Raw genomic sequence first — 288,358 nt, forward strand, 5'->3', positions numbered from 1 at the left:
GGTATTACTGTATGACACAAATGTCAAGGTACTACTGTATGATACAAATGTCGAGGTACTACTGTATGATACAAATGTCGAGGTATTACTGTATGACACAAATGTCAAGGTACTACTGTATGATACAAATGTCGAGGTACTAGTGTATGATACAAATGTCGAGGTACTACTGTATGATACAAATGTCGAGGTACTACTGTAAGACACAAATGTCGAGGTACTACTGTAAGACACAAATGTCAAGGTTCTACTGTATGATACAAATGTCGAGGTACCGTACTACTGTATGATACAAATGTCGAGGTACCGTACTACTGTATGATACAAATGTCGAGGTACTACTGTATGACACAATTGTCGAGGTACTACTGTATGATACAAATGTCGAGGTACTACTACTGTATGATACAAATGTTGGGGTACTACTGTATGATACAAATGTTGAGGTACTAGTGTATGATACAAATGTCGAGGTACTACTAGATGATACAAATGTCGAGGTACTACTGTATGATACAAATGTCGAGGTACTACTGTATGATACAATTGCGCTGCATGTGCTGTAATCCATGTGCAGCATCCTCACTTCTTTGTGTACTCTCTGCTAAAGTAGTGACACTTTTACAAGTTTATTTCAGCAAGACGCTCTGAGGGGAAAAAGTAATAATAATAATATTAATAAAATGACATGACGCCTTCCTCTGGGTGCTGCTGGCCAGAGACACAACAACAACAACATTGTTGACAAGAAAGAGTAAAAGTAAAAAGTATTTTTTCTTCAATATGTCAGCCCTCTGAGTCTGGAGGCTTCTAATAATCTTTATTTTCCTTTTAGCGTCGCTTGACTTCCTTCGGAGGTCTTTGTCCTCCTAAAACTTCATCAAGCTTTTACACGTTCACGGTGACAAGAAGATGCTTTTTTCAGCAGAGTGTAAAGCCTCAGCTCAGATATTCAGAGGAAATGGAAGTCCCACTCAGTGTTTCTATTAATAATCTCCGTCGGTCGCTCGTCCGCGTCGAACAGTAAATCCATCAGTGGCGTCTCGTTGGAAGTGTCCAAAAGAGGAAAGTATGTTCATCTAATTGTCAAAGTGGAGGAGCATCTTTCAGCACGGCACACGTCAATTACGGCCGGCCATCAATTTCATTCACACTTAAATGAAGTGGTGTTGAGGCTCGTAAAAATCATCGCTCATCTTTACGACTGCTGGCGCCCCTCGCATCGCCATGCCAACACAACTCACCTAAATAGCGGGGTGGGGCAACTTTACATTAATGTGACACATTTTGTAGTCTTAGGGCTAGCAGGGAAGGTTAGGGTTCGGATTAAGATTCAGGCTCAATTAGGATGAGGCCCAGGACTATCGTTAGGCAATTAGGGTTAAAGTTAGGGCTAGGTTTAGAGTTGGGTTTATGGGAAGGGCAAAAATTAGTTAAAATTAGGGTTAGGATGAGGATCAGTATTAAGGCTAGGATTAATGTTGGGACTCAATTTAAAGCTAGTGATAGAGTTAGATGTGACAGTTTCTGGAGAAATTGTGTGTGAATGCTATTAAAACTGAAATACGACAAAAAAAAAAAAAAAAATACAAAAATGTGTGTAGAGAATAAGCTGAAGCTGAACTGAAATGCTGATGAGCTAAAATTCTAATTAGGAAAAAAATGATGTGTTTTCTGACCAAAGGAGAAGGTAGTTTGCACCCAGGTGACTTGTGCAGGCTTGCAGAGCTTGCTTCTCCTGGTGGCGCTGCCAACACTGCTTGCTGAAAGAAAATGCAGGGAAATGTGCGCCACACACTTAGCAACACTTGGTGGCAGGTCCCGCTGCTAACATGGGAAAGTTAAAGTAAAAGTTAAAGTTAAAGTACCAATGATTGTCACACACACAGAAGGTGTGGTGAACTTTGTCCTCTGCATTTGACCCATCCCCTTTTTCATCCCCTAGGAGATGAGAGGAGCAGTGAGCAGCAGCAGTGGCCGCGCCCTGGAATCATTTTTATGTTATGTTTGCAGGAGGAGTTGTGACGGCACAGAACCACAAGGGGGTGATGTTGCTCTATGTTTTATTATATATATGTACAATATATATAATAATACACAATACTAAATATAAACTAGAGAATGGAGTGTGACTTATTCAAAAGTGTGTGTGTAACCCCTATGTCACCGTGCTGCCCGGTTAAGACTTATGTTTGGTCTAAATTAAGATTTATGTTAGGTCTAGGTTAAGATTTATATTAGGTCTAAGTTTAGATTTATGTTAGGTCTAGGTCAGGGGTCGGCAACCTGCGGCTCCGGAACCGCATGCGGTTCTTTGATCACTCTGATGTGGCTTAGCTGCATACTTGCCGCCCCCCCCCCCCCCGATTTTCCAGGGAGACTTCCGGATTTAAGTGCCTTCTCCCGGATTTAAGTGCCTCTCGCAGAAAACTACCGGGATTAATATTCTCAGATTTTCACCCTTACACTAATAATAAGGGCGTGCCATGATGATACATACATCTGCACCTACCCAGAATCCCATGCAGCCCTGACTCTTCCAGGCTACATTATACACCCCTGCTACCACCAAACCCCGCCCCCACCCCAACCCTGCTCCATCACACATCAACCCCCCTCCCCCCTCCCCCCTCCCCCCTCCCCCCTCCCCCCTCCCCCCTCCGTGCGTCAGTTGAGGTGGGCGGGGTTTGGTAGCGGGGGTGTATAATGTAGCCCGGCTGCATGGGATTCTGGGTATTTGTTCTGTTGTGTTACGGTACAGATGTTCTCCCGAAATGTGTTTGTCATTCTTGTTTGGTGTGGGTTCACAGTGTGGCGCATTATTAGTAAGAGTGTTAAAGTTTTTTATCTGGCCACCGTCAGTGTAACCTGTGTGGTTGTTGACCAACTATGCCTTGCTGTCATTTAAGTGAGCAAGCAGATGCCCCACACAACGTGTGACCGGGCCGGCACGCTGGATTTAGTGGGCGCTAAATGCTGTACCATCACGGCACGTTCGAGAGAATAGTTGCCCTGAAATCCGTAGTCTGTTGGAAAAATTGGGAAGGTTGACAACTATGGGGTGTATAGTCAAGCGCCATTCATATAAAACTTGTGGGCCGCACTAACATTCAATTTTCATATTAAGGTGTGGGCCGCGTGTCTGAGTCCCTTGGTTTATACATAGCACAAAGCAAAAAAAAACAACTTTGTATGCAGCGTTAATACATTTTAAATTTCAAAATTTTTTTGTGGCTCCCATTGTTTTCTTTAATTTGTGAAACTGGTCAAAATGGCTCTTTGACTGGTAAAGGTTGCCGACCCCAGGTCTAGGTTAAGATTTATCCATACATCCATCCATGTTCTACCGCTTATCCCTTTCGGGGACGCGGAGGGTGCTGGCGCCTATCTCAGCTACAATTGGGCGGAAGGCGGTGTACACCCTGGACAAGTCGCCACCTCATCGCAGGGCCAACACAGATAGACAGACAACATTCACACTCACATTCACACATTAGGGCCAACCTATCCCCAGGTGCATGTCTTTGGAGGTGGGAGGAAGCCGGACTACCCGGAGGGAACCCTCGCAGTCAGGAGGAGAACATGCAAACTCCACACAGAAAGATCCCGAGCGCAGGATCGAACTCAGGACCTTCATATTGTGAGGCAGACGCACTAACCCCTATTCCACCGTGCTGCCCGGTTAAGATTTATGTTAGGTCTAAATTAAGATTTATGTTAGGTCTAGGTTAAGATTTATGTTAGGTCTAAGTTAAGATTTATGTCAGGTCTAGGGTCAGATTTATGCCATAGGTGTGTTAGGATTATGGACAAGGCAAAAGTTAGTTACAGTTTGGGTTTGGTTAAGATTAGGTTTAGCATAAACGTCAAATCTGATTTAGGCTTCAGGTTAGGTTTAGGTTTTGGGTTCAGATTAGAGTATGGTAGCGTATGGGTTATGAATGGGTTAGGATTAGGTTTAGTTTTTGGATTGGAACAAGAGTTTGGGTTCAAGTTTAGATAATGGCAAAGGTAAAGGTTTGGGTTAGGGTTAAGAATGGGTTTATAGCTAAGGTTGAGATCAGGGTTAGGCTTGAATTTGATTGGAAGTAAAGCAGGCATGAAAGTGAAACCACATTAATCTGTCAAGCGAGCGTTTGACTGACAGCTAATGTATGCGACCACCTCTCCAACAGAAGAACAAAAAGAATGCTGCAGTGTTGCATCATTCATGTTCGCCTGTTCGAGTCCCGCTGAGGCAGTGTGCTCTTCTCCTGCTTGCATTTGATCTCACTTTGTGCATCTACCGCTCCGCCCGGGCTAAATTTATCAGGGAACCTCTGTGGACTCACAATGGCTTATTTTCTGTTTTCAATATGTTGCTGCTGCTTATAAATAAATCAGACAACAAGAGCAAAGCGCGGCCTGTTTCTTAGTCATCCCTCACGTTGTAGAGCGCATGTGTCAAACTCAAGACCCGGCGGGCAGATGTGGCCCGCCGCATCATTTAATGTGGTCCGTGATGTCATTAATTTGGCCTGCCATATAACTCAGTGTGGTTTGTCACATCATTTAATACGGTCCTTCCGGTCATTTAAAGTGGCCAGCCACATCATTTAATGGTGTCCGTCAACTCATAAATTTGGCCTGCCATGTCATTCAATGTGATCCGTCACCTCATTTAATTAGGTCCCTCCGATCATTTAACGTGGCCGCTATGTCATTCAATGTGGCCTGTCACATGATTTATGTGTTCCGCCGTGTCATTTAAGGTGGTCCATTGTCTCATTCATTTGGCTGCCATGTCAATCAATGTGGTCTGTCCCGTCATTTAAAGTAGCCAGTCACATCATTTAACGTGATCCGTCACAATATTTAAAGTAGCCCGCTATATCATTTAATGTGGTTCGTGAGCTCATTCATTTCGCTGCCATGTCATTCAACGTGATCCGTCACATCATTTAAAGTAGCCATCCACATCATTTATTGTGGCCCGTCACTTTATTAATGTGGCCTGCCATGTCATTCAACGTGATCCGTCACATCATTTAAAGTACCCATCCACGTCATTTAATGTGGCCCGTCACCTTATTAATGTGGCCTGCCATGTCATCCAAAGTGATCCATCACATCATTTAAAGTAGCCATCCACGTCATTTAACGTGGCCCGTCACCTTACTAAAGTGGCCTGCCATGTCATCCAACGTGATCGTCACATCATTTAAAGTAGCCATCGACATAATTTAACGTGGTCCGTCATTTTATTAAGTGGCCTGCCATGTCGTTCAACGTGATCCATCACATCATTTAAAGTAGCCATCCACGCCATTTAATGTGGTCTGTCACCTTATTAAAGTAGCCTTTCACGTCATTTATAGTGGTCCGTCACCTTATTAATGTGGCCTGCCATGTCATCCAACGTGATCCGTCACATCATTTAAAGTAGCCATCCACGTCATTTAGTGTGGCCTGTCACCTTATTAAAGTGGCCTGCCATGTCTTCCAACGTGATCGTCACATCATCTAAAGTAGTCATCGACATAATTTAATGTGGTCCGTCATTTTATTAAAGTGGCCTGCCATGTCGTTCAACGTGATCCATCACATCATTTAAAGTAGCCATCCACGCCATTTAACGTGGTCCGTCACCTTATTAAAGTAGCCATTCACGTCATTTAAAGTGGTCTGTCACCTTATCAATGTGGCCTCCCATTTCATTCAACATGATTTGTCACATAATTTAATGTGGCTATTCACATCATTTAATGTGGTCCGTCACATTTTTATAGTGGCCTGCCATGTCGTTCAACGTGATCCATCACATCATTTAAAGTAGCCATCCACGTCATTTAATGTGGTCCATTACCTTATTAAAGTGGCCTGCCATGTCATCCAACGTGATCCGTCACATCATTTAAACTGGCCATCCACGTCATTTAACGTGGTCCGTCACCTTATTAAAGTGGCCTGCCATATCATTCAACGTGATCGTCACATCATTTAAAGTAGCCATCCACATCATTTAATGTGGTTCGTCATTTTATTAAAGTGGCCTGCCATGTCATTCAACGTGATCCGTCACATCATATAAAGTAGCCATCCACGCCATTTAATGTGGTCCGTCACCTTATTAAAGTAGCCATTCACGTCATTTAAAGTGGTCCGTCACCTTATTAATGTGGCCTCCCATTTCATTCAACATGATTTGTCACATAATTTAAAGTGGCTATTTACATCATTTAATGTGGTCTGTCACCTTATTAAGTGGCCTGCCATGTCATCCAACGTGATCCGTCACATCATTTAAAGTGGCCATCCACGTCATTTAATGTGGTCCGTCACTTTATTAAAGTAGTCTGCCATTTCATTCAACGTGATCGTCACATCATTTAAAGTAGCCATCCACATCATTTAATGTGGTTCGTCATTTTATTAACGTGGCCTGCCATGTCATCCAACGTGATCGTCACATCATTTAAAGTAGCCATCCACGCCATTAAAGTGGCCTGTCACCTTATTAAAGTGGCCTGCCATGTCATCCAACTTGATCCGTCACATCATTTAAAGTAGCCATCCACGCCATTTAATGTGGCCCGTCACCTTATTAAAGTGGCCTGCCATGTCATCCAACTTGATCCGTCACATCATTTAAAGTAGCCATCCACGCCATTTAATGTGGCCCGTCACCTTATTAAAGTGGCCTGCATGTCATCCAACTTGATCCGTCACATCATTTAAAGTAGCCATCCACGCCATTTAATGTGGTCCGTCACCTTATTAAAGTAGCCATTCACGTCATTTAAAGTGGTCCGTCACCTTATCAATGTGGCCTCCCATTTCATTCAACATGATTTGTCACATAATTTAAAGTGGATATTTACATCATTTAATGTGGTCCGTCACCTTATTAAGTGGCCTGCCATGTCATCCAACGTGATCGTCACATCATTTAAAGTAGCCCGCCATGTCATTTTAGGTGGTCCGTCACATAATTTCTTGGGGTCTGGCACAGCATTTAATTATGTCTGCCACATCGATTAATGTGGCCATCTGAGGGCAGCCATAATTGTGTGCGGCCCTCGATAAAAACAAGTTTGACACTCCTGTTGTAGACAAAGAATCTGCCGCTAGCTTCCAAAATGATTGTAGATGAAAGAAGATTATGTGGCATTCTGTGATGTGTTTAAGAGGTGAGACGTGGATGGTTATCAGTCTACTTCCTATTTTCCAGTCAACATGTTGCTGATGCTGCCACAGGCCAAAAGCAATCCTTACACTCTCAGTGGGCCTCGACATTTCCACACTCGTGTCTGCCAGGCTGAGGAACATCTGCGTGGAGCGTGAGCTAGCGGCGTGTGAGCTTCAAGCGCAGCCGGCAGAACACAAACACGGCGCTGCAAGACAAGAGCTCATTACTAAAATAAACTCTCGTACGCCGCCAAACCCAGCCTTTCTTCTCCTCGTGTCGGCGTCTTGTTTGTGCGCCCTTGGAGATAAAAGTCGGGAGAGACTGCGCTTTCCCAACGCAACCTCATTTAGCGACAGGAAGACTCCGACAAGTTAAGCTTTGATCAGACGCGATTTGAAGAGCTGTAAGGGAAGTTTGTTGTTCATGTGGTCGCCGGATCAATGAAAAGTGTTGGTTTTTACAACTTGGTTCTGTCTGTCTGCTCACAGAATTGTGTAAAAAGATGCTGCTCTGAAGCCAGATCAGGAATTGATCTCCACTTTTAAACATATTAGTCCATCTGTTCTTGCTCCACCCACCATGAACCAGGAAGTAGTGTGCTAGCAAACTTCAAACCTGGCGCCCCACAACGTTGTGTTTTGATCAGCAGAATGAGCGTCACGTAGTGTGTGTAGCATTAGCAATGCCCAGAAGGACTTTCCATCAAGAGCCTCCTGTGGTTCTGTTCGCTCTGTGGACGACTGCTTCAAGATCACACAGCATGGATGAGGGAAGCTCCATCTTGACGCTGATTAATTCATAATGGCTTTCAGGACCTTGGAGAGTCCCACACCCACACACCCACACGCGCATGCATGACTGCTGGCCCACTAACACTGCAAACATATTCTAAACAAACAGCTGCTTTCTGTCAGCCTGTCTGCATTTTAATACACCATTTTTTATGTAGATATTTAACTTGCATTTTTTATGATTTAAATATGTTTTTTTGGATGCTGAATGGACGTATCTAGATGTTGTACACATGTTTTTGAATGCTATACATCATTTTCTGGATGCTTGATTGATGCTTTTAGATGCCATCTCATTATAAATGGATCGTACACAGATGTTGTTGTTTTTTTTAAGTTGTGTCTGTTCATTGTTTTTGGATGTTATCCAGTAGTTTACTGCAGTGTTTTCAACCTTTTTTGAGCCAAGGCACATTTTTTTCATAAAAAAAAATAGGAGGCACACCACCAGCAGAAAAGGTTAAAAAATGAAACTCCACCAGGTTGTTGTGCCTTATTTTGAGTTTGTTGTTGTTTCCTGTGTGTAGTGCTTTAGTTCCTGTCTTGCGCTGTTATTTTGGTGACTCTTCCTGTTTGGTTCTCCTGTAGCAGCTTCACGCCTTCCTTTGAGTGCTATTGCCCGCACCTGCTTTGTTTTGGCAATCAAGACTATTTAAGTTGTGCGTACGCTATCCTTCTTTGTGGGGACGTTGTTGATGTCATGTACGGATGTACTTTGTGGACGCCGTCTTTGCTCCACACGCTGTAAGTTTTTGCTGTCGTCCAGCATTCTGTTTTTGTTGACTTTGTAGCCATTTCAGTGTTACTTTTGTTTTACATAGCCATCCCTATGCTTCAGTGCCTTTTCCTATTTTTGGTTTAAGCCTTACATACCTTTTTACCTGCACGCTGTCTACCGCTGTGCTCTGCATATTGGGATCACGACAAACCATCCTCGACGCGTTCCGACTTCTACAAAGCAATGAACTACCTGCTGCCACCTACTGATATGGAGTATTACAAGATTACCCTGCAAAGCTCTACACAGCACAGGCACTAGACAACGGCACATTATTATGATTATTGATTTGCAAAAAAATATTTTTTGGACCAATTAGGTGAAGTTGCATAATTTCCCACAGCACACCAGGCAATATCTCATGGCACACTAGTGTGCCGCAGCACAGTGGTTGAAAATAACTGGTTTACTGGATGTTTTTTTGGGTATCATGCATATATAGTCTGCACCTTGTACAAATATATTTGGATGTGAACTGCATGCTTTGCAGATGTTTTTAGATGTCATATGGATACTTTCCGGATCCCATACATATGTTTTTGAAATGTCTAAGTGTTTTTGAACGTCTTGTATATCCTGATGTTTTTGGATGTTATCCAGAAGTATCCTTCGTGTTCTTGAGATATTATCTACGTATGTCCTGGATCTGCAAAATATGTTTTCTGACATGTTATCTAAATGAATCGATGATGGATGGTTGTTTTTAGATGTAATTTATATGTTACACCAGGGGCGTCACTAGACCTAATACTGTACTGGGGCACAAACATATTCAGCACTTATTTACCATCAAAAAACATAAATAGTACTTTAAAATATTCAATCATTTCAGATTGTGTTGTTGTCTAGATCTTTGATTAACCAAAGTTATCCCACCCTTCATTGTGACAAAAAAGTCACCTGACAAAAAGCATTCTGTAAGAAACTGACAGATTTTTTTTTTCCAAAAAATTGTTTTTTGTTTTTCCCTCGTATGGGAGGTTTTGTATTTCTGCCATCGTTATTCAAAATCAAATGACTCAGAGGCAAAAAAGAAAAAAGAAAAACATGATTGGGACATTCATTCATTGATAGTCAACTCACCTCCGCTCTTGCTCATCAACTTTCATCTCATTTTCCTGGTGACAAAACAAGATTATTTTAGTCAAAGACAAACTGATTAACAAAACAAGTCTACTGTGCTATTTTTTTGAGAAAAAAACTTGAATGATTTAAAAATTTGGCTCACGACTTCATGATAGGGAAAACAACATTTCTTCCAGATAATAGACCATTTGAGAACCACGACACTATCCATAGGCTGTGCCTATCAACTCACACACGCTTACTCAAAATCATCATTGATGCAGAGGTCCTGAGCAGAACCGGCAGACCATAACCAACATTATGTTTCATGCGCACATGGAAATTCCCCCGACAGCTCGTACAGCAAATTAATATGCTTGTCTTGATACAAGGAATAACATTAGAGGACTTAGCATTAACTTAAGACAAGACTTCTGTTGCCTAGCTAGCGAGGACTTCACTTACCGAATACCTTTCTGATATCCATCTAGGGGTTACAGTTTGAGTCAAATCAAAATCTAATTAAATTCGCTACACGTGAATAAATTACCATATTAATGAGCTATGTAGACTTAAAACTCTGAAGTGATTTTTTTTTTTATCTGTGAAATTTTTACCGGTGCACTGCAGATCAATACTGGGCTACGTGCCCCAGTGAAATTTGTCTAGCGACGCGGCTGTTTTACACATATTTTCTGGATCAAAAACTGATGTTTGGGGATGCTGAATGAATGGTTTATGGACGGTATGTACATTTTATGCAGATATTTTTTCGAATGCTACTGTTTAAGGATATTTTCTGAATACAACAGAGACTTCAGATGTCACCTAGGTTATGCAGATATTTTATGGATCGTAAACACATGTTTAAGGGATGTTATTTGTGTGCTTTTTTCAAATCTCACTGGATCGGTTCGCAGCCGAGTGTGAAGCGCCTGGGATGAGAATCAGCAATTCCAAGTCCGAGTCCATGGTTCTCGCACGGAAAAGGGTGGAGTTCCATCTCCGGGTTGGGGAAGAGATCTTGCCCCAAGTGGAGGAGTTCAAGTACCTCAGAGTCTTGTTCACGGGTAAGGGGAGAGTGGATCGTGAGATCGACAGGTGGATCGGTGCGGCGTCTTCAGTAATGTGATCCGTTGTGGTAAAGAAGGAACTGAGCCGAAAGGCAATGTTCTCAATTTACCAGTCAATCTACGTTCCCATCCTCACCTATGGTCATGAGCTTTCCAACTTTCCAGATCTTGACCAAAAGGACAAGATCACGGGTACAAGTGGCCGGAATTAGTTTCCTCCGTCGGGTGGCGGGGCTCTCCTATAGAGATAGGGTGAGAAGTTCGGAGGAGCTCATAGTAAAGCCGCTGCTCATCCACACGGAGAGGAGCCAGATGAGGTGGTTCGGGCATCTGGTCAGGATGCCACCCGAATGCCTTCCTGGGGAGAAGTTTTGGGCACGTCCGACCGGCAGGAGGCCACGGGGAAGACCCAGGACACGTTGGGAAGACTATGTCTCCTGGCTGGCCTGGGAACGCCTTGAGCTGGACAAAGTAGCTGGGGAGAGGGAAGTCTGGGCTTCTCTGCTTAGGCTGCTACCCCCGCGACCCAACCTCGGATAAGCGGAAGAAAATGGATGGATGGATAGATCGTGCTTTCAAGGTTATCCAGAAGATTTCTGGATGCTTTTATCAACATTTTGGGGATTTTATGTAGCTGTTTTCTGAGATGTCATAGAGGTTTTTGATCTTGTAAAAAATTTTCTGAGCTGTTATTAAGATATATTCTGGGTATTTTTTAAGGTTATCCATATTGTTCGTAGATGCTATTTGGATGTTACCGATATGTTTCATCTCGATTGTATCAGGATGTTTTCTTGATGCGACACAGGTGTTTTTAAATGTTATATGGATATTTTTGGATTTTATACAGATGTGTTTTGTGAACATCTTGTCTATGTTGATGTATTTGGTTGTTATCCAGAAGTTTCCTGGATGTTGTTGAAATTGTATCTGGGTATTTTCTGAGATGTCATCCAGATATTTTGAAGAACTTAGACAGATTTTTTTTCTGAGATGTCATCTGTATATTTCCCAAAAAATATCAATATATTCTTTATAGATTTTATTTGGATGTTACATGAATGTTTTTTTGAATGTTTTCTGGATGCTTTACCATATGTTTTTGGGCATGATAATGAAATGTAATACAGATATTTTCTAGATCGTAATACAGATGTTTTTGAAATGTTATGCGGATGTTTTCTGGATCCTATACAGAGGTTATCTGAATGTTTTATGTGTGGTTTTAAGGTTATCTAAAAAATGTGTGTTTGGATCTTACCTGCATGCTTTCTGGGCGCTATAATGCTCATATCTACATTTTATTCAAATGTTTTTAAATATTTCCAGATGCTGTCGTGCTTATAGTAGGGGTTGATGTGTAATGTTGATGTTATGAAGCTGTTATCTACATTTAATGTCCTGCATATTTTCTGTATACGATACACATTTTAAACATGTGTTATCCAGATGATTTGGAATGTCATTGGGATGTTTTCTGGATTTGACCTTAATTACACGGGTACTTTTCCAGATGTTAGCCTTATGTTTTCTGGGTCTAATATCCATGATATCTAGATGTTTTTCAAGGTGATCTTGATGTTATCTTGATATTAGGGCCGCAACAAACGATTATTTCTTGAATTGATTGATGTATCGATATTTTTTTCAATTGATCGATTAAACTGTAGATTTAATTTTCTATTTTTGGTGTAGTGGTGCAACCCACTTTTCGAATGAATCCACAAATAATTTTCTAGTGTGTAGAAACTTCAAAATCATTATCGCCCAGCTGGTGTTTTTCCAGTTCTATCTTGATGTTTTCTAAATGTTATCTAAAAGATGTTAATTTTTTATTCTTATCTAGATTATATACAATATTTTTACTGAAGTTTTCTGTACGTATCTGTGTGCTGTAGAGCTAGCGCACTGGGATGCCTGTCACATTTGTGACAAATGTGGATATAATGTGGAGACTGGGTCCAGCGGAGCCTCAGGACGTGGTTGTGTTGTCTTCATAAAGTCATGTGATATTCAGTTAGGACGTGTCTCGAGTGACTGTGCAGGAAAATCAATAGGGTCAGGAAGGCTGGAAGCGATCATAAATTGGTGCCAGGAGTCCATGACGTATCCGCAGGACACCACAACATCCGTGGAGACGGTGCCCGGCAGCATCGGCAGCGAGATCATTAAACGCCAATTACAACCCAATTGGTTCCTGATGACATCATCAAGAGGAGCCTGCCTGTCGGGGGCCGTTGCCTGGCGGTCCCCATGGAGACGTTGCCAGGGTGACACCACCAGGACAACCAAATAAAAAACAAAGCCATTTAAAAGTGCGCCTGTGTGCACACATGCTAATAAAAACGTCAATAATGGAAGATGGATGGAGGATTATTGACACAGCTCCTTCCACTTTGAGATGGAAACCTGTGGGACACACTGAAGCGACTTACAGGGCTTTGTCCTCTCACAAAGACAAATTGAGTGTGACATTGTAGCACTGAGACAGCTAAGCCCCCTTTTGAGCTTTCCGATGGCCTAAAATGATCTTTTTCACGAAGTGTGTTCTCTTCTTTGACCAAACTTTGAAAGCTTGCTCTATTTCTGGCACATGAGGGACAGTAGAGGTTGCAGTACCCAATCACAACCAGCCAAGGTTGATGTTTTGGGGTCTTTCAAATATCCATCCATCCATCCATTTTCTACCGCTTGTCCCTTTCAGGGTCGCGGGGGTTGCTGGAGCCTATCTCAGCTGCATTCGGGCGGAAGGCGGGGTACACCATGAACAAGTCACCACCTCATCACAGGGCCAACACAGATAGACAGACAACATTCACACTCACATTCACACACTAGGGCCAATTTAGTGTTGCCAATCAACCTATCCCCAGGTACATGTCTTTGGAAGTGGGAGGAAGCCGGAGTACCCGGAGGGAACCCACGCAGTCACGGGGAGAACATGCAAACTCCACACAGAAAGATCCCGACCCCCGGATCGAACCCAGAACCTTCGTATTGTATGTCACACACACTAACCCCTGCACCACCGTGCTGCTCGTCTTTCAAATATGTATTTTATATTTAATACAGAGCATGGACTCAATTGTTTATGCAAAGTAAACTAGTCTTTGTTCATATTCCTGTCAGTATTTATAGTGCGTTCCATTCATACTACGAAGTTGCAATTTTGGGGTTACTAGTCGTAAATTTCAACTGGAACACCCCCTGAGGTCGGATTTCCTATTCGGGAAAGTGGAACAGTCCTCACCAGATGGCTGCTCTAAATATGAAACCAATAATAGAAGCTTTTGTAATATCTGTTATTAGTACTTCTGACCAGTTTTTGTCACACTAAATCAGCCATATACAATGTATTGTTGGATGTTATATATGGTGATGTTACTGTATTATATATATATATATTTTGTCCATGAATTAATTATATTTAAAAAGCACTTTTTACAATTATGTCAAAGTGCTTTACATTTGGAAACCCATATATTCAGGCTTGGTGGTGGTAAGCGACTATAGATTCATAACAGTGTGGGTGTCACCGAGATGAAGGTGGATGAAATGACTAAAATGGCGGCTGCTGGAATCGAACCAGGAACCCTCAACCTAGCTAAATGAAAACGTTATTTTAGATGTGATTGTTTTTTTTAATCTCCGATAATTTATCACTAATAATACCACTGACTTTGACAGAGAGATTTTATTTTGTATTAATGAAATAAAAACAACACAAGAACACAAATCTTGTTTTCTCTGTTATTGTTCCTTGGCAGTCACTCATTTATATCGTCAGTGACGTCCCTCACTGGCTCTAATTGGAATGTGGGCCGGGTTATTTGCATGATAGCGCTTCGATCGGATAAAGGTCAAACAACCCCATTCTGGAGCAGGAAGCTGAGAAAGGTTGGCATTACAGTGTGTTGCGTGTGTGTGTGTGCGTGTGCGTGTACTTCACCTTAGGAGAGAGTCTGCTACAACCCCTGGTGAGAAAATATGGAGTCACCAGACTTGGAAGATGTTCATTCAGTCGTTTAATTATGTAGAAAAAAAACAGATAACAGAGATGACACAAAACTGTAGTCATTTCAAACGGCAACTTTCTGGCTTTAAGAAACATTTAAAGAAATCAAGAAAATAAATTGTGGTAGTCAATAACATAGTCATTTTTAGATCAAGGTGAGTGAAAACATTATGGAATCACTTAATTACGAGGAAAAAATTATGAAATCGTGAAAAACAAACGACAAAAAACACTTCAACTCACCACTAGTACTTTGTTGCACTACTTCTGGCTTTTATAACAGCTTGCAGTCTCTGAAGCATGGACTTAATGAGTGACAAACAGAACTCTTCATCAATCTTGCTCTAACTTTCCCTGATTGATGTTGTCAGATCAGCTTTGCAGGTTGGAGTCTTGTCACACACCATTTTCCTCAATTTCCACCACAGATTTTCAATTGGTTTGAGATCAAAACTATTTACGGCCATGGCATTGACATTATGTATCTTTATTTAAGGAAAGTTTTTACAGTTTTGCTTTATGGCAAGATTAATTATCATCTTGAAAAATTATGTCATCATTCCCAAGCATCCTTTTGATTGACGGATTAAAAAAGGGTCCAGAATGTTAATGTAAACGTGTGCTTTTAAAGAAGATGTGATGACAGCCATCTCCCCAGTGCCATTACCTGACATGCAGCTTATATCATCATGACCGTTTTTATAGTGTATAATAATGTGCATGTTTTCTTCAGGCAGTCGTCTTCATAAATCTCACTGGAACGGCACCAAACAAAAGTTCCAGCATAATCACCTAGCCCGTGGGTCTGCAACCTGCGGCTCTTTAGCGCCGCCCTAGTGGCTCCCTGGAGCTTTTTCAAAAATGTTTTTCACACGGTTTCTGTAAGAGGACAATATCAAACAAACCTCCGTAATTGTTAAAAATCCCACTGTTTATACTAAACATTATTCTCTGATGAGAGTATTTGGCGAGCACCGTTTTATCCAACTAATTATGGTGGTCCTTGAACACACCGTAGTTTGTATAAATGTATAACTTGACATATTTTATGCCACTTCTTCTTTGTCTCATTTTGTCCACCAAACGTTTTATGCTGTGCGTGAAGCACAAAGTGAACTTTGTTGATGTTATTGACTTGCTGGAGTGCTTTTCAAGCATATTTGGTCAGTGCATGACTGCAAGCTAATCGATGCTAACATGCTATTTAGGCTAGCTGTATGTACATATTGCATCATTATGCCTCATTTGTAGGTATATTTGAGCTAATTTAATTTCCTATGTCATCTGTGTATTTAATTTATATTTGCATTTCTCATGATAAATTATCTGTATGTAATATTGGCTGCATGTCTGATGGTTGTTTGTGTGCCGTTATAGACCACAGCAAACGTTACACAGCTTGCAAAGATTGTTATAAATCCATTAGAAGAAGACAGCCTGCTATTTCTTTGAACTTGGACACACACATCTATACCTTTGGCCATTCTAAGACAGTAATTTAGAGGAGTTATCTCACCCTCTAAGAAGTTTTACTAATGGTTTCTAAAGTTGTAAAAATGTGTATAAAAAATATTAAATTTCTGTCAACGAAGATTTGTGTCAGCCTGCGATAATGTCATGTTATCGATGGAAAAATGCATTTTTAGACAATATGATTTGCCTGAGCGTCTACGAGACACCAAGAGTAACGAGTGGTAGAAAATGGATTAGAAAGGACAGATTTTTTTTAAATTAAAAAAAAATTAAAATAAATAAATAAATAAATGTTTTATTTATTTTTTAACTTGGGACTTCCCGCGGGCCGGATTTCGGACGCTGGCGGGCCGGATTCGTCCCGCGGGCTGTTGTTTGGGGACCCTTGTTTTAGATAATCAATAACTAAAAATAACACAAAACTCAAAAATCTCAATGAGTCTTGATACTTTTTTGAAGTATAAACTCCTTTATCATAGAATTATGTTTCTGTTTCGATTAGAAAAATACACATATTTGACTGCAAACCATGTTATTGTCAGATTATTGTCACACAGTATTTTCTGTATACACCCGCAGAGTATTTTCATAGATAGTTTGTGGGGAGGTGCGCGGGGCACACAGCCATTCTTATGTGGAAGTGCAGCAAAACATGTTTGGAAACCAATAATGTAAACAACATTTGTTACCACCACCAACTGTGGAGTGAATGAATGACTGGTTCTCACTTCTCTGTGAAGCTGTCTGAGTGTCGAGAACAGCGCTATATAAATCTAATCCATTATTATTAATGTTATTTTTACTTTTGTTTAGTTAGTGCCCGAGTCTCTTTATTTAGTTAAATTGTATACATTGTCAAATTCAGTGCCACATCATCTGATTTAGAACAATAGAGGGCTTTGGATTTTTCTACATTTCCCACAATGCATTGCCGTTGGCCATATTAGCAGGCTTCTTTTGTAATCATTCATCCAGTGGTACTTATAATGCTGACGACGTGTACTATTATCAACTGCCACAATCGCAGTGGGAAAGATAAAATTAGCTTTTATCGCATTCCTAAGTTTATTTCTTGACAGACGGAAGCGGCTGACAAGAAGAGTGAAGGGTGAAAACGAGCATGGGTTGCTGCAACCAACCGAGATGTGATGTGCTGTGATGACTTTGTGTTTGTTCTGATCATTTCATTTCAGGTAATTAAGAAACTGTCAGTAAAAATGAATAAAAACAAAATGACAGGCCCACTCTGCATTAACTTGATGTACCTGGTTGAAGAACTTTGCCAGTAGTAGTTGTAATGATAATGATACTGTAATCACTTCTCACATCCGGAATGTAACCTTCACATAAACCAAAAGTGAAGTGACATGAGAACAACATTCTCTCTATTCTGCCTTACAGTCACACGGTGCTGAGATTGCCTTAGATTGGTTATCTGGGATAATGCAGGGTGTCATGCGAAAAATTAAGTACCATATTTTGTTTATCGATCCGTTGTGGTGAAGAAGGATCTGAGCCGGAAGGCAAAGCTCTCAATATACCGGTCATCTACGTTCCCATCCTCACCTATGGTCATGAGCTTTGGGTTATGACCAAAAGGACAAGATCACGGGTACAAGCGGCCGAAATGAGTTTCCTCCGCCGGGTGGCGGCGCTCTCCCTTAGAGATAGGGTGAGAAGCTCTGTCATCCGGGTGGAGCTCAAAGTAAAGCCGCTGCTCCTCCACATCGAGAGGAGCCAGATGAGGTGGTTCGGGTATCTGGTCAGGATGCCACCCGAAACGCCTTCCTAGGGAGGTGTTTAGGGCACGTCCGACCGGTAGGAGGCCACGGGGAAGACCCAGACTATCTCTCCCGGCTGGCCTGGGAACGCCTCGGGATCCCCCGGGAAGAGCTGGACGAAGTGGCTGGTGAGAGGGAAGTCTGGGCTTCCCTGCTTAGGCTTCTTCCCCCGCAACCCGACCTCAGATAAGCGGAAGAAGATGGATGGATGGATGGATGGATTTTCCCGGACTATAAAGGTGCACTTAAAATCAATTTTTTTCTCAAAACTCGACAGTGCGCCTAATGTAAGGAATGAGTTTGGTTGAGCTTACCCACCTCAAAGCTATTTTATTTTGTATATGGGGTAATGATAAGTGTGACCAGTAGATGGCAGTCAAACATAAGAGATGAGTGTGGGCTGCACTATGATGGCAATATGTCTCAAGTAAACAACATCAACATTTTATATGTTCCATTGAAAATAAAGAACATTACACACGGCGCTCAAAAATCTATCAACATGTTTTAGTACGACTTTGGTAAGCTATGAAGCTGCACCGCTTGAAGGATTGTCTGTGCATTAAACATACAAGTATTATTATGGTGTGTGTATAAGGTAAGACATATTATCTGGTGTTTTGTTTCGCAATATTATGCAAAAGCAACTTTTCTTACCTTGTGGTACCTGCTGATCTGTAAAAGTCCTGAAAAATTGCACACGTCGCTGACGCCGTAGTCGATAGAGAAAAAGAAGAAGCCTATCTTCTTGTTATGGGACATTCATCCTACGCTGTTGCCACTGCTAATATAAAGTAGTGTAAAGTTATTACCGTATATTTCGGACTTTAAGTCGCAGTTTTTTTCATAGTTTGGCCGTGGGTGCGACGTATACTCCCGAGCTACTTGTGTGAAATTATTAACACATTACCGTAAAATATCAAATAATATTATTTATCTCATTCGCGTGAGCGACAAAGCAAATGGCAGCCATCGTCACACACACGTCAGCAATCTTCACACACACGTCAACCAATAAGAATTCGGCGGGGGAGGTCATGGCAGAAGTGCATTGTGGGTCATAGGATGCTAACTGGTATATGCTATACGCTACTGCCGGAGCTATTAAAATGGATCACATCAACATTGGCAGGAACTTATAAAAACTGAGAAGGACTGAACTAAAATGGCACCGAAAAGGAAATCATATATTGCAGATTACAAGCTGGACGTAGTGAAATATGCAGCAGAGAACAGCAATCGACCAGCAGAAAGAAAGGACGCTAGCGGGGCATACCAGAGGCAACACCGGGGGGGAAGATTTCATCGGATTTAGCGATCGGGAGTGACAGATTGTTTGGTAAACGTATAGCATTTTCTATATGTTATAGTTATTTGAATGACTCTTACGTTATATATGTTACGTTAACATACCAGGCACGTTCTCAGTTGGTTATTTGTGCGTCATATAACGTACACTTATTCAGCCTGTTGTTCACTATTCTTTATTTATTTTAAATTGCCTTTCAAATGTCTATTCTTGGTGTTGGATTTTATCAAATAAATTTCCCCCAAAAATGCGACTTTTACTCGAGTGCGACGTATGTTTTTTTTCCTTCTTTATTGTGCATTTTCGGCCGGTGTGACGTATACTCCGGAGCGACTTATAGTCCGAAAAATATGGTACTCATATCTGTCAGTAAACTCGCTATGAAAGCGCTAAAACACACCGGTGTCGTGAGTTTATAATATTCACCCAAGGAACTTTAGTAATTAGAGTTCTGGTTGGACGGTTTTTCACGGAACACATTTCCTGTGTTGTTGTTTCCGGATGAGGAGATGCTGCTCTGTTATTGATTTAAGTAAAGTCTGAATGTCATTAAAACAGTTAGGTCCATCTTTTGACACTTTTTCCACTTCCGTCCTTGCACGCTACAACAAAGATGACGGGGAGAAGACGCTGCCGAAGGTGAGCCACGTAAATAAGACCGCCCACAAAACGGCGCATCCGGAAGCCAGTCAGAAAGTGGCTTGAAGATGATCTGTAAAACAGAATTTATGCAACATTTTGACCAAAGAACCACCATTACATGTTATGTAGACCACAAGGAAGTATTTTACATTTAGAAAAAAAAAATATATATATAATGCGCCCTATAATCCGGTGCGCCTTATATATGAAAAAACACAAAAAATAGACCATTCATTGCCAATGCACCTTATAATCCGGTGCGCCCTATGGTCCGTAAAATACGGTAGTTCACAAAGTCCGGGTATGAAACATCAGGGATGATGTCTCCACTCAGACTTGTCGATCTGGTACGGATCCTTGCATCCCATTACGGCTGTTTGTCCTTATAATGACAAAGAGACTTCTTATCTCATGACTCACAGTATTTCTCCATCGTATCACAGCTGGTAGAATGTTATTTTCCAATAAATAGTTTGTAAATATTACCTGTAGCGCTATCGTGAACGATGACTCTAGCCTTTCAATATGGCTGCCTGCAATGCATTGTGGGATACTTTAGACAAAAATCTAAAGCACTCAATAATAGCAAATTCTAAATTTAAATGTGTTACTTCAGTTACTTGCTATGAAAACATTTCAGTTCAATCATCTACTATTAAAGTATCAGACCAGGACTCGAAATTGAATTGCATCTGAGGCAAAAACCAAAAATCGGATATAGGATCTGGACACCCCTACAAATTACACAATAATACAGTATTTGATACATGCGGAAATAATGTGGTTGTTCACCTTTGGACGTTCCTAATTAATCTTTCTGATGAAGTTCTTCCCGAAAGGTTCAAAGGGTCAAGGTCTGTCCAGCCAGCTAAAGTTCTGCTACGAGAAGTCGCATCCACCCTGGCGAATGTAATTTGAGTGCAGAATGATGATTGACAGGCGTGTAGGGGCCGCCGTGCTTTATCTGCACTGATGACAGAGGGCAGAGGATGGAACTAGCAGGGTGAGTCATTAGCATTCACAAATGAAGAGCTCAGAGGTTGCAAATCAATTGAAAGCCATTTCACAACATGCTCCACATTTTATATATATATATATATATATATATATATATGTATGTGTGGGAAAAAAATCACAAGACTATTTCATCTCTACAGGCCTGTTTCATGAGGGGGGGTACCCTCAACCGTCAGGAGATTTTAATGGGAGCATTCGCATACCATGGTTTATATAGGGCACAGAGTGGGTGGGTACAGGCTGGCCTAGGGGCGTGGTGATTGGCTCATGTGTTACCTAGGAGGTGTTTCCGTCTATGGCGGCATGTTGTTACAATTTCGCTGCGCTTGTTGAGGGATGACAGGTCTGGACTCTGTGCCCTATATAAACCATGGTATGCGAATGCTCCCATTAAAATCTCCTGACGATTGAGGGTACCCCCCCTCATGAAACAGGCCTGTAGAGATGAAATAGTCTTGTGATTTTTTTCCCACACATACATATATTGCGCTCTACTACGGTATCGAGCACTATTTTTTGGATAACCTTATTAAGACATATATATATATATATATATATATATATATATATATATATATATATATATATATATATATATATATATATATATATATATATAAATAAAGAAAGAAAGAAAGAAGAAAATTGCTTATATTTTAATGGCTTTGAGGGAGAGGGATTGGAGAGCATTAATCCACAGCTTTGTTGCGGCAAATCCTGCTAATGTGGCTCTTTAGCCAGCGATTACGAGCTCGCACGCACAATGACGAATGACAGCAGTGTGTGTTGCATCTGACTTTAAAGACACTCTTTGTTTTAGAGTAATACATGTTTGACAGTAGAACCACAAAACTACACTAAGTTGCACACTTTGTGAGAAAAAAATACACCATCAATAGACTGAAAAACTGAACTTTTGTCATCAAAGTTTGAAAGTGTCTATGGCTGCCAGAGGAGGGTAGAGTATTGTTACTTTACAGTAATATGTACAGTACAGGCCAAAAGTTTGTACACACCTTCTCCTCATTCAATCCATTTTCTTTATTTTCATGACTATTTACATTGTAGATTGTCACTGAAGGCATCAAAACTATGAATGAACACATGTGGAGTTATGTACTTAACAAAAAAAGGTGAAATAACTGAAAACATGTTTTATTTTCTAGTTTCTTCAAAATAGCCACCCTTTGCTCTGATTACTTTTTCGCACACTCTTGGTAATCTCTCGATGAGCTTCAAGAGGTAGACACCTGAAATGGTTTACACTTCACAGGTGTGCTTGAAGCTCCTCAAGAGAATGCCAAGAGTGTGCAAAGCAGTATTCAGAGCCAATGGTGGCTATTTTGAAGAAACTAGAATATAAAACACAGCACGGTGGGACAGGGGTTAGTGCGTCTGCCTCACAATACGAAGGTCCTGAGTAGTCGTGAGTTCAATCCCAGCCTCGGGGTCTTTCTGTGTGGGGTTTGCATGTTCTCCCCGTGACTACGTGGGTTCCCTCCGGGTACTCCGGCTTCCTCCCACCTCCAAAGACATGCACCTGGGGATAGGTTGATTGGCAACACTAAATTGGCCCTAGTGTGTGAATGTGAGTGGGAATGTTGTCTGTCTATCTGTGTTGGCCCTGTGATGAGATGGCGACTTGTCCAGGGTGTACCCCGCCTTCCGCCCGATTGTAGCTGAGGTAGGCTCCAGCGCCCCCCGCTACACCGAAGGGAATAAGCGGTAAAAAATGGATGGAATATAAAACATGTTTTCAGTTATTTCACCTTTTTTTGTTAAGTACATAACTCCACGTTTTCAGTTATTGTGTTCATTCATAGTTTTGATACCATCAGTGACAATCAGAAATGTAAATAGTCATGAAAATAAAAAAAACGCATTGAATGAGGAGAAGGTGTGTCTAAACTTGTGTCCTGTACATTAAGTAAAAAGTAAAAGTAAAACATAAAAGTCCAAATAAATACTTTAGCAAGAGTAAGTATTCAGTGAAAAATCTACTCAAGTACTAAGTAACTGGTGAGTAACTTTTCATTCATATAGTAGCCGTTTTTTTAATGGTACAATTGTAGTTGTGTGTGCGCGCGTGTGCACGCGTATGTGAGACAGAGAGACACTACAGCATGTACTACAAAAATGCTCATTTTACAATTACTTATTAAGTTAAAACAGGGCTAATGTTAGCATATGCGCAGGTAAAAAAAATAAATCAACAACTTACCACAAGTTGTTTTTCTCTAATCCAAATTCAAAAGTGTGATTAATCAGAATTTTAAAAATAATCATTTGACAACACTAAAATAAATATAATGATAAGCCTACTCATTCCTGGGTAGATCTCACGTGAGAGGAATAATAATAATAATAAATAATTGTTCAATGCAGTCTGCTGAAAAGCGCCGCTCTACATAGGAATTGACGCTGTGGTCAAAGTTGGAATTGCAACAAAACACATTTTTTTAAGATATTCAACACTCTAACCCCAAATTTCCACTGAATACGTAACGGCCGCAGACTTTCCGTTTTTATTTAAGTCAATGTGTCCGTTTCCACCGCCTGCGGAACGTCACAGACATGCCATTGCCGGTTCACATTCCAGCGCTAAATATGTGCAGAGTTTCTATTTTTGCCGGACGGCGCAAAAAATCTGTTTAATTTAGCTACAATCTGTTTGTGTCGGACAAGAAGTTATGCAAAAACACAAAAGAAAGTATACGGTTTACTTTCAAAATAAAAATATTACATCTTTAAGGTGGCTTGAAAGGTCCTAATGGGCAGGGACGAACATGAGGTCAATTTGTCAAAGGTTTTCAGACAAGTGGATGACGACCTGCTGATTCTGGAGGTCCAACATTAAAGAATAATATGCAGGCATATCCCAGGCAGCTAAAAGGGGATCAGCTGTGTGACCTCGCTAGAGATGATGTTACTGTTGTACTGTTGCTTGCTGCAAAAAATAAAGTGGTTTATCAAGGCAGGACCGACTTTATTTGCTTCTGCTCCTCTGGAAAGACAGAATAAACTTTTTGTGGTTCGCTTTATGACTACTTCCCTCATCGCGTGATTACGCGCGGATTCCCGAAATCTCATAAAAGTCAGCGCTGAGGATTGCAGAACGGCGCCCTCCTGTGGTAAAGCCGGTCTACAGCCGTTTCGCATTCAGCAGAAATTTGGCGTAAGGCGATCTGGGGGCTGAAGTTGATAGTGTACCCCCAGCCCCAAATTTCTCACGTTTCATGTGTCAGGTAAACGATGACGAATGGGGCCATATGAATCCCTTTTTTTTTTTTTACTGTATATAATGATAATTCAATATAACAGAGTAAAAAAAGATGTTCTTCACAAAATTACTCAAGTAAAAGTAAAAAGTATGTTGCATTAAAACTAATTTATCCAAAAAGAAAATTAGTAGTGCAATACTACCCACCTGTGCTGCTCTGTCAACACGAATCTGTCAAGACGGAGACTATGGGATGGTTTGTTTTCCCAGAATGCAAAGGAAAGTTGGAGCAGGCAAGGCATGAAGGTAAAGACATATTTAGTTTTACACTAACAAAAGGAACAAACGAAAAGCGCGCACAAGGGCGGAAGTACAAACTTGGCTATGAACAAAATGAACACATAAACAGACTAAGGACATGAAACAAAACTTACTTGGTCAAGCATGGAAAGATCATAGAACTATGGCATGGACGCGTAATCATGGAGGTATCAGAGTTAATGTCGCCAGGCTGACTTCGTGGCAGCAATGGGCTTAAATAATACAGACATGATTTGTGACAGGTGCGCAAGTGCAAAACGTGAGACAGGTGAAACTAATGAGTAATCATGGGGACAAGGCAAGGGAGTGAAAGCAGGAACTAAAAAGTGTCCAAAAACCAAGCAGAACATAACTAAACAGAAACATGATCAACAGACATGACAGAATCTTAACCTCCTAAGAGATACCATAATGTGTAACACTGACATAATAACAATATTAATAATATAAAAATGGATTAGTGTTGGAATTACTATGTGTATTTGTTATGTGTATATGTATTTATGGCGGACTTACCTGGGACTTTAAGATGGGCGGGGCTACCACTGACAGGTGACCATGTCGGTAGCTTTAAAGGCCTACTGAAACCCAGTACTACCGACCACGCAGTCTGATAGTTTATATATCAATGATGAAATCTTAACATTGCAACACATGCCAATACGGCCGCGTTAACTTATAAAGTGCAATTTTAAATTTCCCGGGAAACTTCCGGTTGAAAACGTCTAGGTATGATGACGTTTGCGCGTGACGTCGTTGGTTGAAATGGAAGTATTCAGTCACCATTGTATCCAATACAAAAAGCTCTGTTTACATCGCAAAATTCCACAGTATTCTGGACATCTGTGTTGGTGAATCTTTTGCAATTGTTATGATCCGCTGCCCGGATCATATTTTTGTTTACGTTTTCGAGGCACTTGTGTTTTTTGTTAGTTTTGGACTCCTTGAGTGCCTGTTTGTACACCTGAGTTTGTTGCCATGGCTGCTTATTGTTTTCACCTGCCGCGTGTGTTCCCGACGCGCACCTGTTTGTTATCACTGACATTATTATTTAAGCCTGCCTTCCCTGTCATTCTGTCTTGCTTCCTAGTTTGTTTCCATACAACAGATGACGACTTTTGTTTCCTGCGCTAAACCTTCTAGCTCCCACGCTAAAGGCTCTGTTTACCTTCTAGCTCCCACGCTAGCTCCTTTTGTTTCTGCCTTAAGTGCTATGAGCACGTTTTTGTTTGTTCCAGTATAATTTATTTCTTAAATAAATAATTTCTTACCTGCACGCTGTGTCCGAAGCCCAATCTGCATTCCTGGGAGAACAAAACCCCGCATCACCATGCAACCAGGTCGTCACAGTAGGAAGCAAGCAAGAAAAAGTTATCTCGCTACGGGCATGACGGAGGTGGATGAAGAAGGTGCGTGGATGGTCCTCCGAGCGATGGAGGCAGAGACGCTCCGCTGTAATCCAGATGACGAGATGATTTGGGGACCTGAAGGTGTTTTGGTCCCGATCGACTCCAGGTCCGCTCTCAGCCCGCTTGCACGCGTCAGCGAAGGCGGAAGTCGCACAAGACGGCTTCGGCTCGCGACAGAGACGCGTCACTCCCGAATTTCTCCCTTCGGAACACAGCCAAGCAGCCCACTCATTTTGTCACTCATTTTGCCAAGCAGTTCACCGATTGGGTTGTCAGTCAGCTGGAGACCCGCGCGGATGACGTCATCCCGTCCACTGGTGATGACGTCATAGACAAAGACATTTTTTTACATTCAGTCAACTCTTTCTGTCAGCCGCCTCCAAATGACTTTAATTCAACAGTAAAACACTATCAGGACATTTTTGTTAGATATAAGTCTAGTCAGTCCCAGTCACCTTCTGATTTTCAAGCTCGGCCCCCAATTACTTTGGCCCCACCCCCTCTGGCTCAAGCTCCGCCCACTCCTCTGTTTTCGCCCTCCTGGTCGTCCCTACAGTCCCATATTGGGGAGCTGAATAGATAATGTGGACAATTTAAAGGGGAGGATTCTGCCCTCCTCCTGACCTCCCTCCACCAACCCCTGAAGACGGTTCCAAACAGCAACGAGCGCGTCTGGTATCCGCGTCTTGAGGGGGGGGGGGGGGCTAGTGCTGGGAGCTGTGCTAATGGGGTGGCACAACTGCGTTTAGCCAAGCCGCAACCCCCGGCCCGGCCACCGCCACCAGTTTTTTGGCGTGCTAAGCCGCAACCTCCATCCAGGCCTCCGCCACCAGTCCTTCGGCATGCTAAGCCGCAACCTCCTGCCCGGCCACCACCACCAATCCTCCGGCATGCTAAGCCGCAACCCCCTGCCCGGCCGCAACCACCGGTTTTTCGGCATGCTAAGCCGCAACCTCCTGCCCGGCCGCCACCATCGGTTTTTCGGCCTGCTAAGCCGCAACCACCGGCCCGGCCGCCACCGCCAGTCCTTCGGCGTGCTAAGCCGCAACCCCCGGCCAGGCCACTTCCGCCAAAGTCATGCCCAGCACCTGCTGCAAGTCCGGTTCTCACACCAGCACCTTCTCCAAGTCTGGTTTCCGCACCGGCACCTGCTCCAAGTCTGGTTTCCGGACCAGCACCTGCTCCAAGTCCGGTTTCCGCACCAGCACCTGCTCCAAGTCCGGTTTCCGCACCAGCACCTGCTCCAAGTCTGGTTTCCGCACCAGCACCTGCTCCAAGGCTGGTTTCCGCACCAGCACCTGCTCCAAGGCTGGTTCCCGCACCAGCACCTGCTTCCACGGCACCGACGACAGCCCGGACGCCTGCGCCTCAGACTCCGCCCACGCCGGCAGACGAGCTGCCTACTCCGCCCACGCCGGCAGACGAGCCACCTGCTCTGCCCACGCCGACAGACGAGCCGCCTGCTCCCCCCACGCCGGCAGACGAGCCGCCTGCTCCACCCACGCCGGCAGACGAGCCGTCTGCTCCTCCCACGGCGGCAGACGAGCCGTCCGGTCCTCCCACGGCGGCAGACGAGCCGTCTGCTCCTCCCACGGCGACATCTTCTCCTCCCACGGCGACGTCTGCTCCTCCCACAGCGACGTCGACTCCTCCCACGGCGACGTCGACTCCTCCTGCTCCCACGGCGACGTCTGCTTTCTCCTCGTCTCCGGTGGGCCTTCCCAGGGCGCCACCACCTTCCTCGCCCTTATCGTCGTCTCAGCGACCTCGAGTGGTCCGGCTGCGCAAGCAGCTCTCTTAGAGGTCAGTGAATGTACGCCAGTGGCGCAAACAGCAGCGACGTCCAGGACGTTGTCATATAACTCTCCGGCTGCTGAACTTCTGGCGCCACTCACGCCCACCTTCTCGGCGGCGTTCCGTGGTCGCCCGCCTTGCCTGCGGCAGCGGCGTTCCATTCGCCGCCGCCACCTGACTCGTACCTGGTGGATTCGGGGACACGTGGCCTGGCAACCCTCCGCCAAATCCTCCCTCCACCCTCCCTTGACTCTTGAACTTTCTTATAGTTGGGGGGTTTTAGTTTTTCCAGGGGACATCTGGAATCTGTCTCTTAAGGGGGGGGTGGGGGGGTACTGTTATGATCCGCTGCCCGGATCATATTTTTGTTTACGTTTTCGAGGCACTTGTGTTTTTTGTTAGTTTTGGACTCCTTGAGTGCCTGTTTGTACACCTGAGTTTGTTGCCATGGCTGCTTATTGTTTTCACCTGCCGCGTGTGTTCCCAACGCGCACCTGTTTGTCATCACTGACATTATTATTTAAGCCTGCCTTCCCTGTCATTCTGTCTTGCTTCCTAGTTTGTTTCCATACAACAGATGACGACTTTTGTTTCCTGCGCTAAACCTTCTAGCTCCCACGCTAAAGGCTCTGTTTACCTTCTAGCTCCCACGCTAGCTCCTTTTGTTTCTGCCTTAAGTGCTATGAGCACGTTTTTGTTTGTTCCAGTTTAATTTATTTCTTAAATAAATCATTTCTTACCTGCACGCTGTGTCCGAAGCCCAATCTGCATTCCTGGGAGAACGAAACCCCGCATCACCATGCGACCAGGTCGTCACAGTAGGAAGCAAGCAAGAAAAAGTTACCACCTACATCACCATGTGACCTGGTCGCATGGTGATATAGGTGGGATCGGTGTATTAGCGTCTGGCTACAGCAACACAACCAGGAGGACTTTGACTTGGCTAGCAGACGCTATCCGACGCTAGCCGCCGACCGCACCGATGATCGGGTGAAGTCCTTCGTCGCTCCGTCGATCGCTGGAACGCAGGTGAGCACCGGTGTTGATGAGCAGATGAGAGCTGGCTAGGTGGAGAGCTAATGTTTTTATCATAGCTCTGTCGAGTCCCGTAGCTAAGTTAGCTTCAATGGCGTCGTTAGCAACAGCATTGCTAGGCTTTGTCAGGCAGTACATCATTAACCGTGTGGTTACAGGTCCAGAGTTTGGTAGTATTGTTGATCTTCTGTCTATCCTTCCTGTCAGAGGCTTATTTCTTTTGTTTCTATCTGCATTTAAGCACGATGCTATCACGTTAGCTCCGAAGCTAAAGTGCTTCACAGATGTATTGTCGTGGAGATAAAAGTCACTGTGAATGTCCATTTCGCGTTCTCGACTCTCATTTTCAAGAGGATATAGTATCCGAGGTGGTTTAAAATACAAATCCGTGATCCACAATAGAAAAAGGAGAGAGTGTGGAATCCAATGAGCCTTTGTACCTAAGTTACGGTCAGAGCGAAACAAGATGCGTCCTGCACTGCACTCTAATACTTCACTCTCATGTTCCTCAACCACGAATCTTTCATCCTGGCTCAAATTAATGGGTTAATCGTCGCTTTCTCGGTCCGAATCGCTCTCGCTGCTTGTGTAAACAATGGGGAAATGTGAGGAGACTTTCAACTTGTGACGTCAAGCTACTTCCGGCACAGGTAAGGCTTTTTTTTATCAGCGACCAAAAGTTGCAAACTTTATCGTTGATGTTCTCTACTAAATCCTTTCAGCAAAAATGTGGCAATATCGCGAAATGATCAAGTACGACACATAGAATGGATCTGCTATCCCCGTTTAAATAAAAAAAATGTCATTTCAGTAGGCCTTTAAAAATGGCGTCATTGTTTCGTTTGAAAAAACAGCGTGCTTCGTCACCAGCACACCCCACTGGTAAGCTAATTTTGTTATGTCCGCTTTTCTTTGTTAGATCAGCTGAATTATTGCTTAAATTCCATGCTTGCCCGCTTCCTTACTTTTCTGTTTGTTGTATGTCCGCTGTATCTGCAGCGCTTGTTGTGCGGCTGACTTGCTGCTTCACAACCAGGGCAAACACTCACTGTTTAGTTTATGAATGACATTGGCAAAATTATTAAATTAAAGGGTACAACCACAGTAATGTGCGGATTGAAATCTGTTGGATTAGATTGTTGTTACGCTGTGTGTGTCCAGCTGCATTTGAAGAGTTCGAAGGTTTGAGTTAAAAATACCGGCACTTTACTTCCTGGTTTGGCTGATGGGATTTGTAGTTTATTTTTGTAGAGCTGCTCATATGTGTAATGTGTGCCTCAAACAGAGCGCCGGTGTTTTATGTCTTTTTAGTATGTTTGTCCATGAACTATAGAGACATTATAAATAATTCTGATCACATTTAAAACATTATATGACATAAATTAATGGTGATAATAAATTGTAATGCTAAAATTTAACAAGTTAGGATAAAATCACAGTGATTGATAATATGTCATATCATGGTTGACAACATTATGGTTCAGTTGATGAATTCATGTCTATTATTTACATTACGATGATTCAAGATAGATACATTGTTTTGTTATGTTCATGTTTACTTTTAGGTTATTAACTGCTGCTGCTCCTGCTGCTTCAACTAAATAAAACAAGCAAAGAGTGCAGTGCGAGTAATTCCTTTCATGCTGAGTGACGACCCCTATTCAGAGGGCCAATACGGAATAAACTGAACAATTAGATTCATATAGTGCTTTATCTAGACACCCAAAGCAAATACAAATGTCTACTACAGAGACTCTGGTTGGTTGGCAGGATGGCACTCCTGTGGCTAAGAGAGTTAAAATACTCAGTTTAGACATCAATAATGTTTACAATTTTACCAACATTTGCATTATTGGAATATTATTACATTTAAGAATGCATATGTTCCTATTTTGGTGTGTTATAGAGCAATACATCTGTTTTCCATGATTTTGTTTTGTCCGGAAATTTTTGCCAGGATTTTGCCTTGCTTTTTTCTATGCCGTCTGAGTTGTCATACGGCTGAACATTGCACAAACATTTGCACACGTGTCGGGTGCTAAAATAAAGAATCCCACAGTCTGTTTTTTACATAAAATGAATGAGCCACCGTGGGGCCAAAGAAAGTTGCGAGTGTCAGCACTTTGAATAAGTAAAAAAGTGGAATGCACAAAACCTGAGATCTTGTACCTAATTGACGGCGGAATGTACCACTACTTCAACCTCCCAAAATATTGTACTTCCCCAAACATCAACCGAATATTAAAGAGTTACTGCAGAGCGTATCTGAACTCAGTTGCTAACCAAAAGTTCAGCACCCACAGCAATTAACAGTCTCTCAGATTATGTTTCCGCAAATGTTCATGGATTGGAGACGGCAATCAAGCTAAGTCTTTAATCATCGAACAAACATTTCTCGTTCGTTATCTTAAAAAATAATGGCACACAAAATATTGCCTGAAAACTAAAGCAGACTTAATGGGTGATTGCAGTTTTTGGGGGGAATTTTGCTTATCGTTCACAATCCTTATGAGAGACAAGAAGACACTTTTTTTTTTTTTTTACTGTCTGACATATAAAAATCGGCTCGTTCTAGGTGGCTAGCAATTCAGCTAGTGGGAGCAATCAATTCTACCTCTAAATTACTTTACAAATGCGTTCAAAAATGTCACCAGGGTTAAAGGTTGGGGGGGAAGAAAAGTTCATCTGAGGCTGAGTTGACTTGAAACTGTTTAATGTTGCACTTTTTATATGCAGAAGAAAAGTTTTGTCATTTTATTTAATCTGAGCAATAACTTGAGGCAGTTTAATGTTGATTAACGTGGAACCCGACTTAAACAAGTTGAACAACTTATTCGGGTGTTACCATTTAGTGGTCAATTGTACGGAATATGTACTGTACTGTGCAATCCATTAATAAAAGTCTCAATCAATCAATCAAAAAAAGCACTTTATATGTAGAAAGGTTTTGTTAGGAAACCATTCTGAGCTTTATCTTATTTAGTTTTTATTTTATATATGTTGACCACATTAACCCTGGCAATGAACCCTGTGTGTAAATGTATGTTATTGTTATGCTTAGCATTCATGACTGCCTGCTGTTGCACTGATCAGCCTAGTGGTGGCTCACGTCCATCACACACAGAGCTATTTCTATTTTTGGGCAGAATTATTATAGTGTTCCCAATATTAAAAGGATAAAGCCATTGTTTACAAATTTGGTAAATAAATAACCAAAACATTTATTTATATATATTTTTTTACTGTACCGAAAATGAACCTAACCGTGACCTCTAAACCGAGGTACGTACCGAACCGGAATTTTTGTGTACCTTTACACCCCTAATGTTAGGGGTTTTTTTACATTTACAAGTTACGGTTAATAGTATTCTATCTTTAATTGTCATTATTTATATTTTCTGAATAAATGATGTGATCATGTTCATCAGTCAACTTATTGGTGTTAATTTTCAATCTATCAAGATAGAAATAATTATATCAAAATCAAATTACAGTATGTTAATTATGTAGTTTGATCATTTTCCTTGACTGATGTACTAACATCAAGTGGTTTATTTTGTACATATGTAGCATCATCTACAAAGATGCAAAGAATTGCTATTGCGACATCCAGTGGACATATTGAGAACAGCTGTTTCCTTCATTCAAAAATTTCTGGTTAATTTTTATACTTAGCAAACTCATCCCGCGGGCCGGTTAAAACCTGTTCGCGGGCCTGATCTGGCCCTCGGGCCGTACGTTTGACACCCCTGTTGTAGTCCAAACGTAGTTTAAGCTAACGTGGCAGGATAAGGCGAGGAACATCCCAGATGTGGATCATCATCATCATCATCACACAGGCACCAGGGCCGTGCATTATGTATCCTCGTTCGTGTGAATATTTGCTAGCCTCTTCCAATGTTTGACACACACGTCCTGCTTCTGTGCGTTCTTCCAGGGAAGAAAAGAGTCGGGGTGCGGGTGGGGGTTCATGATGCTAAGTGACTTTGCTTAGGTTGTAATTACCGCCTGGTGCTCTTTCTGTGCCAAATTAAGGCAACACTGCTCAATATTTCAAAGCTTTAGGAAGAAAACAGCTGTTTGGTTTTCCGTCACGGTGCCTGGAGAGCGTCTTTAGCCCGTCATGCTTGAGAAAAAACTGTTGGAGGATTCTATTTGTCAGCTCCCAGCGTGATGGAGGAAAACCCGCAAGGAGTTTTACGAGCTTCGATGGATGTTTGTTCACACTTCATTGTTGTTGTGCTGCACGGTAGACAAATACTTAATGGGCCACTCTAATGTTGACAACATTGGCACTTACTTCGTAGTTCTGGAATTAAAAAAAATTGTCGACATGTAAAATTCCCCCCAAAATAGACACAGTAGTGATTTTAGGCTTGTTTTCTAACGAGTTTCAGCATATTTCGGAACGCTCACTTCCAGCTGACATCATCTACTGAAAATTATTCATACAGATATTACGTAAAATGTGTTTTGGTACCATCTTCATCCTGAATTACGTTATTTTTGCGCAGAAATTGAAGGAAATATCAACTATGTCTGCCAGATGCATTGTTGCAGGTTATAGGAATACAAGTAAAGAAGGGATCAGCCTGCATATATTTCAAAATGATAGAAATATGAGGAAAGTGTGGACCTCCACAGTCAAAGTGACTCGTGCAAAATGGGACGGACCAAATGAGAGGAGTGTCATTTGCAGGGATCACTTGAATGATTCTGACTTTGAAGAAGAAGGGTTTTGTCAAAGTTTGGAAGGAAAAATGCCCAAGCAAAATGCAATCTCGAAAATCAGGAGCACCCTCGAGGGGAGAAAGACGGAGTCAGAACCCGTGGAAAACGGCGAAAGAAGAGCTGACCCGGGGTTAAAAAACGAGAGTAAAAGAAGATAAGCCTCTAGTATTCTATTTTGTGTCCACTTCTACTGATGTTTTTCTCAAGATAGCTTGGGGAAATGCTGAGAGCATAAGGGAAACACAGGCTATGGAAGAAGAGATGGAAGAGCTGGGAGGATTATTTGATATACTGTACAGGCCAAAAGTTTGGACACTCCTTCTTCTCATTCAATGTGTTTTCTTTATTTTCATGATTATTTACATTGTAGATTGTCACTGAAGGCATCAAAACTATGAAAGAACACATGTAGAGTTGTGTACTAAACAAAAACAGGGAAATAACTAAAAACACGTTTTAAATTCTAGTTTTTTCAAAATAGCCACCCTTTGCTCTGATTACTGCTTTGCACATTCTTGGCATTTTCTCGACTACATCTTGTAGCTCATCGAGTGATAGCCAAGAGTGCGCGAAAAAGTAATCAGAGCAAAGGGTGGCTATTTTGAAGGAACTAAAATATAAAACATGTTTTCAGTTATTTCAGCTTTTTATGCCAAGTACATAACTCCACATCAGAATTAGAATCAGAAGAGTTTTATTGCCATTGTTTGAGAACGGGTTCACAAACTAGGAATTTTACTTGGTGCAATCGTGCAACATAAAACACATATAACACAGTATAGAATAACATGAGCTGTAACTGAGCTATCAGATCTTGTTATTATTGTTCATGTGTCTGATGGCCGAGGGAAAAAAACTGTTCAGGTGGCGGGCGGTGTGGGTCTGGATGGACCGTAGTCTCCTGCCTGAGGGGAGAGGGGAGAATAGTTTGTGTCCAGGGTGAGAAGAGTCAGCTGTGATCCGACCCACACACCTCCTGGTCCTGGAGGAGAACAGGTCCTGGAGGAATGTGAGCTTGCAGCCAATCAGCTTCTCAGCAGCACGTACGATGCGCTGCAGTCGATGCTTGTCCCGGACTGTGGCGCCGGGGAACCACACGGTGATGGAGGAGGTGAGGATGGAATCGATGATTGCTGAGTAGAACTGCACCACCATCTTGGTCAGCACCTTCAGTTTTTTCAGCTGCCGCAGGAAGTACATCCTCTGCTGGGCCTTCTTGATGAGGGAGCTGATGGTCGGCTCCCACTTGAGGTCCTGGGTGATGGTGGTGCCCAAGAAACGGATGAAGTCCACAATGGAGACGGGGGTGGGAGAGTCAATCAGGGTGAGGGGGGATGGTGGGGCTTTGACTTTCCTGAAGTCCAAGATCATCTCCACTGTTTTCTGGGCGTTCAGCTCCAGGTTGTTGAGGCTGCACCAGGACGCCAGCCGGTCCACCTCTCTCCTGTAGGCGGACTCGTCGCCATCCGAGATGAGCCCGATGAAAGTAGTAAATGGTAAATGGGTTGTACTTGTATAGCGCTTTTCTACCTTTTTTTTAAGGAACTCAAAGCGCTTTGACACTATTTCCACATTCACCCATTCACACGCATTCACACACTGATGGCGGGAGCTGCCATGCAAGGCGCTAACCAGGACCCATCAGGAGCAAGGGCAAAGTGTCTGGCTCAAGGACACAACGGACGTGACTAGGATGGTAGAAGGTGGGGATTGAACCAGTAACCCTCAGATTGCTGGCACGGCCACTCTCCCAACTTCCCCTGAACCGACACAAACTGTTCAAGTGTCATCCGCAAACTTGAGCAGCTTTACCGACTGGTGACTGGAGGTGCAGCAGTTTGTGTACAGGGAGAAGAACCAGGGGGAAAGTACACAGCCCTGAGGAGTACCAGTGTTCGTGGTTCGACTGTCTGAGACAATCTTCCCCGGCCGCACGTGCTGTCTTCGGTCTGTCAGGAAGTCATTGATCCAACTGCAGAGGCACGCTGAGCTGGTAGAGCTTGTCTCATAGCAGTCCAGGGAGGATGATGTTGAAGGCAGAGCTGAAGTCCACAAATAGGATCCTGGCGTAGGTTCCTGGGGAGTCCAGATGCTACAGGATGAAGTGGAGGGCCAGGTTCACTGCATCATCCACAGACCTGTTGGCTCTGTAGGCAAACTGCAGTGGGTCCAGGAGGGGGCGGTGATGTCCTTGAAGTGGGGAAGGACCAAGCGCTCAAAGAACTTCATGGCCACAGACGTCAGCACCACCGGCCTGTAGTCATTAAGTCCTGTGATCCGTGCTTTCTTGGGGACAGGGACAATGGTGGAGGTCTTGAAACAGGACGGCACGCGGCATAGCTCCAGCAAGGTGTTAAAAATGTCTGTGAAGACAGGAGCCAGCTGATCCGCACAGTGTCTCAAGGTGGAGGGGGAGACACCATCCAGCCCGGGGGCCTTCCGCGTGTTCAGCTTCAAGAACTGCCAGCGTACATCCTCCTCTCGGATGGAGAGGGCCTTTGATGAAGTCATATGATGTTCTTGGAGTCCTTTAATGTCCTTTAAGTCCTTTAAAGTAGTGCTGGAGTTGGTTGGGAGTTATAACAAGCCCTGGTGCGCGTTGGAATGATGCGCGCCTCATTGAACTGTATGTATGAGGTCACAGTGTCCGTATACTCGTCCAGATTGTCCGTGGCCGCTCCAATTTCCTCCCAGTCTGTCGTCTCCAAACATGCGCGCAGCTCCTCCACAGCCTCGGCGGTGAAACACTTAATGGTCCTCATAACAATTTTAGCCAGTTTCAGTCTATGTCTGTATGAAGGGATTAAGTGCACCATCACGTGATCTGATAGTCCGAGAGCAGCACGCGGGACTGCATGATACGCCTTGCTTATTGTGGTGTAACAGTGATCTAAAGTGTTCTCCTCTCTGGTTGGACATTCAATAAACTGCCTATACTTAGGTAATTCCTGGCTCAGATTTCTCTTGTTAAAGTCACCAATCACGATAACAAGAGAGTCCAGAAAAGACCGTTCCACATGTAAGATCTGGTCTGCAAGCGTGCGCTGAGCGTCACGCACGTCCGCGCTTGGCGGTATGTAGACAGCCACCAGTATGACTGAAACAATCTCACGCGGTGAGTAAAAGGGCTTACAGTGAATGAAAATATATTCCCGAGCAGGAGAGCAGTGTTGTGATATCACCGTCACGTCTGTACACCAGTTGCTGTTGATGAAGAAGCAGACTCCTCCGCCACTTTTTTTGCCGGAGAACCCCGCGCGGAGAAGATGAAAGCCCTCTAGTTGAACCGCGCTGTCCGGGACACTCGCGCTCAGCCACGTCTCCGTGAAGAACAAAACACAAGATGAGGAAAAGTCCTTGTTTCTTCTCATCAGCAACGCTAGCTCGTCCATCTTGTTGGCAAGTGAGCGGACGTTGGAGAGAAAGATGCCAGGTAAGGGCGTGCGTAATGCCCATCTGCGGAGACGGACAAGGGCGCTCGTTTGCTTTCCTCTTCGGTGCGGTTTTCCTCTTTTGATCAAATAATGGACCAAATCCGCAGCTGACCGGTAATAAGTCCGTAGGGGTGATGGATTTGATGTTCAGTAGCTCTTCGCGGGTGTAAGAGCACGCGGACACACTATTTACGCACAAAAACAAACAAAACAGAGCGCACGAGAGCCGAGGCAGCCGTCATTGGCGCCATGATGATCAAAGGACATGTGTTCATTCATAGTTTTGATGCCTTCATTGACAATCTATAATGTAAATAGTCATGAAAATAAAGAAAACCCATTGAATGAGAAGGTGTTTCCAAATTTTTGGCCTGCACTGTATATTTTCTGCTTTTATTGTTAACCATGTCAGTTTTGAAGTAATAATGGACCAGGGTGACAAAAACATGCAATTAACAGATCAAAATATTAGTTTTACATGCCTTTATCCACACTGTCTGTGCAGGGAAATGGGCTCTAGTTCTGTAGATGACGTCACACCAAGAGGGAGTGGCATATCGAGTTTGGCGATGGAAAGTGGGCTTTTCAAGTACAGTTAGTCATCTACCATTTACTCAAAAACTATAGGATATTGCGGGAAACGACTGCCAGATTCATTTTCTGGAGCTAAAAAAATACAAAAAGAGAACTTGTTAGCGAAATTTCGGTTATCTGGACGATACGGGTCTTTTAAGCCAATCCACTTCACCAAGGGACGCAAACCGACTAAGGTTAGAAATCAAATCAAATCAAATAATATGAGGACAGTTTGTATCTACTGTGTCTTCAGGTGCTCGCAAATTAATCCTAAAGGTGCATTTAGCGGCAGGTTGATGTCCGCCCTAATTAAGGGTTTCAACGAGTCTTTATAACGCGCCCTCTTCGTGGTTAAATCATGCAAGATATGCCAACCAAGCTGACTTACACGCACACAGAGCAGCACAAAAACGTTAGAACAAGCATATGCTCCCACTCCCCGATTTGCAACCGCATCATCAGTTTTGAAATTATTTCACAAATATCACTGTCCTGATTGACAGCTCAGAACGGCAATCACTACATTCAGCCCGAATGGCATTTCCCTCAAACTTTAACATCTAATTGTGACAGATTTATTGAATATATGGTTCTTTTTCTAACTCTGTTCAATGTTGCACTTCGGCAACCCAAAACGTTGAAAGAGCCATATTGGATCAAAAATACAAAAAAAAAATCTGTCTGGAGCCGCAAAAAATTAAAAGCTGTATATAAGTCTTATAATGAAGGCAACACATGACGTAAGTGTCTATATTATCTATATTAGCCTACTATCAAAATGACTATGTGTCGCAGGCTGAAGCAAATCTTCGTTGACAGAAATGTAATATTTATTCTACACATTTTTACAATATTAGAATAAGCGATAGAAAATGGATGGATGGATGGATAGAAACCATTAGCATATCAGAGGCTACTCAGAAGTTGAGATAACTCCTGGAAATTACTGGCTTTTAATGGCCAAAGGTATAGATGTGTGTGTCCAAGTTAAAGGAAACGGCAGGCTGTCTTCTTCTAATAGATTTATTACAATCTTTGCAAGCTAGGTAATGTCTGCTGTGGTCTGAAACAACATGGCACACAAACAACTATAGAAATGCAGCCAATATTACATACAGATAATGTGTCATGAGACATGCAAAACTAAATTGTATACAAAGAGGATACAAGTAAAGGATATTAAATTATCTCAAATATACCTACGGTACAAATGAGGCATAATGATGTAATATGTACATACAGCTAGCCTAAATAGCATGTTAGCATTGATTAGCCTGCAGTCATGCACTGACCAAATATGCCTGATTAGCACTCCAACAAGTCAATACAATTAACAAAGCGCACCTTTGTGCATTCACGCACAGTATAAAACGTTTGGTGGACAAAATGAGACAAAGAAGGAGTGGAACATTTTACATGTAAACAAACTTTTGCGTCACAGTCCACACTATGGTGAGTTCAAAATTAGTAGGACAAAATGATGTTCATCAAATACTCTCATCAGTGAAGCATACACACAAACATATAAAACAGAGACCTTTATAACAATTGGGAAGGTTTATGTCATGTTTGTCCTCAAACAAAAAACATCCTAAAACAAGAAAATTATTTCCCCCTCATATTTTTCTATTTTCAATCCTTTTTTAAAAATGCTCCAGGCAGCCACTAGGGCGGCACTAAAGAGCCGCAGGTTGCTGACCCCCGCACTATAAGATAATGTGGTAGTGAAACACGACCACGGCGATACCCCATAATGAAACACCTCACTTAAACCAAAAGCTATTCTTATATTTATTGTGTTGAAAAGAAAACTAATTTGGAGCAAACTGCATCTTTAATTAAAATTAGGGTGTCGGATTATATCGGCTTGTATCTAAAATCTCCGATACAATTATTCCTGCAGCTTGTTTACTTGTGCAGAGCTGGACAGCCATTTAACATCTAAATGTCCTCCAATAAACACAAAAGGTTGTTCTTTTCTTGTATTTTAGTCATTTACAAAAGGTAAACCTGGTAGAATATAGGCTACTAGGATGTAGTAGCTACACAACAGCTAAGCACACACACTCGACATACATAAAAAGTGGCCTCAACTGAACAAAATTGCAGTCAAAAACAGCACATTGGTAAATATAAACAAGTATCAATTAATTATAGCTGTTTATTCATGATAATGAAATCAAAAGTGCATTTGAGATAGTTAATAATAAATAGGTTAGTGTTTTTTATACATACCATTGTTCTATATTTGAGGAATTTCACTTAATCAGAACTGTTCTAACATTTTACATCACAAAATAGTCAAATGTATCAATATTGCTATTGACCAGTACTCAGCGCTCCAATACCGGTGTAGAAAGAGTTGTATTGGGACACCTCTAATTAAAACATCCACTCTTCTGTCATTTCAATATGAGCCAATAAGCAATAATACTATTGTTATTATTATGTTAAAGTTGAACCAATTAAGTCGGCTTTAAACTGCTGTTTAAGTAAGTGGCTTCATTTGGACTGTTCCAGCCTCATTACCATTGTGGTTCTGTGCCCTCTAAGAGTTGTCATTCGAAAATCATTGTTTGATTAAATTCAAGTCTGAAGTAATTAGGTTGAAATATTTGAAATATAATTATTCTGGCATCTAGGAGCCTTCAAGTGGCAGATTGTGTCCTGGTCATGACGGTTATAGGAGAACCTGCTTTAGGGATGTCCAAATGTATATGTTTAGTTCATAAAAAATGTTAAAAACAAATCTAATATGCTAAAAAAATTACCCTGCATATCAGTGGGATTAGCATATTGTTTGCTCTTTTTTCATGTTTGTTGCTGTTTTATAGTAACTGTGTTGTAAAATGCACTGAAGGATGACAATAAATGGCCCCCCGCGGTATTTTGTGCACACCAGCTGGTAAATACCCTTTTAAAATGGAACCCTTCCGTACATAAATACATGAGTGTACTGTAAATGTGACTTCCAGGTGATGCGTTATAGGCAAATGTCTCCTCGGACACAAGTGAAGAAACTAATGAATTCCATTAGGATTTAGCAAATGTTCTCAGTCAGGGAACAGTGACCAGGACATCTGCCCAGTGTGTGTGTGTGTGTGTGTGTGTGTGTGTGTGTGTGTGTGTGTGTGTGTGTGTGTGTGTTCTTGTACTTCTACCTTTCTTGAGACATCAACAAGAAGAAGTACCTTCCATATGAGGACCGGTGAACAAGTTAGGACATAAATCATGGTCCCAAGACAGAAAACCATTGCATCTAAAAGAAAATGTCTCATTGGCAACCCTGGTGGTGAAATCTATCAAAATTAGGGTGGGAAAAAGGAGGGATTTTTCAAATTGACTGAGTGTTGGTTTTAAAAGTACTCCCCCTCTGGTCAACATATGAAATAACAAGTGTGTGTAAAAATTTGAAGTGCTCCCCCTCTGGCCAAAATAATTAAAAAAATATGGGGCTGATATTTGATCATTTGGGACGGGGACCCCCTTGATAACGAGCTTAGCAGTGAACGCTACTGTCTTTAAGATCACGCGTCGTAGGCCCCCGTTGGAGGCGTCTCATGTTTGTGTGGAGGGTTTCCCGAACGTTTGGCGCTCGCCTCAGATTCCTGGGCAATTCTGCCATAGAAACACCCGAACGAGCCCCACCCGCCCTGTCACATGGCTGCCCCGCTGTCCTGTCCAAACGTGAAAGACATACTGTAATAACTTGAAGTAAATAACGAAGATTAAACAACAATTACAAAAAAACAAACAAACAAAAAAAAAGCAATTAACTACAGGCTTACCTTTTTTATATTTGCATAGTATGTATATATTATTAATGTTGTAAATACTAATTTTTATATGTCTAGAAAGAGTGGTCCTTAAGAGGTACGCATTTTTCGGAGGTCTCAAGAATGTAACAAATACAAGAACGTATGTGTGTGTGTGTGTGTGTGTGTGTGTGTGTGTGTGTGTGTGTGTGTGTGTGTATGTTTGTGTGTGCGCGCGCGCGCCGTTTAATAATGGTCAACTTTTAATTAAAAGGCTGCCAAAGGACTTGAGGAGCAGGAGTAGGGCAGGAGTAGGATTTGTAAAGATGTGTTATTGAAGTGAAGCGTTTAAAGACTAAAGTCGACATACTGGCAGGGGTTATGTTTAAGACCACCTATGAATAGCATATATAAATGCCTGTAATTGGTGTAGAAAATGCTGAGGGGAAGTATTCCTGTTTCACTGTCGCTCTGCACATCCTGCTGTGTCAGACAAACTTTTCCTTTTCTGATAAACTCTTCTATTGGTAAGAAGAAAAAAAAATTAACGGCGACTCACGTCTGGCAACATTTCACATTCATGGATGCACACTGACCCTTGACCCTCTTACACTGCCGACGCCTGGGATCTCACGTACGAATCCTTCAAATGTGCATTTCCATTTGTCCTGCTTTACATGCGGCGCGCACGTGAAATCAAAGATTACTAAACACACACACACACACACACACACACACACACACACACACACACACACACACACACACACACACACACACACACACACACAGAGAGGCAAGTGGTTCACCTCTCACTGTGCTGCAGACACAGTAAATAATAACCAGCAAAACCGTCAATTTATGCATGAGGATGATGTCGAGCGAGGAAAGAAGTGCACGCGCACACACACACACACACACACACACACACACACTTCAATCTGCAGAGTGGGGCTCGTGTGGGCATCAGACGTTGAATTACACTGCAGTGATTGAGACACAGAACAGAAATGAAATCTAAAATGTGTCCGTGCGTGTGTAAGTGTAAGTGTGTGGCAGTCAATCACAAGGGAGGATTTTGACATCTGTAGTTTGGAGGTTTATTTTTCACACAAAAAAATTACTGTTTATGAGCATCAAATGTGAGAAAAAAAGGGGCACTGAAACCCTTGCTTTTGAAGTTAGTGGACGTCATGAGATGAGTCACCATTCGTTCTACAACCACCATTAAATAAATAAAAAAATAGAAGGCTTTGCTAAACATCTTAAATTGCATCTTAGAGCTCTGCCACAAGCCATAAGTCAGTTACAACCATGGGCGCTTTGATCTTTAATGTTGTTGTAGTGTTAGCATGTAGCTGACACAGCTATGCTAATGTTGTGTAACGTTTGTGTCCTCCTGTCCCACTCATGAATAGAGATGGCTATTGTTTACATTGTAACCAATACTAGTACCAAATCACATTTTTATAAATAACAATATTATATTATTACTATTTATTGGACATACTGGTAATTTAGATACTTCAATGATATCAATTAAATGATAACCAAGCAATATATTCAAAAGTAAGAAATACAATCTGTGTTAATTATAGCAGCTTATCTTGTGTGATGACTGTATTATGATGATAGTATATATCTGTATCATGAATCAATTTAAGTGGACCCCGACTTAAACAAGTTGAAAAACTTATTGGGGTGTTACCATTTAGTGGTCAATTATACGGAATATGTACTGCACTGTGCAATCTACTAATACAAGTTTCAATCAATCAATCAAAGTTTCAATCAGCAATTAAATAAATGATAAATGGGCTATAGTTGTATAGCGCTTTTCTACCTACAAGGTACTCAAAGCGCTTTGACAGTATTTCCACATTCACCCATTCACACACACTGATGAAGGGAGCTGCCATGCAAGGCGCTAACCAGCAGCCATCAGGAGCAAGGGGTGAAGTGTCTTGCCCAAGGACACAACGGACGTGACTAGGATGGTAGAAGGTGGGGATTGAACCCCAGTAACCAGCAACCCTCCGATTGCTGGCACGGCCATTCTACCAACTTCGCCATTAAGAACATTGAGAACATCCAAAAAAGGTGGCAGGGTGTTTGGTCTTTTAGGCTGTCTCCTGCTCCCACCCCGTCAGCCACTTTTGTAGTCTTTGAGTCGAATACGCTTCTCACGATAGACCAAAAAAAATCATACTTTAAAAAATTTTATTTTATTGAAAATGGCAACAGCGACTGATTTTAGCATACACCTGTACATGTACGAGCAAGAATCAATTTTACTGTAAATTTTATTTAGGATAGCCCCCTTAAAATGCAGCATCTCGTTTTTTTTTGTTTTTTTTGGGGGAGGGGGGGTATCTAACTAGGAGTGGGAAGAAAGCTACATCGCTAACTTACCCTTACAAATTGTCTAAATACGCTTATTAGACGATGCTTATTAGCGCTTCATTGTATCCACCATTTGTATGAATAGTAGACACTGACCCCGCCATTAAATGAAGTCATATCGCAAAAATGTTTTAATTTTACACTCTAACCACCGGTACAGTGACGTGCTGTCAGGGAAGGCAAGTGAGGCAGTGCCTCACCTTGCCACCAGGGGGGTAAAAGACTTAACCATGAGATGTTCAAAAACAAAGTAACAAAATCAAATTTGTTTTAGGGACAAGCGGGAGAAAATGGATGGATGCAATGTTCCCTCTAATTGTTCATGTGTGTGAGCAAACACAAAAACTCCCTGAGCATTCAGTGGAGCACATGTGAGCAACATCACACGTGGCAATACCAACAGCACACCTGTCTCAAACCAATCTTTTATAATAACACTCAAATGAGAGGAGTCATTTTCATGAGATTATTTTCTAATATTAGTGATTTGGCCCACTTGTAATGAAAATAAAAGAAATCTTGTTTTTCATAAGCTATGGATTAGTGTTGTACAATATGTCTGGTTGGGGGTCCTGCTTTGGAAATCATTTGTACCCCTTTCAGAGATCACATTTAGTTCCCCTTAAACATCCTCATGTTGCACAATGAAATGTAAGCATAGGATGAAGTGTGCATTCCTGTAACTTTCTCTAGTAACAGCATTCCATGATTAATATCAATAAATTAACATTAATAATAAATGACAGTAGAATAAGCACACATATGACTGAGGAGTCATAGTGTAACTTTGTGTGGTGCTTGACTTGTCAGACTTTTTGTGTGGCCATAAACGCACCAGTGGCTTAGTGCTATGCGTGTTGGTGACAGATGACAAGTTGGTTTTGGCCTAGTTTGTACGGCAGAAAATGACTAGTTTTTCGAGAGAGAAGTTTTTTACTCATGTTTTTGGTGTGGTTATGGCCGAATATAAACAGTTTTGCTCAATAAAGTGATCGATATAATTCCTGTCCTCGAAGCATCTCGATAGACGTTACAATAATTGAACGGTGTTCAATTGAACGGTGTTGACAAACACCGTTAGGGCCGCTTGTTGTCACTGTCACTCAGAGTTGCATTGCAAAATTATACAGAATAAATTATGTGTTTATTTTGTTTAGAATTCAGATGGGATTTGATTTGGTGCGCGGCATATATTTGCTGTGCGCAGAGGACGCTTGAGCAGTGCGCAATTGCGCAGACGCGCACCTTAGAGTGAACGTTGGATGGATGTATGGATTTATCTTTAGGTCTATGCTTTCTATGTGATTTTGGTGTGGTTCCCGTATATTTTGATAATTTTCATGGTCAAAATCACGGAAATTCCGTGTTTCCTGATGAAAATAACACGGCAGACGAGAAGTGAGGCAGACACAGGTTGTGCCTCCACGGCTACACACAAAGTGTATTGTGCGAGTGGGCGCGTGCTTGTTGCCACGGTGAAAAGGCAGGCCATGAGGCAGCAAGTTCCTCTGCCTCAAAGTAGGGGGTGATATATTGTCAACTTGCACTTCAAAAGTTCATGAACTGCCAACGACGGAAGTTTAAGAAGAAGACAACAGACAACAACTGCTACACTTCCCGCAAACTGTGACGCTTTTTGCCCTAAAAATGGAGGATTTAATTTCTAAAATATGGAATTTTCCAAGACTGGACTTTCAATCAAAGCAAGAAGTCATTAATACTGGGAGACCAACGCCAGAGCTGCCAGATTTGATTCAAAGGTGTGTGGTCCGAGGACAGAAAATAACTTGTTTATTTCAAAAGGATTGGTATACTGTTAAAGAATGGCTTTGTGGCTGTGCTACAAAAAACGTCTTTATTGCTTTCCCTGCCTTTTATTCTCAACGAGTGACTGTGTTTGGACCTAAATGGGATATACTGAGGTGGCGACTTGTCCAGGGTGTACACCAGAGGTGTGGACTCGAGTCACATGACTTGGACTCGAGTCAGACTCGAGTCATGAATTTGATGACTTTAGACTCGACTTGACAAAATGTAAAGAGACTTGCAACTCGACTTAGACTTTAACATCAATGACTTGTGACTTCACTTGGACTTGAGCCTTTTGACTTGACATGACTTGCTACTTTCCCCAAAACCCAAAGATTAAAAAGTTATTCAGGAGCGCTCCGTATCTTTCATTTTGTACATCTGTGTCTATCAGCGTGTGTGCTGCCTGTCAGCGTGTGTGCTCTCAGTACAACAGCCAATCAAATTAGATCTACGTTGTTTTCATCCCACAGCATTCATCCAATCAAATTGCAGGACAACCAATGAACAAGAGTTGTCAAACAACGCGCCAGTGAGAAAAAATTATGCCAAAGTTGGTTTCGTTCGGGTATAAAAACTATGACTTGGTCAACAAAAAACGAATTGCAGTATGCAAAATATGCAGTTTGAATATTACAGACGGAGACGCAACAACTTCCAAGTTCGTTCGACATTTGAAGATGCACAAAGAAGGGTAAGTTTTGAATGTAAGCTAACGTTTATTGGCTAAGTAACGTGACTTTTATTTGCTGTGTAGTTAAATCAGTGAGGCTGTAAACTCACTGCTAACGCTATAACCATAGACATCTTATAAGTAGACGCAGCATCGAGCGCTACTGCCTACTGGCGCTGACGAGACGCGGGGTCGCCATCTTGGAGTGGTGATCCGCTCCACTCAGTGCAATTCATTTGGCAGGAGCAATGAACTGTCAGCACATTTAATTCATTTTACCTCACTGAATACCACTGATTTTCACGTGCTTTTTTGTCATACTATGATAAAGGACACATGTTTTGGTGTGTTTTATTAGTCATAGTTTGCTTAACAGTAATAGAATATTCTTATATGCTATAAGTGACCAGATGTCCGAGATCAAAACTGGGAATATAATCCCAGAGAAGTGGGGAAAAAAACAGTCAGCTATTTTTAAGTTCAAGAAACAATATGATTAGGTTATATAAACATGCGTATACCCTACTTAAACAATGTATGAATACATTAGATATCTATATATCTTATAGACTGTATCTCTGTTACTGCAGCAGCAGAGAGTTTATTCTGTCTTGACCCTTTGTATTGATATTTTGTATTACATTCTTCCCTTAAATGATCATGTTTACAGTGATTGTTTTATATGTATTTTTTATGTATGTCGCTTTGGATAAAAGCGTCTGCCAAATACTTAAACATAAACATATATAAACACCTGAAAGTCTTTATATCAGCTAAAACCACCAATCTGTTTCACTGGATTCAGAATAAAACCAAATTCTGTCTTACCCAACAGTGTTAGTATTTGAATATTGTTACTTGAAGACTTATTCCAGGTTACAATTATACTGTTAAGAAAATATTGTCTTATACTTTGCCTAAAATGAGAATGCATCATAATCAGTGGCGGCTGGTGAATTTTGTTTTAGGTGGGGCTGAAAGTTTGTAAACCAAACCCCTGTAGAGGAGTCATCCTCCCCCAGGAGATTTCTTTGTGATTTTCACATACAAATATTGAAGATCTTTGCTCCTTCTCAACTCTGTGGTAATATTATTTTCACAAAATACAACCAATAGTACGTTAATGTTAAATCTTACTTGTGAAAAGTAATCTCCCAATTCCTATTTTCAACAGTCCACTCATTTGAGCAGGAAAACGCTAAACACCAGCTCGGCATCTTTGTTTTCTACCTGTCAACTGTCAGTTTAGGCTGCTCGCCGGCTCCTCATCACCACTTCATGATGGCGGCCAAATTGCTCGCGTCACAGCAGCCAATGCTGCGTCTACTTATAAGATGTCTATGGTTATAACGTCATTGCAAACACGGCAATCTGTTGCGTCCACTGCAGTTTGCTACCTTATTCATACTTTTTGTCAACTGATTTTTTTTTCAAGCAGGGTTGCATGAGGTACCTACACATAACGTTATGTTAGTCAATGTATCACACACAGTAACGTAACGTTAGACGGCGGTCAGCAGCACCGCGTATTTTAGCCACCTACAAAATGACAAACATAGTCAAATAAAGGTCAGTTAAAATGTACACTATATTAAGAATATGTGTACATATTGCATAGGGCCCTGACATCTAAAAAGTACAACTCTGTTCATTGTTATGTTCATGTATTTGTTATGTTTTTCATGTGTACGCACACATCAACACACATACAGTATGAGATGAGATCAATGAGATAAGGTAAGAACAGGACAGAAACTGCTGTGGAACTAGTTACAATGCAATATGCCATGGAAATACAATGTAAACACTTTTGTACAAATAAGTACAGTTGCACTTGTTTTTTCAAATGTTTATTCTGTAAAGGAATGAGTTAAATGTTTAAAATGACTGGTTAATAGTGCTATTATGAAGTGGAATGTCAGCACTATTTTTTTTCCTGCAATTTCAAATGCACTTGTTTTAATAAATAAATACAGCGTTTTAAAAGCATACACAATCTGTGTAAATATATTAGTCTGTGGTTAAAAGGACTTGAAAGGACTCGAAACTCAAAATGCAGGACTTGGGACTTGACTTGAGACTTTCCAATCGTGACTTTGGACTTGACTCGGGACTTGCCTGTCTTGACTCGGGACTTGACTAGAGACTTGAGGGCAAAGACTTAAGACTTACTTGTGACTTGCAAAACAATGACTTGGTCCCACCTCTGGTGTACACTGCCTTCAGCCCGAATGCAGCTAAGATAGGCTCCAGCACCCCCCGCAACCCAGAGAGGGACAAGCGGTAGAAAATGGATGGGATGGGATATACTGATCTGAAAAACCTGCCATGAAGCCTCAAAAAACTTGAAAGCTCATCTGCCCACATTCAAGGTCAGATTTCTTTAAAAACATTTGGAATATCATGTATTGATCTGGCTCTAAATGAGACTAAATATCAGCATCCACAATGTCAATGTAAAGGAACATGGTGAGATATTAAAAGACCTGATAAACGCCACTTGCTTTTTGGGGAAACAGGAGCTTGCATTTCGTGGCATTTATCTCAATTGAGAAAGACAGACTTTTAAAACTCAAAAAAAAAAGAGAAAAAGGAGGACTTCTACAACAAAGTCACAGAGATCTTCATCCAGAAGGAAAGGCGAATGGACTTCATTTACAAGTAAAGGTAAGATACACTGTCTAGTGCAGGGGTCCCCAAACTACGGCAGTCCCACGTTAATGTATTACTATTATTTTTTTTATGATTATTTTTGGGTCCTTTCTAATCCATTTTCCACCGCTTGTTACTCTCGGTGTCTCCTAGCCGTTCAGGCATATCATATTGTCTAAAAATGTATTTTCCCATCGATAACGTGACATCATTGCGCTCGCGCCCCAGTGTTGGGTGAGCACGCAGCAAGTGTGAGCTCTTTCTGTCAATTAGTGAAGACAATTGCTGTCTTATATATATATATATATATATATATATATATATATATATATATATATATATATATATATATATATATATATATATATATACATATATATATATATATATATATATATATACATATATATATATATATATATATATATACATATATATATATATATATATATATATATATATATATATATATATATATATATATATATGACAGCCCGGCCCCCGGCCAAATTGTTTTAACCCCCAAGTCAAAGAGTTTGGGGACCCCTGGTCTAGTGTCTGCTCTGCAGTGCTGTGTTAATTGTGTGCTAAGTGTGTTGAAATGTTTTATTCTAGCATCATACTGTGTGTTTTTGTGATTTTGAGCCGGTGCCATTGCATCATACTGTCATGTTTGTAAATCTGACTACTGGGTCAGTGCCTCCCCAACCTCAAACCTCACTGCACGTCACTGCCGGTGGATAAATAAAAATGGCGGACTCACACGAGCGTCATCATATAAACATTTAACATGCATGGAGATATCCGCTGATGGGAAAGTCCCAAATCATTTAGAACAAAGCAACTTTATCTTATAAATATCTCGGTAACACCCCGATGGTTTGAATTCAAAATGCCTGCACTTCTGGGATCCCAAATACACCAAAACAGGTGCCAAAAAGTAGGAAAGGTTTTTCATAATATGACCCCTTTAGTTATATATTGTTGCATGTGATTTATGGTGTCCAGTACGGGTGGTGTATATGTAAAACATTGCACTGAAAATACCCATTCAGTAGCATCCAAATAACCCCAAACATTACCAACAAGCTCTCTATATGTGTTTTATGCTCCAGAAAATGAATCTGGCAGTCATTTCCCACAATATCCATTAGTTTTTGAGTAAATGGTAAATAACTAACTGTATTTGGATCGCCCCTTTCCATTGCCAGACTCTATATGTCTTGGTGTGACGTCTTCTACAGTACTGGATATACTCCGCATAGACAGTGTGGATAAAGAAATGTAAAACTAAGACTTTGATCACTTGATTGCATGTTTTTGTCACCCTGGTCCATTATTACTTCAAAACTGATATGGCATACATCATGAGTAAAAAATAAATATTAGGGATGTCCGATAATGGCTTTTTGCCGATATCCGATATTCCGATATTGTCCAACTCTTTAATTACCGATACCGATATCAACCGATACCGATATCAACCAATATATACAGTCGTGGAATTAACACATTATTATGCCTAATTTGGACAACCAGGTATGGTGAAGATAAGGTACTTTTAAAAAAAATTCATAAAATAAAATAAGATAAATAAATAAGAAAAAAAATTTCTTGAATAAAAAAGAAAGTAAAACAATAAAAAAAAAAGTTATATTGAAACTAGTAATTAATGAAAATTAGTAAAATGAACTGTTAAAGGTTAGTACTATTAGTGGACCAGCAGCACGCACAATCATGTGTGCTTACGGACTGTATCCCTTGCAGACTGTATTGATATATATTGATATATAATGTAGGAACCAGAATATTAATAACAGAAAGAAACAACCCTTTCGTGTGAATGAGTGAATGGGGGAGGAAGGTTGTTTGGGTTGGTGCACTAATTGTAAGTGTATCTTGTGTTTTTTATGTTGATTTAATAAAAATATTGAAATAATAATACCGATCATTTCCGATATTACATTTTAACGCATTTATCGGCCGATAATATCGGCAGGCCGATGTTATCGGACATCTCTAATAAATATATAAAAATAATCACCATTTCGAGACTTCCTTGCTCCTCCACAGACACCACAGCCTGTGTTTCCTCATGCTTTTCAGCATTTTCTTAAGCATCTTGAGGAAAACATCACTAGAAGAGGACGCCAAATAGCATACTAGCGGTTTGCCTTCTAAAGCTGAAAGTGGACATTCCAGAATGTGCTGACTTGTTAGAAAACAAGCCTTAAATCACTATTGTGTCTATTTTGGGGGCAGAATGGGCTGTCATGGCAACGTCAATGCGGTCATTTCAGATGTCACCGATAGAGTAGCAGTGTGCTTGTTGACACCGCCGCTAATGAGCTGCTAGATGATGCAAATGAGCGAGCGTGCCACCCTAAAAAGTCACAAGTCAAGTGCTGCCAGTCATGTTGACAGCCTCACTTTTTGTCCGCATCATTGCCTGCGATTAGGAAGCGTAAGCGACACGGAGATGAACTTTGACGCGCTGCATTCGCAAACATCCCCCCAGCAGCAGAAGATAAAGTGCAGCGCTGCCGCCATCAGTTTGTTGATAAAAACCCAGAGCGCCCATGTGACTCATCAAAGATTATTAACATTTATATTGAAAGATGAGCTTCCATCAGTAGGCAGCTGCTAAATGACAGTGTGTGCGTGCGAGCAAAACAAAGCAGAAGAAGTCTACTTCGCTGTGACACTTGTGCCTTTTTTTAGCGAGTCAAAGTCTCCACTCAAGGGTCATTTGAATGCAACTATTGATGAGACATTGACTAAGACATCCCCCTACTCCTCCTCCTAGCTGTTGTTGTTGCACAGCTGATTACGTGTTATGCAACATCTGGAGTTGTAGCGAACACAGTGCTTAAGTCAGCAACTTGTCTAAGTTAACCAACTCTTAAAGGGCTGGTCCACCGTTTTTTTTCTGACTGTTAAAAAGTGTCTGCTTAAGTTGCCGTCAACAATCATGGTTGATAGCTTGTGTCGACATTTGATACCCACAGGAGTGTTTTCTATGACAAAATGGCTCGTTTACGTTGACATGTGTTGCATTATTGTTAAAGGCCTACTGAAATGCGATTTTTATATTTAAACGGGGATAGCAGGTCCATTCTATGTGTCATACTTGATCATTTCGCGATATTGCCATATTTTTGCTGAAAGGATTTAGTAGAGAACATCGACAATAAAGTTCGCAACTTTTGGTCGCTGATAAAAAAGCCTTGCCTGTACCGGAAGTAGCAGACGATATGCGCGTGACGTCACAGGTTGTGGAGCTCCTCACATCCGCACATTGTTTACAATCATGACCACCAGCAGCGAGAGCGATTCGGACCGAGAAAGCAACGATTTCCCCATTAATTTGAGCGAGGATGAAAGATTTGTGGATGAGGAAAGTGAGAGTGAAGGACTAGAGGGCAGTGGGAGCGATTCAGATAGGGAAGATGCTGTGAGAGGCGGGTGTGACCTGATATTCAGCTGGGAATGACTAAAACAGTAAATAAACACAAGACATATATATACTCTATTAGCCACAACACAACCAGGCTTATATTTATTTTTGCCACAAATTAATCCCGCATAACAAACACCTCCCCCCTCCCGTCCATATAACCCGCCAATACAACTCAAACACCTGCACAACACACTCAATCCCACAGCCCAAAGTACCGTTCACCTCCCCAAAGTTCATACAGCACATATATTTCCCCAAAGTCCCCAAAGTTACGTACGTGACATGCACGTACGGGCAAGCGATCAAATGTTTGGAAGCCGCAGCTGCATGCGTACTCACGGTACCGCGTCTGCGTATCCAAGTCAAAGTCCTCCTGGTAAGAGTGTCTGTTGTCCCAGTTCTCCACAGGCCAATGGTAAAGCTTGACTGTCATCTTCCGGGAATGTAAACAATGAAACACCGGCTGTGTTATCCGGCACAACAGTCAAGGGGTGCATTCTACGGCGGGGGTGCGTTATCCGGCACAACACCTGCCGCAATACACCGCTTCCCACCTACAGCTTTCTTCTTTGCTGTCTCCATTGTTCATTGAACAAATTGCAAAAGATTCACCAACACAGATGTCCAGAATAATGTGGAATTTTGCGATGAAAACAGATGACTTAATAGCTGGCCACCATGCTGTCCCAAAATGTCCTCTACAATCCGTGACGTCACGCGCTGACGTCATCATACCGAGACGTTTTCAACAGGATATTTCGCGCGAAATTTAAAATTGCACTTTAGTAAGCTAACCCGGCCGTATTGGCATGTGTTGCAATGTTAAGATTTCATCATTGATATATAAACTATCAGACTGCGTGGTCGGTAGTAGTGGGTTTCAGTAGGCCTTTAACTTCCTCATTACAAAAGACAACAACTCATCAAGTTTACATCTTCTTCTTATTACTAGCGACGCAGTTACGTACAAGAAGGGGGAAGGAGACGGCATGACACAGGAAGTCTCGCTCAACAGGGTTTATTGAGCTTTTAAAGAGTGAGTGGAGTGTGTATGCTACTACTCAGTGGCCTAGTGGTTAGAGTGTCCGCCCTGAGATCAGTAGGTCGTGAGTTCAAACCCCGGCCGAGTCATACCAAAGACTATAAAAATGGGACCCATTACCTCCCTGCTTGGCACTCAGCATCAAGGGTTGGAATTGGGGGTTAAATCAACAAAAATGATTTCCGGGCACGGCACTGCTGCTGCCCACTGCTCCCCTCACCTCCCAGGGGTGAACAAGCGGATGGGCCAAATGCAGAGGACAAATTTCACCACACGTAGTGTGTGTGTGACAATCATTGTTATTTTAACTTTAACTTTTAATGTGTGTGCATGCAAGATTATGTGCAGGAATCACCTCCCAGGGGGTGAACAAGGGGATGGGTCAAATGCAGAGGACAACTTTCACCACACCTAGTGTGTGTGTGACAATCATTGGTACTCTAACTCTAACAAGATAGTATTTACCAGGAGTTTGTTGTTAGTGTGTGTTGGTTGTAGAGGCGGACAAGTCCAAAGGGGCTGGGCAGAAAGAGGTCCGTGATCCAAGCGTGAGGTGAACAGAGAACTACATTCCGGCGCTGGATCGTCTGCTGCGTTGGTCTTTATACTGCTGAGGCTCATCAGATCCAGGTGCGCAGATTGCCCGCGGCCACGGTCTGACCAGGGCACATGGGGGCGTGTCCGGCTGCTCTCACAGCGGAGCTTCTTGCTGCTCCAGCAGCGGAGGGACTGACAGTATGCGCATGCACCATAACATACGCCGCAATACTGACTCATTGATACATTATGAAACATAAGGAGTGATACTGTGTCCTTTAGAGGCCTCGATGTGTATATCACTTTAAGAAAAAAATCACTTGATCGATACAGCTGCTGTGCCATTTGACTGTGAAGTGCCAAACTGTGGGAATATATCAGGAAACACTTCTTTCGCTCCTAAGCAGCGTTTGGAATAACGTTGTTCGTTTTTCTAGTAACAAGTAATATAATGAATTACTTCTACGTATGTAACAACGCCGTTAACGATACGTTTGATGTAACACGACACACTACTTTTGATGCGGTCAAGACAGCTTTAGAATCCCAGGAAGTTCATCTCAGTTACAGGTACTACTACTACTATTCCTACTACTCCTACTCCTACTGGAAGAAGTAATACACATTCAATAGAGTGAAAATAATCAACAATTATAACGTGCATAATGTTTTCAAATAAGCAGCAGACATGTGTTTTTATGGGCATTTTAGAAGCAGTTTAGCAGTGCATCTACATTGACACCACTTCTTTTATTTTCTTTATTTTTTTTTTACCGCTGAAGATGCATGGGAGGGAGGCTGCACTCTTACAAAAAATGCATACTTTTTTTAAATTTTTTATCTCTGACCGTCCAGATATGTTAAAACACACACATGGGAAGGAGGAATCTCTGTCCGTCGTCTGTCTTTGCAGCGCGAGCACTCTTCTCACAGTGCTCCCAAAATGGTGATGAGTAGGGATGTCCGATAATGGCTTTTTGCCAATATCCAATATTGTCCTACTCTTTAATTACCGATACTGATATCAACCGATACCGATATCAACCGATACTGATATATGCAGTCGTGGAATTAACACATTATTATGCTTATTTTGGACAACCAGGTATGGTGAAGATAAGGTCATTTTTTAAAATATTAATACAATAAAATAAGATAAATAAATAAAGAAAGTAAAACAATATAAAAACAGTTACAAAGAAACTAGTAATTAATGAAAATTAGTCAAATTAACTGTTAAAGGTTAGTACTATTAGTGGACCAGCAGCACGCACAATCATGTGTGCTTATGGACTGTATCCCTTGCAGACTGTATTGATATATATTGATATATAATGTAGGAACCAGAATATTAATAACAGAAAGAAACAACCCTTTTGTTTAGTAGATCAGCTTTGCGTGTGCTATCAAGTTTTCATGTGTTTTAAGTACACGCAAAGTGAATCTGTACAGCAGATATGGGCATCTACATCAAAATAATGATTTGCCTCAGTAGCTGGACAGGACCAAACATTAAATAAAATTAAAAAAATAAAAATAAACAGTACACGCAAACCTTTAAAATCAGACCCTAGAATTAAAGTTAAATGAAAGTTTGAAAAAGTAACGGATTAATTACCTACTCTACTAAGTAATTAACTTTTTTTTTTTAATAATTATGTTAGAAATTAAATTTTTTGGGGGGGAGAGTAACAAGAAATTGTAATTGTTTTCTTACAATAATTTTCCTTACATAGTGACACAACTCGACTGAAAGAAGTTGGAAGAGGTGCTTGCCACCTTTTCATCACCATCATCGATCTAAAATAGCGGTCGGCAACTCAAAATGTTGAAAGAGGACCAAAAATACAAAAATAAAAATTGGTCTGGAACCACAAAAAATTAAAAGCCTTATATAAGTGTTATAATGAAGGCAACAAATGATTTAAATGTCTATATTAGCTATATTAGCCTACTATCAAAATGACATGTTGCAGGCTGACGCAAATCTTCGTTGACAGAAATGTTGAAATTTTAATAATCATTCTACACATTTTTACAACATTGGAAAACATTAGTAAAACGGCGGCTTCTCAGAGGGTGAGATAACTCCTGGAAATTACTGGCTTAGAATGGCCAAAGTTATAGATGTGTGTGTCCAAGTTAAAGGAAACGGCAGGCTGTCTTCTTCTAATGAATTTATTACAGTTTTTGGCAAGTTGGGTAACGTTTGCTGTGGTCATGGCACACAAACAACTATCAGAAATGCAGCTAATATTACATACAGATAATATGTCATGAGACATGCAAATATAAATTAAATACACAGAGGACGTTCGCTCAAATATACCTACAAACGAGGCATAATGATGCAAAATATAAACACAGCTAGCCTAAATAGCATGTTAGCATCGATTAGCTTGCAGTCATGCACTGACAAAATATGCCTGAATAGCACTCCACACAAGTCAATAACATCAACAAAGCTCACCTTTGTGCATTCAAGCACAGCATAAAACGTTTGGTGGACAAAATGAGACAAAGAAGGAGTGGGATAAAACACGTCTTTCTGTGGCAGCATCAGGGAAAGTTGTACATGTAAACAAACTGTTACGTTACAGTCCACATAACTACGGTGAATTCAAAGACCGCCAAAATTAGTAGGACAAAACGGGGTATGCCAAATAATTGAAACATAAACACAAACATATTAAACAGTGGGCTTTCTAACAATTAGGAAGTTTTTTGTTTGTCCTCCAACAGAAACCATATTATAACAAAAAATATATTTTTTCTCCCATCTTTTTTCATTTTCATAGATTTCTGAAAAAGTTCCAGAGAGCCAGTAGAGTCGTGGATTGCTGACCCCAGATCTAAACGAAACTAAGAAAAATTAATCATTCTGAAATGTGGGATCATTTCTATCTTATAGCGCCAAAATAATGTAAATGTTCTTTTCCTGTTTACTATTTGGTTCATTGACCAGGGTTGGACATTTTTTATTATTTTCTGCATATCCGTTTGTTTTAAAATAACTTCCATAACATCCATACATTCGGAGAAAATCAATGATGATCGGTTGGTGTTCGTATGATGAGCCACAATTGGCTAAGGTTAGGGTGAAACATTAGGGGAGGGGTCACCAACGCGGTGCCCAGGGGCACCAGGTCGCCCGTAAGGACCAGATGAGTCGCCCGCTGGCCTGTTCTAAAAATAGCTCAAATAGCAGCACTTACCAGTGAGCTGCCTCTATTTTTTAAATTGTATTTATTTACTAGCAAGCTGGTCTCGCTTTGCTCGACATTTTTAATTCTAAGAGAGACAAAACTCAAATATAATTTGAAAATCCAATAAAATATTTTAAAGACTTGGTCTTCACTTGTTTAAATAAATGCATTTATTTTTTAATTTGCATCTTATAACTTTCAGAAAGACAATTTTAGAGAAAAAAATACAACCTTAAAAATGATTTTAGGATTTTTAAACACATATACCTTTTTACCTTTTAAATTCCTTCCTCTTCTTTCCTGACAATTTAAATCAATGTTCAAGTAAATTTATTGTTTTTATTGTAAAGAATAATAAATACATTTTAATTTAATTCTTCATTTTAGCTTCTGTTTTTTTGACGATGAATATTTGTGAAATATTTCTTTTTTTTTTCTTTCTTCTTTTTTTTTTTTTTTTTAAATATTTTGAAATATTTCTTCAAACTTATGATTAAAATTCAAAAATTATTCTGGCAAATCTAGAAAATCTGTAGAATCAAAGTCCAGAGGTGAGGACATCGTGCTGCTGGAGGACACTGAGTGGATACTTGACATTGCATTTTTAACGGACATTACTGGAAAACTGAACAGTTTGAACTGTGAGCTGCAAGGCAAAGGTAAAACTGTCGCCGATATGATAAGTGCTCTAAATGCATTTAAAGCTAAGATGAACCTTTTCTCTGTGGATTTACAGAGAAAAAAAGTGCTGTACTTTCCCTCTGTGCAGATGGTGCTGAAAGACAATGCTTCTGCATCTGAGGCTTTTGACAAAGTTGCAGAAAAGTACTCTCAGGTCATAAACAGAGTTGGGCAAGAGTTTGAGAACAGGTTTTGTGACCTGGATCAGCTTGAGCCATGTGTGTCGTTCATTTCTAATCCTTTCATGAACGTGGACATATCATGCATTGCTGAGCAGTTAAGTGCAACATTCAGCCTGGATGCTGAACAGGTGGAGATTGAAATTGTAACACTGCAAAATGACCTCCACCTCAAAGCCCACCAGGCTGCACCAAACTTTTGGTGCCTTGTTGACACAGAAAAGTATAGTGGTGTATGCGCAGCAGCTATGAAGGTTGCAAGCCTGTTTGGTTCAACTTATCTTTGTGAATCAGCCTTTTCTGACACGAACTTCATCAAGAACAAACACAGAACACGCCTCACTGATGCACATCTGCAAGACTCACTCAGAGTTGCAGTGTCAAGTTACACACCAGAGTACAACACACTAGTTAACAGCATGCAATGCCAGGCTTCCCACTAACTGACAAAGAAACAGATAACAGATTTGGTGTTAGGGTGACCATTTCCATGACACCAAAAAGGAGGACATTATGCGGCATATCAATAAATTACTATGGTGTACATAGGACTCTGGTATACTCTTATTTATAGTACAATTTTGAGTGGTTTAAAGATGATGTTTGTGTGGCTGAATAGGAAAAAATATTAAAGTCAAGTGTTTGTTAACAGTATTTGTATTTATTCAATACATTGTGGTGTTCAAAAAGTGACCACTGAGATGAATCTTTTCAAGTGCAGAGTGCCACAAAGCATAACATGTGTGGACTTAAATGTAGTTAACATATATAATTAAAATAAAAATGACACAAAAAATTGTCCACATCAACATCAAGGCTGCTTGCTGCATATCTGGTTGCGTTATGCAGAATGTGGGCCAAACAGTTTGCAGGGAGCACATCTTTTTGGCTCAGTTTCAGCTTCTGATACACACTGTTGTGTTTGCCACAATTGACACTGGCATTGTCTGCTGCATATGCAGACATGTTTTTCACCTCTAAGCCAGACATCTCAAGTTTTGCCAGCAGCTGGTTTGTTATGGCTTCTGACGTTTCGTTGCTGTCACTATAAAAATCCAACAGGACATGTTGGATGCCTTCATCAAAGTGAAAATACCTTACCACAATGGGAACACACTTGTTTGTTGCTTTATTTGAGGCGTCGGTTGCCACGGAAAAGGGTAGGTTGTTTTCTTTTATGTATAGTCGGTATGTTCCTGTACCGAATAGTGAGTGATGACGTTCTCGCACAATGCCTTGGCTTTTGTTCGGCCACAGGCCATCCCTTTAGCTGTGGGCTAGTCACTGAAAATCTCCCGGTCCACTTTCATGCCGCAGTCTAAACTTCTGTAGGGCTGGTGATGCTTTACAGCAGTGGTTCTCAACCTTTTTTCAGTGATGTACCCCCTGTGAACATTTTTTTAATTCAAGTACCCCCTAATCAGAGCAAAGCATTTTTGGTTGAAAAAAAGAGATAAAGAAGTAAAATACATCACTATGTCATCAGTTTCTGATTTATTAAATTGTATAACAGTGCAAAATATTGCTCATTTATAGTGGTCTTTCTTGAACTATTTGGAAAAAAATATATAAAATAACTAAAAACTTGTTGAAAAATAAACAAGTGATTCAATTATAAATAAAGATGTCTACACATAGAAGTAATCATCAACTTAAAGTGCCCTCTTTGGGGATTGTAATAGAGATACATCTGGATTCAGGAACTTAATTCTAAACATTTCTTCACAAAAAAAGAAATCTTTAACATCAATATTTATGGAACATGTCCACAAAAAATCTAGCTGTCAACACTGAATATTGCATTGTTGCATTTCTTTTCACAGTTCTTTTTGACAGACATTTTAGTGAGGGTCAAATGAATGGAATAGCCTACTTGATTTGATGTTCAGTTTATGAACTTACATTACATTACATACCCCCAGGGGTACGCGTACCCCCATTTGAGAACCACTGCTTTACAGCATGGTACACCTTGCACAGCTCCGCAGCGGTTATCTTGTCATCCAGGGGCGACGAAACCTCACGGAAAAATGTCCTCATTGAAGAGGTACCTGCCGCACGTTTATTACTTTTATGTTTATCCGTACCCGCATGCCGTTCAATTGCAGCTTTCCCCTGACTACTTACGTCGACATCACATCGACAAAGTGTGCAGAAGCCATGGAATGAGTCTCGACTGCTTTTTGTTATAAATTCGTGCTCTTTTCTCCATTCAGAATTAAACAAAGTCTTGCGTTTTGGCATGATGCTAACTTTCTGCCGCAGCAACACATGGACCCTTGTTTACTTTTTTAACCAATGATAAGCAGATTTGTATACGACACCGCTCTTAGCCAATCATTTGATATGTTACTGCGTTGGGGGCATTTTTTTACGGTCTATGATTGGCTATTGCGCTACAGCCCAGCAAAGATGAAAAAACTCCGCTCTTCAAGCCTAGTGCCTCAAAAAGGAGGACAAATACGTGTCCGGCTTGATGCTGCGTCGGACGCCGGACAGGGCATTAAAAATCCGGACTGTCCGGCCTAAATCCGGACACCTGGTCACCCTATTTGGTGTCCAGTTCAAAGTGTGACATGATTTATTTAAAAATTTGAGAGTTGACTTTTGTATTTTACATGAGTTATTATTTGTACAAACATGGTGCAAAGTAGTTCATGATTTGTTAAAAAATGTTAGTGGCTAGCTAGTTAAAATGGGATATTGTGATTTCACAAGACTGTCTTAGAAGTGATCATTTGAAAACGTTCAATTTGAAAAATGTGCACTTACAGAAAATATAAAAATAAAGTGTTGCATATTAATATTTATCTGTTTCTATATACAGTATATTTATTGTGAGAAATCATTAAGATGATCAGTGTTTCCACAAAGGTAAATATCATTAATTATTAAAAATAACATAGAGTTAAAGGTAAATTGAGCAAATTGGCTATTTCTGGCAATTTATTTAAGTGTGTATCAAACTGGTAGCCCTTCGCATTAATCAGTAAATGAAACTTAGATATTGGGTTTCGCTATGTAAAAGTGCTTTGAGTCACTAGAGAAAAGCGCTATATAAATATATTTCACTTCACTTCACTTCTGTGTAATCGAGTACCCAAACCAAGATTCCCTCGCATTGGTGACTCGGTCTCTGCTTTTTTTTTTTATTCAGTATGGATGGATGATTGCAAAATAATCCACAATGGGGCCAAAGAAAGTTGCTAGTGATAACACTTTGATAAAGAAGGTGAAAAATACTATCGAATTAAAAAAGAACAAAAACGCTTCGCCATCAAGAGTTTTCAATAAAGGTTAAAATGATGTATTTCTTTTGTCATTTATATTAGTATTAGTATTTTATATTGTTTTCAGCATGTAAAACTGTAGTTTTCTCTATAAAATGTGTTTCATATTTTGGGTGTCTGGAACAAATTCATTAGATTTGTATTATTTATGGAAAAAAATTGCTTCAGTTTTCCTGTGATTTGGTCAGGAACAAAAACTAAGGTACCACTGTAGAAAGAAATACTCCAGTGGGAATACTTGGCAGAATTCATGAATGATTTAGCATAATAATTTCATAATAATTAGCATGTACAGTAGAGAGGCTTTCTTACTTTCATGTACTGGTTTGGCCTTCAGGGTGCCATTAAGTCCTGGGAGATGAGGACCAGCTAGAAAGCACTGAAGGCCAAGCTGAGCTTCTTTTTTTTTTTTGTCACTGGCTGATGAGAGTGGAAGAAGAGAATTATAGGTAGGGTTGTCGGAATCAAGAGCTGCTCAATCATGACAAAAAGACGAAAGAGAGAAGATTTGAAAGAAATGGCCGACATCAGCTAATGTATTCAGTCAGAGAGCAGCAGACCTTTGGAAGGAGCCTCATTCTGCTTCAAAATAATATTATTATTAATAGGCATTAGGCTGCCTTTTGGCCGCATTCTTCTACCTAATCACACAAGGCATTACGTTGATGTGGCCTTCATGACCCCACAGTCAATTCCCAGCATTATTGTTATGAATGAACTGAGAATACAAAATCTGACACTTGTTTTTCTTAATCGCTTGCAAACCGCTCGATGAATTCTGCTTCAAGCATAAGTTCTGTGAAATAAACCTAAGTTCAACTGTGTTTGAAATGATTACTGTGGACAAACAAATCCTGTTAGTAACCAAACCAAAACGACTGCACTGATCGTTAAGAGCAGTACCGATACTGATCCGTGATGCATTTTCTACCATGCCACAAAGAAATATTGAATAATTTATAAAGGAACGCTTTTTCCCCGACTTAATTTTCCAATGTCCCACTGGATCACATCAATATTAAACTTGTTCATAGATGTATATTAAAACTCTTGATAGGAAGTCGCTATTTGTTATATCTTTGTTACGGGTGACAATGCAAGTTATGAACAAATACAATGTAAATATGCTAGATTGTAGCCAAAGGCTAATTTCCATCTGTAGTCCCAGGCAGGTCGATGGTACAGTATATACAACATCCATCCATCCATTTTCTACCGCGTGTCCCGTTCGGGGTCGCGGGGGGTGCTGGAGCCTATCTCAGCATGGTCCATAAAAAGCGAAGTTAGACAGCACCAACATCACGTATAAACCGTACAATAAAATACACAAAGACTCAAGACAAAGTAATACAAATAAAATAAAATAGGAGAGCCATATAAAAGAGTAGGTTGCTGCATGACCTGCAAGAATAAAGTCACCATAGTAGGCAGATAGAGAAGTGCTATAGTGCTTAAGTGCAAATGTGCTAAATTGCTGCATATAGTAAATGTGCTGAAGGAAGAAATTATACATTTCCGTTGGCCTAGCAGGGCTGGACAGTGCGAGCAAATCAGTCGCATTTGCGATTAAAAATATGTCGTGTTTGTATTGAAAAAAAAAAAAAAGTAGCACACGTGCGAATACAGATCTTACCTTTTGAATTAGCGTTTTGCTTCTGAAATAAATCCATCCAAATTTGATCAAATTAGAGTAAAATTATCGCCCAAACTTAAACTATAACCAAAAGGACAAGTGATTGATGCGGGCGTGTCACTGATCACTCTGTGCACGCTGACAGCCCTGTGTGTCCCTCCCTCCTGGGCTAACATAGTGGGGCTGTGTGTGAGCTCCAAGTCTTGCAACAAGCAAGAAAACACGGTCTTAGTTGGAGGAACTGGTCAGTAAAAGACGTTTTTTTCACTACCTTAAAACATGACACAAACTGCACTGCATGCTAGTGACTACAAGGGTCCAATGTTATATTGAACAACAAATCAATGGTTGAAGTGACAAACTAGTCATCTAAATAATACCCCTTTTGTTGACAAGAACATACAACCATGGAAGCACATACAATCTATGTATTAAGCAGAAGTAAATGGGAATATATGAACATCCTCGCAGTCGGCATCCTAATGACAGCCGACATTGTACAGTAAGTGTTGTTTAATTATGTTTGTTGTGTCTCATAAAGTCTGCAGTGAGCAGAAATTAGTGATGAAGAAAAAAGCAAACGTGATGCATTTTTTAAATGAATGCGCTGCGTATGCTTAAAATGATCAAAATACATAAATATGAAATGCTATTATAAATGTACCTGTTACTACATTACATACAGTATATACTTACATCATGTATATAAAACCGTAATGGCGGCGTTTGCATGGTTTTTAGGGGCTCTGTATGGGGCGGCATAGCTCGTTTTGTAGAGTGGCCATGCCAGCAACTTGTGGGTTCTAGGTTCGATACCCACTTCCGCCATCCTAGTCACTGCCGTTGTGTCCTTGGGCAAGACACTTTATCCACCTGCTCCCAGTGCCACCCACACTGGTTTAAATGTAACTTAGAAATTGGGTTTCCCTTTTTAAAGCGCTTTGAGTCACTAGAGAAAAGCGCTATATAAATAGAAATCATTTCACTATACCCAGAATTACTGGGCTCCCGTGTACTCTATTGTGAGCTGACTTTTGATCACATCATAATGATTGTGAACGATAGGCAACATTCCCAAAAACAGATTTTCAACACGGTGAAGGAAAGATATGTTAATTTTGGTATGAATTTGAGCGAGTGATTGATGATTGACGAAAGCAAGGAAGGCATCTCTGTCAAAATAAAACTAACTTTAAATACTTTGACAATTGGGGAAACATATCACCTTTACTTATAGAAGAGAAAGGGCAAGCACACTAATGCTTTTTTTGTAAAGATTTGGGATTTTTACCTTTTTTTCCTGGAAATTTTCCATATTTTCAAAAGCAAATGTCTGCGTATCTGATGTCTCGGTTCTTTCATGTATGGAAACTGTCTTTAGATCACCTCTGACGACACTGTCCAAAGGTCAATATTGGTGGTATCGGCAGTAACAACACCAGCCTGCTTGTATCTACCTGTAAGAAAGTGTGGTATCAGCCATCACCTATTTCCCTGTGTCATTCTTCTTTTACCCTTTGAAGAGGAATTAATTAAAGACCATTTTTTCTTTTGTCTTCCTGCTGCCCTGAGCGACATTTTCAAAACACAAAAGTTGTCTTCCTCAAACCTTCCTTTGATCTATCATCCTTTCTTCTTCCATTTTATTATTTCTTACGCTTTTTTGCTGACCACTGCAGATTGTAATGCCGCCCATTGCTGCCGCGCTGTCTTATCGACTTTTTATTCTTTGTCTTATCGTGGCTAATTAGCCACAGAGCCGCGAGGTCGTCCCGCTAGCAAGGACAAAGACGAGGCGAGACCACAGAGAAAGGAAATACATCTCTGGAAGGTGGGAACAAAAACGTTGCTGAAGCCCTTTGAAAACAGCTTCAGTCAAACTTAAACTTCATTTTAGTGCGAGAGGAAGTATGACATGCGAGGGTTTCCAACTGAGTCGACTGGCAAAGAGAAAAGTGAATGAAAGCAGTTCTTCTCTGCAGGAAATGCTTCTGGACCCGAATCCAAGTCCTTACGGACTAAACTCGTGTGACATGTTACTCAGAAAAAAAACGATGATTTGATCAAGATGTTCTCTGTGCATGAAGCAGTGAGTGCTCACCCTATCAGCTCATTAAATGCGAGTTATCAGCAGTGAAACAGAAAGTAGTGTCATGAGGCACAATGTGGTACGCGATCATGACGCCAGCCAACCAACTAACCACCGAACTAACTGACATACAATGAACACAACACTTCTCCAACGTCAACATGAAGCAAAGCCACATAAACACTGTAAATTTATCTTTTGTACGAATTGTTTGTTGTGTTGATAAATGTTAATTTCCTTCAAAATAAAATAGCTGATAAAGATAGCTGTTGTGTCCAATTGTTATATTTAGTTTTTTTACACTTCAGTGTCATTTGCAAGTATGCATTCATTTTAGCTCGTCCTAGTCTTGCCGTAGTAAGGAAGTAGTCTTTGTGCTTAAGTTAAATGTGACAGTCTTGTTTTCGTTGAGTCCTACGAAGTGTTAATACTGTAAGCAGTTCACTTATTACGCACTCCTTGTGTGATTGTGACACGCATTTTAGTTATAGTTTTGATTACCAAATGTGGAGATATTAAAATGGTCATGATGCTAATAAGTGGTGTGTACATGGCATATCCATAGTAAATTAGCATCCACTTAGCACATTTTGAAAAGTTATTTTTGATTGCTTTCTATTAGACATGCTTGCTTTGTTGGCATTGAAATTAGCAATCTTAGGTCCTTTTCCACCACAGGAACTTTCCCATTTAACGGGTAAGTTAAGTACCCCTAATTTGGTGTCATAATCCGTGGCCCGGATCATGTTTTGTTTAGGTTTTGTTCTGTTAGTTTTGGACTTCCTCAGTTCCTGTTTTGTGCACCCCTGGGTTTGTGTTGGTTACCATGGGTGCTGATTGGTTTCAGCTGCCTCTGATTAGTGTCCGGGATGCTCACCTGCTGCCGGGCACTAATCAGAGAGCTATTTATTCATGTTGCCCGCCACACACTGTCTGGCTTCGTTGTTTGCTACAAGCAACACGTTACGTTGGATGACTTTTTGTTTCCATGCTTTTGATTCCTGCGCTGTCTCCCCTTAGCTTCCTGTGCGATCGGCACGCATCCCTTTTGTTTTGTTTTCTGTCTGTTTGTATTTACGGTGTATGATTTATGGACAATAAATCATATCCTACCTGCACGCTTCGTCCGGAGTTGTCTGTCTGCATCCCGGAAGAACGACCACGCATAAACCTGCGACCCCGACATGACATTTGGTCCATAGTTGCTAGGTGGGACTTACAGAATTTCCCAATTAACTTTTAAAGGGGCGGGCTAGGCTGTCAAACGCTGGTTGGGAGAACAATGTGGGGGTGTTTTTAAAACTTTGTATTCAGAATTTCAGGCGCCATCTGAGTATGCAGAGACAGTTTGTTTATGTCTTATTTCTTGTGTATTTCCATTACAATATACTAGGAAGAACGATAGGAATTTTCGAGTTGCAGGAACTTTTGTGTGGCATCTGTGTGCTGAAGAATGCTGATTAGTGAAACTATCCTGCAGTGTTTTAACTAAGTTGTAGAATTTGAATGTTGTTTATTGAATATTACCAAACTTAATTTTGGTCTGCAAAGCTACAAGAAGAGAAAGCACTCTGTTAAACGTATTTACAAACAAATGTTCAGTATTCAGCCCGACTTAAAAGCTGCTCACTGGAACTTGACAATTTTGTTGTTTGAGAATACATGTGAAAAAGAGGAGGCAGTAAACGAGTCAATGACACGCTATTCGTGTAGTTATTAGTAACCAAGTGAACTAAATGCTAATGCTAACAGACTAATGCTAAATCTAAAGTGTTCATGTTGTCACCGTGAGATAGAAACTGACATTCAGCAACAGGACATGACGTCACATGCAATCCAGGTATGGAGATGTGGTACTATTTTCATTTTACATGAACCGGTACTACTTTGTAATACCAACAGAATTTGATCCTGATTACTTATACTCCTTTACCTGTGGACTAATCAGCTCCACAAGCACATTGTAGTGTCGTTCTGTGACCGTTATCAAACTAAAATAGAATATGTTGGATTTGTTTTGGACCATAGAAACGCTTTGGTGCAAAACTGATATACATTGTTAACCCAGATTTCGTATGTCCTACTTTTGTATTATTTGGTTTTCAACAAAAATGTCACCCAAAATTTTACCCTGGTTTTTGTATTCCGTCTCAGACAAAATATGAACATTGCAGATAAAAAACATATGATCCCACGGAATGACCCAACAAAGGATCTTACGGAATGCCCTAACAAAGAATCCCATGATTAGTTTTCTGCATATAAAACTGAAACTATTTTGTCAAAATGCGTTATGAGTTTATAATTTGGGGCGTCTGAATTCATAGGATTCATTCTTTTGGAACGGATTACTTATGAAAATTGAGGTAACACTGAGTTCTTACACTCCATTCCTTGTCGACCAATCAGCAACAAAAACGCATCAAAGCAAGGTTCCGAGATTGCTACCCAAACAAAAAAGTACATGTCAGATTTATTTTGAACTCTGTACCATTCAAACGCTGAAATGTGCCCACATTTAAAACCATCCAATCACTGTGATGGATACAATTCTAATCAAAATGCATCAGAAATCAGTATTTTCTCATTCAATGCCTGAACAGAATTGATTAGGAAGTCTGTGCAATGTGCCCATGATCATTTTACACTTCTTCCTTCATCTTCTCACCCTCTCATCTTTGTCTCCTGGCGTTCCCATCTTAACTGGAAGCCAGCCTTTGAGCTTGTGTGACTTCCTTGCAGCTTCCGGCAAGATAAGTTGAAGATGAGATGAGAAATCCCAATGGCTGAGGAGCATCCTTCGCTCCTGATTGCGACTTTGCAGCCACGGTGTGCCTGCTCCATGCACTGTCTCCATAATGGATGATCTTCTCCTTATTTGGCGTCCCCTTTCCTCTCCTCGCTGTCAGTGTTCCAGTGGTTTCCACACACTTCCTTTTAGACGCTTTGTCTTTCAGCAGGTGATGGACTCAAACAGATGTTTGGTGTCAGAGAGAATGAGGCGGCGTCGTGGGGGAAGCTACCCATGAGATTCTATTAAAACAACCCGTACTCTCAGTTTGAGAATTCCGCTCATTTTCACGCTGTGTCGGTGAAGCATAATACTCTTTGTAGAAGCCTCTGCAGTGACAAGAAGATTTAATGAGTGCCTGTAACGAGGCCTACTTGGGCAGCACGGGCCAAAAATCAATAGTTTGCAAGCAATCTACTTTGGTCGAAGGAGGGCGGGTGGGCTCGACTTTTGGAGGCTCTCAAGTGCACGCCGGGCATGAAGTTGGAACTCATCAGCAGAGCATCGCCAACGATGAAAATGGAATTGGCAATTAAAGTAACAAATGACTCAATGGATCATTCATCATTAGGTACACCATTCAAGTAATGCAATGTAAAAATAACAGTGGTGTGCCGTCAGGACCAGCAAGGCCTTCTCTGCTGGCCTAACATAACCAGAAATCATGATCATAATTAAAGATAAATGTATTTTTTTATTTACTTTGCCTAAATATCTAAAAGTATTCATATTCTCTTCATGTCATATTATGCTCCTTCCAGCGCTGTTGTTTTTAGTTTAGAGTTTTTATCCAATCAGAATTCTGCCAGCTTATGTTGCCATGCTGTACCAAATCTGCCTAGAGCCGTCAGAACCAACAATGCTGGCGTCTGTACACTGTAAGCCAGTGGTCCCCAACCTTTTTGTAACTGCGGACCGGTCAACGCTTGAAAATGTGTCCCACGGACCGGTTTTTTTAAAATCGTATTTTATTTATTTATTTATTTATTTATTTATTTATTTTATTTTTATTTATTTTTTGTCATAAAAAAATACAATCATGTGTGCTTACGGACTGTATCCCTGCAGACTGTATTGATCTATATTGATATATAATGTAGGAACCAGAAATATCAAAAAAAAATAATAATAATAATTATATTTTATTTTTTTATTTCTTGTGCGGCCCGATACCAATCGATCCACGGACCTGTACCGGGCCGCAGCTCGGTGGTTGGGGACCACTGCTGTAAGCGAACAGGTACATATAGTGACTGACAGTTGCAATAGCCAATCGATCACAAGTTGTTGTCAGTAAGGCCTTCTAGATGGCCTAAGGCAGATATATAGTGATGTATGAGCCAGGTAACATAAGAACTCCATTACCCAGCATGCCACAGTAGTGGAGAGCATGCTAGTAGCCCCGTTTAGACATGCCGGTGTGGAGTAAACTTTAAGAACTCAGCCGTGAACACGCCTCGTCTGCATCTTTTATGATTAGACAAAACAACACATATATTTTGCAAGGCCATTTTCAAGAAGGATATTTAAAGAGAAACTACATCTTGTGAGAACATTTCGGCCAACCCCGGAAGCTAGCTCAGCTGTCGATGAAATGTGAGTTTAGATATTTAATTTCGTAATTTTTTCACATTTAAAATGTTTTTTGCAATTTAAATTTTGACAGTACTACATAAGATATATTTTAATTGCTGATGCGGGTTTATTGATTTTTAAATCGCCAGAAAATAACCCGTTTTGTACAATGCACAGTAGTGTGCAAATGTGTATCTGTATAGTATTTCTCCAGTAATGGTCATGTGGTGACATAAATGATGGTATTTTGAGAGGTTGTCATTGAAGTCGGACATCACTGAAAGCCTAGGTGGGAAACGCGCGGCCCGCCACTGAAAAATAATAATGCTGACATTTCAGTGACACTGTCAGAGCTGTATTTATTTAACAATGTTAACTTCCTAGATTAAAAGCGCAATCTCAAATTTAACACACGTCTTCAGCCAAAAAAAAGTGTCCCTCAAGACGCATGAAAAATTGTCAGAATTTGAGCATCATTGGATTTCTTTTTTTGTTCCGTGCAAATCAACTTCTGTGCAAGTTTTACTTCTTCAAGCATCTGCCGCACTGTTCTGCATCGCAAACACAAGTGAACATTAAAGTGACAGAAACTTGTACAAGGTACTTTGGCCTCTAATTACGGAAGCTGCATTTAGTTTTATGCATTATGAATAAGAGAACTTGTGTGTGTGTGTGTGTGTGTGTGTGTGTGTGTGTGTGTGTGTGTGTGTGTGTGTGTGTGTGTGTGTGTGTGTGTGTGTGTGTGTGTGTGTCTAGTGTACAAAGAGAGCAGAGATCCAAGTAAATGAAGTGTAAAGTAATGAGCTGACTGATGTAGAGCCTTCAGGGTGGTGCAGAGAGACGCAGCCAATCAATCAATCATTGTCAATTCTTTAATTGACACGGAGTACTCGTGTGTGTGTGTGTGTGTGTGTGTGTGTGTGTGTGTGTGTGTGTGTGTGTGTGTGTGTGTGTGTGTGTGAAATCTCGCTCAAGTACCGTTCACCTAAACCCCCATCATGCTTTTCTAGTCCTGAACTGCTGCACACAAAAGGCTGACCATGTGTCAAAACATGAACTACGAGTTGGATCCCTCATAAGTCGGATAGAATTGAAATTTCTCGCATAACTCAATGTGCTCTACAAAACACACTCTGCAACACTACAGTGTTAAGCCCAATCACCAAAATATTTCGTACACACTTAAGTTAAAGTTAAAGTACCACTGATAGTCACACACACCCTAGGTGTGGTGAAATTACCCTCTGCATTTGACCCATCCCCTTGTTCCACCCCCTGGGAGGTGAGGGGAGCAGTGAGCAGCAGCGGTGGCCGTGCTCAGGAATCATTTTGGTGATTTAACCCCAATTCCAACCCTTGATGCTGAGTGCCAAGCAGGGAGGTAATGGGCCCCATTTTTATAGTTTTTGGTATGATTTGGCCTGGGTTTGAACTCACGACCTACAGATCTCAGGGCAGACACTCTAACCACAAGGTCACTGAGCAGGCTTTTACAAGACAGACAAGTACATGTGTGTAAAGTTTGCGCAAGATTTGTCAAACATGGCCACCATCAAGCAAACCACCTCACTTAGCAACTAAATTGTCATTCAACAAACCCTTTTAATGCTGACAACACTGGCACTTATTTCAGAGTTGTGGACCTAAAGATGATGTTGACAGGTGAAATTCCCCCCAAAATTGACACTAAAGTGATTTTAAGCTTGCTTTCTAATGAGTTTCAGTTCATTCTGGAACTCCCTTTTTCAGTTCCAAAACGACATCACCTGCTTACGTCACCTACAAAAGTCCGGAGGTAAGTTCATACTACGTTGTTTGTGTTTTGGTAGCATCTTCATCCCAAATCATGTTATTTTTGCACAGAATATGAAGGAATTGATCAAATATGTCTGCGAGATGTATTGTTGCAGGTTGTAGCAATACAACTAAAGAAGGTCAGCCTGCTTAAATTTCCAAATGAGGGGAAAATGAGGAAAGTATGGCCCTCTCCACTCCAATTGACTCTCGCAAAATGTGACGGACCAAGCGAGAGGAGTGTAATTTGCAGCGATGGATTTAAGGGTTCTGACCTTGAAGAAGATGAGTTTTCGTCATAGTTTGGATAGAAAAAGGGCTGAAGTCAAATGCGATCCCGAAAATCAGGAGCACCATCGAGGGTAGAAAGACTAAGGCCCAAAACCAATACACCCCCTCACTCACTACCACTAGCCCTCACCCACTACCACTACACCCTCGAGGTAGAGCTTTGTAATATTCCCTAGGAATTGGGACACCACTTGCTACGTCACTGCATAGTTTACGTTTGGGCACGTAAGCGACTACATAGTTACATTTGCACACAAGTGTTGTACCGACACCAAAATTTTGGTACCAAAATGTATATCGTTCTGTATTTCAATACTTTTTGATACTTTTCAAAATAAAGGAGAACACAAAAAATGTCATTATAAAATGTGTAACGACTCACCATACAGCAATAGATGATATCTGGCTATTACCTGACGGCTTCTATGTTAGCTACCTCTCTTTGTTAATAATGTATATTTTCTGCTGGATCTACTCTCTATTTTATGCTGCCCTTTTTTTGCTGCAGTTGTTACATATACTGTAATATTGTACATGGTAATTGGGATTTGTAATATATTGTATATATTATATAAAAATATAATATAATAATATAATATATCAGTATATATTATATACTGTATTTATAATATGTAAATATTACATATATGTTATATTTTATATTGCTACAATGGTACATTTTTAGTCTACTTTATACCTGCATTATCCTTTCCATCCTTATCTTTCCATCATTTGTAACTGAGCTACTGTGTGGAACAATTTCCCTTGTAGATCAATAAAGTTTGTCTAAGTCTAAGTCTATTATTGGCTTCATTTTAACTGAATATTTGCGATCAAACTATGATTAAACATATGTTTCTTATTGCACCCAAAGCACAATGTAGAATTAAAATTAGAATGTGCATTAAACACATGGGCTTTTCTTATTGCACTCAAATAACAGTTTAATATAATTTTAAATTAGAATCACTGATGATGTGTCCAGGTTGCACCATGAGGTGTATTATTAAAACTAATCTAGTATGGTAACGCCATTGACTTCCAGGAAGAGGCTGGATGACAACCCCGAAAGAGTGGTGACAACTGGAGAGACAGTTGACAGCCCGGAAAGACGGCAACCGGGGCAGGGAGGGGTAGCATCCCAAGCTGCAGCTCTCGCAAGGGAGAACCCATATAGCGCTACGAAAAACCCTGAAGATACATCAGACCAAGATAGGCTGCCTAAGGAAACCCGTGGTGCAACGCACAGTGCCAGTACCCTGTACGCATACTTGCCAACCCTCCCGGATTTTCCGGGAGACTCCCGAAATTCAGCTCCTCTCCCGAAAACCTCCCGGGACAAATTTTCTCCCGAAAATCTCCCGAAATTCAGACGGACCTGAGTGACGTGTCGACAGCCTGTTTTCACGTCCGCTTTCCCACAATATAAACAGCGTGCCTGCCCAATCACGTTACAACTGTAGAATGATCGAGGGCGAGTTCATGGTTTCTTATGTGGGTTTATTGTTAGGCAGTTTCATTAACGTCCTCCCAGCGCGGCAACAACAGACAACAACAGCAGTCACGTTTTCGTCTACCGTAAAGCAGTTTGTGTGCCGTAAACAACAATGTTGTGACACTCTTAAACAGGACAATACTGCCATCTACTTTCAGTGAATTCTAGCTATATATATATTTTATTTTTATTATATATATATATAAATAAATAAATAAAAGAAATACTTGAATTTCAGTGTTCATTTATTTACACATATACACACACATAACACTCCTCTACTCATTGTTATGGGTTGAATTGTCCATCCTTGTTCTATTCTCTGTCACTATTTCAGAACACACACATTATACAAATATACATTATAAAATCAATAAGAAAACGGGAGCTCTAATTTGGGAGTCTGAATTAGGATCAGAAGTTCCTATATAAACATTGCGTACTCACGTCGCCATTTTGTATTGATTACTGCAGCTGTGCATTGGATTCATTCACAAATACAAACTACAACTCACAAACACTTTAGAGTTAGGCTCCACCATCAGAATGTGTACTTAAACTTATAAAGATCACATGGATATTATTCAGTGAGTTGATTCACCAAAACTAACCTGTTATACAGGAGGAAAAAGCACACAGGACGTTTCAATTGTTCACAGACTGGTCGCTCTCATCAGAATGACAAGACACTTCCATTCTGCAGGCGATAGCATTCAATTGGGAAGAAACGCCCTACTGCCTCTTACTAACCAATGTGAATACTGATAAATGTGTAATGACAGCTCCAAAAACTAATTCAAACCACAAAATAAAATAAATAAATCAACACAAACATGTGACACATTATGGGTGGGTCACATATGCATGTACAGTAGATGGCAGTATTGTCCTGTTTAAAAGTGTCAAAACATTGCTGTTTACGGCAGACGAACTGCTTTACGGTAGACAAAAACTTGACTGCTGTTGTTGTGTGTTGTTACCGCGCTGGGAGGACGTTAATGAAACTGCCTAACAATAAACCCACATAAGAAACCAAGAACTCGCCCTCGATCATTCTACAGTTATAACGTGATTGGGCAGGCATCCCGTTTATATTGTGGGAAAGCAGACGTGAGAACAGGCTGTCAACACGACACTCAGGTCCGCATGGAGCTGGAGGGGGCGTGGCCTCCAGCTCCGCCTGAATTTCGGGAGAAAATTTGTCCCGGGAGGTTTTCGGGAGAGGCGCTGAATTTCGGGAGTCTCCCGGAAAATCCGGGTGGGTTGGCAAGTATGGCTTTAAGACAAATACAATAATTAGTAAACACTTAAAAAAAACAAGGCTAAAAATACACACATAAAACATATAGCATGTAAAACACACATTGTTAAAGATAAAACACAAATGTTAGTGGGAATTTGTTACGAAATTCAGTCAATTCACTTGCGGTTAGGACTGCTCCAATAATTTTCAACAAGCTGTGTGCGTGTCTCGTATCTACTGTATATGTGCTTGCGGGAAGCTGTTAACTATATTACCTGCCACGCTTTAAACTCCTTGTGCATGGATGTTTCTTATTTAAATGTTTACCTAAATTTGAAGCAAAGGTGATAATGCTGTATTGACACATTTGGCGAGGCATGTTTTAAAGCAGCGCGGCACTTCCGTGTTTAAAGCGTCATCTATATTGATAGTTCTGAAGCCCAAATACTTTCATATTGCCTTTCACACACCCTTTTTATTAACCATTATAATTGCAGTTATTTTGTCATTATTCCTTTGGATGATTATTATGATTGTATGCGCTCGGTCTGTGCGTTTTGACACACAAATGCGCCGCGGCTCAGCAACGTCACCGCCACACGGCAGCACATGTGGATAGAAAATAACTTTCGGGTGTTTTCCAAAGGCAGTAGTACCTTTTTTAATTAATTAGTACCACGCTACTTTCTTAGTAGCGGTGTAATGTACAACCCTTTAGTTCAGGCCTGGGCAATTATTTTGACTCGGGGGCCAAATTTAGAGAAACAAATGTGTCTGGGGGCCGGTACATCAGATTTTTAGGAACTCTAATACAAAACTTCATAATAATGTCTGATTGAATGCGTTATGACGGACCGCCTTAAAAAACGGAAGGGAATTAAAAAAATTTTTACTGAATGAGACACCCAGAATGTACATGAAATAAAGAATGTGGGATTTACAATATTAACTTTGAATGATAAAACACTGAAAATTGACAACATATGAACGTCACACCCCCTTTTGATCGACATATAATCAAGCCAAACGCAACAAAATTGCAACAAACATTGAAATATGTTAAAAAAAAAACCACCTACAATCTGATATATCACTAAACTTTAGAACTTTGTTGTAAAAATCTCCTTCTGCAACTGTACCTGAGACCCGTATTTCAGGCTGGCCGCTCTGGAAACACTCTGTGGAAACGCTCCCCACCCACACTGCTTGGTGCCTCGTCTGAGCTGCTGTGACTTAGATTACCATAGTAACTGATTAGATTACCATAGTAACTAATTAGATTACCATAGTAACTAGTATATCCTGCAAAAGTGCAGATTCCAACCATTGAAACACTTTGTATAGTTCAAGACGTACGGTCATTTGGAAACATCACTACACATCATAATGGCAGCTCCAGTTTCCATCTTAAAGATCTAAAAAAATTATTTGGGAATTTCGGAGGGCCTGATTGAAAAGCGTAACGGGCCGCATGCGGCCCCCGGGCCTTAATTTGCCCAGGTATGCTTTAGTCCCACCAAGACACAACAAACAATGGAGCAATGGAGTTAACAGCTGAGAAGATGTCGCCATCTACGACTGTTGTCTCTTGTGAATTTTTTGAAGGTATGTAACATTAATGTTTTCACATTCGAAAGCTTTAAAGTTTGGTATTATTATTTAGTATTTTAGCTTAACGTTAGCTAGCTGACTAAAATTACAAACTAACGTTCCGAACTAACATGTTATATATTATATAACGTATGCAGAAATTGTGCCTTTTTCTCTGGCCCTACCTGAGCAAGTCAGCATCTGAAATGCCTCACTCTGCAGGGCTAGATTCATACCCCGTAGACCTCGTTATGCCCACTAACCCTACATGCAAAGAGTCATTGGGACACCACTACCTTTATGGGAACGCGCAAAATGTAGGGAGAGTGCTAAAAAGTAGGGCGAGGGGGTGTATTGGGATTGGGCCTAAGTATGAATCCGCGGAAAAATAGATAAAAAAAAAAAAAAAAGAAACACGAGAGAAAAGAAGGTAAGTCACTAATATTCTAGTTTGTGTCCTCTTCTACTGATATTTTCCTCAATATTCTTGAGGAAATGCTGAAAGAGCATGAGGAAGAGCAGGGAGGGTCCTTTTATATTTATTTTTTGCTCATAATGTTAACTGTGTCAGTTTTGAAGTAATCATGGACCAGGATGATAAAAACATGCAATTAAGTGATCAAAATATTAGTTTTCTCTCTAGGTCGTCCTCAGACGAGCCTTCCATCGTTGCTTCCAGTCATCCCGATTCTCCATACATTTGGCCAATTCCTTGGTACTCTGAGCTCCTGCATCATTCTTGAGTATGTCCACGTATGTTAGTGTGGGACGTCCTCTTGACCGATGTTTTACATTGGTTTTATCCACACGGTTTATGCGGGGAAATGGGCTACAGTTCTATAGATGACGACACACCTCGAGGGGTAGACATATCGAGTCTAGTGATGGAAAGAGGGTGTTCCAAATTCAGTTAGTTATCTACCCATTGCTCAAAAATGTATATAACGGGAAAGGGCTGGCAGATTAATTTTTAAGATAAAAATAAAATACACACAGAACATTTAGTTGTAAAATGGTGGTCATTCAGACGCGATTGGTCTTTTAAGGATTTGTCCAATCATGATAAAACTTTGAGAAAACCCATTACAGCACACCTCGTCTGCCAGAGAATAAGAAGAGAACTTAACAAGTAATTAGACATTTATGAATATACTCTATCAAAAAAACAAAAACAAGCAACACATCTTGAGGAGACTTATGGAGTTCCAGACATAAAAAATTGAACTTCTCAACTCGCACTGAGTGCTACTGTGGTCTCCTCCCCCATCTACAAGTATTTAAGTTGCAACAAAAACAACAAAAATAAGAGAAGAAGTTTGATTGTAGTTTCAAACATAACCTGGACATTTGTGTTGTGCACACCACATCTTTTTTGGTCTATTACTTTAATAAAAGTAAGATTAAAATCATGTTTTTTACTGACTTCTGCCAATGTGTCATGGCTGGTTATTACCACCTTCCCCCAACCACAACAAATAGAAACTGAACCGACCCCCACTTTTAACGCCGCCTCCTTGTTGAGCAATCAACGTGAGAGCTTTGTGAGGACAACATCCGTCTACTTCTGTCTTGCTCTGGCACTCTCACTGTCTGATGTTCCTCCATAGATGACGCCGCACCTCTTCACCCGACACCACTCCACCATCTTCTGTCCTTGTCGCTCCATCGCCGTAGGCAACGCAAAAGGAACTTCCTCCCTGCTGATGATCAAGTCTAATTTTTCTGAGATGTTAATTCACTTTGGTCTTCATGGACTGTCCTTTTTAACGTCTCTCTTGGGGGGTTTGATGCGTTGACTTCGCCGTCTTCTTCAGTCAACTTCTATACAACGTTAATATTTAAGAATTCTGTGTCTTCTTATGATGACGGTTATTTAACGATCATAACTATTAGGGGGAAGCACTAGTTCCGATAGCAACCTCTCTTTTTTGCACCGTATTTCTGACCTGCTACACTTAAATGTTTAGAGTAAAAAAATGTTTTAAAAATCTGTACATTTCACGGGAAAAACGGGCAGTTCACTTGCCAAAATTTTACAGTAAAATTTGCAGTGTTTATCACTCCAAATTACTGTAAATGTTCAACCATAAAAATGGCTGGATAATTTAAGAATATTGACATTGCAGTAGTATTGGCCACTAGAGGAGACTGAACCAATCAAAGTGCGCTGTCCCGTGTCATGGCCACTAATTGGCTCAGCTTCAAGCAGCATGACTATATTGGATCCAAAGAGTGTAAAAATGACTAAAAGGGTGTTATTTCATGTCTAGAGCTCTCTCATAATGTTGAAAACCGTATTTAGAAGGCTGTCAACAAGTTTTTTATGCTACACCAATGAAAATATTGGCTTTATGTTAAATAATTCGTACTTAACCGCAAATTAATTTATCGCGGTCATGTCCACAACCAGGCAGCACGGTGGAACAGGGGTTAGTGCATGTGCCTCACAATACGAAGGTCCTGAGTTCAATCCCAGGCTCTGGATTTTTCTGTGTGGTGTTTGCATGTTCTCCCCGTGACTGCGTGGGTTCCCTCCGAGTACTCCGGCTTCCTCCCACCTCCAAATACATGCACCTGGGGATAGATTGATTGGCAACACCAAAATTGGCCCTAGTGTGTGAATGTGAGTGTGAATGTTGTCTGTCTATCTGTGTTGGCCCTGTGATGAGGTGGCGACTTGTCCAGGGTGTACCCCGCCTTCCGCCCAAATGCAGCTGAGATTGGCTCCAGCACCCCTCGCAACCCCGAAAGGGACAAGCGGTAGAAATTGGATGGATGGATGGGATGAATGGAAAAAATATACTATTATTATTATTATCATAATAATAATAATAACTATGATAATAATAATAATGGATTTGATTTATTTAGCGCTTTTCTAAACACTCAAAGCGCTTTACAGTGAGAACTGACAACCCATCTTTCATTCACTCCACATTCACACTTGGTGGATGGTGGTAAGCAACATGTGTAGCCACAACTGCCCTGGGGTAGATGGACACGTGTCTGCCAATTTTTATGGCAAAATTCTATCCACTGATCTGCCAGTTTTTACCGTAAAATCTAAGGTTGTTGTTTTTATAGTGCATTATTGTAAATGGTAAAACAATACCCCTGTTATTTTTAAGGTTAAAGGGGAACTGCACTTTTCTTTGGAATTTTGCCTATCGTTCACAATCATTATGAAAGTCATGACGGATGGATTTTTTTTTAATGCATTCTAACTTGTCAATAAAAGTAAATACAAGTCAGCTTACAGTAGAGCCAATGGGAGCTCATCCATTTCACCCATAACATCCAATAAAAAAACATCCAAAAACATCTAACAATACTCCATTTACATTTCGTGGCTTGAATATTAACCAAGTATTAGGTGATATTGTTATTATAAGTGCTAAGGCAGACAAACTATTTACAGCAGCGCCGGGATCACTTACGTGTGTCCCTATGTTTACATAATCAAGTGATCTCCTGCTTTCGCACTTCCTTGCTCCCTGTTTATTCTAGAGTTTATTCCAGATCATAAATCATGCAGCTCACCTGGACAGAAGAAGTCGGAGTAGGTATTCCGACAAGTTGGTACGCTTTGACAGTCATTTAGGACCCGGAAATGGCAAGAACGACACGAAAAAAACGCTTGGTCCGCCCTCTGCTCCATTACCCCGTTTTTTTGTGAGGATTATGAGGCAATTTTCATCTAAATGGGATTCTATGAACATCCTAAAAGTCGGCCTCCTAATGACAGCAGACATTGCACAGTAAGTGGTGTTTTATTATGTTTGTTGGCTCTCAAAGTCTGCAGTGAGTAATAATCAGTGATGAAGAAAAAAAAGCAAACGTCATGAAGCATTTTTGGAATTATGGTGCCATATATGCTTAAAATAATCAAAATATGTAAATATTAAATATTATAAATATGTCTCTTACTACATTACATACATACCTACATCATGTATATAAACCCTCAATGGAGGTGTTTGGATGTTTTTTCAGGCCTTTATATATGTGGAACTGCGCGGCTCTCATCCATTGTAAGCATTTATTTAATATTTAAAATGCAAAAAAAAAAACATCCATCGTCATGTCTCTCATAAGGATTGTGATCAATAAGCAAAATTCCCCAAAAAGTGCAGTTCCCCTTTAAATTCTATCGACTGAGCTGCCTGTTTTTACGGCAAAACCAACAGCTGCTTTTACATTGCATTACCATAAATTGAAAAACTGTAACACTGTTATTTTTAGGGTAAAATCACAACGACTGAGCTGCCAGTTTTTTTACACTAAAATCTTTGGTCGTTTTAGAGTGCGTTACTGTAAATAGAAAACAGTACCACTTTTGCTTTAAAAGTATATTTCTGGCAACTGAGCTGCCTGTTTTTTTTACTGTAAAACCTATGGTCGTTGTTGTTTTTACAGTCCATTACTGTAAATGGAAAAAAACTTACCCAATTTTATAACTCTGGTAAGATTCTGGTGACTGAGCTGAAATCTTTGGTCGTTTTCACAGTGCATTACTGTAAATAAACTACCACTTTTGTTGATATTTTAAAATTACATTGACTGAGCTGCCAGTTTTTTACTGTAGAATCTGTGGTCGTTTTTACTTTGAATTACTGTAAATAAAAAAAATACTGTACCACTTTAATGGTTACGGTGAAATTCTGGCAACTGAGCTGCCAGGTTTTTTTTACTGTAAAATCGACAGTTGTTTTTACAGTAAATGAAAAAACAGTAACACTGTTATTTTTACTGTGCATTTTTGGCGATTGAGCTGCCAGTTTTTTTTTACCATAAAATACATGGTTGTTATTTTTGCAGAACAACACTGGAAATTGAAAACTGGTACCACTGTTAGGGACTGATACATCTGCAATAACGTATTTGATTCCAGAATACAGTACGCTATCAGAATGGGCGCACGCAGAGACTATTGTAAGTACACAAATACTTACTGTAGTGAAGGAAATATAAAATTTAAGACCCAACATACAATCTAGCAATCAAGACGGAAGTCGTATGGTTTGGAATTAGGGAAAATACACCTTTCAGGTCACATAAAACGTTGGAACTAATGTCACGCATGACATTAAGCGGCAGTGACGTGCGGTGAGGTTGATGGCTGGTGAGGCACTGACTTCATCACAGTCAGATTTACAAACATATGAACCCTAAAGAGTATCTTATTCACCATTTGATTGGCAGCAGTTAACGGGTTATGTTTAAAAGCTCATACCAGCATTCTTCCCTGCTTGGCACTCAGCATCAAGGGTTGGAATTGGGGGTTAAATCACCAAAAATGATTCCCGGGCGCGGCGCCACTGCTGCCCACTGCTCCCCTCACCTCCCAGGGGGTGAACAAGGGGATGGGTCAAATGCAGAGGACAAATTTCACCACACCTAGTGTGTGTGACAATCATTGGTACTTTAACTTAACTTTAACTTTACACATACAAACTGTAGCACACAAAAAAGCACATTTAATTAAAAAAAACGTTATTACGGTCTTACCTTTATTTATAAATGAAGTCCATGCGCCGCTCCTTCTAAAAACATCGATAACTTGTTTATAGAAGTCTTCCTTATCTTTCTTCAGTTTTAAAAGTCTCTCTGTCTCGATGGAGATCTTCCTTTAAGTATTACCTCCTGCTTCGATTGAAAGTCCAGTTTAGAAAACTGTTTTATTTTAGATATGTAATCCTCCATGTTAATAGTCCAGGCAAGAGGAAAAAATAAACGATCGCTGCTAACTATTGCTGCTTGTTGTCACTTCTTCTGCAGCCGAGTAGTCGCAGAAATGCTCCCTGGGATCACTACCGCCCTCTACTACCAGGAGGCGGCATTACTGCGAGCCTCACACAGTGCGTCTTTGCAGCAGTTTTATGATTGCTCAGTACAAGAAATACGTTACACACATACAGTTGTTGACAAAATACACTGTACATTATATACCTCAGCTAACTAAACTATGGAAATGTATAATATAATTCATATAGCAATACGGTCTCACTGCACAGCAGGCCAGCAGTTAGCCGAGTCATTGCGCAATCCATGGTGAGGCTCAACTCAGTGACGTGCCTCAACTGGCTGCTAATTCACCGCAAGTCTCTTCATAGTATTTGAAAGGCAAATGTGAAAATTCAGCGATTTTGAATAAAAAATAATCTAAAACTGGTGAAGTTAAATGGAAAATAACTTTATAGTATAATCACGGGATACATATAACAATTTAACTATTTTTTTTTTCTTTCCATGATGGCACGTGAGGCCCCGCCTCACCTGCCTCCCCTGACTGCACGTCACTGTTAAGCGGGACCGAAGCGTACCTCACAAGGGCTCGCTACAGGTCTTTTGCTATTTATTTGTCCGTTTTGGGGTCGCGGGGGGTGCTGGAGCCTATCTCAGCTACAATCGGGCGGAAAGCAGGGTACACCCTGGACAAGTTGTCACCTCATCGCAGGGCCAACATGTTAATTTATTAATTTCTTTCATCATTTATATATATTATATGCAAGCTTTCTGCATGTAAAATTTTAGTCATCTGTATGTGTTTTGTATTCATATTTTTGGGTTTCTGGAACAGATTTATTGGATTTGCTGTACAATATTTCTGTTGGGGAAACATGCTTTTTTTAGACTTGTTAACACTGTCAGGTTTGTCACTGACAGTTTAGTTATGTTTTGGTTTTTCCTCTGTTTGTCTTTATTTCCTGTCAGCACTCTTATTTTGGTTGTTTCCAGCTTTTCTCCCTGAGCGCTGTTTCCCCTCAGTTGCGGCTGAATGGCACCTGGCCACACCTGGTGTCAATCAGCCGGCTGCTATTTAAACCTGCTCTGCCCTCCAGTCAGTGCTGGAGTATTGTCATTGTCGTTGTAGCTGTAAGCTACTATCTGTAAGCTGCAACCTGTATCCATTAGCTGTTTGCAGCTTGCTGTCTTTTTGTTCCTCGTTCCTGTTTGCTGGTTCCTGTTCCCTGTTTCCAGTTTGCCTGGTCCTGGTTCCTGGTTTGGGTTTTTTCTTCATTTTTTGGACATTAAATCTTGTTTTCCTGCACCAAGCCTGCTGTCTCTGCATCTTGGGGTTCGTCACTTATACTTCCTGACAAACACCTATTTTAAACAAACTACTAAAAATAAAAATAAACATAATTTCTAACAACAAACTGAGGTACCGCTGTACTATAATTATCAAATTATCAATATAACCTCCTGTGTACCAGTGTCCTCTGCAGTGGACATTTGTTGTTGGTCACATTTCTTTAAAAAAAAAAATTAAGTGTTCATATGCAAAACACAAATGTCCACTACAATCAGAGGTTGCCCATATTTATTATAAATATTAGGAAAATGTAATATAAAATAAACCAATATAAAATATGGCTTTTCATGTCGTGAAAAAAGCAGAAAAGAGTCTACAGTGGAGAGAGAATAAGGTTGAAGATGATGCTGCTCCCTCCTCCATTAGTATAGGGGGTCATCCCGGCCGCATTAATATAAAATAGAGCCGGGGGCTTTTACGCTTTAATTTGTTTTCAGGGCCGCCTGGCAATCATCATCATTATTATCTCACGGCCAGACTTAACCGCACCACTGCGGAATCATCTTCACAATCTAGCAAAAAGAATTGCTTCTGAGGTTTGTGTGCCTGCTCTTTTCCTCTCTCGAATGTTTTTTAATTATTTGAGTTACTGGCAATACAATAACATTTTAACAATTTTCTACCACTTATTAAAAAAAAAAACTTTCCACAAGGCCCTGTCTTACATACTGTAACATTACAGGTACTAAGAATCAATCAATAGTTTTAGTTGTTCGCTATAAGTGGTGCGCCTCAGGACTCTATCTTAGGACATCTGTTGTTTCTCTTACGCTTATAGTCTCTCAATGGGCCCCTTTCCACCAACAATTCACAAACTTTAAGTTCCTGGAACCTTTAGTCCCTGAAACTATAGGTTACTGTAGACCTATGTGGTTTGTGTTTTCTAGTTCTAGGTAGTTTATACAAATCAGTCTGATAACTTATGGAGAAGTGGTTTAGTATATTTCTACATTGATACAGACAATATTAGGTCAGTGTTGTTTTACTAAAGTGTAAGTAAATGAAATACAAAGCAATAATATACAAAACAATATGATTTATAAACAAAGTGTACCAAATTGTTCTTAAAAAGTCTGGCTTTTGTCCTCAGTGTCCAACAGTCAGAAAGTCATCCCCTAAGTAAATGATTAATTCATGAGGGTCAGGCAACTCCTTGTGGTCTATTTCAGCAATATATAAATGATAAATGTCAGGGTTAATCTCACACTGACAACACAAACACATTGGATTTAGCATTAGCTTGTTAGCATTAGCATTCCGTTTACTCGGGTTGAGGCTAATAACTACACAAATGGAGTGTAACTGACTATTTTCACAGCATGTCAGAGTAAAAAGTGAATATTTGATGTGATTTACCTTTGTTTCACTTGTGTACTGCCTCTTTTATCTAACATTTCTCTAACAAAGTCTGAGTAGTAAGCAGATGAGATCGCCGCTTCAAGTCTGTCTGAGTAGTTTATATTCCTCTGTAAATACGTTTAAGAGTCCATCCACTTCTTGTAGCTTCACGTATTGGAATTAAATGTGTGAAAAATAGTAAACAACATTAAACTGCATATAGTTTAAAGACTACGGCTGAGTAAAAACACGGCAAGGTAGTTTCACTGATCAGCGTTCTTCAGCACACAGATGCCGCACAAAAGTTCGTCCAAGAAAAAAGTTATTTTCGCTTTTCTTTCTGTCGGTTGTCAAGTTTGTTGTAATAGATAAACAGAGGAAATAAGAAATAAACAAGTTGTCTCGCATTCTGTAATGGTGGTTGTTTCAGGGAAGCCCCCAATCAGTGGTCAACAGCACAGCTCGCCTTCGATAAGGTTCCAGGACCCTTCCGAAAGTCCCACCGAGCTGGCAGGAACTAAAAATAAGTTCCTGAAGAACTAAATATACACGTATAGTTTTTGGTGGAAACACAGAGGGAACTTTATTTACCCAGGTAAATGGAAAAGTTCCTGAAAAAGTTCCAGCGGTGGAAAGCTGCCTATTGTATGATGACTGATTCATTGATTTGTCCCAAAGTAAAAAAGAAAACTTGAACAAATCTCCTCTCACTCTTCACAACATTCTTGTTTTTAAGAAGGATCCACATCCGGAACATCCCTACGCACCTCAACATGGTCCCCGGGAGCTCTTGTACTGTACTTACCCCACGGCAGGATATTCTCTGCTCCATTTCTTCGCTTCTCCAACCTCGTTGACCGCCTCGACTGTCCAGCCCTTCGCTTCCTGGACTCATTGTTGAGCTTCAACGAGCTGCCCAATTTAGCCAAGGGAACAGTATCGATCCTCCTGTGTAAATATAAAACACACAATTTCACTTTTCATGACAAAACGCAGTAAAACGGTTTATTCTGCTCCCACACAAACACACACACAAGCACACATACACATCATACACACGTAACAAGCTGTCAATTTTAGCTAGCAATCAATCAGTGACATTCAGATTTGACCTTCTATAGACAGTGCAAGACGTTTGACTGTGGACTATTTTCCCCCCTGACGTGCACCCACCATAGGGCAACATAAATCCCCTTCGTCATTCTCCTCTGTTGGACATGTGAAAACGTGTGTGTACGTGCGTGTGTTCTCTCCGGAGTGCTGACATTCAGAGGTGGGCCACGGCAAGCTAACACTCTGACATTGGCCTGACATTTTCCTCCTGCTGCTGCTTTCTAACCCACCTGCACACTGCACTGCAGACCATGTGACCGTTTGCACCAGCGTGAATGATCACAATCACAATCAACTTTATTGGCCAGATATGATTAACACACAAGGAATTTGACTTGGTGGACTGTCCTCTCTTTGTATGGTTGAATGGTGAGCGTGCACGTCAACACAAACCAGTGTTATATTGTTGACAAAAATGTTCTGTTTTAGTTATCGTCAATGACCTATTTTTCCATGACAAAAATAGGACGATAACTAATCACAACAAATGCATGGCTTGCACGAAAACAATGCCAAAATTAGTTGACAATTCAGTCGGCGGAAAAAAACCGAGACGGAAATGGTGACAGAGACGAAATCCAATCATATTCAATTTCGTCTTTAGGCGGGTGGGACAAGTTAGGAATCTATCCAATCACCGTAGCAAGGGGTGGGTGGATAAATCGCGGCGGGGATCCAATCAGAACTAGTGTCTTTGAAAGCCACGGTGTTAAGATTTTTTACTGAGAAAACAAGACTATTGTAGGAGTGTAATGATAAACGGTAATAATGATGACAGCAGCGGAACTCTGGATGATTAGTATTACCCTTTTAAATTAAAATGATCAAAAACCAAGATTGGCACCACAGTGGATCAGGGGTTAGTACGTGTGCCTCACAAAACGACAGTCTTGGGTTCGATCCTGGGTTTGCATGTTCTCCCCGTGACTGCGTGGGTTCCCTCCGGGTACTCCGGCTTCCTCCCACCTCCAAAAACATGCACCTGGAGATAGGCTGATTGGTCCTAGTGTGTGAATGTGAGTGTGAATGTTGTCTGTCTATCTGTGTTGGCCCTGCGATGAGGTGGAGACGTGTACCCCGCCTTCGCCCAAATGCAGCTGAGATAGGCTCCAGCCCCCCCGCGACCCCGTAAGGGACAAGCGGTAGAAAATGGATGGATGGAAAAACCGAGATTGATAACTACACTTTGATAATCTCAAGGTCTGACTGGTGCCAGTCAGGAGTCAGCACCTGGGGTGGACCACTCCTTATGCATCAGGACCGACGTGTCTACATGCAAGAATATCCCCTGCTGGCCCCACTATGGACTGGACTCTCACATTATTAACCACATCCACTCGACATCCTTTGCACCGGTCACCCAGAGCAGGTCACCAAATCTGCGGTCCCTTCCAAGATTTCTCTTTTTTCCCATTGGGTCGAGTTTTTTCTTGCCCTGATGTGGGATCTTAGCCAAGAGAATGTTGTTGTGAATGCGCGCACTGGTTGTATTACACGCTCACGAATCTGAATGCGCGCGCTCAAATCTTAGACAGCAGAATTGTCGCAAAAGTCACGTGTAAGTAGACAGCCTATCGAGAGGTTATTTCTGATTAGGGACACACAGACAACTTAAAACACACGTAGGCGGATCTAAAACACACGTACGTGGATCAGAATACACACACTCGGATTGATATATAGACACACAAATTAGTACACACGCACTCAAATTGGATTACACGCGCACAGATTGAGATACACGTTTGCAAATCATTTTGCTAAAATAATGCTTCCATACAATTTCAATATTCTGAAAAATATTTTTTGGAAACCAATAATTATAATCCGCAAATAATGTGCCGTTGTTGAGTGTCTGTGCTGTTGAGAGGTTGGCAGAGTAACCAGGAAATACTCCTCCATACCAGTAGGTGGCAACAGGTAGCTAATTGCTTTGTAGGCCTACTTTGAGACAAGAGAATTAGTGATGCTTGGATGTTTATGGTTATGGTTTGAATTGTCATCGAAATATTTTTAATTCTGAAGAGAATGACTTTATATTTTCAAAATAAGCAAATGTGTTTCATTTGTTTAACATTTTCTACTGATAGTGTACATCGGGAAAAGCACTGATCTATCTTATTATCTGAGCAGTGTACACAAATGTTAGAGTCAGCTAAACCCATTTTATGCATTCTTTGACCGGTGTAATGTATTCTGTAAAGTGTTTTGAGTTGAATTAGCTGTAGATTAGGATTCTTAATCAAACAAGAAATATTGAGGCATTTTTGTTTCCAGAATTCTGGGTCACAGCTTGTGGATACATCTGAGTGCCATTTGGAAGCCGGGATACCTATTGTGTTATCTATTTTTGATAATAAAGCATATAATTTGGATAAAGCTTTGGAGCAGATATTTTGAAGAATTTAACAGTAGTGGGATTACTTTCTCATGTTGTTTTGTTGAATCTTGCGCTGATTAGGTGCAAGATTAGGTGACCAGAATGACATTTGTTTACAACTGAATGCAATGCCTGGGGGATTCCAACTATTTTGGACTGGTAGCAGTCGATCCACAGTGATAGTTCTGTCACACAATACCAATGCTAATGAGGGGAAACTACACTTCAACGACTGTTGTTGGCTTTGACAGTTAGGATTGCTTGTTTCCATCAAAACAGTTGTTCTTGTCATGACAATAGGGCGAAACCCTCCTAACCCCGGCGCACCCTCCTGTTTTTTGGAATATAAATATTTGGGATTTTGGCACCAGTGAAGTGAAGTGAATTACATTTATATAGCGCTTTTTCTCAAGTGACTCAAAGCGCTTTACATTGTGAAACCCAATATCTAAGTTACATTTAAACCAGTGTGGGTGGCACTGGGAGCAGGTGGGTAAAGTGTCTTGCTCAAGGACACAACGGCAGTGACTAGGATGGCGGAAGCGGGGATCGAACCTGCAACCCTCAAGTTGCTGGCACGGCCGCTCTACCAACCGAGCTATACCGCCCATTGGACTACATCTGACCAATTCAAGTCTATGAACACAAACTGTTGAAACCTACTCGGATGAGCGGGGAAACATCTTCTAAGACAAACCAAGCAGTCCAGTTGCGATCGATTGAATGCCCTGAGATGACAATGACTTGGATGAATGAGAACATTCATAGACATGTAACACAGTAGATTTGGACCAGTTGATGGAGTAATCTGAAACAGAACTGAATTTGACAATGAGTGAGATTGTGTCTTGAAGAGAAGAATGTGGATTTTATAGAAAAAGTAATACATCAGCATAAAGGCTTATTTTATGATGACCGGTTGCAGCATGGATGCCTGTAATATTTGCATGCTGTCGAATTGCTGTTGCAAGAGGTTCAATAAATATAGCAAACAGTGACGGAGAAAGGGGACAACCTTGCCTAGTGCCCCTCATAAGATGAAACCTTGGAGAGATTTGGCTGTTAGTTCTAACTGAAACTGTGGGAAAACTATATAGAACAGTGGTTCTTAACCTGGGTTCGATCGAACCTTAGGGGTTTGGTGAGTCGGCCTCAGGAGTTCGGCAGAGCTTCCGCCGCAGCGGTTAAGACACACCAGACTCATGAATTGATTAACGTGCACCCCGACTTAATTAAACAAGTTGAAAAACTTAATCGGGTGTTAACATTTAGTGGTCAATTGTACGGAATATGTACTGTACTGCGCAATCTACTAATACAAGTTTCATTCAATCAATCAATCAATCAATCGTGTAAATAAAAACTTTTCCTTATCGGTGTATCTGTACTGTAAAGTTAACATTTGAATGACAATAAAAAGGAAGTCTAAGTCTAAGTATTATGGATACCCCCAAACAATGTTCCCTCTAATTTTCCATCTGATTTGCAAGTAATAATAATAATAATAATAATACCTGGGATTTATATAGCGCTTTTCTAAGTACCCAAAGTTGCTTTACATGTAGAACCCATCATTCATTCACACCTGGTGGTGGTAAGCTACTTTCATAGCCACAGCTGCCCTGGGGTAGACTGACGGAAGCGTGGCTGCTATTTGCGCCAACTCCGACCACCACCTATCATTCATCATTCAATTCAGTGTGAGTGGCACCGGGGGAAAAGGGTGAAGTGTCCCGCCCAAGGACACAACGGCAGCGATTTTTGGATGGTAAGAGGCGGGGAGCGAACCTGCAACCCTCAGGTTTCTGGCACAGTTGCTCTACCCAATACGCCATGCCGCCCCGCAAGTGTGTAATTTGTTGTAAATTCATGCACTGTGTTGGTTTTGTTCTTTGAACAAAGTGATGTTCATGCACGATTAATTTTGTGCACTAGTAAAACAAACATATAACTTTGTCTTGAATTTGAACAACAACAAAAAAAACATTTTATTTTTCACTAAAGAAGGGTTCGGTGAATGTGCATATGAAACTGGTGGGGTTCGGTACCTCCAACAAGGTTAAGAACCACTGATATAGAACCTTGATCCATGCTATAAATGAGTCTCAGAATCCAAATTTGTGTAGAGTAGCTAGAAGAAAATTCCAATTCACTCTATCAAACGCATTTTCAGCATCTAATGAAATGACAGATGTTTTTTTATTATGAATAACAGAATAGTCTATTAGATTGAGTAGACGGCGAACATTGCTGGACGATTGTTGCCCTTTGATGAAACCTGTTTGATCAGGATGTACTATATATGGATTACCTTTTTCTAATCTTTGAGCTAATTCTTTGCAGATCATTTTAAGATCAACATTAATCGGGGTGATTGGCCGGTAACCGGACGGAAGTGTTGGGTCTTTATCAGGTTTTAGCAAGAGGCTGATTATAGCATAGTTCATAATTGGAGGAAAGAATGAGTTTTCTTTCATCTCTGAAGCCATTCTTGTAAATATTGGAGCTAGCAGTGACCATAATGTTTTGTAGAACTCCACAGGGAACCTATCAGGCCCTGGTGCTTTATTGTTTGGCATCTGTTGAAGAGCATCATGAATTTCAGCTACTGAAATAGCAAGATCTAAATTTGATACCTGCTGCCTTGTATTTCATTTAGATACTGTCACAGGGTGTTGGTGGCGAACCCCAAGATGCAGAGACGGCAGGCTTGGTGCAGGTAAACATGATTTAATTTAACACTATAACCAAAATCAAACAAAAGGGTACAAACAAAAGGTGCGCACAAGGCGGAGAACAAACTTGGCTATGAACAAAAACTAGCACAAAGGCTAACTGTGGACAAGAAACAAAAACACTTACTGTGACACGAAGGAACTATGACATGAGCAGAGTGAACAGAAGTAGACACAGCTACAACGCCAAGTATAAATGACAGGTAGTAGCGACAATCAATACTATAGCACTGACTGGAGGGCAAAGCAGGACTAAATAGTAGCTGGCTGATTGACACCAGGTGTGGCCAGGTGCCAATCAGCCACAGCTGAGGGGACACAGCACTCAGGGAGACAAGCAGGAAATAGAACCAAAATAAGAGCGCTTACAGAAAATAAAGACAGACAGAGGAAAAACTCAAAACACAACTAAACTGTCAGTGACAAACCTGACAGATACATCTATATCATTAAGTAATGCTTCAATATCTGAAAGAGATGGGTCAATCTGGGTTGTTTAGAAGTTTTTGTAAAAGTCTCTAAAGTGAGAGTTAATTTCCTCAGGAACGTGCGTAATGTTCCCAGCTGAATCCTTAATGGATGGTATCGAGCTTTTGTCTTTGTTTAGTTTGAGTTGGTTAGCCAAATATGATCATAACGTGATGAAATCAGCAAGAGAACCTTAAAAGAGTTGCCCATTTCCTGTTTGACTCCAATCAAGTCAAAAGCCAGTAAGGAGAAGAACTCGATCCCAAGGAGATGTTTAAAGCATCTGTCACGTCTCGGAGAAATAGTGGTCATGTGACTCACACCACCAGCAGCGAAGTGAAGTCAGGTAATGACGCATGGCTTCCTGCTGACCTTTCCCGCAGTACAATGAAGGAACAAGAGCTGCGCTGACATATCTCCCGCTATCCCCGCCCCCGCCATCCCTTCATCCTCACTATTATCTTATCAGCAGTAGGTGCTCAAAAGTCCCATGACGTCTTCTTGCCACCAGAGTATCTGCTGGCGGGGATTAATGGGAAAAAAAAAATCCACAAAGACGATATCAATCGCAGCAGGCACCGAGATGACCCGGCGTTCCGGCGGGCAGAGTCGTCCCGGTTACAGGTCACAGGGTCTATCAATGTGAGATCGTATCGGCTAACGTGAAAGAGGATAACACCATCCAGTTGTTTTTCACCACATGTACCACAAACAGTGGATCCCTGGAGAAAAAAACATATGTGCTCCAAGGAGGATGTTCCACCATTGAGTTGTTTGGATTTTGAATTCAATTAATGATACATACTTAAATAATGCAATTATTCACACGGCCGTTCTTGTATCCATATCTTCACCTAATTAGCATACAGTAGGTAAAGTCATTGCCCATATAAGGACTTCAGGCAGCATGGCCAGCCCCTAGGAATAAACATTCTATGCTACAGATGCCAAACTCAAGGCCCAAGGGCCAGATATGACCTGTCACATTCTTTGATACAGCCCACGACTTTGTGCTGTATGGCCGGCAAAACCCTGGATATCATTTGTGTCAATGATGTCATCTTTCTTACAAAATGTATTTTTTTAAATTTTGACAGACAAATTAATTTGCATGTACTGCATAAAACTGCATATATTTTAAACTTTAAAATGATCTGATTATGCAACAATTATTGGCCCCCTGAGGGTAGCCACAATGGCGATGTGGCCCTCGGGAAAAACAAGTTTGACACCGCTGCTTTATACGGTTGTTTAGGGCCACAACGACGAGTTGGGGCCACACGATTATGGTGCCCGGTCACTTCAGCAGGTGATCATCATTGTTGTCGTCGTGGTCTACAAGTGTTTGCTACTTCTAGTTTGACAGACTGAATGACGTCATGGATACAATTATATTTTGTTTCTGCTAAACTCTAATTCAGCGATGAGTCAACTTGTCCTTTACAATACAAGGCAATGTTATTTATAGAGCACAATTCGTACCCCAGGCAATTTGAAGTGGTTTACAGAAAATCTAAAAAAGGAAAACTAATTCAAATTCAAATCAGAAAATGCAATCATTATGAAAACTAACTAAAATCAATCAAATTGTCACCACCTGCTGCCACCTTGTGGTTTGTATTAAGTTTTCCTTTGTTGGTGCAGTTGACCTTGTTGACCTTTACTTCATTTCTCCTTCCCCTTAGAGTTCCTGCGTTCCCATTGTGGGCGGAGTTGTGAGACGTACACAGCTGCTCCCAATTTACCCTAATGCTATTTAAGCAGCACCTTGGCAGCTGGATGGCACTTGGTGATTCCACTCCTCGGCTCTCCACTTCTGATGGATTCCATGCTTCGTGTTTCTTGCAGCTTGTCATTCTGGCCACTCCCGGTGCCATCCAGCTTGGTGTCTACGTCGGCGGTAGCATGTCTTGCAACTCCGACACAAGTTTGTTCTATTTTTATATATTAGTTTTTGTTTTCTCCACGGTGCCCATTTTGAGTTCTCCTTTTTGCACCGTCGCCTTTTGTTCCCTCCAATAAGGAGAGCCTTTTTGTGAGTACAATACTTCAGTAAAGAACTGTTCAACTCACCTTTTGTCTGCATCCTTGGGTTCCTCTCAAACTGTGTTATACAGAGCTGTGACAGAATCACCAAGTCATTATGGAACCCGCAGACGAAGATCCTGTTCGACGGTCCCTCAGGGCTCATGGCCAGCAAATAAGCCATCATGAACAAAGTTTGGCTAACCTGACAGAACTGGTGCAAGAAATGCACACCCGCATGTTTGTCCCTCACCCGCTCCCAGACTCAGAGGTAACTCAACCTGCAGCTGGAAACTCTGATTCCTCCGACGCCTCGACATCGTTTTTTCTACCCGAGAACCCAGCATACCACCTCCACCCAGGTATGAGGGGGACTTTGGAAAATGCAGACTTTTTTTTATACCAGTGCTCCTTAGTATTTGTACAGCAGCCTCACTCTTACGCAACGGACTCCGCCCGTGTTGCATATATACTCAGTCTACTGGCTGGAAGAGCAGCACGCTGGGCTATGGAGATATGTGAGAGCAAACCAGAACTTTGTTCCAGTCTACCCCTGTTTTCTGCTGAGCTGCGCAGCGTTTTTGATCACCCTGTGAGGGAACGGGAGGCAGGCAGTCGCCTCCTCGCTAGTCGCCAGGGGCCCTCCTCTGTAGCCGACCACTCAATCTCCTTCCGGATCCTGGCAGCGGAGAGTGGCTGGGGGGAGAGAGCATTGCGGGGAATATTCCTGGCCAGCCTTAGCCCCCGCATCCAAGACGAGCTGGCTGCCCGTGACAAAATCCAGACCCTCGAGGAGCTAATTTCGCTCTCTATCCGATTGGACAACCGCCTACGAGAGCGACACGCCCAGAAGGGGAGGGATCCTCCGTCCACCAGATGGCAGTCACCTACCGGGTCTCCACAATCACTGTCCAAGCCTCAGGGAGGGTCGCTTCCGCCTTCTGACTTCAGTGCCCCGGAGGAGGGGCTAGAGGGGGTGATACCCATGCAGCTGGGTGGCAGCCGTCTGTCATCAGCGGAGAGGACTCGTTGACTGAGGTTGCGGTTATGCCTGACTGTGGAGCTGCGGACCACGTCGTCGTTCGCTGTCCTGCGCGCCCCACGAGGGGTCGTCCTGCTTCCACCGGAGATCTTCCTCGGCCAAGATTACCACCTTCGCAGGCCTGTCCCGGCGGGAACATCTGCATCTTCTCCGCTGGTGGGAAGACTCCAAGTGGAAAGTACTCTGTCAAGGGGGAGGGACTCGTGCCCTATTACGGCACTAATTGACTCAGGGGCAGATGAGAACATTATTGACAGTGGGCTTGTTGAGTTGTTAAAGATTCCTACTGTGTGTGTGGAGCGCATTAAGACTGTTAGCTCACTTGACGGGCGTCACCTGGCTAATATTACGCATCAAACACACACCACATCCCTCCTTATTTCGGGAAATCACAGTGAGAAGGTTAGTTTTTTGATAATGCCTTCTCGTTCAGCACCCGTAGTTCTTGGCCTTCCTTGGTTGCAACGTCACAGTCCTAGCATAGATTGGACCACACTAAAAATTAGTAATTGGAGTATTTTTTGTCATAGTCACTGTTTGCGCTCCGCTTTGTCTCCTACTAAGCCTGTCACTCTTCCTAGTCCTCAACCCCCTGATCGTTCACTGATTCCTGAAGAATATCATGCGCTTAGTGATGTGTTTTGTAAAGACCTGGCTACGTCGCTACCCCCCCACCGCCCATATGACTGTGCCATTGACCTCCTTCCAGGGTCTCCGCTACCTTCTTCACGACTATACAATATTTCGCGTCCCGAACAGCATGCTATGGAGGAATACATCTCCTCTTCACTCACCGCCGGACACATTCGTCCCTCCTCCGCTCCCGTGGCGGCTGGGTTTTTTTTTGTTAAGAAGAAGGATGGAGGGTTGCGACCCTGTATAGACTAAACAAGATCACTGTAAAGAATAAATACCCCCTTCCACTACTGGAGTCTTCGTTTGCGCCTCTGCATGGGGCGGTAGTATTTACCAAATTAGATCTACGTAACGCGTATCACCTTGTGCGCATCCGTCAGGGCGATGAATGGAAGACTGCTTTTAACACTCCTCTAGGCCACTTTGAGTATTGCGTCATGCCGTTCGGCCTCACAAATGCTCCCGGTGTTTTTCAGTGTTTGATCAATGATGTTCTCCGCGACATGATAGGCCGTTTCGTAGTTGTGTACTTGGACGACATACTTATCTTTTCACGCTCCATTGAAGTACACCATCAGCATGTCCGTCTGGTCTTGCAGAGACTTTTAGAAAACCGATTATTTGTTAAACCGCAAAAATGCACATTTCATTCTCCCACAGTGTCGTTTCTGGGGCTGATTGTAGAGAGGGGGCAGGTTAAGCCAGACCCAGCTAAGGTCCAAGCTGTGGTAGACTGGCCTACGCCGTCATCCAGGAAGCTGTTGCAGCGGTTTCTAGGGTTCGCAAACTTTTACCGATGTTTTATTAGAGACTTTAGTAAAGTAGCGCAGCCTTTAAATAGATTAACGTCCTCTAAAGTTCCTTTTGTGTGGTCCTCAGAGGCTGACCGGGCTTTTCGACGCCTTAAATCTCTTTTTACCTCTGCTCCTGTATTAGTCCACTGTATTCATGATCTCCCATTTTTTGTTGAGGTGGACGCATCTGACACCGGTGTCGGGGCTGTGCTGTCCCAGCATTCCAGTGCCGATCGGAGGCTGCACCCCAGCGCCTTCTTCTCCAAACGCCTTTCACCTGCAGAGAGGAACTATGATATTGGGAACCGAGAGCTTCTGGCAGTGGTACTGGCCCTACAAGAATGGAGGCACTGGCTGGAGGGTGCTAAACATCCTATCATCATTTATACCGATCATCGTAACCTAGCCTACCTCCGCTCTGCTCAACGCCTCAATCCCCGCCAGGCTCAGTGGGCCCTATTCCTCACAAGGTTTGACTTCTGCATCACTTTTCGCCCAGGGTCACTCAATGGTAAACCTGACGCCTTGTCGAGGATGTTCTCTCCCCCAACAGAAGACACTCCCCCAGAGACCATCCTTCCCCAGTCCCGGATCCTTGGCGCATTACAGTGGGAGGTTGAGAGGCGTGTGTCAGAGGCTATGAAGGACTCCCCATCTCCTGTTGGCTGCCCCCCTGGTCGCCTTTTTGTGCCGAGAACCCTCCGTCCAGAAGTCTTGTCTTGGGCTCACACCTCCAAGATTGCCTGCCACCCAGGTGCCACACGCACTGAGTTCCTACTCACTCAGCGGTTCTGGTGGCCAACCATCCACACTGACACGAAGACATTTGTGGCTGCATGCCCTGTCTGCGCCAGGAGCAAGGCTTCCCATCAGGCTCCTGCGGGGTTGCTGCAGCCCCTTCCCATCCCCTCTCGTCCATGGTCGCACATTGCTCTGGACTTTGTCACTGGTCTACCCATCTCCAGGGGGTTTTCTGTCGTCCTCACCATTGTAGACAGATTCTCTAAATTCACACACTTTGTTCCCCTTCGTAGACTTCCCTCCTCCCTAGAAACCGCCAAACTTCTGGTCACCCATGTGGTTCGTCTTCACGGGATCCCCATGGATGTGGTGTCAGACAGAGGTCCTCAATTTTCATCTGCTACATGGAGATCATTCTGCAACCTGTTGGGGGCCACAGTTAGTATGTCATCAGGATACCACCCACAATCTAATGGACAATCTGAAAGAGCCAACCAGGACTTGGGGGCGGCCTTGAGATGTGTTTGTCACCAACATCCAGCATTGTGGTCTACCTATCTCCCTTGGGTGGAGTATGCCCGTAACACTCTCATTTGTTCTTCTACTGGCCGGTCCCCTTTTCAAGTGGTGCATGGGTTCCAACCTCCTATATTTTCCTCTCAGGAAGTAGAGTCTGCAGTCCCTTCTGTGACTGCCTTCCTGCGCCGGGTGCACCGTGTGTGGCGTGATACCCGTGCCGCCCTATCTCGCACTGCCAGACGAAACCAAACCATGGCTAATCGTCATCGCAGACCAGCCCCTAACTACAAACCCGGCCAAAAGGTTTGGCTATCATCCCGAGATATCACACTGCCAGGAGAGTCGAAGAAACTGGCACCGAGATTCATTGGACCATACGAGGTGAAGCGGATGATTACTCCCGTCACAGCTCAACTCAAGGTACCTAAGTCTTTTAAGTCATACCCAGTCTACCATGTCTCCCGCCTGAAACCCGTTGAGTCGAGCGACCTTAGCCCTCCATCAGTGTCTCCCCCAGCGCCTCTGCAGGTGGAGGGTCATCCGGCCTTCATAGTCAACACCATCCTGGACGCCAGGAGGCGAGGCAGGGGGGTGCAGTTTCTGATCAACTGGAAGGGTTACCCCCCAGAGGATCGTTCCTGGATTTCTCGTTCCCTTATCATTGATAAAACGCTAATTACCGATTTTTACCACAGATTTCCTGAAAAACCAGGAGGTCCGCCAGGTGGCGTCCGTTGATTAAGGGGGGGGGATACTGTCACCACCTGCTGCCACCTTGTGGTTTGTATTAAGTTTTCCTTTGTTGACCTTTACTTCATTTCTCCTTCCCCTTAGAGTTCCTGTGTTCCCATTGTGGGCGGAGTTGTGAGACGTGCACAGCTGCTCCCAATTTACCCTAATGCTATTTAAGCAGCACCTTGGCAGCTGGATGGCACTTGGTGATTCCACTCCTCGGCTCTCCACTTCTGATGGCTTCCATGCTTCGTGTTTCTTGCAGCTTGTCATTCTGGCCACTCCCGGTGCCATCCAGCTTGGTGTCTACGTCGGCGGTAGCACGTCTTGCAACTCCGACCCAAGTTTGTTCTATTTTTATATAATAGTTTTTGTTTTCTCCACGGTGCACATTTTGAGTTCTCCTTTTTGCACCGTCGCCTTTTGTTCCCTCCAGTAGGGAGCGCCTTTTTGTGAGTACAATACTTCAGTAAAGAACTGTTCAACTCACCTTTTGTCTGCATCCTTGGGTTCCTCTCAAACTGTGTTATACAGAGCTGTGACACAAATACTGGGGATAAAATGCTTTCAGTTGTCGTATGCACAATTAAATAAAAGTGTTTTCAGGCTGCATTTGAACGTTGCAATTGTTGAGGCCTGTATCACATTTTCAGGAAGACTTTACCAGATTTTAGGAGCATAAAACTGAAACGCAGTTTCACCATGTTTGTTCCTGACTCTCGGCACCAGCAGGAGACCACTCCCTGAGGTTCTCAGACCTCGAGATGGTCGATATGGTTCTAACATGCTAGAGATGTACTTTCATGAAAAGACTTGTTCACAATGAGAGCTGTTATAAAGTCTATTCTCTGAGCGACAGGAAGCCAGTGCAGTGATCTAAGCAATGGATATACTGTATATTTAAACAATGTACATTTTCAAAAAATACATTTTAATACTTTTGGATAGGGTGGGTGTGTTTTTTTTTTTACAATCTGCAACGCCTCCAGAAAAAGAGCATCTTGCAGACAGACTCAAAAAAAATTTGTTCAAAATGTATACCAAAGTATATCCAATACATATTATCGAGAACAGGAAGTGTTTCAAATGTAGATAAAAATCATCATAGGTAAATACAAATATTTATGCTAAATATTGATTTACCGTGGTAAATTAATTTACATTACATTAAATTTAATATTTTCATAGCTAAAGCATACAAAACACAATACTCACACAATACCCATGAGGCGTGGTACAAAAGTATATTAAAGACCAAAATGGGGCCAAATACCCTGATGTCACTAACTGCCCCACCTCCTGCCGGGGGTGGGGCAGGGGGCGTGGTTGGGGGTGTGGTTAAGAGGGGAGGAGTATATTTACAGCTAGAATTCACCAAGTCAAGTATTTCATATATATATATATATATATATATATATATATATATTTCATATATATATATATATATATATATATATATATATATATATATATATATATATATATATATATATATATATAAATATACACACATATATAAGAAATACTTGACTTTCAGTGAATTCTAGCTATCCATCCATCCATTTTCTACCGCTTAAATTCTATATATATATATATATATATATATATATATATATATATATATATATATATATATATATATATATATATATATATATAAATATACATATATAAATAAAATAAATACTTGAATTTCAGTGTTCATTTATTTACACATATACACACACAAAACACTCATCTACTCATTGTTGAGTTAAGGGTTGAATCCTTGTTCTATTCTCTGTCACTATTTTTCTAACCATGCTGAACACCCTCTCTGATGATGCATTGCTGTGTGGCACGCACAAAAGTGCTTTCATCAAATGCACTAGAGTCTGGAATTTTCCATCTCTACCTAGCACGGCCCAAAACCGGTCAATCTTTGCTTCCTGAGGAAGATCTTCACTGCCAAGCACTTGGTAGTCCACTACTTCTTCCCGGAGGTTATCCAGGTCCAATCGCAGCTGCGGTTTGGAACTTACAGGCGTATTTCTTTATCTTACTCGTCGTCGGCGTCGCCACGGCTGTATCTTCCTCATTCTTCTGCTTCGTCTCCTTGTTGTGTGCGCAGTTGTGCACTGCACTCTCTAAAAGCCATAGATGTTATTGTCACATATGCATGTACAGTAGATGGCAGTATTGTCCTGTTTAAGAGTGTCACAACATTGCTGTTTACGGCAGACGAACTGCTTTACGGTAGACGAAAACGTGACTGCTGTTGTTGTGTGTTGTTGCCGCGCTGGGAGGACGTTAATGAAACTGCCTAACAATAAACCCACATAAGAAACCAAGAACTCACCCTCGATCATTCTACAGTTATAACGTGATTGGGCAGGCACGCTGTTTATATTGTGGGAAAGCGGACGTGAATACAAGCTGTCCTCACTCAGGTCCGCATGGAGCTGGAGGGGGCGTGGCCTCTAGCTCCGCCGGAATTTCGGGAGATTTTCGGGAGAAAATTTGTCCCGGGAGGTTTTCGGGAGAGGCGCTGAATTTCGGGAGTCTCCCGGAAAATCTTCCGGGAGGGTTGGCAAGTATGTTAATAATACATTCCAAAAGGTCAAACAAAAGCTAAATCACACGAAAACTGAATACATTTTTCACATAAAAAATAATGTAAATCATATTTTAAATGTTTTTATTTGTATTAATTTGTTTTATTTTTATGTCAAATAATTTAATGTAATAATGTAAATACAATTAATTCACTTCAGACATCCACTAAATATATATAAACACATTTTATAGAGAATAATTACAAAAAACAATGTGAAATAGTTATAAATTATGTATGAAATTGATAAATGAACATTTATAATGCTTTTACTTTTACTGAAGAACAAAGGCGATGAGAGAAAAGCGAGGGGACAGCCACGCAAACGTCACCATTGTAATCTGCTACGAGTTCTTTCCTGAATTCAATAATGCTTTCACTCGCACCTTTTTTTTGGCCCCATAGTAGATTGAGTTTCAGCCATACTCAATAAAAAAAAGCACAGAGACTGAGTCACGACATATGAGATTCTTTGTTTGGGCATTGAAATTCTGCGGAATAGCACGCAGGCAAACTGATGAGTTGGCTACGTACTATGTTTTCCATACGATCACTAAGACTGCCTACAAAATCTTTGGCAAAACTTTACCTCTGAAACCAATCAAACAAAAAGTGGGGCGTACAAAAACAGAGCTACCATTGTCTCTGCAGTCTTATGACCCCAACAAATGTGGCAAGCCGACTGAAGCAGGGAAAATAGTTAACCTCATTTGACTTGTTTAAATACATACAAATTAATTTTGTCAATGGGTTAGCTAAACACTTAACTGCCAGTTCGTTGACTCTCTCTCTGAAAGCAAATTATTGTGGATCAAGATAACCTAGGAGCAAGAGTCTCTATTATGTTTGTTTTCGTAATCGTTGTCGTTAGCGTGCATTCAGATGACAGGCGCCCTCTGGTGATGTTTGCAATTGCAATCTAATTAAACGTCAGTTACTCATATAATGACTCACTTGCTTGAGATTTTGTTTTTGATTTGTCTTACTGGACATAAACAAAAATAAAAGCATAATGGCATTTCTGAGATTTTACAGCTAGAAATGTTACGACGTGGTCGCATAGTGATGCGTGGAGTCATTTTCCCAGGATGCAGACGGAAACTCCGTAGGCAATGTGCAGGTGAGACAATGATTTATTCTCATAAATCATACAGGGTACAAAACAAACGAAACAAGCGTGCCGGTAGCACGGGAAGCTAAGGAAATAGCTAGCGCGAAAGCTTAGCATAGAAACAGGCAAACCAAATGGCGAAGCTTAGCTCAGGAATTAAATAAGGTCAATGACGTAACTGTTGCAGGAAGCAAATAAGCCAGCCAGACTGAGTGTGGCGAAAAACTGGTATAAGTAGCTCTCTGATTAGTGCCCAGGAGCAGGTGAGCGCCCCGAACACTAATCAGAGGCAGGTGAAACTAATCAGCCCCCATGGTAACCAAAAACACACAAACTCAAGGGTGCTGAAAACAGAACTGAGGGAGTCAAAAACTAAACAAAACATGATCCGGGCAACGGATCACGACAAGACATTGTAAATTACCGAACAGCTTGTTCTTGTGTCATCAAAATAGAGACCTGTTTGTTCAAAGAAGGCTTGGATAGAATTGAAATATTATTGACCTTACAAGGATATGATTACTCCACAAATACCAGGATAAATACAAAACACCAGGCGGGAAGAATTGAAGTCTGTGTAATTCTCGACTGCACAGGCGGGAAACAGGTATCATTCCCCCCAAAACGGAAGAGTATTAATTTCTCTCCTTCATGCGTCTGTCATTAAAGCAAACAAAAAACTATTCAAATTCTCGATAGGTTCTTCGTTAAATATGCTGTAACCTTTTCCCAACAATTTTCCACAGATTTGCTCTATCACTGAGCTCTATTGTCGTTAGATTTTAAAGCACACCTTGAACAATAAGCTCCATTGTGGGAAATATTGACCGTAGCAAATGGATATGCTAATGGGAAAAGTCCCTAAAGCCCAGAGGTGTTCTGCCAAGACAGCGCATGCATGTCAAATGGAGATGATGCGCAAAAGGAGCTGAACCGGGAAGGAATAAGGATGAAGAACATTACATTCCCTGTGAAGATAAGTAGAAAAGCAACAGAAGGGAACCTGCTTGGAATGTAAACGTACAAAACTTGAGGAGACAACAGTGGCGGTATGACTTCACAATGACCATCCGCTTCAGGTTAAGAAAGATAAGAAGACACCTTCTCCAAGCTGAGAGCAGGTCAAGACCTCACGGCTGCTTAATCAGAATAATTAGCACCAATTAGCTGCCACGGCAATGCCTGGATTTGCGGTAAAAAGTCGATAATTAGGAACAACTGCACAACACAGTGTTTCGTTGTTAAAGGCCGCTATTAACCGCCATTATCGCTAAATTGTAGCTTCTTTGCCAGGTCGAGGCAGCCGCCGCGCGGCTAACGAGCTTTTCTGCACTCATTGAAATAAACAATGCATTATGAGCGGTAATGAGTTGCTTGATGCCGGACGGGTTCGACAGAAGGAAGCGGAAAGGTGGAGAGTGCATCATACTCATACATCGAGTACATGAGGGCAGGTATTGGTGAGTGAACAAATCTGGAACATTTTGAGCCATAAAAATCAAAGTTAGAGAGGTATTGTGGTAAGAGTTGGTCTTGGTCTCAAGACCGGTTTTATCTCAGATTTGTGTTTTTTTTTGTTTTTTTTCATATCAAATTTAGAGATTAGAGACTGAGGATTTACTTTCAAGATCAAAACAATGGAAAACCTGAAAAAGATGATTTTGAATCCAACATGGCGGCCACATGGTAGCAGGCTGAGTGTGTCGCGTCTCGCCTCTTCATGCCTATCTAACCTTAAAATCCGCCGATACTAACTCTCTCCTAACTAGACATTCAACCAATAAGTTTGCTGTTTGCACATACTTGTTCTCTGATCACTCTAAGAATGCCGAAAACCAGAGGAAATCAGACTGATGCTGAACCCAAACTGACTATGGCATCTTTGACCACTTTGCTCGAGTCCCATCGGGAGTCTCTATCCAAAGATTTCAAAACTTCGCTCGCAGCTATAGAGAGTAAACTGGACGGAGTACAAGCCACGGTGTCTGCAAACTCTGCCAAACTCCAAAATCTTGAGATTACGGCTAATGACCTGGAGAGCCGCGTGCGAACTCTGGAAACATCCACTACAACACTAGCAGGCAAGAATACCAAACTGGCAGCTAAAGTTCTAGACCTTGAGTCCCGCAGCCGCCGCAATAATATCAGAATAATCGGTTTACCTGAATCCATTGAGGGTCCACAACCTACTGCTTTCTTCTCCAACATGCTGGTGGAAGTCTTCAGCAACATCCTGGACTGCCCATCCTAATGTGTCCCTCGCCCCCAAACCTCCAGCAGGCCAGCGACCGAGACCGGTTATCATCAAGCTCCTCAGGTTCCAGGAAAAGGACGCGATTATTCGGGAAGTCCGGTCCAAGAGAGGAAAGCTGAAGTTCCGCGGTCACTCTATCTTGGTCTTTGAGGATTATCCACCCGAAGTTGTCGATCAGCGAAAGGAGTACAGCGAAGTCATGTCGAAGCTCTTCAAGCTAGGTCTCAGACCTGCCCTGCACTACCCGGCCAAACTTTCCATCAAGGTGGAGACAGGCCGAAGATCCCTCTCCTCGGTCGATGACGCCGAGGCATTCATCGCGACCCGGGCCGCGAGCTGCAACTTGGGTCTTGAGCCAGCTACTGAGGCGGCAAACAGCTAACGTAACTTGTTACACGGTAAGGCCAATGTTAGCTAGCTAGCTAACACACCTTAACTTTCTCGGAGTAGAGTAACGTTAACATTAATATACATCTCTCCTCACTGATCTACCTGCCCAAGCCTTCACGTTGTGCTTTAAGGTCAATATGTACAATCTCATGCGTTGATGTTCCTCATTTTCGTACCTCATGTTGTTCACAACATTTGTTGCTGTTTTGGTTTCCTCGGAAGTGAGATTAGCGCAGGCTACCACCTGGCTCTGATCCACACGTGACAATCTTGTTATTGTTTTGGTCTCGTATCGGCCTTAATTTCATATTACCCCGCGTGGTGGCGTTGATGTGCCTCTGAACTGGTCCAGAACCTGACTGCTAGTTGGGACCTCACCTTTTTGGTTGGGACTTTTACGTTTCCATGGGACTCATATACCCATCGGGGTGACTACGCGTGACATTTGATGGGTTGTTGGCGGGCAGGTTGGGAAGGGGGGAGGTGTGTGAATGTTTATTTTTCCTCGGCATATCATATGCATACATCGAAGGGGATTGATGCGATCCTGAGCAAAATGGAAGCAGCATTTTCCAGTATGTATGGTACGAGTGTGTGTGAATGGGAGTGACCATGTATGAGCATTTTTTGTTACATCGCAATCAACTTGAATTTGCACGCAGACGTGTGCATAGCTTGGCACACCCAGGCCACGCCCCCTGGTAAATGCACAAATCATATTGAAAGTAGTCATGTGCTCCAGCTCGGCACGCTCTGACCAATCACAAGTCAGTAAGAGGTGCGTCTTTCTCGTGTTTGGCGTGGACTCAGAGCGATTGTCAGCCTGACATTGCCGTGTCTCAGAGAACTGAACACTAAATAAACAAATAAATGGTCGTGTCAAAAAGAAGGTGAAGAAGAAGATAGCCAAACCTCACTTGGGGGAAATTAGTGCTGCATCCTGTTTGAAAAGATAGTCGCAAGAAAGATACGTAGAATTTGGAAGGGCTGAGTGACTCTACACCCAATATAAATATCATTGGTGGATAAAAGAAATTGGTGTATAAAATATGTATAAATTGTATGTATTATAATAATAATATAAATAACAATAATGTATAAATTGGTGTATAAAACACTAATGTGTTTACAGTAGCCTGCTCACATGAGCCAAATTACAGTTTCATGTGAAAATGATGTTATATGGATAGCCCACACACAAACGCATAATTCCGAGAGTGACAATTACGGTAGAAAATAGATGGATGGATTTGATTGCAATCTCTCAAATGTAAACATGCTTGCAAATCAAAGGACACAAACATTGTTTAACTCTTGTTTGATTACTTAATTTAACAGTACAAGCTTCTTGCACGTGACATGCTCCTTGGTTTTTGGTTCGGCGATCACCCGCTGCTGCTGTCCGCCTGACATAAGGAGTCACAGGAACATGTTTTGACAGCCATATGTGGCAAAATGATTGCCTAAATAAATTAATATATGTCCTCACAATTATGAATATGAAGCATTAAATGCATTTTGTGTCCTTGCCTCGATTTTTGTATACATTGTTGAAATCAATTGTCGGTGAAGTGAATTCATTAACGCATGTCATGTTTTGCTTATGGTGAAGATGTATGTCCAACTTGGAGAGGGCGAACCACTATTTTAATTAAATAGTGGTATTTCAGTTTGAGCACATAATAAAATAAGGCCGCTTAGTTGGATATAAAAGAGGCTCTAATTGTGACTTTGGAATGCAAAAGTGATAGCCTATCCTTGAGAAGAGACTACATGTCTAAGCTCACCGCCAACATTTAAGTTATGACGTAAATCTGTTGTTTTTCAGACACTTTCACATGAACATCTCCTTACATGGCCAGGTTGTGCTCTTCTGAATTAACACACACCCAGACGGAGGAAGAAGGAATATAAGACTGTGGTTTGGCCTCTCCAGGTTAGGGGAGACACGTTTTTTGACTTGACCTCCTCCAGGTACTGCACTCCTGTATAATGACGCTCGCTTGTAATAAAGCAACTTTTTGTTCAGCAAAGCATCTCCAACGTCTCTTTTGATCCAGCCGCACTGCTGTGTCACCCCTCTGCCCGGGAGAAGGTGACAAGACCAGAAATACACATCATTGGCAAACCCCAAACGTCCACCTCTGTGTGTGGCCAAAGTAGCCACAGCTTGTAGAAATGTGCGAACGTACATGGAGCATGAAGTTGGCGTGAGGGTGCGCACATTTCCATGTTAACGCCAGTCTTGGTACATCTCATCTTTGCTGTGAAAAAGGTTGTACGCCAGGTTTTTGTGCGTACGCAAGCTTGTTACACGAGGGCCCAGATCCAGATCGTGAGTCAGCATGTTCGTTTCAAAAGAAATTGAAAATAAAACCCCACACAGACTCCCAAGCCAGGAAAGTTTAAAAGTTTCTTACGGTAAAGAAACCACTGCTAAACACTGGTTCACCAAGTTGGTGGTTTGCATTCCGGTTGTTTCCACATCTACCAATCAACACTCTTCACTTTTAAAGGTACCCATCACTATGGTTGGAACAAAAACAAAACTGGTAACTAATTCAGGAGTTGCTTAAGGATAGTTTATCATGGTCACGAGCAACAACCTCGGAGTTGAGAAATGACTGCCTTACCATCTTAATTAAACCTGATCAAAAGTGGTATAGTACATCAGTGTTTACCTACCTTTTACAACTCATGACTATGGAAACACTAAAGAAAGTGCTTGTTGGTCTCAAACTCAATCAGCAGCCGTTGGGAAATTTTAAGTTTTTGCTCCTTTTGAAAACCACCCAGCTACGCTGTCACTGAACTCTCTGACAAAGACTGTCTTCTCGTATAAAAGAGCCTCTCTTTTCAAAAAGGTTATCTGTCCCCACAGCGTGCATCAGCTGGTGCGACGTCAGGCCTGTTCAAGTGTCGGGAAAAGAGGGTCAGATGTCGCCTGAGTCCACAGAAGTTTGCTCTGCAACAACAACGGCGAGGGACAGCCGGCGCCGTCATCAGCCTAACCATCACGAGGTGACCCCAAGAAAACCTCTGGAAGCTTTTAAAATGACTGAATCAACTCCCGTACTCTCTCTCTCTATCTCTCTCTCGCACACTTGGAACACCGATGAGAAGGCGGTGTGATGCTGAGAGACTATAGTGGAATATGGGTCACACATTGCAGCCTCTCACGTTACCTCAGCTTTTCTCTCACACAAGTGACACGGCACAGTAACCATCTTCAAGTCAAGAAAAATGAAATAAGAGTCGTCTCAGTAGAAAAACACAAACTGATATTTATGATCTTTAAAAGGCAGCTTGCAACCTGATTTAAAGTGCTGATTTGTCAACAGAACCAGGACCTTGGTCCAACCTTGATGAAGACATTTAAAGTGAACTTCTCGATCTGACCCCCGGGGGCCTCTTGGCCATGGAGACCAGCTGCTGGGTCTCTGCCACATCAGAGTCGGTTTGGAGATACTGGAGGAGATGCGAATGAAGAGACAGGGCTGCGGCGCTAGGAACGGACAAGCTTCACAGTGTCTTGGCTGAATAAGCAGGTATCGGACACCTCGGTCTCCTTAGATGCATCCTCGCTGGCCGAGAGTTAGTGGGCGGCTGAGGGTGGAGTCGGCTCTCTTAGTTACTTTGTTGGGTCTGCTCCTGTCTCTGGCCATGCTCCCCCCACCCCAGCAGACGATGGCGTGGAACACCGCAGAGGCCACCACAGTCTTGAATGGGATTGTGCTGAAAATATTAATTTCCCCTCTGGGATTAATAAAGTATTTCTGATTCTGATTCTGATTCTGATTCTGAAAGCAGCAAACAATACCAGGGAGTTTAAGGGCCTCACTCAAAAAAACTAGTAAAATTCTGAGAAAATAGTCGGAAAGTTTTGAAAATAATTTATATATAAGATTGTAATATTCTGCATATTCATATTACATCCATCCATCCATTTTCTACCGCTGATTCCCTTCGGGGTCGCGGGGGGCGCTGGAGCCTATCTCAGCTACAATCGGGCGGAAGGCAGTGTACACCCTGGACAAGTCGCCACATATTCATATTCATATTTTATAATTTTCTACCACATATTCCTTCTCTTAAACCAAAGTTGCGATTGATATTCTTAAAAAAACTACAACTTCAGACTTATTTCTTGTAAAAGTACGATTTAATTATTGTATGATTTAAACTTATTTTTGTAAGTGTTCAGCTTAACTCTTGTACTTTTCTCCTTTGCTCAAGCGATATTTAATTTTTAACTCCCACTTCCAACTGTAAACATAATTTTACTGAAATATAATAATTAATATATCCATATCATTGTAGTAACATCCCTAAAATGTTGACAGTGCACTAGTAATGGATTTTCTTTTTTTTTTTAATCCATATTTTGGTTAATATGGAGGAAAAATTATTGCGATTGGGCCATCAAGCAGACCGATTAAAGAAATAAGCTAACATTGGATATAGGATCTAATAATGGAGAGTTGATAGGAATAACTTCTCCTAAATAAAAATGTACCTGCAGGATTTTAAACAAGAGTAAATGGGTTATACTTGTTTCGCGCTTCTCTACCTTCAAGGTACTCAAAGCGCTTTGACACTATTTCCACATTCACACACTGATGGCGGGAGCTGTCATGCAAGGCCTAAACCATGACCCATTAGGAGCAAGGGTGAAGTGTCTTGCCCAAGGACACTACAAATGGGATTAGGATGGATGACGCTAGGGATCAAACCAGGAACCCTCAGGTTGCTGGCACGGCCGCTCTCCCAACCGAGCCAAGCCATCCCCCCAGAGTGAGGGTTGAGTGTATTATTTTGAAGACGTATTAGCAATAATCATTTTCGAATATGCTTGAGGAATGATAATGAATTAGTTAAGAGATGGCAAAAAGCTGTATTATGGTAACTTTTGTTTTTCCTATAGGCTCACAGCTGGCATACGTTAAAGTTAGCTTAAAGCATTGTGTCTCAATAACAGAGTGGCAAAACACAGTCAATGCAGGCTATATATTTTGCATGTCCATGGCCGTTTCTGCCTGCAAGCCTTTTTGTTTCTGTGTTTCCTCCCCTTCTTACTTTTTGGCTAAAAAAGTAAAAAAACAAAAAAAAACAAAGGCATAGCAAAAGTAATATAAAGGTGTCTCTGAACCCTTTCGAGTGCATGCATGATTTTGGGCTCTTTTGAAAGCTTTTTTACCCCAGCCAGCAGTCAGAATTAGTCTAATTTGTACTGACACTCATAATAGCAGTTTGAATACACTGAAAAGAAGGTTCAGGTCCAGCTATATTTTTTTCAAGATATGTGCCTTACTAGTATGGCCTGGAAAACACAGAGGCCACAATTTGAGTTCTTAACTAATCATGTTTCAAAATTGACAATTATATAACAAATTTGAGGTTTTTCTAAAGTTATGATCTAAGGCAGGGGTGGGCAAACTATGACCTGTGGGCCACATCCGGCCTGTTAGTGCCCTTAATCCAGCCCGTCAAACATTAAAACAGAATTGAGCAAACATCTGTTTTGAAAACTGCCACAACAAAACTGATTATACTTTAACGCACTGGCAAAAATGGGGGCTCAACAACACTCCTCCCGCTAAAAGAGAATGGAAGTGTTAACCCTTTAATACAATTCGTATGTGTCTTTGGTGATATGATAGTGTTGAAAATAGTGGTATTATGATTAAAATAGCCCATGTTCTGAGAAGCCTACTCTTAGGCCATGTCTACACTAAGTCATTTAAACCCTTAAACAAATAATTATTTAGCCTAAGCCCCGTTTTAGTCACACTAACCCATCGTTTAAGGTCCCCCTCCTCGGACAAAATTTTACACGGCTAAATGCGCTGTGTATTTCTTGAATCTCCGGCATTTAGCTTTGCATGGACTCATTGATCGTTTACAAACTGAGTTTGGAGAGAAAGTGATATCAGAAAGAACGTGCCACAGCCAGCTTCATATTAAAGCGGTTTCGTAACTCGAAGGTGAACACTGGAAATATGAAGGCGAGTCATCAAGACATGCCCTTGTTTCTCCTAAGATATAAGATTTCGTTGTTATCTGTACTGTAAAGTTCACATTTGAATGACAATAAAAGGAAGTCTAAGTCTAAGTCTAAGTTGTGGAAATCACACATGAATACCTTAAGAGAAAGCGATTGCAGCTATAAGGAGAGTCAACGAGAATGTGAGCTCCCGTGGATGTGATAACAAAGGTAGCGTGTGCTTTTTATTACCTGGCCGACGAGGGAAGACTAACTATGGAAAATGGTGAATGCTTGTGGACTGGCAAAGCAGACTATCAGTTATTGTGCGCCATGTATGTCTCGGACTCAACGAACTCACCATCTCAACAAACTCACCAAAAAGGAATGGACAATGAAGGTGAAGGCAAAAGAGTGAGGAGTGTCCTGACCAGATATCTAGATCCCGAGATTGATTCATGGAAAATGCTCTTTATCACATTGTGTACTTTCGTGTCCAATAAAGATTTGATTAATTTATGATGGCTCAGGTGTGATTCACTACAATAGGGCCCCACAGCACACTGGATTCCAGTTAATTGAAATACCACAACATTGGATATTGTTCAGATAAGTTACATTTCAGAACTTGCAGACAAAGCAACACTGGAGGTGACTATGACGTGCGTATTTTCCGCGCATGCGTACGAGGTCGCGTTGCGCCGGCGGACGGAGGGGGCATTGTTGTGTGTGGACACGGATAAGGTTAGGTGTGATTTATCCTGGATAACCTTATCCGGCTTAGTGTAAACGGGGCCTTAGTTCCAACAGATATGATATGCTTTGATATGCATCATGTGCCCCCTCTGTCAAATGTCAAAGGCCCTTGAGCCAAAAAGTTTGCCCACCCCTGATCTAAGGTGTTCCATTTGGAAACCCTGGGTCAAACTTGGTGAAAGTCTTCACTAACAGAAAATACCACTAACAGGGCACAGTTGATGCACATTCAGGGCCTGATCTATGCAAGGTTTGCCTATATTAAATGAGCAAAATAGAGAGTGCAATTCATTTAGCATGTCTGTCTTCATGTATATGCAGAATATATGCTGATTATTAGAACGCCTACATTTCTGCAAGGAAATGCAAATATAAAATAATTCAGCACTTGTAATGTGATTTATCAAGGCTAAAACTGTTCAGCGGCTTATGTTTTGGGTCTGGATTTTTCACGTCTGAAACATGCGTTGAAACTGGCGCAGTTACGCACAAATGGTAAATGAGAATTGAAGGAGGCAATCGCGCTGCAAAGACAGATGATGGACAGAGAATCCTTCGTTTGACACGTGTTTGTCAACATATCAACCGTGTTGTTGATGTCACCCTGACATTTTGTATGTGTATCTTGTTGTGTACGAGACTTTGTGTTGTGCTGGTTTTAAATGCACTGCTCAGTCTATCAGTTATCCATCCTATCCATTTTCGGTTATAGCAGCAATAATTCAGTCAATGTCACATTAGTCAATGTGACAAACAAACTCTACATGCCACCCCAATGGGAGGCAGACCATCAGCATTCCTGTTGCACAGGACACACAAAACCCAGCGCTGAAAAGGCAAGGAAAATTGATATTAATGAGGCCATTGGCAACTGTGTGCCAATGCTAGTAGATAATGTTACTCAGCTGAAATGCTTGTTAATCACAGCATTTCATAGCAAGTCACTCACAACATGCCGCCATTGTAACTGTGACAACAAGTGTAGAGTAATGTGATTAACCATTTCTTCTGCAGATGTCATAATTAAGAAGAATCACATTACCTGGCAGGAAATAACTTATACACGCCACATGTTGTCTGCTGGATGAGTCAACGTTAATTACTGATGCTGCTTAAATTTCATGTCCACTGCGCTGTGACCAAACACCCTCGACAGAAAAACGCTGAGCAGGAACGAACCTCTTGCTGTTAACCACCCCGCCTTCCTGGTTCTGACCTGAGATGATGAGAGGGGAGGGAATGTTGTGAGCTCATTTCAGGCCTTCAGCGTTTGGGATGAGGGACATGAAATGAAGGGGCGTTGTGGTTTCTAATGAGGCTTTATCACCGTGATACAACCATCCTCATGCATCTTTCATTCTAGAGCGGCACTCTCCTACGTGTCCTGGAATTAATGTCTCTGCGGGGGAGGAACTACCTTTACAGCTCGACAAAATACCGTACACGTACCTTGAGTGGAAAGGATACAAGTCGTCCTATGAGGTACATTATTGCAGATTGTAAACACCTCCTACTGTTCTTAGATTTCTGACTAATTGGATATGATCATCCGGGCTAAAAATGATCTGAAAACCTACAATAACGGATGGTGTCACCTGGGCCTTCAAAGACTTCACTCTAAGGACTTATGATTAAACAGATATGATTTCTTTGAGAGATGTTTAACAAGTTACATCAAGGAACCGCATGTGGTTCCTTTTGCACAATTTAACATATCTGAAAAGAAATAGGAATAAACAAATAATTGTATTTAATCCTACTCCTTCTCCATGTCTTTTACTGAGTTTGCTACTTTAAGCTTGACTCTCTCCATCAGGAAAGCCGCCTTGCTTTTCTGTTGGCAAACTTTGATGATGACAGGGGTGATATTTTTCCTGCTAGACATTGGAATGCATGTTTTGATGTGTTGACATCCACATCCATCCCCTTTGATTGCAGAACGTTGGCCACCTGTTGCACTGCGGAAGCAGCAGCATCTTGTCCTCCTCCCCTGTTATCTGTTATGCCATTAGGCATGCGTGTTATCTGTAGGCCTGTCACAATTACACTGTTCATGTGGACAGACTACTTCCTGAATCTGACACATCATTTGAGAATGTGATTCATTTTCATCATTCTGCTTCTTAAAAACATTCGCTTTCTCTTCTAGTCCAATCACTTTCCCTTCCAGTGCATCCTCATTGAGTGTTCTTGTATCATTACTCACCTCCTTAAGTATTTCATGTCCTTGTGCTGTTTATTCAGCATAGCAAACACTTCTTTCAGCCTAGCTCCTATGTTATGTAACAGTGACGTGCAGTGAGGTTTGAGGTTGGGGAGGCACTGACCCACTAGTCAGATTTACAAACATACAGTATGATGCTAAGTCACTGACTCACAAGTCAGATTTACAAACATGACAGTATGACGCAATGGCATCGGCTCAAAATCACAAAAACACACAGTATGATGCTAGAATAAAACATTTCAACACACCTAGCACACAATTAACACAACCACTGCAGAGCAGACAACTTTTTGACTTGGGGCCACATTGGGTTGAATCAATTTGGCTGGGGGTCGGGCTGTATGTGTATATATAAATATATATGTATATATACACACACATATATATACTGTATATATATATTCCTCGTGCACTTATTGACTGAAAGAGCGTGCCCTTGCTGCATGATCGCCCAACACTGCGGCGCGAGTGCAAAAATGTCACGTTACCGATGGGAAAATACATTTTTAGACAATGTGATATGCCTGAGCGGCCAGGAGACACCGAGAGTAACAGGCGGTGGAAAATGGATTAGAAAGGACACATTTAAAAAAAATAAAATAAAAATTAAAAAAAATCAATAATTGGGACTTCCCACGGGTCGGATTTTGGACGCTGGCGGTCCGCATCGGGCCCGCGGGCCGTAGTTTGGGGACCCCTGCTCTAGACAGTATATCTTACCTTTACTTGTAAATGAAGTCCATTCGCCTTTCCTTCTGGATGAAGATCTCTTTGACTTTGTTGTAGAAGTCCTCCTTTTTCTCTTTTTCTTTGAGTTTTAAAAGTCTCTCTTTCTCAATTGAGATAATTGCCACAAAATGCAAGTTCCTGTTTCCCCAAAAAGCAAGTGTTTTTCAGGTCTTTTAACATCTCACCGTGTTCCTTTACATTGACATTGTGGATGCTGATATTTAGTCTCCACTGTTCATTTAGAGCCAGATCAATACGTGATATTCCAAACGTTTTTAAAGAAATCTGACCTTGAATGTGGACAGAAGATCTTTCATGTTTTTGAGGCTTCTTGTCAGGTTTTTCAGATCCATCCCATCCCATCCATTTTCTTCCGCTTGTCCCTCTCGGGGTTGCGGGGGATGCTGGAGCCTATCTCAGCTGCATTCGGGCGGAAGTCGGAAGTCGCCACCTCAGTATATCCCATTTGGGTCACGCGGTCACTCGTTGAGAATAAAAGGCAGGGAAAGCAATAAAGACGTTTTTTGTAGCACAACCACAAAGCCATTATTTTCCAGTATACCAATATTTCTGAAATGAACAAGTTATTTTTTGTCCTCGGATCACACACCTTTGAATCAAATCTGGCAGCTCTGGTGTTGGTTCCCCAGTAATAATGACTTCTTGCTTTGATTGAAAGTCCAGTCTTGAAAAATTCCTTATTTTAGAAATCAAATCCTCCATTTTTAGGGCGAAAAAAACGTCACAGTTTGAGGGAAGCGAAGCAGTTGTTGTCTGTTGTTTTCTTCTTCTACTTCTTAAGGGTTAACCGGTGTTGGCAGTTCATGACCTTTTGATATATCGCCCCCTACTTGAGGCAGAGGTACTTGCTACCGCATGGCCTGCCTTTTCTCCGTGGCAACAAACATGCGCCCCCTCGCATGCACACGCTCAATACACTTTGTGTGTAGCAGTGGAGGCACCTCCTGTGTCTGCCTCACTTCTTGTCTACCACATTATTTCCATTAGGAAACACAGAATTTCCGCGATTTTGACCATGAAAATGATCAAAATATACAGGAACCACACCAAAATCACACAGAAAGCATAGACCAAAAGAGAAATATAAAAACTTATTTGATTTTATTACTTTGTTTTTGAACATCTCATGGTTAAGCCACCTGGTGGCAAGGTGAGGCACTACCTCACTTGCCTCCACTGACAGCACGTCACTGTTATGTAACATCATTATTACATCTTGGTGACTACCTGATTCTCAACTCTCTTCCACCTCCTCTGCATTTGTTACAGTAGAAACGTTTTGTCTTCCCATGTTGTTTGGGTTTGACAGCTTTGAAGCTCGGAGGTTAGAAATGGTTAGCTTGTATTGCTAGTGACAGCTAGCAGTCGTAACTCATCTTTTTAGAGGAGTTTGTCTCCCCCGCCAGACTGTGTTCAAAACAGTAGTACCAGCAACACATCTGGCATTTTGGTCAAGATCTGTGGTTGGGAGGAATACAAAAATCTTTGAACGTAGAATCATTTCAGAGCTCTTTCTATTTCCATCTATTCTTGATTGGGGAATTGAGGCTGACCGGTTCAAGATCCAACAAAGATCCAAATTGGTCCAAAACCTTAAATAAAAACTAAACTAAAAATATACGAATTGACAAAAAAAAAACACTGACATTTTTCCCTCATGCGCATTTCAATCAAGTCTGTGGAATTCTCCATTTGGGCAAAAAGACAAAGATCTCGCTCCGTGGGGTGTCTGTTTTGGACGGTCTTGCACCCAGCAGATATGATCAACTTAAGGCTGCTTCTACACAGGCTATATTCCACCTAACCTTATCCCTGTCCACACACACACAATGCCATCGTTTAAGACCCCCTCCCTTCTCTGTCCGCCGGCGCAATGCGACCTAGTACGCATGCGCGGAAAAATTGCAGACGCGCATATATATTATGTCATAGTTACCTCTGACTTGGACGTGTATCCTTACCCTGTGTTTCAATGTAGCCTATTGCCACATTTATTTTAACAGTAAACCTTGCTTGCCTCACCATCAGCAGCTGTTAGACTGGCCCTATTGTAGTGAATCACACCTGATCCATCATACATAAATCATATCTTTAATGGACGTGTGAATGTATACAATGTGATAAAGAACAGTTTACAACAATAAATGTAGGGATCTAGATATTGTTCTTCAAGGCCTTATCTAAAACCGTCACTCAACATTGCTATGTTGGCGTCTGAGAAGTGTTGTATCCGAAATAGCTGCAATCGCCCGTTTCCTTCTCTTGAGGTATTCATGTGTGATTTCCACAAGTGTCTGTACATGTAGAAGGAGAAACACGGGCATGTCTGATGACTCGCCTCCATCATTCCAGTGGTTACCTCCAAGTTACGAAACCGGTTGTTATGAAGCTGGCTGTGGCGCGTTCTTTCTGACGTCACTTCCTGTGTGGGGCACGGTCTTTCTGGCGTCACTTCCTCTCCGAACTCAGTTTGTATACGATTGATGAGTCCACACAAAGTTAAGAGCCGGAGATTCAAGAAGTACACGGAGCACTTACCCGTGTAAAAAATTATCCAAGGAGGGGAACCTTAAACGATGGGTTAGTGTGGCTGACACAGGGCTTAGGCTAAATAATTAATTGTTTAAGGAGTTAATGTAGACAGGGTCTAAATCCTACTCCTGATCTTGATTGATAAAGTCTTTAATTTTTTCCAGCCAATTGCAATTTCCAGCCTAAAGCCTAAAGAGATATGGTAACATTAGCATTCTCCTCTCCACTGTCACTCTGTGGGGTGTCCAATAGTTTTCATGTCCGTGAGAACGATGTTCCTGTAGCGTCTCTCCAGAACTTCCATGAACTCCAGATAGTCACAGAACTTGAAGCCCTTAATTGGCTCTTCCTGCAAACACAATGTAAACAAGGTGTTACTATTTGGGGCCACCAATGTTTTGTCATCCCTCTCTCTATTGTTTAACCCCTCTAACCTGTTATCGCTATCTACATTTTGTCCCTCGACTCTGTCAATCTAGTCGAGACAGACGGCCACCCCACAGTGCCTGGGTTCTGATGGAAGTTTTTTCTTGCCTCCATCGCCAAGTCCTTGCTCAGATGTGGTTCAGATGGTTGTCTATGTATGCAGAGTGTTGTTCGGGCCTGACTTGTGAATCAACTTGACTCTCAACAGGTGTGAAGTGCAGTTGACTTTTTAGGCCAAACTGGAGAACTAAGCTAAAGAGGACAATCCAATTACTACTGGAAGAACTCCATTGTGTCCTGGCTGGTCCACCAATTTTATAGACCACTAAACCGAATACAATTGGAGTTGCCATGACAACATCAGATACTTTAGGCCTTTTATTATCAGCAAGTGTAGCATCAACATTATTCTAAAGCTGTTGCTTTACTGTCAAATTGTCACACATTGTTGCTTTAAACTTGTAGCAACAACGTGACAGCACAACTGTTTTAAATGAAGTCTGTGTCATTGTCTATGTTCATGCGACGCACTACAGGCTTGTCAGTACAAAGCTTGTCAGTACAAAGGAATTAAATAATGAGCAAACTGTAGCTGCACCGCACTGTTGGCCAATTGCTAAGAGTAGAGCTCCCACAGCAGAGCTCACACTTCACACTGCAACTCACGTACTGTTACTGCACAGCAGTGCACATACTTCAGCAGTTAAGCTCCTCCTCACAGACGCAAAACGACTGTAACAAGTCGTTTGGCTTTTGAAATTTTAATTTGGATGAAAAATAGATTTCACTTCTTGTGAGACAGACTGTGTGTGTGTGTGTGTGTGTATGTGTGTGTGTGTGTGTGTGTGTGTGTGTGCGTAAAATACGCCCTTCGCATTATCCCCCACCCGACCAAAATGAGAGCCAAGAGATCACGGCCGGCAGACACAGAAGCTGAAATATCCAAAAGTTAATGGTTCAATTCAGGATGAGAACTATGTTGAACTCTGTTACACACGCACGCACGCACGCACGCACGCACGCACGCACACACACACACACACACACACACACACACACACACACACACACACACACACACAAAGACTCACACACACACACAATCACTTCAATAGGATGAAAGGAGATCAACCCTTCATTGTTCTTGTGTGGACTAGCCAAAATGTCCTCACAAAAGAGAAATGTCTACCCGGAAAAGGTGGGATGTCTAGAGTTGTACCCCACCACCAAAGAAAGCCAACACACACACACTCACAGCTACACTGCGTAAGTGTGTCTCCTGCAGCCATATCAGATGCTGGCGCTCATTAGGCGCGCGTCCTGTGATAAAGCCTCCCTTAACTGTTCTTTTATTCACAGGAAGTGGGCGGCGGCTGATAGCGATGTTAACACGGCAGAGATAAGACGCGCCGGGACGCTTAATGAGTGTCGAGCCTCATTCACAGTATATTTGGCCGGAACGACTAATACAGAGTTTCACGCAAGCTTGGTCTTGGTGTGGGCACACCGCAATAAATAATTGTTGTTTGCTCATTATGGAGGTCTGTCGTCATCATCATCATCATCACCATGCTTGACTGCAGAGGTGTTCGCAGCATACAGATGATTCAGAACTGAGAGCCTTAATTAAAGGATATTGCCATATTTCAAGGAAGTATGCCATAGCTATATTTATGATGATAAACTATATTTGGTGTTTCCCACAAGACTGTAATCTATTAGTGGTGGTAGGTTGCGACATGCAAATTATAATTCATTTTGTTTGAAAGGGCAAAAAAAATTGTTATACATATATCATTTATTTCAAATAGGGCTGTCAATTTTAACGTGTTAACTCATGCGATTAATCACAAAACATTATTGCATTAATCATGTATAAATGCAGATTACCGTATTTTTTGGACTATAAGTCGAGGTTTTTTTCATAGTTTGGCCGTGGGTGCGACGTATACTCCGGAGCGACTTATGTGTGAAATTATTAACATATTACCGTAAAATATCAAATAATATTATTTAGCTCATTCGCGTGAGCGACGAAGAAAATGTCCGCAATCGTCACACACACAACAGCAATCGTCACTCACACGCCAACCAATAAGAATTTGGCGGGGGCGGGTCATGGCAGAAGTGCATTGTGGGTTTTAGAATGCTAACTGCTATATGCTATATGCTATACGCTACTGCCGGAGCTATTAAAATAGATCACAGCAACATTGGCGGTAACTTATAAAAACTGAGAAGGACTGAACTAAAATGGCACCGAAAAGGAAATCATATACTGCAGATTACAAGTTGGACGTAGTGAAATATGCACCAGAAAACGGCGATCAAGCAGCAGAAAGAATGGACGCTAGCGGCGCATACCAGAGGTGACACCGTGGAGGAAGATTTCATCGGATTTAGCGATCGGGAGTGACAGATTGTTTGGTAAACCTTTAGCATGTTCTATATGTTATAGTTATTTGAATGACTCTTGCCATGATGTGTTGCGTTAACATACCAGGCACGTTCTCAGTTGGTTATTTATGCCTCATATAACGTACACTTATTCAGCCTGTTGTTCACTATTCTTTATTTATTTTAAATTGCCTTTCTAATGTCTATTCTTGGTGTTGGATTTTATCAAATACATTTCCCCCAAAAATGCGACTTATACTCCAGTGCGACGTATATATGTTTTTTTTCTTCTTTATTGTGCATTTTCGGCCGGTGCAACGTATACTCCGGAGCGACTTATAGTCCGAAAAATACGGTAATCGCGCAATTTATTTTGGCCAGCTGTTATAAGCTCAGCGATCAGGTCAATGCATACATCCATGCAAAGATGAGTGAGGAAACTAACTGGTGTGCTTCCTGGCAAATTTTACTTCAAAATAAACGCAGACGTGACTTTAGATAGAACTGTTAGCAAAATTACGTACATTCAAATAAAACATTTAAACATGTTTGTCGTTATGGCATTCTGATAATAAAATTGCATTGTATTAAAAGTTCATTTAAATTACACGCGCAAGTAATTTTCTGCCATTAATCATCATTACTCATAATGAAAAAGTGTGATTAATCAGATTACATTTTTTAATCATTTGACAGCACTATTTTATTTCTTCTATGATGTGTCACAGGCTTTAAAAAAAAGAGCCGAGGTCCACTTTTAGGCACCTCTGGTATACATAGTTCAACAGGAAGGTGAACCATTACCAAACAATGGAGTGTCTTTAGGCTTCTTAGCACTATCGCTACTCACGACTACCGCTAGTCAAAGGCTGGGCTGCACGCTTGTTCAGCTGATCTGCACGTTTTAGCATCTTACCATTCATGGCGGTGGCAATGCACACTTACCGGGCTTGCACTGAGCCTAGTCTATAAAATCCGCTACACCTCCCTGATACCGAAGTACATGTCAAACTACTTCCATAACGTAAATGACCGCCATAACCACAACACCAGAGGGAGCTCCACAAACCATGTTAAACCCAGATTCCGATCTAACAAAGGTCTTAACTCATTCTCCTTCTATGCCACATCAATATGGAATGCACTCCCAACAGGTGTAAAAGAAAGTGCATCTCTATCCTCCTTCAAACCCACACTAAAAGAACACCTCCAGGCAACTTCAATCCTAGACTAACACCCTCCCCCCTCCACATCCCACCTCCTCGGATTGTAAATAATCAAATGTAAATAATCAAATGTATATACTTGTTCTTATACTTTCTGAACTCACTATGTTCACTCCTCGCTGTACATATCCTACGAAGTCAGACCTACACTGTCAATGTCCATTTCTCAGATGATGCAATTGTTGATGACTGAAGTGCTGATATCAACCAAACCTAACCCCCCTCCCCAACCCCCCCTCCACATCCCACCCCCCATATTGTAAATAATGTAAATAATTCAATGTATATACTCTGATGATTAACTTGTGTGATGACTGTATTATGATGATAGTATATATTTGTACTATGAATTGATTTACGTGGAACCCGACTTAAACAAGTTGAAAAACTTATTTGGGTGTTACCATTTAGTGGTCAATTGTACGGAATATGTACTGTACTGTACAATCTACTCATAAAAGTTTCAATCAATCAACTGTGTGAGTGACCGGCATGTTTGTTTATGCTTTTTGGGTGGGCCAGGGGCATTAGAGGGTGTGGTCTGGCAACCTCCTGGTGCAGACGGCTCCTGTGATCGTGTTTAGGTGTGTACTGCATGCGTGTGTATGTGTGTGTGAGACTGATGATGGGGGGAGGTGGGTCATCGGGGCATTGTTTTTAAATTTTAAAGCACTTTGTTGCATTTTTGGTATAAATTGAGTTTGATTAACATCAATAAGGCTTCAGCATCACCATATGATACACATATTTCATATTTTTAAAACTGAAACAGGTTAATTATATTTGCATGACTTCCTGTGGGGAAAAATGATACAGAGGTGTTTTGTTGCCCACCTTGAGGAAGACCTGCAGCTCACTAGACTGCGTGCGCTCCAGGAGGTCGGGCTGCAGGTGTTTGAAGAGGGCCAGACAGGTGTAGACCTGGTAGTCAGGGCCCAGAAGCACACAGGTGCACACATAGTGGCAGATTTCAGGCCAGTCCAGAAAGTTCCAGAAGCATTGAGCCAGCCAGTGAAGGCACATCTGTGGGAGGGCCAAAGAAAAGAAGATTGAAACCAGTTGTGTTCATGAGAATGTGTAAACACATTAGACGTTTGGACACCAATAGAAACACACACGTCTGGAGTCTAATTTAGCATTTTGCTGACACTGCCTCCATCATCTGTCTGGAAACATGGCGAAGGAGGGTTAGCTGGCGGCAGCGTTGAATATTGAGCAGGGATTAAGGGACGTGAAGACAAGTTGCTGGTGTTTATTTCTCTTCCTGCTCAACAAGCTCCGCCCGCCTGCTCTCACTGATCAGTTACAGTGAAGCAGATGGCGGCTTCCTCGATGAGGAGAGACAATCAGCAGTGATGCAAACACAGCAGTCCAAGTACAGTGAAGCGTCCCGGTTTGGACTGTGATTCAAAGCAAGAACAACACCTTTTTCCACAGCATGCGCTTTCCAGTCTTAAGATGGATTTTAATAGTTACAAATCTCTCTTTTACTTGGCTATTGAGATAGGTTCCAGCACCCCCGCGACCCCAAAAGGGACAAGCGGTAGAAAATGGATGGATGGATGGATGGAGGCCCACACACATACACACGCACACATACACACACTCGCCTCCTCAGGTTAACGGAAACATTTCAAAAGCTTTCCAAAGGAGTGTGGGGGAGGGAGTGTGTGTGCGTGCGCATGGGGCCATCATCACCTTGAAGAGCATGAGGACGAGTGGAATGCTAACTCTTCTGCTCCGCATCTGAGATGCAAATCACTGAGCGTCGTGTGAACCTCTCCTGCCATGGAACCACAAAGGGCGCCTTACTCACATTTTAAGGAGGGGAAACAAAATAGCTTGAATAGCAGAAAGAGCGAGAAAAAAAGACTTCACGCCATTTGGGGTATTTCAAAGCCAAAATGCACTGTAGTCCTTTAGCATCAGAATTGAAAAAATATTTATTCTACTTCAGTCCAGTCTTTAGGGCCATTTGCTTGGTATTAATAACATATTTTTTCAACATAAAATATGATAATATACATATTGAAATACTCAAAAATGTGTATTGGCCCATCTCAACTTTAATTTCATTTTGTACAAGGTTCCTAAGCCGAAGATGGCGCATTGAGTAACAGGACTGAAAAAACATAAGTGAGTTGTTGGCATAGGATTAGCAAATACATGAAACCACATGACATTTATGCTACTAGTATATTGATACTAAGCACATTACAGTGATTCAACAATAGATTGTTTTATAAACAAAAATAATTTAGGTACAGTAATAGGACTGTGCTGAGATTTAAACAAATGCAGTCATAATTGGAATATACAGAAACATACATGTGTGAAGTTACTTTTAAACTTCTCATGGCCTGCAGAGAATCTGAATGATGCCATGTGTGACAATGTTTTAGAGTGGGCTGGTAAAGTGTTAGGGTAACAGGACTGAGTGAAAAATGTGAAATTAAATAATATATAGTTGGGATAAGAATTACCGCACATACGTAAAAAAAAAAAAACATTTCTGAAGGATTGTAATATTGTATTTAATGTTACATTTTAGAAAGCCATCTTTCTACGGTGCAAGTTGGTTTAAATGAATCTTTTAAAAGTGAATTAATTTACTATGCATTCCAACTAATGTGCAAGACAGTTTGCCTCATCAAAACGTTTATTTTACAGTACATTTTTTCATGCAATTATAAATTGTATTTCCTGGGGACGCAAATGGCTACAAAGGCATCGAGGGCATTTGTATGTATGGACGACAATAAAAGCATTTAATATATCTGTATGTGGAATTAAACTATGGAAATAAACTTAAACAATGTACTACAATGAGCCAGTTTAAGAAACAGTACAAGCAGTTGGTGTTTATAAAGTAGACAGTGTAACAATTAGAGTAAAGTGTATGATATTACAAAAATATATTCATTATAGTACAGGGGTGGAATAAAATGGGCTCTGCCTCATCCTACTCTTTTTGGACTTATAACCGTTCCCTATCTCAGGTTACCCTGTGTCTCTCTACTCTGACTATGTATCCCAACCCAACTGGTCAAGACAGACGGCCTCCTCACAATGCCCGGGTTCTTTCCTTTATTTTTCTTCCCTAAGGGGAGTTTTTCTGCGTCTATCGCCCAATGCCTGCTCACATGGAGTTCAGTTTGCTACATATAAAAACTAGCTGCATTTAAAAAAAAACAAAAAAAACTGCCATTCTAAATGCCGCAATAGCTACGACATTAGCCTGCTCTCCAACCACATGGGACAAGCACAGGAGCTCTTGAGCAGAGTGGAGTCAGAATGCGCCAAGGTTTCTGACTTGCCGCAAGGTTTCAGTTTTATTGGCTGAATGCCAAGAAAACTGAAGTGATCACCTATAACATCCAAGCAGAACACCAACATCTTACAACAACAGGAGGCACTGCTCTGAAGGAAGTCAATGACTTCAAGTACCTTGGCTCATGGGTCAACTCAACAGAGCAGGATCTAAAAGTAAGGAAGGCACTTGCATGGAGGGCCCTGAACGGTAAGGCCAGTGTGTGGAACTACAATCTCCCCCGACAAATCAAACTCAGCTTCTTCTACGCCAGTGGTCCCCAACCACCAGGCCGCACAAGAAAAAAAAAAAAATTAAAAAAAATGTTGTTTTTTTATTTTATTTTATTAATTTTTTTATTAAATCAACATAAAAACACAATATATACACTATATATCAATGTATATCAATACAGTCTGCAGGGATACAGTCCATAAGAACACACGATTGTATTTCTTTATAAAAAATAAAATAAAAATAAAAAAAAACACCCCCAAATTTTCAAGCGTTGTTGGGGACCACTGTTCTACGCGACTGTGGAATCTGTTCTCCTATATGGCAGTGAATGCTGGACCCTGAAGCCAACCCTGCAGAAGTCTCTAGATGGGTGCTACACCAGAATGCTCAACATCAGCACACATGTACACGTTACCAACGAGAATCTGTATGCTGGAATACACAGGGTAAGCGACAAAATAGCAGCCAGGAGAATGAGACTAGCAGGACACTGCCAAAGACACCAGTAGCTGCCAGCCAGCAAACTGGTACTGTGGGAGCCAACACATGGGCACCGGTCACGAGGACGTCCCACTGTAACATATGTGGATGTACTCAAGAATGATGCGGGAGCACAAAGCACCAACAAGCTAGCCAGATGTATGGAGAACCAGGATGACTGGAGACAACGATGGAAGGCTCGTCTGAGGACGACCGAGAGAGATAGCAATTCAAGTGTAACCCACATCACACATGACAGTTTTTAAAGCTGACATGTCAGCTGATTTTAAGCGACGTCTGGATTGGCTGCCGCTACTCCAATCAGTGCAGATGTAAGTAATCAGCTGCTCCTGGCAGTAGATGGCGGCAGTATCGACGCACAATACCTTCTTTCTTTGTAAATTATCCACTCAGCTAAAATAACGAAACTGTAAGATGCAAAGACTTATGTCAACTTGACTATCATCTTTTTAGTTAGAATTCCATGCAGTGCATGTAATTGGTTGAATGCACAATGTGCACCCTGAACTCCATTGTAAAAATGTGTTTTTCTACATTTATTGTGTTTGTTCTATTTTTGTTCATGGTTAAATCTACCATGTTTGCATTGGTTACGTTTGTAGTTATGTTACCTTGGTTTTGGCTATGGTGTCATTTTGATAATTGTTTTGTGTGTATTATGATTGTACAAACCCTGTTTCCATATGAGTTGGGAAATTGTGTTAGATGTAAATATAAACGGAATACAATGATTTGAAAATCCTTTGCAACCCATATGAATGCACTACAAAGACAAGATATTTGATGTTCAAACTCATAAACTATTTTTTTTTTGCAAATAATAATTTAACTTAGAATTTCATGGCTGCAACACGTGCCAAAGTAGTTGGGAAAGGGCATGTTCACCACTGTGTTACATGGCCTTTTTCTTTTAACAACACTCAGTAAACATTTGGGAACTGAGGAGACACATTTTTGAAGCTTCTCAGGTGGAATTCTTTCCCATTCTTGCTTGATGTACAGCTTAAGTTGTTCAACAGTCCGGGGGTCTCCGTTGTGGTATTTTAGGCTTCATAATGCGCCACACATTTTCAATGGGAGACAGGTCTGGACTACAGGCAGGCCAGTCTAGTACCCGCACTCTTTTACTCTGAAGCCACGTTGATGTAACACGTGGCTTGGCATTGTCTTGCTGAAATAAGCAGGGGCGTCCATGGTAACGTTGCTTGGATGGCAAAATATGTTGCTCCAAAACCTGTATGTACCTTTCAGCATTAATGGCGCCTTCACAGATGTGTAAGTTACTCATGTCTTGGGCACTAATACACCCCCATACCATCACAGATGCTGGCTTTTCAACTTTGTGCCTATAACAATCCGGATGGTTCTTTTCCTCTTTGGTCCGGGAGGACACGACGTCCACAGTTTCCAAAAACAATTTGAAATGTGGACTCGTCAGACCACAGAACACTTTTCCACTTTGTATCAGTCCATCTTAGATGAGCTCAGGCCCAGCGAAGCCGACGGCGTTTCTGAGTGTTGTTGATAAACGGTTTTCGCCTTGCATAGGAGAGTTTTAACTTGCACTTACAGATGTAGCGACCAACTGTAGTTACTTACAGTAGGTTTATGAAGTGTTCCTGAGCCCATGCCGTGATATCCTTTACACACTGATGTCGCTTGTTGATGCTGTACAGCCTGAGGGATCGAAGGTCACGGGCTTAGCTGCTTACGTGCAGTGATTTCTCCAGATTCTCTGAACCCTTTGATGATATTACGGACCGTAGATGGTGAAATCCCTAAATTCCTTGCAATAGCTGGTTGAGAAAGGTTTTTCTTAAACTGTTCAACAATTTGCTCACGCATTTGTTGACAAAGTGGTGACCCTCGACCCATCCTTGTTTGTGAATGACTGAGTCTTTCATGGAAGCTGCTTTTATACCCAATCATGGCACCCACCTGTTCCCAATTAGCCTGTTCACCTGTGGGATGTTCCAAATAAGTGTTTGATGAGCATTCCTCAACTTTATCAGTATTTATCGCCACCTTTCCCAACTTCTTTGTCACGTGTTGCTGGCATCAAATTCTAAAGTCAATGATTATTTAAAAAAAAAAAAAGTTTATCAGTTTGAACATCAAATATGTTGTCTTTGTAGCATATTCAACTGAATATGGGTTGAAAATGATTTGCAAATCATTGTATTCCGTTTATATTTACATTTAACACAATTTCCCAACTCATATGGAAACGGGGTTTGTAATATTTCAATCAATCAATCAATCAATGTTTATTTATATAGCCCTAAATCACAAGTGTCTCAAAGGGCTGCACAAGCCACAACGACATCCTCGGTATAGCCCACATAAGGGCAAGGAAAAACTCACCCCAGTGGGACGTCGATGTGAATGACTATGAGAAACCTTGGAGAGGACCGCATATGTGGGTAACCCCCCCCCTCTAGGGAGACCGAATGCAATGGATGTCGAGTGGGTCTAACATAATATTGTGAGAGTCCAGTCCATAGTGGATCCAGCATAACAGTAAGAGTCCAGTCCACAGTGGGGTCAGCAGGAAACCATCCCGAGCGGAGACGGGTCAGCAGCGCAGAGATGTTCCCAACCGATATACAGGCGAGCGGTCCACCCCGGGTCCCGACCCCGGACAGCCAGCACCCCATTCATGGCCACCGGATCTGTGTGTCTCCCCTTCCACAAGGGATAGGGGGGAGCAGAGGAGAAAAGAAAAGAAACGGCAGATCAACTGGTCTAAAAAAAGGGGGGCTAGTCAAAGGCTAGAGTATACAAATGAGTTTTGAGATGGGACTTAAATGTTTCTACTGAGGTAGCATCTCTAACTGTTACCGGGAGGGCATTCCATAGTGCTGGAGCCCGAATAGAAAACGCTCTACAGCCCGCAGACTTTTTTTGGGCTCTGGGAATCTCTAATAAGCCGGAGTTCTTTGAACGCAGATTTCTTGCCGGGACATATGGTACAATACAATCGGCAAGATAGGCTGGAGCTAGACCGTGTAGTATTTTATACGTAAGTAGTAAAACCTTAAAGTCACATCTTAAGTGCACAGGAAGCCAGTGCAGGTGAGCCAGTATAGGCGTAATATGATCAAACTTTCTTGTTCTTGTCAAAAGTCTAGCAGCCGCATTTTGTACCAACTGTAATCTTTTAATGCTAGACATAGGGAGACCCGAAAATAATACGTTACAGTAGTCGAGACGAGACGTAACGAACGCATGAATAATGATCTCAGCGTCGCTAGTGGACAAAATGGAACGAATTTTAGCGATATTACGGAGATGAAAGAAGGCCGTTTTAGTAACACTCTTAATGTGTGACTCAAAGGAGAGAGTTGGGTCGAAGATAATACCCAGATTCTTTACTGAGTCGCTTTGTGTAATTGTTTGGTTGTCAAATGTTAAGGTGGTATTATCAAATAAATGTCGGTGTTTAGCAGGACCGATAATCAGCATTTCCGTTTTCTTAGTGTTGAGTTGCAAGAAGTTAGCGGACATCCATTGTTTAATTTCATTAAGACACGCCTCCAGCTGACTACAATCCGGCGTGTTGGTCAGCTTTAGGGGCATGTAGAGTTGGGTGTCATCAGCATAGCAATGAAAGCTAACACCGTATTTGCGTATGATGTCGCCTAGCGGCAACATGTAAATACTAAAGAGTGCAGGGCCAAGAACCGAACCTTGGGGGACTCCGCACGTTACCTTAACATAGTCCGAGGTCACATTGTTATGGGAGACGCACTGCATCCTGTCAGTAAGATAAGAGTTAAACCACGACAAGGCTAAGTCTGACATACCAATACGTGTTTTGATACGCTCTAATAAAATGTTATGATCGACGGTATCGAAAGCAGCGCTAAGATCAAGAAGCAGCAACATAGATGACGCATCAGAATCCATCGTTAGCAGTAGATCATTAGTCATTTTTGCGAGGGCTGTCTCCGTAGAGTGATTTGCCCTGAAACCGGATTGAAAAGGTTCACAGAGATTGTTAGACATTAAGTGTTCATTTAGCTGCTGTGCGACAATTTTTTCGAGGATTTTCGAGATAAACGGAAGGTGGGACACCGGCCGGTAGTTTACCATGAGGTCAGGATCGAGGTTAGGTCTTTTGAGCAAAGGATGAATAACCGCTTTTTTGAATGCTAGTGGAACAGTGCCAGAGGAAAGTGATACGTTTATAATATTTAGCACTGATGGACCTAATAATACAAAAAGCTCCTTAATAAGTTTCCCAGGAAATGGGTCAAGTAAACATGTTGTTTGTTTTGTCCCATTGACACATCTTAACAATTCCTCTAGTGTTATTTCATCAAAGAGAGAGAAACTATTTTGGAGGGCGGTATCCTTCGTAGATACAGTCGTATCTGTGTTAATAGAACCCAGTTGTAGCTGCGATGCATTGTCTTTAATCTCCTTTCTAATGAGTTCAATTTTCTTATTAAAGAAATTCATAAAATCATCTGCTGAGTGGGTGGAGCTACTGGGAGGAGTCCCTTGTTGGGTTAGCGATGCTACTGTTCTAAACAAAAATTACGGATCATTTTTGTTGAGGTGGATGAGATTTGAGTAATATTTAGCTTTAGCTAGGGTAAGCATGTGTTTATAAGTCATTAAACTATCACTCCATGCTTAATGGAAAACCTCAAGTTTAGTAGCGCGCCATTTGCGTTCCAGCTTTCTACATGATAATTTATGGGCTCTAGTTTCTTCTGTAAACCATGGGGTGCGCCTTTTAGGGGCTCTTTTAAGCTTTAGCGGTGCTATACTATCAATGGTGTCGCGCAGGGCGTCGTTAAAGTTGTTAATGAGGTTATCAATAGAGCCGACATAATTTGGGAATGGTGCCATTACCGAAGGCAGTAGGCCAGCAAGAGTCATCGTTGTGGCAGCATTGATGTTGCGGCTGCTATAGTAGTTATTATTATTAGTTTGTTGACAATGAGTCAGAACTTCAAATTTTATAAGGTAATGATCGGACATTACTTTAGTATACGGGAGTATCGTAACTTTGGAGGTGGTGACACCCCTGACCAGCACTAGATCTATCGTATTTCCGTTGCGATGCGTAGGTTCATTTATTATTTGTGTAAGACCACAGCTATCAATTATAGTCTGGAGCGCCATGCACTGAGGGTCCGATGGGGTATTCATATGGATATTAAAGTCCCCCATTATGATTATATTGTCGGCGTGCGTCACTAAATCAGCAACGAACTCTGAAAATTCACTGATGAAGTCCGAATTGGGTCCTGGGGGGCGGTAGATAACAGCCAGGTGGAGAGGCAGTGGTGTGACAAACCTCATAGTAAGCATCTCAAACGAGTTATATTTATTATTTAGGTTTGGGGTAAGATTAAAGTTTTTATTGTGTATGAGTGCAACTCCCCCACCCCTTTTAATGGGAGGGGCAATATGCGCTCCCGCATAGCCAGGAGGAGACGCCTCACCCAGCGCAAAGAAATCGTCTGGTTTGAGCCAGGTCTCGGCGAGACCAATAACGTCAAGATTATTGTCTTTAATGACCTCATTAACTAATAGCGTTTTGGAAGATAATGATCTTATGTTTAAGAAGCCCATATTATAGGTAGTGGGCTGTTTTGAGGAGTTTTTGTTGAAATTATCCGTAGTAGCAATATTAATAATGTTGTGTTTATTATGTGTAGTGCACTTTAAATAATTTCGACCATATCTAGGAATTGATATGACGGGAATTTTCCGATTGTTTGCTTGATGTTGTGATAAACCGAACGCATCATAACTTGCCACCTCAGTAGAGTGCATGTCTACTTCTGACACAGAAAAAACATTTTTTGAGTTGTGTATTGTTCTAAAATAGTTGCTATGTGTGCAGGTATTATCCAGCCTGGCGCTGGCTAGTTCTATTTTAACAAACTTCTCACCCGGACTAGCGCTTCTTTGAGGATTAGCCTTTCGCTTTGTTGTTAGCCCCGCTCGGCATCCCCGCTTCTGCTTCCGCTCACACCGCTTACGTGTCTTCCGTTGACGGTCCCCGCTGGCACTTAACTCCGCTGCTTTAGAGGCCGCTGGATGTAGCCAGCGAAGAATCCCCATGCTAGCGAGGAGGTCGAAAGTACCTGCATCTTTCAGCCTATAACGGCCCGATCTATCCACATCCAGAATCGTCTGTCGGTCGTATCTGATCACGAAGTGTCCACGCTGTGAGCCAGCCATGAAATAGACAGAATTGACGGGTATTTTTGCCAAATCGCTCTACACTTCCAAGAGCGTCTGCAAGTCGCTGCCATCAGGGCGCCGCCATCTTGTCGCCGCCATCTTGTCTTATCATTGAATGAAGATAAATTCATCTGTTGTGGCAGTTGCGGATTTCACCAAAGCGGCAGTTTGAGGAAACACTTTGATTGCCTTTCTAGACGTTTTTAATGGTGAACTGTCAACATGAGAATCATAAACAGGATGTGCTTGAAGTTTAATGGCTTTGTAAATACACTGACACAAAGTCCAGGTTCATTGTGGTCTTCACGTGGTTTTTGAAACTGCACCATTTTTTTCCTCAGAATTTTCAACGAATTTGAAGTGTTTTTCCAAGAGGATTATTTGTAATATGCACATTTTCAGAATGTGTTTGTTCTATTTTGGGGCAAAGTAAGACAAAGAAAACAATCTATAGTGGTCTTTATGTTTAAGTTTTAATGCCATGATTTCACCAGTCTAGCCCGTGCAAAAATAGATTTCCTCCATGCAGCCCCTGAGCTAAAATGAGCTTGACACCCCGAGCGTAAACCCAACTCACGTTCCTCGTCGTGAGACAGGTTACTATTACCATGCTGATGATGTGTTGTTGCAATAGTAATCTAGAGATTAAATGAGAAATGCCACAAAAAGGCTAAGATAACTGAAGTCAAAGGTTCTTACAGCAGCCCTTTTCACCTCAAATTTTATGTATTGCGAGGTGTTTCTAATGTATTATACAGTGAGTGTACATCCGACAATAAACAGGAGCCTCCACAAAGAAAATGTGATCAATACCACTTTTTATAAGCAGATAGTCTGGATACTCTCACTTGTAAAATCAGCTGGGGTAATAATGGCAATCCATTAACTATTTCACGTTCTTTGCACTATTGTTTGATACATGCAAAAAGGGAGACGGGAAGACAGACAGGGGATGAAAACAAGAATCGTGGTACCTGGGATGGAGTGAAACCAGACATCCTGAAGGCAGAGTGGACCAATGGAAGTTCGGCCTTCAGGAGCATCTCCACATAGTGAGCCGTGCTCCAGTAGACAGGTGGGATCCCCGACTCGGCCACTTGCACAGTAACGACAACCTGCAATGATGACAAGAGTTTTTCATTATTATTAGGTTTTTTTTTTACTGCTCATTGAACAGCAACAATCAGTGTGCATGTGTAAATGAGTGGGATAGGGAAAATGTTAAAGGTTTAATTTTTCTTATTTTCTGAAAATACTTTAAATACAAATGCTAATGAGTGTGTGTCCTCCTTCCACACTCCTTAATGTTATGTTGTTGTACTGTAAGTCAGTGTTTCTTAACCACAAGGACTATTGTTGAGCAGCGAGCACTACCTACAGGGCTGCCAAAAAATATGTTTCTCAGTTGTGGTCCGTATGGGCCACAGCGGTAATCAGTTGTAATACCACTTGTGGCAGTAATGGCAATCTCAAACAAACAGAAGAAGACTGGAGCTAAAGTCATAAGGCCCTTTTCTACCGCAGGAATTTTTTCAGGAACTTTCCCACTTACCCAGGTAAATAAAGTCTCCCCTGTGTTTCCACCAAAAACAGCCTGGGAAGATTTAGTTCTTCAGGAACCTTTCGTAGTTCCTCCTAGCTAGATGGGAATTGAAACTCTCTCTGACAGGAGACTCTGCTAGATGTTCCCAGAAGACCCTCACAATGCGTTTGGGCCTGCCGGGTCTGTCCGGCATCCTCCCCCACCATCGGAGCCAGCTCACTACCAAGTGGTGATCGGTAGAAAGTTCCGCCCCTCTCTTCACCAGAGTGTCCAAAACATGAGACTGCAAATCCGATAACACAACTACAAAGTCGATCATGGAACTGCGGCTGAGGGTGTCCTGGTGCCAAGTGCACATATGAACACCCTTATGTTTGAACATGGTGTTTGTTATGGACAATCCGTGATGAGCAAAAAGTCCAATAACAAAACACCACTCGGGGCAAGATCCGGGTGGCCATTCTTCCCGATCACGCCTCTTCAGGTTTCACTGTCGTTGCCAACATGAGCATTAAAGTCCCCCAGCAGAACAAGGGAATCACCTGAGGGAGCACTCTCCAGTACTCCCTCAAGGGAATCTAAAAAGAGAGGGTACTCTGAGCTGCTGTTTGGTGCGTAAGCACAAACAACAGTCAGGACCCGTCCCCACTCCCGAAGGTGGAAGGAAGCTACCCTCCCGTCTACTGGGTTAAAGTCCAACGTGCAGGCTTTGAGCCGGGGGAAAAACAAGAATTGCCAGCCCGTCGCCTCTCACTGCGTGCAACTCCAGAGTGGAAGAGAGTCCAGCCCCTCTCAAGAGAACTGGTTCCAGAGCCCTTGCTGTGCATTGAAGTGAGTCCGATATATCTAGCACACCAGCTCTGGCTCCTTTCCCCCCAGCGAGGTGACGTTCCACGTCCCAAGAGCGAGCTTATGTAGCCGAGGATCGGACAACCAAGTGGCCTGATTTCGGCTTCCGCCCAACTCACATTGCACCCGACCTCTATGGCCCCTCCTATGAGTGGTGACCCCATTGGAGGGTGGACCCACGTTCCCTCTTTGGGCTGTGCCCGGCGGGGCACCAGAGGGACAGGCCCGGCCACCAGGCGCTCGCCATCGTGCCCCACCTCCGGGCCTGGCTCCAGAGGGAAGCTCCGGTGACCCGCGTCAGAGCAGGGGAAATCTAGGACTTCGATTGTTACTTTCCATAAAGGTCTTCGAGCTGCTCTTTGTCTGATCCCTCACCTAGGAACTGTTTGTCTTGGGAGACCCTACCAGGCGGCATAGAAGCCCCCGGACAACAAATTAAAAAAAAAAGTTTAATTAAAAAAACCTTACACCCTCAGCGAGGTCTCTGCCCGGGAATGGCAGGCCACTAGACAGCAGGCCACTAGACGCAGTCCCCGGAGCTTGCGCCAGCCGAGGGGCAATGAGGGGCAGTACACAAGTGGAACAAAGGTAAATAACATCAAATATTCACTATTTACTTTATTAAATGTTGTAAAAGTCATCAGTGAATTCCATTTGTGTAGTTTTTAGCGTCAACCGGAGTAAACGGAATGCTAATGCTAACAAGCTAACGTTAAAGCCAATGTGTTTTGTGTTGTCGGCGTGAGATTAACACTGACATTTGTTATTTACTGTATATATTGTCATTTAGAGCTGAAATCGACCACAAGGAACCACCTGACCCTCATGAATTCATAATTTATTGAGAGGACAACGTTCTGACTGTTGGACATTGCTGACAAAAGCCGGACATTTTATGAGCCATTCGGTACACTTAATGTTTTAAATCACATCGTTTTGTATATTCTTGCTTTGCATTTCATTTACTTAATTTTTAGTAAAATAACTGTGACCTAATATTGTCTGTTTATTTACATGGTATCAGTATAGAAATATACTAAACCACTATTCCATATAGGGCTGGGCGATATGGCCTTTTTTTAATATTGCAATATTTTAAGGCCATATCGCGATACACGATATATATCTCGATATTTTGCCTTAGCCTTGAATGAACACTTGATGCATATAATCACAGCAGTATGATGATTCTATGTGTCTACATTAAAACATTCTTCTTCATACTGCATTAATATATGCTACTTTAAAACTTTCATGCAGAGAAGGAAATCCCAACTAAAAAAAATAACTATTTTTTTCACACGGTGTTGATCTGGAAATGTTTGCCTCTGCATTTTGATGGTGTGGGAGTGTGGCACCGAACAGATGTTGACATGCGGAGTAAGCACTGTTCATTCTCTAGCAGGTGACTTTTCAAATGATGCTACATATTAGCAGTAATGTTACTTTTTATAGCAAAGCTTTCGCCTCACACTTGACAAATTACGGTTGTCTATTCGACATATTCCCACTTGAAGCCAAACCACCGCCAGACTATGGACCCCTGCTATATTTTGGGGGAATTAATTATTCCTTCATTTGTTACCAGATTCGCACCTTCTTTCTCTTGTATTACCGCTAGCATCACAGCTAACGTTAGCCATGCTGCAACCTCTTTGCTGCGCGAGGGCGTATACGTATGTGACGTATGACGTGACAGTATGTGACGTGTGTAGAAGCTGCGCTTGCTGTCTGTGAGAAGGAGACACAGGAAAGAGCTAGGAGAGACTGTAGTGTAATGCCAGCAGCTAAAAGCTGTGTGAGAACGCATACTCGAATATCACGATATAGTCATTTTCTATATCGCACAGAGACAAACCCGCGATATATCGCGCATATCGATATATTGCCCAGCCCTAATTCCATACATCATCAGCCTGATTTGTATAAACTACCCTGAACTGTGAAATACGGTGGAAAAACAAACCACACACTTCTACAGGAACCTCTAATTCGAGGAACCAAAGGTGGAACTTTTGGTGGAAAAGGACCTAAAGAGAAGTTTGTTAAGTGCAAAAATGATGACTAAAGTCGGGAAGCTTTATTTTCATTTGCACTTTAAACTTATTGACAGTTTAGTTATTCTTTTTTTTTTTTTTCTCTCACAACATTATTGTACAAAACTCAAAACCACTGAAGTTGGCAAGTTGTGTAATTCGTAAATAAGAACAGAATACAATGATTTGCAAATCCTTATCAACTTATATTTAAATGAATAGACTGCAAAGACAAGATATTTAATGTTCAAACTGAGGCACTGAATTTTTTTTTTGCAAATAATCATAAACTTAGAATTTAATGGCAGCAACATATTGCAAAAACGTTGGCACAGGGACATTTTTACCACTATGTTACATGGCCTTTCCTTTAAACAACACTCAGTAAATGTTTGGGAACTGAGGAGACCAATTTTTGAAGATTTTCAGGTAGAATTATTTCCCATTCTTGCTTGATGCACAGCCTAAGTTGTTCAGCAGTATGTTGTGGTATTTTAGGCTTCATATTGCTCCACACATTTTCAATGGGAGACAGGTCTGGACTACAGGCAGGCCATTGTAGTACCCACACTCTTACTATGAAGCCACGCTGTTGTAACTTGTGGCTTTGCATTATCTTGCTGAAATAAGCAGGGGCGTCCATGACACGTTGCTTGGATGTCAACATATGTTGCTCCAAAACCTGTATGTACCGCTCAGCATTAATGGTGCCTTCCCAGATGTGTAAGTTACCCATGCCTTGGGCACTAATATACACCCATACCATCACAGATATCGGCTTTTGAACTTCGCGCCTATAACAATCCGGATGGTTATTTTCCTCTTTGTTCCGGAGGACACGACGTCCACAGCTTCCAAAAACAATTTGAAATGTGGACTCGTCAGACCACAGAACACTTTTCCACTTTGCATTAGTCCATCTTAGATGAGCTCAGGCCCAGCGAAGCCGGCGGCATTTCTGGGTGTTGTTGATAAACGGCTTTTGCTTTGCATAATAGAGTTTTAACTTGCACTTACAGATGTGACGACAAACTGTAGTTACTGACAGTGGTTTTCTGAAGTGTTCCTGAGCCCATGTGGTGATATCCTTTACACACCGATGTCAGTTTTTGATGCAGTACCGCCTGAGGGATCGAAGGTCACGGGCATTCAATGTTGGTTTGCTGCTAACGTGCAGTGATTTCTCCAGATTCTCTGAACCTTTTGATGATATTACGGACCGTAGATGGTTAAATCACTAAATTCCTTGCAATAGCTGGTTGAGAAATGTTCTTAAACAATTTGCTCAGGGATTTGTTCACAAAGTGGTGACCTTCGACCCATCCTTGTTTGTGAATGACTGAGCATTTCATATAAGCTGCTTTTATACCCAATCATGGCACCCACCTGTTCCCAATTAGCCTGTTCACCTGTGGGATTTTCCAAATAAGTGTTTGATGAGCATTCCTCTACTTTCTCAGTCTTTTTTGCCACTTATGTCAGCTTTTTTTTAAACATTTTGCAGGCATCAAATTCCAAATGAGCTAATATTTCCAAAAAATTAAGTTTTCCAGTTCGAACGTTAAGTATCTTGTCTTTGCAGTCTGTTCAATTGAATATAGGTTGAAAAGGATTTGCAAATCATTGTATTCTGTTTTTATTTACGATTTACACAACGTGCCAATTTCACTGGTTTTGGGTTTTGTATGTAAATGTATTTTCCGTCAGTTCCTATTGAGTCCCTTCTTATGCAGTATATTTTGTTAGTACATATTTTCTAATAAGGCTGACCTAAGCCTGAAGATTATTTGTTAAATAATTATTAATCTTTGTGATTAACACATGGCTTCATATCATTAGACAATGTTGTAAACTGTAAGTAGGTTAGATATAATTATGGAATATGATTCAAATCAAGAATAACGGTACAAATTCAGTGCTAATTGTTGAGTGGGCTCCAGGGCCCTCTGTAGTAGAAAAGTTGGGCCCCGAGGTCAAAAAGGTTTAGAACCCCTGCTTTAATTGATATATGGCATCTATAACATAGCATAGCAAGTGTACAATAGCACTTCTTGGAGACATACACAGCTCATTAGCATTAAAGCTGCATCCCAGTAGGGCTCACTAAAAACACTTTTGGCCAAGTGTTTGAGAAGGGACTTCCGGTTCCGGTTCACCGTGCGTGACTGCTCGCTGACTGCTCGCTGTTTCGAAAAAGCTAAGTATCGTTCTATTTGTGTGCTTTTAAATTGTTCTGCAGCTTTCTTTATTACTTTCTCAACATATTTAGTAGTACTATTTAACTTGCAAATCACCCGATCTCAGTCTCACCACCCCTCCCGCAGCTAGCTAGCAGCTAGCTGCTAAGCTAACGAAGCTAGCGCGGAGAAAGGCGTTGCCGGTCAGAAGGAATCTACTCCTGCACACCGTGACCAGGACTTCTCGGAAGACAGCAGGAACTTCACTCGGTGACAGAAAACACCGTGAGTATGGCTTCCTGCGCGTCTTGCACCTTACTCACGGAGAGGCTGGCTCTGCTAGAGGGCCGTGTCCGCCAGTTAGAGCAGAGTAATCTCGTAACTTTAGATGTTGCGGACACATCTGCTAGCGTTAGCTGTAGCGAGCTAACTAGCCCAGCCTGTAGTAGTCCTAAGCGGCCTACAAGCTACGGTGTACCGGTTGAGACGCATAATAGATTTAGCTCTTTAGCTAGTCCTACACCCCAGTCTACCGGACACCACACCTTAGTCATAGGGGACTCCATCACCCGAAACATAAAGCTTAGCAAACCAGCCACAATTAAGTGCATCCCTGGGGCCCGAGCACCTGACATTGAGGCTAATCTTAGGGAGCTAACTCGCAACAGGCCTAGTAAACACGTACGACAGGCTAATCGCACCACTAGTTATGCGAATATAGTTGTACACGTTGGCTCCAATGACACTAGAATGAGACAGTCAGAGATTACAAAGAGAAACATAGCCAGGACTTGTGATCTCGCTAGAAAGATGTCCAGGCATCGAGTAATTGTCTCTGGCCCCCTGCCTGCGAGAGGCAATGATGAGAGATATAGCAGATTAGTCTCGCTTAACAAGTGGCTGGCTAGCTTCTGTAGACAACAGGGACTAACGTTTATTGATAATTGGCCCTCTTTCTGGGGCAAACCAGGCTTGCTGATGAGGGACGGCCTTCACCCTAACCAGGAAGGCGCCATCATCCTGTCTAAGAACATAGACTACTGTACATTTGACTAACTACACTAGAGCAAGCCCGGTCACAGGCAATTACAGAGCCTGCTAGTCCGGGTGAGGAGTCAGTTAAGCTAGAACTAGCCAGCACCAGGCTGGATAATTCCTGTACGCATAGCAATTTTCTTAGAATAACACACAACTCACATAATGTGTTTTCTGTTGTGAATGTGTCCGGGGTAGATATGCATTCTACTGAGGTGGCAAATCATGATGCGTTCAGTCGATCGCAGCATCAAGCAAACAATCTGAAAATTCCCGTCGTATCAATTCCTAGATATGGTCGAAACTATTTAAAGTGCACTACGTATAATAAACACAACATTATTAATATTTCTACTACGGATAATTTAAACAAAAACTCGTCAATACAGCCCAATACTTATAATATGGGCTTTTTAAACATAAGATCTTTGTCTCCCAAAACATTATTAGTTAATGAGGTCATTAGAGACAACAATCTTAACGTCATTGGTCTTAGCGAAACCTGGCTCAAACCAGACAAATTTTTTGCGCTAAATGAGGCATCTCCTCCTAACTATACGAATGCGCATATTGCCCGTCCCCTTAAAAGGGGTGGGGGGGGTCGCACTAATATACAATGAAAACTTTAACCTTACCCCTAACCTAAATAATAAATACAAATCGTTTGAGGTGCTTACTATGAGGTCTGTCGCACCGCTGCCTCTCGATATGGCTGTTATCTACCGCCCCCCAGGGCCCTACTCGGACTTTATCAATGAATTCTCAGAGTTCGTTGCTGATCTAGTGACGCAAGCAGACAATATAATCATAATGGGGGACTTTAATATCCATATGAATGCCCCATCGGACCCTCAGTGCGTGGCGCTCCAGACTATAATTGATAGCTGTGGTCTTACACAAATAATAAATGAACCTACGCATCGCAACGGCAATACGATAGATCTAGTGCTGGTCAGGGGTGTCACCACCTCCAAAGTTATGGTACTCCCGTATACTAAAGTAATGTCCGATCATTACCTTATAAAATTCGAAGTTCTGACTCATTGTCAACAAACTAATAATAATAATAACTGCTATAGCAGCCGCAACATTAATGCTGCCACAACAATGACTCTTGCTGACCTACTGCCTTCGGTAATGGCACCATTCCCAAATTATGTCGGCTCTATTGATAACCTCACTAACAACTTTGACAATGCCCTGCGCAAAACCATTGATAGTATAGCACCGCTAAAACAAAAAAGGGCCCCTAAAAGGCGCACCCCATGGTTTACAGAAGAAACCAGAGCTCATAAATTATCATGTAGAAAGTTGGAACGCAAATGGCGCGCAACCAAGCTTGAGGTTTTCCATCAAGCATGGAGTGATAGTTTAATATCGTATAAACGCATGCTTACCTTAGCTAAAGCTAAATATTACTCAAATCTCATCCGCCTCAACAAAAACGACCCTAAATTTTTGTTTAGTACAGTAGCATCGCTAACCCAACAAGGGACTCCTCCCAATAGCTCCACCCACTCGGCAGATGACTTTATGAATTTCTTTAATAAGAAAATTGAACTCATTAGAAAGGAGATTAAAGACAACGCATCCCAGCTACAACTGGGTTCTATGAACACAGATACAACTGTATCTACGACGGATACTGCAATACAAAATAGTCTCTCTCTTTTTGATGAAATAACATTAGAGGAACAATTACAGCGTGTAAGTGGGATAAAACAAACAACATGTTTACTTGACCCACTTCCTGGGAAACTTATCAAGGAGCTTTTTGTATTATTAGGTCCATCAGTGCTAAATATTATAAACGTATCACTTTCCTCTGGCACTGTTTCCCTAGCATTCAAGAAAGCGGTTATTCATCCTCTGCTCAAAAGACCTAACCTTGATCCTGACCTCATGGTAAACTACCGACCGGTGTCCCACCTTCCCTTTATTTCGAAAATCCTCGAAAAAATTGTCGCACAGCAGCTAAATGAACACTTAGTGTCTAACAATCTCTGTGAACCTTTTCAATCCGGTTTCAGGGCAAATCACTCTACGGAGACAGCCCTCGCAAAAATGACTAATGATCTACTGCTAACGATGGATTCTGATGCGTCATCTATGTTGCTGCTTCTTGATCTTAGCGCTGCTTTCGATACCGTCGATCATAATATTTTATTAGAGCGTATCAAAACACGTATTGGTATGTCAGACTTAGCTTTGTCGTGGTTTAACTCTTATCTTACTGACAGGATGCAATGCGTCTCCCATAATAATGTGACCTCGGACTATGTTAAGGTAACGTGCGGAGTTCCTCAGGGTTCGGATCTTGGCCCTGCACTCTTTAGTATTTACATGCTGCCGCTAGGCGACATCATACGCAAATACGGTGTTAGCTTTCATTGTTATGCTGATGACACCCAACTCTACATGCCCCTAAAGCTGACCAACACGCCGGATTGTAGTCAGCTGGAGGCGTGTCTTAATGAAATTAAACAATGGATGTCCGCTAACTTCTTGCAACTCAACGCCAAGAAAACGGAAATGCTGATTATCGGTCCTGCTAAACACCGACATTTATTTAATAATACCATCTTAACATTTGACAACCAAACAATTACACAAGGCGAATCAGTAAAGAATCTGGGTATTATTTTCGACCCAACTCTCTCCTTTGAGTCACACATTAAGAGTGTTACTAAAACGGCCTTCTTTCATCTCCGTAATATCGCTAAAATTTGTTCCATTTTGTCCACTAGCGACGCTGAGATCATTATTCATGCGTTCGTTACGTCTCGTCTCGACTACTGTAACGCATTATTTTCGGGTCTCCCTATGTCTAGCATTAAAAGACTACAATTGGTACAAAATGCGGCTGCTAGACTTTTGACAAGAACAAGAAAGTTTGATCATATTACGCCTATACTGGCTCACCTGCACTGGCTTCCTGTGCACTTAAGATGTGACTTTAAGGTTTTACTACTTACGTATAAAATACTACACGGTCTAGCTCCGTCCTATCTTGTCGATTGCATTGTACCATATGTCCCGGCAAGAAATTTGCGTTCAAAGAACTACGGCTTATTAGTGATTCCCAGAGCCCAAAAAAAGTCTGCGAGCTATAGAGCGTTTTCTATTCGGGCTCCAGTACTATGGAATGCCCTCCCGGTAACAATTAGAGATGCTACCTCAGTAGAAGCATTTAAGTCCCATCTTAAAACTCATTTGTATACTCTAGCCTTTAAATAGCCCCCCCTGTTAGACCAGTTGATCTGCCGTTTCTTTTCTTTTCTCCTCTGCTCCCCTTTTCCTTGAGGGGGGGGGGGGGGCACAGGTCCGGTGGCCATGGATGAAATGCTGGCTGTCCAGAGTCGGGACCCGGGGTGGACCGCTCGCCTGTGCATCGGCTGGGAACATCTCTGCGCTGCTGACCCGTCTCCGCTCGGGATGGTGTCCTGCTGGCCCCACTATGGACTGGACTCTTACTATTATGTTGGATCCACTATGGACTGGACTCTCACAATATTATGTAAGACCCACTCGACATCCATTGCTTTCGGTCTCCCCTAGAGGGGGGGGGTTACCCACATATGCGGTCCTCTCCAAGGTTTCTCATAGTCATTCACATCGACGTCCCACTTTGCCCTTATGTGGGCTTTGTACCGAGGATGTCGTTGTGGCTTGTGCAGCCCTTTGAGACACTTGTGATTTAGGGCTATATAAATAAAGATTGATTGATTGATTGATTGATTTTAACAGTCTAAATTCCAGCACCAATGCCAGATTTTGGACAACACACTTCCAATACATTATTTGAAATTGTAGACAAATACTATTACATGGGCACTTTAACTTACAGAGGCATGTGTCCTGGCCGGCCAGATGAGGGCAGAGCTGAGCAGAGACGACAGCTTGACAAGTACACTCAAACACCGCCGCCAGTTTCCTGCCATTATCAGGAACACGGTTGATGCCAGCCAGTCGTGGCCTGGATAGTCTTCAAGCCGAACGACTGCAGTGCAGAGTAAAGGATGCAATAGTTTCAGGATTTTTGAGGTAGCTGGAGTGCCCTTGAACTGTACAGTACAGGCCAAAAGTTTGGACACACCTTCTCATTCACAACACAACTGATGGTCCCAACCCCATTGATAAAGCAAGAAATTCCACTAATCAACACTGATAAGGCACACCTGTGAAGTGAAAACCATTTCAGGTGACTACCTCTTGAAGCTCATCCAGAGAATGCCAAGAGTGTGCAAAGCAGTAATCAGAGCAAAGGGTGGCTATTTTGAAGAAACTAGAATATAAAACATGTTTTCAGTTATTTCACTTTTTTTTTGTTAAGTACATAACTCCACTTTTTCATTTATAGTTTTGATGCCTTCAGTGACAATCTACAATGTAAATAGTCATGAAAATAAAGAAAACACATTGAATGAGAAGGTGTGTCCAAACTTTTGGCCTGCACTGTATGTTTTGAGGGCAAGACTTCAACGCTGCAGAATTTCAGTATTGGGACTGAATGTTAATTTTCCACGAACTGGTAAGCAGTGAATGGTGCAGAACTTTACAGATGAGTGAACAAGGTAAGAAATTAAATCAAGGTACTTCATTCACTAAAAGGTCTATTAGATATGCATTGTGAACGCTACATCAAGCCAGAAGTGATAAGGACGACAAAGGTCGCAACAAAATCCTTCAAAAATAAAGCTTGTTCTCATGAAAGGTGGGCACATTTCTATTTATGGTGAAGCTATTGTGGAATCTGACGATGCCAACTCAATCAGAACCCGATGGCAGCAAATTAGTGATATGCAGGTCCTGGCTCAGTTCCAAAGAGACATTTTTAGAGTGGTTGCCTCTGATGAACAAGCACTTTAAGCCTCGGTTTGGGATTTGAAGCCTGTAAAATCAGCATTATTTGGTACAAAGAAAATATAAGGTAGGAACCAAATGAGCTATTCATTCACAAACAAAACCAACACAATAGCACCTCAGTTTTTGTGCGCCTCACTTTTCATATACGTTTGTTTTCAACAAAAGTTTGCCCAGGTGTTATCGTACAGTCACACATTGAGCTGTTGACATACAGGAGTTTTTAATCATGTGTGATATGTTTTTTCTCACTACGACATGTAATAAGACGACAAAAGTGCTGATAAAAAGTGCCTATACCAAACAGCTTAACATCTCTGACAGTGACTGACTGACTGCCTCATCCATCTGTAACGTACCGCCAAAACTTTGCTTTCAACCACACAGAATTATAAATGACACAAAGCCCCACGGAAAACATTGTTTTCGTCTACAGTAACACAAAAACATAAAGGGAATGAAGATAAACACATAACAAAAACACATAAATCAGGCAACCTATTCCCATTGTGCATCAATTTGCATGTTTTTGACCAAGTCCACTAAGACTTGTCATTTGTCAGAAAGTTGCCATTTATGACTCATAACAATGTGATCACCGCATGGGAGCCTCCAAAATAAAAGGAGCTTAAATGTCACTGAGGCATTTGATTATGACGGGTAGTCTGAAATGTACTTCACACTGAATAAAAGGAAGTATAACCATGAAGTGTCTGTTGGGTAATGGAAATAAGACAGAAAGCTCGATGTGGACTGGTGAAAAGATACGGAGCTCCGAAGACGTTTGAACTCTCTGCCGGGACAAGAAGATCTTCACGTGCTTCATGAGGAGCGTCAGGCTGCCCGCAGCATCTTCTTGAAGGAGCTGGAGGAAATGGCCATACCTGCAGGAGGGAAAAAAAAACAACCTTCATTTGACCTGCTCTTTTTATGAATATCAATAGCTTTATTGCCGTAGGCCAAAACTAATGGAACATTTCCTACACTTGGGGATTGATTATTTTTAGTAAATAAGTAGAGTGGAATAACGCAAATTTGTAATTTGCATATTTCTATATTTGCAATTACGTCTCGGCAGATTAGCCATGTATGCCGTAACTTGCAGCGAGGTGATCACAGGTTAATATACAATCATAAATTGTTGCTGGAATTACTATAGGCAAGCAGTTTGGTTCATGGCATTCAAGGAACGCCTGCATCCTCTCAAGACTGCTAGGTGGGTAGACCCAGCAGTGACCCAAAGGAGACGGAAATGTCGCTGCAGACCTGAGTAACAACACTTTTTTGGGAATGTTGCCAATCGTGTACAATCATTAAAGGAGACAAGAACACATACTTATTTTTTTAACGCTAATTGGAGTCACTGTTGTAGCCTTCAAAACCCTCTTAAACAACTTTAAAACCCTCCATCAACGTTTTGTATACACACTGCAAGTCTATATATAATGTAGTAACAGACATAACAATATGTAATATGTTCAACACAGTATTTAAATATTTGATCATTTTATGCATTACCGGAACTTATTTTCTCAGCGCATTTATTTCCGTTTCCATGGCAGCGCACTTCCGACTTCCAGCAACAAATGTGTGTTCCTACTTCCGGAAACAAATGCAAGTGTGTTGTAATCATGGCAGATTTGGTAACAGACACAAAGACAACTGTTTTTGCACAAATGAGGTTTCACAACCTTATCTTTTTGAAGCTAAACATATGGAGGATGAACTGCTGCTTATAGAAGTGAGCATGAAGAAAGGTGAAACATTGGAGCAGACGGAAGCCAAGAGAGTGAGGTCGGCGTGACTCGAACCTGCAAATGTGGAACTATGAGCCAAGCTATGCGAACATATACACTGTATGGTGTGCTCACCAAAAGTCAACTTGAAAAACCTTCCCCTGCCAGTTGGAACAAACAACTGTCCATCGAGTGAGTCACTATAATATTGATCATAATACAGCAGCACACTATGCAAGTTATTACAACTACATACACTGTCAAGCTTGCTCTGTACAAACAAAACATTAATTGTGTGCTAATACTTTACAGACACTGTAATATGATTTTTTAGGTTTTTCGGTCAATACAAACTGGAGTCCTATGGCATTGTGTTGTGTAATACAAATTCAAAAGAAATTCATCTGCTTATGCAAAAGCTAGTTGATCTCTTGCCGTAGCTAGCTCAAGGCTAATGCCTTAGAATGCCGTCCCAAGATGATGTCTTGCTACGCTAGAAAAATAATTCCTCAGTGTTTGCTCTTACAATAACAATGTACAGTTTGGTTATTATACAGGTTATGCAACATAAATTAAGTATTGTTGGCGGTTTTTGGGTGCGGTTTTAAAGTAATTTAGCAGCAGAATGGATTGCTCCCATTAGCTGCATTTCTCGCCACCAAGAACGAGCCGATTTTTGCAATTTAGAATGCAAAAAAAAACAACCTTATGTGTTCTTGTCTCTCATTAGGATTGTCAATGATTGACAAAAAAAAAAAGATTTATCTCCCCTTTAAGGCTTTACCATGACTCCAATTCCATCTGTTTTATCGATCATTGATAATGATCATTCATTAGGTGTGAGTACTTTTTGTGCTTTTATGCATTTAGTGCGTTAGCTTCCTTTGTCGCTAGCAAACAATGGGAATTGAAGCGAGAAAGTGATGATAATTGGAGTTGAATCAAATCTAATAACTGCAACGGTCCCATTTATTGCAAATGTTGATCGCAAATCAAGGGAAAAAATCTACATCAAGCTTGCCGGAGGGTTTGGAGGGGGAGGGGCGAGCCGGTGTAGCCTATGGTGGCACTTCAATGTAGCATAATCCTTTAAAATTGTACGGTGATGGCAAATGACGCTGACATTTAAGCTTGATTAAATCATTTTTTTACAGCTGATTATTATATTCAAACGCCAGCACACAGGAAGTGTTCAGCAGTAAACACAGGTAACTGAAGCCTGCGAGTCCCAACAAAACAGCCATCTGATGACTCCTGTGGTGCACTAAACACAACATTTTTAACATTGCAGCGTTTCATTTTGCTGCCAAAATGTTCTTATCAGGAGTGTGTGCAGTGCAGCAGTGTGGCGTCGTTAAGGATGTAAACGAGCAGTGCGAGAACAGTAACATTGGTCATGGCGGCTGCAGGACTGGTTTCATTATCACGCTTTATTTATCACGCTGGTAGCACGAGAAGAGCGACACAGCGGCAGTGGAGGACGTTGACAACAAAGCACATCATGAGTGTGAGTGTGTGTTCGTGTGTAGCATTTACGCTTGTGCTCGTGTGTACATCAAAACAAACAGTATGACTCTATAGGGGCTTCCATTTTCTCCAACGTGTATCGATTCTTGAAACAATGACTACATGACATGATTTTAAGATTATAGTGCATACAATTTGTCCAATATTTGCATAGTATATGGAAGTTGGTAATAACATTTTGTGAATGACTAAGTATTCTGGCCTTAGTTTTTGTAAGATTTCTTATGCACTAAAATGAAAAGTATTATACTTTTAGCAAAACTCAAGAAGACTCAAGGCGCAAAACATCAGCCCAACTACAAGCCCATTGTCAACCTCACGTTTTTGGCAAAACAATACACAGTGATTTAGAAATCACTTGACAATCTTAACATACATTACAAAAATGTATCATGAAGTCCCTTCTTTGCAATACCAAAGCACTGAGTGTCGATTTACTACACCATGCAACCAATTGCTGGGATGCCTTCCGGCTCAGCTCCTTCTTCACCACAACGGATCGATACTGCGTCCGCATTACTGAAGACGCCGCACCGATCCGCCTGTCGATCTCACGATCCACTCTTCCCTCACTCGTGAACAAGACTCCGAGGTACTTGAACTCCTCCACTTGGGGCAAGATCTCCTCCCCAACCCGGAGATGGCACTCCACCCTTTTCCGGGCGAGAACCATGGACTCGGACTTGGAGGTGCTGATTCCCATCCCAGTCGCTTCACACTCGGCTGCGAACCAATCCAGTGAGAGCTGAAGATCTTGGCCAGATGAAGCCATCAGGACCACATCATCTGCAAAAAGCAGAGACCTAATCCTGCAGCCACCAAACCAGATACCCTCAACGCCCTGACTGCGCCTAGAAATTCTGTCCATAAAGGTTATGAACAGAATCGGTGACAAAGGGCAGCCCTGGCGGAGACCAACCCTCACTGTAAACGGGTCCGACTTACTGCCAGCAATGCGGACCAAGCTCTGACACTGATTATACAGGGAGCGAACCGCCACAATAAGACAGTCCGTTACCCCATAATCTCTGAGCACTCCCCACAGGACTTCCCGGGGTACACGGTCGAATGCCTTCTCCAAGTCCACAAAGCACATGTAGACTGGTTGGGCAAACTCCCATGCACCCTCAAGGACCCTGCCGAGAGTATAGAGCTGGTCCACAGTTCCATGACCAGGACGAAAACCACACTGTTCCTCCTGAATCCGAGGTTCGACTATCCGGCGTAGCCTCCTCTCCAGTACACCTAAATAGACCTTACCAGAAAGGCTGAGGAGTGTGATCCCACGATAGTTAGAACACACCCTCCGGTTCCCCTTCTTAAAGAGAGGAACCACCACCCCAGTCTGCCAATCCAGAGGTACCGCCCCCGATGTCCACGCGATGTTGCAGAGTCTTGTCAACCAAGACAGCCCCACAACATCCAGAGCCTTAAGGAACTCCGGGCGGATCTCATCCACCCCCGGGGCCTTGCCACCGAGGAGCTTTTTAACTACCTCGGCAACCTCAGCCCCAGAAATAGGAGAGCCCACCACAGATTCCCCAGGCCCTGCTTCCTCATAGGAAGACGTGCTGGTAGGATTGAGGAGGTCTTCGAAGTATTCCCTCCGCCGATCCACAACATCTGCAGTCGAAGTCAGCAGAACCATCATCACCACCATCCTCACCATACACGGTGTTGACATTGCACTGCTTCCCCTTCCTGAGGCGGCGGATGGTGGTCCAGAATCGCTTCGAAGCCGTCCGGAAGTCGTTTTCCATGGCTTCCCCGAACTCCTCCCATGTCCGAGTTGTTGCCTCCGCGACCGCCGAAGCCGCACATCGCTTGGCCTGTCGGTGCCTGTCTGCTGCCTCCGGAGTCCTATGAGCCAAAAGAGCTCGATAGGACTCTTTCTTCAGGTTGACGGCATCCTAGGATTACCGCCACGACAGGCACCAACCACCTTGCGGCCACAGCTCCGATCGACCGCCTCGACAATAGAGGCACGGAACATCGTCCACTCGGACTCAATGTCCAGTGCCTCCCTCGTGACATGTTCAAAGTTCTTCAGGAGGTGGGAATTGAAACTCTCTGACAGGAGACTCTGCCAGGCGTTCCCAGCAAACCCTCACAATGCGTTTGGGCCTGCCAGGTCTGTCCGACATCCCCCCCCACCATCGCAGCCAACTCACCACCAGGTGGTGATCGGTAGAAAGCGCCGCCCCTCTCTTCACCCGAGTGTCCAAAACATGAGACCGCAAATCCGATGACACAACTACAAAGTTGATCATGGAACTGCGGCCTAGGGTGCCCTGGTGCCAAGTGCACATATGGACACCCTTATGTTTGAACATGGTGTTTGTTATTGACAATCTGTGACGAGCACAAAAGTCCAATAACAAAACACCACTCGGGTTCAGATCCGGGCGGACATTCTTCCCAATCACGCCTCTCCAGGTCTCACTGTCGTTGCCAACATGAGCGTTGAAGTCCCCCAGTAGAACGAGGGAATCACCCGGGGGAGCACTCTCCAGTACTCCCTCGAGTGAATCCAAAAAGGGTGGGTACTCTGAGCAGCCGTTTGGCGCGTAAGCGCAAACAACAGTCAGGACCCGTCCCCCCACCCAAAGGCGGAGGGAGGCTACCCTCTCGTCCACTGGGTTGAACTCCAACGTGCAAGCTTTGAGCGGCCAGAGTGGAAGAGAGTCCAGCCCCTCTCAAGAGAACTGGTTCCAGAGCCCTGGCTGTGCGTCGAAGTGAGTCCGACTATATCTAGCCGGAACTTCTCCACCTCACGCACTAGCTCAGGCTCCTTGCCCCCCAGCGAGGTGACGTTCCACGTCCCAAGAGCTAGCTTATGTAGCCGAGGATCGGACCGCCAAGTGCCCTGCCTTCGGCTGCCACCCAGCTCACACTGCACCCGACCTCTATGGCCCCTGCTATGGGTGGTGAGCCCAAGGGAGGGGGGACCCACGTTGCCTCTTCGGGCTGTGCCCGGCCGGGCCCCATGGGGACAGGCCCGGCCACCAGGCGCTCGCCATCGTGCCCCACCTCCGGGCCTGGCTCCAGAGGGGGGCCCCGGTGACCCGCGTCCGGGCGAGGGAAATCTGGGTTCCTTGTTAGTGTTTTTCATAGAGATCTTCGAGCTGCTCTTTGTCTGATCCCTCACCTAGGACCAGTTTGCCTTGGGAGACCCTACCAGGGGGCATAGAAGCCCCCGGACAACATAGCTCCTAGGATCATTGGGACAACAACGTTAACATCAGTTATATTTTGATAAAGACGGGGGAAAACACGCCACTCGAAAACACCGCGTGCAACAGCAACAAACTTCAGTAGACGCAAAGTTAACTCATGAAATGCAACTTTACCTAAGCAAAAACAATGCATATTTATCTAGGAGAGTCTTGATACCAATTTCCTTGATGCAGCTACACACAAAGTTGGTGACCTCCATGCAAGTTTTTATCTGTTTTGATGTGTAGAATGGCTTCTGGAGCACAAAAGTTCGATATGTCTGAGAACGCGACTGACGTATAATCCGTGATATTACTTGACAAATCTTTTTTTGAGGATCTATTTCATTGCATTATTAGATTTGTTGCTCGTATCTGTTTTTTGCAGGAATATTTAACCTTCTTTTGTACTCAGATAATTTGCGCGCTGCTTGTTGTACAACAGCCATCTTAGCTTCGTTGACCACCACCGGTGGTTCAATTGGTTCAACACAGACATCAGCTTTGTAAAAACTTGTTTGCTTAATTGTAACTAACCAGGTGTATACACTCTATAAAAAGCAGCAGGTGAGTTTATAAATCTGCAACCTTAATGGAAAGAGTGAGACCCAAAGTGCGACGAGGAATCAACAGAGGAAGAGATGGAGGCCTTCCAGGAGTAGAGGCCAATGAAGAGGAAGACAAGAAGATAATCACATTTATATATCGCCGTCAACAGGCTGAGGCAAACCTAATCTGAACCTTGTAGGTCTGTGGCTAAATGCAAGCTGCACCTATACAAGAATGGATTTGTCATTTCCAAGATGTCTTGTTAATAAGGACATTGCTTGTGACGTCAACACAATTCTCTGGCCAGATCCAACGCGGCAAAGAGACAATGTCTAATTTTTACCATATTTTTGTCATGTGTGTTTAGTTAGTTTTACAGTATTTTTACTGTATGTTTCAGATTTTTCTACTAACAGTAAAGTGACATGATTTGATACAGTGTATGCTGTAGTATGAATCTTCGCGTCAACATTTTGCGCATCTAGAGAAATAAATTACATTTTCTTCAGTCTTCAACACTGGTCTTGTGAATTTACTGAATAGTTGTACTTCCTCTGTGTACCTAGTTTATACAGTATAGTAAGCCACTCTAATCACTGGGAAGAAGAAGTCATACAAGTGTTTTGGGTTTATCACTGCACAGTTTAACAAGTTCAAACAGAATAAAGTCATTTGAAACTTGTGTGTTTCATATGGCAACAAAATGTTTTTTTTTTTTTCATAAAGAAGTGTGTAGTTTTTACAACAGTTTCATTTTGCAAAATATGTAAGGTGTTGGGTATGTGGTTGTTCTAATTGTGTGTAGTGTTTTGAAAAAGCGAGCCATTATCAATATTGTGCTTTAGCAATTCCAAAAAAACTGTGCATAATAACACATTAACGTAGCAAGACAATATTATCACAGCATACTCTGTCATGTGTGGTCGAGACTAAGATGATTTGGCTGAGATTAAAAAATATACCTCAGACAGATGTTCATTCCGAGATTTTCCACAGGAGATAGGACAACGTCTTCCACACTCTTCTCTTGCTCTGTAAAACAATTGAAGGAGATAAAAGAACATACATACAAGCTTTCTTCATGGACAGCAAAAGTGACGCTAAGTCTATAATGAGGGTGTCCAAAGTGCAAGCTGGGGGCCATTTGCGGTTTTTATTGTCCTGCAGAACATTGTAGAAGTAAAATTAAAAAGTGAAAATTTGGACAAAAAACTCAAAATGGTGTAATGCAGCGTTTCTCAAAGTGTGGGGCGCGCCCCACTGGTGGGGAATAGAGACATGACAGGTGGGGCGCGAGGAACGGGAGGGAATTTCACTTTAATTTTTTTTTTTAGATTATTTTTTTTTTTACTATGCTTTCATTTTCTGTACACACTGTAAATCACTTTGTGATTCTGTCTGTGAAATCCGCTATATAAATAAATGTAAATTACTTATTTTTCCTGTCGGCTTTACATTTCTAGGTAGGAGCAAAAGTTTGACAGACATAGCAACAGTAACTAATGGGGGCGGGGCTAAGCGGAACAAACTTGACGAGACAAGCGCAGCAAAATGAAAAGCTGTCCCACTGTCAAACGACACAGTTGCGAGACGTATATGCGACATTGCAAGTGATCTTGAGGAACAACTCGGAGACAAATGAAAATAAAGTCGTTTTGCTTTACAAGTGGACGAAGCTACTGACAGCAATAAAGACTGCCTGTTCATCGCATACGTCCGCTTTGTGAATAGCGAGTCACTGTGCGAGGATTTTCTGTTTTGAAAATACATCAAAAATAGAGCCTCTGCTGATGAGCTGTTCAAGATAATGGACAGTTTCCTCAAAGAACACGACCTTAAATGGGAAAACTGTGTGGGCGTTTGCTCTGATGGCGCAATGACCATGGCAGGGGTTTTTTTTTAGATTTTTTTTTTTTTTTACTATGCTTTTTTTTCTGTACACACTGTAAATCACTTTGTGATTCTGTCTGTGAAATCCGCTACACACTGTGAATCACAAAGTGATTCACATTGTGTACAGAAAATGAAAGCATAGTAAAAAAAAAAAAAAATCTAAAAAAAAATAAAATAAAATAAATAAATTAAAGTGAAATTCCCTCCCGTATTTTTGAAAATACATCAAAAATAGAGCCTCTGCTGATGAGCTGTTCAATATAATGGACAGTTTCCTTAAAGAACACGACCTTAAATGGGAAAACTGTGTGGGCTTTTGCTCTGATGGCGCAATGACCATGGCAGGGTCAAGAAACAAGCTGCAGGCTCTAATAAAGAGGGTTGCGCCAAATGCGCAGTGGACACACTGTGTCATTCACCGGGAAGCACTCGCGTCAAGGCAGCTCAGCCCCGAACTCAATGAGGTTTTAACAGATGTGAGCGCGGTAAATTTGATCAAAACACGACCACTGAAAGTGCGACTGTTCTCTGCACTGTGTGAGGAAATGGGAGCTGATCATACAGCCGTGCTGTTTCACCATACTTGCCAACCATGAGACCTCCGATTTCGGGAGGTGGGGGTGTGGTTAAGAGGGGAGGAGTATATTTACAGCTAGAATTGACCAAGTCAAGTATTTCACACACACACATATATATATATAAGAAATAAGTCAAGTATTTCACACATATATATATATATATATATATATATATATATATAAGAAATACTTGACTTTCAGTGAATTCTAGCTGTATATATATATATATATATATATATATATATATATATATATATATATATACATATAAATAAGAGAAATACTTGAATTTCAGTGTTCATTTATTTACACATATACACACACATAACACTCATCTACTCATTGTTGAGTTAAGGGTTGAATTGTCCATCCTTGTTCTATTCTCTGTCATTATTTTTCTAACCATGCTGAACACCCTCTCTGATGATGCATTCTGCTTCGTCTCCTTGTTGTGTGCGCAGTTGTGCACTGCACTCTCTAAAAGCCCTAGATGTTAATGTTACATATGTATGTACAGTAGATGGCAGTATTGCCCTGTTTAAGAGTGTCACAACATTGCTGTTTACGGCAGACGAACTGCTTTACGGTAGACGAAAACGTGACTGCTGTTGTTGTGTGTTGTTGCCGTGATGGGAGGACGTTAATGAAACTGCCTAACAATAAACCCACATAAGAAACCAAGAACTCGCCCTCGATCATTCTACAGTTATAACGTGATTGGGCAGGCACGCTGTTTATATTGTGGGAAAGCGGACGTGAAAACATGCTGTCGACACGTCACTCAGGTACGCCTGAATTTCGGGAGATTTTCGGGAGAAAATTTGTCCCGGGAGGTTTTCGGGAGAAGCGCTGAATTTCGGGAGTCTCCCGGAAAATCCGGGAGGGTTGGCAAGTATGTGTTTCACAGTGAAGCAAGGTGGCTCTCCCGGGGCAAAGTGCTGTCACTTGCCCTGTCTTGCCAAATGCATAGCTCCTCCTTTTTTTTTTGCAAAGATTGCAAAGTGAAACTTTTATTTGATTTATTTTGAACTTGATGCAAGTTATTTGATTTATTATTGAACTTGATGCAAGTTATAACACTTTTATTTGATTTATTATTGAACTTGATGCAAGTTATAACACTTTTATTTGATTTATTATTGAACTTGATGCAAGTTATAACACTTTTATTTGATTTATTATTGAACTTGATGCAAGTTATAACACTTTTTTTGATTTATTATTGAACTTGATGCAAGTTATAACACTTTTGTTTTATTTATTATTGAACTTGATGCAAGTTATTTTATTTATTATTGAACTTGATGCAAGTTATACCAGGCAGCACGGTGGAAGAGGGGTTTGTGCATCTGCCTCACAATACGAAGGTCCTGAGTAGTCTTGGGTTCAATCCCGGGCTCGGGATCTTTCTGTGTGGAGTTTGCATGTTCTCCCCGTGACTGCGTGGGTTCCCTCCGGGTACTCCAGCTTCCTCCCACCTCCAAAGACATGCACCTGGGGATAGGTTGATTGGCAACACTAAATTGGCCCTAGTGTGTGAATGTGAGTGTGAATGTTGTCTGTCTATCTGTGTTGGCCCTGCGATGAGGTGGCTACTTGTCCAGGGTGTACCCTGCCTTCCGCCCGATTGTAGCTGAGATAGGCTCCACCGCCCCCCGCGACCCCAAAGGGAATAAGCGGTAGAAAATGGATGGATGGATGGGCAAGTTATACCACAGCTGCACAGTTATTTTATTTATTATTGAACTTGATGTTATGTTATGTTATTGAGTTTGAATGTATACAACTTGATGTTACTTGATGTTCAATAAATTTGAAAATGTTAAGCTTGGCATTAGCGTTCTGTTGGGGTGATGGGGGCAGGTGGGGCTTGAAAACTCGCCCTTGTCCAAAGTGGGGGATGACAAAAAAAGTTTGAGAACCACTGGTGTAATGTAACAAGAAATAGTTGATATTAATGATTTGCTTTGTCAACTGCAGTTTAACACAAAGATGACGGAAGTTTGTCTTTAAATGTAGTTTTTTTTCATAATGAAACATTTTTGAATACTTTGATTTTTTTTCAGTGTACGGCCCTGGCTGGAAAATAGATTTGGACACCCCTGGTCTACATAATCTTACAAGATCTTCAGCTGTCAGTCAAAGTGACTGTGGCTTTCCCCGCCGCCATTTTGACACAATTAAGCAGGGTGTGCTGGGAAGAATAGAAAGAGTAAGTAGGCAGCGTGAGAAAGATCTTTATCCCGTGACTTCATTTGGAGTCCAAACGTTCCCCTTCAGTGAGATAAGACAGCAGAGCACATCATCGGTCCCGCCGGCCGCTCTCATTTAGCACCGCTAACTTGCAGCAGCCATAAAAACATATTAGTTTCTTTGCAGTTACAGCTGTAATTGTGCGGAGAGAAAACGGCGAGGAAGGGCAATAACCGCGCAAGTACTGACAGTTGGTTTTGACAAATGCCTCTATTGCTTCCTGGCTGTGGGGGAAGGGAACAATAGTATTATTATTATGACTCTAAACTGCTGCTTCTCACTCTTAGTGTAGCGTCGGTAAGAAAAACACCTGCTCTATAAAAGGTACACCTACACGTCCTAATTGAAACTTCAGTAACGACAATTATTGTTCCATTTAGTTATTGCTGCATTTTGTTGTTTTTCTCAAAACTCTCGCATTGTATTTAAACCGTTTTGTTACTAATACTAAGACAGCATGGACAAGGACACACCGATTGGACAGACTACAATGTACCAGATAACTTTGTAGATGAGCCTGGGTCAATCCAGCAGACGGCACGGATAAAAAAGATGTTGGCTCACACCACCACTTGTACAGTCCTTGACAAAAGTCTTGTCACTTATCCGTTTTGTAGAAACAACAGCTTCTAACTTGACTTTTTATGAATACATTGGTTTTAGAAATGGCTCATAAGAAAGCTAAAGCCTTCCCAAATTATGTTTAATATAGTGAAATAAATTTGCTTCACTGAAGAAAAAATATATAATTTAATGAACACAGAAAAGGCAGATTTTGGCAAGACAAATGTTTTGTCGCCCACAGAGAGTAATGTGAAAATTGAACAAATACTTTACTTAAAATACAAAAATATATTGCATAAGGAGCCATATTTATTATCTTGTATAACTTCTATGAGCATGAAGGACTGCATCTATGCGGTTCAGCAATGATTCGTACAATTCATTGATTAAGTCAACAGGAATAGCAAAGAAAGCAGTCTTACATGCCTCCAAGTGTTCATCAAGATTATTTGGTTTCATCTTCCATGCTTCTTCTTTCATTGCACACCAGACTTGCTAAATGATATTCATGTCTGGTGACTGGTCTGGCCAGTCCTGGAGCACCTTGATATTCTTGGCCTTGAGGAACTTTGATGTAGAGATGAAAGTTTGCGATGGTGCACCATCCTGCTGCAAAATTAGACCACTTTTATGATTGGCAATATAAGAGGTAGCTAATACTTCTTGATATTTTAGGCTATTGACATTGCCTTCTACAAATTTCTCCTGCAATATTTGCGGCGGCTATGACGTAATTCAACTGAAGATTCATCTGAGAAATCCACATTCTGCCACTTTTACAGCATCCATCCTTTTAGCAGGCCTTGGCAAATGCCACACTTTTTTTTTTTTTGCATTTTGGTTTATTTGCAGTGACTAGACCTTGGAGGCCATTTCAAGACGTAATTCTACAAACTGTTCTAGTTGACACAGGGATTTGAGGTGACCAGGCCTGTTGGAGCTCTGCTGCAGTGGAAAAGGGGCTGGCCTTGGATTTTCGAGCCAACAAACGGTAGTTGTCGAGTTGTCTGCCGGATCTGGGATTGTCAAAAACATCACCAGTCTCTTCAAATATTTTTCATATTTCTTGTACTTGACACTGAGACACATTGAAGGTGTCAGCCACCTCAGCAGTGGAGCTGGTTTTCAGCCTCTTGATAATCAACACTTTGATCTTAGGGTGAATCTAAGGCATGTTGTCAGAGGCCAAGTTGCAGTTAATGTGAAGGTCTGGTGTGCTGGGGTTCTTTTTATACACACACACACACTAATTGATCGATCAAGTAGTGATCACAGGTGAGGCTGTAATTTAGGATTGGGTGCATCATATGACAAGCCGACTGTCACGGCCGTGCCTTTATGTTGCGTTTTGTTAGTGTTTTTCGGTGTTTTGTGTTAGTTCCTGTCATGTGCTTTTATTTTGGCAGGCTTTTCCGGTTTTGTTGGTGTTTTCCCCTGGCTGCTTCACTTCTGTCCTGGAGCATTTCCCCTCATCTGTTTTCTGTTTGCAATCAAGACTATTTAAGTTGATCCTTTTCCCTACCTTCGTTGTCGAGACATTGTTATCGATTCTTTATTCGCTGGGGACCATAGACGATCCTTTTGATGCTGAGCGCAAGTACACTCGTACGTTGTACTGCTCCACATTTCCTGTAAGTGTTTTGCATTTTGTTTTGTTTTCGTCATAGCCTGTCCGGTCAAAGCACTTCCCTGTTGCTCTTGCTTTTTGTTTGATTTGTCAATAAATAATAAAATTTTTTTACTGCATACTGCTACCTCGTTCGTCTGCATCCTAAAATCACAACAATCTCTTGCGTCTTCCACAACGCACTGTTTATCAACGCTTGATTGTGACAAGACTTTTGTCCTTGCAAAAACTGACTCAGTGGGCTTTACCAAGCTGTGAACGTTAGAATGCTTTTCAGCATTTTCGTTTGGCATCAAAATCTTATTTTAAAAGCTGTTGAGATCGAAATTAGCCATTTTGTAAAAAAAAAAAAAAATTATTAGACATATAGTTGGGGGGCACTTAAGGTGAACTTGTACCCAAACGACAAGATTTTTGTTAGGGACTGTATACACAAGCTACAGGTGCTGACAGAGTTGAATGATGGCCAACTATTACTGGAACTTTGCTAAGAAGTGAGACATCTACTGTATGTGCAGGCCTTTTACACGGCACAGTATTTGTGTGACTTGGAGAGATGTAGCTTTACCTTTCTATGTGTTGTCTACTGTACAGTATATGTAGCAACTACTATACTTACATAGAATGCATGATATCAGTCACTGGTGTCTTAATTTGCAGCATATATTACATAAACCGGTAATCATTCAGTGTTTTACAAAAAGGCTGCTACAATCTACCTCCTACGGTGGTGCATGGTTGTTGTTGTTGGTGTGATCTCATGATAAAGAGTTGGTAGCAATGTGCATGCAGAAGGCCATTTAAATAGGTACCAGTCGCGCAGTAACCCAATAATATAGAACAGTCACTGTGGCAAAAGAGAAACAATGAACGAGTCTATGTGTGCAGGCAGACCCTGGCTATAACCCTAACTAATTGGCTTTCCTGGCAGGTGAGTTTAATCACCAATCCGGGGAAAGTGTCTAGAGTTAGCGCTCCAACAGGAAGTGGGAAACAAGCGAGGAAGAAGCACTTACACAGAAACAAACACAAACACCGTAAAATAATAACACTGGGCAAACACCCATGGGGATCATGACAATATAGTTATTTCATTAAAGTTACTGTACAAAAACAATGTGTGCTGGCTGGTTCACTAATACTTCAGAACTCTAAAGTATGAGATTTGGGTTCACTGTGGCGAAAACAGGGATGCTATCTTCTTCATTCTGAGCCAGTGGTGTAGTCACATGATTTTGAAGGTGTCAATTCAAGGTAAGGTTATTACATATTGTGACTTTACAGGAACAACTCATCCGTCATATACTGTAATTAACAACGTATGAGGTGACCAGTGTCTGGAAATCAACATCATTGAAACATTTCAGTGTGGGCACGTGCTTTTTGAACAAGAAGCCATTCAAGTGTGTGCATAGTTTCGGAAGAGTACTATTAGGATAAAAAGCTGCTCTCGTCTTTGTGTGCAGGCTGCATGAATTACATGAGTGGGCCGCCTTCATCAGCGAGGCGCGTGAAGGCTGAGGAGACAGAGCGCTGATGTGACAGAGGTTAATGCTTGCCAAATGAGTCTGCTCTCGCCGCACAATGAGAGCACTCTCAAGAAGGTCCGAGGCTTCAGGTGACGTCTGTCCAACCCACATTCGCACGCACACCCACGCACGCACGCACGCGCACACGCACACACACACACACACACACACACACACACACACACACACACACGCACACAGTGTGTGGCAGAATTCAACAAAAGCCCAGTTGGCTTTTGATCTCCACAAAGGTTATTTGACAGGATTGATTAGAAGTGCAGGATCTAAGTTTGAGTGTGTGTGGGTGTGTGCGTGTGCCAGCGTGGACCGATCCGCACAGCAAAGAGCCTTCATCACTCCACTAAAGCGATAAAGAGGGGAGATGAAGGCCTTTGTTAACACCACCATGAAAAAGGTAGCGAACGTGGGACTTCCTGCAAGTTACTAAGAAGATATTTGATCTGTTCCTGACAACTTTATCTATCAGTAATCCTGTAGGTGATAAAAAGCAAATATTGTCATTCCAAAAAAAACTTTTTTCATCTAATTATTCTATTTGAATGTTATTTGATTTTTTGGCATTAAAACTCCATAATATGGAGCCTTATATTTGCTGAAGTGTTGACACGGCTCTCTTGCTGTGTCTCATCAGATTGTGCAGAAGTTCCTAATGAAGTGTCCACAACAAATCGACGTGTAAAAAAAAAAAAAAAAAAAAAAAAAAAAATGTTATTCACTTTTCCTCTGGTGGTCTATATCATGAATTTAATTTGTGCAAATTGCAGGAGGGGGGAAAAAATAAGCAAGAAACGTGCAATTAGCACCTCAGTGCCATTGGGAAATGTTACAGTTTGTATGCACGCTGAAGCTGAAGATGCACTAATTAGCGGTGCATGTGTTTAGCTGTCCGTGATCAGGTTGTTTAGCCCAGCGGCAACCAAACACCAACCTGCTGACAGCCCTCACTTGTTTAATATGCTAATGCAACATGTTCTAACCCGGGGTGCAATAAAATGAAGTGAAGAATATTTTCAACCCATTTTCATGTAAGCAAAGAGGTATGACCACCTGATTTTTACTAAATAGTTCTTCCAGCTGTGATTCTCTAACTGCTGACCTTTATGTGTCATTGCTTTTTCTTTCTGAACCCGACAATTAGTATAATCTTTAAGGGGACTTGAGTTCCTCAAAAGGTGTCTTCTTATCACACAGCAACAGCCAGTTGAGAGCAAAGTTCACATTGGTGTCTAAAGAACATGAAGTCTGGTTTACTTTGCTGAGCCACCGGATGCCCTTTGGCAGCGTTTCTTACAGTATATGTGACTTGTTGAGGAGAGAGCCCAGCATGTTTGCTGCTTCACACTGACCTTTGTGCTGAGGCGGAGGAAAGACGCACTCTGCAGAAGATTTGGACAGATGGACCACAGCCTTCTCCACAAGGTCAGCCAGCACTGCGCACAAAGACACACAAAGCCAAGGAGTCACACGACATCAACGCAAAGACAACACAACAATCTTAGATGCAATTACACATTGGATTACACGCAGCTTGGGCCCCTTGCGAGTTATTTTGCAGTTGTATTTAATTAAAAAAGCACAGACTAGCCAACATGGGATTGTTTATTCCACGATTCCACGAAATAATACGCCGGCAAACGGACAAGTGTGTTATGCACAATGTTTGTCTGCACTATAAGCAAGACGGTATACCAAGACCGGTGCAAACTTTCATGGAAAAATAAATCCTACAAAAAACGAAAACTGAGGTAAACAGTCTAATTACCTTTCTTTACTTAGATCAGGTGTGTCGAACATTTTTGTTTCTTCGAGGTTTTGATACATTTTGTGCATTATAGCTGTCAAAAAAACAATGTTGGTCAATGTATGCTAATCTACCTGAATAAAACCTCCTCTTATTGGATGGATGGGTGGATGGATGGATAGATTCTCATCTTCAAGAGAAATTAGCAATATGTTATAGATGACAAAGCAAATCAGAATAGGATGTAATATATCTCAATAATATTGAATATAATTTATTTCTCCAATATGCACAGGACCAATAAAGAAATGAGCTGTGGGCTGAAAAAGGCCTCCCGTGCCGCACCAACTCATGAGAACTGTGATTGAAAAATAAACAAATCACTTAATACAAAACACACATGGGTATGGTCTTACAGCTGTGCAGAAAGTACAAACACAACGCCTGATCTACTAAGATCCAAATACCACATGCTATACAGCATCTGCATACAAAAAAGTGTGTGTTATATTAGTGGGTGTTTTGCATGTGATCTACTAAAACAGCATATTCAATTGATAACTGGTGCAGACCACCCTATTTAAATTAGTTTTTTGCATGTATAATGTAGCTTTCACCACAGAGACACTCATTTACCGTACATTCATGTTATCATGCTCCTACCAGTGGTGTTCTGTTTATGTTTCGAAACATGTAGCAGACCATTATATACACTGTAAAAACTTGTGTAGAGGTATGTGAGGGGGCGTGGCCTGCGGAGAAGCGGGGCGTGTGAGGACCGGCCTCGAGATTAGCGGCAGGTGCGTAGATGACACAGCTGTGAGTGTTTGTCTGATCACCTGTCGCTCTGTTATAGGCAGCATTCGGGAAGAAGAGGGGGTGTTGGTGGATGGCAGAGCACTCCGCGAGAGACAAAGAAACCATTCGTGTGCTCAGGTGGGGGAAGAGCGAGCACGAGCGTGAGCGAAACGAGCGAAGAAATTGGACATGGCTGGAAAGGACAAGAAAGACAGTTTATTGAAAAATAAAACCTTGTTCGAAACCCTGAACACTGCTGTCATGTCCGTGGTCGGTGGTCAGAAGAACCCGGTGAAACCAGACTTCCACAATTTGGCGCCCAACTCGGCTGGACAACCGGAGGCGGGGGAAGACGACACCCTGACGGCTCTCGCGGGCGTGCTCACTCAGCTGGCAGCGAGCACCCGCCAACAGTGCCAGGTCCTGCGGGCGTTATCGGACCAGGTGGGCGGGGCACGGCCAGTGCCGACGGCCGTCACCATCCACCATATGGGGGAAAAAGAGGACCTACATGCCTTTTTGGACATTTTTGCGGCCACGGCGAGAGCATGCGCCGTGAAGAAGAGTGGGGGAGGCGCAGCGTGCGGCGCTCAGCCTGCCAGCGGCGGAGTGCGCTTATGAGGACATGAGGAGGGCGGTGCTGGACCGGACGGGAGGTACCGCCGAAGACAACCGACGCCGGTTGCGGTCCATGCGTCTGGGGGAGGGGGACCGGCCAATCGCCTTTTGCCAGCGGCTCCAAGAGGCGGCGACGCGCTGGCTGCAGCCGGGAGAGGGAGATGGCCGACTGCTGGACCAAATTCTACTGGAACAGTTTGTGGAGGCGATCCCGACGTGGACGGCGAACTGCATCCGGTACCACCAGTCCCGGGACATCGCAGCAGCGGTGACCCTCACCGCTGCTGTTTGACACCCATGCTTTAGTAGATCAGTTCCACATTCAACTGAAATGTCCTGGCTCCACTTTTAGCATGCATCTGTTCAAATAAGGGCCTGCATTCAAATAAAAAAAGACTTCAAAATATACACTTGGTACTCACTCGTTATGTTTCCTGACTCTCCATATGGCTACACTTCCCTAACTCACGTGATTTAAAAACAACTACAATCTTAACTGTCAAACCCAAAGTTTAAATTAAACTCTGCATATGTTCAAGTAAGTCATCGGCTAAGATATAAAGAAACTCCTGACAAGCTGCTATTGAGCATAAAAATATTTCATTGGGTCTGCGGCTGGAGGACGGCATAATGTTCCATCACGTCAAAGAAGTGATAATCATTGCACAAGTGGCAACCAACAACAAGTGAATGCTCAATCAATTGCGGAAGAAGCATCACTAATTGATACCTCATTAGAATTAAATGCTACAATTTCCTCCAATGAAGAGCTCTTAAAAGGCGCAATGTCAGTGCTTAATGACGGGCGGCATAAAAGCATGGGAGGCGCAATATAAATAGTCATCAGGCCCTTCCCGCCTGTAATGGAAAGTGTAAAAAGTGAGCTCAAGAAAGAGAAGTTGAACACCGTGCTGATGAAGAGGAGCGTCAGCAAACTAGATGCCTTCATGACAAGACGACTCCGCCTTCAATGTGACTTGTTTTTGTCCTGCTGAGTCACACATAAATTTACTCCCGCGTAGGAGAAGCGAGCGAGCGTGTCATTTCAAAGCGCTGATGAGGACTTCTTAAAAGGTTTTAGTGTGTGCGTGTGTGAATGTGTGCATCTGTGTGTGTGAGCAGCACAGCAAAATAGAAAGGAATGGAATCACTTTTGTATTGATTTTTGTTCACCACATTAGTAGCGCTCCACGGGTCACAACTTCCAACCAATCTTCATCAAACGTTCACTACTTAATGTTCAATGGAAGAACAAGCCTATTTATTTTGAACGGTCTTCTACAAATTATGCTTCAGTTATCTAAAGACAAAGGTCAGGTATAATTTTGGTGGCTATATCAGTGCACAACTGAATGCTCCACCAATCCTCCTTAACCTTTCAGTACTTAACGTTCACCTAATGTAACCTATTTATTTTGAACGGCCTCTCACTGAAGAATTTTAAACAGGGTCTTTGCAGATTTCAACAAGCCAAATTTAAAATGTTCAGATTATGAGGAAATACAAAAAATGGTCAAATAATGTACAAACCCTGTTTCTATATGAGTTGGGAAATTGTGTTAGATGTAAATATAAACGGAATACAATGATTTGCAAATAATTTTCAACCCATATTCAATTGAATGCACTACAAATACAAGATATTTGATGTTCAAACTCATAAACTTATTTTTTTTTTGCAAATAATAATTAACTTAGAATTTCATGGCTGCAACACATGCCAAAGTAGTTGGGAAAGGGCATGTTCACCACTGTGTTACATGGCCTTTCCTTTTAACAACACTCAGTAAACGTTTGGGAACTGAGGAGACACATTTTTTAAGCTTCTCAGGTGGAATTATTTCCCATTCTTGCTTGATGTACAGCTTAAGTTGTTCAACAGTCCGGGGGTCTCCGTTGTGGTATTTTAGGCTTCATAATGCGCCACACATTTTCAATGGGAGACAGGTCTGGACTACAGGCAGGCCAGTCTAGTACCCGCACTCTTTTCCTATGAAGCCACGTTGATGTAACACGTGGCTTGGCATTGTCTTGCTGAAATAAGCAGGGGCGTCCATGGTAACATTGCTTGGATGGCAACATATGTTGCTCCAAAACCTGTATGTACCTTTCAGCATTAATGGCGCCTTCACAGATGTGTAAGTTACCCATGTCTTGGGCACTAATACACCCCCATACCATCACAGATGCTGGCTTTTCAACTTTGCGCCTATAACAATCCGGATGGTTCTTTTCCTCTTTGGTCCGGGAGGACACAACGTCCACAGTTTCCAAAAACAATTTGAAATGTGGTCTCGTCAGACCACAGAAGACTTTTCCACTTTGTATCAGTCCATCTTAGATGAGCTCAGGCCCAGCGAAGCCGACGGTGTTTCTGGGTGTTGTTGATAAACGTTTTTTGCCTTGCATATGAGATTTTTAACTTGCACTTACAGATGTAGCGACCAACTGTAGTTACTGACAGTCGGTTTCTGAAGTGTTCCTGAGCCCATGTGGCGATATCCTTTACACACTGATGTCGCTTGTTGATGCAGTACAGCCTGAGGGATCGAAGGTCACGGGCTTAGCTGCTTACGTGCAATGATTTCTCCAGATTCTCTGAACCCTTTGATGATATTACGGACCGTAGATGGTGAAATCCCTAAATTCCTTGCAATAGCTGGTTGAGAAATGTTTTTCTTAAACTGTTCAACAATTTGCTCACGCATTTGTTGACAAAGTGGTGACCCTCGCCCCATCCTTGTTTGTGAATGACTGAGCATTTCATGGAATCTACGTTTATACCCAATCATGGCACCCACCTGTTCCCAATTTGCCTGTTCACCTGTGGGATGTTCCAAATAAGTGTTTGATGAGCATTCCTCAACTTTATCAGTATTTATTGCCACATTTCCCAACTTCTTTGTCACGTGTTGCTGGCATCAAATTCTAAAGTTAATGATTATTTGCAAAAAAAAAAGTTTATCAGTTTGAACATCAAATATGTTGTCTTTGTAGCATATTCAACTGAATATGGGTTGAAAATGATTTGCAAATCATTGTATTCCGTTTATATTTACATCTAACACAATTTCCCAACTCATATGGAAACTGGGTTTGTATTATTTTCATCTAATTGTGGCATGTGCATAATTAACACAGACGTGCGACATGCAGTGACATTATTGCTGCTAAGAGCAGCTTTTTTTTATGCAGTCTGAATTGAGAGAGTGTGCAGGTGTACCTAATGTTGTGACCAGGTCAATTAATACATTGTTTATGACATTTTTCTTAAACATGTCTGGAAAAAATAGCGGTGATATTAGGGTGGTGGGGCGTGGTTTCATTTGCAATCTGGGAACATCTTCAGAAACGAGCATCAGACTAAAAAAAAGGTGTTATAAAAGTGATCATAGAGCAGAATTTACATACAAATTACGCCAAAGCATTTCAAATACATGCTACCTGGACCACAAAGAAGTGTTTTACATGTAGATTACAATCATCATAGGTCCCTTTTAATGTTAAGTGTGACATTGTTAGTCTTGGTAATCAGACAAACTGCAGTTAAAACGTCATACGGCGAGGCGCACTGGAGCACAGTACTCTGGCTCACTGTGAGCCAGCTGGTGCTTCTTACTGCCATCCTTCTTTTAAAACTAAACTAAAATAACGAAGACTTTCACAACAAACTTTCCCTGGAGACGTAGGAGCATGGACTTTGTATATAAACAAGGTAAGACTGCACATGGTTTTCAGTAGCATAGAATAAAAAAAATAGACAAATAAAATAAAAAGTATTTGGAATCAGAACTTTTACCATAATGGAGATTATCTTTTTGTTCTTGTATAATTTATTTATTAGAGTAAAATTATTTTTAGTAAATAAAACTCCAAAGAAGTCAATGCCACATCAGCAATGGACCTCATCGCATGAGCATGTTTATTTTCAGCACTCTGTTGGCTACTGTTGTCAACTTAATCATTTCTATGCAACTTTTCAGAGATAATTCAACGACCAACATTGGGAACCCTATTGATTGTATTAGTATATGTCTGTAAGACACCTTTTGCAACTGTTTTCAAATATAACTGTCCATGCTTAGAGAAGAATGAATCCTATTGATTTTGATTTACCTGTACCGCTCAGGGCGTTGTGCCCGCTGGTCATAACTCTGCGATAAAGTCGGCGGCACATCTCTATCCAGTTCTCCTCTGTCCATGTGGTTTGAGGTGAAGTCAAGAAGGCACTCATTTCAGGTTCTGTCCAATAGCATATGGGAGGGAGGTCATTGTTAAAAAGAAAAAAGTCACATACCAGCACAAATGTGACGAAGAGAAACTCACCCAGTGGATAGTGTTGGGGGTTTGGTGGGTGAAGGATGTAACAGGATGGTGGAGGATAGGATGAGAACATTGGCCATGGATAAGGATCATCTCCCTGCGCATTGAACATGGAGGAGAGGCCACGTTTCTCAACTCTTCATGTTTTAAAACCTCAAAAGGCAGTCAAAAGCAAGTTTTTAGGTGATTTGTACCTTTGCATCAGTAAAAAAGTGACAGGCATCAAACTGCAGGTACAGTTATTTTCTATAGTCTGTATTTCTCAGCCTTTTCTGCGCTTATCGTGCTTGTTGTGTTCCTTTTTTTAAACTTCACACCAAATCACAGCCTATTCTTACACAGGACAGATAAGCAAGAGACCTGTGAAGTGTGAAGGAGAAGCTCTCTAAAGGTATCTGCATGCCCTCCTTCCCTTCAGAAATGTGTCATATCCTCTCTGCGACCTTCTCTTAAATGAAACCCTGTTTTCCGTTCACTGAGACAAGACCTGAATAATTGATAGCCAATCCCGATTCCTGCGAGGCTAAAGGCTTCAAACAACCGCTGAAGCGTCATTTGTGATTTAAAAAATATTAAAAACTTTATTATTTCCTGTTGTAGCCTTAATTCTGGATGAGCACAAAATTGAGAATTTTTGTGTGTCAAAGTCTGACCTCCTGCAGGGCTCGAAGAGGAAGTCTCCTCTCACACGGGCCTCCGACTAGAGCGACACGAACCAGCACGTGGTTCCTCTCCACCGATAGATTGTCTATGATGCAGCTCCTGAGAAGGTAGAAAAAAAGCTCAGATGATGCACACTTACTGAATTTTGGCTGGAAGTGTCCAGTATATCCACCACAACCCAGACTTTCCCAAATTTACTGGACCTTTAGGACACTCCAGCTATAAAAGGTGCCTCTGAAAAGTGCAATTACAGACTTTGCACAGAGAATGGAAGTTCTTAAACGACTGCAGCTGCAGTTCATTATCGTTGCAAGCGGACGCTCACTGTTAACAGTCCTCATCAGATCTGTGAATATCCCAATATTACTGCATTTTAAGCTTGAATGGTAACTGCTTTAGCTCCGGTTGCCGGAGCAATTTGGACTAGAAATTGGCAATATCAGATGACTGCTGTCTTGCGCTTCGCACACTGTGAAGGTCTGCACGCATTTGGCAAAAATGATTAACCATTCTTGCTGCATGAATTCTAATACAAAGAAAAGCAGTTTGGTTTAAATTATGTTATTGTGGAAATAAATGATGGCGCATTGGGATAATTGCCAATATATAAGCGAGTGGACAAGATAAATAAAAAATAGAGGTTGATGATTATGGTCACCTGTGATGATGATGATGATGATGATGATGATGATGATGATGATGATGGAGGCAGGGAAAGACAGATGAATGAACAAGTTGCCATCTTACAAAATTCTCTGACAGGAGATGTGAGTTGGCGTTTCGAGGCCATTTAAATTTCTATGCACGAGCCATGGCAGCTGTTATTAGCATGACAGATGGTCTCGGAACATTTTCACTTCCTGTCCGCTTTATTTCATCTTATCTGTGACAGGGCAGGCAAACAGTTTCTCCTGCCTGGCTATGATTACATTTGAAAGTCTGCTGTCACGTCACACCGATGCACTTAGGAACAAAAAGCCTTCATGTAATACATTAAATAAAAAAAATAAAAAAACTTTATTGGTACCAAGATGTTCATGATGTACATGCTGTCAATGCTTCACCGCTCACATCTAAACATCTCCTTCAATCTGTCATGATTTATCATTCTGTGACAGAGCAAAAACACATTGAATGGGACCTATCCTACATTTGCAACTTTTCAGACTCATGTTTAAAATGTTGTACTCTTGTTCGACGTGATGTGAAAATCTCATAGCATGAGGCCAAGTATGAGAACTTCACAGGATTTCCAAAAGATCTTCTAAATGTGTCACTTTTTACCAAATCCATATATGGCAAATTGCCTAGTCTGTTTGTACCGTTGGTTGCTAGGGATTGGCGATATGGCCTAAAATCTATATTGCTATATATATCCAAGCTTCCTATGCTAATTATGCATATCAAAACATATTAGTTTGTATGTAAATGATAATAGAACCATTTTAAAACAGTTTACCAAGGCTCCTAATTTGGCTGCTAACGTATGCGGTCACATATTTCATCATTTCCGGTTGTATTATTTTCGCAAAGCTATTATTAATGAACTTGTTGATTTACTGGTAGTAGATGGTTACTTTATGTTGTAACATGATTATATCTACATTTGTGTTATAATGTATTTAGCACTTACTATTCTGTTGTTTTGATATTTTACATTAGTTTTCGGCAATACAACAAATTTAGGAATTTTTCCAATACCAAGTAGTTACAATGGCAGTATTGTTCATACCAATGCTGATACCAATACTTTAAGATCATCAAATGATTACATTTTTGATCACAATTATAATCAGACACAAACACAGGATGCACGTGTTACGATTTAGACTGCCTTTTAGGATTGCTTATAGAATATTCATGCATAATAAAGACTAAAATGGAAGACAGTTTGCTTGCAATTACATATGAGATGAAGTTATGTTGAAACTTATGACATGACTTTGAATGATGAATAAGCGGATGTGTAGACCGTCAAAGTTCTTGGCCACACATTGTTGGCAACAAACCAAGGAGCCTCTGTGAGGGTTGAGTTCAGGTTATTGGACTCCGTTGTCAAACACTTTGTAACAATAACAATTAACTATTTACATAATTTCCTACTCTTGGCTCTAATTTAAATAGTTTGGTTGTTGCCCCTTAAAAGTGAAATGCTATTTTTTTGGAACTGTGCCTATCATCCGTAATCCCAGTGTGAGACAAGCTCTTTTTTGTGCATTTACATTTTTAACAAATTACCAGTACGGGACGCCTAACAATGTAGCTAATGGTAGTGACAGTCAACTATTCTACCTATTAAGACCTCTAGAAAAACATGCAAAAACCACCAACAATACTCCATTTACATGCTGTGATCTGACAAATTATTAGCAACATTGAAATGATAAGAACTAAAGCTGAGGAACTACTTATTACACGGCACCTTGATCACGGAGGGAACTGCAGCTCTTCACCTATTGAGTTGCTGCTGCATCGCCTCTGAGTTGGTAAAAGGTTGTGCTGTAAAATAAATCATGCCTCACACTTATATAGTTTGAGTTTGAGTTTACTTCGAACATGCATGCATTCATGATACATCACAATTTCCAGTTTCTCTATTCAACATGTTTGAAAAGGAGTAGGAAGAAGCAGAGCTTATTTAATCCGACCCCTTTTCCTTTACATAGCAGATGCTAACACTTTTGTTCACTTCCTGTTCTGAATTTATTCACAATATACTCCATAAGTAATAGTATTAAAAACAAATAAATAAATAATAATTAGTGAAGTAATATTTCATATATTCATATCAATAAGATTATCTCGAAAATGAGTGGATGGATGAAATAAATTCAGAATGTTTATCATGGTTCTTCTTCTTTGTACTTTGTAAACACCTTAAGTTTGAAGAGTTTCTTGAATTGGATCATATTAGTACATTATTTGATTTCTTTGCTTAATCCAGGGGTGCCCAAACTTTTTGACTCGGGGGCAGCATTGGGTTAAAAAAATTTGGCCGGGGGCCGGGCTGTATATATATATATATATATATATATATATACATATATACATTGTCTTTATATTCTAGCGAGTTAATCCGTTTTGTCATTTAACATCAATTAACATTGATGTTCATCAACATTTAACATTGTCACGTTACCGATGGGAAGAATCATTTTTAGACAATATGATTTGCCTGAGCGGCTAGGAGACACCGAGAGTAACAAGCAGTATAAAATGGATTAGAAAGGAAAGATAAAATAAATAAAAAATAAATAAATAAATAAAATTAAAACACTTTTTTTTTTTAACTTAGGACTTCCCGTGGGCCGAATTTTGGATGCTGGAGGGCCGTATCCGGCCCGCGGGCCGTAGTTTGGGGACCCCTGGCTTAATCCAATCCATAATTTAATTCCACATACTGATATACTGAAGGTCTTAAGTGTTGTACGCGCGTACAAATGTTTCAAAATAATTTTTTCTCTAAGATTATATTTCTCCTCTTTTATTGAAAATAATTGTTGTATATTCTTGGGTAGCAGATTATAGTTTGCTTTGTTCATAATTTTAGCTGTTTGCAAATTCACTATGTCTTGGAATATCAGTATTTTCGATTCAATGAATAAAGGGTTTAAATTTTCTCTATATCCAACATTATGTATTATTCTAACTGATCTTTTTTGTAACAAGGTTAATGAATGAAGTGTACTTTTGTAGTTATTTCCCCATATTTATACACAATAATGGTATCACTTGCAAGCAGTAGAGAATATGGAGTGATTTGTGGTCTGGAACATGTTTTGCTTTATTCATTATTAACGTGTTTCTTGCTACTTTATGTTGTATATTTTTTATGAGCTTTCCAGTTCATTTTATCATCAATCATTATACCTAGAAATGTGGTTTAATTTACTCTTTCAATTTCTATTCCGTCTGTTTGTATTTGTGTTTGACTTTCCCTTCTACTGTTACCAAATATCATTATTTCAGTTTTACTGAGGTTTAAGGATAGTCTGTTTTTGTCAAACCATCTTTTTAATGTGTTCATTTCTTCTGTTATTATTTGTATTAGCTTCTGTGTGTTCGTTCCTGAACAGAACGCTGTTGTATCCGCGAATGATATTAACTTTAATTATATTGTAACTTTACAAATGTCATTTATATAAAGATTTAACAATTTTGGTCCTAGTATTGATCCCTGTGGTACGCCACAGGATATATTTAGCGTTGTAGATGTGTGTTTTCCTAGCTTCACGTATTGTTTCCTATTGGTTAAGGAACTTCTAATCTAGTTGAAAACCAAACCTCTGATGCCATACCGTTCTAATTTTTTTATTAAAATATTGTGATTAATTGTGTCAAATGCTTTAGTTAAATCCATAAACACTGCTGCTGCACATGTTTTACTATCTATTGCATTGGTCATTTCCTCTGCAATTTTGATTAAAGCCACAAGAGTTTAAATATTAGCTCTGTATCCATATTGGTTCTCAGTGAGTATTCTATTTTTGTTTATGAAACTCTCTAATCTGTTATTGAACAGTTTTTCAATGCTTTTACAAAATTGTAGACGTAAAGAAACAGGTCTATAATTTGTAAATTTGTGTTTGTCTCCAGTCTTATAAATTGGTGCAACTTTAGCTATTTTCATTTTGTTTGGGAATTTGCCTGTTTGAAATGATAGGTTACGACACAACCCAAAACCAGTGAAGTTGGCACGTTGTGTAAATCATAACAAAAACCGAATACAATGGTTTGCAAATCCTTTTCAACTTATATTCAATTGAATACACCGCAAACACAAGATATTTAATGTTCTAACTGAGAAACTTTTCTTTTTTTTTTTCTTTTTTTTTTTTTTTTACAAATAATCATTAATTTAGAATTTAATGGCAGCAACACATTGCAAAAAAGTTGGCATGGGGCATTTTTACCACTGTGTTATATGGCCTTTCCTTTTAACAACACTCAGTAAACGTTTGGGAACTGAGGAGACCAATTTTTGAAGCTTTTCAGGTGGAATTCTTTCCCATTCTTGCTTGATGTTCAACTTAAGTTATTCAACAGTCCGGGTTCTCCGTTTTCGTATTTTACGCTTCATAATGTGCCACACATTTTCAATGGGGGACAGGTCTGGACTACAGGCAGGCAAGTCTAGTACCCCCACTCTTTTACTACGAAGCCACGCTGCAGAATGCGGCTTGGCATTGTCTTGCTGAAATAAGTAGGGGCGTCTACGAAAAAGACATTTCTTGAATGGCAACATATGTTGCTCCAAAACCTGTATGTACCTTTCAGCATTAATGGTGCCTTCACAGATGTGTAAGTTACCCATGCCTTGGGCACTAATACACCCCCATACCATCACAGATGCTGGCTTTTCAACTTTGCGCCTATAAAAATTTGGATGGTTCTTTTCCTCTTTGGTCCGGAGGACACAACGTCCACAGTTTCTAAAAACAATTTGAAAAGTGGACTCGTCAGACCACAGAACACTTTTTCACTTTGCATCAGTCCATCTTAGATGAGCTCGGGCCCAGCAAAGCCGGCTGCGTTTCTGGGTGTTGCTGATAAACGGTTTTCGCCTTGCATAGTAGAGTTTTAACTTGCACTTACAGATGTAGCGACACACTGTAGTTACTGACTGTGGTTTTCCGAAGTGTTCCTGAGCCCATGTGGTGATATCCTTTACACACTGATGTCGGTTTTTGATGCAGTACCGCCTGAGGGATCGAAGGTCATGGGCATTCAATGTTGATTTTTGGCCTTGCTGCTTACTGGCTGTGATTTCTCCAAATTCTCTGAACCTTTTGATGATATTACAGACAGTAGATGGTGAAATCCCTAAATTCCTTGCACTAGCTCGTTGAGAAATGTTGTTCTTGAACTATTCGACAATTTGCTCACGCATTTGTTCACAAAGTGGTGACCCCATCCCATCCTTGTTTGTGAATGACTGAGCATTTAATGGAAGCTGCTTTTATACCCAATCATGGCACCTACCTGTTACCAATTAGCCTGTTCACCTGTGGGATGTTCCAAATAAGTGTTTGATTAGCATTCCTCAACTTTTTCAGTCGTTTTTGCCACTTGTGCCAGCTTTTAACAAAGTTTACCAGTTTGAACGTTAAGTATCTTGTCTTTACAGTGTACTCAATTGAATATAGGTTGAAAAGCATTTGAAAATCCTTGTATTCTGTTTTTATTTACAATTTACCCAACGTGCCAACTTCACTGGTTTTGGGTTTTGTAATAAACATTAATGGTCCTGAGATTTCTTCAATAACTTTTTTTTAGCGTTTCCATATCAATTCCATTGCAATCGATTGAAGTCTTAGATTTGCATTTTTTCACGATTTTAACTATTTTCTCCTGTGTCACTTTTGTGAGGAAGATTGAGTTGGGATTTCTATCGATGGTGTCATTATAGTCCTAAATTGAAACTGGGTGTGGAATTATTTCCTCCAATTTTGGTCCAATATTTACAAAGTAGTTATTAAAGCTTTCATTTACTTCCTTCATGTTGTCATTAGTTAGGTTTCTGTCTGAAGTATTGGGGGACATCCCTCTCATAGTGCCATTTTTAATAATGCTATTAAGGATGTCCCATGTTGCTCTCATATTGTTTTTTCCTGTCTAATAATTGACTGTAATATTCTTTTATAAATGTTCGTAGTATGTTAGTTAGCTTGTTTTTATACTTTTTGAACTTATTGTCTGCCTCTGTAGTTCTTTGTGTTATACATTTTCTATGTAATGTATTCTTCTTATTACAAGCATGTTTTAATCATTTTGTCATCCATGGTTGATTGTTCTTTCTCTGCTTTCTACTGAGTTGTTTCCATGGAGAATGTTTGTCATAAAGTATTATGAACTTGTTTAAAAAATGTTCATATGCTTCATCAACATCATTTTCATTATACACATTGTCCCAATTTTGCCTTTCTACCTCATCTTTGAAAGCAATTATCCTCTTCTCTGTGCATGGTCTTCGAAATTTATTTTTGTCTTCCGTGATCTTGTTCTTGTAGTTTCCATCATATATTGCAAAAACTGGCAGATGATCACCAACATCGGTTATAAGTAGACCACTTGTAGTGTTATTATCAAGATCATTGGTAAAAACATAATCAATAAGCGTGGCACAATGTCCAGTGATTCTGCTTGGCTTTGTGATTTTAGGATATAAACTGTTACTGTACATTGTATCAATGAAGTCATTAATGCACTTTTGCTTGTTAGGGTTAGTCAATATTAAAGTCACCACATAAGAAAATTATTTTTTGACCAGCGTCCATGTAATTTGCCTTTATACAATTTTCAAATGTTTCTATACTGGACTTACGTGATCTATATATACAACTGATAAATATGTTTTTGCTTTTTCCTGACATATGTCAATGGTTATACATTCTAAGATATTATCTATAGCAAATTACATGTTTTTTACCACTTTGTAGTTCAGGTTCTTCATCACGTACACAGCTACTCCTCCATTTTTGTTGGTTTTGTTGATGTAGTTTCATTCATATCCTTCCAGATCAAAATATATTCCTTGTTTTTTCATCAATACATGTTTCTGTGACAGCAATCGATTTTAAGGGTCCGTTAATTTTTCTAAAAAGTGCTTCATGTTGTTGTAATTTGTGAACAAGCTTCTGCTATTAAAATGAATAATTGATAATTTGTTATCACACTTAATGTTGCTGTTATAATGTTCATCTGTATAATACAAACAATTATTACTGATATGGGAGAAAAAATTTGTATCTGGATTTATATCATTTTCAAATCCTGTTTTTTGTGATCTTTGTTGCAGAAGTTTTTCAGTTCCATATTTTCTTGTTCAACAATCTTTGATGGTGTTTTAATCATCTCTATAAGTGTAGGTGGATGCACTCCTGAATCTAGGTCTTCTTGTTTAGTGGTCTCTTGGAACATAGTCGTGTTGGTGTTGAATTTAGGTGTTTGTTTTCCATCAGACTCCATAATCATTGTTGTTGTGGAAGCAGTGTCAAGTTTAATATTTGTACAGGTCCTTGATGTCATGGACAACAAGTACTCTTGCTTCTGGACCTCCATTCAGGTTGATGTAGATTTTACAGTTGGCGCTCCAAGTTCCCTGGATTTTTCCCTACTTTCTCAAGTCGCGTGCTTTCTTGGCGTTTTGTGAGATGCTCATTCATGTACACATTTGTTCCCTTCAGCTTCTTTCCCTGTTTCAGCAGTGCCATTTTAGATTTTCTGTTTACGAGTTTCATGAGGATGACTGGGTGTTGTTGTTTCTTCCATTCAGTGGATGCATGTTTCGATGGTATTAATGTCGATTTAAATTTCCTTTGATTGCAGAAAGTTGACCACATGCTGTTCTGCTGAGACAATATCCAAGTCATCTACTTCACCTCCATTATTCACAGCTTTCGCGTATAATCTTGGTTTAATTTAGCGCCCTGTCACGATGATATCATTCATTCGTTTATCCTGATCCATTTCATCTGATATTCCTCAACATGTTGTTGTCTCGTTTCACTGCAATAACTTCCTCTTGAAGAATCCTCATTTCTTGGCGCATTTCCTGGAAGTCCTTTCTTATGTTGTTATTCTGACTTTGCAAACTTTTTATATTTTCCTGCAGACTTCTCAGATCGTTTTTGTATTTTGGTGTTGCTTTTCTCTGATCTTCTTTAAGGTATCTTATAGCTCTTTCCAGGTCTACTTTGTGTTCTATTCTTGCTCTTTCTATGTCATGGACAATTTATTTTAAGCATCACGTCTTGATTACCATCATGTCCTGTGTCCAACATCAAATCTTGCTTCCCCTTGTGTCCTGTGTCCAGAGAATAATTTGATTCAGATGACACCGAAGGTTTCGGGATTTGAGTTGTTCTTTCAGATTTTGACATCGCGACAGGTTGGTGACGTCAGTGCCTCTTGCATCAGCTCTCTAACGGCAGTTGCTTCTTTAGCGACTTGCGGCACGTTTAACTTTTAACAATTTCGTACGTTGCGCCGTTCAGAGATCAACTTGAGGTTTCAGCCTGTCAACTTATATCACTCTGTGTCGTCGGAAGCACTTTAAAACAGCTTCAAACTCTCGCTGTAGCTCATGGTTGCTAGGCAACCGCTTTGAATTGAGGTAGGTGGCCGTTAGCTTGAGACTTTTTCTTTGCGTCCTATCCCATTGACAGGAAGTTATGGTCATAAGATGAGGAGTTGGTCAACTTAGAATTCATCTTGTACTAGAAGACTCAACAAAATGATTGTTTCCTCAAAACAATTTCTACATAAGGAGTTAGGATTACATAAGTCTTGTGCTGAAATATATAAACATCTAATTAGTTGGCATTCCAGTGAGAGCGGACATTGTACAGTAAGTAAATGTTTTATTATGTCCGTATCTATGAAGGTTCTCATTCATCCAGGTCTTTGTCATCTCAGGGCATTTAATCGATCGCAACTGGACTGCGTGGTTTGTCTGGGAAGAAATTTTGCCGCTCATCCGTGTAGGCTTCATCAGTTCGTGCTCATAGACTTAGATTGCTTAGATATAAATGAGTGGCAAAGTGTCTTCCAAGACAAACCAAGCTATTATGTCTATAGTTTGTATTTCTTGTTTAGCACTTAGCAATACTACTACATGATGCTTCGTGTTTTACTAGAACTGGATCTGCTTAGCACCAGGATTCTAAAACTTGTAACTTATATTAAGGCTCAAAAATATAAGTTTCTGCCTCATCATTTGTCCCAAAGTAGTCGTTGTTGGCTCTCATGAAGTCTGTCATGATTAGTAGTAGTTGTTACGGTAGAAGGAAATAGCGAACGTTGCAATGCACTCTGTGAAATCAATGCACAGAAGAATAAAAGTGCTTAAAATGACCAAAATAAAGTTATTATTACATGTTATTATAAATGTGATTGTTACTACATTACCTATACACTTACAGCATGTATATTGTTGGAGGTGTTTTGATCTTTTGAGAGGGCTTTCTAGATGGAACAGATCAAACCTCCATTACCTGCACTGTTAGCTGACTCTTGCTAGCAAATTTTCACTAAAGTTAGAATGCACAAAAAAGAGAAAAACATGTCTATGAATGTTCTCGTTCATCCAGGTCATTGTAATCTCAGGGCAGTCAATCGTCCACAACTGGACTGTTTGGTTTGTCTTAGAAGACGCTTCGCCTCTCATCTGAGTAGGCTTCATCAGTTCATGCGTATAGACTTAGATTGGTCAGATCCAGTCTAGCAACTGGTACCAATACCTCAGTAAGCTTCAGCAGTTCATGCTCATAGATTTAGATTGGTCAGATCTAGTCTGGATTGGTCAGATCCATTCTAGCAGCTGGTGCCAAAACCCCAAATATTTATACTCCAAAACCAGGAGGGTGTGCCTGGGCAAGGATTGTTTTGCCCTATCGTAGAGAGAAAAACAACTGCTTTGATGCAAACAAGCAATCCTACTGTCAAAGCCAACAACAGTCGTTGAAGTGTAATTACCCCGAGTTAGCATTGAAGTATTGTGTGGCAGAATGATCGTTGTGGATCGACCAGTCCAAAATATTCGGAATCCCCCACATTAGCATTTCATTCAGTTTTAAACAAAGGGCATTCTGGTCACATTCTTGTTTTTAACTCCTGTTATTTATTGAAGGCTAAATTGCAGTCTTTTATGAATGGTTGAAAGGACAATATTGTATGTGTGAGACAGGTGGTGTCGCAGACCGCCTCCTCTGTTCAACCTTGATATAGACGGCTGCTCTCACTACTCTTTCGTACCATCCGCCCTCCCTGTACAGAATCTGTACATTTTTATTCTCAAAGGAGTGCTGTTTCTCCCTAAGGTGCAGGTAGACAGCTGAGTCTTGGCCTGAATAGTTTGCCCGTCTATGCTAGTGGTTGTTTTGTTACCCCTATATATGAATCGAATAGCATACACCAGATTGTTTTTGTGGGTGTGGGGTGTCCAGTCTTTGGGATGCCTTAGTCTCTGGTTAAGGGTGTTACCTGGTTGGAAGTGTACTAGGATGTTGTGTTGGTTAAAAAATGTTCTGAGTTTCTGAGATAGACCTGATACATGTGGAATGACAATAGTTTTGCATCTGTCACCTTTTTCCTCCTCATCCACTCTGTTCTTGGTATTTCTGGAACTGGATGCACTTTTCACAAACGACCAGCAGGGGTAACTACAGGTTTTGAGGGTTTCCCTCAAATGCCTATGCTCTTTCTTTTTGGCCTGTGGGCTGGTAGGAACATTATTAGCTCTGTGTTGTAAGGTTCTAATAACGCCCAATTTGTGTTCCAGTGGGTGAGTCAAAAAGTAGGTATTGATCAGTATGTGTGGGTTCCCGGTAAACCCGAAATGGAGGCCCTTGTTTTCTTCAATGTGGACATCACAGTCCAAAAAAGGCAACTTACTGTCTTTGACATCCTCGTTACTGTATTTGAGAAAGCCATGTGTTCTTGTCTCACGTAGGGATTATGTATAATTGACAACATTTCAAAAAATAGTGCAGTTCCTCTTTCAAGCCTTCGTGTGTCCAAGGACTTATTTCCTGAATTTGTAAACAATAACAAATACGACAAAATATTTTGTAAAACATATCAATCAAATCATTGTAGTATCGACCATATAGTGATACTATACTTGGTATCATCACGGTCAAAATTAATATAAATCAGCCCACCTCTGTTCACATAAGCGGTTAGCATGCCTTATAGCAGTGGTCCCCAACCACCGGTCCATGGATCGATTGGTACCGGATATATATATATATATATATATATATATATATATATATATATATATATATATATATATATATTTTTTTTTTTTTTAATTATCCATCCATTCATCCATCTTCTTCCGCTTGGGCCTGCCAGGTCTGTCTGGCATCCTCCCCCACCATCGCAGCCAACTCACCACCAGGTGGTGATCGGTAGAAAGCTCTTTTTTTTAAATTAATTCAACATAAAAAACACAAGATACACTTACAATTAGTGCACCAACCCAAAAAACCTCCTTCACTCATTCACACTCATTCGCACAAAAGGGTTGTTTCTTTCTGTTATTAATATTTCTGGTTCCTACATTATATATCAATACAGATCAATACAGTCTGCAGGGATACAGTCCGTAAGCACACATGATTGTATTTTTTTATGACAAAAAAAATAAAAAAATAAAAATAAAAACATCCCCCCCACCCCGGTCCGTGGGACAAATTTTCAAGCTTTGACCGGTCCGCAGTTACAAAAGGTTGGGGACCACTGCCTTATAGTATCCTCTCATGGTGTACAGTATGTTTAGCAATTCCTGGTCCTCGAGGGGTTGATACTTAGAAGGAACATAGTTTATTTGCCACTATGAAGGCGAGGATTGCTGACGTAAAAGCGGTGTTGCTCTGTGGAGGGTCAATAACTGCTAGCTAGTTAGTAAGGACTCTACAGTGAGTTGAGGATGCATTCATTCTCTTGTTGCTGTCAAATTTGCAGGACACAGCTAGAATGTGTCGTCAACATGCATTTTTTTACGATCCATCTATAGTATTAAAAGCTTTATCCTGACAAAATGTATATAATTTATAATGTATGTCGTCAATATCATGCAACCCTATAGTCGCTTTTTCTTGAAAATGGCAGCCGAAAATATGTTAAAATTTAAACCGGAGTTAGGCATCTGCTCTCAACACTTTAGTACAGCATCTTCGTGAACAAAACAAAGTTTGACGCCGGATTCTTTAATTCTTATCCAATAACAACAATTCTTCTTTGCTGTTTTCTGATAACAATGAACACATAAGCGGTTGAGGGGGGCGCGTCTCTAAGCAGCTTTGAGCGTTGGTGGAAAATGACGTTCAAAATGGGACAAATGCAGATTCACATTGTACAAAACTTGAGATTTATGGAGTAAGTAACTTTATCAGAAGAAACTTACTGTAGTTTCCAATAATATTTTACAAGTCCCTGAAATTAGTAGGATAGGCCAATTTAAACATGTTTCAGTGGTATTCTACCAACAATGTTGGGGGTATGGGTAGTCATAGGTCACGTGTGCAGGTCTAACTAGTGAAGAATGAGAGGCAAAACGTGGCAGGTGGTGCATGTGTACAAAAACCTGGCCTTTGAGCATTTGTGAACCCTTCAAGAGTCAAAAAGTGCAAAGCCTGGACACTTGAAGTGTTCCACAATGCCTCCAGCAGTCAAGCAGTGTGACCACTGAGCTTTTGGCATTTGCGCTTCAAGTGTTCAGGCGGTCAGTGTGACCCTCCACAAGTCTGACCTTTCACAAAAACGCAACTGGTCAGGTTTTGCATCAACTCCACTAATCGCCGCCTTCATTGCACATGGGCGAGTTCCTACCCGTCACTGGCCTCCTGGTCAGCCACGTTCTCTCGCTGGCTTTGAAGCAGCATGGAGCAAATGTTGTACTGGCTCTCCAGCAGCAGGAAGGAGTCCAGACTAGAGCACAGCACGCTGAGCAGCCTACAAAAACAACAACATGAATTGAGTGCTGGCACAGAGCATTAGAACCGTAAAACAGCAGCACAAAGTCATTCAAACGGTTTAGTTGTGCTTAAGTGTCAGACAGGGTACTATCATGCAGACAACTGCCCCTCCCCTCTCCTTTTGTCTAGTTCCTCCTAGTCATGAATGTCTGCAGGAACCGGATTAGTGAACCCAATTTTCCCCAGCAGCTTCACCTGCAAGCTTTGTAAAAGTGGGAATCCCCACGAGAAGCCTTCACGGTTCATTTTCAAATGCTGGTAATGATGCCAGGCTTAAGCATTCTGCTGAGACTCTGCAGAGGCAATGTAATAAAAAGAAAAGACGCAGAGGCTTTGTACCTTACAAGACCCAACACACAAACACTAAAAGGTGTGAAGGGGAAAAAAGGTGATTGGCTTTATCTATTTCATCTACGTGCGATACGAAACCTTTTTCATCTGTCCCACGAAAATATATGCACATTAGCTACACTTGTATGTAAATATGTAAATATAGCTACAAAAAAAAGGTGATCATGTGCAAGACAGCTGCTTGGACTCCAGCGTGACTGACAACTCATCTCACTCGCAGTGACAGCCGCCAAGTGAAAGACATCTAGCTTGTCAGGGCTCATGACCCCTCTCTTCTTTAAACCCAAGAAGTGAGAAGCAAAGCTGTTACTAGATTTTCTGAAGCTTCCATGGAGACGACGCACGGCGCTGCCCATTCATAAGTTTGCAGGACATTTTGCAGCACTTTGTTAGCCAGGATCCATATAAATGCAGTAAATTACACCTCCTTTGAGCTAAAAAGTCCTCAGACGAGGAAAAAGTCCATGTAGATATATCAACACAAGCAAACAACCGCACACCAATGAAGATGCAATAAAGAAGCATAATGGCCCTGCAGGAGTGTTAATCAATTAGCCACATAAGACCGGGCAAAAGACTCAAGAGGCCATGTATCTTCACAGATCAATGTGAATTCTCATATGGGCCTGCGAGCAAAGACCATGACACTTGACTCTACAGACACTGGCTTTGATTGACAGCAACAGATGAGGAAGCAGGCTTGTGTCACATCTATATAGTCCTTGAGGGTCCTGTGAGTGCCTCTCAATCTTTCCAAATCAGGATATCCTTACAGTATTTACAAGAAAACTCTTAATGCTGTTTTTTAATCATTGTGATACAATTCTAAACACTGACAAAATGTACATTCTGCACACACACACACACACACACACACGCACACAGTTGATGTGCATTAGTACATCCCCGCAGGGAGGGTGTAGCAAAGGCGCCCAATCCTTGCACGCAGGGCGAGTGCTGGTTGCCATGGCAGCAAAGGGTGCTGCAAGCATCAAGAGAAGAGGTGAAGGCCTGTTGGCTCTTCATTTTCATCAAGTAGGTTACTTTTATTGGGACACTTGAAAACTGATGATGTTTCGTCTTGACAAACCCACATACTAAAAAAAAAAACACTAAAAGTTGTTCTTGAGCAAGGCAGATGACCAATTCCCCTCATGCTGACCTCTCCAGTAGTAGATCAGCCTGTAAAGAACTTCATTTGTGACCCACTAGGAATAAAAAAAAAAAAGAAAAAGATGAAATTGAGTTGCCGGGCAGATTCCATCACTGCGGAATTGCCTTTGAGCAAGGCAACCCAAGCCTCAACTACTCAGGGTGCAACATATTATTGTATTTTACCTCACTGTAATTAAATGTGAAATTGTTTTAATTTTAAGGTGTCAAACAGTTGTATTTTGTTTAATTGCCTCCTAAGAACCAGCGTCATCTGCAGTAGACATTTGTCTTTTGTCTATTTCTTTCTTAAGAAGGACATATTTAATTTAATGTCTCAGATGGTTAGACTCCTCAATCATGAGAATCAATATCTGGCACCTAAAAAAGTTAAAAGTAACACAGGACTATTTGTATCCGCACACGTATAAATATATGCAAAGATATGTGTGTTCCATTTGTTCTGGAGAAGAACAAAACATTCCTGGAGAAGTTATTTATTCTCTGTGATGTGGAAAGTGTGACGTATCAACACCTTGGAAATGATGGCGAATGAGGCCCCTTAATTCTTGTGCCAGTGCTGTGGTCATACAGCTACACACACAGACACAGACAGGCAGGCCAATCTTATTTCAAGTAAGGCTTTCATTTTTATGTGGCATACTTTCTAAGCTGTATGGTCACAGACTAAAGAGCCATGTCAGTGTTACATAATACCTCCAGAGGCTGCTGTGTTTTATGTGTGTTATGAGGCCATACTCAATTGGAGGTTTTCTCTGAAAGCATCTCACCACTTAATGCACTCACGTTGTGCTTGTTTGTATGCAGCCAAGCGATGCCGCCTCTGTGGTCGTCGTTATTATTGTGCGTGCTAAACATGTTACAGCATCCCCCTCACCTTAGGCCAAATGTGTGCGACTGCTCATAGTGGAAGAGGGAATGGATCTTGGCGGCAGAATTCACGGATATCAGCCTGTCAATCACATCCTGTGGAGCACAGTGAGTGGCTGTGAAAATCACTACTGTGAACATGTTTACGATGTTTAGGTTGGAAACGGTGTATGGTCGCCACTGTACTGTACTCTCGTAGTTGCTGCATTTTTCTTTGTTTCTTGCATTGAACATAGAGAGCCCAGTCTACCAAGTCAAATTACTTGTGTGTTAAACATACTTGGCCAATAAATCTGATTCTGAAACTGATTAGGATTAGCCTGTGTGTGTGTGTAAAAGTGAAAACAAGAGAGGATGCAGTGCTGTTAGAAGGCCCAATGAAAAGTGCAAAGACGCCCTCAAATGGATATAAGAGCAACTGCATGCTGTAGGAGAGCCTGTGTCAGCAATAAATGTTTGCAAGTTGTGTGTCTGTGTGGTACTTGTGCACAATCTTTACAGTTGTCATTGTCAATGCAATATCGCATACACAAAGCAGGACTCTGTTGTCACACTATGACACCTGGCTGTAAATAGTTTTTGCTGAAATACACAATCTGGTGTACCTCCAATATCTCTTAATGGAATATGCTGCAAGGCAACTTTTCATTGTTCTGAAATAATGAAAAAACAGACCTATTCTATTATTTGTGTGTGTGTGTTTGTAGGTGTGCCATCACTCACAGGTACAGAGCTGGGCACCTCTCTCAATGTGTATTCAGTCTTGTTGGCTAAAGGCTGTCCAGCCAGAAGCTGCCACACTGACTGGTAGGAGGAGAGCACGTTGACCAGGGACAAGAAGGACTGGAGACACAAGGCGACCCAGCCAGACACACACACACACACACACACACACACACACACACACACACACACACACACACACACACACACACACACACACACACACACACACACACACACACACACAGAACCGGGTCAAATCAGGAATTAGACAGAAGATAACAGCATTATTTATTTATTCATTACATTTAAACCTCCATGTGTGTTTAAAATGCATGCGACACAGAGATCCAGCAGATGGTGCTACAGTAAAAAAAAAAGCTTAATGTGTGCTGCCATCGGAGAATTTTGTAAACAAAATAAACAAAATCCATCCATCCATCAATTTCCAACGCTTGTTCCTCTCGGGGTCGCGGGTGGTGCTGAAATTTATCACAGCTGCACTCGGGGGAAGGCGGTGTACACCCTGGACAAGTCGCCACCTCATCACAGGGCCAACACAGATAGAGAACATTCACACTCATGTTCACACACTAAGGCCAATTTTGTGTTGCCAATCAACCTATCCCCAGGTACATGTCTTTGGAGGTGGGAGGAAGCCGGAGTACCCAGAGGGAACCTACGCAGTCACGTGGAGAACATGCAAACTCCACACATAAAGACCCTGAGCCTGGGGATCGAACCTTGGTTGGTACATTTTTAATTAATGCCCTGAGTTTCTAAATTCAACTAAGTCACTTTGGGAGGAGCATTTAGGAGTGAGTCTATCTGAGGAGAGCTGGACAGAGATTTTTAGTAGAGTTCATAAGTCTTCTATTTGTGCTAGACACAGCCTTATTCAATGTAAGCTAATACATATACTTATTATGCCAAGGTCCGGCTGGCTAAGATGTATGACGGAATATTGGGATTATGTGATCGGAGTCAACAGTCTCCAGCTAACGTATGGGCAAAGCCAATACATATGTTTTGGCTTTGCCCATCCCTGCGCAATTTAACACACCCGCTGGAATCGAGATATTTTCTTTATTTCCTTCAGTTGGAGAAAATTAGGCTGACATTGAACATACCACCCCATACTTCTGTGAAGTTTCAGGAAGTATGGGGTGGTTTCTTAAAATATGTAAAAGAGACTGCATTTAACCCCGATTGAAAAGTAATTGAAATTTAGATAATTGAGGTGCCTTTTGTCTGCTTTTGTGTATTGCTGCACCGTGTTGGGGACATTCAGGAGTGCAGTTGTCTGTGGCTTCATGTCAATATTTGCCTATACTTATTTGACTGATTTGATTTTTTTTTGTGGGTTACTTCTTTGGGAGGGGAACAGTGATACAACAAACATTTTATATGTTTGTTGTATCACTGTTAATTGTATATGTCGAAAAAACTTAAATGTTTAAAAGAAAATCCTTGGTTGGTTTAAGAGCTGGACTGTGAGACACAGTAGAAGCAGCTTTGCGGCAGACAAACTGATAAAGCAGCTTCTCCTGGAAAGCCACCAGCGACACACTTCACACACTAGTAGCTGCCTTTATTTACTTGACAGCAGCTTACGCTGCAAGTGTGCATACACGCACGCACACACACAATGGGTACCTTAAGGCAGCTCCTGTCGATTGGATCCAGGGGCGTGGACTTGGGGCGGACTACTCTTCCGTCTTCGCTGCCACACTCCAGAGCAGACCAGAGCTCCAGCACCAGGACTCGCACAAACCCTGGAACAACCCAATTCGATCTTAGTTGCATTGTGTGGCAGTTGGCACTTTCTCCACCATGCATGTTGCAGCTACCTGCAACAAGACCGGATTGTACCAGCAACACGCACCTCCTATACATTGAATGTGATTGGACATGTACCTATTGAAGTGTCTGAATATTATGACAATAATGCTTCCTTTGTCATTTGTAAAGTTTAACAGTAAAACATAAAAATACTATTTGCTTGATAGCATAAATGTCTATGTACCTCTAGTTACATAAGTCACCTGTGGCAGTATTAAGTTAGCTCACAAATCCATACCTGCTATACACGTAAATGGTGAAGAGAAACACATCTTCTTACCCCTAAGTTCTAGTAATAGTTAGGGTGTTATGTCCTATGCCGATGTAAGTTGTATGCTTACTCATAACTTTGCTGTCTAACTGATCTGACTACAGGCTCATACAAAGTTGTTTGGTCGAGTTTGTCTGTCCAATCATTGTGTCCATTTTGCCATTCTATCACTGCTGTGAGCTGACTAGACAAAACAAGGCCTTGGCACAACCCAGCTGCATGTGTCACAGTGTGTGTCGTACCTGAACGGTGCAGAGCCGTCATGCCTGCCCCAGTTGCTGCCACCTGCGTAACCATGACACCATAGCCAAACTTCTCACAGCGGCTGACCTACATCATGCAAAGGAGGGAAAAGTGGCATGAATCACATTGACTTGAACAGTCCACAGGCACGAGAACGAGTGTAATGGCAATGTCGGTTGAGTACAAAGCCGCTTTGCACGCTTTGCGTGAACCTATTACACGCCAACTTTTGAGGGAGTGCCGTGCCCTTCACCACCTAAAAATAGACCTGAAAATAATCACACTCCTTAATTAAAGTGCAAAACAAACAAGGGAAGCAATTACAAGAGTGAGTAAACAATGGCGGTAAATTGAATGCACAAGGGGATGCGCTAATGGTGCGCAAGGAATTAGCATTAGCCAGAGACAACCTGCAGGAATACTAAAGAGGACACCAGCAAGGCCTTGAGAGGGAGAGAACACTAGGGTTGCCAATTCCCTGACAAAGAAATACAGGACACCTTGTTGGCAGGGCCGACATGATTTTCTTTGCCTTTTTTTGTGTGTGAAATGACTTTTATACTATTTGACTTAAACCTGAATTTACTGAGTTGCATTTTTTTGGAGTAATACAAAAACACAGGAAACAAATTGGAATACCTCTTTTGGTATTCTCCCATTAGCAGTTGCCACAGCGAGACAATTGCATACTCATTTAGCCTAATGTTTATGCATTTTATGACTCTGGCTGGGAATCAAACCCACGCTCTCTGTCACAAAAGCCAGAGGTGAGTACGACTCCACAACCAAGGATTTATGGAAACCTCTGAATTTTACACTGATATTTTTCTCATTGTCACAGCAGGAAAGGGCTGGGAACATACACCATAACGTTTTATAAAATGCACCCAGTCAAATATTAACTGACATTTTACAATTCAGTTTGAATTCTCACAGTAATGCGGGACAAGTGCCTAGTAGGCTCAACACAGAACACATGTATGTATATAAGGACTCTGTTTTTCAAGTGAAGGTTGGCAACTTTAGAGTCAACAACATCCACACTATTGTTTGTTGGACGAGCTTGTGCTCATTAAAAGATCGAGCCTAGACAGCCTCTGTGCATCTTGAGCTGGACTTCCTATGAAGGGTTTGTAATTTACGACATTATCAAGTGAAGATGAATCCATAAAAGATGCTGATATCCTTCCAGTGAACTGCATCAGCACTAAAACAAACCTAAATGATACAGATTTTTCTGCTTTGACAGTGCCAAAAACTGTATCTCGCTCATGTAAATTTTAGCTCATATCGACCGCTTTACAACAGTGTGACTCAGCAACTGGAAAGTTTACAAGTCTTGCAAAGTCAACTAAATTTGTGCTACCCTGTTGTGCCAATCCCTTCAGTTATCATGAAGGGCAACCATTCAAATCACTGTCCTAGTACCTCAGCCAGAAGCTTCAGGACAGTGGTCCCCAACCACCGGGCCGCGGCTCGGTACCGGTCCGTGGATCGATTGGTACCGGGCTGCACAAGAAATTTAAAAAACAAAAACAAAAACAAAATGTTTGTTTCTTTTATTTTTTTTAATAAATCAACATAAAAAACGCAAGATACACTTACAATTAGTGCACCAACCCAAAAAACCTCCCTCCCCCATTTACACTCATTCGCACAAAAGGGTTGTTTCTTTCTGTTATTAATATTTCTGGTTCCTACATTATATATCAATATAGATCAATACAGTCTGCAGGGATACAGTCCGTAAGCACGCATGATTGTATTTTTTTATGACAAAAAAATAAAATAAAATAAAAAATAAAAAATATACCATACCATAACCCCAAACCCCCCCGGTCCATGGGACAAATTTTGAAGCGTTGACCGGTCCGCAGTTACAAAAAGGTTGGGGACCACTGCTTTAGGACACAATCTTTTCTCTGTGTTTGTGTGGAATGTGTTAGTATTCTACCAAAAGATGCTGACGTTACACTGTTGAGAATGCACACACTAATGGTGTCATTTAAATAGGATAACTTACCTGCATCTTTTTGCTAAAACGAGAGAACATGTGGGAGACACACTCCTGCATGGCTCCAGTCTGCTGAAGCAGCAGCTGACCTTTAGGGGTGGCAGCAAAGTTCAACAGGCTGTCCAACAACGTCTCCTCCCACATGAGCCTGCTCTCAATGCAAATGACAACAACAACAACAAAAAAACATGATTAGTTGTGTCTGTCGTATCCAACATGGCCACCTGTCTCCCATTGTGTTCTCCTGCCGGTGTCATGTTGTGAGGGTTGTTTAGTTCCATGTTTTAAATTATTATAGTTCATGTAGATTTAGTTCACAACATCCTGCTTGACTGTAGCTGTTTGTAGGTTTGGCTCCGCCCTTCTCGCACCACCTCTGATTCTCTATCTCAAAAAGTCCTGTTCGACAGTTTCAAGTCAGCTCTTTTTATTTTTGCTACTCTCAATATATGGGATGCTCCAGTTAACTCTACACATTTATGACCATTCAAGAATTTAATAAGCCTGATAAACACACCTCACTCTGCGCGTATTGCTATTCCAAGCAAAGGGGAGGCTTCACAAGTTGTTACTACCCTGAAGACATTAGCGGCGGAGTGTCGGTGCATGTACAATAGGTAAATATTGCCATCAGTCATTAACAATACTGCATTCAAATGTCAACATCAACTTGTGGTCCACAACATGAGGTTTGATGGCACTCAATAAAAGAAAGATAATAAAGCTGACACTGGCTAACAATAATTAATTATTGCAATAAATAATACAGAACTAATATCATGATAAATAATAAAACAAACAAGTCAAATACTTACAAATATTGACAGTATTTAAATAGTGGAGCAATACTTGCTTTAAATGTCAATATAAACCAAATGGCCACAACATGAGTTCTAACTAATTGGAAAAAAACTAACCCTGGCTAACATGTATTAATTTTTGCAATAAATATTGTTGCAAAAATTACTGTACTATGACATAAAATAATTATGGTACCGGTAATTTAAAAAGTCAACTATTTAAAAATGTTGTGAGGGGGGTGGGGAGTTATATTGACTCATATCAGAATGTGAAGCTAATGATGTGTAAAATATATAATTTAAAGGACACAAAGGCAAGTGTTTAGTCTTACATGTGTGGCATTTCCTGGGTGGACGACATTCCAGGGTTGTTTCCATTCCCCGGGGTCAGAACTCTTTCTGACAGGAAGCTGGTCTAGACTTTCATAAAATAAAGTGCCGTTAATATTAACCATGTCAGTATTGATTATGTCACATTAAAATAAATATGGGCAGATACTGTTCACACCCCTGGGCTGTGCTGAAGCAATCATGATCCTGCTACTGATTCATCACATTCAGCGAACCCATCTGACCCCATGTGTCACGTAGAACACGTTGTATGCTACGTGACAACAGATTATTGTTAATGTTTAGCAACAAGTGATTGATTTCTGGAGTGAGCATCTTGGTGGCACAGTTGATGATTTTAGTTTTGTTTTAGTCAGTATTTTAGGTAGTTCTTTATAAAAAAAAAAGTAAGCAATCATGACATGAAGGAAGTGCTGGGACCTTTCTCCAAGCAGCAGATGCAGCCTTGTGCAAGCCGTAGGGTCGCAGGACCTGCAGGCCCTCACAGGTGTTGTACATCTGCCTGCACACAAATATGAAGGCCCCACAAAGTACACGCGGCGTGTCAGCTTGCCCCAGCAATGAAAACTCCTCATCCAGCAACTTCAGGGTGAACTGAACAACCACGTGAGCAGCAGAGGTTCTGCATGGAAGAGATAGAAGACAGCGGTAATTCAAGGGCTGATTTGAATGCAAAACCAATATCATCTCAGACTTATTAATGCTGTTTTAGGCACTTTGTGTCCCTGGGTACATCACAATGTTTCCTAATGTGAAATTAATCATGCTGAAGACATCTCATAAGGCCAAGCACAAATGAAAGCAAGGATGGGCTTAATTTTGTGAACACTCCAAAAGACAATGCTGCTCCATGTTTGACAAGCAGAGCCAAGCCACATGCTATGAAACGCACCGGTGACAACTAGTGATGGGTCAGACAATACTGAAGCATTAGTGCAGTTCCACATTTCATATTCCTTTCTGAACAGCTATTTGTTTAAAATACATTTATATTTGCTAACTGTTGTATTTTATTGTCTATTTATACATTAGTGAGCAATATGTGGTATTTATTACTATTTTTTTGTTTTTCATTACGCTTTAGTTCTGTTACTGTATGTAAAAACATGTACTGCAACAACATAATTTCCCACACCAACAGAGTATCAGTGCAATGTCAATACAGACTTGTTAGTGTGTCACACACTCGCTGAGGTATCATTTACCCATCATTTGTAACTATAATGGCACCCGTTTAAGTCGGCATACCTCAGATTGGTTGAATCACGTCAACATAAATGGTTATCGACATAAAATAGCCATTATTTACACATTTACTTTATAACTTTGGCCAAAGCTCATAAGGAGAATGGTCAATAATATATATATATATATATATATATATATATATATATATATATATATATATATATATATATATATATATATATATATATACATTTTTTTATTTTTTTATTTTTTACTTAACTCGGTTTTTGACATTGTTTTTCTACATTTGTGCCAATTTTGTTAGTTGTGTAAAGGAGAAAAGAACAAAGCATCTTTGGTCTTCCGCGAAAGTTTTGAAGGTTAATAGCAATTCTTTTTCTGATTTGACTAGTTCTTGTCACTGTAAGCGTCACAGGTTTTTGGTTATGGTAATTGTTTTTCTTTGTTTCCTTGACTTCCTGTCGAGGTGCTCTTATTTTGGCTATATTTCCTGTTTGGTTTCTATGTTTTGCAGTACCTTTACTTTCTGTTCCTTGTCCGACCAGCACACCTGTTTTTCATGGTTAATTAGTTCTATTTAGTTCCACCTTGTCCCTCTTTTAGTTGCTGGTTCATTGTATATTGTGGCTTCTTTCTGTGTTCTCCACCCCAGATCACACCTCACTCCTACCCACTTCTCCAAAGTGGGCTGGCTCAGGGTGGAGGACAGAGTAAAACAACTTGCACTGAGCCTAGTCTATAAAATCCGCTACACCTCCCTGATACCGAAGTACATGCCAAACTACTTCCTTAACGTAAATGACCGCCATAACCACAACACCAGAGGGAGCTCCACTAACCACGTTAAACCCAGATTCCGAACTAACAAAGGTCTTAATTCATTCTCTTTCTATGCCACATCAATATGGAATGCACTCCCAACAGGTGTAAAAGAAAGGGCATCTCTATCCTCCTTCAAAACAGCACTAAAAGAACACCTCCAGGCAACTTCAACTCTAAACTAATACCCTCCCTTCCACATCATACCTCTTCGGATTGTAAATAATCAAATGTAAATAATCAAATGTAGACACTTTTTCTTATACTTTCTAATTTCTCTCTCTGTGTCCACTACTTGCTGTACATATCCTACCAAGTCAGTCCTACACTGTTTCAATGTCCATTTCTCTGATGATGCAATTGTTGATGACTGAAGTGTTGATACCAACCAAACCTAAACCCCCCCCCCCCCCCCCTCCATATTCCACACCCCCGGATTGTAAATAATGTAAATAATTCAATGTGTATACTCTGATGATTATCTTGTGTGATGACTGTATTATGATGATAGTATATATCTGATAGTATATATCTGTATCATGAATCAATTTAAGTGGACCCCGATTTAATCAAGTTGAAAAACTTATTTGGGTGTTACCATTTAGTGGTCAATTGTACGGAATATGTACTTCACTGTGCAATCTACTAATAAAAGTTTCAATCAATCAAACCCAATTAAAATGACTTGTTATCACCTGCACACTGACTTTTGTCTCTGCATCTTGGTGTCACACTGCAGTAAATATGACAGTTCTTATCAATTTTTTGACATAAACACAAATTTGCTTTTACACAAACACACAAGCAATGATGATGAAGTTGACAATACTTCACAACACACCTCAACACAAACAGACTAATTGTTCATAGAAAATTTTTAAATCCTCAAATTCTATGTCAACAAAAGTGGTCAACCATATGTGTCGACGCGGTCTTAAGCAGGTACATTTTAGTAAAAATAACACGGTGAACCGAGGCTTGATGGGTTGGTCGACTTAGACAAGTTGTCGACAAGCGTGGTCAACATAAACAGGTTCCACTGTCGTATCCCCAGGATGATTTAATGTCAAAGAGATGACAATTATAAACAACTGTAATTAATGTATAATCTCATTGTCTGACCTCTCGCCTTGGGCAACAAGCAGGTTTCTCTCATATAGGAAGAGCGCTAATCCTCTGTCTGTGTTTACCATACGAGCCAGGACGTCAGCAATGAGAGGCAGTGTGGACCTGGGACTTTTTAAACTGGCCTGAAAACAGATCACAGTTAGCCAAAAACTTTAGGGGGACCAGTAGAGGGGATACAAAATCACAATGCGGCTTCAGTCACCTGCTTGTCCCTGAGCAGAGCGATGACAGGCGCCAGCAGCGTCTCGATGACGGTCGTCTGATGGAGACACTCATCGGCGCACTTCGTCCTCTCTGACATCATCCACAATGTCGACATCACCAGGCTACTGGGCGATAGCGAGTCTGACACAACAACAATATGTTTGTTCAAAGGGTGTATGAGTTGCTTCAGTAAATACATGTTTGTTTGATGAATTCCCTTCCCAGTATTATTATTTCATGATGACCACCTAAGGCGTTCATGTCAATCTATGACTCAATTGTGATAACGTGAAGGGCGTTGGTTGCGTACATGACAATGAATGGGGCAATAATAAGACAAGGTCTTCCAGGAGACGAGAGACATTGTGTTGTGTGACTCAGTACAAGGTTACCAGATAAAAGATAGGCGTGCATGAGGAATGTTAGCTATACCAAACAAGAAGGGCCTTAGTGTTCCCTCACTCACTGGTTGATTCACAGTCTGAACCCTTTGATGTTGTTTATATCTTTGTGTTTGTGTGCGTGTGGGCCCACCTGTGAATAAGATATCACTGTAAAGAGGCTCGGGGTATTGGTACATGATGGTTATGAGGACGACAACCACATCTGTCAGGCTGACCGGATCTGAAATAAAGAAATTACTTAGACACAATCAACTTGTAAAATGAATTATTTATTTTAGTCTGTAAGAAGCCATGGTGACACATGTTCATATGGGTAAATATTGGTCCTTTACTTTGACTTAAACTCATTAAGTCTCGAAGTGGCATACAGAAAGCATGTTAGAGTGGTTGTCACGGACAATGTGGGTTATACTTGTATAGCGCTTTTCTACCTTCAAGGTACTCAAAGCGCTTTTGACAGTATTTCCACATTCACCCATTCACACAAACATTCACACACTGATGGCGGGAGCTGCCATGCAAGGCGCTAACCAGCACCCATCAGGAGCAAGGGTGAAGTGTCTTGCCCAAGGACACAACGGACGTGACTAGGATGGTAGAAGGTGGGGATTGAACCCCAGTAACTTCACCACGCCGTCCCCCAATCATGTGACTATCACAGGACATGCCTTCACTAAAATGGCAGCATGACAGATAAACCATAGCTAGCTTAGATCCCAAAGCTAATATTTATTTATTTATTTTTTTGTTTGTTTGTATTCATTATAGTATTTAAATAGTATTCCTATATTATTTTATATATTTACTGTATTATTTCATATTTTATTGTTTTAAACCCACTTAACAATTCAAATTTTGAATAGGGTGTCAAATATTACAATTAAACTGTTCTTACAATATATTTGCATATAAAACATGTTACTCTTATACATCTAATCAGCATTTTAGCTTTAAAATTGCTATGTGACAATAGCAAAATTAGTAAAAAAAATAAGCCACTCAATCAATTTAGCTTTTTCCATGACTTTAAATTGATGTTCCTTTTTTCATTCAATTCAAAGTAAAACTGTCAAGTTTAGTTATGTAAGATGTAATGCAACATCCCCAATTATTGAATTTAGTTAGTAGCATTTTAGAAAAAAAAGCATTAGAAACGTGTTTCATGTGTTCCACCACAGGTCTGTGGTATATAACGTCCATATTTTTTCTTAAACGTGTCAGGGCATGATCTACTAAAGGTTTGCGTGTATCAAAACGTGTGCAATCTTGATATCACATGCGAAGCTGGAAGGGAGGAGAAGATGCAAATTAGCACACGCAGACTGATTTTTCAAGGCTGAAGGTGTTCTGTGGCCGCTGTTTTGCATGTTTATTTAGTATGTCTAGAAAATACTTGCAAACTGGCAGTTGCGCAGAAATAGCTGTGAGAAAGGAGTCAATTGCGCCATAGCTCTGTCCTACATATGCTAATGTTAACATAAATAGACGGTGGACAATAAACTCATTACACAGATGCCTGTTAACATAAATGGATGGTCAAAAATAAAATCATTAGACATATCATCGATTCAGCAATATAATTTTATAATTGTATAGCTGCTGGATGACTTAAAGGGCTTATAAAAAAAAAACTAAATTGATGTGTTTTGGTGTTGTGTTTGTGGTTCTTCTTTTTTTAATGGCATTCGTTTTTTCATTTAGAAAATATAGTGTTACAATTTATCGCCTAAATGAAAAAAGATCTTGCAATATGCATTTCCTGGAACATTCCAAATGCATGAATGTGCTGCAGTGTTGTGATGGTCCATTGCCTCCACCGCGGAGCACATCGTAAGCGTGCTGAAAATGGTTTCTGTTGTCTAGATTGTGATTCTATATTGCAGAAAATGTGTTACATATTAAGAATGTGTGCTGTTTCAACGTTGCAAAACCCCATAGGTAAGAGCATAATAACATCATTGTGGAGGAAAATTAGTGTTTACATGGGCAAATAATCACGGTTGTACACGCAAAAACCTTTTTCAATAGGGCGGTTTACGCCACTTTACATTTGTTATCAATTGTGCATGCAGTGTTAGTGGATCACACGCAACACGCCCATTAAAAGTACACACAATATTATAGTTTGCACACCCTATTTAGTGTGTAGTATTTGGATCTTAGTAGATCAGGTCATTCGTTTCTTATGGGTTACAGTCGAAAAACAACCAAATCTCAATTTAGTACACGTTTTTCCCATTTCGATTATCCGTGAGAAGCCTATTCGGAAAGAGAAGTTGTGAAACAGCCGCCCGCAGCTCCACACCCAGAGAGTGGCCCCCGCACTCCCTCAACTTTGGATCAATAAAATAATCAGTATGACGCAAGCAATACTTCTACTAGATATGATCTCAACAACCTTAATAAAGCAATGACTACAATTGGTCCTCACAATCACAATTATCAGTAGACATTCCTTCAGTTACATAAGACAGAGGGTGGCGCTGCTGTAAATACTCTAGATTATTTTTGTGGCCCGGAGAGGTCATACACAATGCAATAAAACACAGGTGTGCATTGTGGGTTTGTGACTCCATGTGAAGCAAGAGAGTAACAAGATTTTAAGATGTGATTATGTGATGTTTAAGGGATCTTTGCACCTTTGCGTGTCCGCACTGTGATGGGAAAGAGCTTCCTCCCGTTAGTGTAGAGGAGGAGTTTCCCCAGGATGCTCAGTGAATGGACAAGCAGGGCGTATTGGAGCTCCTTTGCAGTGTAGATGCTCCTCTGGCCTGAAACATAAACAAGAGATCATTCAGATCAACTTAATTGTCTGCATGCTTACAATGTTTACTTTCTGTTCTGTCTCACCTGTGCTGTGTTGCGCCTCAGACTGGAGATGAGTAGAATCCTGGCAGGTTTCCAGGAAAAGGATGGACTGCTGCACAGCTGCCTCTATCTAAAAGTTGTTCATAATAACAACAACTTAACTCAAAATCAGAAACATCTGCTCACTTTTTGTTGTTGTTGCAAAACTTTACCTTTTACTGCTTTTATACAGTGCAGTGACAAGTGGGATAACATCGGATTTATTGACAGTTAATTTAGAGGCCATGCAGGGAGAGATTCAGCAGAAATTCTATTGAAAAGGCTGACAGGGAGTCGGGGGATTAAGGAATCACAAAAACTTTCTCCGCTCTGTCTGCCAGTTTGGCTGTGTGAATTACACACTAGGGCCAAGAGCTGACAGGATTACAAATTATTATGTTCATGCATCACAGCATATCATAGCAATCCCCCAAAACCATGCATTTAATTTTTATAAAATATATCTTTATATATAACATATGAGACATACATATTATTACTGTTATATTTGGATTATTTGTATATTATTTATATTTAGAGGTAACATCATTGCATAGGGCTGTGTACTGTTATCCATTTTCTATACTTCTTTCGTCATTAGGGTCATGAGTCAGCTGGAGCCTATCTCAATTGACTTCAGGTGAGAAGCGGTGTACACGCTGCACTGGTCATCAGCCAATCACAGCGCACATATAGACAAACAACACACTCACATTCAAACCTAAGGACAATGTAGAATCTCCAAATCATCTAATGCAGTGGTCCCCAACCACCGGGCCGCGGCCCGGTACTGGTCCGTGGACCGATTGGTACCGGGCCGCACAAAAAAAAAAAAAAAAGTTTTATTTTTTTATTAAATCAACATAAAAACACAATATATACACTATACATCAATGTATATCAATACAGTTTGCAGGGATACAGTCCGTAAGCACACATGATTGTATTTCTTTATAAAAAAATAAAAATAAAATAAAAATCACCCCGCCAACCGGAGGAAGCTGGAGCACCCAAAGAAAACACCCGCAAAAAGAAGTTCAGACAAAGACGCCAAAACGTAGACTCAAACACTGTGAGGCCAACATGCTAACCACTCGTCCATCGTGCAGCACCTACCCAGAAAACGTGCATCTGTTTTTGTATGAAATATGCTTTTTTATTTGGGCTGTCAAATGTATCGCATTACCTCATGCACAAAAAATCACAAAATGTATAGCATTAATAATGTATAAACAAAGATTAGTCACACAATGTATTTTAAGTTAAAAAAATGTGTTTATGACAGGATTCTGACAATGAAATTGCATTTATGTCAAAACATTGGGATATTTTTTTAATTTGATCTAAGCAATTTACTGTGATTATTCAAAAACAATAAGTGTGACTATTCAAAAATCACAAGTGTGATTAATCTGATTTTAAAAAATTAATCGTTTGACAGCACTAATTTATAGCTCACTCTCCTCTGCAGTGGACATTTGTTTTTGGTTCATTTCTGTTGTCAGATATACAATTCTAACAGTTGTGCAAAATAAGAATGTCTACAGTACTGCAGAATATAGCTGGGTATTGCCAAGGACTTCAAAATACCTTACGTATCACGATACTTGAGTCATGATACAACACAGTATTGCAATATTGTATATATATATCCATCCATCCATTTTCTATCGCTTATTCCCTTTGGGGTCGCGGGGGGCGCTGGAGCCTATCTCAGCTACAATCAGGCGGAAGACGGGGTACACCCTGGACAAGTCGCCACCTCATCACAGGGCCAACACAGATAGACAGACAACATTCACACTCACATTCACACACTAGGGCCAATTTAGTGTTGCCAATCAACCTATCCCCAGGTGCATGTCTTTGGAGGTGGGAGGAAGCCGGAGTACAACTCTTTTTTTTTGTGATAGAGTGATTGGAGCACATACAGGTACTTGTTGGTCACAAAAAACATTCATGAAGTTTGGTTCTTTTATGAATTTATTATGGGTCTACTAAAAATGTGACCAAATCTGCTGGGTCAAAAGTCTACATACAGCAATGTTAATATTTGGTTACATGTCCCTTGGCAAAGTTCACTGCAAAAAGGTGCTTTTGGTAGCCATCCACAAGCTTCTGGCAAGCTTCTGGTTGAAATAAGAGTTGTAGAAATTATTGGAAACTCAAGACAGCCATGACATTATGTTCGTTACAAGTATATGTAATCTTTTGACCACGACTGTACATGTTATGTATCTACATATTTTGTATATACATGTGCACAACAGAGGAGCTGTTAACTTATGAGAGTAGCTACAGTATGTGTGTTTGCAAAAATGGTAACGTTTTGGCTGAGTGACGTCAGTGAGTGAGTGGGCGAGTACAGAGAGAGAGGAGCGCGCGCACTGCGCAGTCGAGTGATGAACAGGTCCGGTTGTGTCCTGCAAAACTAATAATAAAGCAACCAGATTGTCACAAATTGGCGGCCTCGAATTCTGACCGGAAGCGGATCTTAGCAGACCCATTGCAAGGTAAAGTGAACTGAAGGGAACGACTCCCCTTCGCTCCTCTACTGCGGTCTTCACCGGAGCGAACAGCAGGACAGGTGTAACAACATCATTACCTGTCACTCTTTAACTCCTTGTGCAGATCCGAATTGTTATTATTTACATGTTTACCTACGTTTGAAGCAAAGGTGGTAATACTAATCGCCACATTTGGCGAGGCGTATTTTAAAGCAACACTTGAAGCGTGGCGCTTCCTTGTTTAAAGAGTCACCTTTACCGTTAGTTTTGAAACCCAAATATCTCCCTATTGCGCTTCACCACCCTCTTTCACCTTTAATGTTCGAACTGTTGAACTTTGTTATTTTTTGCAAATATTAGCTCATTTGGAATTTGATGCCTGCAACATGTTTAAAAAAAGCTGGCACAAGTAGCAAAAAAGACTGAGAAAGTTGAGGAATGCTCATCAAACACATAATTTGGAACATCCCACAGGTGAACAGGCTGATAGGGAAAATGTGGGTGCCATGATTGGGTATAAAAGCAGCTTCCATGAAATGCTCGGTCATTCAGAAACAAGCATGGGGCGAGGGTCACCCCTTTGTGAACAAATGCGTGAACAAATTGTGGAACAGTTTAAGAACAACATTTATCAATGAGCTATTGCAAGGAATTTAGTAATTTCACCATCTACGGTCCGTAATATTATCAAAAGGTTCAGAGAATCTGGAGAAATCACTGCATGTAAGCACATTGCACATTGAATGCCTTTGACCTTCGATCCCTCAGGCGGTACTGCATCAAAAACCGACATCAGTCGATCCCTCAGGCAGTACTGCATCAAAAACTGACATCAGTGTGTAAAGGATATCACCACATGGGCTCAGGAACACTTCAGACAACCACTGTCAGTAACTACAGTTTGTCGCTACATATGTAAGTGCAAGTTAAAACTCTCCTATGCAAGGCAAAAAACGTTTATCAACAACATCCAGAAATGCCGTCAGCTTTGCTGTGTCCAAGCTCATCTAAGATGGACTGATGCAGAGTGGGAAAGTGTTTTGTGGTCTATATATGTATACACACACACACATACACATACAGTCGTGGTCAAAAGTTGACATACACTTGTAAAGAACATAATGTCATGGCTGTCTTGAGTTTCCAATAATTTCTACCACTCCTATTTTTTTGTGATAGCGTGATTGGAGCACATACTTGTTGTACACAAAAAACATTCATGAAGTTTGGTTCTTTTATGAATTTATTATGGGTCTACTGAAAATGTGACCAAATCTGATGGGTCCCACTCCTCTTGACAAAATTGGTGCAGTTCAGCTAAATTTGTTGGTTTTCTGACATGGATTTGTTTCTTCAGCATTGTCCACACCTTTAAGTCAGGACTTTGGGAAGGTCATTCCAAAACCTTAATTCTATTGTTCACCCCCTGGGAGGTGAGGGGAGCAGTGGGCAGCAGTGGTGCCGCGCCCGGGATCATTTTTGGTAATTTAACCCCCAATTCCAACCCTTGATGCTGAGTGCTAAGCAGGAAGGTAATGGGTCCCATTTTTATAGTCTTTGGTATGACTCGGCCGGGGTTTGAACTCACAACCTACAAGTTAAGGTTAAAGTACCAATGATTGTCACACACACTAGGTGTGGTGAAATTTGTCCTGTGCATTTGACCCATCCCCTTGCTCACCCCCTGGTGGGTGAGGGGAGCAGTGGGCAGCAGCGGTGCCCGCACTTGGGAATCATTTTTGGTGATTTAACCCCCAATTCCAACCCTTGATGCTGAGTGCCAAGCAGGGAGGTAATGGGTCCCATTTTTATAGTCTTTGGTATGACTCGGGGTTTGAACTCACAACCTACCGATCTCAGGGCGGACACTCTAACCACAAGGCCACTGAGCAGGTGGCTTGATTTAGCCATTCCTTTACAACTTTTGACGTGTGTTTGGGGTCATTGTCCTGTTGGAACACCCAACTGCGCCCAAGACCCAACCTCCGGGCTGATGATTTTAGGTTGTCCTGAAGAATTTGGAGGTAATCCTTTTTCATTGTCCCATTTACTCTCTGTAAAGCACCAGTTCAATTGGCAGCAAAACAGGTCCAGAGTATAATACTACCACCACCATGCTTGACGGTAGATATGGTGTTCCTGGGATTAAAGGCCTCACTTTTTCTCCTCCAAACATATTGCTGGGTATTGTGGCCAAAAAGCTCAATTTTTGTTTCATCTGACATCACATGGACAAAGATAAGACCTTCTAGAGGAAAGTTCTGTGGTCAGATGAAACAAAAATTTAGCCGTTTGGCCACAATACCCAGCAATATGTTTGGAGGAGAAAAGGTGAGGCCTTTAATCCCAGGAACAAGCATGGTGGTGGTAGTATTATGCTCTGGGCCTGTTTTGCTGCTAATGGAACTGGTGCTTTACAGAGAGTAAATGGGACAATGAAAAAGGAGCATTACCTCCAAATTCTTCAGGACAACCTATAATCATCAGCCCGGAGGTTGGGTCTTGGGCGCAGTTGGGTGTGCCAACATGACAATGACCCCAAACACACGTCAAAAGTGGTAAAGGAATGGCTAAATCAGGCAAGAATTAAGGTTTTAGAATGGCCTTCCCAAAGTCCTGACTTAAAGGTGTGGACAATGCTGAAGAAACAAGTCCATGTCAGAAAACCAACAAATTTAGCTGAACTGCACTCATTTTGTCAAGAGGAGTGTTCAAAAATTCAACCAGAAGCTTGTCAGAAGCTTGTGGATGGCTCCCAAAAGCGCCCCTTATTGCAGTGAAACTTGCAAAGGCACATGTAACCAAATATTAACATTACACTATGTATACTTTTGACCAAGCAGATTTGGTCACATTTTCAGTAGACCCATAATAAATTCATAAAGGAACCAAACCTCATGAATGCTTCTCATGACCTACAATTATGTGCTCCAATCACTCTATCAAAAAAAAATAAGAGTTGTAGAAATTACTGGAAACTCAAGACAGCCATGACATTATGTTCTTTACAAGTGTATGTAAACTTTTGACCACGACTGTATATACACGCACGCACGCACGCACGCACGCACGCACGCACGCACGCACGCACGCACACACACACACACACACACACACACACACACACACACACAAGGGATATCACGGTATGAACTTTTTTTTATCATGGTTATTGTGACCAAAATTATCACGGTTAACATTATTATCGTGGTATTTTTAAATGTGCTCAAAATTTTCAAAAAGTACTTGATAGATAGATAGATAGATAGATAGATAGATAGATAGATAGATAGATAGATAGATAGATAGATAGATAGATAGATAGATAGATAGATAGATAGATAGATAGATAGATAGATAGATAGATGGATGGATGGATGGATGGATGGATGGATGGATGGATGGATGGATGGATGGATGGATGGATGGATGGATGGATGGATGGATGGATGGATGGATGGATGGATGGATGGATGGATGGATGGATGGATGGATGGATGGATAGATAGATAGATAGATAGTACTTTATTGATTCCTTCAGGAGAGTTCCCTCAGGAAAATTAAAAGAATGACAGTAAAAAGTATGGCAGAAACAAAATAATAACATAAATAAATAAAAATAAATGTGAAAATTGTGCAAGATGGCACCTGATGGCCATAAGACGTAACTGCACTTTTTGTCTACCCATTCATTTTATATATACACATCCATCCATCCATCCATTTTCTACCACTTGTCCCTTTCGGGGATGCAGGGGGTGCTAGAGCCTATCTCAGCTGAATTCGGGCGGAAGGCGGGCTACACTCTGGACAAGTCACCATCTCATCGCAGGGCCAACACAGATAGACAGACAACATTCACACTCACATTCACACACTTGGGCCAATTTAGTGTTGCCAATCAACCTATCTCCAAAGGGTTGAAAATTGGGGGTCTGTTTTGGTCCACCGATTTTACACCACTGATTCCGAGTGTACCTTAGGAGGCTCGGAAGGTCACTTATTTGTGCCGGCTCGTGGGTGAGATGGGCAAAGGTGGTAATGACCTTTACCAGAGGCGTGTTTTAGAAAAGGAGAAATATTACGCTTGTTTTTTAGAAAGACAGGCCGGAAAATTGCCACACGTACCTTGGAACACATGTGCTACCTTCTCTATATAAAAAGGGACACTAATGGAAATGAGCGGCGGGAGTCTAGAAAACTGTTTTGATTTTTTTTTTATGTGCGTGCGCCCTCACATAGACTGCACCCTGGGAGGTCGCCCACATTGCCCATAGCTAAAAACGGCCCTAAGTAATTGTGCAAATTTTTACCTTATTTTTGTCTTTTTTATGTATCTAATTTACCTACTTGTAAAAGTCTGTCAGATTATTATGGTTATACTAATTAATAAAGTATACTAGTATAGTGTATCTATTTTTACACTAGGGGAGGTTTTATCTTGCCAGGATGAGTAACTCACCAAACTCTTGTATTTGCCCCGCAGAAGTCTGAGAACCACAGTCCTGCTGTAAGATCCATGCTAAGAGTAAACAGAAATAAAGCTACCGGTATTAAAAAAAATCTACAAATCTAAAGAATCGCTTTAGATAAAACACACACCATCCACTTTATGAACCAAGCAGCTTCAACATCCAGGAGGGCCAGGAAGTAAATGGGGTGCAATACTTTCTCTTGAACATGTGAGCGAGATTCCCAATGGAGACACAAGAGAGAGAAGGTGCTCTCGATGATTTCCTCCATGTACCTGAAGACGAGTCGGAAGAATGGTACTATTCTAATAACGGAAGAATGTCGACACAAACCAGTGACGTCACGGGCGTCACCTACTTCTCCGGATGGCGGATCCAGAAGGCGGTCACCTCCTTTTGAAAGTCGTTCATCAACCGCATCTGAGGAGGAGATCATAGAGAAGAAAAGAGCGCGACATCTTTTCAGAGATCAGTGTTTTAAATTTGGACTGCCAAGAATAGAGGACCTGTTTGCCCTTGCTCATAAACACATTATAATGGGACTGCCTTGAGCTAGTTGTTACAACTCTGTACAATAAGTACTGTATGAATCCTAATTCCCAGGGATGTAAATCTTACAACAACTACCGATTCAATTAAATCCAATTCTTGGGGTGACCATTCGATTCAGAAACCGATTGTCAATTCAAACCGATTCTCGCAAGATATTATTTTTGGTATATACCCCTAAATTATAACAAAGCATTTTTAAAACAAGGTACAGGTTCCTTTTTTGCTGCTGACGTCTGACGTATACAAGCAGCAAGCAATCGCAGAGATATCCTAAAGTAGATATCCTGAAGTTAAGGATCTGATTTGCCGACTTCTCTTACGCGTGGCACCGTTTTAACATGTGATGCCAGATATACAGCAATGGCGATTGCTAAAGACTGCAAGGAAAGTTCAGCTTCCCCTAAAATATATTTAAAAAATGGTCAAATATGTTCTATTGTGTTTGCATTTCATTGACTAAATGCGTTAAGATGCGTTCAACTTTTGTTTAAAATCATCTACTTTGGCGACAGTTAGCGCAACTTTTTCCATTGATGTGGTAGCGTCACAGTGCTGCACCCAAACCAAACGAGACAATCATTGGATAAATACTGGACTTTGTCCCGACCACGGACGGTGAGCAAATGAATAAGAGTGATCTAAAGGGGGTCGCCAGGCTTCCGCCTGATGATTGGCTGACCTGTTTGGGCTGAATCCCTGTTTAATTGACAGAAAGATGAGCGAATCAGCAATCTTGAAATATAAAACACTGTCAAACCATTTTTCAACTTTCATTCCGTTGTTCCTGTTAATATGGAAATATTTATATCTTTTAAGTGAAGTTTTCTTTGTAAAATCTTGCAAGTTTATATCTTGTATCTATTATTGGAGACTCTAATCATGTTTAAAGAGTAGTTGAAAAATAGCTTCCCCTACTTGAAAGACCAGAAGCTGCCACTGGCATACAGCCTGAGTTTCCCTCCATCCATCCATTTTCTACCGCTTGTCCCTTTCGGAGTCGCAGGGGGTGCTGGAGCCTATCTCAGCTGCATTCGGGCGGAAAGCGGGGTACACCCTGGACAAGTCGCCACCTCATCACAGGGCCAACACAGATAGACAGACAACATTCACACACTAGGGCCAATTAAGTGTTGCCAATCAACCTATCCCCAGTTTCATTGCACAATAATAACAATTATAAAAATAGAGCAAAAAGATACAACAAAAATTGTAATACTAATTACTAATATCACAGACTTATTTTTAAATGTATGTCATTTATTTTTAGCATCAACAATTATGCAAATGATGCCGTTGTGGTTTGTGCAGCTCTTTGAGACATTTGTGATTAAGGGCTATATAAATAATCTTTGATTGATTGATGATATGATGATGTTACATTGACCACGCCCCTATCCACGCCCCCACCACCCCAAGTAGATTTCAAACGGAGAAACCCTGTTCCAAAGTCTTCAAAATTTTGGATCGATTCATAATTGTAATACATAAAAATCGTGATTCGGATGTAAGCCAATTTTTTCCGGCGCATCTAGTAACTAGACTTCTTATTACACCTCACGCGCTCTTGGGTCTGCCAGAGAATAGGAAGACATAGCAGTGTGACCAACTTACTAAATGTGTTGCTATTGTGGCGACTTTGAGTCGCACAGGAAGACGCCTTCATTTGCACCTTGAGCTTAACAAACACTCAATAACAATAAAGGAAGAGGATGTCACTAACACAAACAACAGTCATGGTGCGTACAGAAATAACAACAATTTTAACACATGTGACCTTGTCTACTGCACCCCACAGACATCAAAATAAAAAGTTACAACAAACATGCACACAAAATTAAACCACTATTTACATACAGCAAGGCATTGTGGGTAACCTATGGCATTTATTTGCAACACGCTACGCTACACTTAATTTAGTATGTAATCAGAGACAAATCTAGAGACTTTCTCTGGTCTTATTGGACCATACTTGCCAACCTTGAGACCTCCGATTTCGGGAGGTGGAGGGGGGGTTAAGAGGGGAGGAGTATATTTACAGCTAGAATTCACCAAGTCAAGTATTTCATATATATATATATATATATATATAAGAAATACTTGACTTTCTTTGAATTCTAGCTATATATATATATATATATATATATATATATATATATATATATATATATATATATATATATATATATATATAAGAGAAATACTTGAATTTCAGTGTTCATTTAATTACACATATACACACACATAACACTCATCTACTCATTGTTGAGTTAAGGGTTGAATTGTCCATCCTTGTTCTATTCTCTGTCACTATTTTTCTAACCATGCTGAACACCCTCTCTGATGATGCATTCTGCTTCGTCTCCTTGTTGTGTGCGCAGTTCTGCACTGCACTCTCTAAAAGCCCTAGATGTTATTGTCACATATGCATGTACAGTATATAGCAGTATTGTCCTGTTTAAGAGTGTCACAACATTGCTGTTTACGGCAGACGAACTGCTTTACGGTAGACGAAAACGTGACTGCTGTTGTTGTGTGTTCTTACCGCAGTGGGAGGGCGTTAATGAAACTGTCTAACAATAAACCTACATAAGAAACCAAGAACTCGCCCTCGATCATTCCACAGTTATAACGTGATTGGGCAGGCACGCTGTTTATATTGTGGGAAAGCGGACGTGAAAACAGGCTGTCGACACGTCACTCAGGTCCGCATGAATTTCGGGAGATTTTCGGGAGAAAATTTGTCCCGGGAGGTTTTCGGGAGAGGCGCTGAATTTCGGGAGTCTCCCGGAAAATCCGGGAGGCTTGGCAAGTATGAATTATTGGACCTTTTTGGAAACTGACATGAAAGCATGTATAACTCTTCTCAATGTCCTATGGTGGGCCCCTCCCCATCCTAAAACATCTGATGTACTAAAAACACAAAAAGAAGCAACAGAAGAAAGTCCATTTGAATTTCTAAACATATTAAATTTGCTTCTCATGTTGTTTTCTCACTTTTTGTCTCTTAAAGATCACGTCATCTCACGCTTCCCCCCACGCAACTCACCACTACAACCCAAATGACGGCGCGTTGACCAGCATACCTGTTTGAGGAGTGAACTGATCTCAGGTCTGTTGATGTCCAAGCCAGTAGAGAAGCTTGTCAAGCTCAATTTAAGGGACAGAAAGATGGACTCCACACTTTTAGCTGTGTAGGAGGCCGAGCAGATTTCAGTAAAAGAATGCATTGCAGTTGGCAGTAAAGTGCACAGTTTCATCACAGCGCTATCTATCTGTTGGATCATGGGGTTGGTCAAAGCCTCCACCCCACACATCTCACCACCCCACAAAAGCAAACAAACGGGAAATTGCTACTTCCACCTGTGCCAAAAAGTGGCACAGAATGGATCTATAGCATAGGAGTCAAACTCAAGGCTCGAGGCAAGATCTGGCCCGCTGCATCATTTTATATGGTCCCCAAAAGCCTGGAAAAAATATGCGTCTTCTACTTGATCTTTCTATTGATCTCCATTTTGACAAAAACGAAATAGCCTACATGTACTGAATGCAGTTGCATATCCTTTAAACTTATCATATCATAATTCAGTCTTTCTCAAATAGTGGGACGGGCACCCCTGGGGGGGCACGGTGCAATGTCAGGGGGGCGCGTAACCTCGGGGAACATGCTTTTTTGCTGTACCAGAATATGATGAGCGTATGTCGCATTTTCCTTTATTTTTGATAAGCTTACAATGTTATGCAGAGGTATTGTCATAACAAATTTATCGACAAATTATACTATTTTAGTCATGGTGGAGAGTTGGGGGGGGCGCAAAATATTTTGTTCTTCCCTGGGGGGGGGGCGTAACAAAAAATATTTGAGAAGCACTGTCATAATTCAACAAATATTATATCATCGTATATTCCAATTCTTTTTTGTTAAGATAGAAATAAATACCTAAATACCTGCTTGACTTATAATTTTAAAGCAACTTTGTCATTAAGTTGTACAGCGTAAAAATGACAATAGATTTTACGGTAAAAACGAGCAGCTTAGGCGCCATAATTTTACAGTAAAAAAACAGTTGTCCCTATTTTCCATTTACAATAATATGCTGTGAAAAACACCGAAAATTTTACGATAAAATGCTGTCGACTGAGCTGACATTTTTTTTACAGCGTTTGTGTAATGCCTATGCATTACACAATGCATAGGCAATTGTGTAATAATACCATGAGGCGAATCCATTTATATTAATGTATTATTCACTGTTACAAGCAGCCCTCTGAGGACAGCCATAAATGCCCTCAATAAAAAAAAATTAAAAAAATACAAAATACAGTATTATCTTGGTAACCTCCAAAACAATCAACAAAAAAGTTGGTTCTCAATAGAACTGATGATCATGATAGCATCCTACCCAAAGTGGTGTAGATTTCCCGGGTAACATTCAGAGGCGAGGAGGAGAAGCTTTTAGCGAAGAACTGAAGAACGTTATCCTGCAGGAAAAACAGTGTCTAATTAGTTAGTTGTTAATACTACTTATTACATATGAGTTATTAAGTTTGAATGTATGCAATGATGGCAATACAGTCGCGGGTGCCATATTTGGCCAGCAGCTCGTTTTTCATACTCTAAAAATAATATGAATTATTAATGAAATATATTCTTAGATATTTTGTGGTTTTGTTCAAATAAAGTAGCATACAATTGACCTACAATTGATTGCTTGCAGCATCTTTAATGTATAAAATGATGTACAGCATTAGGTGGACAACTCTCATGTCAGACATAATCAATCATTAATAAGACAAGTCCATGGTTAGAGAATCAGCTGACAAGGTAGCTCACACTGAGATCGGTATTGGGCTCGATCAGCATTGCACACAGGTTCTGGCGGAGGTGGGTCCAGCTCTCACAGCACAGAACGTCAGACGGCGGAGCGCAACAGAGCGCCTGCAGAGCCTTCTTGCGCACCTACACACACAAACATAAAATTAATCCTCAATCTGTACCCAAAGAAGTCAGCTGAGAGACATGTGCATAGTGAATCATCGTCATCCTCACTTCCTTGGGTTGACTTGCATCCAGTTTTTCAGCCAAAGCCTGCAGCTGTTCTTGTCGAATAAATGCGTAACTCTGGAAAGAGATTAAGTTTAGACTGAAGAAAATGCTGAGTACAGTTGAGATATTCTCTATCTAAAAAGTGGTTTAGTGCTGCATCCCTGACCAGGTTGAAGGAGGAATCACTGTCCGAGCACTCATCAGCATAGAGGCTGTGCTGCATCTCCTCCTTCTTCAGCTGGTCCTCTTCAAATCTGCTGATTAAAGACTCTGCCACCGTCATCATGGTGGCTTTCAAAGTTTGCATCATCTTCTGGTACCTAAAATAACAAAGACAAATGTCAGTGACTTCCTAAGACTTGTTCGTACGCCTGAGCTTGACTCACTCTTCTGACGCTCTGCTCCCACTGATCACTGAGTGGATCAGCGTGTCATGTCCTGAGTTGACGGGTTGTCCATCCCCACTGGTCAACTTCCTGATCTCCTCGTCTACCACGCTGCCCAGGGAATTCTCCACATAGTGACGCAGGTACTTGACAAACTCATAGCTGGGACAACAGCAGTCAGAGGAGACAAGAGAGAGAGCGAAACTCTAAAAGCTGCTGGGAGAAATGTTTTATGACTAAGCTGTTCTGAGCTCACTTGTGGAAGTTCCTATCTGTCTCCTCCAGGTGAAGAAGGATTTCCTCAGCGCTTTGAGGTGAAGGAGCGTTAGTGAGTCGTTCGCTGACGCTCCTAAGGAGTTGCTTGAGCAGAGCCTGCAACTGCTCTTCATCCTCGGCAGACATCCCTGTGAGTAAAGACATTCAAACAGCGAAATGATTTGATGTTGATTTGGTTGTAACAGGTGATATTGGCATACTTGTTGAAATCTGAATGTTGTGCTGTGAATGCAACAACTGTCTTGCATACTGCATACAGTGGTGATACTATTGGAGCCTTCATTTCACTCAGGGCAGACATCTAAGAGAGCAATAAATTACATATAATCTAATCTAATCAACAGTGTTGGAACTAATGCTTAGTTTAACGCCGTTAGTTTCGGTGGTAACTACTAATCTAACGCGTTATTTTTTTTTTATATTCAGTAACTCAGTTACCGTTACTAAATGATGCGTTACTGCGTTATTTTAAGTAATTTTACGTAATTTTACGTAATTTTTTAATGTAGTATCGGCTAGACACAGAAGATCTGAGTGTGTTTTATTGGAGCGCTGCAGTGTCGTCCTTCTGAATGTTCTTTTGTCACAAGCAGGAGGCGCGCTCTGTGTGTGTCTGGGCGTAGGTGTGGGTGTGGGGAGGGGAGGGGAGGGGGGGCGTGTCTGTGTTTACTAACAACGGAGCCGCAGTCAAGTGCATACTTGCCAACCTTGAGACCTTCGAATTCGGGAGATTAGAGGGCGGGGGGTTTGAGGTGTGGGGGGGAGGGGGCGAGGTTGAGTTGGGCGGGGTTGGGGGGCGGGGGTTTGGTGGTAGCGGGGGTGTATATTGTAGCTTGGAAGAGTTAGGGATGCAAGGGATTCTGGGTATTTGTTCTGTTGTGTTTATGTTGTGTTACGGTGCGGATGTTCTCCCGAAATGTGTTTGTCATTCTAGTTTGGTGTGGGTTCACAGTGTGGTGCATATTTTTAACAGTGTTAAAGTTGTTTATACGGCCACCCTCACTGTGACCTGCATGGCTGTTGATCAAGTATGTCTTGCAGTCACTTCCGTGTGTATGCTGAAGCCGCATACAACATGTGACTGGGCTGGCACGCTATTTGTATGTTGAAAAAGCGGACGCGTCGACAGGTTGCCATCACGGCACGCCCTTAATATTGTTGTCCGGGTGAAAATCGGGAAAAGTTCGGGCGAATGGTTGCCCCGGGTGATTTTCGAGAGGTTCACTGAAATTCAGGAGTCTCCCTGGAAAATCGGGAGGGTTGTCAAGTATGGTCGAGTGTCTTAACATGGAGATATTCTCACTTCTTATTTTTGTCGAGCACAAAGAATAGAACATTATAGTTAAATGTAAGTTGTGTCTTGGATCAAAGATCCCGTCTACTGCCCAAAGCAACAATTCAAATCTGCCTGGTTAAACTTTGTGTATGTCACGGGTGCCTTCCTTAGGTGAATCAATCAATCAATCAATCAATGTTTATTTATATAGCCCTAAATCACAAGTGTCTCAAAGGGCTGCACAAGCCACAACAGTGAAGCCAGGTTAACAGCTATGTTGTTATTATGCTGTTTGTTACTTATGTATGTTATGTTGCAGCTATTTAAAATAGTTTTGTCAATTTGTTCTGGCCTGAAATAAATTGGCCCTTTGAAAGATATCTTTGTCTTTGTGTGTTGTATGTAGACCACATTGCTTAGCAGAGTTCAGTGATGCAAATGCATGTCAAGTTGATCAACATATTGTATTATTCTCCAGTGCAAAAACAGTACTGAAATTAATTGATTGATTGATTGAAACTTTTATTAGTAGATTGCACAGTTCAGTACGTATTCTGTACAATTGACCACTAAATGGTAAGTTGTTCAACTTGTTTAAGTCGGGGTCCACGTAATCAATTCATGGAAAAGGCTAAAAGGGCATTAATGGGAGCTTTTAAAAAAAAAAGAGAAAAAAAAAAAAAAAAGTAACTAAATAGTTACTTTTCACAGTAACGCATTACTTTTTGGTGTAAGTAACTGAGTTAGTAACTGAGGTACTTTTGAAATAAAGTAACTAGTAACTGTAACTACTTACTGGTTTTCAGTAACTAACCCAACACTGCTAATCAAATCTGATATTTTAATCGCTTTTCAGAATAAAGGACCTAGCTCAACATAACATATTATTTACAAGCTTTTCGTTAGGAAACAAAACATGACGCATATAAAAGATACAGGGCAGACACACACGTTATCCTGTTAGCTTGTTTACCACCGCAGCTATGTTAAGTGTCAACATGCTAACCTAGCTAAACAGAAAGCTGCCACACGTTAGCTTTCGCCCCAGATGAACCACAAACGGAATCACCCGGTGACGAAGCTATTAATAACCACATAAATGAGCCCCCGTTACTGTGTACGAACTTACCTAGCGCTCCTTTAACGCCTTTCCTTCAACCACGCAGCATTTTCGGACAGCCGCCATCCGCGTCTCTATGGAAACAGCTGCCAGCGCAGTGCATTGTGGGTTACCCACACAAACTCGGCGCTTTGCCATCTTCCGATGGATGTGTATTAACTATTTAAAATATACTTGCTACTAGTAGAAACGTTTGTAATCACTTGGACACGAACACAAAATGTGTGTTAAATTAAGTACATAGCTTGTGTATTGTTTTTACAAAGTCTGTAACAAATCTTCAAAATATTTGTACGGTTTTTCTCACGATACATTGAACGCAACACTAATATCCCACTGAACGCAAGATGATCACGTGACTCATTGTTTTGCTCCTTCTTCCGGGTTTATTTCAGGCCGTTCTTCTCCAGTACATTTGAACGGCTGTTTATTTGTGTTTTATTTAAAGACATTCTGCAACCATGTGTTATGTTAGAAAATGTTAATTGGCATGCCCAAGCTGTAAGTTAACGTTCTATCAGGCAAACTTCAAAGTCGCGTTGACAAGAGTTGGCGTTCGCGAGCATTCCCACTGGCAAGCATGGCGGCGGTGGACAGCTTCCACTTGCTGTACAGGGAAATTTCCCGATCGTGCAGTTTTTACTTTGAAACGCTGGCAGTGGTCGGTGCTCTGTACACCGCCAGCAGGGCTGTTATCTTGCTCCGAGACTGCTGCGTGTTGGTCAGGGTGCATTTCCTACCCAGAATGATCCCAAGTCGGAAGCTGACCCAAATATATGGAGACTGGGCTGTCATTTATGGTAGGACAGAACATAATGTCTCAACCAACCCCGTAAACGTCAAAGTTTCCTACCTGATCCGTATTGTCTTCACTCTTGTCAGGTGCATCCCAGCCAGTGGCCCAAGCCTATGCTGAGGAGCTGGCCAGGCAAGGCCTAAACATCATTTTTGTCACCCAGGACCGCGCTGACATTGGAGACTTTGCCACGCATCTCTCCCAAAGCTACGGCGTTGAAACTCTCCTGGTCCACGCCGACGTGTGCTGGAACCAGGCGGCCGCCAAGCCGGTCAAAGAAGCTCTGCGGGGTAAAGACGTCGGTTTCCTCGTGAACTGTGTGGACGAGTCGGGCGCTTCACCCCAGATCCTGATTGAGATGCCTGAACAGAAACTGATGGATGTGGTGGCGAGGAACATTGCGACCGCCACGTTGCTGACCCGTGTGGTGTTACCGGGCATGGTGGAGCGCAGCAGAGGAGCCGTGGTCAATATCTCCATCGGTGCTTGCTGTAGGCCGCTACCTGGAAGAGTGATGCTCACGGCTTCTACTGTGAGAATTCTTGAGTGTATCACACAACTTTTCAAATGGGGCGCCACAATAATCAACTGCTTTTCAGGGCTATTTGGATCACTTCTCCCGGGCTCTCCACCTTGAGTACTCCGGACGAGGAATCTTTGCTCAAAGTCTGATTCCGTTCAAGGTTTGTCACGCTTTGCATTATTCCAAAGACAGGCGGGGATTTTCAACACTTACTGCACATCTAGATCGCCTCCAGTAAGCGTCAGCCGCCATCGTCCACAGAAGGCTGGTTTGCGCCAACGCCGGAGGTCTACGCTCGCCACGCCATCTCCACCCTGGGCGTGTCAAACAGAACCACAGGCTACTGGCCTCACACGCTGCAGGTCACTACACTTGCTCCATGCTGTTTTGATGTTGTACATCAAAACATAGAAACTAACGGCTCGTTTTTCCTCTTTTCTTTCCAGAATGGACTCATGAGGTGCATCCCAGAGTGGATTTGGGTTCTGGGGTCGCGAATGTTCATCAGTTAGACTTAAAATGAGGCTCTTTGTCCACCTGCTTACTGGCTTATACCAATGTTGGCTTGGGATCATTCTTCAAAAACAAGGTTATACATGTGTGCATTGTGTTGGTGTAATGCAGTCCTTTCCATACATTTATTTATTTATGGTGGGCCGCTACAATGTTTGCTCTCACTCATAAACACATTATACTGGGACTGCCTGTGAAGTTAGCTTGCCGTTCCAATTCCGTACAGAAGGTTGCAAATATGCCTCGTAACCGCGCTTCTTGACACACCTCATACACCAGGGGCCTCGTTTATAAAAGTGTGCGTGCAACTGAACATTATGAAAGACAAACCACAGAATGCACATACGCACAAATAACATTTTGATTTACAAAGCCATGCTAAGCAAACTTCGAATTATAATTCAGAATTTGAATTGAATTGTGCATAGAAGAGTTTCTCCCTGGTGTCCTCCCAGGACTCCTCCCACAACCATCCATAAATGTGATGATGAGTTCAAAAATCACATGTTGGACTGTCAATGACTGAAGACAGAGATGTCGTCAGATATTTTCAGATTGATGCTGATTACGTCGCGCACCGTCAGAAAAATATTTTTGGAGGGCTAATTAACATCATCCATCCATCCATCCATCCATGAGACTCTACTCATGTTTAAAGAGTAGTTGAAACATAGCTTCCCCTACTTGAAAGACCAGCAGCTGCCACTGGCATACAGCCTGAGTTTCCCTCCATCCACCCATTTTCTACCGCTTGTCCCTATCAGGGTTGCGGGGGGTGCTGGAGCCTATCTCAGCTGCATTTAGGCAAAAGGCGGGGTACACCCTAAGTCGCCACCTCATCACAGGGTCAACACAGATAGACAGACAACATTCACACACTAGGGCCAATTTAGTGTTGCCAATCAACCTATCCCCAGGTGCATGTCTTTGGAGGTGGGAGGAAGCCACGCAGTCACAGGGAGAACATGCAAACTTCACACAGAAATACCCTGAGCCCGGGGATCGAACCCAAGACCTTTGTATTGTGAGGCAAATGCATGCACCGTGCGGCCCTAATTAACATCATGTATAATTAAAAATAACATTTAGAATTTGAATGTCAGTACTTAACCAATCACAGTGGCAACTCCTCTGCGACTGAGAACTGTTGCTGATATGTTGACATCTTAGTCCAAATAATATTTTTATTATTTACGTCTTTATTTTGTCAGAATGCAAAGCAGACATTCCGTTGCATGACACAAGTAGTCATTGCAAGCAATATTTAAAGCTCTTGTCGGCAATTGTCCCGCATACGAGATGATTTCAATACATTAGTGGCACCAATAATGTGTTTTTGTACAGCTGTTTGTATTAAGAATATTTGCGTGGTAATAATAATATTGTTAGGTTGAATGGTGGTTGTGTATATGCTGCGTGAGATGTAAACAGCACTCCAACCTTGTTATAAACTCTCAAATTCACAATTTTTTGTAAAAAGTTCAGGGTAATTATTTACTTAAATCCATAACATGATTTTATCTGATATCTATTCTAATCTAATCTCTATAATTTACTTGCGTTCGTAGTCGCCGTGCTATCCTATGAACCGTCACCTGCTGGGACTGTTTGTGTTTTGCAATCAACACCCATTCCAGGACAACTGTTTGAACAGAATAAAGTACCGATCATTTAAACAATCACTGTGTTTCTTCTTCCTGCTCTACGTGGTTGATAGTTTAGTTACTTCACAGGGTTACACAAATAAATACTTCTTAGCGAAGGGGAGCGTAAACAAAGACAGATGCCATTTAACTTAGTGCAATTATAAGTACATTTCTACTTTTCACTTGGTTGTTAATGTCCACTTGCAACGGGGTCAAGCACACATGTATTACTTTTTACGTTGCTTTCGCATATTACGTTCTTTTCTGCACCTCTTTCTTACTAAGAAGAAAAGCACCCCTTAAGCATTGTGCATCCTGGCAAAACACTGAAGGATTGTTGTGCGTAGAACAACCTTGCTGATAAGACGGCCTCAGGAACGACAGAAGAACTTTTCGCTCATTAGCTGCTGAGGTGTCGTTCTTTCTTCATCGTCTTCCAGCTCTCCTGGTAAGTCTTATTCAAGGCTGGTTAGGGCTGGACAATTATGGCAAAAATAATAATAACGATTAATTCGGTTGATATCATCACGATTAATTACATGATTATTCATTAGTTTGAAAACATGAGTATTTATTGTACCACCAAAACTCACATTTATATACAGTTTTTAAAAAACGGATATAAATTAGTAAGAAACCACAAAATATAAAATACTAATAGTAATAATACATTTAAATAATATCCATCAATTTTCTACTGCTTGTCTCTTTACAATAGCAATATAAAAAACAAAAATTAAGTTTTTCCATTTTAATTGTTTTTAAATAAAGTTTTTTTTACCTTTTACACTTATTTTATCACCATAGAAGGTGCTTTTTGTGTCAAATAAAATGTTTGTTAATTAAATGTAAAAATCCTCATATTGGTGCAATACATCTTTGAACAATTTTGACCATAATAATTGTGTAAATGTATCAATACGACTTGTCCAGGGTGTACCCCACCTCTGCCCGAGTAGTGCTGGGCTAGGCTCCAGCAACCCCCCGCGATCCCGAGAGGGACATACGGTAGAAGATGGATGGATGGACGTGCTTTAAGTACATTTTGCTTGCTTAAAGTACTTTTATTAAACCTTTATTCTGTTAGCGCAGTCAGACCGGATGTAGCGCAGTGCACTATCATTGTGAAGGGGCGGGGGGAGAGTGCTGTGCTGTTCTCAGCTTGACAAGTAAGAAGGCGACTTGAGGCTCTAAAAAAAAAGAGTGCCTCTAAAGTTGCGACCACTGTTTGTTCATTGATGTTACAAACCCCAAAACCAGTGAAGTTGGCACATTGTGTAAATCGTTAAAAAAAAAAAACAGAATACAATGATTTGCAAATCCTTTTCAATCTATATTGATGCAAAGTATAAAAGTGTTCTGTGGTCTGACAAGTCCACATTTCAAATTGTTTTTGGAAACTGTGGACGTTGTGTCCTCCAGAACAAAGAGGAAAAGAACCATCCGGATTGTTCAAGGCGCAAAGTTGAAAAGCCAGCATCTGTGATGGTATGGGGGTGTATTAGTGCCCAAGGCATGTGTAACTTACACATCTGTGAAGGTGCCATTAATGCTGAAAGGTACATACAGGTTTTGGAGCAACATATGTTGCCATCCAAGCAACGTTGTCATGGCGCCCCTGCTTATTTCAGCAAGACAATGCCAAGCCACGTGTTACATCAGCGTGGCTTCATAGTAAAATAGTGCGGGTCCTAAACTGGCCTGCCTGTAGTCCAGACCTGTCTCCCATTGAAAATGTGTGGCGCATTATGAAGCGTAAAATACTACAACGTAGACCCCGGACTGTTGAATCAAGCAAGAATGGAAAAGAATTCCACCTGAAAAGCTTCAAAAAGTGGTCTCCTCAGTTCCCAAACATTAACTGAGTGTTTTTAAAAGGAAAGGTCATGTAACACAGTGGTAAAAATGCCCCTGTGCCAACTTCTTTGCAATGTGTTGCTGCCATTAAATTCTAAGTTAATGATTATTTGCAAAAGTTTGAACGTTAAGTATCTTGTCTTTGCAGTCTATTCAATTGAATATAAGTTGAAAAGGATTTGCAAATCATTGTATTCTGTTTTTATTAACTAATTACACAAAGTTCCAACTTTACTGGTTTTGGGTTTTGTAGATCCTTGACGTCGTTACCAATAACAGAAGCCGATGAGATGTGTTGTGGGTGTATGGATTGTTCTTGCTAGCTTTAGCTTCGTAGTTTAGTCGCTGTTTAAAGTGTCAGGGCCTGTTCTAGGCTGGCATATATGAGGGGGAAGTCAGAAAAGTGAAGGGGGAATCATGTGTACATGCTGCTCCATCATGCTCCAGCACTTTTTTTTGTGCTAATACAGTAGTAACATTGCTTTCTGCATGGAATTTGGTTGATAGCTCCAGTAAGGTCCTGATTTACTAAGAGCTGAATACCACACACTAAACAGCGTGTGCAATTAGTGGGCGTGTTGCGTGTGATTTACTAAGACTGCGTTTACAATTGTACCGTGATACAGAGGATTTTGTGTGTACAATACATGGCATTACCACAAAGACACTCTCATTTACTACACATTCATGTTGTCATGCTCTTATCTGTGGCGTTGTGCTATGTTTTCAAACATGCAAGAGACATGTACAAGTTTTACGGGCATTTTATAAGCAGTCGTGCAGTGCATCTAAAATGACGCCATTATTTTTTTTTACCGATAAAGGTGCATGGGAGAGAGGCTGCATTTCGTGCGCCTAATATGCAAAAATACGTACTTCAAAAAGTTTATTTTTCTTATAAGAAACATTTAAATAATACATATTCTATGTCAAAAAAAAAAACCTTATTAAAAAAAATACTAAACACCAAAACGCATCAATTGAATTTGTTTTAATCAGTCCCTTAAATCCTCTAACAGCTATACAATTATGTTGCTGAATAGACGATATGGCTAATATTTATTTTTTCTGACCATACAAAAATGTTGACACACACACACACACACACACGTATTCTCGTCTGTCGATTCTTTGTCACTGCAGCGTCAGCATTGATCCTGCAGCCGTGTGTTGAACAGACACTTTGCACAGTTACTAAATAAAATGCAAAATAGTGCTGGCAAAACGGTGATAAGTGTTGATAAATCACGTTGCGCTTGATGAATAATTACATTTGCATTTTCTCCTGGCAGTATTGTGAGCGTTTTGATGATCAGCATATATTTTGCATCGTAATGAAGACAGAGACGCAAAATGGAATGCATGCCTTATTTTGCTCACTTAAGAGACGCAATACACTTTGCACACGTTTAGTAGATTTTAGTACACGCAAACCTTTAGTAAATCAGGACCTATGTCTCCACATTAACCTGTAGAAGAGAATTGCACTTTGTCAGGCCTTTACCTTCTCACCTGTACAACTTGGGTGTCTCACCTGAAGACTCTTAACCACAATAAGGTGTCAATCTCTCAGGGGGGGAAACTGAAAAATAAAAGTAAAATAATTAAAATAAAGTATCCTTTATCCACATTTTATCAACCATCACAACATTTATCTAAACTTGATGGCCTAATTCTTAAACTAAATTTAACCTTTATTAGGACTTTACACAAAATAGTCAATATTTACCAAACTAAAAAGCACAGTAGTCTTATGAATAATACAAAAACAATCTCCTCAAACTAGTTTGTCATCAGGTCAGTTGAATCATGCCTCAAAGCAGTGACGTGCGGTGAGGTTCATGACTGGTGAGGCACTGACTTCATCACAGTAAGATTTACAAACATATGAACCCTAAAGATTATCTTATTCACCATTTGATTGGCAGCAGTTAACAGGTTATGTTTAAAAGCTCATACCAGCATTCTTCCCTGCTTGGCACTCAGCATCAAGGGTTGGAATTGGGGGTTAAATCACCAAAAATGATTCCCGGGCGCGGCACCGCTGCTGCCCACTGCTCCCCACACCTCCCAGGGGGTGATCAAGGGGATGGGTCAAATGCAGAGGACAAATTTCACCACACCTAGTGTGTGTGACAATCATTGGTACTTTAACTTAACTTTAACTTTACACATACAAACTGTAGCACACAAAAAAGCACATTTAATTAAAAAAAAACCTTATTATGGTCTTACCTTTACTTATAAATGAAGTCCATGCGCAGCTCCTTTTGAACAAAAGCATCGATAACTTGTTTATAGAAGTCTTCCTTATCTTTCTTCAGTTTTAAAAATCTCTCTGTCTCGATGGAGATCTTCCTTTAAGTATTGCCTCCTGCTTCGATTGAAAGTCCAGTTTAGAAAACTGTTTTATTTTAGATATGTAATCCTCCATGTTAATAGACCAGGCAAGAGGAAAAAATAAACGATGGCTGCTAACTTTTGCTGCTTGTTGTCACTTCTTCTGCAGCCAAGTAGTCGCAGAAATGCTCCCTGGGATCACTAGCGCCCTCTACCACCAGGAGGCGGGATTACTGCGAGCCTCACACAGTGCGTCTTCGCAGAAGTTTTATGATTGCTCAGCACAAGAAATACGTTACACACATACAGTTGTTGACAAAATACACTGTACATTATATACCTCAGCTAACTAAACTATGGAAATGTATAATTTAATTCACATAGCAATACGGTCTCACTGCACAGCAGGCCAGCAGTTAGCCGAGTCATTGCGCAATCCATGGTGAGGCTCAACTGAGTGAGTGCCTCAACTGGCTGCTGATCACCGCAAGTCTCTTCTCAGTATTTGAACGGCAAATGTGAAAATTCAGCGATTTTGAATAAAAAATTATCTAAAACTGGTGAAGTTAAATGGAAAATAACGTTATAGTATAATCACTGGATACATATAACAATTTAATTATTATTTTTTTTCTTTTTAAATTTTTTTTCTTTTCATGATGGCACGTGAGGCTCCGCCTCACCTGCCTCCCGACTGCACGTCACTGCCTCAAAGTCTCTGCATTCTCCAATTATTTACACACAGAGAAACTTAACAGCACTGCCTACACTCTAGATATAGTAATGTTTTACTCAAGTTGTGTTTTACTGTACCAACTAACGGAGTCAACAGTTCCTCTTGTTCTTTAAACATATATTTATTTAATTGCGTTCTCTGACCAGTAAGCATGTAAACACTTGCAGTGTGAGGAGGTTCACATTGTATATTAAGTGACAGAAAGCAAAGCGTGTAGACAATTACGGCATGAGGAAGTTTACATTGACGTAAATAATGGTAGCCTATATATTCGTTTTCATCGGCGTTTAAACAGAAATAGTAGTGATGGGACGAAATGTGTCGAGTAATGGAGGGGGAGTTTCTGCAAAGAGCGTATCAAGGCTTTCTTCATTTAGGGGAGGAGCCGGAAATGATCCATCCATCCATCCATCCATCTTCTTCCGCTTATCCGAGGTCGGGTCGCGGGGGCAGCAGCCTAAGCAGGGAAGCCCAGACTTCCCTCTCCCCAGCCACTTCGTCCAGCTCTTCCTGTGGGACCCCGAGGCGTTCCCAGGCCAGCCGGGAGACATAGTCTTCCCAACGTGTCCTGGGTCTTCCCCGCGGCCTCCTACCGGTCGGACATGCCCTAAACACCTCCCTAGGGAGGCATTCGGGTGGCATCCTGACCAGATGCCCGAACCACCTCATCTGGCTCCTCTCGATGTGGAGGAGCAGCGGCTTTACTTTGAGCTCCTCCCGGATTGCAGAGCTTCTCACCCTATCTCTAAGGGAGAGTCCCGCCACCCGGCGGAGGAAACTCATTTCGGCCGCTTGTACCCGTGATCTTGTCCTTTCGGTCATAACCCAAAGCTCATGACCATAGGTAAGGATGGGAACGTAGATCGACCGGTAAATTGAGAGCTTTGCCTTCCGGCTCAGCTCCTTCTTCACCACAACGGATCGATACAGCGTCCGCATTACTGAAGACGCCGCATCGATCCGCCTGTCGATCTCACGATCCACTCTTCCCTCACTCGTGAACAAGACTCCGAGGTACTTGAACTCCTCCACTTGGGGCAAGATCTCCTCCCCAACCCGGAGATGGCACTCCACCCTTTTCCGGGCGAGAACCATGGACTCGGACTTGGAGGTGCTGATTCTCATCCCAGTCGCTTCACACTCAGCTGCGAACCGATCCAGTGAGAGCTGAAGATCCTGGCCAGATGAAGCCATCAGGACCACATCATCTGCAAAAAGCAGAGACCTAATCCTGCAGCCACCAAACCAGATCCCCTCAACACCTTGACTGCGCCTAGAAATTCTGTCCATAAAAGTTATGAACAGAATCGGTGACAAAGGGCAGCCTTGGCGGAGTCCAACCCTCACTGGAAACGTGTCCGACTTACTGCCGGCAATGCGGACCAAGCTCTGACACTACTCCATACTCTCTGAGCACTCCCCACAGGACTTCCTGAGGGACACGGTCGAATGCCTTCTCCAAGCCGGAAATGATGATGAGGTAAATTATACCGTATACAATTTTCTTATGTGATTTGGTCACAGAATCCTTTGAGGATTATTCTACAAAGGTCAAAAGTGCACAAGCTCTCCAGAGAGTGGTGGCTCTTGCCCCCAGGAAATTGGGATCCAATAGGAATGTAGATTTGGAGTTTAGGAGGAAGAGTAAAGACATTAGCAACATCTGGTAAGAAGATCTCACATGTAGGAGTAGAGGATAGGGGTCGGAGGTCACCCGACTCGAACCGATCACAGGAAATAGGTTGACCAAACAACAAGCTGGGCTTTTGTCCAGACTTACCAGCTCCAAGGCTATAGTTACGAAGAGTGGGGGTCTTTGTGTAAAAGGTATTTATGGACTGTGGACATAGACTGAGAAGACGGCAGAAAAGTAATCCGGCCCACTCTTTCTCCTGGAGCTGCCGATCCAGTCTGAGGCTCGATGAAACAAATAAAGCAACTTGTTCGACGATTCCTCGTTGGCGTCTTCTAGGCTCATCATCCATTGCATGACCAACTAATATACAACAATGACGTGTGTAGCCTCGTCACCAAGTTGTACCACGTGACCGCTTCGAGACGCGGTTCAGATTTGCCGGGAGATTCGAAAACTCATAAACCACCAAAGCTCCAGTGAAAATGTGGGCTTGTGAGACTTGTGGCCAGTTCGAAATATGGATAGAAAATAAAAATAGTTTTTTAAAATGCAGCTTGAATCAAAGAGGGACGGCAAACTGAATCAAAACGACAAACAATGGTTCGTGCAATCGCCTTTTATTTTACACGGCGTGGGTTCGATTCTTGGCAACATCAGTTCTCAAATGAGTTTATCATTGTTAACATTAGATTTATCAAAGTAGCACATTCTATATTTATTATTTTTAACCAGCTATCAATAGCTTCCCCTTTGGCCAACATATGTAATAACAAGTCCCTTTGTCCAAAAGTAATAAAACAAATTAAAATAAATATGTATATAGATGAGGTGGCGACTTGTCCAGGGTGTATCCCGCCTTCCGCCCGAATGCAGCTGAGATAGGCTCTAGCACCCCCCGCGACCCCAAAAGGGACAAGCGGTAGAAAATGGATGGATGGGTGTATATAGAGACATAATGTAATATCTTGAAGTAAATATTGAAGATTAAAAAACAATTACAAACAACAACATTTAAAAATTTACCTTTTTATACTTGCATAGTATGTATATATTATTAATGTTGTAAATACAAATCTTTATGTATCTAAAAAGGGTGGTCCTAAAGAGATAGGCCTTTTTCAGAGGTCTCAAGAAGGTAACAAATACAACAATGTGTGTGTGTGTGTGTGTGTGTGTGTGTGTGTATGTGTGTGTGTGTGTGTGTGTGTGTGTGTGTGTGTGTGTGTGTGTGTGTGTGTGTGTGTGTGTGTGTGTGTGTGCAGCCTCGCGGAGCCTGACATATGCTTTTTTTTTTTAAATTTATATACCTTTATTTATAAAGTTCAACATTTACAAACATATGAACAAGGACAATTAAACAAGTACAAAAACAGCGTAATACAGCGCCAGGGGGTTGTTAATTCAATCAAGTAATTATAGTAGAATGTAAAATATACATATGTAGATGTAGTAATTTACAAGTTCTGTAAATAGTTTAAATTTGGAGCATAAAGTTATAGTTTTCACAGCTTTTTGGTTGCTCGGGGTAGATAGCGTTTGAAAGTAAAGTTCTAACTCTTTTTTAAAGGCACAAAAAACAGATTGTGTATTGAGAACCTTACATTTATGAATATAACATTTAGCCAATAGTATAATGAGGTTGCAAAAGTAAAATTCCTTTTCAAATTTTTTCTCTTACTGTGTAAATCCAATATTTTTAAGACAAAGCACAATTTTGTCATAAATATTGTCCAAGATGAAACGACAGATGCCGTGCCATAGTGATGGAGTGCTTTCACAAGTCCAAAACAGGTGGTAAACTGTCTCTGGACGCATGTTACATAAGGTGCCGGTGACATCAATGTCCTTATTGTATATAACCATCACAGTCTTTACAGGGTAATAACCATGAATGATTTGGAAATCAATCTCTTTGACTTTGTTCGTAAGTACCTGTTAGGTAGAGACCACGTTTTGACCCAGCAGACGTCCTTCACAACATTATTCAAGAACGCAATTACATAGGAGACAGACACACAATCATTTTGGAATAAGCTGCGGATTTTTCTGATCAAAACAAACATTACCCACAGGAGTGTCATGTGGATCATTCACAATTGTTACAGCAGAAAGAGGAAATGAGTAAGCCCTGTACAACATAACAACACCAGATGGAATGGCATGAAATACAATGGCAAATTGTTTGGGAGCCACAGGGACCTTAAATGGTTGAGAAATTCTTAGTAATTAAACAGTTTACCTTCCTTATTGAAAAACTGACTCACTAAAATAATACCATTCTTAAACCAATTGTTGAGGAAAAGTGATTTCCTTTTGTAACATATATCCCTATTGTTCCAAATTAAGTATTTTATAGGTAAGAAATTGTGCTTATAGAGAAGAGACCATGCCAGAAGGGCATGTGTATGGAAGTTTGAAAGAGAAACAGGAATCATATCAATATTGTACAAAACCCAAAACCAGTGAACTTGGCACGTTGTGTAAATCGTAAATAAAAACACAATACAATGATTTGCAAATCCTTTTCAACTTATATTCAATTGAACAAACTGCAAAGACAAGATACTTAACGTTCAAACTGGTAAGCTTAATTATTTTTTGCAAATATTAGCTCATTTGGAATTTGAGGCCTGCAACATGTTTCAAAAAAGCTGGCACAAGTGGCAAAAAAGACTGAGAAAGTTGAAGAATGCTAATCAAAAACTTATTTGGAACATCCCACAGTTGAACAGGCTAATTGGGAACAAGTGGGTGCCATGATTGGGGCATTCACAAACAAGGATGGGGCGAGGGTCACCACTTTGTGAACAAATGCATGAGCAAATTGTTCAACAGTTTAAGAACAAATTTTTAACGAGCTATTGCAAGGAATTTAGGGATTTTACCATCTACGGTCCATAATATCATCAAAAGCTTCAGAAAATCTGGCTGGAGAAATCATTGCACGTAACATTGAATGCCCGTGACTTTCGATCCCAGGTGGCACTGCATCAAAAAGCTATATCAGTGTGTAAAGGATCACACCACATGGGCTCAGGACCATTTTAGAAAACCACTGTCAGTAACTACAGTTGGTCGCTACATCTGTAAGTGCAAGTTAAAACTCTACTATGCAAAGCGAAAGCCATTTATCAGCAACACCCAGAAACACTGCTGGCTTCGCTGGGCCCGAGCTCATCCAAGATGGACTGATACAAAGTGGAAAAGTGGTCTGTGGTCTGACGAGTCCACATTTCAAATTGTTTTTGGAAACTGTGGACGTTGTGTCCTTCGGACCAAAGAGGAAAATAACTATCTGGACTGTTATAGGCGCACAGTTTAAAAGCCAGCATCTGTGATGGTATGGGGGTGTATTAGTGCCCAATGCATGGGTAACTTACACATTTGTGAAGGCACCATTAATGCTGAAAGGTACATACAGGTTTTGGAGCAACATATGTTGCCATCCAAGCAACGTCTTTTTCATAGACGCCCCTGCTTATTTCAGCAAGACAATGCCAAGTCACATTCTGCACTTACAACTTCGTAGTAAAAGAGTGCAGGTACTAGACTGGCCTGCGAGTAATCCAGACCTGTCTCCCATTGAAAATGTGTGGCGCATTATGAAGCCTAAAATACGACAACGGAGACCCCGGACTGTTGAACAACTAAAGCTGTACATCAAGCAAGAATGGGAAAAAATTCCACCTGACAAGCTTCAAAAATTGGTCTCTTCAATTCCCAAAAATTGACTGAGTGTTGTTAAAAGGAAAGGCCATGTAACAGAGTGGTAAAAATGCCCCTGTGCCAACTTTATTGCAATGTGTTGCTGCCATTAAATTCTAAGTTAACGATTGTTTGCAAAAAAAAATTAAGTTTCTTGTTTCTCAGTTCGAACATTAAATATCTTGTCTTTGCAGTCTATTCAATTGAATATAAGTTGAAAAGGATTTGCAAATCATTGTATTGTGTTTTTATTTACGATTTACACAACGTGCCAACTTCACTGGTTTTGGGTTTTGTAGTTACACAATAACAACAATTTTAGGCCTCCAAGATTAGAAAATACATGATGACAAATGAAGTTCCAAATTGAGTTAGGATCTTTTAAAAAGGGTGGAGCCTGACACATTCAAGGGACAGACAAGAGGGAAGATGACATCATGCAAGTGTTGTAGCATGTCCCTTTATTCAGCTGATTTCTCCACTACTGCGGAACATTTTGTCGACTTGTAATACATACATTTTGTGGGATTATCAAAATGTACTTTCTCAACTTCAAACTTTTTGATTTGAGGGGGCAAGACATTTATTTGAGGGGGCTCTGCCCCTTCTTTCCCCTATGTAGAGCCGGCCCTGCCACGTACATTGTTTAGTTCAGCATGGGGCGGTTGAGTGTTTTGGGGATGAATGAGCGGTCCCGGACACATTATTTTTCCAAACAGATGTTCTTTACCCTCACAATGACAGCATTTCACCTGGATAGATGTCATTTTTTCTAATCTGCGTTTTATAGCGGATTCCGTTTTATTAGCCAATTATGTGTTAGGTGAACGCAGAAATCATGCCTAATTACTACTTTCATTGAGTTGAGTAATTATTGATTAGGCATACTGCATTGTGTCAAATAAAAAGCAGCAATATAGCTTCTCTCTGCTAGCGTGTGCATGTGTGTGTGTGTGTGTGTGTGTGTGTGCACGCGTGTGTGTGCGTGTGTCTGTGTTTGTGTGTGTGACAAGGTTAAGATGACATTTGCTCACAGATAAATGTGTGTTTTTGTGGCAATATCATCAGCACCTGTGACTCCTCTATCAGTCCAGATTGTGGCCTCCAAAATGGACCCAACGGAACTTTTGTTTTTGTTAGCCTTGGGGGAAGAAAATACTTCATGTTGTTTAACAACCAGAAAACACTGGTACATTTAATGAACAAATCATTCATAACAATCGTTTTTCATTCCTCCTGTTCATGAAGGTGAAATCACAGAAATGGCATACTCCTTGAAAAACAAGACATTCCTTGAAAATATAGACATTTCTCTGATCAAAGAAAATAAATGGCTGTTCGCTTCAGTTATACATGTAATATTTATTTTAGAAAATGTGTCCTTCCATTGAAAATGAAAACGTCAAAAGTTATTTCCATCTTCAAAAGTGAGCATCATTTTACCAACTAGGCCTATTTCTTTACTCCCACAATTTCCACAAATTCTAGAAAAAAAAATATTTGTTAGAAGATTAGACTGTTTCATTGATAAGCATCTCTTGCTGAGTGAGCAACAATACGGTTTTTAATCAAACATTGATGGAATTAGTCGAGGAGGTAACCACTGCAATTGATAAGCAGTTCACTGTTGGCGTTTTCATAGACCTGAGCAAGGCCTTTGACACCATCGATCACACGTTACTTCTAAAAAAAATGCAGAGGTCTTGCTCATGATTGGTTGAAGAGTTATCTTAGTGGCATATATCAGTGCAGTATCTGCATATGAACAATGTAGACTCAGATAAAAAGATCATAACACATGGAGTTCCTCAAGGCTCTGTTTATATTGTATATTAATAATGTCTGTAAATAATAAAAAAAAAAAAAACTCTCTTTGCTGAGACCATAGAGAATGAACCTTTAATTCTAAAGCAATGGTTAAATATATATACAAACGTACTTGGATAGGGTTATACTTGGATAGCGCTTTTCTACCTTCATGGTACTCAAAGCGCTTTGACACTATTTCTACATTCACCCATTCACACACACATTCACACACTGATGGCGGGAGCTGCCATGCAAGGCCCTAGCCACGACCCATCAGGAGCAAGGGTGAAGTGTCTTGCTCAAGGACACAACGGACGTGACGTGGTTGGTAGAAGGTGAGGATCGAACCAGGAACCCTCAGGTTGCTGGCACGGCCACTCTCCCAACTGCGCCACGCCATTGATGCTAATAAACTATCAATAAATTTAAATAAAACAATATATATACAGGTAATTTTTTGCAATTAAGAAAGTTAATATACCGCAAGTCACATTAAAATCAATGATATGGAAAGACTCAACCATATTCTCTTTGTGTGTGTGTTCAACTACATTTTTGGGATTCAGTATAGACGACAAACTAAATTAGAAACTGCACATAAATATACTCAAGACAAGATGGCAAAAAATGATTGCTATGTTAAGAGCTGGACAAAGTAGCTGGGGAGATGGAAGTCTGGACTTCTCTTCTTAGGCTACTGCACCGCCACCCCACTTTGGATAAGCGGAAGAAGATGGCTGGATGGATATATAAATTTAAAAACTCTGTAAATCCAAATGCTCTTAACATGTTATATAATTGTTTTGTACTTTGATATCTCAATTATTGTGTTGAAACAATTATAACTCAAACATGAACTCAAGTGTATTACTTCAAAAGAAAGCCATTAGAATAATAAATGATGCGGATTAATATGCTCATACCAATGCGCTTTTCAGGGCAGCACGGTGGAAGAGGGGTTAGTGCGTCTGCCTCACAATACGAAGGTCCTGAGTAGTCCTGGGTTCAATCCCGGGCTCTGGATCTTTCTGTGTGGAGTTAGCATGTTCTCCCCGTGACTGCGTGGGTTCCCTCTGGGTACTCCGGCTTCCTCCCACCTCCAAAGACATGCACCTGGGGATAGGTTGATTGGCAACACTAAATTGGTTTAGTTTGTTTGTTTGGTTTAGTTTATAAGTTTGTTTTATTGAAGTACAAAACATGCATCAATTTAAATTCAAATTTATTTAAAGTATAGAAATCCGTTCACATCAAAAAAGTGTGAAAAATGTTGTAATGACTCGGTCTGTCCGCTATTTTTATTGAGTGTGACAGCAATATAAGCCACCAAGTATGGCGCCAAAAAAGTGCGAGCACTTTGATAAAGAAGGTGAAAAACACTATTGAATTGGGGAAATAAGACGTATTAAAGCACAAATGTGACATCCATGTAGCTCCTTTCCCCCTCAATAAATGCAAAGTTAATTTTGTATTTTATCCATTTCTTTCATCATTTGTATGTATTTCGCAATGTTTTCTGTGTCAATACTTGGACTTTGGGGTTTGTTTTCCCGGAATGCAAAGGAAAGTTGGAGCGGGCAAGGCGTGAATGTAAGTACATGATTTATTTATAACACTAACAAACTACAAAAAAGGAAGCAAACAAAATGCGCGCACAATGGCGGAGAACAAACTTGACTAATGAAAACAAAAGACTAGCACAAAGGCAATTAACTATGAACACGAAACAAAAACACTTACTGTGGCATGGCATGAAGCATGAACTATGGTAAACAGGAATATCATGGGTAGCAGTAGTATGGATGGATAGATAGGATAATGTCACCAGGACGAACAACAGAAACAGACAGGCTTAAATAGCAGTGACATGATCAGTGAAAACAGGTGCGTGACTCAAAACGTGAAACAGGTGCGTGACATGACAGGTAAAAACTAATGGGTTGCTATGGTGACAAAACAAACAAAAGTGCACAAAGAGTCCAAAAACAAAACCGAACATGACTAAAACAAAACATGATCACACAGACATGACATTCTGCAGGTAAAACTATTGTAATGTGCTACGTTTTGTGTGTCTGGTACAGATTAGTTGGCTTTAGATGATTTTCAATGGTAAACATTGCTTGGTTTTTCATACAATTCTGTTTTCCTCTGACCTTTTGGAACAAGTAACCAAAAACAACCAGGCACAACTGTATTTACAAATTGCAATGCTGTTGTATAAGTTGATGTGTTGTTGGTGGCGCAGGAAGCGAGGTAAGCTCCGAATAAAAATGGGCGAATGGGAGCTCCTGGGCCGCCTGCTGGACAAGGTGCAGACTCACTCTACAGTCATCGGAAAGGTCTGGCTGACGGTTCTGTTCGTCTTCCGCATTCTGGTTCTGAGCATTGGCGCCGAAAAGGTGAGTGAAGATCAGTGTTTCTTAACATAGGACCGATGCCCATTGATAGGCTGCGAGCGCACGCCAAAAAAATATGTGTTTCTCAGCTATGGTCCGTATGGGCTGCATCGGTATTCTGTTGCAATACACTTTTCCACCACTAGTGACACTAATGACAAGATCAGGAGCTAAAGTCAGAGAGTTTTCTTAAGCGCAAAAATTATGACTTAAGTGGGGAGGGGGATGTATTTTCATTTGCACTTTACTTTTATTGACAGTTTATTTAAGAAATATACATCATTAGTTTAGTTGGAATTTATTCAAGTTAGCACTGCAGATTTCTATGTACATTTTTCATCAGTTTTTCAGAGTCCCTTCTTATGCAGTATATTTGATTAGTATTTATTTTCAGGGTTTTAGGTTTATCCTATTAAACTGTCAGTAGGTTAGATATAGCTAATCAATACCATTAAAATGAAGGGTAAGATTACTAATTCAGTGTTGATTTTTGAGCGGGCTCCGGGCCCCTCTGTAGTGGAAAAGTTGGGCCTTGAGGTCAAAAAGGTTGTGGATGTTGAACACGCAGTGGATGCAGGAGCACCAGCGTGTCGTTTATGACCTTGCAGCTGCCATATTTGACAGCAAAGTGTGTGGCGTGGGCGTCCTGTGGTTCCAGGTGTGGGGCGATGAGCAGTCGGACTTCGTTTGTAACACCAAGCAGCCCGGCTGTGAGAACGTCTGCTACGACCTCGCTTTCCCCATCTCTCACGTGCGCTTTTGGGCCATCCAGATTATCGCCGTGGCCACGCCCACGCTGGTCTACCTCGGCTACGTCCTCCACATCCTCCACGCTGAGAAGAAGGTATGTTGATTAAACAAATGCTGTGAGGCCAGCATTATCATAATTATTCAACATTAATTCTATGGAGCGCAATGTGTCCTGTTCTGCAATCAATCAAAGATCATTTTTGCAACCAAAAGAAGATTTTCGTAGAAAAATAATTATTTGATTAAAAATCATTTAGGGTTTTTTTAGTTGCAATTTTTTGTGTGTTAAAAAGAATTTTTTTGGTTGAAAATCCTTTGTTCTAATCAGTTAAAAATCTTTTTTTTAGTGCGAAAATCTTTTTTTTTTTTTTTTAGTTCTAAATAATTTTTTGGTTGCAAATTGTTTTTTTAAGTTTGAAATAATTTTTGGTTACGACTAGAGATGTATACCGAGCAGGCTACCGGTATTTTTTCGGTACCAGTCCCTAATTGGGTACTGGTACCTGGGGGACCGTTAAAATTCTAGACATTTTTTTTTAAATTTTTTAATCCAGCTGTAATTATGCAGCTGGTATGCATAAAAAATTACATGAGTAGGAGCTGATAATCAGCTTGGAATAATGACAAATAAGGAAGCAACACCACACCAAAGTTAACACGACAATATTTCCTCCTCAAAAGTCCCTCAAAGTCACGCCGCTAATAAGAGTTTGTGTCAACTTGAACTGAACTCGCTTTACTCATGACCACTGCTATAGCGCTTTGTCAACCTTCCTAGCGGTTCAGTAATCCACAGGCCAACATTAATCCACTCAAAAAGTAAAACATTGAAGTAATAAAATAATCCATAAAGTTTCTCAGACGCAAGATAGCATCTGTTAACATGTTTCTAGTCGCCGTCTGACGTCACTCCATCGCTCCACATTTGTGTGGCATCAAAACTCACCTTGTTAAATACACACCCACCTCCATCCATCCATCCATTTTCTTCCGCTTATCCGAGATCAGGTCGTGGGGGCAGCAGCCAAAGCAGAGAAGCCCAGACTTCCCTCTCCCCAGCCACTTCGCCCAGCTCTTCCCGGTGGATCCCAAGGCATTCCCAGGCCAGCCGGGAGACATAGTCTCGTGTCCTGGGTCTTCCCCGTGGCCTCCTACCAGTCGGACGCGCCCTAAACACCTCCCTAGGGAGTCGTTCTTGTGGCATCCTGACCAGATGCCCTAACCACCTCATCTTGCTCCTCTCGATGTGGAGGAGCAGCGGCTTTACTTGGATCTCCTCCCGGATGGCAGAGCTTCTCACCCTATCTCTAAGGGAAAGCCCCGCCACCCTGCGGAGGAAACTCATTTCGGCAGCTTGTACCCGTGATCTTGTCCTTTCGGTCCGTTTCCCGGATCATAGTTTGTTTTTCGTTTGGATTCACCGGTTGTTTTAGTTCTGTTTCAGCACCCCTGTTTTGTGTTTTCTCTTGGTTGTCATGGGTGCTGATTATGTTCACCAGCCTCTGATTAGTGTTCGGGATGCTCAACTGTTCCCAAGCACTAATCAGAGCGCTATTTAGTCCTGCCTTTTCTGCCTCTCTCAATCAATCAATTCCTTTATTGTCATTGTCATAATAACACTTAAGTCATACATGAACAACAAGATTTTGTTTGAGCTTTGTCCAGCGGCATAGAAACTGCATTGATGTGCAGGTTGACAATAGTTTACATTTTAGCATTTTAGCATTGTCAGGAAGATCGCGATAAGAGGGACGTGGGGGTGGGAACAGTCAGATGTCTGATGGGTGTTACGTTGATGTTGCAGCAATGCAATGTCCAGAGCACAATTATTGAGGTGGTGAAGAGTGAGGTAATAAGATGGTCCGGGGCAGCAAAGGGGCAAGCTGTTCATTTAGCAGTTTCACAGCCTGGGAATACAGACTGTGAGACATTCTGGTGGTCCTGGCGCGAATCGATCTATACCTCCTTCCAGAGGGTAGCAGGTTGAAGAGGCCATGTGCTGGGTGGTATCTGTCCTTCAGGATGTTGTGTACTCGCTTTAGGCAGCAAGTTGTATACATGGCACTCATCTCTGGGAGTATCGTCCTTGTAATTTTCCCCGCCGCTTTAACCACTCGCTGGAGGGCCTGTTGGTTCGCTTTAGTGCAGCTAGCAAACCACACTAAAAATCCGTAAGTGAGGACACTGCTGATGGCACAGTTGTAAAAGTTGACCATTGATTCCTGCGGACTGTTTGCGCATTTTAATTTCCTCAAAAAAAAAAGACGTTGTTGGGCCTTTCCGACTGTAGAAGCAGTGTTAATGTCCCAGCATAGATCTTCTGTTATGTTCACCCCTAATAATTTGAAATGCTTGACCCTTTCTACGAGATTGTTATTAATTAAAAGTGGAGTATGTTTGTTCACGCTTAATGCAACTGTCACGTTGGTTCCCTATGGTTTTTCTTGCTCTAAGCCCCGTCTTATTGTTCCTTGTATGCTATTCTGTTAGCTCCCTGTGTAATAGGCATTCCCCATGCAATCGGCACGTTCTCCTTGTGTTTGCTTGTTTTGTTCGTTTTGGTATTTTTTTAAATGATTTATTGGAATAAATCATTTCCTACCTGCCCGCTGAGTTCCGGCTGCATCGCTTGGAAGAACAATCCGCGCATCACCATGTGTCCTCCCCGTTACATTTATGTAATATATCATGTAAAAGGTCTGTGCTTTTCTCTGAACACGCATGCCATGCATAGATATTATTTCCAGCGATAGAGTGATAGATATGTGTGGTGTTTACAAGATGATGACGTAACAACTGCATGGCACCTTGCACTGCAAACATATTTGACTTGTTTAAGACTTACAAAGCAGCTGTTGGTGAAGGACTGACCTGCTGTGCGATGTCACATAATGTTGGTGGTGCACAACCTCTTGTGCTAATAAAAACGACATTTGTTCAAATCTTTATTTACACCAATTACAGAATGTACCATTACGAGCTGTATTGATCCGTTGGGGTGAAGAAAGAGCTGAGCCGGAAGGCAAAGCTCTCAATTTACCGGTCGATCTACGTTCCCATCTTCACCTATGGTCATGAGCTTTGGGTTATGACCGACAGGACAAGATCACGGGTACAAGCAGTCGAAATGAGTTTCCTCCGCCGCGTGGCGGGGCTCTCGCTTAGAGATAGGGTGAGAAGCTCTGGCATCCGGGAGGAGCTCAAACTAAAGCCACTGCTCCTCCACATCAAGAGGAGCCAGATGAGGTGCTTTGGGCATCTGGTCAGGATGCCACCCAAACGCCTCCCTAGGGAGGTGTTTAGGGCACGTCCGACTGGTAGGAGCCCACAGACACGTTGGGAAGACTATATCTGCCGGCTGGCCTGGGAACGCATCGAGATCCCCCGGGAGAAGCTAAACGTAATGGCTGGGGAGAGGGAAGTCTGGGCTTCCCTGCTTAGGCTGCTGCCCCCGCGACCCGACCTCGGATAAGTGGAAGAAGATGGATGGATGGACTATTACGAGTATTGATGAATACTGGGTCCGATAAGGAATACTGATATTGGTAACGGTATCCATAGGCGGTGATCTACATTTCTGCCAGAAAGTGCTCAGTGTGTGTATTATAGGGACGGCGTGGCGCAGTGGAAGAATGGACGTGCGCGACCCGAGGGTCCCTGGTTCAATCCCCACCTAGTACCAACACTTCACCCTTGCTCCTGATGGGTGCTGGTTAGCGCCTTGCATGGCAGCTCCCTCCATCAGTGTGTGAATGTGTGTGTGAATGGGTAAATGTGGAAATAGTGTCAAAGCGCTTTGAGTACCTTGAAGGTAGAAAAGCGCTATACAAGTACAACCCATTTATCATTTATTAAAAAATAATAAAATAGACGTTCAGCAAAGTTAATACCCCATATGATTTGTGGCTATATTATTTTGTAAAACGTACCAAACTCGCCACAAAATTAATTACAACAAGATTGATTTTTCAAAAATTAATTTGAAGATTGAAAGTTGCCATTAATCCCACGTGGGTGCTCGGCATTGTCCGTGGGTGCTCGGGCCCCGAAGCACCCACAGAATCGGCACCTATGATGGTATCGATAACATCCTAACGATATACATCCCTAGTTACGACTCACTTACAATTTTGTGGGTGGGGCCTCTTCGGAACTATATTTTAGAAGCCTTTTAATTGGTCGGTTTCGGGTGATGACATGACCATATGGGCGTGACAACTTCCGCCCTCGGCACATTTGGAGGGAAACATTTCAAAATAATGTTTTTGACACCCTTTGGCAGTCGATTGAATGCTCGTCTCTCAGCATTAGGACACTGTGGAAGTCGCTTCCTAGCGGTCCCACTGACCGACACTTCACAGGATCCAAGCGTGCAAGTTTTAACAGAGTTTTAATGATCATATGTTTTCATCAAAAGTTTTCTCTCGCAGAGTGTGACTTTTCAGTCACGTCTGTATCCTCTCTCTCCTCCTGCTCCCGACCGCTTACTGTTAAAGACAACAGATGATTAGATGAATACGTACCACCTGTGAAATTCAATCACCTGCCAGCTGTGTCTTGCCGTCAGCGCATGCCCCGCCCCTACCCGATGGTGCTTGTCCTCAGCACCATGGACAGCGGTGGTGACTTTTGCTCCTACAAGCGCGCTGGCCCCATCTCCCTCCACAGACACAAACACTGTTTTATTTATGCACACTGTAGCATCACTTTTAATGCTTGTCTTTCAGTATTTACACAAAAAAGCAGAAATCTTTTTGACACCCTTTAGCATTTGCATGAAATGCTTGTCTCTCAGCATTGACACAAGTCAAAGCTATTTTGACGCATAAGCACATGAATGTCTTTCTCTTAGAATTGTTATAGTTATGCACGATAGCAACAATTAGCCAAAGTTTGGATGTTTGTCCTTCAGCATTGACACAAATATAGGAGTGTTTTTGACAGTGCGAGTGTTGCTGAGCATGTGTGAGCAGGCTCTTGTCTGTTCAGATGAAGGAGAAAATGAAGAAGCAGGCCGGGCTGGACGACCAGGCCATGTTGTTCCTGAGGCGGAGCTACAAAATCCCCAAGTACACGAAGAGTAGCGGGAAAGTGAACATCCGCGGCCGCCTTCTTCGTAGTTACGTCCTCCACCTGGTGGCCAAGATAGCCCTGGAGGTTTTGTTCATTGCGGGCCAGTACTTCCTGTACGGCTTGACCCTGGATCCCCTCTACGTGTGCTCCCGCTGGCCGTGCCCCCACCAGGTGGACTGCTTCCTGTCACGGCCCACCGAGAAGTCGCTCATCATCTGGTTTATGCTGGCGGCGGCGCTGGTGTCGCTGGCGCTCAGCGTGGTGGAGCTGCTCTACCTGTGCATCAAGGCCTTCAAGGAGTGCGTGACCAGGAGGCGGGACTACACCGTCACGCCTGTCTCGCACAGGAAGGCGTACACGCTCAGGGATGACGTAGTCCAGAATCGTGCCAACCTGGAGCTGGAGGGGCGCAAGTTTGGGTTGATGGGCGGAATTAATGACATATCTGGAAAAGTGTCACCTGGCAACATGGTTTCGGGGGAGGTCCATATCTGAGTGTGTGTGTGTGTGTGTGTGTGTGTGTGTGTGTGTGTGTGTGTGTGTGTTCTTGTATTCCTTCCCTTCTTGAGACATCAACAAGGAAAAGTGCCTTCCATATGAGGACCGGTGAACAAGTTAGAACATAAGTCATGGTCTCAATACGGAAAGGCATTGCATCTAATAGAGAATGTCTCGTTTGCACCCCTGGTGGTGAAATCTACCAAAATTAGGGTGGTCCCAAAAAGGAGGGATTTTTCAAATTGACTCTGTGTCGGTTTTAAAAGTGCTCCCCCTCTGGCCAACATATGTAATAACAAGTGTGTGTAAGAAATTGAAATGCGCCCTCTTTGGCCAAAATTAATTAAAAATAAATATATATGTATATAGGGACATACTGTAATAACATGATGTAAAAAATCAATTACAAACAACAGAAACAAAACTAAAACCGTACCTTTTTTATATTTACATAGTATGTATGTATTATTAATGTTGTAAATACAAATCTTTATACATCTAGAAACGGTGGTCCTAAAGAGGTAGGCATTTTTCGGAGGTCTCAAGAAGGTACCAAATACAAGAATGTGTGGGTGTGCGCTTGTGAAGGTGAGAGCTAATTTTTTTTGTAGCTGAATTTAAGCATCTTTTATCAAAAAAGTTTCATATTCAATCTTCTTGTTTGACCTTTTACCTACTACAGTATTATATATTATCACTGTCCTATGAAAAAGGCCCGAGTCTTTAATTTTGGGGAAAGTAAGATACTATTTTGACTTTGTTCGGGGGCTAAAATACAATTTTAAAAAAACACCTCAATATAACTGGAGTGCTGCTTTTAAAGATGTTACAGAAAGTTTGAATAAGGCAAAAAAAGAAAATGGAGGAAGTCCAAAAAGTAAGTAAAAGTATCATAACAAATGTTTTATCATGAAAGATGATTTAGTTCAGTCCAGTTCAATGGACAAATATATCACTATTGTGTTTTTTTGTTGGTTTCTTTGCTTTTTATGCTATGCCTCCCTTGACCGCATGTCGGTCACTTTTTGATTGACACTGTCAGACAGCAGTCATGTAACAGTATGTTTATTGTTGTGCATCATTTATTGTAGCATGTATATGACTGATATACAGTCATATACAGCATCAGTTTGAGGCAGTCCTGTGCAAAATTCACAAGTGAATTCAGAATGTCTTCCAAAATCATGTTCAATTTCATGAATTTTCAACTGAGTTTGCAAACAGGAAGTAGAATTGCAAAATACATTCTAAATGAAGGAAGTGAAAATTCCAACAGATCATTTTAGTGTACAATATATGTGATTGTTTTACACATGTCATGGAAATATTATTAGAATGAACAGCGTGTGTTATACAGTAAGCTCAGGTTTTAGGTGTAAAAGTTGGGAAGGTTTTTCTATAGCTTACATTCCAATTAAAGCCATTATTTTGTCTATCGACAATTAAGAATAAAAGCATCTTCTATAAATCAGCTCATTTAATTTGATGTATAAATGTTGGATTTTGGAAAATTTTAAGGAAATACTTTTACTTTACTTTACTTTATCCAGTAAAGCATTCATACCTAGTATACCAGTTGATTTGGTTTTGTGAGCAGCTCATACTCAATAAACTTGTATCGCGAAATAGCGCAGCCCATTGAAATGAATCGATATAATCAATGTTTTCCTCCCAAAACATCACCATTTTAACACGTAACATGCCTTTTAGAAAGAAAAACCTACGTTTAGATATGAAATGTTGCATTAAAACAATACAATAGAATGTAGTACTAACAACTACAGTAGTTTTATGAAGTAATGTAATAATAATGTACAGCATCTACCTTGGAGGGTGGACTTCTAGTATCTTCTCCCAGCTTCCTCTCCATCAAACACACCATCAGCAGCTTTTCCTCCATTTCGATACCATTTTACAATACCTGGCTGGTGTTAAACTCCCTCTGCTTCAGTATGGTGCAGACTAGCAGTGATACGCACCAAATACTTCTCCAAGTTAGCTAGCGACACGCTCGGTCTTGTTTTTTGATTATTTCTTTCTTTAATGCGATGGATATCATCCACTTCTTCTTAGCACTGTCTGTCACACTCACTGTACTTCCCGCGATTAGAAAAACAAAGTTATGTCCATCTGTTGTTATAAGCCAATGCTGGCCAGTGTTTGGGTCAGATCTTACAGATCTTACACTGTGGCGTTCGCTACGCCCACTAGTGGTGGGGAGGCCCGTAACCAGAATGTTTGCCTATAAGCTTCAATTAGCAGAGAGACAGCTCCTGACCTGGAAAACTCCTAAAGCTGATGTAACTTGGGATACAAAATGTAATTAATTTGTGTTTATTTGTATTGTTTACATTTGTTTCCTGTTACTTGGCTAGGGGGCAGTTTTTCTTAATTGCCACTTCCTGTGAGGAGGATCCGTTTCAACTTAAAGTCAAACATTTTTTCAAAATTGTCAAATTTAAATGTAACATTTTTCAAAATAATTTAATTAAAATTAAAACTTAAACATTTTTGCACAAGTCAGGTATGGATGCAAACATGTTTAACAAATAAAGCCTCCTGCTTGTTTACCTCACCAAACATGGCAAGACTATTGATCCTTTTTAAATCCGCTACTGCCCGAAGAATTCACTGATTACTAAACACCTGTCAATCATTACTCAGCTCTCACTGATGGTGCAAAGTGACAGGGCAATACAGGGGTTGCATAATGTGACCTCTCATCAGCGCACCTCACCCGCCTCACTCTGCTCACCCTGCGGCCCGCTCCAAGGTCCAGTTCAGTCAGCGTGAAGACGCCATCAGAGACAGTCCACTCCAACCTCGGGACATCAGGTACGACGAGATCGGAAAATATTACACGTTTTGATGCTTGGTGGGTTTTTTTGTGTGTTTTCACTTTGTTCACATGTTGACACACACACACACACACACACACACACACACACCCACACACACACACACACACACACACACACACACACACACACGCCTGTGTAACAGCTGCTGTTGTTCCCTGCAAACACCTTGATATTTTGGCGTTGGCACTGCTGGACATTTGTTTTTGGTATTTTTCTTTTTTGTCAGAGTTGCACACTTTATAGGGGAAAACAGCTTAGTTATGGAAAAATATAAATGTCTACTCCAGAGAACGCTGTCTCTCATGAAGATATGCCAAAAACACAATTGATGTTAGCTAAAGACTGTGAAAACTACTCTCTTGTAGTGTCTAATGCATTGTTTATTACAATTTGCCATCTACGTACTTCTAATACAAAACATACAGACTTTTTAATAGTTTTACACTTTACTGTGTAAGGACAATTCTACCAAATCAGTGCCTTTTGCTTGCTGTCACTTTCAAAATAAACATTGATTGTTCAGCTCTAAATCTGTTTTTACTCATATTGGACTCCTCAAAATGTGTATTTGTATAGAATTCTCAAATTCAAACATGACCACATGGCATTTACCCTTACAACTTGTTGACGCAAACTTAGACTTAGACTTAGACAAACTTCATTGATCCACAAGGGAACTTGTTCCAAAAGGGAAATTGTTCCACAAGGGAGATTCTTCCGAAAAACGATAAGTGATATTAAAAAAGCAAGAAAAGTTCAGAAGAATACCAAAAATAAAGTAAAATGAAGGAATCTAAGGAGCTACTGTGATGTGCTGCCACTCTTTCAGGGGCATCAATGAAAAAAAAAGAAAAGAAAAGCCCATTACAGTGACTCAACTACAAACAATAATAATATTAAAATGTCATAGATAATTCAGGTAACAGGACTGTATAGTTAAAACAATATGGAATAGACAGAAAGAAAACAAAAATTCTAAACCTTTGCCCTGTAGAGGATTTAAATGATGCACCTTTCTTTGGACCATGTGACCTTTTGTATTTGGGTAACAGGACTGAGTGGAAACAATTTAAGTATGAATTTTAACAAAATTGTTTTGGTTTTATAGAAAATAGACTTAAAGAGCAGTTAGGATAAGGAGCAACACAAATATATAACATATTTCCGAAATATTTAAATTACATTTCCTGATTCAAGGTTTTTTTTAATCACAAAGTATTAATCTTTTAAATTGTACTTATAAATACGCAATCAGATTAATTTGCAGGAAACGTTACCTCATCCAAAAATATATTTTACTTATAATTTTATCACACATTTATTTTATTTCCTGATAGAAATGGCACTGATTCGGTGGATTGGTTCTGATTGACTTAGCTAACTAGCGATGCATACTTTGGATGTTCCTGTCAAAAGAATGTAACATAAAAGACTAGGGGTGCTGAAGAAAATTGATTCACAATCACACTTCTCATTGATTTTGATTCACAATTGGTTCGTAATTTTAAAAAATCGCTGTAAAAAAAATCGTAATTAATTTTCACAGAGACATTTTTAAGGCCACATCGGGTTTCCTTGCTGCATGTACATGTCATTTTCTTTACCTGTAACCTGTTTCATATAGTTTGTATACCAAATAATATGTTGCGAGAATCGAATTGAATCAAGGATTGTGTTGAATCGATTCTGAATGAAATCGTCAGCCCAAAAATCAGAATCAAATCGTGAGTTGTAAGATTCCCGTGCTATAATTGTGAAGTGAATTATATTTATATAGTGCTTTTCTCTCGTGACTCAAAGCGCTTTACATAGTGAAACCCAATATCTAAGTTACATTTAAACCAGTGTGGGTGGCACTGAGAGCAGGTGGGTAAAGTGTCTTGTCCAAGGACACAACGGCAGTGACTAGGATGGCAGATACGGGGATAGAACCTGCAACCCTCAAGTTGCTGGCACGGCCGCTCTACCAACCGAGCTATACCGCTCGGTATAGCTCCATATATGAATTATATTAATATATAATTGACATACACATACACAATTTGTTTTGCCATAAATGGTGAAATTCAAAGTAAACCAAAGTTTGCGGTACTCATCGTGAAGTCCAACCGGTTTTACTGGAATCAAACCATGAAAAATAATTTTGTGTCCAAAATGTGGTGTTTTTTTACTCCCAGATCAGTTTGCACCTGAGTACCAAAGATGGGAGACTGGGGTTTCTTGTCAAGCTTACTGGACAAGGTCCAGTCCCACTCTACAGTCATAGGAAAGATCTGGATGACGGTGCTCTTCCTGTTCCGCATCATGGTGCTGGGCGCCGGCGCCGAGAGCGTTTGGGGCGACGAGCAGTCGGACTTCATCTGTAACACCCAGCAGCCCGGTTGTGAGAACGTGTGCTACGACTGGACCTTTCCCATCTCGCACATCCGCTTCTGGGTCCTCCAGATCATCTTCGTGTCCACGCCCACACTCATCTACCTGGGCCACGCCGTGCACGTCATCCACCAGGAGAACAAGCTGAGGGAGGAGATGGCCAGCCCGGGCGGGCGCCCCGTCAAGTCGCCCAAGTACACGGACGAGAAAGGCAATGTGAAGGTGAAGGGGAAGCTTCTGGGCAGCTACCTGACCCAGCTGGTGTTCAAGATCATCATCGAGGCCGCCTTCATCACGGGCCAGTACTACCTGTACGGCTTCATCATGGTGCCCATGTTCCCCTGCTCCAGGAAGCCCTGCCCCTTCACGGTGGAATGTTACATGTCGCGACCCACCGAGAAGACCATCTTCATCATCTTCATGCTGGCGGTGGCCTGTGTGTCCCTGCTGCTCAACGTGGTGGAGGTCTTCTACCTGCTGTGCACCAGGTGCAAGTCCAGATCTCGCGGCCGCGTGTTCACCCCTGCCCGGTTCCCCGCCGATCTGCCGCCGCCCTGCTTTCCCAGCATCGACGACGCCCTCCGGCAGAACAAGACGAACCTGGAGCTGGAGGACCGTAAGAGCTTGGGGGGAAGTCTGGACGGCGCCAAGGAAGAGAAGATGCTGTTGGACGGCCATCAGAAGTGTTAGCATGTAGGGTGTGAGTGTGTGGAAGACCACGAGGTCTCCGGGTCTGGGTCTGGTTCTGGTTCGCCTCTAAGTTGGCTTTGCTTTGATGAATTTATTTTGTACTTTGGAAAAAATGAAACTCTAATGATGTCGACGGTGCAATAAAGTATTTATGCTTTCTTGTTTTGCTCGTCGATTCTGTTTAACTTATTGCTAAAATAATCCCTGCTGAATGATGATGATGATGATGATGAAGATGATGGTGAAGAGTTGCTGTACACTGTCCTTTTTTTAAAGTATTTTTTTATGCTGTTGTTTTTGACAAATCAATAAAGTTTGATACAAAAAACATTCCTGCATTTATTATCATTATTGTTAAAAAAATAGTAGTAATGGTAAAAGTCTGATTATTTTGAGAAGTATTTTGTTTATTTCATTTAACTTCTTAAGGCCCAAGCTGTTTGTTTACATGCTTTTTTTTATTTCTCTTTGCTATTTGGGCTTATTGGACCCTAATAAGAATAAAAACTAAAAATACTTTATGATATGATGTACTTAGTCCATAAGTACACAAATGTGTACTTCATGTGTAGTGACATGCTAATTTTTATTTTTACACTTTTTTTTCCAAATTCCATTGTATGTTACACTCTTCTGACACCACCAGATAGCAGTATAAGTGTCCACATAAGCGGCATAAGACCCCAATTCAGTAGTAAACACAATTTTGGAAATAAGAGCTAAAAGGTGCTGTCCACACATGTGGCCACTAAGGCCTTCAGAGGTTTTAAGAGGCTAAATGTGTCTGGGATGACTACTGTTACCACTATTATCACTCTACAATTATTATCATTATTAGTAGTGGTATTAGTAGAAGTCGTTTTTCTATAAGTAGCAGAAACACAAGTACTTTATTACTTTTTGTTTACAGATATTTTACTTTACTTAAGATGCTAAAAGTTTCTGGGATGACTATTATCACTACTATCATTTATGTAATAATATGACCATTATTAGTAGCTGTAGTAGACAGCAGTGTAGTAGAAATACGAGAATTGTATTAATTTTTAATTTACAAATATTTTACTTAATTTAAGATTTTAAAAGTTTTCTGTAAAAACCAATGCTACTCGGATATTACTGTAATATTAGTGGAAGTAATATGAGTAGTTGTAGTACGGGTGTGAGTAATATGAGCAGTGGTAATATCCATATTTTATTTATTTATTAATTTATTTTACCAAATCAGCACCTCCAAGTCCGAGTCCATGGTTCTCGCCCGGAAAAGGGTGGAGTGCCATCTCCGGGTTGGGGAGGAGATCTTGCCCCAAGTGGAGGAGTTCAAGTACCTCGGAGTCTTGTTCACGAGTGAGGGAAGAGTGGATCGTGAGATCGACAGGCGGATCGGTGCGGCGTCTTCAGTAATGCGGACGCTGTATCGATCCGTTGTGGTGAAGAAGGAGCTGAGCCGGAAGGCAAAGCTCTCAATTTACCGGTCGATCTACGTTCCCATCCTCACCTATGGTCATGAGCTTTGGGTTATGACCGAAAGGACAAGATCACGGGTACAAGCGGCCAAAATGAGTTTCCTCCGCCGGGTGGCGGGGCTATCCCTTAGAGATAGGGTGAGAAGCTGTCATCCGGGGGGAGCTCAAAGTAAAGCCGCTGCTCCTCCACATCGAGAGGAGCCAGATGAGGTGGTTCGGGCATCTGGTCAGGATGCTACCCGAGCGCCTCCCTAGGGAGGTGTTTAGGGCACGTCCGACCGGTAGGAGGCCACGAGGAAGACCCAGGACACGTTGGGAAGACTATGTCTCCCGGCTGGCCTGGGAACGCCTCGGGATCCCCCGGGAGGAGCTGGACGAAGTGGCTGGGGAGAGGGAAGTCTGGGCTTCCCTGCTTAGGCTGCTGCCCCCGCGACCCGACCTCGGATAAGCGGAAGAAGATGGATGGATGGAGATGGATGGATATTTTTTTACCAATAATTTAACTTCCAGGTGTCAAACCCAAGATCTGGCCTACCACATTATCGACCCATGAAAGTCTGGAAATAATATGTGTCAAAAATACTTAATCTTTCCTACTAAATTAATTCATTATTTCCATTTTGACAGAAAAAATGCATGTACTGCATGCAATGGCACATCTTTTAAACTTCAATCCATCCATTTTCTACCGCTTGTCTTTTTTGGGGCCACGGGGGGACTGGAGCCTATCTCAGCTGCACTTGGTGGGGGATATTATGATCTAACAATGTAAATAATTATCATATATCCCTTACATTGTTTTTGTTGTAAATATGATGTATTTTTATACAGTACAGGCCAAAAGTTTGAACACACCTTCTCCTCATTCAATGCATTTTGACTATTTACATTGTAGATTGTCACTGAAGGCATCAAAACTATGAATGAACACATGTGGAGTTATGTATTTAACAAAAAAAGGTTAAATAACTGAAAACATGTTTTATATTCTAGTTTCTTCAAAATAGCCACCCTTTGCTCTGATTACTGTTTTGTACACTCTTGGCATTCTCTCGATGAGCTTCAAGAGGTAGTCACTTGAAATGGTTTTCACTTCCCAGGTGTCATAGTTTTGATGCTTTCAGTGACAATCTACAATGTAAATAATCATGAAAATAAAGAAAACACATTGAATGAGGAGAAGGTGTGTCCAAACTTTTGGCCTGTACTGTATATATATGCTTGACTTATGACTTCAAAGCAAGTTATTCATCAAATTGAATGTAAAAATACACAATAAACACATTAACAGGCAATCATGTAATAATATCAGAACGGAATTACATTTATTCAATTCATATATATTTAATGCAACAAGCGGCATAACAGTTTCCAAAATTGCTACTAATGTTGTTATTAATACAGTAGTAATATTAATTGTAGTAGTAGTAGACAATATAGTTATATTCTATTCCAGTAGTATTAGTCATAGTAGTGGTGTTAATAGTTGTAATATTTTATATATTTATTATTTTACAAAAAATTATGTTTATTGAAAGGGGACCTATTATGCAAAACCAACTTTTTCATCTGTTGGTACTTGTTTTTGTCTATATGTGATCTACATAAGTCCTGAAAATTCAAAATTAAACCATGGAGGCATTGCAGAGAAATTTATAAAACAATCTTGCAATGGAATTTGCCCAATTTGTGACATTTTTCCCATTAGTGACGTCAGCGGATATTTCCATGTATGGTAGAGATTTAGCCGAAGAGCTTTGCGCGAGTCCGCCATTGTAGTCAATAAGTTCCTTTTTTTTCTCTATCCTCTTGTTGTGGGGCAGACTGTCTCGCACATGCACATGCATCCTCTGCTGTTGCCATTTCTAATACAAAGTAGCGTATAGTTCTAACTTATATTTGTCAGTAGACTCCATATGGACGCATTAAAAACAACAACATGGCTGACGGGGAGAAGACGCAGTCAAAGTGAAGGCACGTAAATAAGACCACCCACAAACCAGTGCATCCTGAAAAGACGGTCTGAAAGAGGTTAAAAGATGGTCTGTAAAACATAATCTATGCAACATTTGACCAAAGAACCACCATTACATGTTACGTAGACAACAAGGAAGTGTTTTCAATGGAGAAATAAATCATAAAAAGACCCCTTTAAGATATATTTTCCGACCCCACGCCTCAGGACAACACTCTTTTAACATGTAACATGTCTTTTAAAAAGAAAAACTAACTTTTGCATAACAAATATGTATGTAAACAATACAACAGCATGTATTACAAACAACTACATTTGTTTTATGAAGTAATGCAATAATAATTTGGGAGTGTGGAATTCTACTGTTTCTCCTTCCAGTTGTATTACCACCAAACACACCAACAACAGCTTTCCCATATTTTCATGAATACATTTCCACCATTTAGATATTATTCTAACTTCCTTGGCTCAACTTATTCTGCTTCGGTATGGTGCAGACTAGCAGTGCCAACACTCCAACTGCTTTACCAAATTAGCAAGCTAAATTATAGCTGTGTTTTTTGGTAATTTATTTATTTAATTCAATGAATACCATCCACTTCCTCTTCACAGCACTGTTTTTTATACTCACCTTCTTCTTTCCCACGGTTGGAAGAACAAAGTTGTATGGAGGAAACTGTGTCATTGGCTACGCCAACTAATAGTGGGGAGGATTATAATTAGAATTTTCTATTCATTTATCGATTAATTTAGTTTATTTTCATACTTTTATAAATATTATTCTACTCTATTCTCATTTACACATTCAAGATGTCAAATTAAAAGTAATAAATGACCAGCGTGATCAAAAATATGTTGTTATTATCAAAATAAGCCGTTTACTAATTGGTAAAATTACTTTATTTTCTCTTTGTTATTTGAAACGATCGAACATGTTCAAATAAATCAGTACATTTGTAATAACTTAGACTGTTAATAACTTTTTTAAATACTAATGGCAGTGTAATAAATAAATATGACTTGTTTTCCCCGTCATCATTAATTGAAGTCCAATAGTGGCAGTGATGTAATGCTTGTCATAAATTTACAGTAGGGAGGCAAGAAAGTCAGTTTATCTTTGCAGTTATATAATATACATAAAATACGTTTTATATTGATACGTCGAACATGAATAGGGAGGCGAGAAAATGTCTTTATCTTTGTAGTTATATAATAATAGTAATAATAATAAACTTTATTTGTATACAAGAATTGGAGCTCAAAGTGCTTCGCAGCAGTAAAAGACATAATTAAATAAAAACCAAGGTTAAAAACAAGTGTAAAAAAATGGAAAATAAATGACAACAAATAAAAGCAAAGATAAAAGCAAAGTAAAAAACAAAAGGATCAGACAATAATAGTTACAATAATCACAGTGTGGAACAAATAAGTAATATAGGAAATAAAAGGCTAAAAGTAATGCAGAGTAAAATACAGGGATCACTGTGAGCCGTAATCACAGTATGGATGCAGAGAATAAGATATAGTGCAATTATATAGGATAAAAGTCATAATAGCAAAATAATACACATTAAAACTGTTTTATATTGAGACACCGAACATAAAAATAGTGCTGAGCTGTCATGCTGGGTCAACAACAACTTTTTTCCAAGGTCTAAAAAAAACAATAATTAACCAACACAATCAGCCCAAAATTGTGTGTGTGTGTGTGTGTGTGTGTGTGTGTGTGTGTGTGTGTGTGTGTGTGTGTGTTTATGTGTGTGTGTGTGTGTGTGTGATTCCATGAACGCATCATTGGCAGGACAACGTGACACTCAGAAAATACTTGCGCAATTTCATCTTCTAAAGTTCAAGGCAGAAAAGAGGCTCACCTTTGCTTTGCTTTGCTGCAAACAACACTCAATCATTGCAGAGAACAGCTGGACAGCAGACAGGAGTGCTTGTCACCACAAGGTAATAACAGCGATGAATATTTTGCTAATGTTAATGCTATTTAAATATTATACTGAAGCCAAACAGGCACTTTCAGCCATTAATCAAAAAAACGATGTATATATGTATTATATTATTATATATCTATGTATAAATAATCATTCCTATTAGGGCTGCAAATCTTTGGGTGTCCCACGATTCGATTCAATATCGATTCTTAGGGTCACGATTCGATTCAAAATCGATTTTTTTCCCGATTCAACGCAATTCTCAATTCAAAAACGATATTTTACCAATTCAAAAGGATTCTCTATTCATTCAATACGTAGGATTTCAGCAGGATCTACCCCAGTCTGATGACATGCAAGCAGAGTAGTAGATTTTTGTAAAAAGCTTTTATAATTGTAAAGGACAATGTTTTATCAAATGATTGCAATAATGTAAATTTGTATTAACTATTAAATGAACCAAAAATATGACTTATTTTATCTTTGTGAAAATATTGGACACAGTGTGTTGTCAAGCTTATGAGATGCGATGCAAGTGTAAGCCACTGTGGCACTATTGTTCTTTTTTTTATTTTTTTTATAAATGTCTAATGATAATGTCAATGAGGGATTTTTTAATCACTGCTATGTTGGAATTGTAACTAATATTGATACTGTTGTTGATAATATTAATTTTTGTTTCACTACTTTTGGTTTGTTCTGTGTGGTGTTTGTGTCTCCTCTCAATTGCTCTGTTTATTGCAGTTCTGAGTGTTGCTGGGTCGCAGGGCCGGCCCGTGGCATAGGCCGTATAGGCAAATGCTAAGGGCGCCGTCCATCAGGGGGCGCCACGCCAGTGCCACAAATGTTGGGAGAAAAAAAAAAAAAAAAAAAGTTGGTACTATTATTTCTAAATACAAAAAATAATCCCACGTTAATTAAAATGCAAAGTAAAGCCTATTTAATAGAAATATTATTTGTTACAACATTACGCCCCCCCCCCCCCTTTACATTCCTCAGGGACATTTATTTCTTTCTTTAGTTTATTTCGAACATGAACACACTTACATCATAATACATCACACAATTTCATATCATTTCATTTTACATCATGCCCGAAAAGGAGTAGGAAGAAGCAAAGCTTATTTAATCCTACCTCTTTCCCACTTCAAAGCGTTTACAAATATATAGAATCATTTACTGACCTTTTTATATAATAAAATAACATCTATGAGTTAGTATACAACAGTTTTGTAATATGTAATTAATTAATTAATTCAGTCATTATTAACATACTGAGATGAAGAATATCTTATTTTCAATAAGGTTGAAAGTATTTCTCATAATTCTTCTTCTTTGTACTCTGTAAGCACTATTATTTTGAACAACCTCTTAAACTGGATCATATCAGTACAATTTTTAACTTTTTTACTTAATCTATTCCATAATTTAATTCCACATACTGATATGCTAAAAGTTCTAAGTGTTGTACGTGCATATAAATGTTTGTATTAGGTCTCTCTCAAGCAGGTGTTTTTTGTTTACATTGTTATTGCCTTCTGGTTAGCTAATGTTTGCCCTGCAGGTAATAGTCACTTTTCCACCCCTTTATATATTAGGTATAGTTGTAAGTAAAAAAAAAAAAGGTCAAAGACAAAGCTATTCGGGTTCTTGTGAGTATATACACTTCACTGCCGATGTGGGGGGGCGCCACCTAAAATCTTGCCTAGGGCGCCTGCTGGGTCGGGTTTGGTTTTGGAATTGGATTGCATTGTTATGGTATTGCTGTGTATTGTTTTGTTGGATTGACTAATTTAAATAAAAAAATAAAAAAATAAATAAAAAATGAAAAAATAAATAAAAAATAAAAAATAAATAAATAAAAAATCGATTTTTTAAAAATGAGAATCGATTCTGAATCGCACAACATGAGAATCGCGATTCGAATTCGAATACATTTTTTCCCACACCCCTAATTTCTATGATACATTCACTCATGTTTTGGTTTTGTTCTTGGTTATTTTATAATTGTTTTTATTTAGTTTTGTTACTTTGTTTTCTGTCATCTGCTGCTGACTTCAAAGCAGGAAAATGATTTAAATCAGCTCTAACAACAATTTGATTAGCAAAACAAAAAAATAGATTCATTATTCAATTGACTAATTAGTTACAATGTGCCCTCAGCTGTAATGTTATATACTAGATGATTCACAAGTCAGGTGGCTGGATATATTTAATATGAGCAGATAGGTGGACAATTTGCATGTATGTATATATATATATATATATATATATATATATATAAAACATTTTTTAATCCATCCATCCATCCATCCATTTTCTAGCTCTTATTCCCTTTTGGGGTCGCAGGGGGCGCTGGAGCCTATCTCAGCTACACACTTTTTAATTAGTTGTACATTAGAGTAACAAAGACTTTAATTTAGAGTTATTTGGACACTAGGGGAACATATAAGGGTTAGGGTCAGGGGTACTAATAAACAATAATTCTGAGGTTATTGAGGGAACACTCTTAGTTAATGGCTTACTGGTTGTATAATGGTTCCCCATACTAAAGTGTTACCATATATATATATATATATATATATATATATATATATATGATATTTACATATATATTTTTTGTTTTACTATTTATATTCATATATACTGTATAGTATAATTATTTTTATTTTATTATACATTTACAAATACATCTTAATAGATGTATTTTTAATATATAATAAATAATAATAAATGTATGATTAATTATTAAAATAATAATACATGTATAATTTGTTATTAAAAACATGTATATATTTTATTGATATGTTATTATACTGTAATGTATGTATTTTTTTGTTTGTTTAGTTTTTTCAAAAGTCATGTAGAGTATAACTAGTAGTTTTCCTGGTGAATGAGTCCAAGCAGCAGCTTGATGATTGCTCAAAGCAAGCTGAGGTCAAGATCAGTGCGAGTGGAAGCAGGATAAACCAAAGTTTTAATAATAATCAGAACTGAATTGTTTGTGTTGTTTTCAGTCGAAAGTAGCGTCATCGTCGTTAGCGCACGTTGAAGATGGGCGAGTGGGGCTTTTTGGCATCCCTGCTGGACCAAGTGCAGTCGCACTCCACCGTCATCGGGAAGGTGTGGCTCAGCGTCCTCTTCATCTTCCGCATCATGATCCTCGGCGCCGGCGCAGAGAAGGTCCGTGTTACTTTTTCTCTTTTGTGGTATACGCAGAGCGCCCCTGGTGGCCATAGGATAAAGCTACACCCTCAGTCGATCACAGAAGGCCCCAACACATTCTAAATAGTACATCTTCATAAAAGTGCACCTCAGGAGTCATTTGTAGCCCACAACTAATTATTTATTGGCCCACCACATATTCTAAAAATAGGATTAATTCATTATTAATGACATATATTGTTAAATATTTCCTAATTTGCTTTGTCACATATAACACAAAGGAAGGGAGATAGATTTTATAGATTCATAGATTTTTTTCTTTTAGCACCTTAAATGTACAAAATACATCAAAGTCGCTCTCAATACTTCAGTGTGTTTCACGGTGGAAAAAACAACAACAATACATTTTGCTATAGCAACAAAAGAAGACAAATCTACACCCTTATCCTGTTCTGCACCAAACGTTCATCCGGTAATGATGCAATTATTTATTGGGTAAAAGTTACTACTTCTTTTTTTTTTCATAATCGTCCAATATATTTAAAAAAAACTCTGTGTTTGTTATGATTGACTCAAAAAATGGTTTAGGGTAAGTATTAATTTACCAAAAAAATGTGCATATTTAAGACAGTTTTCAGAATGAGTACTACTACCAATAATATTTTTATTGATAGCAGTAATGTTGATAGTAGTTGTAGCATTAGTAGGATTTTATTAAAATTAAATAGAAAAAACAATAACTATATTGACAATGCTGACAATATGCTGCCCCCTGCTGGTTTTCTTCAACCACTGCCATGTTTTGTAGTTGATACAGCTCCTTTTTCCAGCCAAATTATGGAAAAGGCTACAGTACAACTAGTACCTCAACTTCGATTAGTTCTGAGACGGAACTCTGATCTCAAAAAAATTGTACTTCAAATCAACATATTCCATTAAAATTAATTTAATACAACTTAACTGGTGCTTTCCCCACAAAAAACAGCACACTTTTACCATGTAATCCATCCATTTTAGGTAATCCATCCATTTTAAAAAGAAAAACTAACGTTTAGATAATAAATATCGTGTAAAAACAATACAACAGAATGTAGTTCTAACAACTAGAGTAGTTTTATGAAGTAATGTAATCATAATGTACAGCATTTACCTTGGAGAGTGGACTTCTATGGTATCTCCTTACAGCGGTGTGTCGTCTAAATCAGTTGCTTTTCCATATTTGTAGAGATAAATGTCGGCTGTTTAGGTATTTTCACATTCTTGTCCGGTGTTAAACTCATTCTGCTTAAATATGGTAGCAGTGATATGCTCTAAATACTTCAACAACTTCGCTACATGCAATTCCCACCTCGGCCTTCAGTGATGTCCGACTTCAATGATTACCTCTCCAAATATCACCATTGATGTCACCACATGACCATTGCTGGAGAAATACTATACAGGAACACATTTACGCACTACTGAGCTTTGAAGCATATCAACAGTGTATAAAACGTGTTACTTTCTGGCGCATTTAAAAATCAATTAAAACGCATCAGCAATTAAAACTACCTTACTGTCAAGATTAAAATGGCAAAAAACATATTAAAAGTGAAAAAATAAAATATTTGAACTTACAATTAGTAGGACCTATTCGACGCCGTATAAGCCAGTGGTACCCCTCGTCGTCTGCGTATTCGAGTGGAAATGGCGAGCATTTCCATATTTCATCGGCAGAACAGCTGAGCTAGCTTCCGGGGTTGGCCGACATCGTCTCACAAGATGTAGTTTCTCTTTAAATATCCTTCTTGAAAATGGCCATGCAAATATATATCTGCCACCTAATCAACGTTTTGTTCTCGCTTCCTGCTTGATTGCAACTTGTGAATGGATACTCACTTTGGAATGACAAGTGTGTATCCAATCACAGTCTCATTAACATCAGGCTACTTAGATAGGCTACTGTCAACAACTTGTGATCTGATTGGCTATCGCAACTGTCCATCAACTCTATGTATTCTCAAATTCATCCACTTACGGTCCCGATGACTATCCAATCACAGGACGTGTAAATGTCACGTTCAATGTGAGGCGATCTAGAAGGCCTAACTGACAACAACTCGTGATCTGATTGGCTATCACAACTGTCTATCAACTGTATGTCCCCGTTCACTTACAGTGCACAGACGCCCGCATTGTTGATTTTGAAGGCCTTGGGCAGATTTGGTACAGCATGGCAACATAAGCTTGCTGAATTCTGATTGGATAAAAACTAAAACTAAAAACAACAGCACTGGAAGGAGCATAATATGACATGGAGAGAATATGAATACTTTTAGATATTTAGGGAAAGTGCAATTAAAAAATAATTGTATCTTTAATTATGATCATGATTTTTGGTTATGTTAGGCCAGCAGAGAAGGCCTTGCTGGCCCTGACGGTGTAACGGTACAGTGGGAGAAGGAGACGGCCCGGAGGCAGGGACATCGTTAGCTTGCAGCGTGTTTATTAAAATATACAAATGATGTGTGTGACTAATCCAAATGTACATACTGTGATTATGTGTAGCGATTATATGAGCGTGTTGAGATCGGTGCGGAAGACCAGAAAGGGCAAGGCAGGCTCGGAGGTCCGGGGACAGGCAGGTGGTCAGGGACTGGAGCGAGGCGTCGTTGTCCGGGGGCAGGCGTGAGGTCGAGATCCGAGAAGGCAGCAGGAAGTCCAGAGGGGACCCGGGGAGACGAGGCACACAGCTCGAAACCAGGGCTGCCGGATGACGACAAAGGACAAGACACAATGAGCACAATGGAGGGGGAAGACAAAGAGCGAGGAAGCACATAGGCAAGGAAGCTAGAGACGTGTAAGGCTTACTGTACTGGTACAAGTAGCTATGTTCTGGCACTGGAACGCAGGGCACGCTGGCTTATGAAGGCTGGGATCTCATCAGCGTCAGGTGTGTTGATTGTAGGGTGAGAGCAGCCGCGCAGGAGAGGAACGCCCGTGGACGTGTCCCGAGGCGGCAGGTGTTTGAACCGTAACACTGAAGCGACATGTATGCTAGCAAAAGCACAGTGAATGGGGATCCCCAAAATAAACAGACCTCACATGCAAATGTCTTCACTTAAATGCTAAAACTCTCGGATAGACAAATAAACATGGCAAAGATTGGATAGTTTTTGTCAAATAAAATTAATACTTTTAGCATATCGATGCTAGATTGTTCTTAAGGTCTTCACATCCTTTGATAATCGGGGTTATGAAAAGCCGTGAAAGATCCAGATAAAAGTGCACATATTAAAGTTAAAGTTAAAGTACCACTGATAGTCACACACACACTAGGTGTGGTGAAATTACCCTCTGCATTTGACCCATCCCCTTGTTCCACCACCTGAGAGGTGAGGAGAGCAGTGAGCAGCAGGGGTGGCCGCGCCCGGGAATCATTTTGGTGATAAGAATTAGAGATGTCCGATAATATCGGACTGCCGATATTATCGGCCGATAAATGCTTTAAAATGTGATATCGGAAATTATCGGTATCGGTTTCAAAAAGTAAAATGTATGACTTTTTAAAATGCCGCTGTGTACACGGACGTAGGGAGAAGTACAGAGCGCCAATAAACCTTAAAGGCACTGCCTTTGCGTGCCGGCCCAGTCACATAATATCTACGGCTTTTCACACACACAAGTGAATGCCACGCATACTTGGTCAACAGCCATACAGGTCACACTGAGGGTGGCCGTATAAACAACTTTAACACTGTTACAAATATGCGCCACACTGTGAACCCACACCAAACAAGAATGACAAACACATTTCGGGAGAACATCCGCATCGTAACACAACATTAACACAACAGAACAAATACCCAGAACCCCTTGCCGCACTAACTCTTCCGGGACGCTGCAATATACACCCCCGCTACCTCCTCCCACCTCAACCCCGCTTCCCCTAACCCCGCCCACCTCAACCTCCTCATGCTCTCTCAGGGAGAGCATGTCCCAAATTCCAAGCTGCTGTTTAGAGGCATGTTAAAAAAAAAAAATGCACTTTGTGACTTCAATAATAAATATGTCAGTGCCATGTTGGCATTTTTTTTTCCATAACTTGAGTTGAATTATTTTGGAAAACCTTGTTACATTGTTTAATGCATCCAGCGGGGCATCACAACAAAATTAGGTATAATAATGTGTTAATTCCACGACTGTATATATCGGTATCGGTTGATATCGAAATCGGTAATTAAGAGTTGAACAATATTGGAATATCGGATTTCGGCAAAAAAGCCATTATCGGACATCTCTAATAAGAATGCATTTTCAAGTATCGCTGTTATCGTCCACCGACATCTGGATCATGTGGACCAGATGCAATTGTTTTGCCAAAAAAAAAAAGTGTCATGGCACAATGCTGCCCCCTACAGGCCCGTAGTTGACGTGTTGGTGTTGCAATGACCCTGCTGGTGTGTTCCAGGTGTGGGGCGACGAGCAGTCCAAGATGATCTGCAACACCAAGCAGCCCGGCTGCAAGAATGTGTGCTACGACCACGCCTTCCCCATCTCCCACATCCGCTTCTGGGTCCTGCAGATCATCTTCGTGTCCACGCCCACGCTCATCTACCTGGGCCACGTCATGCACGTCATCCACAAGGAGAACAAGCTGAGGGAGGCCATGAGGAGCGTAACCGGCGGAGTGGTCAAGTCCCCCAAGTACTCGGACGAGAAGGGCCAGGTGAAGATCAAAGGCGACCTGCTGGGGAACTACATGACGTCCATCTTCTTCCGCATCGTGCTGGAGATGGCCTTCATCGTAGGCCAGTACTACCTGTACGGCTTCATCATGGACCCCAGGATCGAGTGCTCGCGGGCCCCGTGCCCCTTCACCGTGGAGTGCTACATGTCACGGCCCACCGAGAAGACCATCTTCATCATCTTCATGCTGGTCATGTCCTGCGTCTCCGTGCTGCTCAACGTGGTAGAGATCTTCTACCTGGCGTGTTCGCGCAGCGCCAGGCGGAAGGCCAAAATGGGCGCCCTCGCTCTGCGCTCCCCCATGAACGGCGACCGTTACACTAAAGCCTGAAGAAGAGACGAGAACTTTCAAGAACTTTGACTTTTTTTATGAGAAAACTGGATATAAAGCACCAATGTTGGCTTGTTTAATAAGCTTTATGGAGATGATGCTGTCATTTAATGCTAAACCTCCACACGTTATTTGTATTAAACAACATAAAAAATATGAGCAACCCTTTTCAATGACACACATTTTAATCTGTTATTTATTTCAGCCTAAAATCATATTTATCATAGGAGAAAAAAAAGTTGCACTATTAAGAAATCTTCCTAAAAATCTTGTAAAATGACAATAATTTTTTTGTATTACAGGAAATGTTAATAAAATGATGTTACTTTATAACAACCATTTTTTTCAGAAAAAATTGCCAAATCGCTTCTCCCTCGGGCTATTAATGATAATCACCACTTTGCAAAAATATACAGTAAGTAAGCAGGAAGCAGACTCAAAATAATAAACAAAGGAGAGAGATAAGACTTGCTCACACACACAAGCGGACGCCCGAGCACCCAATCCTGATGTATCATAAAATCAATGTGATCGCTCCTTCCAGTTATTAATAATACCCACCACCTTACATCCATCCATTTTCTTGTCCCTCTCGGGGTCTGGGCCAATAAACAGACAGCTTGTCTGATATAAATAAGCAGCCTGAGCAAACAGACTCAAAAAATACACAAAGTGAAAGCTTGTGATTGGCATGCTTGCGCACAAGCACACACACGAGTGCCCATTCCGGATGTGTCATACAATCAATGTGATCACTCCTCCCGCCAATTAATGATAATCACCACCTTCGCTGATATAAATAAGCAGAAAAGCTCAAAATATTGAACCAAAAAAATGAAACCCTAGTTTGCTCGCTCATACTAAAGTACAGTCACGGGCACCTGGATGTACCATATAATAAATATAATTGCTCCTCCCACCAGTTGTTATTGATAACCACCACATTGTCTAACACAAATAGGCATATCATATGCCGCATATAACAGACTCAAAACAACACAAAAAGGCCAAATGCCAGGCTTGCTCATGCACAAGCTACTGACCTGGATGTATCACAAAATGTGTAATATGTCGCGGCGCAGCGCTGCGGTAGTTGTTACCCCAAGTACAACCTGTCAGGAGTAAATCCTGACAGTGTGATCGCTCCTCCCGCCAGTTATTAATGATTACCAACACCTTGCCCAATGACGTTAATCAGAAAACAGACTCAAAATAATGCACAACATGGTTGGCTCGCTCGCACACAAGGACTAGCACGAGGGCCCATCCTGAATCTATCATCAATGTGATCGCTCCTCCCGCCAGTTTTTAATGACTTCAGTTACATTGTGCATTATAAATGTACACGAAAATACACAAGATTTATCATTTTTAGGAGAAAGCTTGTAAAACAAACTACAGAAGTTAAAATATCACCAAATGAAATTGTAATATTACAACGTTCATTGGTAATAAATTGAAATAAAGAATAATATTTTGTAAAAATAGTTAATATGTTTTTGTTTCTGGCTTTTATTCATAAGATAGTGTGACCAACCGCAAACAAATTTCTGTTCAGTGTAAAAAAACAAAAAACATATTTGTTGGTGTTTATCCTCCTCACTTTTTGTATTGATACTTAAAGGAGCCATATGTATTAATTTAAGTTATCATTAAATATCATTAAATGGCCCTGATATAAATGATAATGATGAATGGGTTATACTTGTATAGCGCTTTTCTACCTTCAAGGTACTCAAAGCGCTTTTGACAGTATTTCCACATTTACCCATTCACACACACATTCACACACTGACGGCGGGAGCTGCCATGCAAGGCGCTAACCAGCACCCATCAGGAGCAAGGGGTGAAGTGTCTTGCCCAAGGACACAACGGACGTGACTTGGATGGTAGAAGGTGGGGATTGAACCCCAGTAACCAGCAACCCTCCGATTGCTGGCACGGCCACTCTACCAACTTCGCCACGCCGTCCCATGATAAAAAGGCATTAATATATAATTTTCTTTTCGAATACCTTTATAACTGATATCAGTAGTTCAGCCGTGACATGCTCAATTCAAAATTTGATTTATAGCCCCAAAATCTTGTTATTGTTTTCATTTCGATGCCCCGCCCTCTATCGTTTGACCGCTTAGAAAGTCAGTGAGTGTGTCACATCCAGGTTGCTAGTTAGGCACCGCCCTCTTTGTCTGGCTACTGCCACTGGTAAAGTTACTAAACATGTCAGACCTTAGTAAATCTAAAAGGTGTCGTTACGATTGTCAACGTATTCATGACAAAGCCAGGAACAAAACAAGGATTTGTATCGGGGATGCCTTTGAAAGATGGAGACGATTGAAGGCGGAGAATATTTTTTCATCTGACGCCAAACTTGCTAATTTCCTACAGTTAAGTCAGGCATTTACGTTTTCTTGTTACTTGTGATAAATGGAAACTGACATTTCGTATGTAAACTATATTGTCCAATACAGTCTATGATTTTGTCTAACAAAGCTAGTATGTTCGTGCAACAAATGCTTAGCATGCTAGCCCGGTCAATGGGAGCATATATACGGCGGAAATAAATGCCCGTTAGCCTGTATGTCGATATGTAATCGAACTGACAGGGCAAAATATATTTTTGACAAATAAAACCTATGTAGATATGGTTAGTGTCAGTGCCTATTTCGTTCTCAATATGCTGATACGCTGAGGAAATGGGTTCCAACATTAGCACGGCTGTCATGGCAATGTGAAACGTAAGGAGACAGCCAAATCACATGATAAAATAATTCTTCAATTGTGTTTGCATATTGTGGACTACATGTACCAAGTTATATGGCAATCTGAAATGTTTGAAACAGTAGCCTGTAGGCATACCTTGGGAAAATGTCTCCTCTTTAGTTTTGGGCGTACATCATCAAGTCACGTGACTATAGTTGTGTTTAATGGCCATGTTGGCAGGAGAGTCAGGTGACTAGTTGTGTTTGGTGGCCATGTTGACAAGAAAAGCAGCAGATAAAATTCATGCACCATGTTGATTCCAACATTTAGAGTTTACTACACATTGGACTCACACAAATATTGAAAGATACAACACAAAACTTTCGAGTTAAACATAACCAATTTGTATAATGCACCTGCCATGGTTTTTAATTGTATAATTAGCCATAAGAATGTAAACATTTCCAGATTTTACAGTATTTGGAATGAACTCATTAGCATTATGTCATCCTACGGTCTTCGGTTAATCAGATATTTCCCCTTCCTGGGTGGTGAGACTACTGACATCAGATGTGTAAGTAATAATAATAATGATGATGGATTAGATTTTATATCGCGCTTTTCTATGATTAGATACTCAAAGCGCTCACAGAGAAGTGGGAACCCATCATTCATTCACACCTGGTGGTGGTAAGCTACATTTGTAGCCACAGCTGCCCTGGGGTAGACTGACGGAAGCGAGGCTGCCAGTTCGCGCCTACGGCCCCTCCGACCACCGCCTACCATTCATTCATCATTCATTCACCAGTGTGAGTGGCACCGGGGGCAAGGGTGAAATGTCCTGCCCAAGGACACAACGGCAGTGATTTGGATGTCAAGAGGCGGGGAGCGAACCTGCAACCCTCAGGTTTCTGGCACGGCCGCTCTACCCACTGACTACGCCACACCGCCCTTTAGTGGGACAGTATTGACAGTCAAACATGCATCATATGTGAGATGACATCAGATGTGTAAGTGGGAGAAGCAGAGTTGCTATAGGTTCATAGAAGATTCCGTAGGAACTGCTTCGGGTCATTTTTGACCCTACTTGTGAAAGAGTGGGTGGTGATACAAAAACTGCAGTTCCTTAATAATCATGAAAAAAATAATGGCCTCATGTCACAAACATGTTTTATGAGGAATACCAGTAATATACAAATATTAAAACTTATTTTTAAAATATTTTAATTGGGGTCATTTTCGACCCCACTCGTGGAAGAGTGAATTCTTAGTAGGTTGTGCATCGAAGGGTTCATTAAAGTGGAGAAAAGAAATCTGCATTCTGTATAGACGGAGATGTACTGTACTCCAGATACCACTAGAGGGCAGCAAAGATTGGATTTACATTCACAGATAAATAGATAGCGTTACATTCTCAACTGTAGATTATACAACAAACGAGTAACACAATAACAATAGTGCATATTTAATATTTTAATAAAATAATTTAAATCCTTTAAAAAGTACAATAGATGTACTCATTATCATAAAAAAGTTAAGATGTCAAAATAATCAAGTTTGTTCAAGTTGCTGTTTCTATTTCTTTGACAAAAGTCAAAAGGAGCAGAAAGATGTTAGGATCAAATATCAAAGAAGTTGAGGGTGTCCTGGAATACAAAAATAAAAGAACGCGTGTAGATATTGCTTAATGACAAATGAAAACAACATCACATGGAGGAACAAGGCCAAGTCTCCATCTTGTTGCCAGTATTTCATATTAAAGTTTTGTCTGGCAGTAAATGTTTTTCTCGTCCATCGCCACCATTTCTTTGGGCTTGTCCTTCACTTCCGGCGTGGGATTCTTGTGCTGGTGGTACTCCACCACGGGGTAGGTGACCATCGTGAGCAGCAGGACGGACAGCAGGATGTAGAGCTTGTACTCCAGGCACAGGAAGGTACTGTAGGCGAAGGCGATGACGAAGCCCAGAGACTCCCACATGCGGTAGTTGGCGAATGCCGCCTCGCTCTCTTGGGGGAAGAGGATGCCGTACAGAGCTGTGTCGGAAAACATCCACACCTTATAAGCCGGGTGTTCGCCGTGAAGATGTGAACACCTGAGAGGCGCTCACCGTTGGTCTGGGTCTGCCACACAGCGTCAGCCATCCCCCACAGAGCAGGAAACACAAAGAAGACCCACAACTGGTCAGGGTGAGGCCTCCAGAACAAGAGGGCGATGATGCAGGCGAAGTTGGCCACGGCAGCTACAAATGAGCTGACAATTAATACAAAATCGTTTAATATCGAATCAATGATTCCGTTACCCAGGACGAAGAGCGCCGTCCTCCCGGTGCAGCGAGCGAGTCTCCCGAAGAGGAAGGAGAAAAGGGAATTGGACGCTCCGAAACACATCATCACGAAGCCCACGTAGTGAATGCCCAGAGCGCACGTCACGTAATTCTGCAAGGAGGAAACACTCACATTCAGATTGACACAAACGACAACACAATGTGATTTATCCACATCATAAGTGTTCCACCTGCCAGTTTTGAACAATAATCATCACCTTTCACACCATACAATGTACAATGAATGCAATGTACAGTCATGCGTCTTCAAACGCCCAACCTAGACGTATTGAACAATTTCACCTCCTCCCGCCAGTTATTAATAATAACCACCACAAAAGACTCATTCAAAATAATCCACAAGGTCTACAACCAAGATATGCTTACATACACGGACTGTATGCATAGACATGTCATAGAATTAAAGGAGCCATATGTAATAATTTCATTTCAAGTCATCATTAAATGGCCCTGATATGTCAAAAGGCATTAATAAATCATGTTCTTTTCGAATACCTCTATAACTGATAACAGTAGTTTAGGTATATTTAGATATGCTCATTTCAAAATTTGATTTACAGCCCCGAAATATTGTTATTGTTTTCATTTCGATGCCCCGCCCTCCACCGTTTCAATCAATCAATCATCAATCAAAGTTTACTTGTATAGCCCTAAATCACAAGTGTCTCAAAGGCCTGCACAAGCCACAACCAGCCCAATTAAAGAGCCTGTGAGTGTGTCACATCCAGGTTGCCGGTTACGCACTGCCCTCTTCGTCTAGCTACTGCCACTGGTAAAGTTACTAAACATGTCAGACCTTAGTAAATCTAAAAGACGTCGTTACGATTCTCAACTTAGTCATGACAAAGCCAGGAACAAAACGAGGATTTGTATCGGGGATGAAAGATGGAGACGATTGAAGGCGGAGAAGATTTTTTTCATCTGACGCCAAACTTGCTAATTTCCTCCTTGATATGAAAGTCAGGCATTTACGTTTTCTTATTACTTGTAATAAATGGAAATGGACATTTTGTATGTAAACTATATTGTCCAATACTGTCTATGATCGTGTCTAACAAAGCTAGCATGTTCGTGCAACGAATGCTTAGTGTGGTGGTGCTTGGATCCTAGTGTAATGCTTAGCATGATATCCCGGTTAATGACACATGGACCAGTTATTAACGACAACCCTAGATTAATAAAAAAATAAACTAAAAACAGACTTCTTCCTACCAAATATTAATGATAACTATTACCTTTCTTAGTTAGAAAAACGTAGAAAACAGAAGCAAAAAAATGTACAGTCAATTCTCCACCAAAGTACAACTAGACACCTGCCAGAATAATTGCAACCACTCCCCCTACCAGTTATTAATTATAATCATTACCTTTTTTAATGAAAAGTAAAGTAATACTTAAAATAATAAATATAGTTAATTCCTGAGGTACTTTCACTCACGCACAAGCACAAATGCTTACAGACATGTTCTAGAATTAATGCAATCACACCTCCTGACAGTTATTTACGATAACCACTACCATGCTTTGCTTAATGGAAAGAAACAAAAAACAGACTTAAAATAATGCACACAATCAATACCCAAGGTACACCCACTCAAGTTAGCATGTCCTGGAAATATTGCAACCACTCCCCCTACCAGTTATTAATATTAATATAATATAATATAATATTAATATTGCAACCACTCCCCCTACCAGTTATTAATATTAATATAATATAATATTAATATTGCAACCACTCCCCCTACTAGTTATTAATGATAACCACTAGGCAAAGACCAAAGGATGCTTGCTCATGCACAAGCTCATAGAACGGCCATGGCATTCATTCGATGACTCCTACCCCTAGTTGTTAATGATAACCACCACCTTGCAGAAAAGCATGAACCTTATGTCAAAATAATGGTCCACATCAGGGCAATACCTTGGTGTACTCTCCAGAGAGGAAACTCTGCTCGAAGCCGCTGTACATGGTGAGCGGGATGAGCATCAGCAGCCTCCAGTCCTTCAGCAGGCGGAAGGTGGCCAGGAAGGTGTGGCAAAAAGGTTCCCGGTTGCCACGGAACTCGCTGGTCTGCTCCTGGTCGATGTTGTCCAGGAAGATGGCCACGATTAGCATGGCCAGCACGCCCACACCTAGCAAATGTCAAGAAAATAATTGTTAGGAACTCAACCACACCTCTGAAAACATAACAATATTGCACATAAATGTTGAAGAATAACTTTTGAAAGTTTTGATTACACCGGAGATATTTCCTTTCCAAATGTATCCCGATAACGCAAACCGATAAGATAAGAGTCTCATAAAATAATCATGTTGATGATGACGTTTTGTTAGTGTTGCCAGGAAACAACTAAATGTGTTTACCTAAGAACTTAGCAATGGTTCATATTTTCAAAACTTATAGCATTCTTAAAGACACTTTCATACTTTGGATTTTTGTGTTTACCTGTATTTTACAGTCAATTTGCTATTATTATCCACTTACCTAACATCGGTTTTTGTGAGTAACCTGTTCCAGAAGGCAACAGATCGATTAGTACAAAAACCAAAGCATTTTTCCCCCCAAACAAATGATGTAAATCCAGTTAATCCGTTCCAGACACACATAGATCTTAACGCAATTTTTTTTTTTAAAGAGAACAACTATAGTTTTGAGAGAAAATTTAATACATGGATAAATGGATATTTAACATCACTTTTACCATAACTAAAGGCTTTTGTTGGCAAAGTCTGCGCTAATTTGTATTTTGCTATGAGTTATATCTTGAATTCAACAGTGTTTCTCACCCTATTTATCAAAGTGATGGCACTCTCAACTTTATTTGGCTTCATTGTGCATGGCTGTCAAGCTCAATAAAAAAACAATGCTTGGGATTCTTTGTTCAGGCACTTAATTCCGCAGACTGTTGTTCCGCCGATCAGTTTGTTACGCGCAATGTTTGTACCATAACCAAAACGATATATTAAAATCGGCGCAATTTGAAATTTGAAAACCAAATGACACGAAAAGTCGGGCGTACAAAGGCCGAGGTACCACTTCCCAAAATTACTACAAAATGAAATACTGCACATTTCTATCACAAATTACAGGTTACCATGGTTACCAAAGAGCCATTACCAATGTAGCAGCCGACGAGGGTCCACACCAGCTCCTGCGCAGGCCTGGTAGTGGTGCTGTTGGACGTGACGTTGAGCCCGCAGTCAGCCGCCCCGCAGAACTGCAGCTTCTCCTCTGAGATGTGAGCTGTGGCAAACATTCAACATGCTTTTATTACTATCCATAGATCCATTTTCTACTGCTTGTCCCATTCGGGGTCGCAGGAGGTGCTGGAGCCTATCCTACTGGCATGATAATGTATGATGACAGCATGTGTAAACACACTAGTGGTCATGTGACCTTACTTAGCATGTCTGCTATCATCGGGGCTGATAAGACCAAGAGTGTAAAGTCATCACACAGAACTCTTAAAACCGAACCACTTAGACCTTGCCCAGTTATGAACGTGTGCTTCAAGGGTTGGTCGCAAAAGCCCCAAAATGTCATTAATTAACTTTTAAGGGAAGACTTGGTGACGGTTTGATTGGGCAAAGCAATACTTTGGTTGTGTTTGTCTAAGTCTCCACTCACAGGGGACAAAGGCTGACTTTTTTGTCTTTTCAAGAATTTTTTACTGTATTTTGGCCCTAATTTTTGTGTTACCCTATTAAACATGATTTTTCCGAAGAGTGTTTTGGATTCTTTTTAGTCTTTTTCCTGATGAAATCACTCAATCATCTTCAGCCTTAAACAAAAATACCAAACATCTTATGTTTATTTATTTATTTAGTTGAACCCTAGTGAGGATAAGCGGTATAAGAAATGGATGGACGGATAATTTTACCCTTTGAAGGCACCACCACATCATTTAAGTGGCTCACCACATCATTTAAAATGGCCCAAAACATCATTTAAGGTGGCCCAAAACATCATTTAAAACTAAATTACTACAATATCTGCTTGTCACCTTGACTTACGATTTGAAAGCAAATTCCTGAAAGAGACAAGCGGTAGAAAATTGATGGATGGATGGATTCATTGTTAATGCAGCCCTCTGAGGGCAGCCATAATTGTGATGTGACCCTCAATAAAAAAGAGTTTGGCACCCCTGATGTTTTGCTATGTTCGAAATAAATTGGTGAAACAAAGTGAAATTAATATTGAACAAAAACAGTTTTAAAAAAATCATCCAAACCCAGCAGACACAAGACATTGATACAATATTGGTTATACATACATGTCCTTTAAAAAGGACTTTGAAACAATGTTGCAAAATAGTTGTATTGGTAAATTGAGACACAATGATGTCCAACGTTGGATCCACATTATTGGTTGGGAAATGACTATATTCCCAGAGCCCAAAAAAAGTCTGCGGGCTATAGAGCGTTTTCTATTCGGGCTCCAGTACTATGGAATGCCCTCCCGGTAACAATTAGAGATGCTACCTCAGTAGAAGCATTTAAGTCCCATCTTAAAACTCATTTGTATACTCTAGCCTTTAAATAGCCCCCCTGTTAGACCAGTTGATCTGCCGTTTCTTTTCTTTTCTCCTCTGCTCCCCTTTTCCTTGAGGGGGGGGGGGCACAGGTCCGGTGGCCATGGATGAAGTGCTGGCTGTCCAGAGTCGGGACCCGGGGTGGACCGCGCGCCTGTGCATCGGCTGGGAACATCTCTGCGCTGCTGACCCGTCTCCGCTCGGGATGGTGTCCTGCTGGCCCCACTATGGACTGGACTCTTACTATTATGTTGGATCCACTATGGACTGGACTCTCACAATATTATGTCAGACCCGCTCGACATCCATTGCTTTCGGTCTCCCCTAGAGGGGGGGGGGGGGTTACCCACATATGCGGTCCTCTCCAAGGTTTCTCATAGTCATTCACATCGACGTCCCACTGGGGTGAGTTTTTCCTTGCCCGTATGTGGGCTTTGTACCGAGGATGTCGTTGTGGCTTGTGCAGCCCTTTGAGACACTTGTGATTTAGGGCTATATAAATAAAGATTGATTGATTGATTGATATATTTCAAAGGTCAAATAAACGTCACGGCCTGACATTGAATAAATGTCGTCGAAAGCATGTCGTTTTTTAACGGTGTATTTGTGTTGTAGAATATAGGTTGGGAAATGACCAACATTTTTATTTATTTTTTGTCCTGTCCAGCAACACAGGCAAATCATATTGTTGATGTACTTTTGTAGATGCCCATATCGGCTGTACAGATGTACTTTACAAAAGAGAAGTGTGGGATACTTCTCTTGTTGCTTTATTTGTATCTGACTTTATTAAATTGATTTATATTAATGTTTGACGCAGCCGGACCGGAGTAGGAGGGGATAGAAAGAGATAAAAAGGAAGACAGAGGGGGAAATTGCGGGGCCAAGACGGGGACAAGACAGAGAGACAACAACAAAATCAACAACAACAACAACAGAACAGCGTCAGCAAATACAATATGTACAAATATGATAGTACAAGTGATAGCAAAGAAGCAATTAGTGAAGTAAATATTAATAACACAGAAATGACAATGAACATTATTGCACTACAAATGGAGCAATAACAATACCAATAGAAATATCACTATTGATAATGAATAATAACAATATTTACCTCTATTATCAACATTACAATTGTTTCAAATGCAACAATACATATATGTAATGATAATTTGAAATACAAAAAAAAGCAGATAAATGGAGTGGAAGAAAAAGAAGCGAACTGTGTTAACCTTGTAGATTGTTATAGTAACAATAGGTTACGCTTTGTCAGTGTGCCATGTGTTACCCAGTTTCCCCTAGGGCAACAACGTTAAAATATGTTTGATGAAACGTGATTATATGCATGACTGTATATATGCATGTGTGCTTGTACTGTATATGTAAAATATGTGTATACCGTATGTATGTTTGTACAGTTTATGTGCGTGTGGATGTACGTATGTACCGTGAGACTGGTGTGTATGTATGTGGGTAAGTACCAATGTGTGCGCGTATGTATGCATTAATGAATGAATATATGTACTTTATGTGTGTATGTATATTGTATGTACTGTATGTGAATATGTATGTGCATTTGTATGTACAATATATTTGTCTCTCAGTATGTGTGGGAGCCAAAGTACGGCTCCAGCCATCCAGAGAGCCCAACCCAAAATAGCAGGTGCAGTCCCCAGGGAACTAGGGACCACCGCCCCAGACAGCCACGCCCACACTACTAATAAACGGTAGCAGAAACAACGGCTACAATACACCTGACAACCAGCACCACTCGGTCAAATCAAAGCAACCGAAAAACCGCGACCGACAATCACACGCCAACAAGACCATGGAGACCAGCCAGCAGCAGCTCGCCAGTCAGCCCAAACGTCAACACGCAAACAAGAGACATCAACACCTCCCCCACTAAAAGACTCCACTCCCCAAACCAGCACAAATACACCACCGCCCAAACAACCGAGACACCGTACCCACACTAAACAAGAGAGCTGCGCTACCCCTGCATCAAGCCACCGACACAGACAAACATAACCCAGCGTCAGAACCCAACATTGATTAAATGTCATGAAAAAGCATGTTCTTTCAACATTATGTTTGAGTTGCTCAACGTCAGGACCTGATTCAAAAAGTTCTCAACATTGTTATAATGTCTTGTGCCTGTTGGGAAATGTTTTTACACCCTTCGAAAACATAAGGACCTTTAGGTCCTGTTTGGCTTTGGATGAGGGGTGTAACGATTTATTTTAACAATGACTCGATTCGCTTTTTGTGGTTGCTAATACGATTCAGGGACGATCTCATATTTTGTTTAGAACGATACGATTCAAAACGATTCAGTGACTTGAAATCGATTCAGTAACTTTTTAGTAAAAATAAGGACATCCAATGTGAGTGTGAAATAAATACTGGATACTGGACACTGCAGGTGAAATTTGTTATTTTTTGTAAGGGAATTATGTGTAAATGAATTATGGATACAAACAAGCAAGTAAACAGCAATTAATGGCCAATGCATTCACATCTTATTTGATGTGCAACAAACACTTTAGGTTGAATTAACAAGAAGAAACCTTTTCTGCTCACATTTTCAACATTCAAGCAATTTTTAACAAAACTACAGTAACCAACATTTTAAGAGTAGATTTACTTTCTAAATAAAGTTTAAATAAACAAAGTATCTGTTCTCCGCCCTCACGTCCCTGATGAAGGACAGCGTATCAGGTGTGCGGAAGCATGTATGCCCCCTCATCTTTGTTGATATTCTTGGCCCCTCCCTTGCCATAGTCTCATTGATCCATCTTTTGTATGTTATTCTTTCTGATCTAATGACTTCTCCTTTGCTGCCATCATGAAGCCTTAGCGTCATGTTGCATTAATGTGGACACCGACTTAAACAAGTTGAAAAACTTATTCGGATGTTACCATTTAGTGGTTAATTGTACGGAATATGTACTGTACTGTGTAATCTACTAATAAAAGTTTCAATCAATCAATCGCGTTGCCGTAACTTGCTCTGCTGACACTTCCGTTGTGTCGGTCGCGTATTTTGTGGCTTAAAGTTGTGTTGCGGCTTTAAATTATTGCATTGTGTAGTTTGTATTTGTTGTGGTTTTTGCAATTGTGCTGTAGCTGAAAGTTTTTGTGTTGTAATTTACGATATTGTCTTGAAGTGTTTGCGTATGTTATGACCTAACTTGACTACCGTAGGTATTTGCCACTTTTGTTTTCAAGACGTCAGAGACGGAGAAAATAGACTAAACGTTTAACGTCCTTATTTTTAAAAAAGCATATCTTCATAAAAAGTCGGCTGTTTTTCAATCCAATGTTTTACTTTTTCTGGTATCGATAAAATCGATTGATTCCATTTTAAAACGATCTTGGATCGATAATTATCTTCCAGAAGGCAAACTTGCCCAGCACAGATCGAAATACTTGAACATTTGGGAATATAAATTGATGGACCCCAACCTAAACAAGTTGAAAAACGTATTCGGGTGTTACCATTTAGTGGTCAATTGTACGGAATATGTACTGAGCTGTGCAATCTACTAATAAAAGTTTCAATCAATCAATCAACCAATCAAAGATGCAGCAGGAAACTCTGGAGGCAATGTGCAGGTGAGACAATGATTTTTTGTCTATGAAAACATGCAAAACTACAAAAAGACTAGCGTGCCGATCGCACAAGAAGCTAAGCTAAGCTTAACATAAAAACAAGCAAACAAAAAGCAAAGGTTAGCTCTGGAATCATAGACATCCTAACTGTTGCGTGTAAGCAAATAAGACAGCCAAACAGTGTGTGGCGAAAGACAGGAATTTGTAGCTCTCTGATTTGTGCCCAGGAGCAGGTGAGCGTCACAAATACTAATCAGAGGCAGGTGAAACTAATCAGCAACCATGGAAACCAAAACAGAACTGAGGTAGTCAAACTAACAGAACAAAACATGATCCGGGCAACGGATCATAACACATCAATCGTTGGAACCCTACTTTGGATATAATTAAAATCGAATTTCACCCAAGAGCTGAATCGATTTTGACTCATTGGGTGTAAAAACTATCGCAGATGAGGAGTGAAGGTTGCTGATACCAATACAAGTGGTGTGGTTGTGAAACTGTGGCCCAAGTACCACTAGTGGTACAGCAACCCAAGAGATGAGAGATGCGATACCACAGTGAAAGGCACCATTAACACCCGTTACTTCATACCTATGTTGGTGTCCTGTCCAAAGATGAGCGAAGACATGAGGTTCCCCCACACGGCCGAAGACTGAAAGATGAAGAAGAAGATGCCAAAGTACTGGTTGATGACGTCTGAGCCCTTCTTGCCCTCTTTGGCCGCCTGCACGTTGCCAGAGATGGTCAGGTAAGTGCACTTAGCCGACCACAGAGGAGAACCCCCCAAACCCAGGATGACCGAGGTGGGGATAAGGGTGTACCTGAGAGCAGGAGCATCTCACTGAGGCTGCTGAGTGTCTTGATTAGACGTGTTTCTTACCAGCCCGGGTAAAGGTTCCCAAAGGAGTAGGATACGTAGCACGCCATGCCGGCCACGATGGTCCACTTACAGCCCAGGTTCTTGATCATGATGGGCGGCAGAAACATGGAGGAGATGATGATGGAGGCGTAAATGACGCTCAGCGAGGTCACGCCCATCCCCTCCTCCGCATTAAGGCTGCTCTGCAGAGGAAGAGGTTTTGGGAAGCTGGTTTAGGTCCAGAAGAAAGGCTCAAACTTTGCTCTGACGCACGTGTGACTCAACGTGCACGCTATTTTCAACTCAGCCACATGGCGGGGACTCAAACTTCCACTAGAACTGCTGTCGTTTACAGGATAATTGCAAAACATCATAAAAATAGCTTTTGCAACTGGGATAAGTCATCAATATAGTGCACAAAATTTATATTTTGATCAAAAACAAAAAAACAAACATTATTATAAATATATAATTAAAATATATGTCTGTATTTTTTACTATATTTAATTGACAGTAAGAAAATGGAAATATTTTCTGCATTTTTTTGATAACTCATCTGTCACACAAAGAATATCTTCATTTCATTTAGCATCCAGTAAATGGTAGAGGTTCCATTGAAAATATATTTGTTTTTCAAAGTATTCGTTTGTAATATTTAATTAATATTGTTATATTAATTATTTACATTATATGCATATGTTACATTTGATTCATAATATTATTTTTTTCTATTGTCCTAATTCCTTTTTAAACTAAAATAAAGTAGTATAATATAGTATTTATACATATATATATTAAGTATAATTAAAAAAAAGTACCGGTAATGAATAAATCGGTAGACGTTGATTAAATAAAATGTGATGTAGGACTAATTAACAAAACTACTTTTTCTACACAAACACGATAATTTACAGGATTAGTATGAATTCCCAAAATTGTATTAAATATCTAAATTATATGTATTGAATAGTACATACAGTAGATACAATACTGTAAGTAGAATATTATTAAAATATCATTTGAAGAAGAGATTAGACATTAAAAGCAGATACGTGAAAAAAAAATTAAAACTATGTAATGACTATCCATGTACGTTATCAAAAAAATACATTTGTCGAGTGATATGAAGGATTATATGTCGGCCACGTTGTCAGACATATGGAACTATCCAGTGCTCCAGACATCATTCTACACGACAAAACCGATGAAAACTAGAAAAAGCATGGAGGTCTACAACTTATTTGTGTGGCTGGGTCAAGGAAGTTGGTATCAAGACTCTCCCGGATAAATAAATGCATCGTTTTTGCTCAGGTAAAGTTGCATTTCATGAGTTCAATTTGCGTCTTATATAACTATAGATGTCAACGTTGTGTATGTGCTGAAAGCTTCATATATGATTGCTGCCTTTGGTAAAAAAAATAGATTTAACTAAGATTTTGCTGACATTTGATTTATTTTATTTGGACTTATCGAGTTGGTGGTTTCCAAAACACTAGTAGCAAACATGCACGTTTTAAGAACACCAAAACAAGATAAAATACAAGATAATACCTAAATGAGCAACACTAAACATTAGAAGTATATCAAACAAACCCTTTAACGAAGTGATCACTGCAAACTTGTGCATTCTTTGACTCTGCTTGCTTCCCTGGACTTGAGTGCGTGCCACTCTTCTCTTCGTCTTTCGTAAATCTTGACATCGTTCGCCCTTTTTGATTACTTCTCGAGAAACCCTGAAGAAACGTTGTCTTTTTCGCGATTTGAAGGTTTCCAACAGCCTAAAACAGTGTTTTTCAAACACTGAGATATTGTCTGGTGTGCCGTGGGAGTTTATGTAATTTCACCTAATTGGGTTAAAAATATTTTTTGCAAACCAGTAATTATAATCCGCAAATGTGCCGTTGTTGAGTGCCTGTGCTGTCTAGAGCTCGGCAGAGTAACCGTGTAATACTCTTCCATATCAGTAGGTGGCAGCCGGTAGCTAATTGCTTTGTCGATGTCGGTAACGACGACAATGATTTGCAGGTAAAAAGGTATCTAATGCTTAAACCAAAAATAAACAAAAAGCGAGTGACGCTAAGAAAAGGCATTGAAGCTTAGGGAATACTATGCAAAACTAAAACTGAACTGGCTGCAAAGTAAACAAAAACAGAATGCTGGACGACAACAAAGACTTACAGCGTGTGGAGCAGACAGCGTCCACAAAGTTAATTCGTAAATGACATGACAATCAACAACAAAATAGGAGCGCAAGACAAGGACTAAGACACTACACACAGGAAAACACCAAAAAACTCAAAATAAGTCACAGCATGATGTGACAGGTCGTGACAGTACTTAGAGACAAGAGCTATAGTGATGCATGGTTGGTTATGATTTGAATTCAAATCAAACAATTGCGAGAACGACTTTTTATTGTCAATATCGGTTGCTCGGTTTAATTTTTTTAATGTTTTCTACTGGTGGTGTGACTCAGAAAAGGTAGAAAAACACTGGCCTAAAACAATGCAAGCATAGGTAATTTTTTTGTACAAATGTTTTTTCAATTAGAAAAAAATAGAAATTATTTTTGTTATTTTTATTAAATTTTTTAGTTTTTTTTAAAGTACTATTCATTTATAAAACAAATGTGGCTATAACCATAATGGTTTATCAATTAACATCAATGAAAAAAATATGACATATCAATATGTTGAAAATGTTTTATTTATTTTTATTTTGTTTATTACAGCAAAAACTAAAAGTTTTATACGCTAAATGTGAACTTGTTTTCTTCACTTTACAAATATCAAAACGTGATTATTATTATTATTATAGTTTGCGTATACCTGCAGGCTCTGTAGTCCTCCATAGGCAGTGAAGAGCGACAGGAAGCCGAGAGACACCACCAAAACGTTCTTGAAATTGCGGCTGAACATGGCTGTTTCCCCAAAACTGAAAGACAACAAATGTTACAACGAGTGTCTTTTCAGAGGAGCTTCTCTGCTGGCGAGTAAAAAGCGCTTGTAAAGGCTTGTGTGTGATAAAGAGCTCTACAGATATATTTTAAAGGCAACTCCTGTGAGCAAAGTCCAGCTGTGATGACACAGACATATGTACAGTTCTCACACACACTTATATATGAGTACTTATCGTTGGGCCTCTGATTGGACACACCAAATGACACATCATGAAAACTTTGCAGTGTGCTTCCTGTAATGTTTACTGCTTAAACCATTATTGTGAAAGTCTGTATCCTTACTGCTGTAACAGGATGTATTGTGCTTCACTAACCAGAAGGGAGAAAATGCCGATGTTCGACCAAGAGGTAAAAAATAAAGAGCTCCCGGGCTAAACTGAGAAATAAGAATTTTCTATGTCCAGTTATTATCCAGATTAGTCTATAATACTTCTCGTGTATAGGTAATCACAACATGGTGTCAGAGTGAAAGTAATAAGACGACGGACCCGCGAAAAAAAAGAAAACTAGTCGAGAAAAAAATAAATAAAAAAAGGCGGGAAAAAGTCTACAATGGAAGCGTTTGGCGTACCTACCCCGAAGATGGACTGGGATTCATCTAATCTACCAGATGCGTGGCGGAGATTCAAGAAACATGCACAACTCATGTTCACAGGACCGCTCAAAGAGAGAGCAGAAGTGGAAAAATGCAGCAACACATGGACACTGACTGACATACTTGCCAACCCTCCCGGATTTTCCGGGAGACTCCCGAAATTCAGCGCAATGATTGAGGGAACCCCTCATGAAACAGGCCTGTAGAGATGAAGTAGTCTTGTAATTTTTTTTCCCACACATACATATATATATATATATATATATATATATATATATATATATATATATATATATATATATATATATATATATATATATATATATATATATATATATGAAATACTTGACTTGGTGAATTCTAGCTGTAAATATACTCCTCCCCTCTTAAGCACACCCCCAACCACGCCCCCCGTCACCATCCCCACCTCCCGAAATTGGAGGTCTCAAGGTTGGCAAGTATGCTGACTGAAGATGAAGCTAAGTTGCTAAAAACATACTACGACAGATTCTCAGAATACCTCACCCCGAAAGCAAATCCTATATTTGCAAGATATAAATTCTAGGAAAAGACGCAAGGAAACTGTGAGTCATTTGAGCACTTTGTGACAGATCTCAAGCTACTAGTTAAAGACTGTAACTACACAGACAGCGACGAGATGGTCAGGGACCGTATAATTTTTGCTACCAACTCACCCAGAGTGCGCGAAAAATTACTCAGCCAGGGGCCGGAGCTCACGCTATGGAGACACAAGTGCATACTGTCATTAGCACAGCCCCAGTGAGTACTGACAGGCTGGATAACATCAAAATGGAGACAGCTCAGGACGAGCAGCTCTCCAAGCTAAAGCAAGTCATCCGGTCAGGCTGGCCGGAGACACGAAAACGATGTCACCCACTTGTCAGTGATTACTGGAACCACCGTGACGAGATCACAGAAGCCGATGGGATCCTCTAAAGGGTGAGAAAATAAAAATTCCACACAAGCTCAGACCACACATGCTAAAATGCATCCACACAGGACATTTAGGAGTTGAGAAGAGCAAACACAGGGCAAGAGACATAATGTTTTGGCCTGACATGGGTCAACAGTCCAATGATGTGACATATGCCAAACACATCGTAGTGCCAACACCAAAGAACCCATGCTCTCACATGACATCCCAGAGACCCCATGGGAGACTGTAGCAACAGATCTATTCACAGGGAACTCTGAGAACTACATCTCATCTGTGACTACCTCAGCAGATACTTTGAAATTGAGCGCCTGGATAACATCACCACAGCCGCTGTCATTCACAAGATGAAGGCGGTGTTTTCAATGCAAGGAATCGCCCGCCGAGTCGTCAGTGATAATGGGCCATGTTACAACTCAAGTGAATTCAAGCAGTTCGCAGAGTCATGGGGTTTCCAGCACATCACCTCGAGCCCGCATTACCCGCAGAGCAACAGCTTAGCAGAAAAGACTGTCACCAAGGCCAAAGAGGACGAGAAAGACCCCTATCTCTGCTTCCTGGAGTATAGGAACACACCAGTTGACGGACTAAAATCCCCAGCCCAGATCCTGATGAGCTGCAGACTGCGCTCCATCCTGCCCACAACAACTCAACAACTCCGACCTCAGGTGACCCCCGAGGCTACTGTACGTGCAAGGAGAGAGAACTGCCAGCAGCACCAGAAACAACAGTACAACAGGTCTACCAGACCGCTGTCAACGCTGCGCGCCGGAGCACCCATCCGTTTCCAGCAGGGCGATGGAAACCAGCGACAGTCATCCGACCAGCTGAGACACCGCGGAGCTATCACATCGAGACCGGTGAGGGACAGTCATTCAGACGCAACCGACGGCACCTGCCATACAACCACACACCCATCACACAGCAGCCAGAGGCCAGTGATGATGACTCCAACACTACACCAGAGGACCCAAGTGCGCAACATCATCACAGCAGTGATGATGTGAACCTGCTCACACCGAGCCTTGCCAACGCAAAAGGTATGGACGTGTCATAAGGCCGAGGCAAGTCCTCGATTTATAATTGATTGTAAAGGGTGTAGGCAGATCGCTGCCCTAAAACAAAAAAAAACAAAAAAACAAAAGATTGGAAAGAGAAAAAGAAAAAAACCTGATTTGTAACATTGCACTGTATTAATAGGTTACATTGTGAGATGTTCACCAGCTTATCTACTGTTGATACAGAGTGATTCCCTTGTCGAGTTATTTTAACATTCACAGGAGTATCTCAGGATCTGTCGATCTACCGAAAGCAAATGTTCATTGCTGTAAATTTTGTTCCAGAAGTAACACACTTAAATACTGCAGCACTTTTGAGTATACTGATGCTATATGGTGTACCGATGTTATTTGCACTGCTAATGATTTACAGTATACTATGACTCAAATATTGTGGCTCAGAATTGTGTTTAAGTGCCTCAGTTTTTCTGCATGCCATTGACTATCTCCATATACACATCTTATTTTATTGAAGGGAGATGTAATGTTTACTGCTTAAACCATTATTGTGAAAGTCTGTATCTTTACTGCTGTAACAGGATGTATTGCGCTTCACTAACCGGAAGTGAGGAAATGCCGGTGTTCGACAAAGAGGTAAATAATAAAGAGCTCCCGGCTAAAGTGAGAAATAAGAGTTTTCTATGTCCAGTTATTATCCAGATTAGTCTATAATACTTGTCATGTATAGCTAATCACAACACTTCCTTCTTCAAAATGTCTTTGTATTGGTTACACTGACAATTAAGTTTTCTATTACTTTGACACACATAGGCAGTGGTAAAATATAGTGTTTGTTCCTTGAAATTATATTAATTTTTTCCCAACAGCTCTAAAATGTGGGCGGGCCGGCATCAGCCTGCTGACGTCACCTACAGAAGACTGGAGGCACTTTCATATTGCTAAGTATGTGTTTTGGTGTAGCATCTTTATCCTGAATCTCGGTAATTAGGAAATACCATACACTATATTGCCAAAAGTATTTGGCCACCTGCCTTGACTCACATATGAACTTGAAGTGCCATCCAATTCCTAACCCATAGGGTTCAATATGATGTCGGTCCACCTTTTGCAACTATTCTAGCTTCAACTCTTCTGGGAAGGCTGTCCACAAGGTTGCGGATTGTGTTTATAGGAATTTTCAACCAATCTTCCAAAAGCGCATTGGTGAGGTCACACACTGAGGTTGGTCGAGAAGGACTGGCTCTCAGTCTCCGTTCTAATTCATCCCAAAGGTGTTCTGTCAGGTTCAGGTCAGGACTCTGTGCAGGCCAGTCAAGTTCATCCACACCAGACTGTCATCCATGTCTTTATGGACCTTGCTTTGTGCACTGATGCACAGTCATGTTGGAAGAGGAAGAGGCCCGCTCCAAACTGTTCCCACAAGGTTGGGAGCATGGAATTGTCCAAAGTGTTTTGGTATCCTGGAGCATTCAAAGTTCCTTTCACTGGAACTAAGGGGCCAAGCCCAACTCCTGAAAATAAAACCCACACCATAATTCCTCCTCCACCAAATTTCACACTCTGCACAATGCAGTCCGAAATGTAGTGTTCTCCTGGCAACCTCCAAACCCAGACTCCTCCATCAGATTGCCAGATGGAAAAGCGTGATTCATCACTCCAGAGAACGCCTCTCCACTGCTCTAGAGTCCAGTGGCGACGTGCTTTACACCACTGCATCCAACACTTTGCATTGGACTTGGTGATGTATGGCTTACATGCAGCTGGCGACCATGGAAACCCATTCCATGAAGCTCTCTGCGTACTGTACATGGGCTAATTGGAAGGTCACATGAAGTTTGGAGCTCTGTAGCAACTGACTGTGCAGAAAGTCTCTTTGCACTATGCGCTTCAGCATCCGCTGACCCCTCTCTGTCAGTTTACGTGGCCTACCACTTGGTGGCTGAGTTGCCGCTGTTCCCAAACTCTTCCATTTTCTTATAATAAAGCCAACAGTTGACTTTGAATATTTAGGAGTGAGGAAATTTCAAGACTGGATTTGTTACACTGGTGGCATCCTATGACAGTTCCACGCTGGAAATCACTGAGCTCCTGAGAGTGGCCCATTCTTTCACAAATGTTAGTAGAAACAGTCTCCATGCCTAAGTGCTTGATTTTATACACCTGTGGCCGGGCCAAGTGATTAGGACACCTGATTCTGATTATTTTTGAAGGGTGGCCAAATACTTTTGGCAGAATAGTGTATATGTCTGCCATAAGTATTGTTGGAGGTTATACCAATACAAGTAAAGAATGAATCAGCCTGCATACATTTTAAAAATGATGGGAAAGTATGGACTTCTACACTTTAACCAAGCAAGAGAAGTGTCATTTGCAGCAATCATTTTAATGATCCTGACTTCGAAGAAGAAGGGTTTTGGTCGGGGTTTGGATGGAAAAAATGTCAAAGACTTAAGCCAGATGCGCCCCTGAAAATCAGGACAACCCTCGAGGGGAGAAAGACTGAATCAGAAGCTGCAGAAAATCGAAAAAAGAAGAGCAGACAAAAGAAGAAGAAAAAAGGCAAGCCGCTAATTTTCTATTTTGCATCCTATTTTACTGATGTTTTTCCTCAAAATGCTTGAGGGAATGCTGAAAGAACATGAGGAAACACAGGCTATGTAGTGTGTATGGAAGAGGAGAAGGAAGAGGAGAGGATTATTTCATATTTCGTTTTTGCTCATAAGGTTAGACATATCAATTTGGAAGTAATCATGAACCAGGGTGACAAAAACATGCAATTAAGTGATGAAAACAATAGTTTTACATGACTTTATCCGCATTGTTTATGCGAGTAAATGTAACTCATGTTGTATGATGTATTCTAGAGCAGTGGTCCCCAACCACCGGGCCGCGGCCCGGTACCGGTCCGTGGATCAATTGGTACCGGGCCGCACAAGAAATTAATTTTATTTTATTTTATTAAATCAACATAAAAAACACAAGATACACTTACAATTAGTGCACCAACCCAAAAAACTCACTCCCCCATTTACACTCATTCACACTCATTCGCACACTCAATTTGTCCCCTGGTCCGTGGGACAAATTTTCAAGTGTTGACCGGTCCGCAGCTACAAAAAGGTTGGGGACCACTGTTCTAGAGATTTAAGCATTGAAAGAAAATATTAACATTATTTTTAAAAATTTACGACTGAGACCCTTGCAGGTCCCGGGGACCAAACGTGAGGTGAGCCTCAAAGGTTTATATATATATATATATATATATATATATATATATATATATATATATATATATATATATATATATATATATATATATATATATATATATATATATATATATATCTGTATATATATATATATATATATATATATATATATATATATATATATATACCACAAACCCAACTTCGCAAATAACCCAACATGCCGACTAATAAACCCAACTAAATCTGAAATAGGAAAAATCAGCAAAATAATCCTGGACAGAGTCAACACAAAAATCAAGGACAAAACACCACTCAACCAATGGAGAAATACAGCAGCAGTAATCAAATGGTTCAACAACATCCAAGACAAACAACAGCACAACTTTATCTCCTTTGATATCGAGGAATTTGACCCTTCCATCATGCAAGACCTACTGACTCAAGCACTAGACTTCGCCTCAGACTACGACTCAATCACAGGCAACGAAAGAAACATCATCATCCACGCAAAAACCTCCATTCTCATCCACAACAGTACACCATGGCAAAAAAAGAACAATGCAACATTTGACGTCACTATGGGAAGTTTTGACGGAGCAGAAACGTGTGAACTCGTTGGGAGTTTCCTCTTCTCCCAGCTCGCTAGCCTCAATCTGAACCTTGGTATTTACCGTGATGACGGACTGGCAGTGTGTCGCGCCTCGCCAAGGAGCAGCGAGAATACCAAGAAGCGCATATGCCAAATTTTCAAAGAGAACGGCCTACGGATCACGATTGAAGCCAACAAGCAAACCGTCAACTTCCTTGACGTCACTTTCAACCTGAGAAATAACAGCTACCAACCATTCACGAAACCCAACACAACACTCTAATACGTGCACCATGACAGCAACCACCCACCCACCACCACGAAAAGAATACCTACCGGAATCAATAAAAGGCTATCGATGCTGTCATCTAGCAAAGCTGAATTTGACCAAGCAACCCCCCCGTACCAAAAAGCCCTTGATGAAAGCGGATACAATTTCACCCTCACCTATGAACCCACGCCAGGAAACCAACCAAAAAAGAACAGAAAACGAAACGACATCATCTGGTACAACCCCCCATACAGCAAAAACGTCTCAACTAACATTGGACACAAATTCCTCAATCTGATCGACAAACACTTTCCCAAAGACAACACCCTAAGAAAAGTATTCAACAAGAACAACATTAAATTGAGCTACAGCTGCATGAACAATATACGACAAATCATCTCAAACCACAACAAAACAATTGCAAATGAGCCGTCGGCCCCCAGACAGAGCGACTCCAAAACCAACAAAGACTGTAACTGTCGAAAGAAACCTGATTGCCCTCTCAACGGGGGGTGCTTACAAGCATCAGTTGTCTACCAATCTAAGGTAATACGCAAGGACATTAACACATCCGACACATATGTAGGATTAACCGAGGGAGAATTCAAAACCAGATGGAACAATCACAAGGCTTCTTTCAGGAACAAAAAACTGCGAAATACCACAGAACTCAGCAAACACATTTGGGACCTCAAAGACAATAATGTTGAATATTCAATAACATGGCAAATTCTTGCATCCAGCACACCTTACAATAGTGGTAATAAAAGATGCAACCTATGCTTGAAAGAGAAACTGTTTATTATTTACCGTCCAGACCTGTCATCCCTCAACAAGCGCAGCGAAATTGTAACAACATGCCGCCATAGACGGAAACACCTCCTAGGTAACACATGAGCCAATCACCACGCCCCTAGGCCAGCATGTACCCACCCACTCTGTGCCCTATATAAACCATGGTATGTGAATGCTCCCATTAAAATCTCCTGATGATTGAGGGTACCCCCCCTCATGAAACAGGCCTGTAGAGATGAAATAGTCTTGTGATTTTTTTTCCCACACATACATATATATATATATATATATATATATATATATATATGTATGTGTGTGTGTGTGTATATATATATATATATATATATGTGTGTGTGTGTGTGTGTGTGTATATATATATATATATATATATATATATATATATATATATATATATATATATATATATATATATATATATATATATATATATATATATATATATATATATATATATATATATATATGCACACTCTTGGCATTCTCTCGATGAGCTTCAAGAGGTAGTCACCTGAAATGGTTTTCACTTCACAGGTGTGCTTGAAGCTCATCGAGAGAATACCAAGAGTGTGCAAAGCAGTAATCAGAGCAAATGGTGGCTATTTTGAAGAAACTAGAATATAAAACATGTTTTCAGTTATTTCACCTTTCTTTTGTTAAGTACATAACTCCACATGTGTTCATTCATAGTTTTGATGCCTTTAGTGACAAGCTACAATGTAAATAGTCATGAAAATAAAGAAAACGCATTGAATAAGGAGAAGGTGTGTCCAAAATGTTGGCCTGTACTGTATGTATGTATATATATATTAGGGGTGTAACTGTACACAACAATTTCGGTTCGGTACGTACCTCGGTTTAGAGGTTACGGTTCGGTTCATTTTCGGTACAGTAAGAAAACAACAAAATATAATTTTTTTGGTTATTTATTTACCAAATTTGTAAACAATGGCTTTATCCTTTTAACATTGGAAACACTATAATAATTCTGCCCACGTTAATCAACATTAAACTGCCTCAAGTTGTTGCTCAGATTAAATTAAATGACAAAACTTTTCTTCTACATATAAAAAGTGCAACATTAAACAGTTTCAAGTCAACTCATCATGCTTAATTTATTACAGCATTTGGGAAGCCTGTAGTTGATTTTTATTATGTAAATTTTATATTTTTATCAACATGTGATAGCAGGGACCCTGCCATTCAAACCTAGGCTGATACATTACCAGTGTTGGGTTAGTTACTGAAAACCAGTAACTAGTTTTCAAAAGTAACTCAGTTACTAACTCAGTTACTTAAACCAAAAAGTAATGCGTTACTGTGAAAAGTAACTATTTAGTTACTTATATATTTATTTTTTATTTTTTTAAGGCCCCATTTAATGCCCTTTTAGCCTTCATTTTAGTACTGTTATTGCACTGGAGAATAATACAATCTGTTGATCAACTTGACATGCATTTGCATCACTGAACTCTGCTAAGCAATGTGCTCTACATACAACACACAAAGACAAAGATATGTTTTAAAGGGCCAATTTGTTTCAGACCAGAACAAATTGACAAAACTATTTTAAATAGCTGCAACTTAACATACATAAGTAACAAACAGCATAATAACAACATAGTTGTAAAACAAGAAAGGCACACACTACATACATAAAGCCTAACCAGGCGTTTTCTCAAGGAATTCTGAAATAAAATCATGTCTGAAGCCCAGAACACTCTACACATTTCCCCACTTAGTTTAGAGAAAAGGAAATATTAGCCTGGCCCACTAGTATCCCTCTTTAGGTTTGTGAACTTTATAGTCTAAACATTTAGAGTGATGTGATAATCAAACACTCTAAAAGTTTAAAATGAAAGAGTATATAAGAGAATTGACAGAGTGTGTGTACCTTCAGTGTGCAGTGCCTCGTTAAAATCCAGCCGCTGTTGGAAGTGGAGGTGAGTGTGTGTCTCTTTACTAGCTTCGTCGAAGCATGTTGTTTTTGTCGCTGTTTCAGCATATTTGAAACTTACATTCAACTAAAATGTTCTTTTCTTTGTGGTCGATAAAAGAAACGTACTGAAAATATCTCCATTTTAAGAAACTCGGCTTCGGGGTTCGCCATGACGTCTTGATAGTAGACACAGACATGCCCCCTCCCACACACACACACACACACGTACACACAGACAGCGCGCGGCGCGCCTCTTTTTTGTCGCCTCTTCAGCAGCGCTGCAACACTCAGATCTTCTCAGTTTCTAGCCGATACTACATAAAAAATAACGCAAAATAACGCAGTAACGCATCATGTAGTAACGGTAACGGAGTTACTGAATATAAAAAATAACGCGTTAGATTACTAGTTACCGCCGATAGTAACGGCGTTACAGTAACGCGTTACAAAGTAACGCGTTAGTCCCAACACTGTACATTACTAATGATTAATGTAACTATAGCTGAAAAATAGTACAATAGCAATAGGAGAGACTATTCATCCCTGAACACCATGGAGTTAATGTAGGCTTAATGATGCAGTTACATTAATATATCAACTATCAGAGACAGAAACTCTTCATTTAACATAATGTCCTTTTTTGCTGCTTCAACACAGCTCAATCAACACAGAAAAGGGTAAACTGAAATAACAGACAGACGGGGCTTTGCTGTCCATAAAACACACACACACACACACACACACACACACACACACACACACACACATCGCAAAATGAGCTAACGTTATGCTAAAAGCTAATTAGCCTTCACCTCAAGCCAGGACTGCGAGCGAGCTGAGCTGCCATTTAGGTTTCTAGAAGGTCAACAGGCTCATAGTGATGTTACTAGTAGTTGACTGGGAGGTGTTTCTTATAATTTGGGGAGAGTCCGCTACCTGATGCTCACCTGCTAGACACCTACCTGCTCATCACAACGCTGGAGCACTGACGACATGCGCTCTGAATACGCACTGCTGATTGGCTGTTACCGCTCTGCGTGTAACCAATCAGATGGTTGTGTGGGTGGGACAATGCTGGGTGCTGTGTAGAGTACTGACACAGACAGAGGCAGAAAGCGGAGCAGCTTGTAAAGACTTTAGCTTCGGCGGCTACTTAATATGTTCGTTTGGAAACTCGTTCGGTACACCTCCGAAACGAACCGAAACCCCCGTACCGAAACGTTTCAATACAAATACGCGTACCGTTACACCCCTAATATGTATATATATATATATATATATATATATATATATATATATATATATATATATATATACATTGTATTGGTATTGAAAATAAACGTTTCAAAATGGCCCTCTCATGCTTTAATTTTTCAGTGTGCAGCTTGCAGTGGAAAAAGTTTGTATTGATGCATTGGAAGATCAGGAGTTAACTTGATCATCTTCAATTAAGTTGTTATACCATGTCTTGTTGTACTGCGTTTTTTTGTATTATTAAAGGGGAACATTATCACCAGACCTATGTAAGCGTCAATATATACCTTGATGTTGCAGAAAAAAGACCATATATTTTTTTAACCGATTTCCGAACTCTTAATGGGTGAATTTTGGCAAATTAAACGCCTTTCTATTATTCGCTCTCGGAGCGATGATGTCACGTTGTGACGTCACATCGGGAAGCAATCCGCCATTTTCTCAAACACATTACAAACACCGAGTCAAATCAGCTCTGTTATTTTCCGTTTTTTCGACTGTTTTTCGTACCTTGGAGACATCATGCCTCGTCGGTGTGTTGTCGGAGGGTGTAACAACACGAACAGGGACGGATTCAAGTTGTACCAGTGGCCCAAAGATGCTAAAGTGGCAAGAAATTGGACGTTTGATCCGCACACTCTATCGACGAAAGCTATGCTACGACAGAGATGGCAAGAATGTGTGGATATCCTGCGACACTCAAAGCAGATGCATTTCCAACGATAAAGTCAAAGAAATCTGCGAGCGGATGAGGGTATGTCTACAGAATATATTAATTGATGAAAACTGGGCTGTCTGCACTCTCAAAGTGCATGTTGTTGCCAAATGTATTTCATATGCTGTAAACCTAGTTCATAGTTGTTAGTTTCCTTTAATGCCAAACAAACATACCAATCGTTGGTTAGAAGGCGATCGCCGAATTCGTCCTCGCTTTCTCCCGTGTCGCTGGCTGTCGTGTCGTTTTCGTCGGTTTCGCTTGCATACGGTTCAAACCGATATGGCTCAATAACTTCAGTTTCTTCTTCAATTTCGTTTTCGCTACCTGCCTCCACACTACAACCATCCGTTTCAATACATGCGTAATCTGTTGAATCGCTTAAGCCGCTGAAATCCGAGTCTGAATCCGAGCTAATGTCGCTATTCCTTGCTGTTCTATCCGCCATGTTTGTTTGTGTTGGCATCACTATGTGACGTCACAGGAAAATGGACGGGTGTATATAACGATGGTTAAAATCAGGCACTTTGAAGCTTTTTTTAGGGATATTGCGTGATGGGTAAAATTTTGAAAAAAACTTCGAAAAATAAAATAAGCCACTGGGAACTGATTTTTAATGGTTTTAACCCTTCTGAAATTGTGATAATGTTCCCCTTTAATGGTTTGTTTAATGGCAACGTGATAATAAGAGGTACATTAGATGTAGGTCCAGTAACCAAATGCACAGCCCAGCCCTGCTTACAGGAGCAGTAGCTAAAGGGCAAAGGTTTACGACAAGTTATTCCAAGGCGCGTTGACCATATTTTTTCTTGACAACGCCACAGCTTGTGGTTAGCTTTAACAACACATATGAAGAGTTGCTCCACATAAGGAACCACATTTGCCCACAGAAGCACTGACACGCTACTCACTTGCGATAGGATACCAACAATATCATTAATATGAAAATCATCAATGATAACGCTATTTCTACGCAACTGATAGAGGAAAAACCCTTAGAAACACAATAAAAACACAAAATCAGTTAAATTAATTATTTTGAACATATTTTCTCTCATAATTCCAAAACGAAATAGTCAGAGGAGACAGTCATGTGTCCATTAACTATTATTTGTACTAAATTCTCTTACTGTACTTTATATACCATATATTGTCGCCGACAAATACTGCATGTGTATGTATTTGCTTGTGTAAACTAACTCTTCTAATCCAGCAAGGGCATTCCAGAAAGCAAGTAAATACTCTATGTAAAGCCTGAGATGAGGGAAATTCATGTGTTTTCATTCCAGAAAGAAAGGTAAGGTAAACTCAGAGTCAGTTACCATGGTAACTTAATCGCTTTTAGTCCTAATTCCATTTTAAATGAATTAAAAAAAAATAATGTTTGGGGTACTTCATTATTGGAAATATAATATATGAGCCAAATGACTTACAATATGCAAAATAACCTGCCAACAAAAGCTGAAGTAGCAGACATTTTTTCTTATTTTAAGAAGTATGTCTCACATCTTCATATATAATATTTATGAAAAGCAAATTGGTTTATCAGAAAGAAAATACACTGCAAAAAACAACTGCATCATCTGCAGTGTCTTAACTTGTGGATTTTTAGTGTGGTTTTCGAGGTCCACTAAAGCGGACCAACAGTCACTTCAACGAGTGGACAAAGCGATGTGGGAAAATCATTGGGACACCTCTTCCACAGATCAGTTCCATCTTCACCACTCGCTGTCTGAGAAGAGTGCAGAACATCCTGCCCACCATCTGTTCCACCTGCTGCCCTCAGGCAGAAGGTACAGGTCCATACAGGCCCCACCCCCTTAAAGGACAGATTCCAGATGTCCATTGGGAAAAACAAAACAAAAACTAAGAGACAGTTCAAGAGTCAGGGGAGGGTGGAAGGAGGACCTGGTGGTGGGTCGCCAGGCCAAGTGTCCCCGAATCCATCGGGGACGAGTCAGGTGCCGGCGGCGAGTGGAACGCCGCTGCAGCAGGCGAGGCTGGCGATCACGGAACGGCCACATCCGTGGCTGTAGAGAAGGGGGATGCGAGTGGCACCAGAACTTTAGCAGCCTTTGAGTTTTACGCCAAAGTTGTGGCCGTTGCTGCTGTCTGCGCCAAGGGCGTCCCTTAATTGGCCACTGAGGGCATTCAATCCTGATGGCCGCTTGCGCGGCAGGCCAGCTGGAGGTCGCGGAGGCGACGATGCTGGGGATGAGGAAGAGAGCGGCGCCGTGGGAAGGCTCGCCGGGGACGAGGATGAGAGCGGCGCCGTGGGAAGGCCCGCCGAAGACGAGGAAGAGAGAAAAGCCGTGGGAAGGCCCTGCTGAAGACGAGGAAGGTGGCGGCGCCGGGGGAAGGCCCGCCGAAGACGAGGAAGGTGGCGGCACCTCAGGAGCTTAAGCGGCAGGCGATGAGGAAGAGAGCCGCGCCGGGGGAAGGCCCGCCGCGGACAAGGAAGAGAGCGGCGCCGTGGGAAGGCCCGCTGAAGACGAGGAAGAGAGTGGCGCCGGGGGAAGGCCCGCCGAAGACGAGGAAGGTGGCAGCACCTCAGGACCTTGAGCGGCAGGCGAAGGAAGCAGCCGTGGAGCAGGAACCGGAATCAGCCGTGGAGCAGGATCAGGAGCTGGAGCTTGCCTCGGAGCAGGAGCTGGAGCTTGCCAAGGTGCAGGAGCTGGAGCTTGCCGAGGTGCAGGAGCTGGAGCTTGTCGAGGTGCAGGAACTGGTGCTTGCCTAGGTGCAGGAACTGGTGCTTGCCGAGGTAAATGGTAAATGGGTTGTACTTGTATACCGCTTTTCTACCTTCAAGGTACTCAAAGCGCTTTGACAATATTTCCACATTCACTCATTCACACACACATTCACACACTGATGGCGGGAGCTGCCATGCAAGACCCCAACCACGACCCATCAGGAGCAAGGGTAAAGTGTCTTGCTCAAGGACACAACGGATGTGACAAGGTTGGTAGAAGGTGGGGATCGAACCAGGAACCCTCAGGTTGCTGGCAGGGCCACTCTCCCAACTGTGCCACGCCGTCCCAGGTGCAGGAACTGGTGTTTGCCCAGGTGCAGGAACTGGTGCTTAACGAAGTGCAGGAACTGGTGCTTGCCGAGGTGCAGGAACTGGTGCTTGCCGAGGTGCAGGAAACAGTCGTGGAGCCGGTACTGGCCATAACTTTGGTGGAGGGGGCCTGGCTGGGGGTTGCGGCTTGACATGCCGAAGGACTGGTGGTGGTGGCCGGGCCGGAGGTTGCTGCCTGTCTGAGTGCGTTCTGTGCTGTCTGGAACAGTCTTTAGAGGTGGCAGGGGTCAAGGAGAGTCGTCCAAAGCCTCAATAGCAGCCGGAGTGTCCTCTGCTGATTGGGATTGTTCCTCCAATTGTGGTTCAATGAGTCCCTCCCGGTACCACTCATCCATCCAAGCAGGACTGTACTCTTCAAGGGGGGTCCCGGAAGATGGCTGCGCTGTAACAGGAAGTGGAGAAGGCTGAGCAGCACGTGGCACAGCAGACAGAGGAGGCGGAGCCGGACTTGGAGCAAGAGCAGGCAGAGAAGGTCTTTCAGGGCGTGGCAGTTCGGCTGGCAGGAACTGAGCAACCCCCATAGCGGAGTGTAAGGAAGACCAGGAGGGAGAAAAGAGAAGAGTGGGCGGAGCTTGATCCATAGGGGGTGGAGCCAAAGACATTGGGGGCGGCGCTTGAGTCCTGGTTGACAGGGACAAACCTGGTGGGCGGGTCTGTAAAAAAATGTCTTGATAATGTTTTATTTTAGAATTAAGGTCCTTAGGAGGCGGCTGACAGAAAGAGTTAGAATATTTTTTTTTAAAGGGTTTGGTTTTTGACGTCATCGCAAGTGGGCGGCGTGACGTCCTCAGGGGGCACCAATGGAGTGACGTCATTGACGCGGATCTCAAGTTGACTGACAGCCCAGCCGGTGAACTGTTTGGCAAAATGATGGATAGGATTACCAAACATCTGAGGGGAAGACTGGGCTGTTTGTGACGTGCTGTGTTTCGGAGGAGATTGCGGGAGCGACGCGTTCTGACGGCGAGGCGAAGCCCTTCTGGACGGCTTCCGTCATTGCCGGCGCGGTACTGCGGCATGGCGGCAATGTCCTCGGGCCAAACGGAGTCGATGGGAACCAACGAGCCGTTAGGACCCCACATTAAGTCCTGGCGCTCCACGGGGGAATTGCGGAGAGTCTCCGCCTCCATCGCCTTCAATACCATCCACGTATCTTCTTCGTCCACCTCCTCGACGTTCGTTGCGGGGGAACTGTATGCTGGCTTCCTACTGTGACGATCTGGGCGCATAGTGATGCGGGGGTCGTTCTCCCAAGATGCAGACGGACTCCGGACACAGCGTGCAGGTAGGAAATGATTTATTGGGATAAATCATACAGGAAAAAACAAAGGTGTGCTCATAGCACGGGAGGCAAAGCAAAGGAGGCTAGCGCGGGAGCTAGCATACACAATCAGGAATCAAAGTCGTCGTCAACTGTTGCCAGTAGCAAATTAGGAAGCCAGACTGACTGACCGGACAAGGCAGTATTAAATAGCGCTCTGATCAGTGCTCGGGAAAGAGGTGAGCGTCCCGAACACCAATCAGAGACAGGTGGAAACAATAAGCATCCATGGTAACTGAAAACAAACTCAAGTGTGCACAAAACAGGAACTGAGGGAGTCCAACACAAACAGAACATGTTCCGGGCAACGGATCATAACAAAGTATTGCATTCAAACTAAAGTTGTTACTTCTGAGATATATCTCCCAATTCAGTCTGGTATTATTTTACTGTATCAATTGTCTTTCAATAAAAGAAGTGTTCATACTCACCATAAACGCATATTAACACTTTCACTTCCAGATGGATAAATAAAGGCGAAATTTTCTGTCCCCAGTTGCTGTGATAAATGGTATGTTTGCTCCCATGATCACGGCTTTTTATCGTAGTCTTAACTCAAGAGTCAACATCCTCAGAATTGCTTGAACCTACTCAGATCAGCTGTTCTGACACTCAGTTTCCCATTTTAGGATTGGATTCAGAGTTTGTTAAACCTTCTACTTGGAATACAAACACACCAATGGGTGAAAATGTGTCAAAACATACACAGTCGTTTTTTTCTCAGACAAGTACACCACACAGGGGCGTTGTTATTGATTTGACATTTCTCACACAGCTCTACAGTAACTTTAGGGTGTTTATTTGAATCGCCACCAAACTTGCTACATACCTTTAGGGTACACATATGTATGTAAAAAAAATGTAGTTGGATTGGTTCAAAAAAACTAAAATTTATCTGTTTGGCCACTGGTTAGAGTGTC

General features: G+C 41.2%; 6 protein-coding genes across 7 annotated transcripts; 4 read left to right on the forward strand and 2 right to left on the reverse strand.

Annotated features, from left to right (window-relative positions):
• Positions 1-114,581: 114,581 nt before the first annotated feature.
• tbc1d32 (TBC1 domain family, member 32) lies at positions 114,582-210,932 on the reverse strand. Its single transcript, XM_061929957.2, has 34 exons — positions 210,853-210,932; positions 208,428-208,575; positions 208,172-208,333; positions 207,952-208,105; positions 207,789-207,860; positions 207,573-207,698; positions 207,142-207,220; positions 205,825-205,928; positions 202,548-202,609; positions 202,320-202,464; positions 202,180-202,239; positions 195,214-195,301; positions 195,003-195,134; positions 192,494-192,583; positions 191,958-192,100; positions 191,750-191,877; positions 189,020-189,221; positions 188,581-188,663; positions 187,458-187,596; positions 185,434-185,521; positions 184,735-184,853; positions 183,079-183,198; positions 182,363-182,451; positions 179,816-179,938; positions 166,468-166,576; positions 165,818-165,911; positions 165,608-165,733; positions 159,681-159,764; positions 150,832-150,901; positions 143,611-143,726; positions 141,825-141,979; positions 131,314-131,454; positions 120,919-121,107; positions 114,582-116,384 (listed from the first exon to the last, which is right to left on the reverse strand). The coding sequence occupies exons 2-34, from the start codon at positions 208,571-208,573 to the stop codon at positions 116,265-116,267; spliced, it is 3,858 nt and encodes a 1,285-aa protein (XP_061785941.2). The 5' UTR covers positions 208,574-208,575; positions 210,853-210,932; the 3' UTR covers positions 114,582-116,264.
• A 282-nt stretch (positions 210,933-211,214) lies between these two features.
• On the forward strand, positions 211,215-214,354 carry hsdl1 (hydroxysteroid dehydrogenase like 1). Its single transcript, XM_061929571.2, has 5 exons — positions 211,215-211,643; positions 211,726-212,171; positions 212,239-212,322; positions 212,387-212,524; positions 212,609-214,354. The coding sequence occupies exons 1-5, from the start codon at positions 211,424-211,426 to the stop codon at positions 212,672-212,674; spliced, it is 954 nt and encodes a 317-aa protein (XP_061785555.1). The 5' UTR covers positions 211,215-211,423; the 3' UTR covers positions 212,675-214,354.
• Positions 214,355-214,706: 352 nt separating this feature from the next.
• gja11 (gap junction protein, alpha 11) lies at positions 214,707-236,572 on the forward strand. Its single transcript, XM_061929254.2, has 4 exons — positions 214,707-214,769; positions 228,653-228,806; positions 229,462-229,647; positions 234,543-236,572. The coding sequence occupies exons 2-4, from the start codon at positions 228,678-228,680 to the stop codon at positions 235,119-235,121; spliced, it is 894 nt and encodes a 297-aa protein (XP_061785238.2). The 5' UTR covers positions 214,707-214,769; positions 228,653-228,677; the 3' UTR covers positions 235,122-236,572.
• A 1,241-nt stretch (positions 236,573-237,813) lies between these two features.
• Positions 237,814-241,378, forward strand: gja13.1 (gap junction protein alpha 13.1). 2 transcript variants are annotated; one of them, XM_061929375.2, is made up of 2 exons: positions 237,814-237,959; positions 240,163-241,378. In XM_061929375.2, the coding sequence occupies exon 2, from the start codon at positions 240,188-240,190 to the stop codon at positions 241,046-241,048; it is 861 nt and encodes a 286-aa protein (XP_061785359.1). In that variant the 5' UTR covers positions 237,814-237,959; positions 240,163-240,187; the 3' UTR covers positions 241,049-241,378. The 2 variants fall into 2 exon arrangements, with proteins under 2 accessions (XP_061785359.1, XP_061785360.1); XM_061929376.2 differs by having other exon boundaries at positions 237,914-237,999.
• A 4,935-nt stretch (positions 241,379-246,313) lies between these two features.
• Positions 246,314-254,809, forward strand: LOC133576243 (gap junction Cx32.2 protein-like). The gene is made up of 3 exons (XM_061929332.1): positions 246,314-246,442; positions 249,447-249,612; positions 254,045-254,809. The coding sequence occupies exons 2-3, from the start codon at positions 249,484-249,486 to the stop codon at positions 254,651-254,653; spliced, it is 738 nt and encodes a 245-aa protein (XP_061785316.1). The 5' UTR covers positions 246,314-246,442; positions 249,447-249,483; the 3' UTR covers positions 254,654-254,809.
• Positions 254,810-258,632: 3,823 nt separating this feature from the next.
• unc93a (unc-93 homolog A) lies at positions 258,633-271,707 on the reverse strand. The gene is made up of 8 exons (XM_061929736.1): positions 271,546-271,707; positions 268,739-268,920; positions 268,450-268,679; positions 262,824-262,949; positions 261,626-261,837; positions 259,657-259,792; positions 259,465-259,596; positions 258,633-259,390 (listed from the first exon to the last, which is right to left on the reverse strand). The coding sequence occupies exons 1-8, from the start codon at positions 271,633-271,635 to the stop codon at positions 259,113-259,115; spliced, it is 1,386 nt and encodes a 461-aa protein (XP_061785720.1). The 5' UTR covers positions 271,636-271,707; the 3' UTR covers positions 258,633-259,112.
• Positions 271,708-288,358: the final 16,651 nt, after the last annotated feature.

Source organism: Nerophis lumbriciformis, linkage group LG34 (assembly GCF_033978685.3).
Source record: "Nerophis lumbriciformis linkage group LG34, RoL_Nlum_v2.1, whole genome shotgun sequence".
Lineage (NCBI taxonomy): Eukaryota > Metazoa > Chordata > Actinopteri > Syngnathiformes > Syngnathidae > Nerophis > Nerophis lumbriciformis.

Coding starts and splice junctions, on each gene's coding strand:
- tbc1d32 (XM_061929957.2), bottom strand. CDS start 208,573: ATGTCTGCCGAGGATGAAGAGCAGTTGCAGGCTCTGCTCAAGCAACTC. Junction 205,929..207,141: donor GGAAATCTACACCACTTTGG/GTAGGATGCTAT, acceptor CCTCCTACACAG/CTAAAAGTGTGGAGTCCATC. Junction 195,135..195,213: donor TGAGGCGCAACACAGCACAG/GTGAGACAGAAC, acceptor TTTATGTTTCAG/GCCAGAGGAGCATCTACACT.
- hsdl1 (XM_061929571.2), top strand. CDS start 211,424: ATGGCGGCGGTGGACAGCTTCCACTTGCTGTACAGGGAAATTTCCCGA. Junction 211,644..211,725: donor AGACTGGGCTGTCATTTATG/GTAGGACAGAAC, acceptor CACTCTTGTCAG/GTGCATCCCAGCCAGTGGCC. Junction 212,323..212,386: donor AAAGTCTGATTCCGTTCAAG/GTTTGTCACGCT, acceptor CTGCACATCTAG/ATCGCCTCCAGTAAGCGTCA.
- gja11 (XM_061929254.2), top strand. CDS start 228,678: ATGGGCGAATGGGAGCTCCTGGGCCGCCTGCTGGACAAGGTGCAGACT. Junction 228,807..229,461: donor TGAGCATTGGCGCCGAAAAG/GTGAGTGAAGAT, acceptor CTGTGGTTCCAG/GTGTGGGGCGATGAGCAGTC. Junction 229,648..234,542: donor TCCTCCACGCTGAGAAGAAG/GTATGTTGATTA, acceptor TTGTCTGTTCAG/ATGAAGGAGAAAATGAAGAA.
- gja13.1 (XM_061929375.2), top strand. CDS start 240,188: ATGGGAGACTGGGGTTTCTTGTCAAGCTTACTGGACAAGGTCCAGTCC.
- LOC133576243 (XM_061929332.1), top strand. CDS start 249,484: ATGGGCGAGTGGGGCTTTTTGGCATCCCTGCTGGACCAAGTGCAGTCG. Junction 249,613..254,044: donor TCGGCGCCGGCGCAGAGAAG/GTCCGTGTTACT, acceptor GGTGTGTTCCAG/GTGTGGGGCGACGAGCAGTC.
- unc93a (XM_061929736.1), bottom strand. CDS start 271,635: ATGTTCAGCCGCAATTTCAAGAACGTTTTGGTGGTGTCTCTCGGCTTC. Junction 261,838..262,823: donor CCTCGTCGGCTGCTACATTG/GTAATGGCTCTT, acceptor GACATTTGCTAG/GTGTGGGCGTGCTGGCCATG. Junction 259,793..261,625: donor TCTCTGGAGAGTACACCAAG/GTATTGCCCTGA, acceptor TCCTCCTTGCAG/AATTACGTGACGTGCGCTCT.